The sequence below is a fragment of the Rhipicephalus microplus genome, chromosome 9 (genome assembly GCF_043290135.1).
Source record: "Rhipicephalus microplus isolate Deutch F79 chromosome 9, USDA_Rmic, whole genome shotgun sequence".
Lineage (NCBI taxonomy): Eukaryota > Metazoa > Arthropoda > Arachnida > Ixodida > Ixodidae > Rhipicephalus > Rhipicephalus microplus.
Window position 1 is genome coordinate 94,328,142 of NC_134708.1, and position 285,478 is coordinate 94,613,619.

General features: G+C 45.3%; 3 protein-coding genes and 3 long non-coding RNA genes across 11 annotated transcripts; 1 reads left to right on the forward strand and 5 right to left on the reverse strand.

Annotated features, from left to right (window-relative positions):
- Positions 1-16,338: 16,338 nt before the first annotated feature.
- LOC142772017 (uncharacterized) lies at positions 16,339-106,999 on the reverse strand. Of its 4 annotated transcripts, XR_012886238.1 has the most exons (6): positions 106,816-106,999; positions 84,098-84,234; positions 80,248-80,461; positions 26,754-26,890; positions 26,628-26,695; positions 16,339-16,992 (listed from the first exon to the last, which is right to left on the reverse strand). XR_012886238.1 is itself a non-coding variant. In XM_075874085.1 (4 exons), the coding sequence occupies exons 1-4, from the start codon at positions 40,823-40,825 to the stop codon at positions 16,949-16,951; spliced, it is 354 nt and encodes a 117-aa protein (XP_075730200.1). In that variant the 5' UTR covers positions 40,826-40,863; the 3' UTR covers positions 16,339-16,948. The 4 variants fall into 4 exon arrangements, 2 of the variants coding, with proteins under 2 accessions (XP_075730200.1, XP_075730201.1); XM_075874085.1 differs by lacking the exons at positions 80,248-80,461; positions 84,098-84,234; positions 106,816-106,999 and adding an exon at positions 40,721-40,863; XM_075874086.1 differs by lacking the exons at positions 16,339-16,992; positions 80,248-80,461; positions 84,098-84,234; positions 106,816-106,999 and adding exons at positions 26,514-26,573; positions 40,721-40,863.
- Positions 107,000-122,930: 15,931 nt separating this feature from the next.
- Positions 122,931-126,509, forward strand: LOC142772019 (uncharacterized). Its single transcript, XR_012886241.1, has 3 exons — positions 122,931-123,044; positions 123,105-123,172; positions 126,425-126,509. It is a non-coding gene; the product is annotated as an uncharacterized LOC142772019 (long non-coding RNA).
- LOC142772018 (uncharacterized) lies at positions 125,617-169,491 on the reverse strand. Of its 3 annotated transcripts, none has more exons than XM_075874088.1 (5): positions 169,316-169,491; positions 164,010-164,146; positions 163,886-163,953; positions 156,750-156,832; positions 125,617-125,847 (listed from the first exon to the last, which is right to left on the reverse strand). In XM_075874088.1, the coding sequence occupies exons 1-5, from the start codon at positions 169,436-169,438 to the stop codon at positions 125,800-125,802; spliced, it is 459 nt and encodes a 152-aa protein (XP_075730203.1). In that variant the 5' UTR covers positions 169,439-169,491; the 3' UTR covers positions 125,617-125,799. The 3 variants fall into 3 exon arrangements, 2 of the variants coding, with proteins under 2 accessions (XP_075730203.1, XP_075730202.1); XM_075874087.1 differs by having other exon boundaries at positions 156,743-156,832; XR_012886240.1 differs by lacking the exon at positions 164,010-164,146 and having other exon boundaries at positions 156,743-156,832.
- Positions 169,492-169,591: 100 nt separating this feature from the next.
- LOC142772311 (uncharacterized) lies at positions 169,592-225,837 on the reverse strand. Its single transcript, XM_075874511.1, has 6 exons — positions 225,682-225,837; positions 212,012-212,148; positions 211,894-211,961; positions 172,459-172,484; positions 169,857-169,902; positions 169,592-169,713 (listed from the first exon to the last, which is right to left on the reverse strand). The coding sequence occupies exons 1-6, from the start codon at positions 225,787-225,789 to the stop codon at positions 169,592-169,594; spliced, it is 507 nt and encodes a 168-aa protein (XP_075730626.1). The 5' UTR covers positions 225,790-225,837.
- A 9,915-nt stretch (positions 225,838-235,752) lies between these two features.
- Positions 235,753-239,165, reverse strand: LOC119186199 (uncharacterized). The gene is made up of 3 exons (XR_012885905.1): positions 239,013-239,165; positions 236,853-236,989; positions 235,753-235,843 (listed from the first exon to the last, which is right to left on the reverse strand). It is a non-coding gene; the product is annotated as an uncharacterized LOC119186199 (long non-coding RNA).
- Positions 239,166-248,009: 8,844 nt separating this feature from the next.
- LOC119186198 (uncharacterized) lies at positions 248,010-250,310 on the reverse strand. The gene is made up of 3 exons (XR_005111669.2): positions 250,078-250,310; positions 248,177-248,313; positions 248,010-248,106 (listed from the first exon to the last, which is right to left on the reverse strand). It is a non-coding gene; the product is annotated as an uncharacterized LOC119186198 (long non-coding RNA).
- Between the last annotated feature and the right edge of the window lie 35,168 nt (positions 250,311-285,478).

The window sequence follows — 285,478 nt, forward strand, 5'->3', positions numbered from 1 at the left end:
ATCAGTCATTGAAGATATTGTATCTAATACCGTACTAGTTGAGACGTGGGGAAGCGCGTGTGGAACAGTCGCATTCGGAGAGTAAAGCAGTTGATGAAGAGAGCGGGAAGAGTACGCACCAGCGTGATGTTTTCACCAGGGCAATACAGAAATATGCCTACTGTGAACAAGCTCACTGGTAACAGTATTGTAGTATCGGCATTTCTGTATTAGTAATTCTCGATACATTCGGTTTTTTTTTTCAAAGAATCTCTGAACTAAGTACTTATGTCAAACGCAACTGTATCGCAGAGTACGTATCTTAGTCATGCAGCACGTTTATTGCAATCGCTGCGGGGAGGAATATACTTGTTTCTGACTAAATCTCCCTTGCCATGAGTATGTCCCACCAAACTGCCGTAGTAAATAGTAAATTTTGTTTTGCGATGTAGGAGTGAAGGTAAAATACGTACAATTTGATAGTGACTCGATCTTCAAAACAGCACAGGAATAGTCTGCAGCTAAGAACAGCAAACTTTCAACGCTTCTGAAAATACCTGTAGAACGATACAAACGCGATAGTTACTGAAAAGTGTTATGTTTAAAAAAAACCTAGCCCTAGAATTTTTATTTCTTACCATCCTACATAACCTTATCGTTGTCATTTATAGCTTATACGCTTGCGAATGTGTATAGTGCAGGTGTATAATAACAACGTATATATTCACCATCACATTTTAGTGACAAGAATAAAAAGTCAAAATGCATCAACTAAGTAGCGAAGAGGTAGTAAACATGCAGATAACAAGTTAATTAACCAGCGAATTACAGGCAGTTTTTTCTAAGTTGTAAAATATCGCAGTCATATTGTCGAATCATACTGATGCCGTTTCACATTAAAGTTGTAGCGGGCTGTACGTTGAACGTTTCTTCAATTTATTGATTGACATCATTCGTTGCTACAGTATTATCGAGGTTGTTTTAACTGTCTCATTGAGACCACGAGGGTGAGATTCATATTTTACACAAAAACACTGTAGCAACCAATCAGTGTTACAAATTCACTCATGAACCATTAGCGTCTTAGCAGTGAGGCGTGCGAAGGTGACAGCTATGAAATACGAGTCGAATGCATAGATGTCGATCGGAATAATGTGCCTTATATCAAAACATGAAGAGAACAAATATAAAGATGCGTATTTCTATAAACAGAAGGGTGCATTCGTGCACAGCAAATGATCGGCTAGCACAGGATTGCTTTAGTAGGTTCCAAGTAGCTGTTCACTAGCGCTTCTAGCAGTGGCTTATTGTCTAATGCGACAACGGTAAAGAGCTTGTTTCGCAATAATTTTGGTGTCTATATTAGCGGTTGTGAGTGAAACATCATCTTATGCGTGACCGGAGAGTTTAAGAAGCTGAAAATAAGATAATAAAACGTCTGTGTCTGATTGAGACTCGATTCACGGTCGTTTGCGTGGCTTAAAAGTGTTCTACCACAAAGCCAGCGTCTTCTTTTTTTCTTTTCTGCATCGAAATAATGCATTAAATTGATGTCAGATATTGGTATACAACTCATCGTTTAAAACTTGTGCTCGCATGCACACATGCGCAGGACACAATTTCATGCAATCCAATGAACCTTAAAAAGTCCAGTAAACAAACACACGTGTCCAGACGTCCCAGCCACGCGGGAACAGGGTTGAAAGTCACTACAACACTACGCACATTGGCTGCTGCTTCTCGGAAATCAAGCTTTGTCGAGCAAGGTGGTTCAACATGTCTGTCAATCATGCGGCTCCAACATATGAATAAAGGCTCAATAGAGTATTAAATAGTATGGAGCATTTTTGTTACTTGCCTTTTTGAACGACAGGTACGTAACGGAATGAGCTAGAATTGAAAATTTTTTGATGGTTTTCTTAAGAACGTGCCGAAGCTGACACGCATCACAGCAATGAATAAAATAATGCTCGATTGTTTCAGGCTCGTTGCACAGTCTGCGATATAGAGACCAGGGCACATATAAACTTTTTCATGAAGCCATGTTTTCGCGAGTACTGTCGAGGTGGGTAGCTTCCAGAAAAACGATTTGGTCGCTGCCGCTATGCACATTTTATGCACATGATATACCACATCTCGACCAAGTCGACATAATTCTTATGTTCGGTAAACAGGTTCAGCGAAAAGGGTGCCGATAAGTGTAGCAGTGAATGTCGCTCTGTCTACACTCTATAGATATAATAAAGTTAATCTGGCTTTCAAAAACATAGACTCAACAATTTTTTTCAAGAAATCCCACAATCGCATGTTTTAGCAACTCTTGGCATGACAAAAAGAAAAAAAGGCGGTATAAGCAAGACGGTTCCCGACTACACCCAGAAGAAATGGGTGGCACACATTCTTAGGATAAAAAAGGCGCATCACCAGTTAACGTACAAACAAATGCACAAGACTACCCCCTTCTCTAAAAGAGAACTCCGAACGAAGCAGGCAAATATGCAGTGAATTGCCTGGATATGTGCGCAACAGCAACGGATTACTTTTAGATTGCAAACAAGTTTTCATGCAAAAAAGATGATGCATGCTGTACCTCTTGAAAAAAAATTGGCAGCATATCCACGGAGTGAATGCTGGAGAGTGGGGCCAAGCATTCGTCCGTCCATTCGTTCTTGCTTCCGTCCGTCTAAGCGTCTGTCTGTTTGACCATCCATGCGTCCATCCACCCGTCCATGCGTGCGTCTGTTTGTGCGTCCGTTTCTGCGTTCGTCCATGCATCCGCCCCTGTGTCCGTTCATGAGTTCGTCCATGCATGTGTCTTGAGTGTCCGTTCGTCCATCTATTCAACACTCCAAAGACCCCCATCTCGCATCTTTTCATCATATATTCCCCATATAGAGCACCACCATCCAGCGGACACTCCAAGGACTAAACGAGATGTGGCACACGCACGCTTTCTTACGGCTTGAGCTTCGGGTCTACATCCCATCTTTAACCACCTCTAGTTCATAGTTTATACTAGTTCACTGTATTCACGGCCCTGCGGCCCAATGCTCGCTAAACCTTTCCTAAACCAAGGAGGTTACGCCCAGGAGTATAACGTAGCAACCTTTTCCTGTCAGATAGTGCTCAATGTACATGAGAATGGCTGCTAATGGGAGATGAGAGACAGGATAATTTGGCTTTTACTTTCTTACGGCTTGCGCTTCGTATCTACTTCCCATCTGTAACCTCCTCGAGTTCATTCATGGTATATACTAGTTCATTGTATTCATGACCCTGTGGCTTAACGCTCACTAAACCTTTCTAAAACTAAAGACGTTACACCCAGCGAATATAATGCAGCACATATTCTTGTCAGATAGTGCTGAATGTACTTGCCAATGGCTGCTAATGGGGATCGCAGCATTCACGTTAATAAAAGCGGAATGCTCCTGTCTCTCATTCCCCTTTAGCAGCCATTGGCACGTTCATTGAGCATTATGTTTTAGTGTTCAACAACGCACAGAAGATACCTCTCACCGGCACCACCTTGGAGGTCAAAATGTTATACTTGTTACATCCTACAACGGCTAAGAGGGACGAAGAAGTGCCGCTATAAGAAGCTTCACCCCTAAAACAGAAAGAGCCCAACCTTGAAAGTCAATACCTTTCTACAGATAGTGGCTATGGCGGCCGTCCAGTGATGATCGCTCTTACGATGGTTATCAAGAGGCACACCAAGATAACGTACTGGAGCTTCATTCCAATGAATATTTCCAAACACTGAGGTAGTTAGTGCTCACGCGTCTAGCCAGAATTCTCTAGTTTTCATATATGCTCCAAAAATTTCACAAAAACACATGGTAGTTTTTTTGCCTCTTGAAGACTTGGTTTAGCCACGCAGAAGCCAATGTCACCTGCTCAAGCTACAAATTTGATTTACTCGGCTTCATATCTATATCCTCTAATACCTAAGTAAGTAGCACACCTAAACAAAGTGGTTCCAAGTATACAGCGAAAAATGAAGGCGAAAGCGGACGCCTCTTACTCTTTGATGAATTGACTTCTATTATACTTGAAGCGTTTGATTCAAAATCATTTTTGTTGTGCACTTTTTCTAACATGGCGATAAGTCATTCTATAGCACATCTTCTAACTACGATGTCTGAGCAGTTCAAACTAAAAAAAATTGCCAAATCCCACGTACAGTGGGAATCAATAATTTGCGAAGCACGAATGAGAAAGGCGTATATGTCACTCTAAAGTCAGCACTATGTTACGAAGTGAAAGTAAATAAGGCACTACATGACTAACGTGTCATGATTATCATGTTTAGATGTGTAGTTTACTTTTGTCACCTATTCACATCACGTAATAGTAAATTTAGTGTATTTGGAGATAGCGAGATGGCTGCAAGCGCGCTATGAGCGTGTTATTTTGTCATTTTCTTAAACGACACGCTGGTCAGCATTATCATGTTTGCGCCAGTCTTATAATTTGTTCATCCGTTAACGTCACGTAACACTAAGTTGGTTATGTGTGGACTAGTCAAAATCGCCGCGAGCGCATCATGAAGGGCCCAGTATACTTTAATGTAGCGTTGACGCGCACGCACGCTGGGCACAGTAACGCTACGTTAGCAAAACTACTAAGTGGTTCTTAAGAGAGAAAGGAAGAGAAAACTGAGCCCCGTAACTGTCTGCTTCAGCGAGCGACACCTCAACAGTAGCTCACAAGGGATGGGGGTGAGGAGAGATTAAAAGGGTAGGAATAAAGGTGTAGAAAAAAGAAAGAAGCATGAGGTGGTAAGCCAGAGAGAGCGACGACAAATCGAGGGGATAGGAGAGATAGGAAAGGTGGAATGTCCGAGGACGGGGCACCGCTTGCCAGAGCTGCTGTCGGCGTCAGTAGATGACGTAGAGCAAGTCCAGTTGGTCAGAGCTACACTGTCGTTGAAGGTCGTCGGCGTCAGGAAACGACGTAGGGCGAGCCCAGTCAGCCAGAGTTACGCTGACGTTGGAGATCGCGAGGACACAACCGATCGGCACGGAATCTAGCCAGCGAATTTTACTAAAACGCGAGCACCTTTTATAGTATGACTCCAGGAGCGACCGGCACGACCAGCGTCCGTCGGCGAACCCGACGGCAACCATCGCGAAATGCGACGTGCCCAATTTTGCGCCGACGCCTTTCCCAGACAGCACTGCGTCTCCCTCTTTTTGTGATGGAGGGAAGCCGGACACACTGAAACGCGCATGCGTCAAAACAACGCAGCGCGGCGCGCGCCTGCGAGTATATGCAAGAGTGGCGCCTGGCGTGGCAACGCATGCGTGAAGCGACGAAATTAACGCCGGTGAGCACGTGCACCGCGTCACGTCGAAATGCATCGGTGCCTTGACTGTGGTATGTAGTCATGCTCTCACATGACACGCATCTCATGATTATCATGTTTGTACCAATCACATACATTCGTCATCCAGTGACGTCACGTAATACAAGATTTGGCATATGTGAAGCTAGTGAAACAGCCGTGAGCGCATAATGATTGTGGCATGTAGTCATGTTGTTACATGACACGCATGTCATGATTATCATGTTTGGATGTGTCATTTACCTATGTCATTCGTTCGCGTCACATAATACCGAATTCGGTATCAGGGAAGCTTGCAAAACGGCCGCCAGCGCATCATGAGGGTAGCATGTAGTCATGTTGTTACATGACGCGCACCTCCTGATTATCATGTTTGCACCACTTACATACCTTCATCATCCATTCACTTACCGTAATACGAAATTTGGTATATGTGACGCCAGAGAAATGGCTGCGAGCGCATAATGAGCGTGGCATGTAGTCATCTTGTTACATGACATGCATGTCATAATTTTCACGTTAGGGTCGGTCGCTTGTGTTTGGCATTGAATCATGTCATACCATACAGGTTTTGCAACATGCCATGTGAACGAAACCACAGCAACAGCTAGGGACCATGAAATGAAAATCATGACATCCATGACATACATGTCATGATTTTCATGTTATGACTAGTGAAATATGCTTTTCGTACTGTCATGGTATGCCATACCTAGTTTCGTATCGATACCATTATCGAAACGGCCAGGAAAGCTGAAAGTCTTAGGCGGATAGATAGATAGATAGATAGATAGATAGATAGATAGATAGATAGATAGATAGATATGCCCAAAGTCACTGAAGTTCGCCTAGAAATGCTTCGTATTTTAAAAAACGCCACGCTTGCGCGTTAGGTACAGCACAGTCACAGTGAGAGCTAGAAAAGTGGCTCTTCAGAGCTTTTTTTAACACTCATTGGGCAGCTGCTGCAAGCAAACTTGCTTGATAACACCTACAGCATTATTGTTTAAAAAATTTTAGTAGTAGACCGGCATTTGCTATGCTATTTTTCGTCATTGTTACGAGAAGCGTGGTATCCGCTCAACAGTTGCAGGGAGGGAATTCCGTGCCAATATTGCATGCATTGGCTGACGACGATGAGGAATTATTCCTAAAGTGGATATATGCCACCGTTAATAGGTGAACAAGAACAATATTTTGTAATGGGTTGGAGCAACGGAAGATCCACTCGTTATGCTGCTCGTATTGTGCGCCGACTGGTGGTTCTTTGGATGTTTCAAAACGCTATACAAGGCACATTAACCCGATTGCTTTCCCGACATCAAGCCTTCCTAAGGCAAGATAGCCAATATTTCCCAAACACCGCCGTAACTCAGTTGTAGAATACTGGCATGGCTCCCAGCGGGAACGAGTTCGAGCCCCCTGTGTAACTGGTACTGTTTTTTTTTTCTAATTTCGGGCGATGTGTTTAAGGACACCTTCGGCAGCGGCGGCGACCAACTACGGCGTCGCGCGTGACCCGAGTTATAATATCATAACAGCTTTCTTTGCAAATCATGTCTTACTTTATCGAAAGCCTTAGCGAGGTCAATCTCAAGAAGAGCAACCTGATTCGTGCTATTGTTAATGCACTGAATGACTGATAGCACTACATTGTTATTCGTTTGTATAAAACGGCCATCTTGTCTACATGTTTGAAGGCCGCCTACACATTTAGTAATCACTCTGTGCAGCCTGTTCATCAAAGTTTTCGCAAATATGTTATAACCATCGTTATATGAAAAATACGCATATATCCAGTTACACTTTTTAGTGCATCATTGTCGATACTTTTCGAGATCAAAGTGGTACGACCCTCATAGGAGGAAAAGGAAGTTGCCAAAGTTCACAGGCCTATTTAAAAAGTGCTTCGCGGAAAGGAGTGAGAAGTTCATTAGAGGTCATGTGAAATTCCGTGCTAAGGCCATGTCGGCGGGGAGTTTCGTTTCTCTGCAAAGTTCCGGTCGCAAATTCAATTTCCTTCTTAGTTATCGGTCCATCGATCATGAGCCCATCATCTTCCTGTAAACATGACCTTAAAGCAACGAATCGTTCAGCTTTTAGGGGCGAAGCTCCCCGGAGTGGCACCCGTTCGTCCCTCGTCATAGTCGTAGTGCATAACCACTCTCACATTCTGACCTGCAAGGTAGTGATGGTGGGAAATTTCTCCTGTCCGTTATTGAACAATAAAAAATTGGCAGCGTGCGCGTTAACTAAAAGCTGAATTCTACTGTCTCTCATTGCCAATTAAGAGCCAGTTGCATGTACATTCAGCACTATCTAAAAAGAAAGGGCTGCTAGGTTATACTCGCTGGTGCAACCTCCTTGGTTTTAGAAAGGTTTAACGAGCGTTGGGCCGCAGTGCCATAAATACAGTGAACTAGTACGTACCATGAACTCGAGATGGTTAAAGGTTGGAAGTAGGCAAGAAGCTCAAGCCATAGGAAAGTGCGCGTGTGCCACATCTCGTTTAGTCCTTGGAATGTCCGCAGGATGGCAGTGCTTCTATATGCGGAATATATGATGAAAAGATGCGAGATGGTGGTACTTGGAGTGTTGACTAGATGGACGAACGGACACAATGACAGATGCATGTATGGACACACGGATGGCTGCTCGGACGGATTAACGCATGGACGGACGCAAAGGCGGATGCATGGGCGAACGCAGGGACGAACGCATGGATGTACGTGCGGACGCACGAACTCACGCACGCACGGCCAGGTGGATGGACGCACGGATGGTCACACAGAAGGACGCATGAATGGACCGAAGCAAGGGCGAATGGATGGACAAATGCTTTGCCCTTGTCTTCATCACTCAGCCCGTGGATATGCTGCCATTTTTTTTTCATAGTCAATTGTAAGCTCAGCCGTTGTGGACAGGATTTTGTAATGATCCTCAAATGCAGCCGCTATTTGCTGGGTATCTGTGCATATGAAGCCTTTTAACTCAATTTTCAATATCTAGTTGAAGAGTGCATGTCACTTTTCATTCTCAAGAGCTCTTTTGGGGGCTCATCTTCATTGTAACGAATAGAACGAGGATGAATCATTGCTCCTCAGTTTGCTTCAGTATCATATTTCTGTATTGTGCTCAAACTATATTTATTTTAAACCCGTACAGCATTGGCTCTTTGCTTCAAAAGCATGCAGGTTATTAAGTAGGTAATAAAAATAGCGTTGTTCAGCTTTCTTTCCTTGTGCTAGATTACATGAGACTAATCACTTCATTTTTTTTCTTTGAACATTTCCTATTGAGCGAAAATCGACAGCTACCGAAATTGGGTTACCAAATGGAGCATTTCTTTTGCTGTATTGACAAAACACTTCTCATGCAAGATCTGTACGTTTAGCTTCCATAATGCCCAATTTGTCAGACTCTTGAAAAATTCTCTAAAACTCCATAAAACGGTCTTTAAACAATTGTCTGTGAAAAATGTTCGCTTTAGCGGTGGACGTATGACGGTGTAGCGGTGAACGTATGACCACAGGCTTATAGAGACTTAAACACGATCGAGCCGAGCATGACAGACACCCTAATAGTGCGTAAATGTCAATCAGGCAGGCGCATGCTGTCCGACATCTATCAGATTAGGGTCATTGAATTGATTGTGGCAATAAATCGGCACACGCATCGTAACGATTTGTAAAATACGAGCAATCCCTATAGTCACAAACACAATTAAAATACCCTAACTCAATCAAACATCTATCAGTGTTAGCAGCCAAGCAAAAAGATGGAGGACCCGTAAGCTTCGCTTTAAGAGTTGAATGCGATAGGGAAATCCAGCCCCTAGTGCACCCTTACCACTAAGGGCATACCTATTCATCATCATCGTCAGCCTGACTACGTCCACTGCAGGACAAAGGCCTCTCCCATGTTCCGCCAGTTAACCCGACCCTGTGCTTGCTGCTGCCAATTAGCTGCTGGGGACTGATGGCCGTAAGTTATTTGACGTATGCATGTGGGGGGTAGTGGCCAGATACTGCACCAGGGTGGCCAATCCTTCTCTGGTGAGAGAGTGCGTTCCCGGCGGTGGTTGCTGGTGAGGCCGCCCCCCCAGGCCTCTTAATGCGGTTCCATCAACACGCGGATTTTATTTTTTAATCTGGTTGGGAACTGCGCGGCACCGGGATTTGAACCACGGACCTCTTGCATGCGAGGCGGATGCTCTAACCACTACGCCATCGCCGCACCCTATTCATATGTTTTGTTAAATACACACGCACGCACACAAACACGCACACAGTATATTTGACCAGCGCGCGCAATTATCACCGAATAGGCTCATTTTCGTCGTGACACCTGTCGAACGAATTGCGTTAAAGGGTCCCTGGAACACTTTTTCAAGTAACCATGGAATTAATTCAATAGAAAAGCTTATTGCCTCACAAATTTAACGCCGCAAAAATTTTAAGAATCCATCCAGCGCGAGTGGAGTTACAAAGGTTTGTCGCAATCTGCAATTGCATTCTCTCTTCTCTCGTCCGACGAAAGCGCTCGAAGCTAAGCAGGAAGGGGTGGCACGGTAAAAAAAGACTACCGCGCCTCATGACTTTGAGCACTTTTTTTTCTTTAAATGCACAGCTTTTCCAGTGTCATCGTGCGCGCACACGTGCACAAGTAGCGGCCTCCCGCGGCTATCTCGGTAACTTCATCTTTCGGTCACAGACCAACAGATGATTTTTTGCTCACAAACAAAGGGGCTGACGCCGGCGGTGGGTTTCCTGCTACACAAGCTTGCTAACGCTATCACGTTATAAACAGCCATAAGGAATTCCTGTCATTCACTTTTGTGAAAGCATATTTATACACAAACAAACCTCTACTTGCGGAATTAAGAAAGATGTAACAGCAAAGAAGATGGTTTTCCCTATCAATATGTAGTGACTTCAAAGAATGACTCAGCTGCTTTATAACTAATAAAAAGCATTCAGAGGAAGCGCCACGTGCGTGGTAACTGTACAGATTGTAATTTGGAAAAGTTTCCTGTGTTAAAGTGACATCTAGAGCTGACGATTCTTGCACTACAACAACATTAACGTGATGTTACCGAAGCACGTGGTTTAACTGCTGCTGATGCTGCTGATGCCTTGCATTTGTTATGCCACGCTCTTTGAGTGTGTCTAAACAAGGGGGGGAAGGTAAGCGAAGTAGCCATTTTAACTTCTTTAAAGTTTTTGTTGATGATCTTTTGCCACGTGAAACTTGTGGCTTTACCTCCCTTGCACTTTTTTTAGCCACGCCACCTTTTTGAGTACTCTGGCACAGGCGGCGCGTTCCTCCACCACTTCTAAGGGCGCAACGCGCTGTCAACATGAAGACCCGTATTCTGCTTCATTATACGCAGCCGCTCTTATTCCGACACTCTCTGGCGAACGGCGTTTCCTTGCCTGGCAGCTATTCATTGCCTCTTCTACAACTCCATCATCATCAGCAGACTTTTCCTGTTTTTTTTCCAAGCCACGTTCGCCAACAGCATCTTTTTCTCGGGTGTCATCACTTGTGCTTGTAGCATCGCCATTGTGACTGCTTGGCATGAGCTCCATGGCCTTCATGTTCATGTTCTTTGATGTGACCCACTGCTATTTCTGGCACATCGACGTGCATCGCCATTGTGACTGCTTTGCATGAGCTCCATGGCCTTCAGTTCATGTTCTTTGATGTGACCCACTGCTATTTCTGGCACATCGACGTGCTCGATGGCATCCATTAGATGGTCGAGGTGAAGGTCCTCTGAACTAAGGTGGCCAGAACGCACCTTGCTTACGTAGGTCGACATGCAAACATCCCACAGATGCCTGAAGCGATGTCACTGCAAGCGCAGCGGTGTTTTGCATTGTCGACGAACATGTACCACTCGCTTGCAACGGTGGCAGAGCGGAGGCCTACTTGGATATGCACTAGGCACTGGCGACCAAAGGTGGTCATGCGTGGTATTAAGGTGGCACTGATGCCAGTAATGAGCTCTAAAGCCACATCCCGGTTCGTTGTCATCCATTGCTCCATAGCAGCACATCTCCACGTCTCTCTCTATCGACTTCACTAGGATATAAGCTTAAAACGCCCCTTTTACACGTCTAGTTTCCAAGTGAGGTGTAAGCCGAAGCAGCTTCTGCTTCATATTTATGGTCTCCGGATCTATCACCATGCATTTACGCCCTCTCACACGCAGCTCGCCATGGGTGACAAGTTTATGCTTTGCAATTCTACTTGCACAGGTTACCCTTCATTCTGGCTCATTTGATACTGCCCTACACCCACAACATTCACAGTAGTCAGCAGTTCAAACAGAGTGTCACAAAAATCTGGAGCTAGGTATAGTCTACCAGCCAAGTCCGCATAGAGAGAGACAGAATTCAAAACGTCATTACCGGTTGGTAGACGCGGTAGCGCGAATTTTTACCTTTCGTCTTCATCAGGAAACGATGTTGATGATCCTCGGCTTGGGGCCGATACGCTGTTTCCAGAAGAGAGCATTTGCAAACACAGCCGTTTCACACGGCTTCTTTTTCTTCCACGTCTCCCCGCCGTTGAAACGGCCATGCATGAATCACTAGCGTCTCAGCAATCATGCCTGCGAGGGTGAGAGCTATGAAATACGAGTCGAATGCGTGGATGTCGAGGGGAATAAGATCACCTGCATCACGACACGAATAAAACAAAAATCAAGATGCATATTTCTATAAACAGGACGGTACAAATGTTCGGCTAGCACAGGACTGCTTTCGCATGTTTCAAGTAGCTGTTCACTAGGGCTCGCACAAGCAGCGGCTTAGGTTTTGAAGCGACAGTCTTAGAGCCAGTTTCGCAGAAATGCCGGTGTCGGCGTCGGTGGTTGTGAGCAAAAAATCACCTTGTGCGCGACCAAAATATCAAAAAAGCTGGAAATAAAATATTATGCGCCGGAGTGAGGTTCTAACCCCGGCCACTTCAGTGATAACTACTTGATTGGTTCGCTGTTTCTCAGAGTCCTGGTGCAACCCACCACGACTCTGAGGAACAGCCAACCAACCAACTCGTTGTTCTACCACAGAGCCAGCGTCTTCTTTGAAACACCGTGAAAATAAAGTTCCTCTGCTTGCCAATACAGCGAAAGTAATTTGCACGCTATACAAACATACGCGTCTTGTATACATTATTCTCAATGCAACATGTGATCTCGCTGTATTATTGCGTCTTACAAGCTTGCATTGCATTAGGTCGCGTCCGAACATGTGATTATCACTAACTCATGATTCTAAGTAGGACACCCACTACAAAAGACGCACTCGCTACCGCGACTTTGCCTGTAAGGCCCTATAGCAGGTGCATAGCAAGCTCGACAAGACTTCTAGCGCGCAAATGACTGCATTGATATGAGAAAGCTTCACTGACATGACCCATTTTAAACTCGGTATTCTAGGTAACTCAGCACGCTCGGTGAACTAGGTTCAAATATATAACATTTCAGTTCTGACATACTTTCATCTTGGGTGTTTTTGAACGAAGTGTAGAATGCCCTCGTAAATTTCGTCGAGGACTGGGGCACGTTAGGTTAAACGGTTACGTTAAACTGGGCAGGGCCCAGTTTAACGTAAAGCTTCAAGTAATAGCGACAGAATTAAACTATTCATGACATGATTAGCTGAGCAAACATACTATTCGAACAAAAGCAAGCCAATCCTACATTCTTTTACTAATGAAGGAAAGATGCTTGCAGGTTCTGAGAGGGGAGCTCAACCTTTTTTAATTTCTCATGAAATATAATGAGTTTTCAGGTGAAGTTTTCAGGTGCTTGCCGTTCTTCGCGTGACATTACAATTTGTTGCAGCTGCGATCATTCCATCGCCCTCGTGGTGAAACAGTTTACAATAAACTACCAATAAAGTGGCTCTCTGAAGGCACGTTTCAGACTTCATGTCATACTGCTTTCTACAGAGACAAACAGCATGTTTTTTATATACTTTCTTCAACCCGTTACGCTAATTGACGTCCTCAATATTGCTTCTTTAGCAGTGACATTTCATTCTGGCATCAAAGTGGTAACATCATAAAAATATTTGTGTTTTTGATGGCGCTGTATTTGTTCTCAGTGTTTAATATCACAATGACAGCTGGGTAATTTTTATGGCGCCGAGAAGAGAATTACAATGCCACCATCTGGTCACTCCAATCGACCATCATGAAAAAAAGCACTGAGCACGTAAAATTGCAATTTTGAACAAAATGCCCTTACAAAAGCAGAAACCTTTTTAGAAGAATTTACTGGATACAATGAAGCCGAAGGGTATGGTGCTAGCCTCACGACATAACAGCGTACTAAGGTGGTCCACCCAACTCGCCGCCAGCACGGTTACATTTGGGTACCCATTCCTTAGGATCATCATGTGCAGTATTTTGATGTACTACTTTGGCTTTGTTCTCAGATACCGGACGGCCACGCAGATTTCCTGGGTTGCCATGTGGCTCAAACAATGGCTTCTGTTCTTTGCGTCTGCTGACGCTTTTTGCGACATGTAATTGTTCACGCTGTCCTGTTGGCGTTCCCCAACTCTCTTGCCGTTTCTGGCTTGATACAGAATGTGAATAATTTGTTTTGTATACCCAGATTCCATGGGGCGTGGTAAGTGAGTTTGTACCATGCATGACTCGAGAAAAGGGTTCAAGACATTCATTTCATAATCTGTTAAGCGTGCTTCTCCTCCACTAATGTCTTCTTGTGTTGATTTTGGAATATACTAGGTTCAAGAGATATGGAAGCACTGGAAAATGGGCTGATGGTTAGATAGGAACGCCGAAAGCACTTTTAGTAGGCAAACCAATGATTGGCATTTACGTAAATTAACAGATACTACGTATTCGGAGTGAAACCTATAGAACAGCAAGCAAGAACATACCTACGCCACACTTTGAACCAGGTTTTAGGAGATAGATAATCATTTATGTAATTTGTGTAGCTATACGCAGACGTTCGGCTTACCAGGCAGGTTTACTACACTGAGACCCGTATTCACAAACACTCCTTCACTCAAGGGCTCCCCTCGACTTAACGAAGTCAAGGCGGAGCTTGCTCCACCACTCAAGGAGCCGCAGCGTTTCACGAACGCTCCTCTACACTTCCTCAAGGTAAGCTTGGAAATGCTCCCTTCACTTAAGTGAGCTGCATGCGCCGAGATAAGTGCCTGATAACGAGAGTGTTCTTAATTGTGGTTTTTAGATGCCTACCTCTGTACAGTAAAACAACGGTTTTCTAAGTTATCTTTCTTAACAAATTCACATTAAAGCAAAATACATGCATTTAGAAGGGTAGCATGGTTTCCCTAAGCCTTGTGCTGGTAGAGTTAGCGAAACCTCTGCCTCAAGTCTGGCAACAATCGCACCCAAGCTACAGTGTCTAAAAATATATATTTCTAGACACTGTACCCAGGCAGCTGAACAAACAGCTCATGGCGTTTCGTCTGCTGGCGTTTCTATGGGCTTAGTTTGTTTTGTCTCGTATGGGTCTATTGATTGCAGTTTATATTCACGGAAGTGTCTACGTGTGTGTCATTTGAGACCGTATACTTTCAACGGGTTGACTAACAAACTACGTGAGTGATCACAGGAAGCACAACAGATGGTTCGTTGCTTTGTTTACTTTCACTTTGCTGAGAGCCTTCTGATGCCTAATGTAGCCATAGAATGGATAACGTGTTTGATTGAGTAATTTTACTATGTATAACATTACATTGGCGTGCTTTTGGAATTCACCACTGGATTGCATACAAAGATTACTCGTACGTAAATTCGTTTTCACTACGAGAGTACGTGCACAGTTCCCAATTTCAGGGGCCTGTACAAGGTTTATTTTTCTCTATTGCTGCGAGTATGAAGGTGGCGCTTTCGTAGTTGTTCCTCTGCGTATAATAGGAAATTTGGAAGACAATGCTCGCAACTGCTACTCAAGGTTATACCAGAATAGCGTTAAAAATTAGGCATGTTATACTCGCGGCTGGCTGAGCCTTCAAATTACACTGCTACGCAAGTTGAAAAAAGCGATTGTGTGCTTTTCTTTAAGTATTGGCGAAAAATGCGTTTTAAAGTTGTTGCTTTTAACAATTAGCAGAATACATAGTCAGTTAACAGGAACTGGTGTGTGTCTGTGTGTGTGTCAATTTTAACAATTTACACTTCCAAGGATATCTGAATAATCACTTATTGTTTTTTTCTTTGTTCTATTTACCCTGCATTTGTCATTGTGCCTAATTTGATAGACTTGAATAGACGTACCCTTTCAATCTGTGTAGCTTTGGTCTCCAAGTTCACAAAGGGGCAACGTCTTAAAACTTTTTTACCGTTTTCTTCATCTGCAAGCTCAGAAACACACTCGTTAGTGCACGAATGACCTTCGCACTTATGTTTTCGCTTTTATTTGCAGAATATGATTGCTGGGAATACCTATTGAGAAGGATTATGGGGACTGTGCTGCATTCCAAAGCCTTGGCAGTACATACTTTAGAGGCGATGTTTTATTCTTCGGAAATTATAAAACTAAAGCCGTGTCTAATTTTAGGCACTGTTCTGTTTTGAAAATAATCCTGTAGGTTCTCTCAACCTTCGAAAAAATGTCATCAAGAAGCAGCGTATTTTACACTGCTGATTCATTGAAGACGAGTGTCAACAAAGTGTTGAAGAAGGCTCAAGAGTATTGCAGTCATCACGGATACACCTCTTCAGAACCCTGCAAATAAAATATTCGCTATTGCTGCATCATTAGCACATCTACCGATTAGAACCACGCCATCTCAGTTCTGTGGAAGAGGAGTCGTGCTGCTTTATATAAAACAAGTTTGAGTTTTCTAGAACTACTTTCCTGTAGAATTGGAGAAGTGGTTTTTGAAGTCGGGTCTTATCATGAAAAGACTAACACGACAATAAATATGTATTGATAAATGAACAAAACAAAAATTGTGAATGGCAAATGAATCTTTATTTCATGTAGCTGGTGAAGAGCAACGTGGCAAACAAAAGAATGCAACTTCAAAGTGTTCATCAATCAAACATACGCAACCTACACACTGTAAAGGTGAAGTACGAGGTCGGAGGACATCATAAATAAGATTGAGGGAGTAGACAACATAGCGTGCCTAATGCAGAGCAGCTTCACGGATTCACTGCAGCTTTTGTCCTTTTTGTACAGTCGGGAACTTATGTGATTCTTAGAAGAAAAAAGAAGTAAAAAGTGAGCCCCGTAACTGTGTGCGTCATAGTACGACACTTAAACAGTAGCTTACGAGGGATGAATAAAAGAGGGATTAAAAGGATAGGACTAAAAGGTATAGATATAGAGAAAAGGGAAAGGAGAGAACGTGGTGCAGGGACAGTAACATACGGAAGTAAGTAGAAGATAGGGAAGATGGACACGCTCGCAAGAGTCTTAGGACGGAGCACCACTCAGCGAGAGCTCTTGTCGGCGTCAGAAGATGGCGTAGGAAGAGCCAGTCGGCCAGAGCTGCGCTGTCGTCGGAGATCACGGGGGCACAACAAGTCGGCACGAAATCCAGAGAGCGAGTCATAGTCGTGAAACTCTGCAATGCATTGCTAATACGACACATTTTAGGAGACCTTTGCTCTGTGTTCCTCTTTCAGCAGCTTGTCCCCTGCGCAAAAGAGGCAAGAAATAATATTAGAAAAACGTAATAGCTTGTACCCCGAAGCTGCATTTTTATTTACTAATAGAGGTGCACACATTCATTATTAATTTTAGCGTTCAAGAACAGACACGGTCGAATTATTGAGCTTTGACTATTTCGAAACATGTTTGGCTCAGGCACTTGGGCAGCTGACCAGGCATAAGGTTCTACAATTTTATTATCTCATTCCACGAATCATTCCCACAGCCAGCAATTCTTAATTGGGGGGATTCAATCCTAAAATAAAAATAATCTAATTGTGTATCTGCTGTATTTTTATTTCATATGTTTGCGTGTTTATACGACACTCCATGCATTCTCGCGTACATGCAACTTTCACAGAGCATGACCCCCTCCTTGATCCCCTGAAGGTGGGCTTGGTTGTTAATTGGTATTGTTACCGGGAAGATTAAATCACCGACAGCGGGTCTTCCAAACGGCCCAAAGAGCGCACCGTCATGCAGGCCAACAGGGGAAGCTCGAGAGTCCAACCCACAACAACCACGTTGTCGTCTTCCTCCTTTTGGGTGCCATTTCAGGTGTGCCGGAGCGACAGTTCCATACACGTATCATCACCCCGGCCGATAATAAACCGTCTTGGTGCCTGTTAAATGAGCGAGTTCGCGGTGTAGGGCTTGAGACGAGAAACGTGGACCACTTCCGTTCTGGGTGCAGCAGCCGATGAGTTTGTGGTAGCGGCTATCTCGTAGGTCACAAGCGTGACCTGACGAAGGACTCGGTAGGGCACAGCGTATCGCGATAGTAGTTTCTCACAGGGGCCAACAACTCGAGATGGGAGCCACAGGAGAACAAGAGATCCTGCAGAAAAAACGGCGTTCCTATGTCAACGGTCATAAAAAGACTTTTGTACTCTCTGCGACGACAATAATCGAGCACGAGCTACCGCGCGTGCCGTGAGGGCATGGCTGATCGCATCCTGAGCGTAGGAAATGGAGGATGGGTGTTCTGATGAAAGCAGTGTGTTGAAGGGCGGTAGGGGATGACGTCCGAAGAGTAGATAAAATGGGGAGTACCCTGCTGTTTCATGACGCGACGAGTTATAGGCGAAGGCGACGAAAGGGAGAGCCATGTCCCAGTCAGTGTAATCGGCAGATAAGTACATAGAAAGCATGTCTGTCAATGTGCAGTTTAGGCGCGCCGTAAGGCCGTTAGTCTGAGGGTGGTAAGAAGTGGTGAAGTTGTGACGGGTAGCACAGGATCGGAGTAGATCATCAACCACGCGAGATAGAAAGTAGCGACCATGGTCTGTGAACAGGTGAGATGGAGCGCCATGCTGCAAAGTAATGTCATAGAGCAGGAAGTCGGCAACGTCGGTTGCGCAGCTGGTTGGTAGCACTCGAGTGATTGCATACCGTGTAGCATAATCTGTTGCCACTGCAATTCATTTATTTCCAGTTGTAGAAGTAGGAAAGGGACCTAGCAAGTCCAACCGCACTCAATAAAACGGCTCGGCTATAATTTCATTAGGTTGAAGAAGACCAGCAGAGGGAGTCTCAGGCTTCTTTCGGCGCTGGCAGAGGTCGCAAGATGCGACGTAACGGCGAACGGAGCGGTAGAGACCCTTCCAGAATACTCGTCGTCGAACGCAGTCGTAAGTTCTGGAGACTCTTAGATGTCCAGAAGTTGGAGCATCCTGGAATTGTCGCAGAACATCGTTTCACAGGTGATGTGGTACGACGAGTAAAAGTTCAACGCCATCGGGGTGTAAGTTGCGGTGGTACAAAACGCTGTCTTGAAGCAAGAATCTGCTAAGAGAAGGGTCAGTATGACGCGATTGCAGGCGGTCAATGATGGTGAGCAGCGATGGATCTCGGCTCTGTTCGTCGGCCACGTTCAGGAAGTCAGTGATGGCTAAAACGCAGGCATCGGATTCCAAATCATTGGAGTTAGGTGGATCAAGGGGGTGCCGGGATAAGCCGTCAGCGTCGCTGTGCAGCTTTGCATATTTGTACACAACTGAGAACGTGTACTCCTGTAATCGAAGTGTCCATGAGCCGAGTCTTCCTGTGGGGTCTTTAAGCTTCGACAGCCACCAAAGCGCATGATGGTCCATGATGACTGTGAACGGACGTCCGTATTAGTACAGCCGTAGTTTCGCAATGGCCCAATACGAGGGCTCAGCATTCCCGCTCAGTGAAGGAATAATTTTTTTCCGCTTCCGACAGAAGGCGACTAGCGTAGGCTATCACACGGTTTGTGCCATTCTGTATCTGAGCGAGTATAGCACCATTGTCATGGCCGCTTGCATCGGTGCGAAGCTCTGTTCGAGCCGCTGGATCAAAATGAGTCAACACAGGTGGTGATGTGAGGGCGGTAATCAACGATGCGAACGAATGTTCTTGGTCCTTGCCCCAAGAAGAGGCCACATTCTTTTTGAGGAGATCCGTGAGGGGCCTAGCAATATCCGTGAAGTTGAAGACAAGTGGCGGAAATATGAGCAGAGACGAAAAAAACTGCGAACTTCTTGTGTGGTACGCGGAACCGGGAATTCTCGGGCTGCACTGACTTTGTCAGGGTCCGGTTGAACACCAGTGGCTTTAACAAGGTGAACGAGCAGTTTATCTTCCAGCGTCCAAATGAGCATTTCGACGAATTCAGCTGGAGACCAGCGCAACGAAAAACGTTCAGGATTGCCGAGAGACAAGACAGGTGGCTTTCGAAGAAGGGCGAGAAGACGATTACATCGTCCAGGTAGCAAAGGCAGGTCGACCGTTTTAAGCCGCGGAGAAGATAGTCCATCATACCTTCAAAAGTAGCCGGGGCATTGCACAACCCAAAAGGCATGACCTTGAATTGGTAAAAGCCATCGGGTGTGATGAATAATGTCTTCTCGCGGTGGCGGTCGTTCACCAAAATTTGCCAGTATCCAGATCGAAGTTCAAGGGACGAGAAGTGGTTGGCACCGTGGAGGCAGTTGAGCGCATCATCGATTCGGCTACAGGATAAACTTTCTTCTTGGTGATCCAATTCAGGTGGTGATAGTCGACGCAAAAGCGTCAGGTGCTGTCCTTCTTTTTAACTAAGACCACAGGGGATGCCCAAAGACTCGATGAAAGCTCAATGGCGTCTTTGCTCAGCATTTTCTCAACCTCCATCTGTATAACTTGGCGCTCAACATGTGACACGGAATAAGGGTGTTTGTGGAGTGGGCTGGCGTCGCCGATGATGATGCGGTTGGTTACGGCACTTGTGCGGCCCAGGGGACGGTCGTCGACGTCAAAGATATCCAGGTAGGAAAATAGAACACTCCGGAGCGCTGCAACTTGGAAAGGTAAGAGGTCGACGGATATCATTTTGTCGAGGAACGCCTCATATTGCGGTGTGTTGACAAGTTTTGCCACGGTCCTAGTGTCAGGGGTAAAACAACAAAATCGAACAATCGTCGAGGGTGGAAAGATCGGCTGAAGTGATGCCTTGAAGAAGAATATGGGTTGACGTAGAGAAGTTCAGAACTGGAAGTAGCGCCATATTGTTAGCAACAACCACTAAGGTATGTGGTAGTGCGATGTGGTGCGTAAGGGTCAAATCAATGAGGGGAGCGACCAGGTAGTCTTTATTAGGAATGGAATGAAAGGGCGACACAGGAATATACATAGGAGCCTGGGGCGGTAGCCGTAGAGACTCCACGGACCGTAGCCGAGTGCGACTTGGAAAAGCGAAAGCAGTGCGCAAAGACAATTCGAGCCGTAAGATACTGGTAGAACAATCTATGAGGGCGGAGTGAGTGGTTAAGAAATCAATTCCAAGCACGACATCGTGTGGGCAAGTATCGAGGACTGTGAAGAGAACGGACGTGTGGTGGCCGGCAACTGTAACGCGGGCAGTGCACATGCCAAGCACCGATGTTCGACTTCCGTTGACCACTCGAACAGTAGAGAACATAGCAGGTGTGAGAACCTTTCTCAGGCGAGATCGAAGTGGTGAACTCATTACAGATACTTGGGCACCAGAATCAATTAGAGCAGTAACGGTGTGGCCATCAACGAACACTTGAAGTAAATTACGTCTTGAATTTGTAACCTCTTGAGGGTTTTCGTTCCGAGTCGTCGACGCAGCGCCACCTCCAGGAGTTGCACTCGTCAGTTTCCTGGGGGATGACCAGAATAAGCCAGTGACGGAGAGCGGCGGCGTTGAGGGGAGCGTGATGGCCGACCCTGAGATGACGGCGAGCGGCTAGACCAGTTTCTTTGGGCGACGACGTCAGCGTAGGACGGTTCGAAGCGTGGAGATAAGAGGCGAGGGCAAGGGTTCTGAAGATGGTTATCCGTAAAAGCGGGTTGTGAATATTATCCACGGTCATCACGGCGGTCGACATTAGGATAGCTTGGCGGCAATGGTGGGAGATGTGCCCAACTCGAGAGCAAGAAAAGCAGATGGGTCGATCATCGTGCGTGCGCCACTCAGATGGATTTCGGTAGCGTGGTGGAAACCGAGGAGTCGAAGCTGCCACAGATACAAGTGGAGCAGAGTGGTGGTCAGCGTTGTGGACAGGATTGCTCATAGGCTGCGGCACGGGCCTGGCGGGCTGGGGAACCTGGACGCCCAAGTTAGCAAACTCTTGACGTACGACGGCTTGAATAAGCGAGACTGTTGCCCACTTGTGTTGTGCAGGGGGCTGATAGGAAGCGGGTGCCATGGCCTCCAGCTCGTGGCGAACAATCTTTGCGATATTGGCAGGAGGCGAAAGTGAACGGGGCACTGCGGAATCTTTCAAGACGAAGTCGCACCAGTGTTTGGTAGTCTCATGAATTGTTTGAGTTATTCGCCTGCTTTGAGCTTGTTCAAATCGTCAGCATTCAGATATGATGCAGTCGACAGTGGTACAGTTCTTACGCAATAGTATGTTGAAAGCATCATCAGCAATGCCTTTCAACACGTTGCTGATCTCTTCCGCCTCGGATATGTTTTTGTCAGCCTTCCGGCACAGTGGCAGTACGTCTTGAATGTACGTCACGTAGGACTGCGTTGATGATTGAACATGTGACGCGATTTCCTGTCTGGCTGCCATCTGATGGGCGACTGACCAACCAAACAAGTCGCGAAGGTTTTGCTTGCATGTGTCCCAGCTGGTTAATTCTTCTTCGTGCGTCTCGTACCAGGCGTGTGCCATACCCCGTAGGTAAAACAGAATATATGCCAACATAAGCGTCTCGTCCCACCTGCAGTGCTTGCTGACGCGCTCGAATAATGCTAGCCATTATTCGACGTCCGTGCTGTCCGTCCGGGAAAACGTGCCAGGGTCAAGAAGATGGGGGAGGGGGGAATTACAAATGATGGAGCCGGCGCGAATGGCGAGGCCTGAGTGCCGGTTTCAGGCGTCACGGCTGGACAAGGCTGGCGTTCACTGCTGAGTTCCAGAGCCGGGTTGTGTGAAGATCACGCACCTCCACCAAAAGATGTTACGGGGAAGATTGATTCACCGACAGCCGGTCTTCCTAACGGCTTAAAGAGCGAACCGTCATACAGGCCAACAAAAGAAGCTCGAGAGTCCAACCCACAACAACCACGTTGTCGTCTTCCTCCTTTTGGGTGCCATTTTAGGTGTGCCAGAGCGACAGTTCCATACACGTATCAGTACTTTGAGCTGCATAGAAACTGTATATGGAAGCTATGTTTCACGTGTAGTAGCAACAGCAGCACACTCATTGCGCCCAATTGCATTTTGTTTTGCTTTTCGTAAACTGTCTCTAATAGTGATCTGACCAAACCAGCAAAAAATGAAAATATAAAACACAGGAGAACTTACCTTCTCGTTGATACAGACGGTCGTCTAATGGAGGTATGCTTCGCCGTAAGTTTTGGTTAAGGTAGCAAAGATTGACCGGAGAAAAAGCCACTCTAAAGTACGGCGAATGCAGCGCATCGAAAGTTTGTCATTACGTGTTCTTTCTGCTAGCTTGTCAAGCTTTCGTGCCACGCTTGAACTGATGCGGTGTGCGAGTTTCATCGAAACACTTCAAAGCACTGGTGTCCGCAATAATTTTTAAAGCACTCGCACGGCGAGTATACGCACACCCGAGGGCAGGTAATTCGCTGGCTCGTGCACGAAACACAACACATTACGGCACTGTCGAGCGGTCATCTTGGCACCACACCTGCCAGTCCCGGCGCCAAAGTAACAGCTGCCGAACCATTCGAAGACAGCTCCGTAGTAACTGCGTACCACCTCTACCGAAAGAACGTGGAGGTGGCAGCCTAATTAATCGAAAAACGCCATCAAAGCAAGATGGGCTCCGCCATGGACGTCATTTTCACGCGGAAACTTCAGTCGAGGGACGATTTAAGGTAGCTCGTTCACTTCCTTAACAAACTCGAGCAAACGCTTCAGATTTTCATAGGTGAAGGAAACATTTCAAGTGAAGGGCCGTTTGTGAACGGGAAAACGCCACTCGAGGAGCGTATCAAGTGAAGGGTCGAGTCGAGGAGCATTTATGAATACGGGGGTGAGTTCTCAAAGACAGCTCATTGTCTGACGTGAGGCTACCGCTAATCGCAATGTTCCAAGACTGTTGCGCCGCCTAACGGAATTCAGAAGCGTTCTCTCGAGGATGATGAGTAGGCAGATGCTCCCAACGCTTCCTTGTTGGGCGGTGCCAGCCTGAGTGTTAACAGGTTAGCAAGAAACGAACACAAACTACTTTGTATGTTTTGTGCATCAGTGAATATAACGGACCATCTGTGGCACCATCAACGTAATTTGTTCTTACGAGATGCGAAGTTTTCGTGAAAATACGCGGCAACTTGTGCTTTCGATTATATCCTGCAGAGTACACATATCAGCTTTGCGAGGTGTTCTGCGGACACTTTAGTTGGTTTAATGTTAACGTCTCGCCATTTCAGTTAAAACTCGCCTTATTTTCCGTGCGTAAACATTCGTCAGTGCTTTTGCAGTGCATGAATTTTATAGCATTCATTGTAATCGGAAAGTAGCGCAGGCTCTTGACTTTCGCTTCCAAACCATGGACTACGCTGCGTCGCCTGTTTTTGCGTTCGTTGATAGATGGCAGCACACTGTAAGCGATTCCTTTCTTGGTGGGTATTGCAGCGAAATGATCACCGCACCCCAAGATAAACGTGGTGAGTGACGCCGTGTTGGTGTTGTGCGTAGTGGATGATGCGTTGTAGGCGCTTCGCCGGAGAAAATTTCTCAGATTACTTTCAGCAGCGATGTTCAAAGAGACTGTCTTGATGTCGAGGATTTTTCACTGGACCTAGATGGTGGTCAACGCGCTGAGAGTGACAGAGATGATGAACGATCTGCTGCTAGCTCACAAGCATCGAGTGGCCCTCCAGGGGCTGTCATGCGTTAATGTTATTTCACAATCGTAAGTCGCTTTAATACTATTCATTGTATAATACCCTTCATCGAGCTTAATATAAACGCATTCTTTTTGTGTGTGCATTGCATGTAGCCCAATTACAGTGGATACTACAAAGCACCGCATGCCACCAACACGCTCGAGCTTGACCAGCGAAGCGAAATGATTAGAGCAATGAAATGTGCATTTACGATCACAGTCCACGCTAACTTCTCCTGCACTTCACCTGTGCCATGCGAATGACGTTGTTTGACAAATTTTGACAATTCTGACGTTGCGAAAATCGTGCGCGTGTATTCGTTTTGATATCTCTGTTTCGATCGCCCTGATGAACTATGCAACATCCGAGTGCAGCGAATGCAGTGACTGTTGGAGTCTGATCATGACTATGACAAGAGCACTACTTAAAGGAAGTTAAAGGTACACTAAAGCTAACTATTAGGTCGATGTTGATTAATGAAATGGCGATTTAGAATACTCGTAGTGTTACTTTTGTGCCAAGGAAGGGCATTTCTTGAAATAAAATCACATTTTAGTGCTCCGCATCGGGTTAGCACACTTTAAATACCCCCCTCAAAGGCGGACCGACCGGACTCTCTAACGTCACTGTTGCCATGCACAACGTTGCCCGGCTTTACTGCGCTAGTAGCAGCAGACCGAAAGCAGCGGGAGCCACAGCAGCAACAACGGTCATTGATCAATTTTTCGTCATTGCCTCCGAGGTTGCAGACGCTTTTCCTTCAACTGCACTCTGCTAGATGGCACCACCTGTCCAGTATAACAACGCGAAATTTGAATTTCGAACTACTCATGCTATTCCCCATAGTCCGGCAGTTCTTTTTTTTCATGAATCAAACAGAAACGAACAAGTAGAATTTTGTTGCGTCTGTTGATGTACGGAAGGTTCTTTATTTAGTGCTTTTAAATCGATTACTAGTGATTAACTGTAGACTGTTCTTCTGTTGTGGTTGGTACCATATTGAAAATGTCCTACTGCGGCAATTGTGTTCCTGTGCATTTACCTTAATTTCTCGGCTAGTATGGCACTGTTGTTGATAATATTGTCGTTTCAGATGTTGTCACACACTAAGCTTTCACTCTGATATAAATTGTTATTTGACTTTAGTGTCCCTTTAAGTGCTTTTGTTTCGCTAAAGACGCAGCTGCATGATGCTTACAGCGCAAGTGGTGACGATGGCGTAATAGGTTTGCAAACCATCACTACGTTAAACAATCGGTCCTGTGCAGCCACGATGCTGCACTTCTTGCTAGTAGCCCACTACTGCTGCAAATGCGCCAGGCAGGCTCGGCACGAATTATCTCGAAGTGCCATTCAGTTCATACCTGAATTCTAGTTCGCGCAGTTTCGTATAGCACGCAAAGGATTATGCAAAGCATCGTTGATGCACGGTCAATCAGCTGACACCACCTTTTGCACTACGGCAAAGGTGAGTTCACGAACAGTTCCAATTCTTTGAGAAAGTACTTTGGTTCAATATACATTCACATGATGATAAAGAGTTCATCTGGTGAAAGCAGCACGGGGAGTGCGTATGTGCGTCCTATCTTCTCCCATCCCAGTTCATCGGTTGATCATCCTCCCGCAGCCATCTTGGATTGCATGGTGCGTCACTTATACACTTGGGCTTTGGAAATGACAGTGTGTTTTAAGGGCAAAGCTACTTATAGTTTAGGGCTATCCCACGCTCCTTTGGCAGTGCAGCCATTCAACCATATGCACAGACAGACAGACAGACAGACAGACAGGCAGGCAGGCAAGCAGACGGCCGTCTTGCCGCACTCATCATGTTGACACAATGGATTAGCTGTGATCTTGCGTACACTTCGCAACGCTTCTTAAATTGTAGTATTTTTTTAGCGGTCATTACCAGATATCGAGATGAATGGACATGTGGTGCACACTCGCGTACAATGCGTCGTCGTATGCAATTTCGTGTACACTATGGGAAAGAGATTTATCACATACGTGAAAAGCATGCCATGTTAGTCATGTCTGTGTTTCTTGTCAGATACATACGCTATGTGCTCCTCTTACCTTTCTCTGGTAATTTCTGGCATGTATTGATTCAAACTGGTCACAACGAGCAACCTGACGTAGACAGCTAGATTTAAATAAGCGAATAAATACCTCTTGTTTGTCCGTAAATTATTTGCCCTTGTGAAGAATGTATTGCCTGTGACGTTGTGCTGAAACAAATGCAATCAGTGACTACTGTAATCGAGTAAATCATTCATCCGAACCTTTTTGAAAGAGAGTCATTCGCCTTTTGTGAAATGTATCAAAGATTCCTTGTATCTGCATGTCACACCTGTGAAAAAGAAGTATCCATGTTATGTAGAACCAATGAAAACAATCCCCAAGCTCACCGTCTTCCGCCGATAAGGAAAGACCTTTTTAACATGATGGACAAATGGCTTATCGATTCTCGTTGGTCGACTTCACATCGAATGTCTGTTCTATTTGTTGTTTCGTACGTCCATATTCTCTGAGGTGTGTTGACGAACTGAAATGACGACAAAAAATAATGAAAACATAAACGTCGGTTAATTAGGTCATTTAATAAATCAATCAAGTTATGGTCATTCAATCAATTATTTTATTTCACATTTCAAAAAGCATGCAATATTGTCAATGTTAACGTCCGAGAGCTGAAGTGTGAGTGTTCTATCTGCAATATCAAGTTACTTAAAAAGCAATCAGATAGGATCGCTTCATGCAATTGTACCCTAAATGTGTGCCACTATTGAGGTTGCGCATCATGAAAATGTATGAGAACAATATAAATATGGCACATGGTCACTGTTATTTAGCTCTGTTGTCACTGCTGCTACTCTACAGAAGAATAGCCAAGCATATAAAAGTTATTCTCACCGCACAAAAGTGGACATAAAAAATTCCACCATCTCTCACTCAAGGAAACCGCGAGTAGCATGAGAAGCAGCGCATAGATTCACCTGAAGTTTCATTCATCAATGCTACCTTGTCCGATGTTAACGCTTCCTCACAAATGCAGCACACCATGAATTCATTGTAGTTTCTGTTGCTGTTACTCGCCCCGAAACCTTGTTAGAGCATGGTACTTGGGGTACTCTCTAAAAACTAAGAGAGTGCTGGGCACTCTCTTTGGGAGAGTTCTTTCTTGCGCCACATTTCACTTTCTTTTCCAGAGTAAGCCACATCTTATTGACGCAGAATCAAGTGATTGCCCCATAACGGGTCAAAGCCCTCCGCCTCAACAGAGTAACATAACTCTGCCCGAAGGAGAGTACCGAAACCCCTCCGAAGAGAGTAGCAGTATATCTCCCGAAAAATATAGCAGAACTCGTTAACAAATTGACATTGTTAATTGTCTTGACAGATTTCCTCATGCGCAGGTTGTAATAATTGCTAAATACAAGCACTACGACAAAAAAACTGAAAAAAACATGAGTGAGCAGCGCTCGAACTGACGACCTTTATATGCACTGCAGATTACTGATTTCGAGCCCAACACCCTAACCACTACAGCACATGAACAATCCTTCTGTTCTTTTATGCATGAAATCATCATCAGTGAATCAGTGACGTATGTATTACGTGCTTCATCAGAAGTCAGGCAAACACACACAAGCGTCAAGAAGGGGAAGCCAATCCAGAATGGGGTCAAAAGTCTAAACAACGCTGCGCGCTTGAGCAGCTGCTTCTCGGAAGATCGATCTCGTCGACCATGGGGACTCGGCGTGTCTATCAATTATGCGACTTTTCCATAATGAATAAAGTACCAACAATATAAACAAGTCGTAAGGAGTATTATCAGTCAGACTCTTTTTGAACGGAAGGAACCTAATACCTTGAGCTGTGATTGGAAGTTCTTTTCTTATTGTTGTTTTAGGATGTCCCAAAAATAAAAAAGCGTCACGACAATGAATAAAACAATGCTCTATAGTCTCAGGTTAGCTGCAGAGTCTACAATTCACTGTGCAGGGTACGTATATTGATTTTTCATTCAGCCACGTTTTCACTGGCAGCGTGGAAGTGTGCAGTTTAAAGAAAAATGTTTTCGCTGAAGGAGATAGACACATTCTACGTACACAAAATATTACATTGTGACCAGGCAAAAGCGAATATGGCTTTCGATGAACAGGTTCGGGGAAAAGGTTATTCAAAAGTGCAGCAGTTAGATTTGTTCTGTCAATAGTATACAAATACTCTAAGGTAAACCTGGCTTTCAAAAAACTGACAGTATCAACAATTTCTTTTAGGAATCTCCGTAACGGCAATTCCTTAGCAACGCTAGTTGTGACATGAGTAAAAGGAAGGTGGTAACATAGACGGTTACGATGAACCGCTAATAGAAATGGGTGGCACACATCCTTGAGGTAAAAAAATCGCAACACCAACTGTCGCACGAAAAAGTGCATAAGGCCGAGGCCACCCTTTTCAAGTGGACGAAAAAGATTGTTTCATCTCATGGGTTCCCTGCAATAGCTCCAAAGAAAGCAGGCAAATATCCTATGAAAGGCTTGAATGTGTACCCGAGAGCAATGCAACACCTGCAGAATATAAATAAGCTTTCATACAAAGAATATATTGCACGCTTTCGCTCTGGCGAAAACGAAAAGCTCCCGTCCGTGCCATGTTCCCACCTTTCGGCTGATCGTAGTTTTCGCAGAGGTCCAGTGTGGGCCGCTGTTACGATAGTTATCGAGAGGCACACCAAGGTAATTCATAGGAGTTGCATTCCAATGAATATTTGTGAAGACCGAAGAAGTTTGGGCCCACATGCCTAGCCAGAATCCACTACTTTTATCAAAATTTATGCTGGCGCCAGCGACTTCACACAAACGTAAAGTAGTGTTGACTTCTTCTTGAACGCTGGGTTTATCAGCGTAAAAGAAGGCAATGTCATCTGCATTAGCTAGAACTTTACCGTCCTCCGCGTCATATCGGCAGCATCTTATGCCAGACTTTAGAAGCACACCTAAACATAATGGTTCCAGATAAATTGAAAAAAGCAAAGGTGACAGCGGACATCCCTGGAGTATAGATGAATTTAACTCTATTATATTGTAAAGTGTGCGATTTACAATTAGCCTAGTTGTGCACTTTTTATAACAGAGTGAGATAACATTGTATAGTACATCACCCAACTGCAGGTGTCTTAGGAGCCGGAACAAAAAAGCATGCTGTACCTTATGAAATGCTTTTCCAAGGTCTATTTAAAGGAGGGCTACTTGGTTCATGCTACCATCAATACACTCAAGAACTGAACGTGCAATATGAATGTTTGTCTGTTTAGAGCGACCGCGAATCACACATGTTTTGTGTTAATCTAGACATTTATTAATCACTGTCTGTTCCCGATTTGTCAACAATTTAGCAAATATTTTGTAGTCAACGTTAGATAACGTTATAGGCTTATATTCGGTATCTCTCTTTAATGCGTCAGGATCAGCACTTTCTGGGAATGGTGTTGTATGGTGCTGTTAAAAGGAGGAAGTTCACCACCTTCATATGCCTCTTTAAAAAGTTTCTCAACGAAAGGTATCAGAAGTTCCTGATAATCTATGTAAAATTCGCCACTAAGGCCATCAGGGCCAGGAGATTTGTTCTTCTGCAACGTTGTTACTTCAAATCTCATTTCCTATCCGGTTATGGGCCCATATACAGTGAGTCTATCATCACCTTGTAACGGAGGCACTAGAACAATCAAATGGTCAGCTTCTTCCTCAAGATTCTCCTGAAGTTCAGCCGTGGTGAACTAATTTTTGTAATAAATTTCAAATGTGGCTCTTATTTCACATGTCTCTGTGCAAAGAGAACCCCGCGACCCAATTAGCAGTATCTGTGTAGAAAGTGCATATCTCTTTTGATCTCCGAGGTATTTTTAGTGGATTCCTCTTCAGTAAAATGGGTAACACGGTAACGAATATTTGCTCCTCCGTAGAAATCTGTATCATGTTTTTGTATCTGTGCTCGAATCACAGTGATCTCGGCTGTGTACAATCCCGGCTAGTGACTTTCAAAAGCATGCAGCTTATGAGGTAAATCATAAAGATAGCGTTTTTAGCTTTTTTGCGCTATTTCACATGAAATACTACTTGCCTGATACTTAACTCTTTCTTTGAACCTTTCCGATTGAGGGGAAATTGGCAGCTGTCGACACTGTGTTACCTCCTGCTCCGATTGTCCTACTATTTTAACAAAACGCTCTTCGCGCAACAACTGTACGTGAAGTTTCCATGTGTCTTCCCAAAAAACGGTCACCTAGCAATGGTCTGTAAAAAATATGGCTTTACAGCATTATTAGGAATGTAAGACCAAAGACTTAGAGATGCATACACATGGTCAAGCCGAGCATGAAAGATGCCTTGAAAGTGCGTGAACTTCACTGAAAACGTGCATGCGCTCCTACATTCATTAAATTGTGGTCATTCAAAAATTTCTGCAGTAAAGTAGCACCTGAATAATAACAATTTGTTATATATGATTGATCTCTCGCGTCACAAACACAACTGAAGTCTTCGAAAACTATCAAAGCTCTGTCATTGTTTAGCAGCGAAGTTATAGAGAGGAAAAAAGCATTCCTGTCATTCAATTTGGAAGGAACATAGACACAGATAAACCTCCATTTATGGGTATGAAAAAAAAGTCACAACAAAGAAGGCGTCCTTCCTCGTGAACAAGTAGCGACGCCAAAGTATGATTAAAGTGTTTTCTGATAAAAAAAAACATCCAGCGGATGCACCACGTGCTAGGCTGATGTATAAATTGCAATCTCGGAAACCTTCCAGTGCGAGATGGGTGTCACTAGCAGCCGAAATCTTACTCTCTTGCACTGCAACTACATCAATGTTGTAGTGCTCAAGCACGTGGTGCGACTGCCACTGATGCCTTAAGTTCCTCGAGTCGTCACGTACGTTGAGTGTCGCTACACAATTGGCAAACGTTAGCACGGTAGCCGTTTTGATATCTTGAAGCTTTTGTAGGTCACCTTTAGTCACAGGACAACCTGTGGCTTTACCTCCTTTGCACTTTTTAGGAGCATCTTCTTGAGGACGCTGGCATAGGTGGCGCGTCTCTCGGTCCCCAAAGGAGGTGACACGGGCACCACCTGAGCACACTTGCTTTTTCGTGTCTGGTGCACTTGTTGCTTCATCGGTACCGGTGCCTGACGCTTTCTTGTCTGACCGCTATCCATTGCTTCTTGTTCCTCTTTGTGAGGAGGCTTGTTTTTAAGGTCTTCCAGGTGGTGTTCTCCTGCAACATTGCATTCCTTTATGCTTTCACTGGCGTCGTTAGCGCTGTTATTTTGCGTGCCGAGGGTATCCATGTACAAGTGTTCAGCTTCCTTTAGGGCACCTTTCGCTCCTCCCACCGCTTTTCCGGTCGCATCAACTACCTCAGTAGCATCCATAAGATCAGCCAGATGTTGCTTTTCTGTGCCTTGGACAGACCGGAGTTTGTTGGCATAAGTCGACACGCAGGCATCCGACGAGTGACCAAATCGATGACACTGCAAGCACCTCTGTGTTTTGCACTGTCGACGGACATGCCCCCATTAATTGCAACGAAGACACAGTGGAGGCCTATCGGAAATAAGTACGAGGCGTTGGTGACCATATATTGACATAAGGTGGGGTGTTGAGCTAACAGTTATGGTGTCCTTGAGGTCTAAGGCAACGTCCCTATTTGTTGGCATCCATTGTTCTATTCCTGCACATTTCTATTTCTCTTTCTCAACGGACTTCACAACACCGTAAGCTTGGAACGCCTCTTAAACACGTCGCGATTCAAAATGAGGTGAAAGCCTAGATAGATAGATAGATAGATAGATAGATAGATAGATAGATAGATAGATAGATAGATAGATAAAATAAACGAAGAAAATGTACTGGATTTTAAAAATGGTTCATTGGTTCATTTTTAATAAGCTTTAACAAGGTAGAGAAGTCTAAATAGGCACACCAGGTCATGATTTTATAGTATAGAAACTAAGAAGAAGATCGCGCCCACATAGAGTGGAAGGAAAGACAATTTCTAGCATTTTTTCTATTAAATTCGTGGGGCAGTCTCCCGTTCCAAGAAGAACTTTCAGCCTATTATTCTTGGTCTCCGGATCTAGCACCATGCACTTCAGCCCTTTTACATGGAGCTCACCACAAGTGACGAGTTTCTGTTTCGCCATGCTGCTTGCACATGTAACCATCCATACATGACTCATTTGATACTGGCCAACTTCTATTATGTCCGCTGCACTCACCACTTCAAGCAGCGCGTCACGGAAGTCTGGGGCACGGTACGGCCTACCAATCAAGTCACCATGAAGGAAAACGAAACGTCTATTCGACACGTTTTTTTTTTCACAATAAAAAAGGAACGATTACCGCAACCAGATCGCCTTTCTGCGGGTGGATTCCGTCGTTGGCCCGGCGGAACTCTTCCCACCACGGGGAAACATCGCCGCGCCTGCGCCGGACAGCCCCGTCCACGAAGAACCATCATGGAAAGCAGCGCCTCAAGTGCCCCTCCCCTACCACGTGGTCAACCGAGTGACGTCAGCGGACACGCTTGAGCTCCAGCATAAAACCCGGAGCCATCTTCAGCAGTCTTTCAGTGGGCTTGGCAGCACCGTGTTCGGGTGGTTACTCATGAATTTCTACTTTTTCGTCCAGATCGCCTTGCTGCGGGTGGATTCCGTCGTTGGTCCGGCGGAACTCTTCCCACCACGGGGAAACATCGCCGCGCCTGCGCCGGACAGCCCCGTCCACGAAGAACCATCATGGAAAGCAGCGCGTCAAGTGCCCCTCCCCTACCATGTGGTCAACCGAGTGACGTCAGCGGACACGCTTGAGCTCCAGCATAAAACCCGGAGCCATCTTCAGCAGTCTTTCAGTGGGCTTGGCAGCACCGTGTTCGGGTGGTTGCTCATGAATTTCTACTTTTTCGTCCAGATCGCCTTGCTGCGGGTGGATTCCGTCGTTGGTCCGGCGGAACTCTTCCCACCACGGGGAAACATCGCCGCGCCTGCGCCGGACAGCCCCGTCCACGAAGAACCATCATGGAAAGCAGCGCGTCAAGTGCCCCTCCCCTACCATGTGGTCAACCGAGTGACGTCAGCGGACACGCTTGAGCTTCAGCATAAAACCCGGAGCCATCTTCAGCAGTCTTTCAGTGGGCTTGGCAGCACCGTGTTCGGGCGGTTGCTCATGAATTTCTACTTTTTCGTCCAGACCGCCTTGCTGCGGGTAGATTCCGTCGTTGGCCCGGCGGAACTCTTCCCACCACGGGGAAACATCGCCGCGCCTGCGCCGGACAGCCCCGTCCACGAAGAACCATCATGGAAAGCAGCGCCTCAAGTGCCCCTCCCCTACCATGTGGTCAACCGAGTGACGTCAGCGGACACGCTTGAGCTTCAGCATAAAACCCGGAGCCATCTTCAGCAGTCTTTCAGTGGGCTTGGCAGCACCGTGTTCGGGCGGTTGCTCATGAATTTCTACTTTTTCGTCCAGGTGGGTGACAAACATTCTGTCTGCTCTATTAGAGACGATTCGCTCACTTTAGTAGTGCTGCCGGGCCCACAGAGTCTGCTTTCTTCATTTTGTGATTGTTTTCTTGTTATTAGGCTACTGCTGTTAACATCAGTTGATGTGGAGTTAAACCCTGGACCCCGCTCAGACTCAGAGTCTGGTTCAGAAGCCACTTTCAATAGCCAGCTCCTCAAGAAAATTCTAAAGGAACAAACTAAGACGAATAAAGTGCTCACTGCTCTTTCTGAAAACTTAAAACACGTAGAAACTACAGTAAGCAACGTACAGGAAAGATTGACCGCCATGGAAAAAGAGTTAGCTCGCCTACAGCAATTTGAGGATAAACTCGCCGAGCATGAGGTGATGACCGTAGAAACAAACAAACTGGTGCGAGAGCTATCAGTTAAGGTAGAAGACTTGGAAAACAGGAGCCGCCGGAATAACATAATAATCTATGGCGTGGAAGAGGGTGATAACGAACAAAATGCAGATTTACAACAGCGTATTGTTAAGGGCATTTTTAAAGACATCCTCAAGGTGAATGTTACATCTGTAGAACGCATGCACCGAATCGACAGGAAAACACAAAATCGAGAGCGGCCAGTAATTCTTAAGCTGTACACTTTCTCTGAAAAAATGTTAGTCCTTCGTAATTGCAACAAACTGAAGGGAACAGCGATATCGATATCCGAAGACTTTTCCGCACGAGTTCGGGACCTGCGCAAAAAGCTATAACAATCAGCAAAGAAAGATCGGGACAATGGTGCTAAGGTCACTCTTGTATTCGATAAACTAAAGATAGATGACGACTTGTACGTAAGGGATGAAGCAAAAAATGCAAGAGTTTCCATAAGAAGGGCACGTCACGATGGTCGCGCGAAAAGCAACGCGTGACACCCGCAAGCCGCCACACCGTTTTCATTGGTATGTTTGAATGCCCGTAGCATTGTTAACAAAACTGACAAGCTAGAAGAATTGTTATTTTCGTACACTCCTGATATTGTCGTGATAACTGAAACGTGGCTACACCCAGACATTCTTGATTTTGAAATTGTTCCTTCTTCATACTGCCTACTTCGGTCAGATCGTGACGGTCGCGGGGGCGGTGTCGCCATTGCAATAAAACGTGGTTTGCAATATCGTAGAGAAAAGGGGTATCGCGAATCACGAAAGCGTTTGGTGCACAATATTTGCTCACGATGCTCCAGTACTGATCGGTGGCATCTACAGAAAGCCAAATGCGTCTGATGATTACTTTTTACAAATACATGGCTATCTGGTTGATAAGGTTACCCCCCGTACCAAATTGATACTTACTGGAGATTTCAATCTCGCTATTGACTGGGAAAACTTAACAAGTACTAGAAATACCGCCAACAGCGAGCTATTATACGATTTAATGTTCAATTTTTCATTGTCCCAGTTGGTCCAGGAACCAACCCGAATTCAAGAAAACACTCGCTCCATACTAGACCTAGCTTTTCTTTCCGATAAGCTATCCGGTAAAGCCACTGTAGAAGATGGAATATCTGACCACAAAATGTTAATCATAACTTTTAACCTTGAATGCTTAAATACCGAACCCGATGGCACAAATTCACGGATAGCCGTGAAAGACTACACTAGAGCTAATGATGTTTGTGTTATTGATTACCTCGACACAGCACTAGAGACTTTTTCTCTAGAGGAATGTGAGGGTGTTAATGGTATGTGGATTCAACTGAAAAAAATAATTACGTACTGTGAACAAAATTTTATCCCAACGAACTAAAACGCACACAAAGAAAAACACCATGAATCAATCGCCCTATTATTCACCTTAAAAGAAGGGTACAGAGAATGCGTAAGAAAAAGAGGAATCCAATCATCCTAAAGGAACTTGCATCTCAGCTTAAGGCGGAAATTAGAAATGCAAGATAAACTTTTTTTTCACATACGTTATCTCGCTTCATGACGGATCAGCCGCAAAAATTTTGGCGTTTCTTGGCACGGCCTGAAAACCCAACAACTGAAGTAGAAATTGAGCGTACTATCGTAAAGGACGCACAGACCGTTTCCAATGCTTTCAATATGTATTTTCAGTCGGTATTTACACGAGCATGCGCACCAAGCAGCCCTGTTGCTCCGATGCATCCTTTTTTAATGCCCGATGTCGTTGTCACTACGGAAGGTATTCTGAACCTGCTGTTGCAGATCGATGTTAAGAAATCAGTGGGTCCTGACAATATTTCAAATGTATTCCTTCGACGCTACGCAGAGCAACTATGTCCCTTCCTTGAAGCAATTTTTAAAGCATCCCTGCTAACAGCTTCTTTACCTGCCGACTGGTTGTGTGCAAAGGTTATTCCAATTCATAAAGGCGGGAGCAAGCTGTCCATAGAAACATTCAGGCCTATCTCGCTAACTAGCTGCTGCTGTAAATTATTGGAACATGTAATCAACAAGGCAATAATTACTTATTTAGAAGACAACAACTTATTGCACCCAAACCAACACGGATTCCGTAAAAACCTGTCTACCATTACTCAACTCTTGGAAATAACGCATGACTTCGTAACTACTATTAACTCACAATTGCAAACCGACTCCATATTTACAGACTTCGCCAAAGCTTTTGATAAGGTGCCTCACAGTAAATTCATTGACAAACTTGTGTCTATTGGTATTAACAGTAACATAATAGCATGGATAAAAATGTATCTATCAAATCGAAGCCAGTATGTAACCGTAAACAACACAGCCTCTGACTCATTGGAAGTTTTTTCCGGAGTACCACAAAGTTCTGTTTTAGGACCCACCTTGTTCCTAATATATGTTAATGATATCTATATGTGCCTTGAGCCTAACGTTAAAATGAGATTATTCGCTGACGACTGCGTGATCTACACCACTATCCGCACAACTGATGACCAGCTTAGACTTAATACCACACTAGCTAATATTGCATGTTGGTGTCTTGAGTGGGGAATGGAAATTAACGTGTCAAAAACAGCTTACCTTAGCATAACTCGCAGAAAAACAATCCAGCATTTTAGTTACAATTTGGTCGGCACAAACATTGCAAGAAACGACGCTGTTAAATACTTGGGCGTTACCTTTACAAGTAAACTGAAGTGGGATGCACATATAAGCAGCACATACACAAAAGCCTATCGCCAGCTGGGGTTCCTGCGTCGAAAACTTGCATTGGCGCCTCCTAATGTAAAGATGATAGCATATAAATCTCTCATAAGGCCGATCCTCGAGTACGCCAGCATTGTTTGGAACCCCCACCAAAAATATCTTTCCGACAAATTAGAAATGATCCAACGCAAGGCCCTTCGCTTTATCTATTCTAAGTATTCGAGGCATGACAGTGTCACTGAGCTGCGCAGGCGGGCATGCTTGCCGACCCTTGCAGCCCGTCGCCGTGTCTCTTCCTTAAAGTTTATTTTTCTTTTGTATCACAACGGTTTAAACATAGATAAAGACAACTATATAAAGCCGCCTAACCATCACTCCCGTCGTACCAACCACAATAAGTGCATTAGACCATTTTTGTCACGCTGTGACACTTTTAAATATTCATTCTTCCCGTCAGCAGTGGAAGAGTGGAACAAATTGCCACGTGAATGCGTTAATCATTCCTCTGTAGATTCATTTGTTCGGAATGTAGAAAGCCTGTTTTATGAAGACTAAAGGCAACTTTTTTTTATGTTTGTGAGCGCTTCCTCTGTAGATTCATTTGTTCGGAATGTAGAAAGCCTGTTTTATGAAGACTAAAAGCAACTTTTGTTTTTTTTTATGTTTGTGAGCGCTTCTGAACACACTGATCACAGTACCCCCTGCTGATACCTTGATGTTTTGTGACCTGTCCAAGATTTTGTACAATTGCTTTCATCGTACAAGTTTTATTTTCACCATCATCTTGTGATTCTGTTTCTTCCGCTATGTGCGATATTGCCTGGTTTGTACGCGACTGTGTATATTTGCTCGCCCACCCTGTATGAGCCTGAGAAAGGCTTACAGTAATAAATAAATAAAAAAAAACCAATTTTATCAACGATATTAGCACTGAATTGCTAAGTGGTTAGTCATTTCTGCCTACAAAATCGCACATGTGAAGTGTACGCTAAACAATTTCGTTTTTATTTTTACTCCCTTGAACATATTTTTGCTCATTCTTGTTCACGTTCTACGACTAAACCCACCTTACTTCTCTGCAGCCATACCGTACGTTAGGCTTACAGCACCATCACCCATGTGCAATGGTCGTAGCGAAAAACATGAATATTAATATAGGGAGATTGTCACAGCCAATTGAATTGAGTTTCAATCGTGACCGATTGAACGAGGTAGTATTGGCTTATTTCGCTACTCAGATCCAAGGCTAAAAAGTGTATATTAAGGGCTCCAATTGCCTTCTAGAGCGCTGAATTCACTGGTGCACGATGAAAACGCTGTTCCTTTTGTTAAACATCTCTAACATTTGAACAAACAGACGCAGTACGTTTTACCGCATATATGTGTGGTTAAGATAGTGCTAGTCACTCGCGGTGTGCCGACGCATCTAAAAGTAATCAAGAGCAAGAGTATAACCCCGTTTTACTCTCTCATGCCTGGAATGTATATGGGCATTTCACTCTCTCAAAAGAGAAAGGGTAGGAAGCTGTTTCACTCTCTTGTTTCATACAGAGCAAAAACGAATTTCTCTTTGTCTGATGCTTTTCGGGAGTACACGAACGCCCTGAAGAGTGACTTGGCCTTTTTACTCCTGCGATATCCTCCGCAATTTTTAGAGTGTAGTCACCAGGCCACACGTGAGGACGTGTGTTCATCGCGCATCTGCAGAACCTCGTTCACCGATGCCATTAATTACATAATTGCTGAGAGAGTGTAAGACGGACCGGCCACCTCGTCTCATCCAGCTCCTTACACAGGGCTGAACGCGGAAGCGCAGGAACGCGTTCTGGCAGTTGCGCATGCGGGGTAAGTGGGCAAACAACTCGGATTGAGCTCGACCATAAGGTGCTTCTTATATAAAAATGTTTATAAGGATCATGCGTGTTGTGTACGCATAACTCATTTAGTGGCAGCCGATTTGCTGGCTAGAAGCGTTATGAGGACCAATAGAAGAGAGTCGTTGTGCGGGACGCGTCATCCGTACGGTCCGTTCTCTTCTTGATGCGACACTGCGGTCGCTCATGGCCACAGACCTTATTCAAGTGAATACACAACCCAACATATCATGAAATTGAATTTCATTTATTGCAGTCGGCCGCACGCATTTTCTCTCACAGTTTCCGCGTTGAGCAATTTATTACGACGTGGGATGACTTTTTTGTATAAACTGAGAGTAGTTGCGGACATATTTATGACCTACTAGACAAGCCGATTACACTGGCATGTACAGTCATTAGCAACCTCAGCTCGAATGCTGCTCAGCATGCCCTTAAACAGGTTGTTTGAAGCTAGGGCCCCGAAGCTTTGGGATCTGTGGCCGAGATATTATCCTTGCATGCGGTCATACTACCCAATCATCCCGAAGGTTTGCGCCGGCAAGATCGCGCAGTTGTTGGCGGCTGGCATCAGTAAATGTAGTCCAGATCGCGCGTCGAAGCGCTCGTGTAAAGCATGTAGACGACTGTACAGAGTAGCTCATGATTCGATGTAATGTAACCACTCATATTAGAACAGCTGTGCCAGTTTTATTGTCCTCTATTGCACACGGCGTGGTGGTAATTTGCGCATCAGACACAGTGGTCATAGAGGTCATTAATATTAGTACTCACGTTACGCTTCACTTTAACCTGGGGAGTCATGCACATGTAACGTTTGTAACGTTTGCCACATTTTGAAATTAAATAACGACACTGCCACGGCCATTGACATTCTTGTGGCATGATTGTTGCAAGCATTTATTTTTTAACAAATTGAGGCACTTGCGTTACTTTGAAGTAGAGTCTATGAAGCCATCTAGATTGCCTTGATTCGATTCCGGCTCAAATATGATTTTCAGCAATGATACTGTTTTCCTTCCAGGTCCCGTACGAGTTTACGAAAACTGTCACCACCTCTGGCATATACGTCACCCAGCGCCTGACACCGATCCGCCTAGTGCGAACATAAAGAAACTTTGTCTACTACTGTTCTCTTCGTCTCCTTCTTCTCGTTTGCTGCTTGATCACGTGCGCACTGCATGCGTTCTCCCGTTACGCCACTTTGCGTACGTTCAATGCAATTACTCGAATGGGTGATGCAACCATTTCAGAGGAAGGGAAAGAGAAAGAGGCAAACAATATAAAAAATACAAACGGACAGACAGACGGAAGGACAGATAGACAGACAGACACATATATAGATAGATAGATAGATAGATAGATAGATAAAATAAACGAAGAAAATGTACTTGATTTTAAAAATGGTTCATTGGTTCATTTTTAATAAGCTTTAACAAGGTAAAGAAGTCTAAATAGGCACACCAGGTCATGATTTTATAATATAGGAACAAAGAAGAAAATCGTGCCCACATAGAGTGGAAGGAAAGACAATTTCTAGCATTTTTTCTATTTAATTCGTGGGGCAGTCTCCCGTTCCAACAAGCATTTGAAGAATTGAACGAAGACTATTATTAAAAACACTGAATACATGGTTCAATTGTGGTATACGTAGCTAAAAAAAACGTACAGTACAACGCGAGCCATCAAGTCAGCCAATCAAGAGCAACTAAGACTTGTCAAACAAAAACAAACAATAATACTTGCAGGACGTGTCCATCGCATGGAAAATGCCGTCTTGGCGTTTAATGCTATGTACGTTATAAGTACGGGACAACAGTAACTGACCTGCTTCATATCCAAAGACACGATAGTCCTCGTTCTATTAGGCACCACGATTGTAACATTGGTGAAGAAAATGGCGAATATGGCCACGACAGCCTCTTTTTTCATGCCAGTTCACTGTATATTGCCACACTTTGAATACGAAGCTTAACGTAGCCGGTAGTGCATACAGTAGAAAACGCAGCCCAGCTACCTCTCTCTCCACTTTGAAACAATAGGAAATTGGAGTATGGAGATGTTGTGGTCACATATTTTTGGAAGAGGGTGACAATGTTGCATTTTAAGCGGCATAATGTACACGTATAGCCTGCCTAGAGCCTGCCAGTGTCATGCGAAGGTATAACCTTCGCATGACACTGGCTTATCCACAACAATATTTAGTATTGAGGCTGCACCCATAACTTGTGAAATAGACAATGCACAAGTACTGGTCTGAAATACAAAGGCAACACGAAATCAAGGGAAATGTCTGAACAATGGGAAATAGAGGTAGAGTGACCACGCATGAATTCACTACTACAGACTTCGGTTGGCTGACTAGGACAAATATTTGGCTGCTAATAAATCTTTCTAGAATTTATGCTAGCTTTGCGAGACACAATCCTAAAAGAAACATGTACATATGAGTCGTGCATGACGTATTTGTAGAACTGTCAGCGCCAATCACGAGAGAATATGCAAGGAAAAGTTTCGCGTGTGGCGTTTGATGAACACGTCATAGGAAGAGCAAAAGGGCGGTCCTCTTGAAATTGAAAAAAAAAACTATAGTGCGCTTTTAAATTCATATTGCGAACGAAACATAGGTTACTTCGCTTACGATTTAAGATGGCGCCTTCAGCAGGGTAAACCTGTGTGGTAGCATTGAAACCGATAGGACGTGCGTACGTGCAGCCTTTTCCGCTTTCACCGGATGAAGTGATAGCTGCACTGAAATAATGGAGACCAAATTACTTTCCGAAATTACACTTATGTGCAAAGGTTATATTTCTTCTCCCTACCTTGAACATATGACGCCTTGCGAAAACCTGTGTGTGCAAGAGAAAACTGTCCGAACTAGAATAGACGTATGAAGTCGGTGGCAATCGATGTATAATGTAGCAAGCCTGCCTGGAGGATCTGCCGCCGCAGTAGACCACCAGCGAGAAGCGTTATGACTGCTGCATGGGGCTGAATGTTTAACATGGTGATACGTTTTCAAATATGTCACATCTTAATTACTTGCGAACTCACGAATAGGGAGTGGATTATTCAACGGAACTGAATTATTACCCATAATATGCAGTAGCGCATGTGTGCCAGCTGCCTACCATTTTCTGCTGTCAAATGTTGCCGGTTCTATCAGCATGATCGAAATCAAAGTATTGACAAGAATGCGCACGGATGCTTTTCACAATATTGAATTGTTCTACGTCAAAAAGATGCAGTGATACCAACTATTATTCGGAAGGTACCACTGAATAACGTTCAAAGCTAGCAAAGGGGCATCGACCCAGGGAGTCCCTTCACGTGTCACCGCTCTAAACAATTAACATCGGTGCTCAAACTCGAGCGCGCTCTCGACAAGCCCTGGTTCATAATGGCCACAATATTTCTACTGTAATTAATGCAGAAGAAAAACTATCTATTTCGTTTTTATATCGCTGAAGTATGTCATAACCTAAACACAATCAAAATCATTAACGGATGTGAATAATATTAACGCCCCGGAGGACATGAAATGGACTTTAATCCTTGTCAGCTTTCTTTAACAGCTAGTTCGTCATCGTCGCTGGCACTCGCAATGCGGTTACAGCCTTACACATTCAGTGAAAAATTCTTGCCGTCAAGATGTTTTATTTGAACATCACTCTTGAAAGCATTGATAAAAGTTGCCTAGGAGGAACGATTTCGACCGCTACGAGTCACATTGTTAAATGGTCGTGGAAAACCATTCGCTCTCAGACCGGTCCACAAACAAATCACTTGCAGTGTGCTGGAACCTATCAACAAGAGCGCATTTTGCTTCAAACCGGTCAACGAGCAAATCGCTTACAGTGGGCGAGAACCAATCGACAAGCCCACATTTTCCTCTCAAGCTGGTCAACAAGCAAATCACTTGCAGTGTCCTGCAACCTATCAACAAGCGTCCATTTCGCTCTCAAACCAATCAAAAAGCGAATCGCTTGCAGTGTGCTGCAACCTATCAACAAGTGCATATTTCGTTCCCAAACCAGCCAACAAGCGAATCGCTTGCGGTGTGCTGCAACCTATCAACAAGCGTACATTTTGCTCTCAAACCGCTCGACAAGCGAATAGCTCGCAGGGTGTCGCAACCTATCAACGGGCGCACAAAAACAAGCGGCAGAACTCAGGCCATTTTAAATGGCTTGCGAGCCCGTGCGATATCGCGCCTACATCGCCTACTTCAGTGCAATGCAATAGCACTGAAGAATGATCTATTCAATTCAAACCAGGTGAGTTAAAGTTGAAATGTCAGACGATGACATTTACCTAGCCATTGCGCCTACAATAAACGTGGTGCAGCTGATATGCGACCGCTGTCGGCTTATATAGAAACGGTGAACTGCCTCATATTTTTGTGAAAACTTCTCGTATCGCGAGAATAATACGTCTTTTCTGTGATATGAAGGGCAGGGTTTGTTCACTGATGCAAAAAATATGCGCAGTCGCAGTTTTCATTCTGTGCTAACGCGTTCACTCTGAGGCTAACACAGCTGCAGAAGGGAGCATCGCCGTAGTGCCGTCATCGTGCTGACTTGTCACCCACTTCGAGAGAACGCTCTTATATTTGTCTTAGTGGAGCTACAATGTATGGGCACTGCAAATGCACGTTTAAGGGTCTTTAAAAATTCGCTGAAGAGGACGTCCTGGAATTACTGCAGTCGTGTCTCCCAGACCTCAGGGTTATGCTTGTTTTACGCAGAAGGTCTGCAAGGCGTGCTTACTGTATCTTTTTTATTTATTATATCGTTTGCCAGTAACCTCATCATTTAGGTAGTTTGTCCACCTTGGTACTACAATAAAACCGCCAAGAAGAAAGAGCACTGAAAACCATTGAAAAGAATTCGAGGTGATGTCAAATGTGCTCGTTCAGATAATGGGTATTCGGCTTTTGTGTCTTTTTGAAATCGGCCTCTCTAATGCCCTTTATAGTTTTTTAAGCGTAAGAATCCAGGTGTCTTGAATCATGACGCGGCTGCAAGGTATCTAGATGTTCTTGATAATTAGGTCAAAAATCAAGGGAAACGCAAATTCGGACAGGTCAAGTGAGTCGACCTCAACTAAGCTATTAATAATGCTGTCGCTAAAGTTCTTGTCCTCAAGGCGCATTCATATTGTGGAATACTTTTCCACGGATCATATTGCATAAACTAAGTTCCTTTTTGCATATGCACTGGCCAAACATAGTAATAGGGCTAAAACTATTCTCAATGCGCTAGCTTTTGTATTCTGCTCAATAGGTAAGGCAGGCTTTGGGGGCACTGGGCCTTTGATTCTCAACACAGAAAACCTTAAGTTCTTTAGTTACATTTCTTCAATAATAATCAGTTTTACATTTAGGGATAGAGAGGCGAAAGTTCGAAATCATTCATTCATCTGGGTCTTTACGCAGTTCAAAACTCATTTGCGAAACGACCTATCAACATCCTCATGAGTGTGTTTACTTGTTTTAGTTTTCCTAACGTTAAATTGAATAACACTGCATGTCTACCTTTCTATACTTCAAAATGATACTGAACATTTCTAAATAACAGAAATAAGTTATCATAGATCATAAATTGGACTATGCCGAATCTTTGAATCAGCAATGTGATCTTCAGTGGCTGAAACGGTGTAGTACTAGTTCATGTTTGTGAACACCTTGATTCTTGGCCTGATAAAGTTAGATGTAGTTTAGGTAAGAATCGGAATCACGATGGTTCGCATTCAATGCTTACAACTCGGATGCGCAAATACAGATACAGCAACAGAGGACTGACTCGTGACTCTTTCGAGTTCTTGCAGCTCAACCTCGTGAAGGCACCAGGATAATAAGCGAACTTTTAACAAAATCTGAAGAAAGTTGTGTCAGTAAACTTTTCGTCTTAGTCTTCTTAAAGAACTCTTTTATTCTATTCACTGGCACACGATGTTCCGCTGTCGTTTGTCGTTATTTTTTTCGGCTTGAATTCCACTTGGTTTTTTGTTGCTTAGCTTAGACGCGAAGTTTTTGTCTTGTATAGACTGTGTACTTTTGTGTTGCAGAAAACCAGACTTGGAAGTCTGCCCTTCTTTCTACCTTGGCTGGATCACTGTGCCTTTTTAAACGCCGAGCAGTTTCAAGAAAGGTATTTAGGCGTTTTTGGATATTTTGTCTGTTCTATTATTCCGCAACATAATGAAGTAGCGAGCCCTGCCGTGGTGGTCTAGTAGCTAAGGTACTCGGCTGCTGATACGCAGGTCGCGGGATCGAATCCCGGCTCTGGCGGCTGCTTTTCCGATGAAGGTGAAAATGTTGTAGGCCCATGTGCTCAGATTTAGGTGCACGGTAAAGAACCCCAGGTGGTTGAAATTTCCGGAGCCCTCCACTACGGCGTCTCTCATAATCATATCATGATTTTAGGATGTTAAACTTCACATATCAATCATCATCAAAAAAGCAGCAGCGAAATAAAAGAATTGTGCAGCAACAATTATTGAAATACCCTAAATTAGGTTTGCCAGCAGAGTGAATTTTCTGACTCTATAGTTGTCCTCCCTCATACAAATATATGCTACTGAGGAGTATTTATTCAGAGTGACGATGTTTTTCTTGTGATTTTGGTGCCAGAATGCAAATGGTGAGGGTAACTGCATAGATCACGCGATTTCTGAACAACTGATGCATAGCCAATCACCGCCCGGACTGAATGTTATCGACTCAAGAAGTTCAAGAAGCACAATACATTTGGTTTCGACAAGCACAAATAGACACATACGGGAGAGAAATAGTCCAGCTCAAAGCGGGACACAATTCAGAGAACAGTTCATCGATACAAAAAATCCACCCATTCATCAACGACAAGCGTGTTATGAGGATACGAACACGCCTTGACAACGCGAATCTCATGTGTTGCTTGAAGACACCGGTGCTACTCTACTCCCAAGCCATCGTCCTGTGACTCACCTCATCGTTATGCGGGCTCACCAAACAGTGCTCTTCAATGGTGTTGGTGCAACGCTAGTCGAGATTCGAGCTAGGTTTTTGGTGGGGAAAGCCAGACAAGCCGAGAAGCGCGTGGTTGGAAAGTGTTTGACGTGTGTGCGGTGTCGCGTGAAGGTGACAAATATACCAGTGGCACCTCTTCCGAGTGATCAAGTGCGTAACTCTAGGCCTTTCGAAATAACAGGAGTAGATTTTGCAGGACCCATGTTCGTGAAGGACAATGATGGTGGTGCTAAGAAAGTGTATAGCATGCTTTTTTATTGTGAAGTAGTGTGAGCAATTCATATGGAGCACTAACTACGGCAAGCATACTACCATATTTGCAGCTATCCAATTTTGGAATTCAGTACCACTAAGCACTAAACAATTGTCATTAGCTGCTTTTAAAAAAGAACTTAAACATCTCATCTCGCAATCATAACTCATCTTCACTTATATATCGGCGTTTTCTTACATTTACAGCTATTGCTGTGTGCGTTATTTTCAAATTTATTACCCATGCACATTGGAGTTCTTCTAATAGCTGTATATCATTAATTAACGTCATTTCGTTCCTGATTCTACTGCCATTTTTATTGTATGTTTCGTTGTTTTCATAGTTATGCACAATTACTGAACATTTTTTGTTACCATTTTCACTGGCATGTTTTATTGCATATTTGCGTTGTTTTTGTTACTATCAATAAATACTTAATCACTTTTTTGTTGCCATTTTGTTGTAATTATCAACATGTCATTTTCTAACAGGAGGTCCCCTTTCAGACTTATGCTATGGGACCTCCTTCTGTATATTCTACCTCAATGCGTGTATATTTTTTGCGACAAATAAAAAAAATATCTTCTTCTTCTTAAGCCTTAGTATTAAAGTGTTACAAAGTGTTACAAAGCATGTACTGGATCTTACTGCCAACACTTTTTTTATAGCGTTTAAGATGTTCTGCGCACAACGAGGGGCCCCACGAATTGTTTACTCCGACAATGGCACAACTTTTATGAAGGCTGCTAGAGAATTAGATTTGATGCACCTTATAATAAAAAACGACAAGGTTATAGGCTATTGTATTAACAATGAAGTGACGTGAAAGTTCTCAGCAGTAAAGGCTCCATGGTGAGTGGTTTTTGAGAGAGACTCATTCGAATCGTAAAACACTTTCTTCGCCGATCAATTGGTAGATGCACGTTAAACTAACATGAACAAATAACGTTGCTAGCAGTAACGGAAGAAGTGGTAAACACTCGAGGCCTCCAACTTTCACTTTTTAAGCCCAAACGAGCCAATGTTCTCACTCTATCTCATTTTTCTTAGAATGCAGAATTCTGTCTACACCTTTCGATCTTTGAGAGCTCAGAGAAGATACAACATTTCTGAATATGTTGATTCACCAACAGCGTGTACTGCAAAACGGTTGGAAGCGGTGGCTACGCGAATATTTTCTTCTACTTCGCAGTGCACATTTGAGAAAAGTACACAGGAATCACGGCGCTAAAGAATGTCATATAGTGATTGTTGATGAAGACAAAGTACGCAGAATGTTTCGGAAAACGGTTCTAATCACTGAATGTATGAAGGGTAAAAATGGACTGGTGCCTGCAAGTAAAATAGAATTACCACGGGGATCTGAGGTTGCACCACCACTGGAGAGATTGTATCCCCTCGAACTGTTCTCAGGCCCCAGTGTGCGTTAAATATTGTTGATTGATTGATATGTGGGGTTTAACGTCCCAAAACGACCATATGATTATGAGAGATGCCGTAGTGAAGGGCTCCAGAAATTTTGACCACCTGGGGTTGTTTAACGTGCACCCAAACCTGAGCACACGGGCCTACAACATTTCCGCCTCCATCGGAAATGCAGCCGCCGCAGCCGGGATTCAAACCCGCCAACTGCGGATCAGCAGCTGAGTACCTTATCCTCTAGACCACCCCGGCGCGGCGCGGTAAATATTGTCGAATATTTATTAGAAGAATGAAGACCACGAAGTGTGTGCACGAGCGAGAGCTCGTGGCTGGTATGCGCCGAAAGAACGTTTGCCAGACACTGGACGCGTTTTTATTATCTCTGAGCCATTAAATGTTTGTGTGATGATGATGATGATGATGATGATGATGATGATGATGATGATGGTTCTTGTTACTTTGGCGCACACCCAAAAAGGGGGCTCGGTCAAGAACCGGGCAGCAGGATCTTAAGGGAAAGGTTTATGGTTTTTCAAACACAAAGTAATTTTGGACTGAAAAAAATATAGAAAGAAAAGTCAAAAATTGAAAAAGGAGTATATCTGAGCAGGGATTGATGCAGGCAATCAGATGCGATTTGAGACAGAGGTAATGGTGTGTCTAGAACAAATAATATATATATATATATATATATATATATATATATATACATACACACATATATATATACATATATATATATATATATATATATGTATATGTATATATATATATATATATATATATATATATATTTCAACAAGACAATCACTTTGTTTCAATTAGGTAGTCAAATACCGCAGAGCAGACGTACCTTTGGTTATAGCCAAATTTAATGCTGCCAAACAATAAAATTACTGCCACATTTCATTCTAATCCTAATTTCTTCAAGTGGAGCTTCCAGGTATCTTTTCCGCTGATAAGAATATCGTCGACAGAACTAAAAGAAATGATCTGTTGTTTTCATTTTCTCGCAAAACTGACATAAAGGTGACGTCTTTAGACCAACTTTATGCAAATAATAATTTAGTTGCGGAATTCTGCAACACAATCTTGTATAAGTAACTTCCGATTGCCGTGTTGCGCACCACTGTCTATTCCCGCAGCATCTTAGATGTGCAAAATCTTGAAGTTTATCCAATGGAGAGCAGTCTGATTCATGCAAACTGAGGGTTCTAAACCTTATTGCTGTCGCGTAAGCCATATCAGGCAAAATAAGGTTAAGGGGACCGCTAAGAGATACTGCGGGTAATACATCCGCCATCTCATGAGATATATGCCACGATGGCCTGGTACCCGTAAAAGCTGCAGTTTCTGCAAGTTTGTCGGTATGAGTTGTCCAAACACGTGCATAAGTGTTACGTTGGCTCCTGAAGACAAACCAGCACATACTGAAAAAGAATTTGTAATTACGACTGCTTCCGATTCGCCCAAAGGAAGTTTCCGTAGTGCCAGTACAACAGAAAATAATTTTGATATGAATATTGGTGTGTATTCTGGGAGCCTAACCGAAAAAGACCAGTCAAGGGAACGTGAGAAGATACCCGCCCCAGCCTTTTCATTTGATGCGGATGTATCAGTCGTAATTTAGTTGTTCATGTTCACATAATTATGTTGTTCATGTTCACATAAGTAATTGTAAAGCCGATCATTTAAATAGTGGAATGGCATTTGCTTTGTGTTAGACGAATAAATAGTCTCAAATTCTATCTGAAGATCTAAATTAACCTTACTTGTTGAGAAAATAGGTTTGATTTTGCCGTTCAGTGGTTCTAGCAGCGATTGAACGGACATGATCTGTGGGCAGTGGAATCGCAACCACCAAATTTCAAAAAATAGGCTTTGCTCTTTAATAAAAGCATAAAACAATTCTCTCTGAGGCAAAATAGTTTTAAAAATGTTTGGATTGTAAGGATTTCGAATCTATTCAACAATGACGGTACACGCACTGCCATGTAGAGCACAATGTTAGCAACAAACTTGGGCAGTCCAAGGCACAGTCGTAAAGCTTCCCTTTCTAATAGTATTAGCGGTCTCCTTTTATAAGTTGCACTGCCCAATAATAGGACACAGCCGAAATCCATGATGGGACGCATGTACATTTTATTGACCATTACCAATGTATTTCTTCGCAACCCCGTTTTTCTGTTGCAGAGCTTGCATAACCACCCCATGGCTCGTGTTGCTTTGGACCCAATGTGATTAATGTGACTTTTTTCAATTTAACGAGCTCTTATATATGATTCCTAAGTATTTGAGTAAATACAACTGGGGAATCTGCTCTGTGCCATACCTCAGGGAGATGTTGACAGGATCTCTGAACGAGAACGCTAGAAGCGCGCTTTTGTTTACGTTTAGAGACATTCGAATTTTTTCAAGCCATTCTTCTATCATGCTTAGGTAATTCTGTAATGTCTGATACAGTGATTGCAGATCACTGTTTGTCGCAGAGAAAGCGGTGTCATCTGCTTACACATATAAATGAATATCGGTATGTGTTCGAATCAAACTGAGGAAGATGTTAAACAACACTGGTGAGAGCACTGCCCCCTGTGGTATGCCACAGTATTGTCGATATTTGTTAGAAAAAGAACCCATTTGAAAGCAATAAAACTTTCTCTCCCTTATAAACTCTGCTACCCATGCTGTCATGTAGTTTTGTGAGTGATACATTTTCATCTGCTCTATTAGTATTTTATGCTCCACTTTGTCATACACCTTGGCCAAATCCAGAGTAACTAATGCACAATTCTCTCTTCTACGCCTAGCCAACTGTATACGGCTCTCCAAATCCACGTGTGCACACCATGTGAAACATCCCGATTTAAAGCCAATTTGACTAGGTTTCACCTGATTGATTTCTCCTCGATGTATTTTATTACACGTGCATTCAAAACTCTTTCAGTTAGTTTAACCAAATTAGATGTAAGAGAAATTGGCCTCACATTTTCAACTGTATACCGAAGTCCCTGTTTTCTAGGTATCAGAAATATTTCGGAAAGTTTCCAATACGCCGGTATCCAAGACTTTTTCAAAGAGTAAATAACCATATTACAAAGCTTATGTGGGGGAATGTCGTATAGTACTTTTATCATTGCTGAGGTTACTCCATCTGACCCAGGTGCTGTAGGAGGTAAGTGCCTCACTACATCCGCTAGTTCCACTAATGTCACCTCATTGAACTCCTCCCCTGCAATAGGCTTTACTACGTGTTTTGGCATTATTGATCTGAATCTTTCTTCTAACCAATTAGCAACGTTTTCTAAAATTTTAGTGAGTTCGCGAGGCAATAGAATTGAAGAATCAATATTGTCTGATAGCGGTATCATCTTTCTGGAACGCAAAAATCTAAAAAGTGCTTTTCTGTTGTTTGACTTTGAAATATAGCTGAATTTGTTAAGTGTCATAGTCATCTTTTGTTTTGCGTATTGTACGTTTAAAAGCTGCTGCCACGTATTTATAGTCACACCAGTTTTTTGGGGCATTGGTTGTGGATAAGTTGTTTCCACGCCGCTTTTCGTTTTCTATACCCCCTCATACAATCAGCGTTCCACCATGGGCTAAAGGATCCACCTGTGCCAGAGGTTATTGTAAAAGTTGAATTTTTTATTGCTCTTTTCAATGCCGCACAAAGACTCTTAGACTGAATGTCTTCCTGCATTACCTTGCGAAATATGAAAGTAGATTTTAATTCGTTTTTTAAATGCTCATAATTTACAAACGAGCCAATTTTTTCAGTTAAAAGTATCCTGGGAAAGTTTAAATCGAAGCCAATAGGAAGCTGGTCATTGTTTGTTGCGCTATCTAATGTTTTCCACGACAAAATGCTTGGTGAGGAGCTGGAGAAGGTCAGATCTATCGCCGACTTTGATTGTCTCCTAATGAACGTAACAGTGAGGAAATTTACACAAGATAAGTGATTATCAACAGTCCATTTCCACAAGCGCCTACCATTTACTTCAGTCTCGAAACCCCAAGACGCGTGGTGTGAATTGAAGTCACCAGTAAATATTACATCCTTCCTGCAGAAAGCTAAAATTGCATCTAAGCATCTTGTGTCCTGCACTCCTACCGGGAAGCATGCGTTAACAAACGAAAAAGGGGAACAGCCTGGCAGAGTTCTGTCTAATAATATAATTTAATAGTTAGTATCCATGCACAGGTAGCTAATCTTCACTCTATGACTATGTAAAAAATGGCAATTTCACCACCTCTGCAAGGTCTGTCTAAACGAAATAAGCGATATTTTTAGGTAAACTTTTTGTCCAGTTCTGAGCCAAGTTTCTTGTAAAGTAATAATATCTGGGAAAATTTGTAAAAAATATATACAATAAATTTTTTGTAGCCGACATTATTGATAAAAAATTCCACTGTAATACTTTTAGGGAGCCTATTTTGACACTAAAAACCCGCCGCAGAGACCGCTTGATCCAAAAGATCTTTCTTCAAAAAGCCTTTTTTGGAGAGGTTCTCCAAGAAGTCTTTCTTTGACAGGTACTTTATAGATTTTGATTTCTGTGAAGATTTTTTCGATAGGGTAGATCTGGCACACTTCAAGAAATTTTGAGATTCCGCATCCATATCGGTTATTTCATCGAGTCATTTGATATAGGTTCTGGATATGCCCGCAGTATCTTATTGGAGGGTCCTGCTTGAGGAGATGCGCATCGTGTAGGAGCTATCGGACTTTCTGTGCCTGCACACCTTGAAACCTCCAAATACTGTGAAGTCTGATTTTTCATAACACTGAAGCACTGATTTAGGTCAACTGAGATATTAACAATTCATTCACGACTCCAATAATACTGCTGGCAAGACGCTCTATCGCCTTTCCCATTGCCTTCTCTATGGTCTCTGCTATAAAGTTTGCTAACGATGCATCCTTAGCAATGGTATGTCGTGCTGTTACGCTTGCGTAACCTTTCGAGCATTCTTTTAATTCAGTTACAGCTTCTTTCTGGGAACATTTCCACAATTTCCGGCAGCTCAACTTCTCGTTCTTTCGCCTCACAATCGAAAGAGTCTGCAGGATGCGCTTCTTAACATAAAAAGCACTTCTCTTCCATCGAGTTGCGCTTACGGCTGTCATAATTTTCTCCGCATAATCGAGATCTGGCAGTTGATCTGCACCCTTTTGTGCTGTGGCCATATCTCCGACAATTCAAGCACTGCAGTGGCTTAGAGGATAGAGGCTCTACCTTATATATAAGAGGCCAAGCCTTAATTTCAGATGGCCTTTTTGTTCCCGCAAACATTATTATCACCAATGCAGTAGGTGATTTTTATTGTCAACCAGACGCGTGCACCTGTATACTGCAAACGTTTATGTTTCGCTCACTCCACCGTCAAGGCCACCTTTTCTTCTAGAATTATCTATCAGACTATTCGGAAGCCTGCTTTGAAAATCACTCATTAGATAATCTATGTGCGTACACATTACCTTTCATAACTATTATTTGTAGTTGCCCGTTCACGCGAGCGTAAAAAACTCAATAAAATTCATTCATGAGGAATACACCACACTAATATGCATCAGAAAACCCAGAATGGTGACTGTTCCAAAAAATAAAAGCTTTGCGCGCAAACCCTTTTGGGGGCTAAAATACGTAACCATGGCAACCAATGAAACAACTATGGTGTAATGCACGCACAGCGTGCATTCTTGTGAATGCCGAAGGCAATGTTATGAGCCTATGCATTCAATCGCATCATTTAAATATTCATAATTGTTGCACGTATTTCCCTGTCATTTGTTTGAGCTTGGGTGTAATGGTTACGAAGTGGTACATCAGCGATTGGCACAGTTTGGCGATGAACGATATGCGCTTTTCCAGGACTGTCGCTGGACATACCACAATTTAAAAACAGTGAACTATTTCAACGCTATTTACTTGTATGTGTCTGAAGGGCAAATGCTACCTAAGAAGCTGTTCAGAAAAAATCATTCATGGAAACTCATTTAGGTACCACAGTGTAGAATGAATGATAATGGTAATTGGCCAGCATTAACTACCACACCACTGGAAGGCCCATAAATTGGCCACTTTTGCTTGGTGACAGTACAAAAGCCGTGTTTTACACTTTCCTCTAAAATAGGGAGAAAAGCTGGTTTTTTATTACTTCTGAAGTTAAACGAAAGAATCTAATACCTGCCCACATAACTCGAAAGGAACGCGTTTCTGTTAAAGGGAAGGCATGAATGGTTTGGCATTTCAAACTTGGATATGATTATCCTCACTTCTAAACACTATGTTGGATTATCTTGAGAGGCAGCATGGCGAAATATTCTGGACGCACTTGAGCCACATAAAACTTGATATTGACACAAGGCGTTACAGTATAACTACAGTAACGTGTGAATCGGTGGCCGCAAGTCCTATGGAGTTAAAAAAATTCCAAGTTAACGCCCCTCTACAACTTTTTTACACAGTTTATGCCATAATACAAAAATGTCTCAGACTTTGCTGCTGGCCTATGACAAGCGCGATGCACGGTGAACTATTTATGTTGGTTTCCAAATGCGCTATCACAATACTTTGCTTCGTATGTTGAAATCAAGCTATACCCGATGACTGGGTATTGTGTTGATCAGAGCTGCATCACTGTCCGCACCATCTGGCGCCAGCAGAAAAGCAAGCATGGGCGTAGCCCAGGCCGATCATCCAAATCAGATTGCTTCAGCCGCAGGGGCAACGCTCCATCTTTCAAGCAACTAATGGATAGGAGCGCTGCGTCTTCTAATATATGGCGGTTTGACGATATGCACATAGTTGTGCGGCCTTGGTATTTCTAGAAGCCGGCTCCTAGAATTACTAAGGCCGCACAACTATGTGCCCTACTTCCCGCCATTTCACACTGGAAAACAATTTCTAAAAGCCGCCTTCTAAACATACATCTCCAGTATGAAATCCGATACCGTAAGCATTATGATGTGGAATGCCATGAACATAATTTTTTGATTATCACTTGTAAGTTACTGATGTAAATCTACGTATTGTACTGCCAGACGTAAATTCTCCTGTGAGCCATTTGTGTCATCCCCAGCTCCGCCTTGCTGCTGTTACGTTCTGCAAAATTCAATTGATGTGTTCTAACTGCTGTTGCTCATGCTATATCTTGCTCCTCAGTCTCCCAATATCGCAAATAGTGTTTGTAATACGTCTTTTTAAGAAAGGGCAGCATTCCGGTGACATATTAAGTTTGGGTGGTGTTGAGAAAAATTGGTCGACAATTATAAAAAGGGAAGGCGATGAGATACGCACTGATTTCGCGAAATGTATTTTGTAATATTCTTAGTACTATTTTGGGTTAACTACTACAAAATCTATGCATATCTACAAAGTGAATGATCATGATGGGCAAGGCAGTTTGCATCAGAATACAAATCGTGGCCTTCTATTTCATTCTGGTTAACAGCCTTCATTTCTTGTTAAAATTTTGTTTTGTCATATGCGATGGCTATTTGGTCATTAAAAGTCAGTGATTTTCTTGTTTTGAGGTTTTTTGTTTTGTTTGTTTTGATTATTAGACTTCTGATAACTTTTTGTGCGTCACATATGTTTCCGGTTACAACATCTGCTCTAGACACCTGGTAGCGGTTTATGGACAGCGGGGGACGTAGTGCAATCTCAGGTGATTTTCTACTGAAATATTACCATTTTTTATTTTTTTATTTTATAGCTACAGAAGAACATTCAGCAGGGTCCTTGACCATTTAGCTAAATGCAACCCGAAGTGAAAAAATTCAGGTGTCACTCTTTTGAAATCATCATGAGCATCGTTGGATGTGAGAAAACGTGCATGGTGCAAAGAATTGCACTCACCAAGTAAACAAAGTTTTTAATTTGCGATGCTTTGTAGGCGAAGAGTGTCATGTTATTTATCGCACTTTTTTGGAAAAAAACGCCATTGAGCAAAGTACGTAATAACCTCTGCTTTATTAGTATTTACTCAAAAAATTATCAACATTACCGGCGGCAGTTCAGTCTAAAACCAGATAGAACTTGTCGTAGTGGGATACAAGGGGTGCACACCTATCTGCCTTGTTTAAGTGCGTTCTGACATCCAGGAACGTACATCTTGTAGGATGGTTCATATTTTATGACCTTATAAAAATAACTACTACAACTTTTGTGAACCGTCAGATGTACGGAAGAGCTCCTGACTCGCAGATCGTGCCGAACAACGTCCCCTAAAGGGAAAAAAGTAGATGCAAATTCAGTAAACCGTTCTGCAAACATGTACCTTTCACGGAATCTTTGTATCCACGAAATATGCAGAGAAGGTTATGTTAGAGCATTTTGCTGATGCATTGCTGTTAGGTGAAATTTTTATTAGCGGCAGGTCATACGCTAGAGGTGTTACAATTCTGAGTTGCCACAATTTGTACACTTTACACGCCACCAGAGCAGAAAAAAATGGTGCATCTTCAGCTGTTTTGAATTTACGTTTTAAAGTTTCGCTCTTACTGAGCCCAGCTTTTAAATGTCAGTTCTTGCACATGTTTACCCCGTCATCATTGCCGGTCAGTGAACAACCAATCGGCGCGGTGATCGTCGTAAAAGAGCCTAGGTCACTGCTATGGCTCACAGAACGCCGTCTCTACAGCGAAGGAGTCCTGGGAGTGGCGTAAAAAGGTTGCCACGTTGGAGAATTTTTATAATGTCGTACTACATGGTGTAACGAAACAAAAGGCAGGAAGAGGGGCAAAAAGGTACAGACTCTCAACGATACTTACGAAACATGAAACCAGCCTCCTGAACTGTCTCACTATAAACTTAGTGCCACCCAAAAGGTTTAAAAAACAACACTCGAATGCCATAAAAAAATTCGGCAGATCCCACGTCCTTGGGTATATACGTTACGCGAAGCATGCGGACGGAAGGGGACCGTGTTGCAATTTTTTTATTGAGCGAGACGTCATGAAATGACGCTCAATATATGTACAAGTGTTGCACGCACAGACATATGCTGAAGTATTCCAGACGTTTATTTTAGTTGTTTGCATTTACGCAACGATTTCCAATGTAACATGTGTATTAGTAACACCAGAAGCTAATAAGAAGCGCTGAGGCTCACGAAGTTGCTGGCCTTGTACACTGCTACACAACTCAACTTCAGCGCATGGCAAATATCCGCAATTGACGTTAACCGGACGTGACGGCTCTATCAAAGGAGTACATATGATATCATTATGAAATTGGGTAGGCAGCACTGCAACCACTATTGACGTTTCACGAAGATTAGGATCTATGTGATAAGTTGCTACGACGCATGGCGTAGTTCTGTGGTGACATATTTAATTGCCACGCATAATGCTTGGGTTCGATTCCAGCTGGGACTATGACATATATTTATTTGCATTCATTGGGTCAACGCTACTGATGTCGGGTATTTCTTACCACTCGCGTGTTAAAACTGCCCATGTGTGTCCTCGTCTATTCAGTGTAGATGCTGTTAATCACCTACGACACATACCCGAATACGAGCGGCACATACCCGCCCATGCGTATGTGCCACTGTCTGGCAAGAAGTCTTTGACGACGTACGCGATGGGTTTGTTTCATTATCCATGTCTTGACAAACGCGTCATTTTCGTCAAACCATCTTACCCTCTCATGCTAATTTTGGTTCCCGCCAAGATAAGGGGGTGACAATGAGAGCACCCAAACGTAAGCGGCTAGATAGATAGAGAGAGAGAGAGAGACAACTTTATTTAGGTGCGAAAAATTCACAGAGGAATGGCAGTCATGCTGTGCCTGATCGCCACCTTCTCAGCTCGCTGTATGGTCCGGAGCTGTACATCTAGGCTCATATAGCGCAGTACTCTTTCCCACGCCTCGGTTGAGGCAGTGGTCAGAAGATCAGGCGAGGGTGGATCCTCACTGCAGTACCATAGTATATGAGAGAGGGTGGCGACGGAGCCACATTTTGAGCAATGCGTACGGAACAGATCGGGGTAAATGTGTGCGTATACCCGCGGGCACAGGAGCGAGTTCGTTTGGAGGCGGCGCCATATGATTTCTTGTGGTTTCGTGTCTTTGTGATGCGACGGTGGTTTTTTTCGATGTGCGAGGTGATATTGCTGAGCGATTTCGTGATAGGATATCAACGCTCGCCGATGTTCTCTGGGCTCGTGGTGGGGCCCACCACTTGGTAAACAAAATCTCGAGCTTGTCGGTGAGTGGATTCCTTCCCTGGGTTTCCCGTGTGTGCCGGAATCCAGACGAGAGATATGAGTGGTGGATCATCATCTTTGAGGTAGGCGAGGGACTGCATAGATGGTATGATGAAGACCCGGGATCCCATCGAGTGAAGATGGCAGCGAGCGCATAGCAAGGTTAAATAGAAATGGAGACGAAACCACTCCTTGATGGGTGCCTCTGTCTCTGAGTGTAAGGTGTTTAGGGGCGGAGCCACCGGCTAACGACATATCAACGGTGCGGTTCGAAAGGAAGTCGCATACGTAGTTATGCGTATGTTCACCCGGGTCAATGGTGGCAAGTTTTGAAACGATGGCTTCGTGTCGCACTGAGTCGAATGCCTTATGAAGATCTAGACCGAGCACGGCGTGTTTTCCGGCCTTCGGTGGTGTACGAAGGAGGTCGTGTTGTATTTGCACTAGCGCGTCTTGCGTCGATAGGTGGGCGCAGAAGCCGAGCATTGTGGGAGGGAGAAGGTTATTTTCTTCAGCATAGGTCTTTAATCGGGCAAGAACGACGTGTTCTATTAGCTCGCCAATGTAACATGTTAATGATATGGAGCGTAGGTTGGCGAGGTCCATCTTCTTGACTGGTTTGGGGATAAATACGAGCCTCGCGTGTCTCCACTCTTATGGTATGTGGCCCGAGCGCCAGCACTCGTTAGCATACCGCCTGAGCACAGCCACCGATTTCACGTCAATGTTTCTGAGGGACTTGTGGCTTACGCCGTTGGGATTCGGCGTGGACGTTGGTTGAAGTTTGAGCATTGCGGCATATAGGTCCGCCTCCGTAATACCTTCCTCCAGTAGGGGGTTCGGTTTGCCACTGTACGGGGGAAAACACTCCGGTGGTGCGTTCGGCCTGGTGTGGTTCACGTAACGATGAGGCAACTAACTCTTGGAGCAGCTCTGCGTCCCTGCCAGGGTAACGATGTAGGAGCTGGTTAAGCTGTTTTTACGCAGACGACTACTACGCAGGTGGAACGAGCAAGTTTCGTAGTAGGTGCCATGTTCTCTTGGAGCTCATTTGCTCTTTGAGACTGTCACACAGCTGACCCCACCACTGTCTCGCAAGGATGAGGCGGTGGTTCTCGAATTCGCGAGCAAGCGCTTCACTGCGGCGGCGCAATTTCTTGTTGTGATGCTGCCCGCACCACCTGCGCAAGAGGCAAGCATGTGCGTTCCACATGTGGAGACGGCGAGAATCCGTTGTGGGAAACTCGGTGTTAGTCTCCACTTCACGGGTTGTGACTTGCACGTGCTCTTGCAAGGAAGCGATTCATTTATTGATGTCCGTAATGGTGTCGGAGACTTCTTCACGCAACTGGCGGAATTTCTACCAATCGGAAATGCGATCTGTGGGTTTCGGCTTCTTGCTCAGGCGCGTCACCGACGAGAACAATTGCCTCAATGAAGAGGTGAAAGTCTATCCCTTTCTCATGGGGTGAACTGTACACATTCAGGACGAAGAGCGACTTGCCTGTGCGTTCACGTGGGGAATCTCAACAATCGTATGCTGAATGCCCATAGCTTCTAACTCGTGCTGTACAGCTGTGAGGCTGCTGTGAACGAGCGTGGATGTGTAGGGGGAGGCATGCGTATCAAGCTGATGGTACGCCACGGAACTGGGGAGGGTGGAGAGAGTAGACGTCTCTTGCAAGGCGATAACATCCAGGGCTGTTTCTGTTGCCTGCGGATCAGCTTGCAGTTTCTGTACGAGCTGCTGCAGGTGGCTCAATTTATTACGGTACCACCCGCAGTTCCACTGCCTTATGGTCAGTGTGCGGCATGCCATGATTGAGCCACCGCAGGCTTGGGGCCCACTTCAGCGTGGCTCATTGGCCGAACGTGGGCGGATGGATGCTCGTGGTGCTATAACCTTGCATAGATTTTGGCAGTGGTGGACTCCGTGTAATTTTTCAGAGCAGTTAGTGAATTATTGGTGGCCTCCGTATAACTCTTCAGGGCATTCAGTGAGGTGTTCGTGTCCGCATTTTCCTGTTGAAGAATGTTGAAACAGACTTCAAATTTTGCGTCTAAGGTCGTGAGAGCCGCAGATACTGCTTTAGAGACTGCCGTAGTGATATCGCTTTCGGCTTGAATCAACGCGATGGATGTGTTTCCGTTGCGCTTACCCGCAGACTTCGATTGGGGCTGGGATGGGGAACGGACGGCTTCCATCGGTTGCGACGCGGTCACGGCTGGTTGCTCGAGGCTTCTGTCTAGCTTTGCTTCTAATAACTGGATGTATTGTGTAAGGTTTCCTATCTGCGACATTAGTTGCTGAGACTGCTGCTAGAAACAGACTGCTGAAGACTGCTGCAAATTGCTGAGACTCCTGCAAGTTGCTGAGACTACTGCAGGCTGAGACTGCTGCAAGAAAAATTGTGCCTTAAGTGAAGAGTTCTCTCTGACCAAACTCCCTCACGTGTGGATCTGTTGACGACTCAAGTTATGCTTTGAGCGACGCTGGAGGTCCTTGGGCCCAGGCAAGTTTCTTGGCCCCAGGCATGGACGATGGCTGTGGCAATTCCTGGTACAAATCAGGGGAGGAGGAAAGAAGTAACGAGAACGAGTTGAGGTAGATAGAAGAACGAGACCGTGATCGGGACTTCGGACGTGACTTGAGCCGTGACGTGGACCGTGACTTACTCCTGGACTTAGACCGGGGCCTGTACAAGCACCTCGACCGGGACTGGCCACGGTTTCGGGGTCCGGATTGGCCGGTCTGTTGCTGTGGCTGGCCGAGAGGCGGGTATGGCTGCTTTTTGGACGGTGAGTGATCGGTGCGAAGGATTGATGGCTGCTGCGATTGTGGCTTTTCGTCGGGGGCTTGCCCCGGTGCGTAGAAGAACAAGGTAGGCTCCTTACCAAAAAGGATATTTGCAGTTCGAACTGATTTTTGCGTGACCTTCCTTACAAACGATGCAGCGGGCACGGCATGTCAGTTGGGTGTCCTGTGGGATCTGCGGGTGGTCCTCGCCACCACGCGCAGAGCGGTTGCGTTTTAGGGGTGAAGCTTCTTATAGTGGCACCCGTTCGTCCCTCGTAGTCGTTGTAGTCTGTAAAAAGTATAAAATTTCGACCTCCAAGGTGGTGCCGATGAGAGATTTCTTGTGGGCGTTGTTGAACAATGAAAGATAGGGCTCAATGTACAAGCCAATGATTGCTAAGGGGGAGTGAGAGAAAGCAGCATTCGGCTTTTAGTTAACGCGCACACTGCAATCCCCATTAGCAGCCATTAGCATGTACATTGAGCACTATCTGACAAGAAATGGTTTCTACGTTATACTCGCTGGGCGTATCGTCCTTAATTTTAAAAATGTTTAGCGAGCGTTGAGCCGCAGAGCCATTAATACAATGAACTAGTATATACCATGAATGAACTCGAGGTGGTTAAAGGCGGGAAGTAGATACGAAGCGCAAGCCGTAAGAAAGTATAAGCCGGATTCTCCTGTCTCTCATTCCCGATCAGCAGCCATTGGCATGTACAATGAGCCCTATCTGACAGGAGAAGGTTACTACGTTATACTCGCTGGGCGTAAGTTCCTCTGTTTCAGAAAGGTTTAGCGAGTGTTGGGCCGCATTGCCGTGAATCCAGTAAGCTAGTATGTACCATGAACTCCAGGTGGTTAAAGGCGGGAAGTACATTCAAAGCGCAAGCCGTAAGCAAGTGTGCATGTGCCACCTCTCGTTTAGTCCTTGGAATGTCCGCTGAATGGCGGTGCTTCTATAAGGGGAATATATGAAGAAAAGAGGCGAGATGGTGGTACTTGGAGTGTTGAATAGAAGGATGAACGGACACACAGACAGATGCAGGGATGGACACATGAACAGACGCAGGGGCGGATGCATTGACGAATGCAGGGATGAACGCACGAACAGACGCACGCACGGACGAGTGGATGGACGCATGGATGGTCACACAGACGATCGCATGGACGGACGAAAGCAAGAACGAATGGACGAACGAATTCTTCGCCCCACTCTCCATCAATCACTCCGTGGGTATGCTGCCAAATGTTTCGACTTCCGGTCGCTCGCATGCAGCCTCTGCCGGTATCAACATCAGTCGCTTTTTGGTCGCCAGTCACGAATGGTCGTGTGAGTGCTGCTAGTCACTGGCGTGCACCAGCCCTTAGAAAGAGCAAACTGAAAAGTAAAAAAACAGAGGGCTGCCCAGCTAAGCACATCCTTCAAGCAAGACGCATTTATTGTCCAGCTGCCTTAATATTGCCCTGACCCGTTTCGTTGAATACGCAGCATTTCCGTGCGAACTTCAGCTTTTGCTGAAGCAGAAGTGTGTACAACGTTATGTTGATGACTAATGAATTCAAAGCATTTCCTAGTGAACTCCGGTGACTTTGAGCGTATCTATCTATCTATCTATCTATCCATCTATCTATCTATCTATCTATCTATCTATCTATCTATCTATCTATCTATCTATCTATCTATCTATCTATCTATCTATCTATCTATCTATCTATCTATCTATCTATCTATCTATCTATCTATCTATTTATCTATCTATCTATTTATCTATCTATCTGTCTATCTATCTAGCCGTTTACGTTTGGGTGCTCCCATGGTCACCCCCTTAATTTAGCGTGAACCCAAATTACCATGGGAGGGTAAGACCGTGTGACGAATATGACACGCTGGTCAAGACATGAATAACGTCACAATCCCGTCGCATATGTCGTCAAACACTCCCCACCAGACAGTGGCACATACCCAAGGGCAGTTATGTGCCACTTGCATGCGGGTATGTGTCACGGGCTATTTTTTTTACTTAGTATCTACCCAGGAACGACGAGAACACATATCGACAATTTGAACGAGCGACCGATAACAAATACTCGACATCGGTAGCATAGACCCGACGAATGCAAGGAATACGTGTAAGGGGGCCAGCTGAAATGGATCTCAAGCATTCTGCGTGGCAATGAAGAATTTTACCTCAAAGCAACGCCAGGTCTCGGAACCACTTTTCAAATAGACTATAATCTTCGTGAAACGTCAACAGGGATTGCAGTACTGCCTACACAATTTTATAAACATTACTTATGTACTCCTTTGATAGAGCCGTCACGTCGAGTTAACGTCAATTGTGGGTAGTTGCCATGCGCAAAAGCTGATGCATGGAGCAGTGTGTAAGGCCAGCATGCTCACGAGCATCAGCGTTTCAATCAGCTTCAGTCATTGCTAATATGCATGTCCCAGTTGGCATCGCTGCGGAAGTGCAGGCAACTGCTTATATAAACATCTGCAATTCTTCCACATATATCTGCGCATGCAACATTTGTACATAGATATTTAGCGTCATTTCATGTCGTGTCGCTCAATGAAAAAAATGTAACACGATCACTTTCCCTCCACATGCTTAGCATAACTGTCGAATTCCAGGAACGTGGAATCTTCTGAATTTTTTCAGTTTCTGAGCTACCAATTAGCTGAACATGAACATCTTCACTGCTAAGCGAAAAAAAAAAACGCCAAGCCTTCGTGGTAGGCGCAGCACAGTCATATCGAACGCTAGAAGAGCGGCCTTTCAGTGCCTTCTTTTTAAAACACTCATTGGGTAACCGCTGCAAGCACACTTGCTTTGTACTTACTCGGTCAATAATAATGAGCTTTTAGGTAGTAAGCCGGCATCTACAAGGCTATTTTTCGTAATTCTTCTGAAAAGCATGGCATCCGCTAAACACTTGCTAGGAATTTTGTACGGACTGTCCATGCAGTAGCTGACGACGATGAAGAATTAATGTTGAAGTGGGTATGCGCCACAGATAATAGAGAAACAAGAACAAGATTTAGTAAATGGTTGGAGAATCGGACGGCCCACTCGTTACGCTATTCGGATTGAGCTAATACTGGTTGTTCTTTCGCGGTTGTAAAACGCTTTTTAAGTTGTATTATGCGATTGCTTTCCCGAAATCAAGCCTGCCTATGGCCAGTTCAACAACAACTCACAAGCACCGGTGTAGATTTGTGGTAGAATATTGCTGGGATCGCACCGAGCGGACCCCGCTTCGAGCACCACTGTGCCAGTGGTGCTATGTCATGCCTGCCTAAGGCACGTTTCACAAGTACAAGCACCTGTGTACCTCAGTGGTAGAAGGTTGGGCTGGTACCCAGCGGACCTGGGTTGATGCACCACTGTGTCATTGGTGCAAGGTAGTTGTTTCTTTTTTCAAATTTCGCGCGATGTGGTTACGGACACCAGCAGCGGCGGCTGACAAGATGCAACTGCGCGTCACCCGAAAAGTGGTCTCACAACATATTTTGCTGTAAAAAATGAACTGAATGCGCATGAAAGACTATATGTGCGTCACTGTCGAGGTGTCGCACTATGATGCAGACACTTACGGGCGCACTTTTATCTTCTTTTCTCCTTTTCAAGAATCATTTGCGCAAATATGCGCGTTAGAAGACCGTGCAATTCACTTGTTTGTGTGGATTGTGGAGTGAAAATACGCACACTCCATGTCACGGCATTTGCGACCGTCAAAACGCTCATTTTATTGTTAATTATCTCCAGCCTTCAGTCGGCGCATGCTTGGTCACTTATTTCTTCGTGTCCAGTCTCGCGATGCACTTGCACACGCGCGAATCCTCAGAAATATTAGGTCTCTTTCGGCCGGTGCTTCTAAATCACCTTCTCTAGCAGGCATTCACTGTCATCGACTCAACGCAGCATCTATGGGCTTCGTTGTCAGTGGCAACTCCGCACAATTTTTAAAGAACTACCAATTTTCGCCCCGAATAGAAGCTCAAAATAGATGCTGGGACCAATGTATGATGCTCTTTTAGAAATATATTAGAGTGCACTTCAATGCATCAGCTCATTTTGCCACGAAATTCATTTTTTCTGATGACAAAATAGTGAATTCCTATAAACAAAGACGCAGAGTGATTACTTGTGTGTTAAAAGATCATTTTGTAAAGCCTATCTCATGAGCAAGGTAAATTTGAAGCAATTTGAGGCAATAAGTAATGTGTCCGCTATTAGAAAGGCAACGGACACATTACTTATATGCACGTACTTTGTTCCTGTTTTTTTTTATCTAGAACACTTTGGTAACTCTCCTGTACTTGAACACAGCAGCGGCTTGGGTGACAGGGAACGCCATGCACTGAACTCAAAAACATCGTGCAGTTTACAGTGTAAAGGGAGCATGCATTGATCATTTTCAGGTCGAGTGAACAGAAATAGATGACTGAAAAGTTCATTAGTGCACCTACACATTGGATTGATAACACAAAAACCGCTTGGCTGCAGTATTTCGTCAAGTACACTTTAAATACACACAACTAGACGAGTTGTAAACTGGATTATACCGGCGCCTTTTGCAGTATCGAATGCTTTTCAAATATCGGAAAACGCTCTACAGTACTGAAACAGCGTTCGTGGTGGTGAGCCTCGTATGATGGAACTTTTTCTGTTTTTTTTTACTCAGCCAACACAATGTTATTTCACAAGCAATTTCACAAGCGCGGCATTGTGAAATCATTTTTTTATTGCGTCATTAACTGTGTCTGCTTCACAACTGATAAAATAACCTTCGTAAACCCAGCGGATCAACTCATAACAGTTAGTATAGAGCCGAACGCACCCGCTGTTATCATGGAAGAATATGGCATGAAGACGCAAGAAAAGAGAAAACAGTAAAGCCAGTCAATACTTTATTTTAAAGCTCTTAAAATTGGCTGTCAACTCAGAGATATCTCATTGTGGCATTCCCTCAAATATGTATTTTTAAGCGGGAAAGTGGTGGTTGTATTTCCAGCACCATGGGAGTTCTCCCACAAGTCCAGACAAAGTGTTCTGGCAGACTTCTTCTGAAAAGTAAGGACTGATTTATTGGAACATGCGTCTGATAGTTATTGTTTACACTGTGGTGTTCTTGTTTTGCAGCTGCACCAAAAAGCATAGCCAGAACTATTTATTTTAGGGGCGACGCTATGTATACCACTTTTCGTTCCCTCCTCCGCATGTAGTGTGTAGCTACCTCAAGTTTACGATTTGCTCAATAGATGGCGCTGTGTGTATGTGCATTTGAGAATATTGATACATAACAGCCGCTAAACACGGCTGCATGAAAGAGGAAGAAGAAGTGAGTTTTCGTTTGATGCTGGATTGACATCATCTTGCTCATCGAGTTCTGAGCATTGTAAATAAATTATAAAGAAGTTACTAGTAACATCATTGGTGGAGGTGGACGACCTCCGCACCTCGATGGAGACGCGCAGCGGTCGCACCATCAGTGACCTTTCGACTGCTTCGACTGCTGGTACTCCCTCTACGTTGCCCTCATCAGTTCAAGCCACTACCTACGTCACACTCTCGCACCTCCGGGATCTCCGAACTTTCTCCGGTAATGGTACGATCGATCTTGACACTTTGCTGAACCGGTACGACCGCGTCGGTGCTACTCACCGCTGGGATCCCACGCTCATGCTCGCCAACGTGCTTTTCTACCTGGACGGCACTCCCCAAACACGGTTTAAAAGCCACGAAGCCGACATAACGAGCTGGGATCTCTTCAAAGAAAAGATACGCGAACTGTTTGGCGATTTACCTGGTCGGCAGCTCGCTGCGAAGAAGACTCTTCCCACACGGGCTCAGTCTTCTACCGAATCCTACGTCTCCTGCATTTTTGATGTCTTGGCCCTTTGTTCCAAGGCCGACCAGTACATGCCACAAGACGATAAAGTTAACCATGTCTTGAGAGGCATTGGCGGCGATGCTTGGAACCTACTGGTTTTTAACAACGTCTCGAGCATCGATACCATCTTTAAAGAATGCCGACATCTCCAACAAGCTAAAGCCCGCCGCGTAGCCCAAAGCATCGTGCGCCTTCCGAACAGAGCGGCCACTTCTTCGTGTGACGACGCCTTCCATCAGGCCCACCAATGTGACAACCTCACACACATCATTCGTCGAGAGGTCGAAGCAGCAAAATTGCTATTCACGCCATTACCGACGCCTGCGCCTTCCCCGACCACGATCTCTGTGATACAAGCCGTCATTCGTCAAGAGCTATCGAATGTCAGCCTACATCCTGTCCCTGCCATATGCTCTGCTGAGCCTTCGTATCGCCCCCTTCTGCTCCTCGCATACAACGCAATCCGTACGAATGGCGTACCCTTGATGACAGGCCCATATGTTTTTACTGTCGGCGCGTTGGTCATATCGCTCGTTCCTGCCGCAGCTGCTGGGCTCCACCGTCCCATTATGCACCTCAGTATCACGCCACTTCTGTTCGCCAGTCGTCCCCATCACTTTCTCCTTCAACGCCTACAACATTTCTCACTCCTGCAGCACCTCTGAGCAGACCTCGCTGTGACCGGTCACCGTCCCCTGCTCGTCGTCAGTCCCAGTCACCCCCACAACGCTGTGCTGCCTTCCCGACCTATTCGGAGCACCTCTCACCGCAAAACTAGGCGGAGCAGCTTCTGAAGGTGGAGCTACGTTAACGACCTTCGTAAGAAATCCTCGCTTAACGTTAACGACAAACCGGAACCTTTTGGACGTTACTGTCGGCAATGTTCGTGTCAGTGCATTGATATATACTGGTGTGCATGTGTCCATTATGAGTGCTAACCATCGCTGCCAGCTTCAAAAAGTTGTAACGCCTGCCCTCAACCGAGCTGTATGAGTCGCCAATGAAGGAACTGCCGCAAATCTTGGCATGTGCTCTGTGCGAGTGTATATCGGGGAGAGAAGCGCTGTCGTTCTTTTCGCTGTTATCGAACATTGCCATCATGAACTTATTCTCGGTATGGAGTTTCTAGCCATGCACTCTGCCCTCATAGACTGTTCAGCTGGCTCTCTTCATCTCGATTTACCCCTTTTTTCCGACCCGACACGCCTACTGCAAACCAGCCTCTGCTGCATTGATTTTGCGCGCCTCCCGCCTAACACAGTCACACATATCGACTTATCCTCCACGCCGCCAGTACCTGATGGTGATTACTTGGTGGCCCCGATTCCTGCCGTTATGCTTAAGCATGGGGTCAATGTGCCGCATATAATTCTGACAATTACGAGAAACCGCGCCTTCCTTCAACTGGTCAATTTCTACCTCACCACCCAAGTTCTACCACAGGGTATCTCCCTGGCCTAAATTACCGCTCTCCAAGATGACCATGTCGAGTCCTTCAGAGTTGACGATTGCTGCAGCTCAGTCAGTGGTTCGACTTCATCTTGTTCTTGGGGCACCGACATCGAGCGATTGGTGTCATCGGACCTTACATCTAAGCGTGTGCAGCGCTTTGCCACGTTCTTGAGGGTGTTATGACTGTCATCATTATTGAAGTTTCTCGGCCTTTTTGAAAGGGGCGAAATTATTTCGACGCATTCCAAGCAAGGGTGTGCCGTCAAGACGGGTTGATTTCCTCTCGGCAAAACCTGAACGAAGGATTCGGGACTAGTTCGCGCAAAGAAAAGGCACGAGGCAAGTGAGGCCATTGTGAGCTCGACTCAAGAAAGGCCATTGTGTTTGCTGCGAGCAAGGCTTTTGTGGCAGACAAGGAGGCAGCTGGGCTGTTTTCGAGGTCACCGAGGATCTGGAAATCGCGCAACCAGCATGGTATTTGCAGTTCAGGTTGACAGCTAAAGCCAAAATGGTTGTGGCTGCATCTTCTGAGGAGAGGCGGAGCCCCGGATATGCGCAGCTGAGCCACAGATTCTAGCAAACAACCAGGAATGGAATGTGGGGTTGAAGGAAAGGAAAGGGCACAAGCTGCTGTAGCCTTTGCGGGAGCTCACCTCGACGACGAGGGATTAGTTGACCACTCCTCCTTCCGCCTTTCTCCATAGGATCGGCTGAATAGGGTGGCATATTTTGACGATATGCTGGCACAACACTACATTTTCCTACCCAAACGCAGTCATGTAAGTTTGACACGTGTACTGGCAGCCGGTTTTTCAAACCTCACCCAACTGCCAGAGGAGTCTTGGAAACCAAGGTAAGCTAAGATCATCGGACGTGCGCGAAACTTGGTGACGTGTGCGAAACGTCGGTGCGGTGCGTTTGTGGCCATCTTTGGACATCGTGTAGACTGGGCCCTCTCCACATGCATAGTGTGGCGTCTTTCCCCTTCTTCAAGGGTGGAGCTCCTCGACCATAGAGCGCCCTATTCGCTGAAGCCACGCACAATGCATCCAGGGTTGGCAACGCGGCGCTATATAAGCGGAAGAATTTTTGTGTATTTTAAGTTCTACAGTTCAAAAGCTCTCAAGTACAGTTTTGACTTCTCGTTCTCCTTTCGAATTCTCAATTACTAACCATGTAAATAAATTGTCGTTTTTACGAGGGCCTCATCTGACTAGTTCGACGATGGGTCCTAGGACGGGGGCCCACTACCAAACAGAGACCCGTAGAACCCGGAGTCGCAAGAACTGGTTGGCATCGGTGGGATAGCGTCAAACCCGGTCGTAGCCACTGGATGGCAGCGGTGGGATAGCGTCAACCTAGGTCGCAACCACTGGATTCAGCGGAGAGATGGCGTCAACCCAGGTAGCAACGACTCGACGACAGTAGTCAGATGCTACGACCCCGTCGACTTCGAGAGGTGACTGGACGACAACGGTCGGATGCTCCGAGCTCATCGACTCGAGAGGCAGCCGAACGGCACTTTTAGGATGACACGAGGTCATCGACTGCGAGAGGCAACCGGATGGCGCTGCTAAGATGCACGACGCTGGAGGCAAGACTGCGAGCCAGGTGAGTGCCAACTTTTTCTGTTAAACTTTACCAGGCATTTAATAATGTGTGAGTAAATGCTGGTAGGGAGAATGGCCTTTTTTAGTCATTGAGTTAACAAATAACTTGTGTCAGGCAGACAATTGTAAGGTAGGCTGAAATACGTGGCGCAAGGCTGACCAAGAGAAAAAACGACGAGACAGACGGTCAGCCTTGCGCCACGTATTTCAGCCTAATATGTACCAACTAGCCCCACATAACGTACTATTAAAATTGTACGATAGCTCGTTTAGGCTATAGTCTGTGGCTGACAGCAAGGTTAACGGTGACAGAGTTGTTTTAGTCATTGGGTTAACAGATAACTTGCGTCAGGCAGATAACTGTGAGATAGCTTGCTTAGCTACAGTCTGTGTATGACGGCATGGTTAGCAGTGGCAGAACAGGATTCCGTGTAATAACTTTAGGAAGCTTTTGCAGTCTAAGTTAACAGGTAACTTGAGGCAAGGCAGAAAGCTAGAGCTGTCGTTGTTGTCAGGATTAATTAGCTGCAAAGCAGGAATCATTTGTGGAACAGAGAATGGTACCGGAAGCAGTCATGAATCTGAAAGCTCTGCGAAAACCTATGTTGCTAGCGATCGCAAGGGAGATGAACCTGGATGTGTCGGACTCCCCAACAAGAACAGGACTGACCGAGCAGATCGTCGGGACAGAATTGGACGATGAGAAACTCTCACGCTATGTCATGGACATTGAGGAAGAAAAGGCAGAAGCCGAAAGGATGCGTATACACAAAGCTTCAATGCAGGCCTTTTCTGAGAAGTAAGAAAGGTCGAATAATCGCATTCGGGAACTGCGTCAGAATCGTCGTCCGTCGTGTATATGTGAAGTGTGTGTAGAGCCCGAAAGGTGCGGTGAAGTGGCGAGTACGGTAAAGTGCGAAGTCACCGAGAAAGCCGCTGTTTGCGAGGTACCACACCAGAAAGGTACGCGTCTCTATTAGTGCGACATGCAAAGTGATCCTTCGGCGGAGAGAAAAGAGCAACAGGTCGTTGTTAGTTAAATTGCGCCTGGGGAAAGTACGCGACTCTCCGAGGGTGCGAAGGTAGTGCATGTAGAGAGCGAGATAGGGGAAGATATGCGAACTGTAGCAAGTCCAAAGGGTGTTTCATGTCAGTCCGAGGCTAGTTCCAGTTGCCCTGTTGGGGTCATTGAAGAGATTGGTGAGCTGGAGACCATGCTCGAGCCTCAGCAGGGGAATTACATTTCGAACGTTGAAAGAGAGAACGACAAAGGTAGTCCTAAATGTAGCGAAGACAAAACGCTACTGAAACCCGACAGTACTGCCAGCGAGGGCAAGCTACTGTTGAAAGCATTTCCTACAGATAGAGTGGAAATAGAAGGTACATTACGAGGCTGTCATAGGTGTACAAACAGGCACGAGTTTGGTGAAGGATCATTTTGAAGAAAAGTCTAATCCTAGCAGCATGAACAGAGATTGTGTGTTGTTAGAGACATTCCTCATGCAGCGGCACGTACACGATCGGCCGTACGGTAAAAACTACCTGGAAATCGAGCAGGACGCTAATTTACACGAGTTCATATCTGTGGAGGGCCCAGAGTTTGGTTTTGTGTGGGATAGCACAGGTAAATTAGGCCGTGGGAGCAATGGAGCGGGGAAACCGAAGGGCAAAGGCTGCAGAAAGGGTGTTGCACAGGCACACCGAACTGTAGAGTTGCCGATGACGCAACCAGGGAAGTTTGTAACACCCAAAGAAAGGTTGTGCGTAAGCATCACCACAAAAGAAGAAAGTGGGGACGTGCGGCACCACAAAAGGTGGAGGCAGAGGGCACGCCGCAGCGGAAACGGAAGGGTTAGCCATCGGGCAATTCTACAAACCGTACCTTGAGGCGTACAGTCAGGCGAAATTGGCGAGAGAGAAGTAGAGGAAAGGGACGCGCGTCCCTAAGAAGGAAGGCGCGGTTGAAAAGAACAGATCTGCGTCGACAACAATGTCGACAAGTTCCTAAAAGAACGGGTGCTAGTGCTAAATTCAGGGTGGAACCAAACACCATAAGACAATGGCGGTTATTTCCCCCGCACTTCTGGAATCTTCGGTGTTACGAAGAAAGCTGGCCGAAATCACGAGTGAGGCGAGATAGTAAAGTTGGACTAAAAGCTCGGGCTCATTATGATCTCTGGCGATCGCGAAAGCGGCATAGAACACGACCCCCACGTGCCAGACTCAAAGCATGAAGGTCAGCTGCAAGCTTTCCACAGAATGTGACCCAGCGTTTCTAGAAACGAGCTCTTTTGAATATACCTCCAGTTTTGAACCTTTGAAGTAATGCTTTCTTTTGCAAGTAAGGTTTGAGCACAAAACAAAAGCTGGTTTCAAAGGGTTCATGCTAAACGCGGAATTCTGTACACTTACAATCAAACGTGCGTTTAGAAGATATCTTAAGGCACGGAGGCGTATGTTTAGTCGCGAAATATTACAACACTCTATAATTCTGAGTAGAGTACAGCTAACACGCCCAAAGAACCTAGTGCGTTCTGTTTAGGGTGCGGGCATGATAAGTTAACAATAACCAAACAAGACTATTACACAAGGTTTACTTCCGTCACTTTGGTTTTTATAGAATGCTTAAGTATCGTGTGATACTTTAGGCGGAGCGTTCCGCGTTTTCGAAAGTCGAGGTAGGAGTGACAATTTTGACAGTTGTAAGGTGCTGCCAAATTTAGGGTGAAATATTTGAGTCTGTCAGAGTGTGTTCTACTAGAGACGTGAAGAACGGTAATGTTTGAGCTTGGGTTACAGCGTGCGCAAAAGCTGGCACGAAGGCTTAATTTTTCATCTTGTGTAAACGGAGCTCATGCGAGAATTCTTCGTTTTGAGCTTTTCGTTGTTTTGCAAGTGTCCTGTTTAGGTTGTGGAAAAGCCTAGTGAAGGCAGCTCGAAAACTACTGGATTACCAAGTAAGGTATGTAGAGGTGGAGCATTGTCCTCTCTCTGGGCTACTGCCTTTGTTCTCTAAGAATGGCCGCCTGCTGCGTTGAAGCCTCGTTTTGCAACAGTATACGTTTGACATACGTTTCAAAGAAAGGGATACCCCATGGCAACGCTGAGTATTTAAGTAGCTGTGCCCGACGCGAACGGCATTCTCGAGAGTTCTGAAATATTTTTTTCGTGACCTAGATGAGGACCATTGGTTAGGTTTTGTTGTTGTTTTGTTGCGTTTTAGAGTTCGTTCAACTCGTGGTGAGTACATTGAAGACACCACTATTCAGGGTTTCAGGTTGCGTGTGCTTCCGGTACTGTTATTCTGTTTCACTCAAACGTAGGAGAGGAATTCAGAATAACTAGTGTACTTCTTTTAATTAGTTGTAAAAGGGTAAATATGCCTGGTGGGGTTTGACGGAATTGTCTGGCGCTCACTAGGTGAGTGGTTGTGTTTCATAGGCGTATGTGATGTCTGTTGAGTCAAAATGAAGCAGGTGGTCACTACTTAATCCAGAACAGTCTTCACCAGACTAGACGTCAGTGCTGATCTCTCAGAACTGTGGCTTTAAACCTCAGCCCATCGAGATCGTCACCCCACCGCGCGAGAGACTGTTATGACCGTCATTATTATTGAAGTTTTTTGGCCTTTGTGAACGGGATGAAAATATTTCGATGCATTCCAAGCAAGGGTGTGCCATCAAGACCGGTTAATTTCCTCTCGGCAAAACCTGAACGAGAGGTTTGGGACTGGTTCGCGCAAAGAAAACGCACGGGCCCAGAGAGGCCATTGTGAGATCGACTCAAGAAAAGCCACGTGTTTGCTGCTAGCAAGGTTTTCAATGCAGACAAGGAGGCAGCTGGGCCGTTTTCGATGTCACCGAGGGTCTGGAAATCTCGAAACCAGCATGGTATTTGCAGTTCAGGCTGAAAGCTAAAACCAAACTGGTTGTGGCTGCATCTTCTGAGGAGAGGCGGAGCCCCGGATATGTGCAGCTGAGCCACAGATTCTAGCAAACAACCAGGAATGGAATGTGGGGTTGAAGGAAAGGGAAGGGCACAAGCTGCTGTAGCCTTTGCGGGAGCCCGCCTCGACGACGAGGGATTAGTCGACCACTCCTCCTTCCGCCTTTCTCCATAGGATCAGCTAAATGGGGTGGCATATTTTGACGATATGCTGGTACACCACTACATTGTCCTACCCAAACACAGTCAGGCAAGTTTGACACGTGTACTGGCAGCCGGGTTTTCGAACCTCACCCAACTACCAGGGGAGTCTTGGAAACCAAGGTCAGCTAAGATCATCGGACGTGCGCGAAACTTGGTGACGTGTGCGAAACGTCGGTGCAGTGCGTTTGTGACCATGTTTGGACATCATGTAGACTGTGCCCTCTCCACATGCATAGTGTGGTGTCCTTCCCCTCCTTCGTGGGTGGAGCACCTAGACAATGGAGCGCCCTATTGGCTGAAGTGGCGCACAATGCACCGAGGGTTGGCAACACGGCGCTATATAAGCGGAAGACTTTTTGTGTATTTTAAGTTCTACAGTTCAAAGGCTCTCATGTACAGTTTGGACTTCTCGTTCTCATTTCGAATTCTCAATTACTAACCACGTAAATAAATTGTCGTTTTTACGAGCGCCTCATCTGGCTTGTTCGACGATGAATCCTAGGATGGGGGCCCGCTACCAAACTAAGATCCGTGGGACCCAGAGTCGCAACAAGGGCTATCGTAGCATTTTCGACTTTGCCAGCAACTCTTTATGCCAAACAACTAATGTCACCCATCGCATAAATACTGGCCATGCAACTCTCATTCACCGACGCCCCTACTCTGTCTCTGCGGCAGAGCGTGCAATATTACAACATGAAGTTGGCAAAATGCTTGCGAAAAACATTATCAAGCCTTCATGCAGCCTCTGGGCTTCTCCAGTCGTGCTTGTTAAAAAGAAGGATGGAACATGGCGCTTTTGTGTCGGTTACCTTCACCTCAACAAAATTACAGAAAAGACGTTTATCCTTTACCTCGCATCGGTGATGCCCTCGACTGCCTGTGTGGTGCTCCTTATTTTTCAACTATTGACCTTCGGTAAGCTACTGGCAGATAGCCGTCGACCAGATAAACCGCGAGAAGACCGCATTCATCACTACTGATGGCCTTTATCAGTTTAAGGTGATGCCCTTTGGTCCCTGCAATGCGACAGCCACATTTGGAGGAATGATGAACTCATTGCTCCAAGGGTTGAATTGGTCCACCTTGACGATGTTATTGTCTTTCCACCCACATCTCATTCGCATCTCCATCGTTGTCAGCTATTCTGGACGTTTTTCGTCGAGCCAGACTCTAGCCTAACGCCTCCAAGTGTCACTTTTCTCGTCGTAGAATTTCCGTGCTTGGTAACCTTGTCGATGCCCAAGGCGTGCTTTCAGACCCAGAGAAACTTCGCGCAGTCACGAACTTTCTCGTTCCGAGGACCACAAAAGATGTCCGCAGTTTTGTAGGGTTGTGCTCATATATCAGACGCTTTGTTAAGGACTTTGCGACTATTTCACGCCCCCTAACAGACCTCTTGAAGAAAGACGCCTCGTTTATCTGGGGTCAGGACCAAGCGTCATCGTTTAGCCAACTTACGACACTGCTTACAACGCCACCAATCTTGGCTCACTTTGATCCATTAGCCCCATCCGAGGTTCACATGGACGCCAGTGGACACGGCATAGAAGCGGTGCTACTACAGCAACAACGGGGACACGACCGTGTTATAGCATACGCAAGTCGGCTGCTATCTCCAGCCGCGCGCAACTATGCTATCAAGGAGCGCAAGCGCCTCGGCCTTGTATGGGTAGTCGCCAAGTTTCGTTCATACCTGTACGGGTACTTATTCCGTGTTGCACGATCATCAAGTGCTCTGTTGGATAGCCTCCCTGAAGTACCTCACAGGACGTCTCACTTGTTGAGCCCTACGCCTTCGAGGATACACGTTCTCTAACAACAGGGCGATTACAACAGGATGCGGATTGTTTAACCCGCTACCCTGTGTATGAAGCAACCGATACTTACGCTATCAAGGACGTTTTTTTCCGTGTCGCAGCTGTTGAACATTGGCGAAGAGAAACGTCAGGATGCTCCTTTACGAGCCATCATTGACAAACTGGAGTCAACGCCTCGCGACCCAGCCATACGAATGTTTTTAGTGAAAGACGGGATCCTATATCGCCGTAACCTGGATTCTTTCGGATCAGACTTCATTCCTGTCATCCCTGCGCTTCTGCGTGCCACTGTCCTGCATCAACTTTATGACGCTCCTATGACGGGCCATTTGGGCGTTTCTCGCACGTACGATTGGGTACGACGTCGTTTTTTTTTGGCCTGGACTTGCCCGCTTTGTTCGACGCTATGTCGCCGCTTGTGAGCCCTGTCAGCGTCGCAAAACGCCGTCTGCCCTCCCGGCCGGCTACCTTAAGCCGATCGACGTTCCCACTGAACCTTTCTTTCGAGTTTTTCTCGATCTGTTGGGCCCTTTTCCACTCTCCACAGCCGGAAATAAATGGATTGCTGTTGCCACAGACTAAGCGACGCGGTACGCAATCACGCGAGCACTCCCGACCAGTTGCGCTACCGACGTTGTGGACTTTCTGCTGTACGACATAATATTAGGGCACTGTGCTCCCCGCCAACATCTCACTGACCGTGGCCACACGTTCTTATCAGCTGTAGTTCATGAAGTCGTGAGGTCTTGCCATACCAAGCAGATATTTATTACTTCGTACCATCAGTCAAATGGCCTCATGAAGCGCCTCAACAGGACACTAACCGTATGTGACGAAGTGAGTTTTCGTTTAATTCTGGACTGGCACCATCTGGCTCGTCGAGTTCTGTGCGTTGTAAATAGATTATAAAGAAGTTACTCATAACAATATTATAACTTCATGGCGTTAGTGGCTTTAACAGCTCATCGGCGGAGTGAATGATGATGAGTGGAGCGGAGCGGAGCGTTCGTCCGTACATCCGTGCGTCCTACCATCCACATGTCTGTCAATTTGCTAACGCATACATCCGTCCATGCGTTTCTTCGTCTGTCCATGCGTCCCTCCATGTCTCTTTCAAAGCATGCTTCTATTCGTCCGTGCGTCAATTCCTCCGCGCTTTCATGCTTCCGTCCGTGCATGCGTGTGTTCGTGCTTCCCTACATCCTTCTGTCAGTCCGTGCCTCTGTCCGCCCGTACTTCTATCCATCCATTTATGTGTCTATCCGTCTGTCTGTCCGTTCGTCCGTGCTATTATTAATCCATGCCACAGTCCGTGTATGAGTCCGTCCATCTGTTCGTTCGTTTGTCCTGTCGTCGGTCAGTTTGTTCTTGCTTCCATTCATGCGTCCTTACCTCTGCCCGTCTGTTCATTCTGACGCACAGACGCATGGACAAATAGACAAAGCCACGGACAAATGCGCGGACCCTCTACAGACGGATTGACTTACAGAAGCACGAGTGGACTGACGGACGCATAGACGGACTGAAGCGTGGTCGGATGTGACAGATGAACGGACATACGGCAGCACAAATGGACGCTTCGCCCCAGTCATCATCATTCAGTTCGTGGATATGCTGTGATTTTTTTTCTTTTAGGAGCGAAGCTCCTTAAGGCGTGGGCTGTGCGTCCCCTGCATGTAGCCACCTCTCGTTCAGTTTCAAGTATTACGCCAGCCACCGCCCGATCTAAAGCGTACAGCCATATCTATTCATCCATCCGTCCATCCGTCCGTCCATCCATCCATCCATCCATCCATCCATCCGTCCGTCCGTCCATCCATCCATCCGTCCATCCGTCCGTCCGTCCATCCATCCGTCCATCCGTCCGTCCGTCCGTCCGTCCGTCCGTCCGTCCGTCCGTCCATCCATCCATCCATCCATCCGTCTATCCGTACATCCGTCCATCCGTCCGTCCGTCCGTTCGTCCGTCCAAAAGATGCAAGATGTTATAAACTAGACGGCGGTATGTGTAGTTGATCATGAAAGATGCGAGGTGTTATAAAATAGGAATGATGCCGCATATGGCGCGTGTCATCATTCGATATAGTGCGGCGACGTACGCTAGGGGGAGCGTTGCAATAAAATCGAGCGGGCAAAATGTACGGAGGATTCATGGTTTACTAGGTTTACCTCCGGAGCTTCGCCCACTCATCATCATTCACTTCGTGGATATGGCGGCATTTTTTTTATTATGGGTGGGGGGAAGTAAAAATTACATTTTTTGTATGTAGGTCACTGTGTTTACAGCTGCACATGACTAGATCAGGCGAACTGAAAAAGGGCTTAAAGTTTAGACTCTTCCCCACACCCTCACCAACCTTTCAAAGGCGCATACCCCCTGTAACAGTTGACAAACTTAACGACAGCACCAGGGCAGTGACAACCATGTGTCGTAAGCATTTTTAATTAAAACCACTCATACACTTGAATCTTTACTGCCATAGGGCTTGCGTCGAGGTCAGTCACCAAAACATTTTAACTGAAATTATGAAAATATTTTTTGCTATGGTACGATATATTCTACAGGAAAGTTTATAAGTGTCATGAATTTTTCCTCAATGTGCTCTTCAGCCGTGGTACTTTATAACTGAATATATCAAGACAAACTCTAGCCTCCTCTTGTTTCCCCAATGCCATCTGACTTTAAGTTCTGAATGCAACAACACATATATTTACGTAGAGAATTAAATAGTTTTCACTGTTCTTATAAGTACACGGTGGCCTACCGAAATAATTATGATGCTAACAAAATTGCAGATTCCACTAGCTGCGCACAGCTAAAAAATCACTTTAGCTGAAGGTCAATGCACTTATTACGGTAGCCACACACTGAATTGCTTACGGAGTTATACCGGCATTTCACGACTTCGGCATGAGAGACGACGCAAGAACCCAAAGGCTTGCGCATGAAGATCATCACTGCATAGCTAATCAAACTTTATACTTTCTATAGCTTCGATGCTAGCAGCACGGTGAGAACACAAGTAAAAAAATTAGCTTTATGTACATCAATACTCAACCAGTGCTACCATGATTGCCTGTTTTCATTCGAGAAATCCAAAGCCACTCGCTGCGCCTGCAACTTATGGTGTCAAATTTAGGCACGCATTGAAGTAGGTGCGACAGACCTACAGCAGTAGGTTGTACATGGCATACTGCTGTAGGTTGAGAGTGACAGACTCGCTTGCTTGACTCCGTGATGAACGGTTGTGCCTCCGCGAACTGGAGCGCCATTGTAGCTCTCACCAATGGGCCCTCTGTTCAAAATCTCCTGACGCCATGAAGCTCTCGCTGAGTGGTGCCTCATCCTGGGACTTTTTCGATGGCCTTGCAATCCTCTTCTTTATTGTTTTGCTTTCAGTTTGAGCTTTAGTTTCTTTTCAACATGATAATAGAGCGTACAGTAGTGTTGTGGGCAGTTGGAAAAAAAACCCTAAAATGGGCTTGAAAGCGTTCACTGACAATTTAAAGACAGTAGTACGTAGGACAAAAGAAAATATAATAATCAAAATTTGCAGAATACAGTGTTTTTACACAGGTGAAAATATAATCATCATAATGGAAGTGTTGAATGAAGGCAACCGCCCAAATATGTAATATAAGCTAAGTTTAACGAGCGAAAGTCTGCCGTAAAAATAGTCTCTGAAAAAAAAACAAGAGACGAGCAACAAAGAAGATTTGAAGCTCGAAAAGTGAAAGTCAATTGGCCCCACACGCTAGAATTATTATTTCTTTAGGATACGTGGTAACTGTATGCACAATCTTTCTTTCCCATAAGTAGTTCTGCAATGCGAACTTTCCCGCATTTTCCGAATTCTAGTGGCACGTAATGTGTACGCTAAGTGACAAGTAGGCCATTCTTTTAAGGGCTGGTAATTTTTCCACTTCTGATTCATAGCGTTTAATGAGGATACGCTCATATATGTTTGGCTGGGAGACCAAACGCAACTCGCGGGAAAGTGGTTCTGAATGACTTCCGTGTGAAGCATTCGCAATTGTTCAAAAGGGTTTTTTTGTATGATCATTTTTTCCTATGTTAGAAGTAGTTACAGTAGAAGTAGTCGTAGCACTTGCTAGCAGTAACATAAAACTGAGAAAAATAAACAGTTTTAAATGAAAAGCTTCACAGTCATGGGTAAGAAATAACGCACCTTACACAGTACACAATCGGCTCGAGCTAAACTGATTGCCGTTGCTTTTACGTGACGAACCCATCACATGCACTGTTAATAAAAAACACCGAAACGCCAAACTTGAAGTACTGAACAATATGTTATTCCTGAAGCGTCGGGACAACTTCTGTAAGAAATATTTCTTTCTTGGGACGACAAAGAAACTTTGGTTTGGACGACGACTTTGGTTGTAGTACCAATTTTTACAAGGGAATCGGTAGCATACGAGGCCGATAATTTTTTAGTAGATTGCTTCTTTTTAGAAGTGCATCACTTGCTCTCTTGGTGTAATGATACGGTGCTGTCATCAGCTTGAATGACACAGTCAACAAAATTTTCTATGTTTATGAGGTCATTTTTATATAAGCAAAACAAGAATGACTGCAGGATGCTACGTTGTGGCACTCCTCAGTTTAGTGGTTTCCAGTATGAACAATGGTTGTTTACTGTCACTTTCCACTGACGGCAAACAGATAAGAGCGCAGTAAATCTAGGAATACACTGACACTGTACCTTTTAATCCCTTTTTATCCAATTCCGCCGTGAGATACTTCGGAGGTGTCGCATTTGGCGGCAGACAGTTTCGGGGCTCCCTTGTTATCTTTTCTCCCATTTTAAAAGGACCTCCTCCTTCATTACAGCACCTCGATTAGTGACTCGATCCTAAAGACAGCACATGATTGGTCTGGATGCATGTAAACCATATTTTCAACGTTTATGAACGCATCTGAAAAACAAGTAAACATACAAAGCAGATCCTTAACGATTGTAACAGTAAAGTGCTACATATTCATTTACTGCAGAAATGAGATGATACTTTACCCTCTCCTTAGATCGGTTTCTAGGCTATTACTACGGCAAAGATAGGTGGATTTGAGATTCTTTCGAGTGCGAGCATTAACTACGCTAGTACAAAATCGCAACTAGGATATTCGGCTCTTATGAACTACAAGGCTGCAGGGTTGAGTGGGAAGGCTCAGCATAGATGCTGAGGTGTTAACACTTTTATTATATTTGATTTCACATCGTAAAAAATAGTGCTTTGGGTACGCCTTCCATTCACAAATGATGTCAATGCACCGTACAGGCATTTGCTCATGTGTTCCTGACTTTGGAGGGGGGAAAATGCGATTGTTCTGAGAGGCGGGCACCCACAAAATCATTTTCAAAGCATTCATATTACCGGCATAATGGCTATAAATAAAACAAAACGTAACAAGAACACCACACTAACTTAACGAGGTCTTTTTATTACCATACCAGTATGTGCATGCTCGCATGCGAAGGCGATGTCTTGCGCTGAGAAATTTCGCCTCATCATCAGCCAGTATTGACTAGCTCCTATTTACATTATCTGCTTACAATAAAAATCTGCAGTAACAGAGGTTGATAGAGTTCGTGAGGATTGTTTTTCAGTACTTTATTGATAGCGCATCTGAGCAAAGCTGGTGCAAAACTGCGAAATTAATGCCAACTATATTAGTTGAAAGACTCAATACTTTCAGTTGTAATATGCCATTTCACAGGTGTGACAAGCAATTCTTTGTTGACAAATGGCGCACTTTGGCTCAGGGGGTGTACGTACTGCCTTTTCTATAATGAGGACAAAAACCTTCATGCCGGGGTCCACTAAGACGTCGTTGAGGTACTTCTACCAGAGAACTAATGTCGAGGCAGTGCACATGGTCGAAAAAAAATACAGTTCTGTCTGCGGGAGTTGAATCTAAGACCATTCGGTCTACGACAACAAATACCCGGCACGCTATCACTGCAACACAATATTTATCTTTTATCATTTGTAGTTCCGTTTTTTAACAGTATTAGGCGAGCATCTACCGAATTCAAAGAGTAATTCTATCTGCAAAGAAGAACACTTCCTCCACCACACAAAGTGCTCACAGGACCATCGGCGTTGACACTTAGGATTCAACAAATTAGTTCTCATCCAAATCTCGCTTTCTTAGAATGTCAATTCTCCGATGACTTCAGTCTGCAGTGCTCTCACTGCGGGATAACGTGTCCAAGATTTGGCGACCCCCTCGTTACGTGGAGATAAGGACATCACAGAGCTCAGAGCGCGCAGATCAGCTTTAAGTGATCTCGGTCACACGAAAATGATGAGGTATGCCGTGGCACATTTAGATCACTCGCCAATAGTCCCGGTCAGTGGCTGGCCACTGTGGCGCTTGATGGGTCAGAGAGATAGTGCGTAGTGCACCACAGAAGGACCATTGTCTCCTATATAGTGCACCCGAAGGCGGGAGTACATAAATTGCCACGAGCGAAAAGTCCACGGAACGAACACAAGAATGAACCCGGCAAGCATCCTGCCAAATGCAGCACGCCATGGCTAATGGTCCCAGACGATTGTCGATGGTCAGCTTGAGGTGCTACACATTCGTTTGTCAAGAGTTTTCCGTACCATCAAGGTGAAGGCCCCAGAATACGCGGAGGGTTTTAGCACGACGGGGAACTCCATGGCGCTCGGTTTTAAAGAAGATAGTCTTTTTGGGGGACATTCGATGAAAAAATTTTGGCCTGTCTGTCTGTACATTTATCTGTTTGTCCATCCTAACGATACCTCAAACGGCACCAAACAGCCTACCCCATTCGCAGCGCCAACCAATATTGCTCAAGGTTCAGCGTTTATAATTGTGCAACTGTCATTTAAAAAACCTAATATTGCGCCATTTCTGAGGTGCCATACCAACACTTCGAATTTTCGTATGCCTACCTTTATACTAGAAGAGGCACACACAAGTAACTCTAAGGAATGAAGCGTTTATCGCACTGCGTTGACAGTGCAACGAGATGCCCAAAAAGGTGTTTTCAACGCTTTGCTACGACGTCACGGTGGTGGCACCTGCCCGTCGCTTTGCGTTCTGCACCTTATCACCTCCGAGACGGCCGCGCATCTTTCTTCGCAAGCTGCATGCCTTCGTTTTCGAAGATAACTGCCAGATGACGCTTGTGTGTAACGTGCCTCGATGCGCTAGTTCGCCTCCACTACACGCGCGAGGCACTCTAACGCAGCGCCTCCAGAATATTTGTTGTGGAAGTTGTGACGCCGATGTCACTAACTGGTTTCATCGTACTCTGCGAGACCTTGTATATCCGCCCGTAGACCTCCGCGCAAAGCACCTCCGCGTAAAGCCGAGCACGTGAAGGGCTATGTCATCCGAGTATAACTGACGCACTGGGACGATTGTCGTTTCAGGGAGGCATTTCACAAGTGTTGCAAGCATCAAGTAAAAAAAATGGCTGAAACCACTGCCCTATCGGTCGCCACTGTGGGCAAGACGTGGTGGACTGGTCGCCCCTCCAATGAGCACGGCAAGCGTCCAGTCTGCAAGGATGGCCAGAATATAATTGAGAAGCCTGTCCTCAACGCCAAGAAAGAGCACTGCACTGGTGATGGAGGCGCGGGACAGTTAGCCAAAGCAGACTAAACAGCAAGAAGCTAACCATCTCATTTTCGTGAAGAGCCTGTTCAATTGGGCTGACGATGGCTGTAAGACAATCGTTCGTTACACTACAGGGTCGAAAACCACACTGCCTGTGTAAAACGACATTACGTGCACCCGCAAACCAGTGCAATTGATTAACGTCCATTCACTTCATTATTTTCTCCGCAAATGAGATGAGGAAACTGAGTTGACATGATTTCATCACACGCGGTGACCTGCCTCACTTGAGGAATTGGATGACATGGGCCATGAGTCAGGAAAGAATTCATTAGCGAAAGCCCGGTTATAGGCCTCCAGAAGTTGGGGCGCTTAAATATGTTGAAATTTCGCAAGATAAGGTGGGTTATTCTGTTTGGTTCAGGAGAGCTGCCTTTTCACTTTCGCAGAAGAACATGCTCGAAGTCGAAGAAAGCTGAATTCTCCTAGCAGACCAAGCGGACACGTGTCTCGGAGGGAGGGCGGTGCAGTGTAGCTGGTGGCACGTGCAATAACGGCACCCGGCGCGGTGGGAGCAGCAAGCATGAAGGAGGAGGCAATTAGGGCAGAGAGGTCGATATCCGAATACCGTGCCCCTCTGGCGTGGCCACCAAAGTGAAGCGTGGAGTGTTGCTGTGATGAATCGCATGCATTTTGCGCAGGCCACGGTGATATCGGTTCGCATGGGTATGAGCAGATGCTCTTCTTAGCAAATAAAGCCGCAGAGTTTGCGATCTGAAGGTGACAAAAATACGTTCACGCTCAGTGAGTGCATACTTAATGATACCTTTTTCCATCACACTCATGCGTCGCTTGCGACGGTTATCAAATATTCCCCGCAATCGAACATCAAGCCATCCAATGAAAAAAAAAGAATCACTTAGATAAAACTACGCTGGATTCCGAAAACAAGGACTTACCTTCTGTTGCTAATGTACAAGGATCTTTTGAAAGTAATTGACAAATTATATATTTCTTCAAGCTCAACGACTTCACATCTGACAAATCCTCTGTTGGTTGTTTTGTACGTCCATATTCGCTCAGACGTGTTGACAAACTGAAATGACCACAATGTGAGTCTTTGAACATGAGCAATGAAAACGTTCAGTCGTATTAGCTAGAATTCACGACATTAGGCAAGGCTCCTTTGCCTTAAAGCTGCAGGTGCAAAATGTTTTTACTTTTTCTGTTTTTAAATAGAGCCATTCATGAATTTTGACTCAAGTATTTAATATGTAGTAGAGCATGTTGGCATTGATGGCTTGACACCGTACGAAGGGGCGCCGTGAATTAAGGTTCAGTGCTGTCTGCTGTTAGGATGAGCACGCCTCAGCATGGCTGCATGCTCCGCAGTGCCAGCGCATGCGCCATGGTGGCACAATAAAGTGTTGGGACGAGCCCATATTGAATTATTGATAACGTGAAGACCACATTGCCTTTCTGGCGTAATTTCAAAATTACGTCGCACAATGGCGAGCAATTGGTGTCAGAACAGAATGGTATTAAAGAAGTCATCATCTTTGATCACGTCATTCAATAAATCACGTGGTACATCGCTTAGGTATCACTGTATGTCGCTAGGGCTCACCTCTCTCAGTGCGTCTGCGGGTCTCACTAAACTTCACACTCTTTTTAGTCATAAAGCAGTAATAATGAGTATATAAGCCTCATGCAAAAAAGCTTTACATCTGCTGCAAAACGCAGCATATAGAAAAAAACACCTGAAAAGTTGCCCGAACATGCGGACCATACCGGCCCTTTATCTTTCTAACTATCGCTTTGTTCTATGTTGCCTCTTTAGCCATGTTTACATAATGGTTGTAAAGCACAAAAATCATAATTCTGTGTACTGTAATGATATAAGATCTTCTAATCTAGGACGCTGTTTCCTTGTCCCTTTTCACACTTTATCACTTTATAACAAAAGTGAAGCAATACCTCAGTGTCGTATAGACACAGGCTACTTTTCGTCTTAACGTACTTCGCGGCTGTTTCACGAACGTGCGGGGCTGCACAGAAGCGCTTTCCTTGGCTTTTCACTTGCACCTTGAGAAACATGAAAGAACACTGCGCAAGCATGCCATAAAATTGGTTAACCAGCTAAATTTGAAACGCGCTGCCCAGGTGTTGAACTGAGGGTCCAACCAGACGTGACAATGAAGCCTTGAAAAATTATTGGCTAGACTTATTTTGTAGTGCACTAAGGGACGAGGACTTAGAAGAAAGAACGTGCAGAACACGGATGCTGACTCGCAACTTTCTCAAGTTTTGATTTTCATATAGGCTGCATTACCATGCTTCTCAATGACCTCAGACATATTACAAGTGCGAATGCACTTTATAAGTGACCCTGAATCCACCGTCCACGGTGCGCCTCCTCATCTCCCCCATATAGCAACGGCGCGAGGAGCGGAGAGGGGCGTCTGTAGCAACGGCGCAGCGACGTCACACACCACGTGATCGCGCGCGCGGCCACACAGCCATGACTTGCTCGAGATCGGCAAGTCATCATAGTTATGGATTCATCGCAGGCATCAACCTCGACTGCGATACCCCCAACAGCGAGTGCAACGCAATCGAATGCGAGCATTGCACGCGACGCTGAAGATGTCGCGCCGGTTGAATACAAGGCAGCGCGGCAAAGGGCCCGTGATGCCGAGCGCAAGCGGGCGAAGCGGGCCGCAGACATAAACATCATTATAGTGCGAATTTACTCTCACATATACGCGTAAACTCACCAAGATTTTCCGAGAGGGTCTAATGGTTCCTGGGAATCGCAATGTGATCACACGGGGGAGTTTACGTTAACTCACTGGCGAATGCCAGCGGATTTTAACTTTACTCCCCCTCATAGCAACACTCCGTGCATTCGCACTTAACCATGTTCACCCTCGAGGAAACGCTTGGGAGTTTTTTAAGGCTAGGTGATCATTGGTACACAGTTGCTGCCGAAACACGGTCTCTCGGGCCTGTTTTTTCTTCCTGACGTCATCATCGCTTCTGCGAATGCGAACTCTTTCACGTTTCAAAAGTTGGCGCTGTTCTAGAGTTTTCCGCGGCATACCCATGTGGAAAGTTTGAAGAAAAATTCAAGTACACGTCGCAACAACGACATAACTGATACGGTGAGAACAAGGTAACTGATAGCACAGTGAATCGGGATAGCTTGTCACACCAATGGCGAACGGGTTTACGCCATCAGCGTCACAAGTTGGGTCCACATTGAGCGCCCGAGGACCCTTTCAGGCAGAATAAGGTGTAATCAGCCGCAAGTCCTAACCACTCAGGAGTGATGCCCAGACCCTGCGATTGCCGCAAGGTTGTGAGCGACGTGTCTAAATCTTCCGAACCATCGCAGGTTATGTATAGCCACAATGCGTATTGCTTAGGACGCTTCCACAACTAGAATGGAGGACATTGTTGATCGATATGCGGGGTTTAACACCCAAAAACCACCATAGGTATATGAGCGATGCCGTAGTGGTAGTTTCCGGAAATTTCGACCACCTGGGGCTTTTTAACGTGCACCCAATTCTAAGCAAATGGGCCTACAACATTCTTACCTGCATTGAAAATGCATCCACTACAGCCGGGATTTAATGCCGCCTTCTGCGGCTCAGCAGCCGAGTACCTTCGCGACTGGACCACCACGGCCGGGCATGGAAACAATGTTGTAGAGACCCATATTTATTTTACAAGCATAACTGTACGTACTGCAAGCACTTTTAGCGTCTATCTGCGTATCTATATATTCGTTTATCCGCTGAGCCGCCTACGTCGCTGTTCAACTCAAGATCACCCCTTAAGATGGGGTACGGAAAAAGAAGTACTCCAATGTAAAATGGTTTCACGAATGCGATGCGCCGATTATGACAGCAATAATTTCACAATCTTGTCGCATAAGTCATTAAATTCTTTCCAAAGAACAGTAGCACATGAAAGGGGGGCGGGTATGTGCCACTGGTACGCGGCTATGTGCCTTAAGTGACGGAAATTTCACATCTACTCAGGAATGGCGAGAATACACTTGGGCTATTTTACGGTTCAGCGTTAAGAAAAAGCTGTTATTGGCAACGTTGACAGAACGAATGCAATGAATCAATATCAGTGTCCCAGCTGAAATTGAACCTAAGCCTCCTGCGTGGCAATCAAGTTTTGTTCAACAGAGCTACGCCAGGTCTCGGAAATACTTAGCAAAGAGACCATAACCTTCCTGAATCATCAATTCTGTTGCAGTACGCGCTATCAAACCTTATAAACGATACATATGCACTCCTAATATACAGCCGTCATGCCAGGTTAGTGTCAAATGCAGTTAGGTGCCATCCGCTGAGGTTGATTTATGTACCAATGTTGAGGGATACCATTCTCGTCAGGTCCAGCGCCAACACCAGCGCTTGATATCAGCTTACCGCTTCTGGTGTTGTAATATCCACCTTGCCGTAGGCATCGGCACGCAACTGCAAACAGCTGCCAATTTAAAACATATGTGGCTGTTTCACGTACATGTGTGCATAGATTTGTGCATATATTTAGTGCCACTTCATATAGTCTCATTCACATTTGCGAAGCATCCGCACGCTTCGTTAAACGTTGATTCGCAAGGTATGTGCAATCTGCCGAACTTTAATTACGAGCGTTTGTGTTCGAAAAAAATACACTATCTATCTATCTATCTATCTATCTATCTATCTATCTATCTATCTATCTATCTATCTATCTATCTATCTATCTATCTATCTATCTATCTATCTATCTATCTATCTATCTATCTATCTATCTATCTATCTGCTCATTCCACTGTGGTGCATTGCTGGTCTCGTCATTTGGTTCATATTGGTGTCGACATTGCCAAAAATATTTCACATTATTGATTAAAAGGCATGCATGTCATCTTCAATTCAAACAGGCTACTCAACAATTGACCACATTCATACTATCAATTAGGTAATAGAGAAATGCTCAGAGTATAACCAACCACTATACATAGCCTTCATAGATTACGAGAAGGCGTTTGACTCAGTAGAAATATCAGCCGTCATGCAGACACTGCGGAATCAGGGCGTAGATGAAGTATATATAAACATTCTGGAAGAAATCTACAGGGGATCAACTGCTACCATAGTGCTTCATAAAGAAAGCAACAGAATACCAATCAAGAAGGGTGTAAGGCAGGGGGACACAATCTCCCCAACGCTATTTACCGCATGCTTACAGGAGGTTTTCAGAAGCCTAGAATGGGAACAGTTAGGGATAAGAGTTAATGGAGAATACCTTAGTAACCTGCGCTTCGCCGATGACATTGCATTGCTGAGTAACTCAGGGGACAAATTGCAACTCTTGATTACGGAGTTAGACAAGGAGAGCAGAAAGGTGGGTCTTAAAATTAATCTGCAGGAAACGAAAGTAATGTACAACAACCTCGGAATGGAGCAGCTCTTCGAGATAGGTAATAGTGCACTTGAAGTTGTAAAAGACTATGTCTACTTAGGGCAGGTAATAACCGCTGAGCCTAACCACGAGATTGAAGTAACTAGAAGAATAAGAATGGGGTGGAGCACCATCGGCAAGCACTCTCAAATTATGACAGGTAGATTGCCACTGTCCCTCAAGAGGAAGGTATATAACAGCTGTATCTTGCCGGTAGTTAGCTACGGAGCAGAAACCTGGAAACTTACAAAGAGGGTTCAGCTTAAATTGAGGACGACACAGCGAGCAATGGAAAGAAAAATGGTAGGTGTGACCTAAAGAGACAAGAAGAGAGCAGAGTGGATTAGGGGACAAACGGGGGTTAAGGATATCATAGTTGAAATAAAGAAGAAGAAATGGACATGGGCCGGGCATGTAGCACGTAGACAGGATAACCGCTGGTCATTAAGGGTAACTAACTGGATTCCCAGAGAAGGGAAGCGGGTTAGGGGGAGACAGAATGTTAGGTGGGCAGATGAGATAAAGAAGTTTGCGAGTATAAATTGGCAGCAGCAAGCACAGGACCGGGTTAACTGGCGGAACATTGGAGAGGCCTTTGTCCTGCAGTGGACGTAGTCAGGCTGATGATGATGATGATGTCATCTTCATAATGATATAATTAAGGAAATGTCCTAGCACAACAAGGAATGTTCCTTTACCTGCGACGTAACATAAATTGTGACATAACGCACGTGGTTGGCTAACATAAATGACTGGTTCCAGTAATGTTCGTGACATGGTAATCAATCCTATCATGGCATGAATGCCAAAAAGATTACACCATTTCCCGCTAAAGCAAACCATGTATCGACGCAAAGCAGCGGATGCTAGCGCTTACACTGGCGGGGGCGTTGACGGTGCCGCTAGTTTGCGGCTTTGTGCATGAGTTAAACCTGAAGAACCGAAAAGCACGCAGTGGTGGGCCAGTGTTTTGTACTGGAACATGCCGATGCTGCTACTGGGCAATGAGAGACATAAGACTTCAATTGGGCACGGAGACCCACAGTGCTCGTTTAGTTAACGCCACAACTGCGAATTCTTATTCTGCAACAACGCACAAGAGAAAGTGCCCACTGGCACTGCTTCGGAGGTCAACATCCAGTGCCTTTTTATACGGGGCTAGTGAATAGTTGGGCAGCACGAGAAATCGGTTTTTTTCAATGAAAAAAAAACCCCGCTAGCAGACGCTGCTTGCGTCTGCGTTGCGAGGTGAGACGGGGGAGAGTGGGAGACCATAGTGATTGGAAGGGGAAAGGCACGCGCATTAAAGATGGTAACGCCGCAAACCGGATTGAGCTATAGACCAAAGGAGGTTATGCTAAAGCTTACCTATATGGCTCGAACATAACATGCTTCGCATCTAAAAGCCATTCGGCAGATCCCATGGAAATGGATGTCATGAGACGAAGGCCGAAGGAAGGTGACTGTAGTGTGTAGATGTACAACTGTAGTGTATAGATCTCTAACTGTTCGAAGAGGCATATTGCTACGACTATGGTTGACGGATGTTTATTAATATCGCGAGGTTTTTAGTTACGTAACGACGACGTCAGTAGACTGCGCCAGCCCAAGTCTACTTCTTTTTGCTCGGCTCTTACCGACATCATTCCGCGCTTCTAGACGTAGCCAGCTGGGCAAGTCCGACTCACTGTGAATGCGTCAGGTGAAACTGCTTGAGGGCGGCAAAATTTAGCCAGTGCATCTAGTATGCACGACCGGTTAGATTAGGTTAGGCTAGAATAGGTTACGGTGCTCTTCAAATGAAGCTGACATCAAGCGTGTGACCACGTACGTTAAATCGCTCTAGTGATCGAAAATATCGAACAGACCCCTGTACTGAAGTAACAACTTTTCGAATAACTTACGCTAGCGTTGTGGAGTCCACAGCTACACAACGTCTGATTTGCTGTACTAGACAGACTGATGCCGGTAGTCATAAGGTTCCTTTGATTAATGCTAAGGTGTCACAGTACGAAGACGAGCAATTCACCAGGCTTCTTCGGCACCGGGATTCACCGGGATTCTCGTTATGAAAGTTAAACGTTATCATCTTGCCCTTGCAGCTTAGCGGTGGACAAGCATAAGCGATATGAAATAGACTGTTACCTTTGGAGTATTGTATGCATAAGTGGTTAGGGGCAGAGTGGCATCCTAGGTTTTATGGTCGGAAGATACAAGTGTTACCAGCACATTAGAGTGCGGTTCGTGCATTCTAAGAACCCATTTGTCTCAAGGTGAGGAGGTGTTGGATTACTGTGGAATGCGAATTGCATAGACCAACCTTCTACAGCGTCCAAAAGAGCCAGGTGACCATAGTCACTAATCACATCCGGCACACACTCTTGCAAAAAATTATTCAATTGAAACAAAAACCTCACAGCACACGCAGTTCATGAAGATTGTACGGCCATCACGTCAACACGCACTGCCACCCTTCGATCGTCGTTAGATGCTCGTGGAAGGGGGTCCAAAAGATCGGTTACTATTTGTCCAAACTGTAGACATGGTGGTGTGTATGTCGTAGCATATACCTTATGATATGCCTAGCATAAGGTATATGCATAGCATAAGGTATATAAGGTATATGTATAGGTATATGATTAGAGGTGCTACTCAAGAAGTGACCTATCATATTCGACATACTTCAGAATATTGTCAACATCAAGTGGAATTGGAACGGCTCAGAGCGATCCGTCGTCGCGCAGAAAGAAGGTATAGGCGCACTAAGTCCATTCACGACTTGAGGGAGGCAAGGCGTCTACAGAAAAAAATTCAGCGGCGAATCATTTCACTTCGATCCTTTCGCTGTAAACATCTGTGCGAATCTTTGGATCCACACAAGCCTTTGACACAGACATAGAGGATCGTCCGTGGCCTACGAACATCGCCACATCAACATCGCGCCTTCAAGTGTCTTTCTCTTCACCAAGGCCGCACCGAAATTGAAGTAGCACAAGATTTCTGCATGAAAGTTGCCGGTCATGCGTCCGCGTGCACCACGCGCCACCTAGAAAACGCTCCAGTTTCCAGAGATTCAAGAATGGACACCTTTTTCTCTCTAGAGGAACTACAAGCGGCCTTGACGGCATGCAAACGATCTTCATCGCCTGGTCCGGACGGGATCACGTACATGGCTCTTAGCAACCTCGGAGAATCAGCTCGACGGGCCCTTCTATCAGTGTACAACGACTCGTGGAGCAGTGGATTTATCCCTCATTCATGGAAATCCAGCCGCCTCGTCCCTGTGCTTAAACCAGGTAAATCTCCTCTGCACTTGACCTCTTATCGCCCCATCGCGCTTACCAGCTGTTTCGGGAAAGTGATGGAGAGGATAATTTTGACTCGCCTAGAGCGGTACTTGGAGCACCACGAGGTATACCCTCATGCTATCACGGGATTTCGGCGTGGACGGTCCACAATTGATAACGTTATAGACCTGGTCTCATCTGTTGAGCATCGCATCAAAAAAGACTGAAACGTTTATCTGCGGCGTTGTTCTTGGACGTGAAAGGTGCATACGATAACGTATCACATGAAGCCATTCTGGATGTCATGGAAAATGTTGGATTAGGGAGTCGGGTTTACCAATGAATCCACAGCTATCTGAAAGGCAGAACTTTCTTTGTACAGACGGAGAATGGCACAACAACGCACCATTGCAACAGTCGTGGTGTGCTGCAAAGCGGTGTTCTTAGCCCCACACATTTCAATCTAGCGCTACTCCGCCTGGTCGACGCACTTGCAGAATCTGTCCATGTATCAATATATGCAGATGACATCTGCATCTGGGCTTCAGGCGTAACACGCCTTCGTTTGCGTGTCCGGCTTCAGAGAGCAGCTACAATAGCGACAAAGTACCTGGAAGAACGGGGATTAGAGCTGTCGTCAGAGAAATGCTCGCTTGTAGCATTCACGCATAAGGCTATGAGCCCATATGTTATTAAAATCAACGGACACACGATCAACTACGTGAAGACGCACCGATTCCTCGGCGTCATAGTTGATCGCGACCTCTCCTGGAGCCCTCACATCGCCCACATGAAAACTAAACTCACCATGATCACCCACGTACTGAGCTTTCTTGCTGGAAAAACGTGGGGTGCATCGGTACAAGCAATGCTCCAACTCTACACTGTTCTGTTCCTCGGTTATATGCGATACAGCTTACGCGTGCTTTGCGGGATCCGAAGAACAAACTTGCGCGTCCTCCAGTCGATCCAAGCCCAAGCCCTGAGAATATGTCTTGGTCTCCCGAGATGCACGTCTACAGCAGCGACAGTCATCATTGCACGTGATTATCCAGTCAACGCATACATCCGCGTAGACGCTTTGAGAATGCACATAAGACATTTCGGTCGGCTTCCATCTCATCACCTTGCCTCACTTCGAACTTCCAGGCCCCACTCAGCGTTCATCGCAACTGTAGCTCAGCATTGCGCAGTGCTTCCATTGCACTTCACGCATGAAGCACAGCCGCCGATACCATTATGGTGCCTACACCCACTCAAAGCCCTTCTTACAATTCCTGGCATCCAAAATAAAAAAAAGTCGTCGCATCTAGCCCTGAAACAGGCCACATTACTTTTCCTGCAAGAGAAGCACAATGGACGCCTTCACATTTACACGGATGGCTCAGTGTCTTCAGTAAGCTCTACAGGGGCGGTGGTTATTCCCGCGAGGCACAACACAATTACATTCATGACATCGCATTTTACGTCGTCGACAGCTGCAGAACTTGCGGCCATACGTGCAGCTCTGGAGTTTATAGTGAAAGAACCTTCGGGAACTTGGTCTATCTTCTCGGACTCGAAGGCATCTCTTCAACGTTTTATGTCACCCTTTCGCCATGGACCTGATGAACAGTTAGTAGCTGAAATAAGACTTCTTCATCACCAAGCAATCGAAAAACAGCACAGCATAGCGTACCAGTGGATACCAGGTCATTGCGGTATATATGGCAATGACCGCGCAAATGAGGCCGCTAGATCTGCACACGATGGTACCCAATACACAGCCATCCCGTTCTCAAGAACCAACGCAGCTACAAGACTTCGTTCACTTGCACGTGACCTCACACTGGTACAGTGGAACACAACAGACTTCACAAACGCGCGCCTGCATAACTTGGATCCCAATCTGCAGCTTCGTCTTCCCCCAAGGATATCTCGAGCTGAGGAGACTATTCTATGCCGCCTGTGGCTTGGAGTGGCCTTCACGAACGCATACTCTTATCTCATTGGGATGGCCAGCTCTCCTACATACATTTACTACAGTTGCGAAGAAACCATCGCGCACCTTCTGTGTGAGTGCACCCATTTCAACGCGTGCAAAGACAAGAACTGACTGCAGCTCTGGATAGACTAGACAATTGGCCTTTGTCGGAACAAAGGATTCTGGCTCATTGGCCAAGCCCATCCTCAGCCTAGAAGGCTTTGAAAGCTTTGCTGCGCTTTTTGTGGACAACTGGCCTCAGAGACAGACTTTAGTGTCATATACTCTTTGATGGTGTCTTTCCTCTGTCGCAATTTTTTTTTTGTAATTTCTCCCTCTCTTCGCAACATTTCTTTTTAACATCTATCATTCCCCTCACCCCTTTCCCCAGCACAGGGTAGCCAGCCGGTCTAAGAACTGGCTAACCTCCCTGTCTTTCCGCTTAAACTTTCTTCCTCCTTCTCCTCCTTCCTCAACGCACAAAGACAAGAACTCACTGCAGCTCTGGATAGACTAGACGATCGGCCTTTGTCGGAACAAAGGATTCTGGGTCATTGGCCGAGCCCATCCTCAGCCCAGAAGGCTTTGAGAGCTTTGCTGCGCACTTTGCGGACAACTGGCCTCAGAGACAGACTTTAGTGTCTTATACTCTTTGATGTTGCCTTTCCTCTGTCGCATTTTTTTTTGTAATTTCTCTTTCTCTTCGCAACATTTCTTTTTAACTTCTTTCATTCCCCTCACCCCTTTCCCCAGCACAGGGTAGCCAGCCGGTCTAAGAACTGGCTAACCTCCCTGTCTTTCCGCTTAAACTTTCCTCTTCCTCCTCCATGAAATGGACAGTTTGGTTGACTCTTATGATGCAATGGTTCAGCTTAACGACATTTTGGAACACTATTGTATTCGGTGCCACCATGCATCAAACTGAAAAGGCGCCATTGTCGTTGGGGCTATAAGAGAGTGATGTGCTCCAGCGCCGTAGCAGAGGACCGGGCCTATATCCTGCAACACTCAGCGCCCGTGCAACGGTACGCTTCAATGTGAGGCCACGCCTTGCGTACTGGCGCTACGCCGATCACAACGATGCCAAGCTGTGCGCACCCTAAAAAGTGACTTGCGCTGTACACCATTTTCTGCCTGACGACCAGGGCTAGTTGGCCAAGTGTCAAGTATGTCAAGCAGTATTTTATAAGCACATGGTAAACTTGCGGTACTGAATTGTTTGTTAGAAAATAGATGGCATCAGAAGTAGTGAATCAAATGAATTGAGTATCACTCATAACATGACAAGAAGGACACCAAAAGTAATATATGATTGCAGAAATATATGTTGTATACGATGCCTTGGACATGTTGACCTTAACAGCAATAAAACACCATGTCATTAAAAAAACACTACGTGCTCCAGATACCCTTACACCAGCTTGCCGAATTGTCGATCTGCTGGCTAATGTCATTTGAAGATACCTATACAGGGTGTTTCAGCTAAAAAGCACCAAGCAATAAAAAATTTAAAATGAGTGCTACACCTATCCAGCTAGCGCAGTATTGTTCTTATCTGTATGTAGCACGTCAGAATATTTTTTATCCGCCAAGCACGGTAATAACAATGATGGCTTATGAACTTGCTAAATACTGACACTAGAGAGAAAAATTCAATGCAATACTTGTAGCTTTTATCCAGAAATAACACAACTTTCAAATTACGGTAATATAATAACGCAGGTTAATCTTTTTACCAGGGTTGGTTTAGAGTACGCAAAATTAAAAAAAATACCCCATGATTGCCGTGTAACGCGCGGCGCTTTGTGTGCCCTCAAATGTTAGTCGAACAAATTAAAGAAAGCTCCACTCGGACGAAGGTCGTTTGAACAGGCTATTGGTGACTGTGATGGACAGTAAGTCATGGGTGGATGCATGGTGCAAGAATATTTTAAGTGAGCAAACGCCGCGAAGCGAGTGCTTATCAAGGAGGGACCGATCATGTTCTCGTTTTCGGCGTGCCGACAGATGGCTCGCCGGACTGAGAACCGTGGCGGGCTGCTGGCAAGTTCCGCAAAGCACATCCGGCACGTGGGTGACGGTTTCCAAATCTGAGAAAACCGGGTAATTGCAATAGAGTGTACTAGAAGTCCTTCCTTCTATAGTACACTGTATTCGCGTGATATCAACCACGCGACACGCATGGAGCGGAGGCACAAAATAGGGGGTGTTAAAAAATGAGGTTGAGGGTGCAGTGAGGGTGTTGTGGCGACGAAAAATGAACAGCTGTACTTTCCTACATCACCGGGCTTTTCTATACCAAGAAGGGAGATGGGAAGCCGGGGCAAGTTTGTACCGCCATCTCACAAGCTCCTATCGAAGCAGAACATTATTGGGCCGCGGATAGTTCCAGCATTCACTCACTTTAAGTATTCTTGCACCGTGGTTGGATGGTACGTATAAAAAAGATGGCGAGGGGGGAAGCGAAAAAAAGAAACGGAGACAATAAACTTCGAAGAAAAAGTGGCTGCCACGTCCGTTGCGATACGACACCGGGGGCAGCATTCGGCACACCGCACACTTTTTTTTTTCTTTTCGAGCCAACGACCCCGATCTGTTTTCGGGCCCTCTCCCCCAGCTTCATATTTATCGTTTGCGTGGAAAAAAAAAACGTCTGCGCTGCGCCTAATGCAGCATCTGCTCTCGTATCACAATGCACGTGGCAGCCGCTTTTTTTTCGAAGTTTATTGTCTTCGTTTTTTTCTTCCGCACCCTCCCTTTTTTTTTATGACCCCATCCAACCATCGCCTCATTTCTAGCGTAGTCACCAATAGCCTGTCGAAGCGACCTTTGTGCGCGAGAACCGTCGCTATTTCGTTCAACTCACATTTGAGGGCACTCAAAGCGGCGCGCGTTTCGCTCACTTTAAACAATGTTGTTATCTTGCCGTAACTAGGAAATCTTGTTATTTCTAGATAAAAGCTAAAAGTCTTGCATTGAGTTTTTTCTCTTGAGTCAGCTTTTAAAAGTTCATTAAGGAATCTTTATTAATTACCGTGCCTTAAGGATTAAAAAACTATTCTCACGTGCTATACATACTAAGAGCAATACTACGCTAGCTGGAGATGCGTAGCACTCATTTTAATATTTCATTGCGTGGTACTTTTTTAGCTGAAACACCCTGTATAGCGTTCGCTTACAATTGAGACAGGAAGAGAATTGTAGGTGGACAGCCGGCTCTTGTAGGCTACTAATGATGGGTTATGCACAGTTGTATTCATTGGTGGCTCACTAGCCACCAAGAGTACCTAGTATTGGGTAATGCTCACTATTTACTAGATAAGTATAATCAGGTGATTGAAGCCAGCGCTTGACAGAGTAATATATCATGCCAAGTTTCTTGCCGATTGCCTCAAATGGCATCGCTTACAAAGACATTTGTTGTCAGCAGAAATCTTGAGACGTTGCTTCATTAAATGCTGATCACAAGTGATTTCATTATTTGTAACTGATGCCTAGAAATGCTTGCTTCCAGACTGCCTAGTATCATAACTTTCTTTTACGTGTATACTGTGCCTCTAGGGCTTTATATGGTGCAGTTCCGGTGAAGTTCGACAACATTCATTTTATCGTTTTTTATATCAGTCCACTTAGCAATGTAGCCATTTGTAGCAATCAAAGTATACTTCAGGCTCACTTATCTTTCCGCTGCTCATTTTATCACTTATATAGACTTTATGAGCAATCCAATAAACAGTCATTGGAGCCCTCATATCACTCACATAAAGAAAAAACTGACCATGATCACCCACGTCCCAAGGTTTCTTGCGGGAAAATCATGGGGGGCATCGGTACGAGCCATGCTTCAACTGTACGCTGCACTTTTTCTTGGATTCATGCGCTACCACCTACCTGTGCTTGGCAAGGCTCGCATAACAAACGTACGCGTCCTCCAGTCATTACAAGCTCAAGCACTGAGAATATGCCTCGGTTTTCCGAGATTCGCATCCTCAGCAGCGACTTTCGCAATCACTCATTAACACCCTATCACAACCTACATTCGTGTCGATGCTTTAAGAACGCACATAAGACATGCCGCCCGGATTCAATTGCATCACCTCGTCTCCCTTCCAACTTCCAGGCCACGCTCTGCGTTCTGCTCTATTATCGCCCCACATCGCACGGTGATTCCCATGAACTTCACGCAGGCAGCAAGACCGTCGTTACCATTGTGGTGTCTACATCCACTAGAAGCCCTGATAACTATCCGCAGAAGGCAAAAGAAGAAAAATTTGTCAAAATTGTTCCTAAATCAAACAATATTACTGTTTCTGTATGAGAAACACAGTGGACGCATTCACATTTACACGGATGGGTCGGTCACTTCAACAAGTTCAGCAGGCGCATTTTTAATTCCCAGGCCCGTAGCTAGGGGGCGGGGGGTTGAGGGGGTTCTGACCCCCCCCCCCCCCCGAAATTTTTTGATGCTTTACCTTTTCGGGTGATATAAAATATTTACATGCCTTCACAGCGACCACAGGCTGCCAAAGTTACACAGCAACTTTCCTGGCATTGCTTCCCTCTTCTTCCTTTCTTAGAACCTACCCTTTTAAAAGAACACCTCAGCGCTCTTTCCCCCGCACGCGCACCGGCCCTATTTGTACAGCTTTGCACTTCGCTCTCGCGTTCCTTCGAGTCTTTTTTTTTTCGTCTTTCACACAGTAGCAGCTCTTTTATTGATTCCAGATGCTTTCCTTGTGCACTGCTGCTGCAGAAGTTATCCGTCTGTGCGGACCGCACGTGTCGGCTTTGGATTCTTACGAAAAGTGCGTCTACTTCTGTGAACGTAAACAGTTCGACAGCAATGGCAACACCAACACGACGTGCACAAATTTGCCAGGGAACGAAACCCTTAAGCGGAAAAACTCAGCGGCGCATTCCGAGGACGCAGGGTGCAGGGCAAACTTTTCTCAAACTGTAGTCCTCGCCACCGTAACGCATCATCGAAGATGACATCTACTGAAAGACTGGCATATCCGAGCAACTTCGAACAACCTTAACCACACGCAAGAAAATCTACCTCTTCTGTACACAGAAGGTATATGCGCCTCCCTACAAAGCGCACAAAGCGAGGATACAGCCGGCACACAATCCGGCTCCAGCGGTCAACTTTCACCGGAGAAAAAAAAAACGCCGCCAAGCTGGGCTGCGCGCGGGAGTACAGAAGCTGACGTCACAGCCTACAAAGTGCATTTTTGGGGGGTCACGGCTATTTATTTAGCGCAGCCCAGAGAGAATTATGCAGGCGCCCAGGGAGCCGTGTGTGAAAAGGTAACTTTTCCCAGGAACAGAGCAACACCTCCTTTCTGGACTGTACGACGGGAGTGCAAAAGTCTCGGCAGTGCATTCTTGGGGGTTCACGTATGTTAAGGGGAGTATGCAGTGCCCCTTGAGTCTTCTGTGAAAAGGTCTTTAAGTAGCGTTAATCCAGTTTGCTGCAGCTGGAGTTCTATAATAGGCCTGCATGCACACCTGCTGTAGCGGCGTTCAGAAAACACATGCGCCACGCGGGAGCCGGCGCGTTCATCAAATTTCTACATTCTAGCCACTGTAAAGTGGATAAGAGAGAAAGAAAACATCGCCCGCCGTTCACGCCAGGCAGTCGAAGCAGTCGCAAACGTCTTTTTGGAGCCACTGGCCACTTCTGTGTGCGTGCACAGGATTGCGGCAGCAAAACGAAAATACACTCTGCAACAACGCAGCAAAGGAGTCTTGCGTGTTACTTCAAGAAAGTTCGAACCGATGAAGCGGACGGCGAAGAACCGCCTCCTTCGAAGGAATAAACTTGGCCCTCCTCAGCACTGATGGAAAGCCAAGCGCGTCCGAACTTCTGTAGCGACTCAGGAGAATGCAACGGTTTATATTAATCCCCTGAGAACGAACACAAGCAGTACACCCATGCGCCACCGGGAAATGATGGTGGCCGCAGTGCAACTCCAAGTGATCTTTGTTCTACAGTCAACGCTGGGGAAAGTGACGCCTTTACCACTGGGCAATGCCCAAGGAAGGTGAGTGGCATGGCACCTACACATTCTGGTTCGCCTCCCCTCTGTGTGACGAGTGCGAATATTTTCGACTTGGGACTGTTTGTATCGGAAAGCAATAGCGTAAATGATCCAGAGACGACGGAGAAGCTGCTGCTCAATCCGTGGACCCCTCCAGCTAACTATGATTATCCGGCCAGAGTGACAAGGAATCTGAAGTTCCAACCTCACTGGGTAGATCGTTACCCATGGCTTGTTGATTCAGAGAAGCTTCAAGGAGCATTATGCAAACATTGCGTAGTCTTCGCAAGCGAGTGTGCAGAAAAAGGGGAGCACCAGCGCTTGGGCTGTTTTGTAACTAAGGAGTTCACCAATTACAAGAAAGCCATGGACGCCTTTAAGAGCCACGCATCCAGCAGTTATCACGCCATGTCAACAACGTTATCCGAGAACTTTTAACAGTCCGGTCCCGCTCACAGCATGACATCTTAACACAACTTGACCACGGCCTTAAAAAGCAGGCGGAAGAAAACCGCAAGAACTTGCTGCCAATAATAGAAACAATCCTTTTCTGCGGCAGGCAAGAAGTACCGCTTCACGGCACAGACGACTCTGGTCCGATAAATATGTCTGAAGTGCTGCCATTCAAAAATGATGGAAATTTCCGCGCACTGCTTAGGATGAAAGCAAAATGTGAAGATGCCGCCTTGAGAGCTCACATGGAAGCATCTCAGGCGAATGCGCTGTACACGAGCCCAAAAATTCAAAATGAGTTGATCACCCTCTGTGGTAAAATCATACAAAGGAGGATAGTGGAAAACGTCAACTCAGGTTTGTGTTTTTCAGTTCTAGCTGACGAGGCCACGGATATATCTCACACCGCCCACATTTCCCTATGTGTAAGGTACGTTGGACACGACACGTCGGGAGTGCCCATTCTTAAGGAAGATTTTGTAGATTTCGTTCCTGTGTATTATTTCACTGGCAAGGCGCTGGCGATCACAATCCTGAACAGCCTTAGAGGTCATGACTTTGACCTGAGCCTACTTTGCGGGCAAGGATACAACGGCGCGGCATCAATGAGCGGCCACCTTAACGGTATTCAAGCCTTCATTCGTCAACTAGCGCCCAAAGTGTTGTACGGGCATTGTAGCGCCCACTCGTTGAACCTTGCTCTGCTTCACGCATGCAAACTCCCCGGCATCCGCAACTGTTTGGGAACCGTATCTTCAACCAGTACGTTTGTGAGAGCTTCGCCACAGAGGACGAACCAACTGCGAGACAAAGTAGAAGATTTAACACAAGAAAAAAGAAAATCAGTTCTCTCCTTTTGCCAAACAAGGTGGGTAGAGAGTCAAGATGCACTACAGCGTTTCCTTGAACTGTACGTGCCTATTGTACAATTCCTCGAATATTTGTAAGAAGAAGCCGCGTCATCTGATACTTCATCAAAAGCTTCTCAACTGCTCAATGCCACTACGAAGCCCCAGTTTGTCGTTTCGCTTCAGATCTGTAGCGACCTCTTCTCTTTGACACTGCCACTTTGCAAGTTTCTTCAAAAAATTGACTGACTTGGCTCAAGCATGCGATCACGTAAAGAATGTTATAGACGTTCTTTCCACAAAAAGGGCTAGTGCGGAAACGGAATTTAATAAGATTTGTCTGAAGTCGCTCTCTTTGCTGAAGATCATAAATGTTGAGATGGCCCTACCACGCATCACTGGAAGGCAGATGCAAAGAAGCAACGTACATTCTGCTACTCTCGAAGAGTACTACCGGAGGAATGTGTATTTGCCTTTGGTGGCTGACTTCAAAAATCAATTAAAAGATCGGTTCGATGCCCATAAGATGGTCGTGGTTGGCCTTAACATGCTGCTGCCGAAATTCTGCGCATCGGCTAGCCTCTCTGATATTGATGATGCAGTGCAGTTTTACCTTCGCGACATTCCTTCGGCTAATGTCATCGAAGCAGAGTTCACACTGTGGGTGAACAAATGCTGCCAGATTGAAGAAAATATTCGCCCAGCTTGTGCTTTACAGGCCTTAGAGATGTGCAACCGCGACTTTTTTCCGAACATCCACAGCCTACTTTTTATCCTGGCGACTTTACCCGTGTCGACGTCGACCCCGGAACGGACTTTTTTCACACTGAGAAGGCTGAAGAGCTACCTTCGAAATCATATGAACAACGACAGATTGACCGGACTAGCACTGCTCAGCATCCATCGAGAACTTCAAGTGACCCCAGAACAAGTCCTCACAAAATTTCGCAAGTTGCCGAGAAGGAAAAACTTCCTCGTTTAAACTTCCCTCTATGTTTCAAGAGTCGATTAAAAGCTAAACCCAGCTAGCCCAAGCTTCAACCCTTCTATCCTTTCGCAATTACAAGGAAACTATCCAGCAAGCAGAATGTGCGAACGGTAACAAGAAGATCAGAATGTCGGGCGACTTGTTTGTTTGCTTGCATACATGCTGTCATGGACTGCCATTTTTGCGACCCGGCGTAACGGCAAATTAACGGGCGCCGCACACCCCCGCTGACCGGTGGAACCGTTCGCTCATAAAAAGACTGGCCGTTAGTGCAGAGAAGTACGGAATAGGGTGTTCTTCAAACGTTAGTCGCCGATGTTTGATCCTTTGTATCTACGGCGGCGTCGGCAGAGTCGTCAAAGGCCGCAATGCACCCCGAACTAGCTGTAGACTACAAGACGCACCGGCTGAAACCAAGAAACCTGACCATTCCCACGAGCAAAACTGCTTGTGGACAAGCCGTATGAGAGAACCCCAACAGGTTGTCACTCTCGCTCAGTTGAGGACCCTCTCCCAAATAAAAAGGGACGTGGTCAATATATTTTTAGGGTGGAGTTTCCAACAATAAAACGTGCATGATTGGACCCATGTAGAGGTCTCTTTTACCCCAGGACGAGAACCAGGGGACACGGAGGTCGATTTAAGAGCAGGATTTCGCCTTGCTAAGCAGTCTAGTTGCTGACCAACATGGTGTAGAAGGAGATCAAGAAGTATCCCTTAAGTGGTTGCGGCTCCGTGTCGGCTGGTCACCTAAACTTAGCCATTCGTCTAGTTGTGAGGCGAAATTAACGTCTGTAACGTAGGCATCGGTACTTGTATCTCGAGTAAGCTCAACCTGCCCGAGATCGGCTTCAAGCACTAGCCTCCCGGAAACACCAGCGCTGCAACACCGCCGACATCGCAGTTGTGCCAGAACTCTCTCTGACTTCTCGCATCCGATTGTCGTGGACTCAATGCTGCCGGTCATCACAGGTATCCCTTCACCTGTTTATACCTTCGCACTTTCTCATCTGTAGTTTTATTGTTGGTTAGATTTGTGTAGTTTGTAATAGTTCTCTCTTGTAAGCTGATTTATTGATTTTATATGTATTTTGTTAATTGGTATTAAGTGTTGTACTAGATTCCTCTGCAATATTCCTAGATTCTTCTGCAGTGCTGCAATATCACTAGAGTTTTGTTTTTCCCCACATACGTCTCTGATCTCTTCACTGTCTCTGCTTACGTACGGAACGACGTAACCTGCTGCCATTCCCGTCGCCGACTTCGCGCTGGCGACGCTAGAGTGGCAGCTTGTAACACACACATACCATTTTTGTACCGCGGTTACATTGTGTTACTTCATCAGGAGCCGTTGGTCGCGGTGTCCCCGGCTTTGGTGGTGCTATTTTCCTAACTTATTTCTTGCTTTAACCAGAATTCGAGGTTGACATACCAATTTATTTATTTGGGTACAAATAATTGAAAAGTGCCATCGAATTATTACAAGTAAGCGATGTACTTGCTTTGTTCAGGAAAATAAGCCAGTTTAAATCTTAAAAAATGGCAGCCGTTCTACACGCAACCCCCCCCCCCCCACGAAAGAAATTCCTGGGTACGACCCTGGTAATTCCGGAGAAATATCACGATAAAGTTTAGGACCTCGCATCTGACATCATCCATGGCGGCAGATCTCGCCACCATTCGTGCCGCTCTGGAGTTCCTAGTTGAACCGCAGCAGACATGGTCAATCTTCTCCGACTCCAAAGCAGCCCTCCAGGGCATTGCCTCGCCATATCGTCACGGACCAAACGAACAACTAATTGCTAAAATACGACTGTTTCATCACCGGGCTATAGATAAACAACATGACATAGCGTATCAATGGATACCAGGCCACTGCAGCATTGATAGAAACGACCGTACAGATGAAGCAACCCGATCTGCTCATCATGATGCCCCTTGGGCAGCTATACCATTATCAAGAACTGACGCCGCTGCGAGGCTTCGATCACTTGCACGAGAACGGACACTCGCTCAGTGTAATTCACCGGCATTCACCAACGTCCGCCTTCATAATTTGGACCCACACCTACAGCTACGTCTTCCATCAGGAATAACCAGAGCTGAGGAGAAACTTTTGTGCTGTCTAAGGATTGGGGTGGCCTTTACGAATGCTTATTCGTTTCGAATCGGAACGGCCAGCAGCCCAAAATGTGACAACTGTGGCTGCACAGAGACTTTCTCCCATCTTCTCTGCGAGTGTCCTCGCTTCAGTGGGCCAAGAAAAGAACTATCGAAAGTTTTAGATAGAATGGACAATTGCCAATTGTCCGAAGAAAGGGTATTAGGACACTGGCCGAGACCGTCCTCTGCACGCAAGGCATTGAGAGCGTCGTTGCGCTTTCTGCGGGCAAGTGGTCTTAGAGACAGACTGTAAGCAGCGTCGTGGATCGTCTGCTGACCTTCTCCTTTTTTTTACAAGGTCTCTTTTCTCTGATCTTTTATACCCCTTACCCCCTTCCCCAGTACAGGGTAGCCAGCCGGCCTGAGAACAGCCTTACCTCCCTCTCGTTCCTCCTTCAATCCTCCTCCTACCCCTCCTCCTCCAAAAACCAGTCGTAGTGACACTTGCAGCAGGCACTTTACGGTAACTACAATCTTCCGTTACCTGCCTAAAATAAATCGATCATATATGATCGATGCCTTTTTTCATGTGTTTTAATACACTAAACTTGTTTTAGGTGCACTTCGCGCATCGGGTAGTTAGTCTGAGCATTGGACTTGTGGGATAAGTGTTAATTTGCCCGTTTTGGCAACAGGGTGACTTTTCACAGATGTCTGCTCAATTCAGTTGTGCGTGTTTTGTTCGAAAAATACGCTTAACCGACAATCTTCAAAAAAAACCGTGCAGCCGCTCAAGGTTGTGCTTGCGTAACCTCAAAATTGTGTAATTTAAATCACTCTTGGAACTTAATTATCAAATTGTGGTGTCAGCTTTTAATATGACAATGTTTTGGGCTTATAATTGCTACATATTCATGCTAGCTATTCAACACAGCGCTTCTCAGAGTCAGGGAAGAGTTATTCTACCAAACATATTTTCAAATCTCCGCCGCATAACGTGTATAGTCGAGTTTTTCAGCCAGATTCCCAGAGCTTTGGTTTCTCTTCTCTTGTTATATTATACTCAGGTCCACATACATTGCAGCTCCAATGGCGTCATCGTCACGTGCGCATGGCTGCGCACCTGCCCCACGTGATGCGGGCGCCGTGCGAAACTATCTTGCAACCACACGTAAGTTGAGTCAGCAAAAGCCGACCCCGATGACATCACCTAAGTGTCAAGCTCTGACAACAAGGATCTTTCCTGTCAGCTTCAGGCATCCAGGACCCTTTAGGTGTTTGCGTCCAGTAACCGCATGTGCGAACTTACTGGCCTTTGTTCACAATCATGGATCAATTCTAGTTACGTGTGTGGTACACCAACGCTAGGGTACAACGGGCTGGCGCCGGCAGCGAAGCTTCTCTTGGCAACAAGAAGGCTGCTCGAAGCTAACCTCGACCCAACATTACGAAGTGGTGCCAGACGTTGCAGGATGCTGCGAAATTTCGTTCATTCTTTTCACTACCATCTGCAAAAACCCAGATAAATACTATTGTATGCAAATTTAGGAGCCCCAGCCAATGCGGAGGGAGGTGGTTCGCGAAAATACGTGACGCCAGACGAATTCGTAAATTGCATTTACCATCTGATTTTTGTGGCGAGGTTCACGGTGCTGCAATCCAACTGCATTGAAACACCAGCAGGCTCAGCTTGTTAAAAGCATAAATTTGTGTGAAATGTGCGCGAGACCACCTGAATGTTACAAAAAAAAATGACAAAGCTTTTTACCACATGGCACGAGCAACTAAATGGTAGCTCGGTTTTGAGTTTTTTCTATAATAAAAAAAAACATCGATATGAAGTGCATTTATTGTTTTTGCACTATTCGTGGGTCAGTCATCTGCCAATTGTATATCATTATTTTCTTCGTTAGCAAAGTTTCGCTTACTTAGTGTTTTAAATTTTCTGTTTATGTGGTGGCGACAAAATAGTGTACACTTTCCAACTTTCGTACCACATATAAATTGCTCTACGACCTACAATTGGATAGAACAATTCATTGGGTATAACTTTGTTTCCGGTAGCGCGTTGAGTACTTTTGCACGGGAAAAGCTTTCTTCGGGGGAATATGAAAAAAGGATCATTTTCTCGCAGCAATGAAAGAGTTTAGATGGCTAGTTTTACGCACGCAGACACTCCCTTCATTGTCGAATGGTTAATGTTTTAACAGAGAAGCGAAGCACGCAAATTGAAGAGAAGGTGATGAGTATGAAGCGTAATTACGCTACACCCCTCCATTCTACCCTAAGCGTCCTGGAGGCTTTCGTATTGCTTTGAACGAAACGATTTCCAATTCTGGAGTTTGCGGTCTTCTGGCATATCCAAGAACTGATTATTTGCATTACTCAGCAATCACACAGATCAATTACAACTGAGACTAACCAATGAAAAAAGCATAATGTCAATTTTTGATTACGTACGAGTGTGTTCAAGGGTTCAACAATTTTTAGGCGACAACAACAACACAAAAATTTTAGCTCACCTGTTTCACACTCACAGGAGCCCGAGGAGCTATGGAGTTCGTGATTGTTGCAAGCCTAAATTCAGATGCAGAAAGGATCAATATGGCTACTACAACCTCTCTTCGCATCCCGCTTCTGTCTACTGCGCGTACCACCGAAGTGCGCCCCACGTGAAGCTTATTCCAACCGACCGTGCGTTCAAGGCACAACAGCCACGTTACTCTTCTGTCCATTAGCCAACAAAGGGAAGTGAATCTAAGTCATTGTTTCCGTCGTATTGTTCTTTTGAATGGCCGATAAGCATTCCAACAAGAATATTTGTTAAAAAATGGCTAGATTACAAAAACATCTGCACATAACTGATGTTTCGACAATAGAGGGAAGTGCCATTTGAAAGGAGCTTAGGTTCTTCCGCTGAAGCAGAGAGTTTCCTAATATACACTACAAGGAACTCTGGCGCTAGTGTCTAAGGGAACTGCAGCGTACGTCACTTCAGTGAGCATGGGAATGATGGGTCGTACGCTCATTTGTCTAATATTCGTACTTCTGGCCTGTTTTTGGCTCCATGTGTGTTCGTGGGACTTGGAGCTGTTTTCTTACGAAACAATTATTAGCAAATGTTCAGCGGCTGCGCTTCATCATTTTATTCTTTTAGACTTACCTTTCCGAATTGGGTAACGAAGCTGAAAAGCGTACAGTGTTTTTTGAAAACAAAACCGAAACACAGCAATAAACGAAGCCGCAAGTACGATTTGCTGCCCTCAAATACGAAGACTAGGCAAATGTGTGAACTACCCATGATTCCCATGATCGCTGAACTATCGTAGCGCGAGACTCCCCTTTAGTTAATTTTAGGAAACTGTATGCGCCGAAGTACTTGGTGTAGCAGAATCCCTGCGCTGTACGCAAGCTCTGATCACTTTACATATCTGTGAACGCTTGCGTCTTTTTTTTATTGAGAACGTCAATCCCATGCAATATATCTGCAAGTGATTAACTTTGGCCCAGCATCGGTAAATGTGTTCTGCAACATTCGGTCAACGTATTCACGCAACTCACGTTATTAAAACTTTCTTAGCCATCGGCCCAATTTTGCGTTTTGAACATCGACCCCACAGTGCCAGCTCACCGTCATTAGGCCGAATTATGCTGTCGACGGGGTGGTGCTAACTAGCCTGCATTGCACCAAAGTCAATGCTTCGGCCACCACTGCGTCAATCTAAAGCAGTCAGCAGCGCTTCACTTGCGTTCGTCTACCATGGGTTAAAAAAGTATACCACTACTGGGGCTATTCTAGACTTTCTCAAAAACACTGGACTGGATAATAAGCTACAGGTGAATCACTGTGCTAAGTGGCTACAGCACAAAGGCACCATCTCTTGCGGTCTTTATTATTATCCTTCCGTTTTTAAAGACGAGAGCCTTTCTTGGGGACCTTCGACGGGAAAATTTTGGTCTGTCTGTCTGTCTGTCTGTCTGTCTGTCTGTCTGTCTGTCTGTCCGTCTGTCTAGCTGGCTGGCTGGCTGGCTGGCTGACTATCTGACTGTCTGCACATTTGTCTGTTTGTTCGTCTTAACGATACCTCAAACGGCATGAAACGGCCGACCCCATCCACAGCGCCACCAATATTGCTCAATGTTTAGCGATTATACATGTGAGATTGTCAATTAAAAAAAACAGTTATCGCGCATATCTGAGGCGCCTTAACAATGCTTCAAAGTTTTGTATGTCTGCCTTTATACTTGAAGAGGCACCACACAAGTAACTCCAAGGAATGTAGCGTTTATCGAGCTGCGCTGACAGTGCAACGCGATGCTCAGAAAGGTGTTTTCAACGCTTTGCTACGACGTCATGGTGGTGGCACCTGCCCGTCACTTTGCGTTCTACACCTTATCTCCTGCGAGACTGGCGCGCATGTTTCTCCGTGGGCTACACGCCTTCGTTTTTGAAGATATCTGATAGATGGCGCTTTTGTCTAACGTGCCTTAGAGTTACTGTATATGCTACCTTTAGGTAGCAAAATCGCGCCAAGGTACGCCACCTTGGATTCAAATGTCTTGCCGGAAAGCCACTCGCTTCCACGTAAGAGCAACGCTGGCGCTTCAGAGGGCTACATTGTCCCTCATAGTGAGAAGCAACGGTATTAGCGTGGCTTTCTTTTTCCGCTTTCTTTCTATTTTTTAAAGGTACGAGTAAACTCGGTTGCTCCAGTCACACCTAGAAGCCATGATTTGATGCTTACGTTCTTGGTATGTAATATTAAAACAAAGTGCGTCGGCTTGTTGAACCAGTAAGGTGGTTGTTTTGTACTAGCTATTTATTTATGGTTGGTTACACTAGCTTCGTCTTCCTTCCCGCTGTTTTTCCAATTTATAAATATTAAAATATTTTTGCACTTTTGATCGCAATTCAATCCGTTAAGGATCATTTTTTTATTGTGTTGGACTCGTTCATCAACTGTGTGAGGGAGCCAGGTGTAGATTTTTTGGCCTTCAACTGAATCAAGCTGGATTGCGATCGAGAGTATCCGTGCGACGTCCATATTACGCGCAGCTCTCTCTCACGCTCGTATTACAATCGCGGCTAACGACAGCTGATGTGAATCATTGTTCAACAGTCCTGTCGCGCCCAACATTCCTTCCGCGTAAGGTTCGAAAGATGCATTGAATTCACGTAATTTACGCACTATCTGCCACACCTTGCCGATTTTAGTAAGCCTAGTTTAACATATTGTTCCTCTATTTGTAGTGTTATACCAGTCAGACCAATTGAGACGTACGCAGGCGACGCACGCTTACCAACTCTGCATGTATACCGTAATCGCTGCATCTGTGGGTAATACAAATTTAGCCAGTTTGAAGTGCCATGGATAAATAAAAAGATGTCAAACATTTATATCTTCCTGAATGAACACTTATCTTTCTCTAGCAACTCCCACGTCTAAGCACATGGGCTGTGAGTAGGACAATTTACCACCAAATGTACTTGATACGACATTTCTCTCGACCAACATGACTACAGTACTGAAGAAGTGCGGCGAAAATAACAACAGCCGATGTCAAACAAGCTTCATCTGCCCGGAATCATTGTAGCATTGGCTTTTCCGCAGTGCAGTGAACAACTTATGACCACGTGATGGCGCTCGGTGAATAGGGGCACTGAACTCCCACAGGCGGAGGGAGCGGCGCCCGGAAAACAGTGGCGCAAACCTACTACCTAAAGGTAGCATATACAGTAACTCTAACGAGCATCGATGCGCTCGTTCGCCTCCGCTACACGCTCGAGGCACTCTAACGCAGCGCCTCCAGAATACCATTCACCGATTTTCTTGCGCACAACCCGAAATAAACGTTTTGTTCACTCCCTCCAGACGCAACACTAACGTCTTTTGATGACATTTGCGGTGTAACATAGAGATTTGGAACCAATTTTTTCACCCCATTTACATAATGCCCTGCTTGGAGTAGCAGGCACAAGCAAGTTAACTCAGACTGTCCTCTCTGTCTCCTAATAAATTCTCTTTTTCTTTTCCGTACTGTCATAGATGAATGCGGCAGCTTGATTATAATTATGCTCAAGATTTCTTCAGTGTGGACTTTTCAGTTTTTACTCAAAAAGTGCAGTAGAAATAAGGATATGCCCGATCAAGCAAAATGAAAGTGATTTGTTTCAGTTGGCTCGCTCCACTATTTCTTAATTTTCGGTGCACGTTCAGTCCAAAAATCTATTACAATGCTTGATACTTATCTATTTCCCTTATCACCTATCCATAGTAATCTCGGTAGTACAGTCGTTACGATGCATGACATCCAAAGTTGAACGGTTCGATGACGACCTAATGAGTTAATGAATAAACTTTATTTGAAGTCCGGCAGTTTCCTCCGAGCGAGGTGGGGGAAGAGAGGATTAACTCCTGTCTTTTCCCACCCTCTGTTTATTACGATGGCGGTGCCTCAGGTGATTGCTCGAAGTTCTTGGACCTTGGTGGCATCCTCGGGTTGTCGGATTATCGGATGGCTTAAAGCTCGTCGGCCAGCTCGTCACTCGTGGGTACCGCCTCCCAGTGACAGCGCAGCTGACGCTGCTGATCTGCAACAGTGTCCGCAGCTGTGGCGGAGGTCGGCCCCTGCCCTGGGGTGGTCGTAGCTTCAGGATTTCGTCCATGCCTAACATGCGTCGCAAAGAGAGCGGAGGCAGCGACATTACCTTTTCGGTCACATTTCTAAATCAAGCGCCGCAGTGTGGCTCTTTCCACGCACGCTTTACACGTGTCCGTCGCGTATATGTTCGGATAACACAGGCGTGGGATCGCTGAGCTGGGGAACGTATTTGTCTGTAATAACCTCAGAGTTATGGCCTGTCTTTTGTTCAAGGAGGACGACAACGAAGTGTATTTCTGCCGAACGCTGCCTATTTCGTTTGGTGTTTTTTGTGTGAATTTACGATTTATCTGAGGATCATCGCTCTCCTGCGGGCAGCGATGGATCTAGACCCCAGCGTACGCAATCCAGACTTGGCGTCACCTTCGATGTCAACCTCAAGGAAGCGCAACAGCCGGGAAGACGACAGCACCAGTGACAGCACTGACCTGTACACGGCGAGTAGTGAAGACAGCGGTGACGATTTCATCCCTGCAGTGAAGCGTAAAGATAAAAGGTGAATCGTCGGCGCGTCTTCGCCAGCTAGCGTCTCTACCGTGAAGGCGGCGTGCCGTTCTGAACGCCATACCATACTTTTTGTTCCTGTCGACTCTTCCATCAACCTGAAGAACATGAACAGGCAAGTGATATCAGCGCGTCTCGAAGCTATCGTGCCTAATGAGATAAAGAATATTTGACTCATCCCACGGAAGAATATCTTGGCCAGAGACGTTGAGCACCCGGCTGCGCTACATACCCTGCAAACTGTCACGGAGCTTGGAGGCATCTATCTCAGTACTTACATTCCACAGGATAGTGACACGATGACGGGCGTCATTTATGACGTTGATGTTTCCATACCAAACGCAGATCTTCCTGTTCTGATAAAGCCAGCTACTGGAGCAACGGACATGTTGCAAGTATGCCGGCTTGGCAAATCCCGTTGCATCATGGTGACCTTTAGAGGTGATTGCATCCCATCACATGTAAAGGTTGGTCATTTTCGTCACGTTGTCCGACCATACATACCAAGACCACTACAGTGCCACAACTGTCTAAAACTGGGTCATGTTAGTGCTGTGTGCAACAACAAGCAAGCATGCCCACGTTGTGCCGGACCCCACAAAGCGGAGGCTTGCCAAGCAACTCCCCTAAAATGCAGCAACTGCAACGGCAACCATGAGACCTCGTCCAAAGACTGCCCAGTACTGAAAAAAGAGAGGAGCATTCTGACACAAATGGTTAAAGACGGAACCTCACGAAAGGAAGCGCTAACGGTTGTTCAACAACGACGTTCCCGTCGACGGCGGTACTCAAAGAAAAGAAAAAGCAGTCCTGCGCCGAAGGTTCCTTCACTTACGCCACCACCTCCACCACCACCGCCACCACACAACCACAGAGACCTACTCCCCCCTCCGCCACCAGGTGGGGTACGTACAGAGGTGCCGGAAGACATTGTGGCGCAACAGAGAACATCCGGCTCTGACTGGCCCGCTTTGCCGCGGGTACACGTGTCTACGAAACCACAATATCGACAGTCAACAACGAATATGCCCCCAGCAGGCAGTCTGTCCGCCCACGAGGTACAAGTTTTTTTGTATTGAGGTCGTTCATGAGTGTTATTCGCACACCTATTGGATAGTCTACAGATCCCTGCCGCTAAATTCGCGCTGCAAATCTTGGACACACTAGAACCAGTTCTTGCCGGACTTCAGTAACAAGATGGCGCACCATAGACCACGTCAGCCTTTCCGAGAAAAAGTCAAGCGTGCTTTCATAATTCAGTGGAACGCAAGAGGTCTACAGTCAAGAATGGCTGAGTTCAGACAATTCATTTTCGAAAATAAGTCTCCCATCATCATCATTTGTGAACCGCATTTTTCAAAATACCTCGACTGTCGGGCTATGAATCGTTGATTTCTTTATCGTGCATTGAGCGAAGTCAAGTTGCTGTGTCCATTCGTAAAGGACTCACTTACGTTCTCCAAAGAAGAGAGTCTCACAATGGAAATCACTACGTGTGTCTATATGTTAAAAAGAAGAATTTGTCGTTTACGCTGATAGGCGCATATATGGCGCCGTCACGTCGACTAGATCAACAGATAATAAATGGTGTATTTGCAACGACTCCAGCACCTTGGATATTGATGGGTGACTTCAACGCCCATCATCCATTGTGCGAAAGCATCATACAAATCGAAAAGGCACGAACCTAGTTGATCTCGCATCAGAGCACGGGCTTCAGGTGCTGAACGACGGCAGCCCTCGGTCCGCTAGGGGGCCAGGCAAGGCTGATGTGCCTCGCATGGGCTCCGTATTCTACGAAGTTTTTGTCGAACCAAGACTGCTTTTTTGGTGCCAACAGTGGTCTCTCGTGAACTTCAGCAAGTTTCCGACGCTGCTGGTGAGTGCCTCAAACCTCTTTGTTCTTGAGGAGCTTTGCAAACATCAACTCTTGTTGAGGGGGGGGAACGCCGCCTCGTTAGCCCTAACGCCACCGGCACCGGCGTCGAGCTCGCGCTTCGACGCGCGTGCACAAGTTTTTCGGCAACGCAATGGCATACATGGTGAGTGGCACGGATTTACATGCCACAGAATTCAACCCAGAAGAATAGAGTGTAGTCCTGAATGCCCGATAACGCTCACCTCGACAACAGTCAAAAGAAACTGAAGGAACGCAGTCAAGTAAAGAGGCGCCAGCTGCCGAAACGCCAGCACGCAAAACGGAATCACCGCCCAGCGTTTCCTCAAAGCTCGACAGCACAGCTGTGGCGCGTCCTCGCTTAAAACGACTGCCACGGTTGCCAGTCAATGACTTCAAGATTGTCTTTCGTCTGAGTGCGGGCGTAGATCTGGCCCAATACAACGACGTAGAGTTACCAGCGGCGGTAGTCGCCAAAAGCGGACTACACTCGGTGGTTGCCGACGAAGATCTTGTGTGCACCAATCTGGCCAAAAATATTTTCACCGTGTCCACATCTTGCGCCGACCGAGTTGCCAACTATGCAAAAATACGAGAACTCACGCTACGTGGTAAAAAACTGGGATTTCACGCGTACATAGCTCACCCGGACGGGGCATGGGCAGGGATCATCTACCGCACTTGGAATGATGAATCACCTGAGGACTTGCTTCAAGAATTACGTCGGGCGAATCCCCTTCTACCAATAGTCCAAGCAAGAGACATGGGGCGTACCTCACGCTCAGTGCTCATTCACTTCATGGCTGAGGAGCTTCCTCCGTCAGTCAAAATGTTTGGCATCCTCTACGCCATTTTCAACTTTCGACCGAAGGTGGAAGCGTGCCTAAACTGCAGACAAGTCGGCCACCGACGAGATGTATGTCCTTTGCCAAATCGCCTCACTTGCTCAAGCTGCGGACAGAGACACCCGGAGGACTATCCCTGCACACCGCAGTGCGTCATCTGTGAGGCGCTCACAAGACGGGTGACAGGGCATGCAAGCAACGCTTTCAGCGTAGCTTCAGCCGTCTTTCTCGGCCACGACAAAGGTCGCAACAAGAGCACCAGCAGGAGCAGCCCGAGTTCCAGCTCGAGAAGGAGTCTTTTCCAAGCATCGACGATAAAAATCGCAGCAGCAGAAGCAAGAGTCCTGGACGAAACCGTAGCAGCAGAAGCAGGAGTCCTGGACGAAACCGTGGCAGCAAAGGCAAAAGCCCTGGACGAAGTGCATCACAAAGCCGCGACTTCAGCACCAAACCCGAAAAGGTGAGCTGGGCAAAGCAAGCCTCCTGCTCCTGTTGTATGCTCTCTAACGCTAAAGAAAATTCTAAAACTCAGGAGACTATCGAACGTCTAATGCGAGAGAATCAAGAGTTAAAGCAACAGTTGGCTCTGGTGCTGGAACGTTTAAGTACACTTACAGCTGCCCCTTCCGCGTCTTCTCCACCCCTATCTATCTCCCCCTCTGTCATAGAGCCTGATATGGCAGCAAAATCAGGGACCGATATTATAGATTCCTCTCCACAGCCAGCAAAAAAGAAAAGGACAGAGCAACCCGAGTCATCGGAGGACGATTTTAAAAGCACCAGTCAAAAAATTCGGAAAGAACACCGCGAACTCAAACAAAAGGTTGATTTAGGCTTTACGCAAATTGCTGAACGCTTCAATAAAATAGAGAGTATTCTAGACGTGTTAGTTGCTTGGCTCGAATCTCTCCCACAATCTCAACCCTCTCCAGCGCCTTCGCAGCCATAACCCCCTCCTGCACCCTTGCCTCATCTTCACCCTCTTCACTCTGTATATGGCAATGGAATTGCTGTGGATTAAGAAACAAAAGAGACCACCTCTCACTTTATATACAGCGGTCTACACGGGCCCCTGATGTCATCTCCGTACAGGAGCCTTTAGAAGCTTGCAAACTCCTCGGCTATCAGGCTGTACATTCGTGTCCTAGCTCCCCATGGGCTACCACATATATACAGAGGAATATCTCGTTTATAGCGCCTGATCATTCCGATCTTTACAGTGACTGCCTTCTTCTTGAACTTCTCCCACGTCGTACAGGACAAGGCACATATTTTATTTTGAATATTTATTCTCATCCTAGAGATGGCCTCACTGCTGTTTTTGAAGCAATTGATAGGGCCGTTCAAATAGCAAACTCTGCTCCCATAGTTGTAACGGGTGACTTTAATGCCCCGCACGTAGATTGGGGTTACAGGAGAAACACTCGGAAGGGCACCAGCCTTCTTCAATACATTCAGCGAAACAGGTGCACTCTAGTCACTGACTGCATGCTACTAACACGAATTGGCAACAGTGTGAGCACAGATACCACCCCTGACCTTACTTTCACTAAAAATGTGCGACAAGCTAACTGGACACACAGTGGGGTCAACCTCGGCAGTGATCATTGCATTCTAACAATTACACTGCCCCATGCCAATTTTCGTCCACAGTTTCATTTAAAACATATTGTTGACTGGGATAAATTTCGCAAAATCCGAGACCGAAACCCGAAAAAAGAAATTCAAGACTACAAAGACTGGGCGTCTCAGCTTAAACAGGATGTAGCTCTTAGCGAAAAAGTAGCCCCCGCAGCACATATCCGTGATCCAGTAGACAGCAGGCTACTCCACCTATGGGAGGCCTATCAGAGCTTGGAGAAACGATGGCTCAAGCAAAAATATAATCGTAAACTAAAACACAAAATGTCACAAACACTCCAGCTTGTAACTGAACACGCAGCCGAACTTTCATCGCAGCAATGGAACCAGATATGTAACCGGCTCCACGGTACTCTACATATGAAGAACTCTTGGTCCCTGCTTCGCCATATGTTAGATCCATGCTCCTCGCGATGTGAAAGTAATAAGCTAATTACAAAACTCTTGTTTGAAGTAGAAAAACAAGGGCAAGACGTTGAAACTGCTCTTAAAACAACGTATTTTCCTGGCCCAAGGCGAGAATCGTTACCTACCTACAATGGAGCTCCCAATGCAGACTTGGATGCACCAATTGCAGAAGCGGAAGTTTGGGCTGCCCTAAGCAAACTTCGCACCACATCTGCTCCAGGACTAGATGGAATTACTAACAAAACACTCCGAAATTTAGACTCCAAGTCAGTGGCAGCTCTTACCGATTACAAGAATCAACAATGGGAGCATGGCACGCTGCCCCAGGAATGGAAGTCAGCTAAGTTGACTTTCATACCCAAACATAATAAGCCGTTAGACCTTAATAATTTGAGACCGATCTCTCTTACCTCATGTACTGGAAAACTGATGGAGCATGTAATTCTCAATCGTCTTAATCGCTACATGGAACAAGAAAAACTGTTTCCCTCCACCATGTACGGCTTCCGAGCGGGACTCTCCACTCAGGATGTCATGCTGCAGCTTAAGGAGGACGTGCTAAATCCTACTTTTCCACACATCACCAGAGCCATCCTTGCATTGGACCTGACTAAGGCTTTTGATAATGTTTCTCACTCCTCGATTTTACAATCTCTTAGTGAACTAAACGTAGGCTCTCGCACGCACAGGTATGTCTCTGCCTTTCTCAGCAATAGGTCCGTCTGCCTACAGTTGGGCACTTTCAAAACCGATCCCTTCATGCTAGGTAGCAAGGGAACGCCCCAGGAATTGGTTTTGTCCCCGTTCCTTTTTAACGTTACTCTCATACCGCTAGCGCGGGAACTTGCCAAACTTTCTTCTATCAATCACTCCTTGTACGCGGATGACATCACCATCTGGGTCAATACTGGCAACCATGGCGAAATCGAATCGAAGCTTCAGTTGGCCGCTGACATTGTTGTTAAACACGCCAACAATATTGGGCTCACCTGCTCGGCGACTAAATCGGAACTCACAGTAATTGACTTTAAAAAGCAAAATACTTGTCACATTCAAGTCATGCTTGATGACACCCCTATTCGCAGGGTCAATAAAATGAATATTTTAGGCCTTAACATTTCCGTAAATGGCTAGAACGCTGACACAATAAAGTTGATCCGCACCTCAGTTCAAAATACAGCTTCCCTCATTAAGCGCATATCTAATCGTCATCGCGGCATGAGGGAAGCAGACACACGCCGCCTCATACAGGCCTTTTGCATATGCAGAATTACCTATTCTATCCCCCACCTCTATCTCTCACTTACGGAGACCGAGCAACTTAACAGACTCATTCGTAATGCCTATAAAACTGCGCTCCATCTCCCTAAATCAACAGCCACGGATAAACTACTTCAACTTGGGGTGCACAACACTCTGGGAGAGCTTGTAGAGGCGCATCTTTTCAGCCAATATCAAAGACTATCACTCTCAGAAACAGGACAGGTACTCCTGCACCGACTTGGAATCAACGTTCCTGGTCACACTACGGCCACGCACACAGTTCCCGTCACTGTTAGCAGCAACCTATTAATTTCGCCACTCCCCAAAAATACTCACCCAGAACATAATCGGGCGCGACGGGAAGCCAGAGCCAAGTCCCTTCAGAAGCGCTTCCCTCTTAATTCTCCCGCAGTCTATGTAGACGCGGCCGAATATGTAGATCATCGAGCTTTCGTGGTAGCCGTCGTAGATGGATTTCAAAAACTGGTCGCAAGTGCGTCCCTTCAAAATTCGACAGAATCCCTGGAAGCAGAGGAGGCGGCAATTGTTTTAGCCATTGTTCACTCCTCCGCTTAGTATATTTTTTCTGATTCAAAAACTGCAATTCGTAATTTCGCCACTTTCCGAATTCATTCTCCGGCTGCTAAAATTCTTGAATCATCTCTTCCGCCTGATCGCCTCATCACCCTCCTCTGGGTCCCTGCGCACTATGGACACCCAGGCAACACGGCCGCTCACACCCAAGCCCGAGCACTCGCCAACCGGGCTCACAGCGACCTGCCTACGGTTCGAAGTGCCAGGGATCGACTCCTCAGCTATCACGATATCACGCTATTTTACCGAAATTCCCGCCTAACGTATCCCCCGCCACATAAATCTCTCTCCAGAAGTGACCAGGCTTTGTGGCGCAGACTTCAAACGGCCACAGTAACGACTCATTTTCTTCTCTCTCTTTTTACACGTGGTGAAACCTCGCCTCATTGCAACTTATGTCCTAGCACCAGAGCCGACTTCCAGCACATATTTCTGAATTGTTCAAACAAACCCAAGCCTCCGTGGCAAGGGTCAGAACACCAGGAGCGATGGGAGGCTGCTCTGCGCAGCTCGCAACCGGGTTTACAGCTCCGGACAGTGAGCTGGGCCAGAAGGGTTGCCGAAGCACAGCAGTGTCCGGCCACCTAGAGCAGCCCGAGGACTCGTCGTCATCCTGATTCCACTTCCCCAACCACACCCCCCCTCAAATGATTCCTTCGTGAATCAATAAAGTTGATTACCTATCTACCTATGGCAGCCCTACTTATCTCCGAGGAGTAACTTACAGCAGTTGCTTGGACTTGACATTAGTGTCGCATAGCATGGTCACGAAAGTCCAATGGTTTACAAATATTGAAACACATGGCAGCGACCATATCCCCACGTACGTGACAGGCAGAGGTCTGGATGATTCTGCTTCCCCTGGACATTCAAGACTTATTGATTGGGAAGAGTTTCAGATATCAATGGAGAGCAAGTGCATGCACGAATCACCGGAATTCATTGAAGAAGTGATTAGTTGTGCAATGGAGACTTCCACGAAGATATGTTCGAAAGAATCGAGACGCACGGCAATCGACCAAGAGTTGGAACAACTTCGAGCGTTCCGCCGACATTCCGAAATGCGATACAGACAAGCGAAATCTATCTCTGACCTCGGAGAATCCAGACGCATTCAGAAAAAAATCCAGCGTCGAATGCACAAACTTCATGAACAACAGTGGAAGAAATTTTGTGACTCGCTAAACCCTCGAAAGCCCTTGTCTCCCGTATGGAGGACTCGTCGAGGTATTCACTCGCATCCGCAACAGCGTCATCCCTTCACCGCTCTGGCGCTACATCAACGTCGCTCACAGCTTGATGTTTCTGGTGAATTTTGTGCAAAGATCGCCGGCAACATCTCTATACCGATAGATCTGTTGCGACAGGATGTTCCAGTCGCACGAGATCAGCAAATGGAGGTTGCATTCACCATGAAAGAACTTCATGCGGCATTGAACACATGCAGACGCTCATCGTCCCCAGGTCCGGATGGAGTGACTTATACTGCCCTACGTCACCTAGGCCCGAAGGCACAGCGCTGTCTGCTGGACATATTCAATAAGTCTCGGCATGATGGAATGGTGCCTGATAAGTGGAAGTGTAGTCGCCTGGTGCCTTTTCTGAAGGCCGGAAAGTCTCCATTCCATTTGGCATCATACCGGCCTATAGCACTAGCAAGTTGCGTTGGCAAGGTCATGGAGAGGATGCTGCTTACACGCATGGAATGGTACCTGGAACATTGTAGCATCTATCCTGATGCTATGGCTGGTTTCCGCCGAGGTCGGTCTTCAATTGATAGCGTTATTGACTTAGCGACCTCTGTTCAGCATCAGAAAGCTCAGAAACGGCTGTCGGTAGCTCTGTTCTTAGACGTGAAGGGTGCCTATGACAACGTGACCCATGAGGCTGTTCTCAATGCTCTTGAAGCAGCTGAACTTGGAGGTCCTATCTTTCGATAGGTAAAAAGCTACCTCACAAGGAGATCTATGTTCGTTCTAACTGAAGATGGGTCTACGAATAAGTATTTCACAAGTCGTGGGGTGCCACAAGGCGGTATATTGAGTCCGACTCTTTTCAACCTGGTTCTTTTGGGGCTCACCGAAATGCTGCCACAGACGGCTTATATATCTCTCTACATGACGATATCTGCATTTGGGCGTCTGGCGTGACACGGCCTCAAGTGCGCGCAAGACTACAAAAAGTTGCAACAATGACATCGACATACCTTTGCCAGCAAGGTTTGACTATCGACACAGAAAAATGCGCAGCGGTGGCGTTTACACGCTAACCGATATCTTTCTACCCATTGTGCATCGTTGGCAGATCAATCCCATAAAAGAGCACTCAGATTCTTAGGTGTCATCGTAGATTGTGACCTAACCTGGAGCCTGCATTTCACATACCTGAAGAAAAAGCTCATTGGCATTGAGAATGTATTCAAGTTCGTCGCCGAAAAATCATGGGGCCGATCCGTGCACTCCATGTTGCAGCTTAACACATCCCTCTTTCTCGGAACTCTCCGGTACAGCCTTCGAGTCCTGTCCAACACGTGCAAGACTAGCATACGTGCACTGCAAACCGTACAAGCCCAAGCACTTCGGACATGCCTTGGCTTTTCAAGATGCTGATCGACAGTGTCAACTATTTTTATTGCACAAGAACAACCGGCCGCAACGCATATTATTGTCGAGACGCTGAGAGCGCACATTCGGCATTTATCACGGCTACCGTCACATCATTTAGCGTATTTGACAGCTCGGAGGCCCCATTTTTCGTACTGCGGTATTGTGACAAAACATCAGGACATACTACCGCCTGGCTTCAAACTTGCGATGCATCCAGCAGCTGCGCTATGGAGTCTTCGTCAACCTGACGTGCGCTTATCAGTTCCTGGAATCGTTAAGAAGGCACGCATGTCAACGCTATCCCTGAAGCAATTGACGTTGCGTCTGTTGGCGAAAGGTACTTCGACCGCATACATGTTTACACCGATGGCTCCACTAATTCCAACAGCTCTACAGGAGCAGTGGTTGTTCCATCTGAAAATGTGTTGCTTCAGTACAAGTTTTCTCACACCACGACGTCGACAGCAGCAGAGCTCGCAGCACTTCAAGGTGCAGTAAAGTACAGTCTTCGGCAGCAACTTAATTAATTTGCGACTCCAGGTCAGCCTTACAGTCCCTACGGTTTATTATGCAGCACGCGTTACAGGAACAATCAGTATATCAGATTAGGCGCGACTACCACGAAGCGCTCAAGGAAGTCACGATATTGTATTTCAGTGGCTGCCGAGTCATTGCAGAATCGTGGGCAATGACCGCGCGGATGATGCTGCTCAATCGGCTCATGACCAAGACCAGCGCACGCCCATACCACTCTTGAGAACGGACGCTGCAAGGCTACTACAATCACTTGCTTGCTGTATATCTCTCCTACAATAGAATACGCAGGGTTTCTCCAACACACACCTGTATTTGATCGACCCAAACTTGCAACCTCGTTTGCCATCCGGGCTCCCACGATGCGCTGAAACTTTACTGTGTCGCATGAGGTTGGGCGTGGCATTTACGAATTTGTACTCTCTTCTACTTGGAATGGCGAGCACTTCGGCAAGCAACACCTGCGCCTGCGAGAAAACACAAGAGCACATTCTATGTCATTGCCCAGCATACCAGACCGAACGACGTATTATGGAAGCCAAGCTATTTCAGCTGGATTCACGGCCGATTACAGAAGAGAAGAACCTGGGACCTTGGCCGACGGCTTCCCATACGCGCAAAGCCACGAAAGCACTCTTGTACTTTTTAAGGACCACCAAACTTCATGACCGCTTATGAAAGAACTGTGCGAGGCCATGCTGTGTAGTCTCAAGCTGACTATTTATGCTTCTTATTCTTACTCCTCTTCTTTTCTGTCTCTTTCCGTTCCATTATTCTCCTTTTCCCCCACCCCAAGTGTAGGGTAGCCAACCGAGCCAAGCTTGGTTAACCTCCCTGCCTTTCCTCTCTCTCTCTCTCTCTCTCTCTCTCTCTATATATATATATATATATAAATATACATATATATATATATATATATATATATATATATATATATATATATATATCTGATACTTATTACCTTTCTAGGAACGACGTGAACATAGATGAGTAATTTTAACGCATTTGTAATAAGAAAAATCTGACATCAGCAGCGTTGACTCAACAAACGCATACAATAAATATCATAGTTTTAGCACAAATGCAACTCCATAATTCTGCGTGGTAATCATGTAGTCTACCACATAGCCATGCCAGGTCTTAGAACTAGCTTTCAAATAAACCTTAATGCTTGTGTGATGTCAATTGTGGTTGCGGTTCTGGCTATGCGATTTTGTAAATACCATATATGTACTCTTATCATAGAGCCCTCACATCGGGATAACGTCCACAGTATTCTAATTTACTGGCATTCACTGAAGTTGATTTATGTAGTAGTGTCTAGGGGCGCCACCTACGCGAGCACCACTGCTTGATATCAGCTTATTGCTTCAGGTATTGCTAATACTCGTGTTCCTGTTTGTATCGTTGCGCAAGTGCGAACAGTTGATTATGCGGACATCTGCCATTGTTGAAATTTTGTCTATTCGTGCAACGTCTGTCCATATATTTAACGTAATATGAGGACGTCTTGTTCATTAACAAATTAATACAGTCATCTTTCCTCTACATGCTTCCCATAACGTCGGTTCCAAGGTAGGTGGGAACTGCTTGATATTTTGAATAGAATCATAACATGTGTCAGATATACATTGAAATATTGATTTAATACTACTTCAGTTCTACAACCAAATGGAGCCGGTATGGACTGTCAAAACAACTAACAGAGGTTCCTTCAAGTGCGAATTAGATATGATTGAGGAAATTAAACCATTGTCAATTTCATACAAAAGATGTACATTCTTCAGAGGAAGAAGGTAAGTTTTTCTGTTTCCGCTACTTACCTTCTGCTGGACTCACACGTGTATTGTTCGCAGGTGTGACTTTCAAACACTTGGAATACTTGATGCAGTACACACGGATCGGATGACTATATTTCACAAAGGTGTGGATAAATTATGTACAAATTCAATGTTTTTAGGATTTCAATTATACCAACACGCTGTTACTTACACTATAATCGCATTCAAGAAGGGATCTTCAAATACGTGCCAAAATTCCCCTATGTTACGATATAAAGCTTCATTCCTTGTCCTGCATAGGACGATGCAGAAATTTTTGAACAACCTTTCATTCGCGGATGGCCCCACACTGCTATTTCTAGTCTTCCAAGTCATTTTTCGTGAACCTTTTTTTTCTGGAATTAATATTAATTTCAAAACGACCAACAAGCACGCATTCCTAACCCAAAAGTTGATTTCTGGGGTTTAACGTCCCAAAACCACCATATTCCTAACCCAAAAGTTACAATCCTATGCAGTCAATGTAAACATCAGACTATGGGGACATTTTTTTTTACTGGGCACAAGGGCTTCAATGAGATCACTTTTTTCAATGCACGTATCAGAAACTTATGAGTCAGTGAACAAGGTCTCACAGAAACACATGTGGAAAACTTTAAGAAACCTAATATTTCATCGCATCATCTAACATATTGCTTCTTATTCAAGACGCCTAATGCTTCTAGTGTTGCTAAAATAATCTACCGTGAGGCCTAATAGCCCTCTGAGTCCCCGCAATTTCACACTGTCTTGCTCGCTAGTTCTCACACCTCAAGCGGGTAAAAACTGAACATACCTTTGCCGGGAGACCCTTTTGGCTTAAAATGAATTGTGCACCTATTTATTGTCGTCTGTTAAGCATTGTAGGTATCGAGAAGTGTTTAAATAAACTAATATGTGAAAGAGGAGAGGCGAATAGAAATGCAAAAAAAGGCACACCCCGGATAGTCTTGAATATGTTCACCATGCATAACCAAATACGGGCTTGATCACGTAAGGCGCTTGCTGCGAGTTTCGTAATTTTATAGGTAGTTTAATAAAAATGTTGTGCAAAGGTCGCAACAAATTATCCACACTTCACGCACTTCATGAGTACATGTTAAGCAGTATGTGGCAGAAACTGAGCTTTACGTGCCCAATAAAACGGTTCAGAGTCATGCGTAAAGAGACGGAGGAACGTGTTCGAGCACGCTGTGCAGTGGATGTCTGCTGAGAACCTACAAGACACGTCTACGACGCTGTTGTTCTCAAAGAATTTTTTACCGACGACAGACAGAATCGCATATTCGAACGCACAGCATTCTTTCGTCCATATCCTGAGGTGTTCATTGGCAAAGTTCAGCGACGTCAACCAGAGCCACACAGTACGAATGGAAGAGTGTCAGAAATTTATGAGCACTATTAACAACAAATACTTAACTATCGCTTCTAATGGTCGAGAGGAACCAGCAGCCAAATAAAATTACGCACAATCTTTAGGAAAACATCAACAGCAAGCGTTAGCTTCTGTGGCGGACTTCAAGCAAAAACGTAGGAGCGTTAGCCTCTATTAGCCAACAGAATGCACTACTTGCGAAAGTACGAGGCAGTATTTAGCAGTTAGAACGCATCGATTGTTATGTGCTACTTGGCAGCGTAATTAAGCAGCAGTCATTATTCGGCTACACAATATGACAGGCAACACACTTTTGCCTCAACTACCAACCGTTATCCAGTACTGTCTGAAGGTCGGCACGTGGTCTCCAGTGCAAGCCAATAATGTGTTGAGTGTGACACGCCTCCTCGTGTAAGTCATGTAGGCGGCTACCGGAATTACCTAACATCGCATGCACCTTCGCTTTATTTTATGAACGTTGTCGTATATCTGAGGAAATGCTCTTGGACACGCGTTGCCGGGATTCGTTTTCAGTGCTTTTAGCATAGGCCCGTATCTCTGCTCTGATATAACTCATACCGAGTAAACGTCTACCAAAAGAGCGGTTCTTGAAGTTTTTCTCTAAGCAATGCGTGAGGACATAATCTGTTTGTATAACCTAAATGCACCTCATTATTGCAGCTCTAAAAAAATCTATGAACGAAGGGTCCATGGTTTCAGTACACAACTTGTCTGCCGAGCACATGGCCGCGCCCTCAAACGTCGTACTGGAAAATGATCTAAAACATTACTACCTTTTAGCTCGCTTTTCTGAACACGTAATGTGTCTGCTCGGAAGAAACTAAGAGCAAGCCGCCTTGGTCCTAATAAGCATTAAAGCACATTGTTGCAGTTGCATTGAAGAAATGTTTTCATACAATGACAATGGTCGACACAAAACAACAAAACTTAGAATAAAAAGTAAAAATAAGACTCATGACAAGAAAGGAAAGTGGCTAAGCAGCAGTTTTTCATCACTATACAGTATGGGCGTACGATCCCGAACAGTTTTGCCGCAGACACGTGGTCGTATAAAAAATACAAGCAAGCAACATACTAGCAACCAAAACATAAAAATATTTTGCAGCAAATTGTAACCGTCGAGACCATGCCAAAATCAGCAAAAAACAAAAGTGAGAGAGTGACAGCTTTTATTCATCGAAAAGGTGAGGAATCAATTGAGGCTAAGCCAACTAGGCTGCCAGGCCTTGCTTCACGATCACGGCTTGCGCTCGTTCCAGGATCTGTGTTTGGATGTCCCAGTGGGTGCTGCAAAGAGCCTCGCAATGTTTCAAGGTAGGGTGTGGCTGGAAGAGGTCAGGGAACGGCAAATCGATCGTCCGGGCAGCCCCAGATTATGTGGTTCTAAACAGATAAAAACAGGGTATACTTATGAGAGTAAAAAGCGAGAAAGAATGAAAATTAGCAAACTTATACGTAAGAAAAAACAAAAAGAATACTTGGTAGAAGTTTTATACGTAACTAAAACAAAAATACATAAAACATGTCCATATGCATGTACATTTAAAAAGGCTAAAATATACGTCTAATCAAATACAACATGAATTGTCAAGTTGATACTGATACATTTTAAATACTACACACAGAAAATGAATTCAAGATTTTATGATCTCTTTAAAATAAGCTGTCTAAGATTTCAACCTAAATATTCTTTTTACTGCTTGTTTGTAAACATACGAAACGCAATGCCTTTGATGTGAGGCAACTCAAAATGTTTTGTAAGATATTCAATATCATAGTTAATTTGCGAAAATGCTGTATGCCATGTGTCTCTTCTTCTTATGTTGTAAGGTCTTGTAGACATTTACAAGTTTGACAAATGGTGGTAGATCAATACAATTTCTTATGTGATTTGTTCTTTGTACATTTCTGCAAGAAAGGTGGTATAAACTTTAATCATCTCCCTTGCTTCGTTTTTTAGGCACATTCCAACGAGTTGAAAGATTACTCTTCATGACAGTTGACCATGCTTGCGGTGTTTTTAAAGTCGAGTCTCTCACGGACTGTACGTACTCTCAATTATTTCTCACGTCGTGAAAATAGATATCACAATGTACAGCAGTCGATGACAACTTAAAAACAACGAGAAGTTCAACCTACAGTCTTTATTGTCTGACGTAAAGTATATTTGCATAAGCGTTCTATTCAATATTTTTTATTGCCTTCTTTTGGTAACGTCGATCAATATTCGCATATTTAGGACTAATCATGTTCCCAAACAAACGTCTCTCATTCATGACGCCCATTTGCAAAAAGATGAATGCCTTGATGTATGCCATAAAAAATGACATCACTTCAAAAATGAAAATCACGTTTACCATAAAAATGATGGATCCTTAGTTTTGGATACGTGTGATTCTGACATTAGCTCAGCACAGCTACATACAATTCAACAGAAAGTAGCTTGCATGAATCTCTAGCCTACACCCGCTGCGATGGTCTAGGGGCTAAGACACTAGGCTGCTGAACCGCAGGTGGCGGGCTGAAATCCCGGCAGCCGATTCCCCATTTTTGATGGAGGCAAAAATGCTTCAGGCTCAGTGTGCTTAGATTTGGGTACATGTTAGAGAACCCCAGCTACTCAAAATTTCAGCAGCCCTCCACTACGGCGTCTTTCATATTTATATGGTGGTTTTAGGACGTTAAACTCTGACAACCGTTATTTTCAATCTCTAGTCAAGGTGATTGTAAAGCTTTTTCGCTGTTTTATGAGTTGAGCTCACATCCATTATCAGTTTGTAACAAAATCTCACAACTTAGGCTCTCGGAAACACCTGTGTTTTGTTCGAGCCACGTAAGCTCCTCAGTTTATCATCACATGATGTGAACAGACAGCGAAGATAAAGAACACGTCCAAACATGATAATCATATTTTGCATGCCATGTGAAACATGACTACATGCTACGCTCAAAGCGTACTCGCAGCCATTTCGCTAGTTTCCGATATACTAAATTCGGTATTACGTGACGTGAATAGACGAGGAAAGTAAATGAGACATCCAAACATGACAGTCATGACACGGAAGTCCTGTACGATTTGATTTACGTCTGCCTCGTAATGTTGTGCTGATTTCAAAGTGACATTAACTTTCCTCATTCGTGGTTCGCATATCATCGATTCTCACTGTACGTAGCATCCGCCAATTTTTTTGTAGCTAGTTGCTTCAGTTTCTTGTTTTTTCCTGGGTTACTTTGATTTATAGGTTAAAACACGGCCAGCTTCGAAGGCTGATTCACCTTGTGACATCTGAAGTTGTAACACTAGAAAATAGTAACTTTACTGAGACGTGAAATTACCATTTCGATCCCAGTGAGCAAGACTTTGCAGCAATCTCATTGAAGGGCGCAAAGTAATAAGGCTGGGTGGTATATGGGGCATTTCCTTTTGTGATCTAGCCTGGTTCCCAGTGGGCACGCTGGCTTTGGAAAAACTCGGGGCAACGTTGGCAAACATTTGTTTATCTATTGAGATTGCGTTGGACTTTGACGTTTTGCTTCACCTAAATATGCATTAGATCATTATCGGATGCCGACGTTCACCAACGTTTGCAAAGATAAATGCAGCCAATATTATTCGTCCATCATATCGGCAAAAATGGCAAAAATGGATAAAGCCACACCGTAATTCAGCTTAAACACATATAGGTATATACTTCTTTCTCCAACTCCTACCCATACTCCACGAAATGGATGTTACAAGCTCGAAATGGCGGTATTTCCAAATTTCCCCCTTAGGGCATAAACAACTTCTGGGGAGTATTAAAAAAAGGATACGCAAATGACAGAGAGGGTGTCAGAATTTGGTAGCAAGATTGCACCCAAGTGACAGAAATGGGGGAGGGGACGTAATAAACCCGAAATACAAAAACAGTGTGGGGTTGTCTTTATAGAATTTACCCTAATAGCGATGCGATAAGTTCTATAATTTGAGAGCTACCTCCTTCCAGTAGGCCCCAATGAAAGCACCTGGACGCAAATCATTTCGCTACACCCTTCAGGGGCAGAGTTCTTATCTTAGTTGCTCCTGTTACTTTGCAAAAATACTGACTCGGGCAGTGCTTTTAGGATGCATATTAGGCATAGTATTTATTGCTCTCTCATATAAAATGTAATTGTATCTTAATACAAAGCATCAACAAAGTTGGTGGTGACATAGACCTTGACGTAGTCAGTTATCCCACGAATGAAATGAAATGATTATTTTGATAAAAACAGAGCTTGCACAGGCTTTAGAAAGAAAACAAATTGTCTATTTAAAGACATTTTTTGAGTGTGCTGAGTGAAATCCTATTTGCTGCCCTAGACATGAAATCAGGACTCAAATGCATGACATTCGTTATGAAGTACAACAAAAAAGCCTTTATTTGCAATTAAAGATCAAGAACTGGTTTTATGAAGTTTAAGTTCAACACACAAACAAATGCCGTGCAGTGAAGCATATCAAAAGCAAGAACTGTAGTGCAAAGCCGCATGCCTTACAATTGCACTATTAATAATATGGACAATCTCGGCTTGATACAGCCTTGGGCGCTGAAGTCCACGTCTTTCACCGTATAGTATACATATCTATAGATATATGAAAAGGCCCTTTGAAATGAAATTTCCTTCTTCACATTGCCTATGCTTTGTGTCGCTACTACTTAAACGATTCAAATACGAAGTTGGCAAGTCAAAACAAACAGGAAACACCCCACGCTCTGAGCAAATGTGGCTTCAAGCTGTCGGCAAATGAACACGCGTAATGAATAAGCAAAGACGCGCATTAAATAGAAGACAATCAAAGGAGGAAGCACACACACACACGCACACGCACACACACACACACACACACACACACACACACACATATATATATATATATATATATATATATATATATATATATATATATATATATATATCTGTTAGATCTCATTATTATTGTGTCAAAACACGGAACAACGAGCCCCTACATATACAATTCTTTCATATATATATATATATATATATATATATATATATATATATATATATATATATGTGTATATATAGAAAAGAAGTCGACGCGAAAGAAGTGGATAGTTAAGGGCTCGTCTTTACGTGTTTTGACACAATAATAAGGAAATCTAAGAGACAATATAGCCAAGGAATGTATAGGGGAAGTTATTAGACCCAATTGTATTGTGAATGTGAAGAAAGAAAAGTGGGTGAAAAGATAACTTGCCGTGAGCAGATGGGCAAAGAATGCATATATTGTGTCTTTGTTCCGCAATTATTGTTAGTAGGATTTAGCCCTGTGTAAGTTAGTGTTCTTTAACATCTCAGTGCGCACTTAGCAGTTTCAGTATGTCGCTTTACCAACGAGCACGTACCCAGCTTCTCGTTCAGCACACTTGCATACCTGTTAAGCTGGAGACCTCAAAAACATTGTTATCGTGCAAGAACAGCCGGTCGCAACGTATATCATTGTCGAGACACTGAGAGTGTACATTTGGCATTTACCACGGCTTCCGTCCCATTATTTAGCGCGTTTCACAGCGTGGAGGTGCCATGCTTCGTTTTGTGGTTTTGTGACGAAACACTGGGACAGGTTACCACCTGGCTTCAATCTTGACATACGGCGGGCGACTGAGTTATGGAGTCTCCGGCAGCCTGACGTACGCTTATCGGTTCCTGAAATTATTAGGGAAGGCACATACGTCACCGCTAGCCCTGAAGCATTAGACTTTGCGTCTATTGAACGAAACGCACTCTGACGACATACATGTTTGACCGCATACCTAATGCCCAGGGTAATGCCCTGATCGGGCATTAAGTATCAAGTTAATACTGCGTAGACGGCATTTTCTTTGTTATGCATGTCGAAAGTGTGGATAGTGCGTGCGTGGGTGATGGGCGTGGTGAAGTCGCGTGAGTCACAGTGTGTGACTAGTGACTCATTCATTGTTTATTCTCCACAATCCTATTACAAAAACAGCGTGATGCCAGTAGGTTTTTTGGCGCTGGTGCACGCTGGAGACACTGGTACACGCTTGCAATCACTGGCACTTCGCTGGGCGCACTGGGAAAAAGCTGTGTCGCAATGGTAGGGGCGCTAGCTCAACCGCTGTGATGCTGGTGCACACTGCGAAACGCTGGAAGCGCTCGAATTTTAACTGGCAAGTGCTGGTGAATACTGGAGCACGCACTGTTTCTACCAGCGCAGCCGCAGCATGCACGTTATTGTAGCGTGTTCCGTGGTTTGTTCCAGTGTCGTTGATTATAAAATGATTGATTCGATGGCAGGGAGAAATGCTACTCTTACAGATACCGAGCATACGTAATTTTTGCGGCGCAAGTACGTATCGCGACAACTATAATGCATCTTTTTCGCATATGCCCCGCGTACACCGGCCATATACGCATCATCCGTGTATTGCTGTAACAATGCCAAGTTGCAGTGTTTGTAAGCCTGGAGCTGCACGCCACCACTAACAGAAACAGGAAATTGTTTTCATCGCAAATTTCACGAAACGTAAATGAGCTCTCTCGATCGCTTCGCAAGGTTTCCCAGCGGAGGCAAGAAAAAAAGTTTTCGTTCGATTCCGCCAGAACGCATAAATGTTTGTCTGGCCATGCTTGTCCTTCTACTTTCTTAAGGTAGGAGTTAGAAATGTTCCGAAGCTCAAATGCAGAATCTTCAACCATACCAACTCAACGCGTCCAGAGCGATCTTACCCTGTGCCCGGCCCAGCGAGCAATAAACCTGTCGTGCCAGCCGCGTTGGTATATATGTGACTGCTGGCCACACTTAGCCGGTAATTCTCCGACTGATATGTAACAACACGCAATTTTCAATTGGTAATTTAGTAGTCTCCGTGAAATGACTCTCTGGCATACGTTTTTAGCGGATTGCATTGGTATTTCTATGGGTGTATTTTTTAATTGGGGGTTTTGATTGAACTGCATATATCTGTACACTGGCACGCCCGCTGTATACTGCAGGTCGAGGCCAGAAAAACGGCTGTCGCTCGCCATCGCCACTCCGTAAATGCATTTATGACATTGTTTGACCTTCCACATACTTCAGGTGCAGTTTAGATAAAAGTTAAAAATATTGCTAAGCTCAAATGCAGAAACTTCAAGCATCGCAACTCACCTACCCAGTGCCCCGTCCCAGTGAGGCCTATATCGCTAAGCCCGCGTCGGGGTACCTGCTGCCGGTGCGTTTTACTTTAAAAGGGCACAATTCTAAAGTGTACGAATGACTATAAACTACAGTTTAGACATCCCTGAGCCTAAATCAACCATTTATCCGCAAGTGCGGTGCCCGCGCAAGGAGAGGCGATGATCGATGTGGCATGCTTTCAGCAACGTAGGCTCAGCGCAGGAGCCGGTACTTCTCTGACTCGTACGTAAGAATACGCAATGGTGAGTTGGTATTTTGTACGCGTTACTGAACTAACATACTGGCATACTTCTTCAGCGGATTGCATTAGTCATTTTTTTTGGCGGTTTCTTAGTTGCAGGCATCGATATAACTGCAAATATGTTATATGGCACGCCGGATGTGTACTGCTACATCGTCGCTTGTGCGATAATAAAACGAACTCAATATTCACTCGTGTGCGTGAATATCTACCAAACAAGACAGGTAAATCATCTGTACTTGTCGACCAGTAGCAAATGCTCGAACCGACTATCAAAGGAAAAAAAAAAACTCTTGGCAGCAACAGCTGGCAATCTGTGGCTAATACTCCAGTCAATTTGAGATTTTTGAAAGTTAAGATGTAGATGCTTCAAAAAACTTTGCGCTCTTGCTGAATACCTTCACGTCATTCGGTGCCGGGAAGCCGTTAGTCACAGTCGAATTGAGACGCAATTGTTATTTTTAAAAGAATATCGTGTCAGTCTTTACTGTGCGACTTGTGAAGATGAAGTTGAATGGCGCGTTCTTCGGATAAATAGTTGTTTTACAACCCCATAGGCACGTTCTGGCGTGGCGTAGTTAGTAGCGTATTCGGGTAGAGATCAAGAAGTAATGAGTTCAGACTCTGCGTTTTACCCCTGTGAAGCCATTTTGTGAAGAGTACTGAGACGCTGCCGCTTCAACGTCCCAGTACCTGCGCTGGGAGGCGCTGGTACCAGCGCCATACTGGGCCCATAATCAGGCATGGCGCTGGACGTTGGTACCCAGTGGCGCTTGTTTCTGCAATAAGTATCCTCATAGTATTTCCCTTAAATTAATTCCAAAGCTATTCACTCCACACGTTCCTGAAAATTCTGGGTCTGTTTGGAGTCGCGATTCAGTCATGATTACCTTGGCTGGCGACTGGATTGAATCTACTCGTGGCTGAACTCATTTCAGTGGCACTTGTATTAAAATGGCTGGTACTTGGATTAATTATAGTGGTGGCTAGATTAAATTTACTTGCGCCTAGATTATTTGGCTGGCACTTGAAGTAAAATGAGCGGAAAAACCTGTGCAACGGTAAGAATAAATTATAATTGTAATGAGCGCTTTTTCTTACTTTTATAGCAAAGTTGAGAGCATGTATGTGGTGAATAAAGTCATATTTGTGCTTCTTTTAATTCAGGATTTCATCAACTTTAATAAAAAAGCTTCTTATTCTGATCCACACGTACGCAACCACAGAAAAATATGTATATAATTAATGGTCGAACCCCCTTCTTTCTTTTTTCTATCCCTCCTTCCTGCATGATGCCTAGCCATGCCCCTGCTGCGCGATCAGCTTCTTTTAAACAATAATCTACCGCTCAGCAATCGCTGATAAGATCCTGGGCAACATGTTTTTTTTACCGATGGAGTGTCAATGAAGGTTGCTTTTTTTTATGCAGTAAATGTTCTGGGAGCATATGAATGTGCCAGATCTTTCTGTGTTGTAACGGAACGTTAGTGGTGGTCAATTAAAATGCCATTATTAGCGAACTGCACTTTCTTCTTTTTGCGGTACGGGTACAGTGCACTAGCGTTGTTCGTGTTCATTCACACGTACAATGTACGACTCGCGAGCGTTCCTAAAAAATAGGCGACGGCAGAGTGATGAGTTCCCTTGGACATGTTCACTTGTGCTTTGCAGCTGTGCCCCAAAATTGTGCTGCAGCGTGTCAAGAATGTTCAACAATTGCAGTAGAGTGAGCTCATCCGATTCAGTGTAAACGTGCTTTGTTCCATGTTTGTACGTTCTCTGCATTCTGTCACTTTCAGCTTATCCGTAATGATAGATCTGAATAGAAATCATTGCTTAAACTAGCGACTTCATTATTGATGCGAAGTATTTCAGTGTCTGAGAATATGTGCATCTCTATGTAAATGAAACAGCTGCTGCGATAAAAAAAGCTCAGTGGTATTTCAAATAAGAAAGCGTGCATGATGGCCTGTTAGAAATAGAGTGTAATCATCTTTTATTTTGTTAAAGGACAACATAATTAATTGGACCATTGTTTCATTGACAGTTAGCGATGAATAAGACGGGCTGCCAGGAACAATTTTTAGTCGGAATCACAAAAAGTCAGCCAATCAGTTAGGTCTTTCAACCTGTCAGAAATCCTGTGACTAATCAAAGCAGCAGGGTATTTCAAATGTCGTATAGAGCGAGGTAAATGTCGGCCAATGAAACGGAAATGCAAACGAACGCTGGAACATCAACATTTATTGAGAAATTTTCCATGCAGCTTAAGTGCAGCTATTGATATACGATATTTACTGATGCTCTAATATGCTTATATATATATATATATATATATATATATATATATATATATATATATATATATATATATATATATATATATATATATATATATATATATATATATATATATATATATATATATATATATACTTGCAGCAAGGAAGTAACGCTGGCCACGGTAGAATAAGGAAAGATAGAGTACGACGCACGTTCGTTTTGCACGGTATATTCTGACTGACGTTTCAGCTGGCCTTTGTCAACAGCTGGTCCACCAGTCGAAACGTCAATCAGAATATAGCGTGCAAAACCAACGTGCGTCGGACTCCATCTTTCCCTATATATATATATATATTTATATATATATATATATATATATATATATATATATATATATATATATATATATATAGCCCAGTAGATCCTCCGTGAGCGGTCACAACGTGGTTTATTTGGACGTTTCGGCCTAGAGTCTGGCCTTCCTCAAGCCAGACTCTAGGCCGAAACGTCGAAATAAACCACGTTGTGACCGCTCACGGAGGATCTACTGGACCATATGCAACGCTACGGCCACTCAACCACCATGCCTGCCTATATATATATATATATATATATATATATATATATATATATATATATATATATATATATATATATATATATATATATATATATATATATATATATATAACATTGTGCACATACATCTCTAGCACGGTCAAAAATATTAAGGGGTGTACAACAAGTGGGTTTACATAATTCACAACACCCTTTCGGATGATTGTGACTGAGAAATATAGGCGCGCGATCGGTGGTTTATCATAATACACCGGTAAAGGTGAGACAAAGAGAGAAAGAAACAACTCCATTTAAGTCAAAATGAAACTCACAGAGGAATGGCGATCAGGGCGCGCTTGCAATGACGTCAGCTCACTGAATAGCACGGAGCTGTACTTCTAGGCTCGTATCTCGGAGCACTCGTTCCCATGCCTCGGATGAGGGAGTGGTCAGTAGATCAGGCGGGGGTGGATTCTCGCTGCAGTCCCATAGTATATGAGAGAAGGAGGCGACGGAGCCACATTTTGAGCAATGCGGACTGAACAGACCGGGATAAATGTGTGCGTATACTCGTGGGCACGGGAACGAGTTCGTTTGGAGTCGGCGCCATGTGATTTATTGTGGTTTCGTGAGTTTTGTATGCAGCGGCGATTTTGTTCGATGTTCGAAGCGATAGTTCTGAGCGATTTCGTGATAGGATATGAGGGCTCGACGTAGTTCTCTGGGTTCATGGTGGGGCCTACCACTCGGTTGACGAATTCTCGAGCTTGTCGTTGGGCGGCCTCGTTCCCCGGGTTTCCTGCGTGCGCCGGGACCCAGATAAAAGACATGGAAGGCGAGGGACTCAAGCAGCCACAAGGTATCGGAAGCAACGGTGCCGCGAGCGAACTGGAGATAGCGGTTTTCGAGTCACCGAGGGTCGTAGTGAACCCGGAGGACACCGCGAGAGCAATGGCCGCTTCCTCAGCTTTGGCGAGGCGGAAGGCACGGAGAGCGCCTGCTACTCGCAAGATTGCTTCGGTGTTGAGGCGGGTGCGAGTAGTTATTAGGCTAAATGCGTACGTTCTTGTTGGAGAGGGGTAGCGGGCCACGCCCATGTAGGCCACATAGCGCCACGAGGCACAGTCGTCGTGCAAAGTTTGGGCTCGTGCTCGCCGTCTACCGTCGTGGTGTCCTGCAAACATGTTTTTCGGCAGTGGTTTGATGAGAAAACGTCGACGTAAAGTTGGTGGTATATAGACCGGGTCTGCGCCCGATGGCGAGTCGGTGATTCCTATGCGAGCGAGTATCCAGCGGCTGGTTCTGCTATCGCGCATTCTCTGAATCTGTGCTGGGCTATGCGCCTCGATGAGTTCTTCGACAGTGCTTTGGATGCCGAGGAAGAAGAGATGTGACGTAGAGGTCGGGCGAATGAGTCCAAGAGCCGTCTTTACAATTTTCGGATAACTTTGTCCAGTTTGTGGGAATGGAGGCTAGCCAGCTGCCTTTGCGCTGGCTTTGCCGTTTTTTCTGCCGTTCTCATGTCCCGACATAAAGTTCTCAAGTCGCCACAATAAATTGTTGCGACTTGAGCAGTATCGTGTTCTCCCGACGGCGACGGTTAACGCGTGCCCTGCGGCTTGCTAAGACCGGACCCACGCTGGTGGCCGTACTCCTTCGGGATACATGTACACCACAAGTTTGCCCCTCTCGCATCCTATTAGGCGCAGGTATGGTAGCGTGTATGTGAGACGAGATATTACAAAGGCGTGGATAAGCTGGAGTAGCTCTTTTTTTCATGCCTTGCTTTCCAGCGGACACGTGAGCAACGAAGCGGGTTGTTTGAGGGACGGCAACGGTGAGGCATTCCGATTGTGTTCCGTTGTTTTGATTGAATGAATAGACCTAAAATGCGCATGTGCTCAACCTGTAGTACGGCTACAGCGTTAACATAGACGTGGATGGCCAGTTAGGGAGGGTACATGTTCCGATGGCAGTCGGGACCACGAAGCAGCAAAAGCGCCGACTGGTTCATTAAACACTTGAGGCGCCCCCACGTCGCGTGTCTAGCTATGGCGTCAGCCGCACGTTCGGTGGTCCCGCCTATGTCGCCGTCTGAACCCGTAGTCGTCCACAGCGTGACGTGTGAGGTGTTTAAAGGCGGAGCCACCGGCTAACGATATTTCAACAATACGGTTCGGAAGGAACTCCCATACGTAGGTTTACGTACGTTCACCCGGGTCAATGGTGGCAAGGTTTGAGGTGATGGCTTCGTGTCGTACCGAGTCGAATGCTTTACGAAGATCTAGGCCGAGCACGGTGCGAGTGCCGGCCTTCAGCGGGGTAGGAAGGAGGTCGTGGTGTATTTGCACTAGCGCGTCTTGCGTCGGTAGGTGGAAGCGAAAACCGGGAATCGTGGGAGGGAGAAGGTCTTTTTCTTCAGCGTAGGTCTGTAATCGGGCAAGGACAACGTGTTCTATTAGCTTGCCAATTCAAGATGTGAGCGTTACAGGACATAGGTAGGCGAAGTCCATCTTATTGCCTGGTTGGGGGGTAAATACGAGCCTCGCGTGTCTCCAATCTTGTGGTATGTGTCCCGAGCGCCAGCACTTGTTAGCGTACCACGTGAACACAGCCAACGATCTAACGTCGAGATTTCGGAGGGACTTGTTGCTTACGTCATCAGGACCAGGCGCCGACGTCGTGTGATGTTTTAGCATTGCGGCGTACACTTCCGTCCCCGTAATATCTTCGTCCAGTTGTCACAAATGAGCGCTCCGAAAAAGCACGCGCTGCCGAATTCTAGTGACAGTAACGATACTAAAGGCGGAGAGATGCCTCAAGGTCAACGATAAAGAAGAAAACAAGCATCCAAGGACTCCCCGGGTGCGCCATCTCTTCCCCTCGGAAGCGTGGTTTCACCGACCAACCTCCTCACAGCGGCGTCCTAGCAAGCACTGGAAGGTTCTCAAAGGGGAGGGGCGGGGTGATGCATAGTGGCGTCACGAGTCGCGGACGGCCCTCGAAACGTCTCGCTCTTTCTCCAGCTTTGGCTGTGCATCGTGCCGACGAAACGATGAGAAGCTTTTGGAATATAGCGCGGAAGGTATTTAACCGAACAGCAGAAATGTGAGATCAGGAGAAGAAGAAAGTTAGCGCAAGTGTGCTTAGGTTGTTTCCGCCGCGTCTGTCGGCGAAGCCTTTTGTCCTCAGTGACAAAGAAGAAGAAGAAAAAATTATGCGCCAGAGTGCGTAGGGTGGTTCCGCCATGTCGTCGGCGAATGCTCGGTCCTCAGTGACAAACCAGGTAACGAAGATGATTTCCACCTTAGGGGTGCAGACTCGTGCTACAAGCAGAAGAGTGTGTCTACCACCAGCGAGTGAAGACGCGTTGCAACACCTACGTGTGGGAAGCCGACGTGTTACCTGCGAAAAAGTTTGGTGCTTGGAGAGCGGCCAATTGAAGACGCAAGATTTCCTGGAAGAGAAACTTCGGGGGCAGTGGAAAGACAACAGCGCTGGACTTTAAGTGAGTGATTCTCGGAAGAGTATCATTCAGAATTTTGTTCCAAGGACCTGGGACTGAATAAGTTTTTGAACTCTTTAGTCTTTAAGTGTCTTTGTTGTTCGATGCATGAGATTGTATTTTAGTGCGTATTGTTGTTTGTGTCCGTTGCTTTGTGTGTGGATGATTGTACTACGTAGTACGTTGTTTGATTGGTGAACTATCGTATTCAACTATTGTCGAGTGTGCATATTTGTGTATCGTTTCGATCTGCCATCAAATGGAAATATCATTTTGTTTTGTTTATCAACTCTCGGCTCTGATTTGTTCTTTGGGCCACTGCCAGAGCCCGCTGGCGCGCTAAATAGGACCACTTTTAAAATGTCCGCGCTCTAATGGTGCAGTGCGGGGCGCCGATACTTCAGCCCTTGGAATTACCCAGGCGATCGCTTCCCTAATTATTCGGACCTGTGACACCAGCCGGGGGTTTGGTTTGCCGCTGTGGGGGAAAAGCACTTTGGTGGCGCATTCGGCTGGGCGAGGTTCACGTAACGACGAGTCAACTCTTCGAGCAGCTCGACGTCCGTGCCAGGGTAACGATGTAGCAGCCAGGGAAGCTGTTTTTGTGCAGACGACTAAGACGCACAGGGGTTGAGCAAGTGTCGTTATAGGTGCCACGTTCTCTTGGAGCTCATCTGCCCGTTGAGACTGTCACACAGCTGACCCCACTGCTGTCTCGCGAGGGCGAGGCTGTGGTTATCAATTTCGTACGCTAGCACTTCGATGCGGCGGCGTAATTTGTTGTTGTGACGCTGCCGGCGCCAACTGCGCATGAGGCCAGCGTGTGCATCCCACATGAAGAGAAGGTGAGAGTCAGTTTTGGGCAAGTCGGTGGTAGTGTCCACTTCACGGGTTGTGACTTGCATGTCCTCTTGCAAAGAAACTGTCCATTAATTGATGTACGTAAGGTAAAGGTGAGAATTAGTTTGGAGTGCACCAATGCCCATCATACGTATCCCCAAATGTTTATAGGTATTAGCAGCTTCACTATTTATTGGCAGCCTTCTTCGTTGGCCATGCTATTGTTCTTTCTGTTACAACATATAGAGCTACTTCTTGCTGGCCTTTCATTTGGCAACGCCAACAGTATTCTAAAGTTTTTCGTTTAATGTGTCGTTTACTTTAAGGTAGATATCCACGTGAACGAGTCCATGTAGCCTGTGCTTTATAATGCGTACTGATAACCCTGAGTACCATTTTTTAACACACCTGGAGGGTAAGTGTCAAAACAACAGTTATTCAGGTGTGTGTCAATGTCACTCCCACATTTACTCATCTCCTAAGAGTAACAAATTGGTATTTACGTTGCTGTGACGGAAATCACGGCTGGAAGCACAGAGAACATGACGATAGAACAATGCATTTGCCGCCTCCTTTTACTCTGAGAAATATGACCTCTGCGGCTTCACTTCGACATATGGGCGGGTGCACGGGACAGCCCCTCAAGACGTTTAACATACGCTGCTTCATAGAGACCACACAGTGCGCGGTGCGTTTCTCTGAAATCGCACATCATAACTCGGTACCACTGACATTGCGTGATTAAATTAGCTCAAGTTTGGCGTACAATCACTGACGCACTCTCCTGGCTGTCACACAATCCCCCTTTTGCTTCCATCTCACCTTTTATAACAACCACAGGTATTCATGACCACTAGGCTAACTTTAATCAATAATCATTAGTTTTCACTAGGCATTAGTTGTCGAAATAAAAACGTGTCACAAAGCGTCAACGTAGATGCACTCAGGTTACATGGTTTTTCAGCTGTCAAGCAACAACAGACATTCTATACACTCTGCTGCATGAATGTGCAGTAAACATTAAAACTACTTCTCTAAGAAGACGTTTCCCATTCGTGTTGACTGCTTCTTATGATGAAGAAACCAACTGTCTTGTTTTTTTTTTCTAGAGAGCAACTTTTACTATGATCTCCGCCTTATAAACTCTTCTGCGTATAGTATACCCAGTGAAAGATGCCGAAGATACTTTAGACGCGTCGCAGGGAACCAACCTTCTTTCTACATTTACAGTCCCAGATGTCAGGGGCTATACAGACAACATGAATAACAGTATGAAATATTTTACCAGAGTATTTAATTTTCTTCACACTTTATATAAACAATGTTTATACTGGTATCAATAATAAATGTCAGTCAATCTATAGGAGTTTCGTGTTTTGTTCAATGGCTTTGCATTTTAATAAAGCAAAATACCCCTGTGGCGACCATATTATACCGGCAGGTAGGTCAGGCACGTAGCTAACTTGGCACCATCGCAACTGTAACCCATGCTTATTAGTGAACAAGCTCACAACGTTACCATCGCAGTGCAGATGATAAAGTAGGCACATCAGATGGTTTTAACCACAGCGTTTCCTGCCAGCCTTCTTCAGCTTTTTTCATTCATTGCAGTGGCATTAAGCAGATTTCGCTACGTAAGGCTACATATAGTTGCACAAAAATTCAGTCTATGTACGCTCTTTTTAGCCTGTATTTGCAAAAAGCTTTTGATATTTCCTATTTCGGGCTATCCCGCCTATCATTCATGGTTTTCGCTTCAATGGTTTACGGTTCTTTCAATAAAGATTGCTGAGCCAGAAATGCAGTCATTTTTTTTTCTAGACGAGTTCAGCTGCAGTCAGAAGGTAGCTGTCGTATACTGCGTGAACAGTGTTGGTTTTTGATGCAAGAAAAACTCATTCACACTGTTTCGATGCCGTAAACAATATCACATCTTGCTGTCCATTCTACCTCCCTCGCGTATGTGCCCAGTAGCGTAGACTACATGAGTCACGTCCTGTTTGAAAGTAGTTTCTTTTAGGAATCTTAATGTGCCAATGCATTTTGCAGTTAGTACCAAGTAACGAGAAGAGCGAACCCACACTTATCTTCAATGAACATTTCTCGTGCTACCTTTCACAGGTGTGCTCTTTATCGCATACTCTTTGTAGCAACTGAGCCAAATAAATCACGTTGATTTGGTGTTGTATCGCTAAAAAAGCTAAAGTGTGAGACGTGTGCTTGTGCGATTATACCTGTGTGCTTCATTCCTGGTCTAATCATTTCAACAAGTTCTTTTGGACAACAAGAGGAAAGCAACAAGATAATTACTGCTAAAAGCAATTCTCAGTTCAATGCAATGTGGAAATAAAAATTGTGCCATCTGCCTCTAAAATAAAACTTCTGCCGATGCGAAGCAGCAAGTGCTAACGCTTATAATGGCGGCAACGTTCAAGCTGGCACTCATCGCAGCTTTGCAAAGGAGAGAAACATGAACAAGCACGCAGTGATGGACCGCTGTTTCCTACTAGAACACACCTATCGCTGCTTATGAGTGATGACAGACAGAATACTAACATGGAGGGTGCGAATTCGTATTGTTTAACAACGCGCAGCAGAAACCTCCCAATGGCATTACTTCAGCTGTCAAGATCCAGTGCCTGCATATATGGATTGGACTACATTATAAACCGAAAATAGCCGAAATGGGGGCAGCGGATGCTTTTCGTCTTTGACAGCAACTGTTACTCCCCCGAAAAAGCAAATGGAACAAGATGGCCAACATGTCTAAATACGGTGGAGCAATAGTTTTAGGCTTATGCTTGTAAGGGAGGAAGGGAAGGAGGAACAGAAGTAGCTGGTCTCATCATGCAAAGGTTACTCCCCTGAAGGACACCCCCGACAAAGATATGTGCGCCCATATTCATACTCAGGGGCCAGAGTTTTTGTTGTGCGCTGAACTGCACCAAATAAAACACTTTATTCATTTTAGAATACGCAGATAATAAAAGCAGCACCAGCTTACAACAGAAGGCCTACGAATACAGCTGCTTCAACGCGTGTAACACGCGCAGGAGCAGCGTGAAGTCATCAAAATATCGTAATAGCTGATCTCAAACACCGAAACACGTGCCAAACGTGGACTTCAAAAAGAAGGCCTACACACACTGTTCTTCTGTAAAAGAAATCAAAGCCAATCAACTCCACTCTCTTCCCGCCGCCGAAACACGTGCAAAAGGCTTTTCAAAAAACGAGAAAAAAAAAGCAAGCCCAGACGTGGCTTTCTTTAGCTGCACAACTAATTAGAACACTTCAACAAGAACTGTGAGTGCACAATTAAAAACCTGCTTGCGCACGACAAGTGGTGCGCTAGCATAGCAAGCGGTGTATACACTACAAAGTAATCAGTATTTATTTTTTTTTGCATACTAGTACTATTTATTATTTTTATCTACGATTTGACCTTTAATAAATTTTATATGTAGTATATGTATTTGATTTTGTGACTGCAGTAAAAGAACACACTAAAAGCATTGCGCCGACGCCCGTGCCGCCGAACCCCCGACGTTTTTTTCAGCGCAACTAGGTTCGCATTCGCACTGTTCATATTCATACGGTTTGTGTTCGGCGAGCACAAGGACGGGCAAGGCGGTGTGCTGTGTTTTGCTTGTGCGTGTGTCTTTCGGATTTGCCTTTCTACCAATTCGTCAGGGTGTTTAATCCATGACGATCTTTCGAGATTGTGGCGTTGTGAATTTTGCTGCTGGATATAACAGGTACGACTTAAACACGTCTTCAGCTGTCTGCAAGCCACTTGGTTAGTCGGACAAAAGACTGTGTATGCGTCAGCTTGCAGGTGAGTGGTGACAAACAGCTTCACACTTCCAACTACATTCAATGCTCTTACATTTTGTAGGTAATTGCAGTCTAAGATTGCTGGTCACGTTTTCCTAGTTCGTGCTTGCTGGCCCCGCCGCGGTGGTCTAGTGGCTAAGGTACTCGGCTGCTGACCAGCAGGTCGTGGGATTGAATCCCGGCTGCGGCGGCTGCATTTCCGATGGAGGTGGAAATGTTGTGGGCCCTTGTGCTCAGATTTCGGTGCACGTTAAAGAACCCCAGGTGGTCGAAATTTCCGGAGCCCTCCACTACGGCGTCTCTCATAATCATATAGTGGTTTTGGGACGTTAAACACCACAAATCAATCAATCTAGTTCGTGCTTGTTCACGGCATTTGCAATGTGCTGAGTTCTCGAGCCGCTTGCTGATTGTTTGTTTTTTCTCCAAAGACATTGTTAACTGCTGTTATGCTATCAAAAGGAAAGTGTCCTTCTCGTTCTTTTTTTCATCGTATTATTTGCAACTGTGTCGCACTAAATTACCGCTATTTTTACCACCTGCATCCCTTCTTGCTTGTCCCGCCGTGGTGGTCCAGTGGCTAAGGTACTCGGCTGCTGACACGCAGGTCGCGCGATCGAATCCCAGCTGCGGCGGCTACATTTCTGATGGAGACGGATACGTTGTAGACCAGTGTGCTCAGATCAAGGTTCACGGTAAAAAAACCCCGAGCGATCGAAATTTCCGGAGCCCTTCACTACGGCGTCTCTCATAATCATATGGTGGTTTTGTGAAGTTAAACTCCACACGTCATTTCATCCCCGCTTGCTGCTTCTATCTGCCCTGCAAGGCCAGGGTATACTTTTGTTGTTAAACGATGCGTTCCCCAATATTACCCATTTCGTAAAAATAACATTGGTCTGGTTGATTCCTGCCTTGATACTGGTACATCTCCCTCATTGGGTTTATGTGTCATTGTTGGCTGGCTGTGAATAAATCACGTGAATAGCGTCCATTACATCATTATTGATACGGCTTGCGAAGTAACGTTGCACAAAACCCATCATTTTGTTTTGCATTTCATTTTACAGTAGACTTCGCAGACTGCAAATGCTCCTTTGATGTGTGTGTGATTCATTATTATGTATTGATTTTGACTATTGAAACCTCATACTTTTATTTCTTTTTGCAGCAATGAGATGCCGCACCTATGCCTACACGAAGCACACAGTTCCCCAAGCGCCTATGATTTAACACTTAGTTTCAACGTTACAATGGACTCAAGCTCGGTCCGTCAATTCACGCAGCGCGTACATTCACCTACGTAAAAAAATTCTGAACTCTGCTTCCCTTCTAAAACATGCATACTTGTCCTGTTTTATCGTTTAAGTTTCACCTGTAGAAATATAGGAACTCTTCTTCCCTAATTGCTATCGTAAATTCAGACTTGCGAGTTGATGTTATCATTTAACCTGACACCCGCTAAGGCGTTCACGTTTTCAAATACCGGAGGTATGAACCAGCTCCATGAAACAGCTATGGAAATTTTTTCCTAGGTGGGCCTGTGATGAATCTTATGAGTTTAGGACAAGCGTGTATTCGTTCTTAGGTTGTAATCGACTGCGCCAAATAGTGAAGTGAGTTTTACAGCATAACACACATTTTCTAAAAGCTGAAGGGGCCATGTTAAAGGGGAATCAAAAGGAAGTTAGGCAAAGTTTGTCGCATTTTGCCCCACCCTACCCTACCTTTGTGTCCTGGTACTCAAACCAAGAGAATAATGCCTATATGTCTTGAAATAAGAAAATAAAGTACTCCTAAGAATTTTGAAAAAATTCATGTAGTTAAAAAGAAACAGACGAACATACTGTCTGTGAAAAAGACGGCGTCTGATTTAGGTAGGGGTAATTTTTGTGAGGCTACGAAAGATCATGACAAAGCCGTCTCCTGTTCTTCCCAGACAGCTCCACTTCCTGACGGGACGGTCGTCGACGTCAAAGATATCCAGGTAAGAAAACAGAACACCCCGGAGCGCCGCGATTTGGGAAGGTAAGAGGTCGCTGGATATCATTTTGTCGAGGAACGCCTTATTTTGCGACGTGATGACAGGTTTCGCCATGGTCTTAGTGTCAGGTGTAAAAGAACAAATCGAACATTCGTCAAGGGTGGAAAGATCGGCTAAAGTGATGCCTTGGGGAAGAACTTGGGTCGACGTAGAGAAGTTCAGAACTGGAAGTAGCACCGTGTTGTTAGCAACAATCACTATAGTATGTGGTAGTGCGATGTGGTGCGTAAGGGTCAAATCAATGAGGGGAGCTACCAGATAGTCTCCATCAGGAACGGATGGGAAGGGCGACAGAGGAACGTACATGGCAGCCTGAGGCGGTAGCCGTAGAGACTCCACGAATCGTAGCCGAGTGCGACTTGGAGGAGTGAAATGGGAGCACAAAGGCCATTCGAGCCGTAAGATACCGGTAGAACAATCGATGAGGGCGGAGTGGGCAGTTAAGAAGTCAATTCCAAGGATGACGTCGTGTGGGCAAGCATCGAGGACTGCGAAGAGAACGGAAGTGTGATGGCCAGCAACAGTAACGCGGGCAGTGCACATACCAAGAACCGATGTTCGACTTCCGTTAGCAACTCGAACAGTAGAGAACATAGCTGGTGTGAGAACTTTTTTCATGCGAGATCGAAGTGTAGAACTCATAACAGATACTTGGGCACCAGTGTCAATTAGAGCAGTAACGGCGTGGCCATCAACGAACACCCGAAGTAAATTGCGTCTTGAAATTGTAGCCGGTTGAGGGTTTTCGTTCCGAGTCGTCAACGCAGCGCCACCTCCAGGAGGTGCACTCGTCAGTTTCCCGGGGAATGGCCAGAATAAGCCGGTTACGGAGAGCGGCGGCGTTGAGGGGAGCGTGACGGCCGACCCTGAGGTGACAGCGAGCGGCTTGACCAGTTTCTTTGGGCGACGACGTCAGCGTAGGACGGTTCGGAGCGTGGAGATGAACGGCGAGCTGAAGGGTCCTGAATATGGTCATCCGAAAAACCGGGTTGCGAATAGTGTCCACGGTTCTGACGGCGGTCGATATTACGAAAGCTTGGCCGGAAATACGCCCTGTTGCGACAATGGCGGGAGATGTGCCCAACTCTAGAGCAAGATAAACAGATGGGTTGATCATCGTGCGTACGCCACTCAGATGGATTTTGGTAGCGCGGTGGAAACCGAGGAGTCGAAGCTGCCGCAGCGACAAGTGGGGCAGAGTGGTGGTCAGCGTTGTGGACAGGAGTGCTCATGGGCTGCGGCTGGGGAACCTGGACGCCCAGGTTAGCAAACTCCTGGCGTACGACGGCTTAAATGAGCGAGACTGTTGCCCAGTGGTCTTGCGCATGGGGCTGATAGGAAGCGGGTGCCATGGCTTCCAGCTCCTGGCGAACAATCCTTGCGATATTGGCAGAAGGCGCAAGTGAACGGGGCGCTGCAGAATCCTCGCAAGACGAAGTCGCAGCAGTGTTTGGTAGTCTCGCGATGTGGTGGGTGATTCGCCTGCTTTTTGCTTGTTCAAATCGTCGGCATTCGGATATGATGGAGTCGACAGTGGTGCAGTTCTTGCACATTAGTATGTTGAAAGCATCATCAGCAATGCCTTTCAACACGTTGCTGATCTTGTCCGCCTCGGACATGTTTTTGTCCGTCTTCCGGCACAGTGCCAGTACGTCTTGGATGTACGTGACGTACGACTCCGTCGATGATTGAACACGCGACGCGAGGTCCTGCCTGGCTGCCATCTGACGAGCAACTGACCGACCGAACAAATCGCGAAGCTTTTGCTTGCATGTGTCCCAGCTGGTTAATTCTTCTTCATGCGTCTCATACCAGGCGCGTGCCGTACCCCTTAGGTAGAACAGAATATTTGCCAGCATACGCGTTTTGTCCCACCTGTAGTGCTTGCTGACGTGCTCGAATAATGCGAGCCATTCTTCGACGTCCGTGCTGTCCGTCCCGGAAAACGTGCCAGGGTCGAGAAGATGGGGGGGAATCACAGGTGATGGAGCCGGCGCGGATGGCGAGGCCTGAGTGCCAGTTTCAGGCATCGCGGCTGGAGAAAGCTGGCGTCCACTGCGGAGTTCCAGAGCCGGGTTGTGTGAAGAACCCGCACCTCCACCAAAAGATGTTACGGGGAAGATTTATTCACCGAGAGCTGGTCTTGCTAACGGCTTAAAGAGCGCACAGTCATGCAGGCGAACGGGAGAAGCTCGAGAGTCCAACCCACTACAACCACGTTGTCATCTTCTTCATTTGGGTGCCAATTCAGCTGTGTCGGGGTGACAGTTTCATACACGTATCAATATGTTAACAATCACTCACTGCTTAGCCAGTTGGACTTAGGTCAGTAATACAGTAATCTAACAGCTCTAAACAATGCACTTTCTCCCGTAGAAAGACAAGCATGTTGTTACAAATGTGCCACTTCAAATGAGTATGCCCCGCCATGGTAGTCTAGTGGCTGAGGTACTCGGCTGCTGACCCGCAGGTCGAGGGATCGAATCGCGGCTGCAGCGGCTGCATTTCTGATGGAGGCGGAAATGCTATAGGCTCGTGTGCTCAGATTTGGGTGCACTTTAGAGAACTCAGGTGGTCGAAATTTCCGGAGCCCTCCACAACGGCGTCTCTCATATTCATATGGCGGTTTTGGGACGTTACATCCGAATTATCAATCATTAATCAATCAAATGCGTACCTCCATAATAAAGAATAGCTGTCATTGATTTGCTGCTGGAGCCGACAACATCCTGGTATGCTTCTACATCGAAGTGAGACTGTCATAATCACAGGCTCACGCCATGCGCTATTATTGGTAGTGCTGAAGTCTACCTGTAAGGTTTCCCATCCCAGTTAAAATAACCTCGCTTCATCTAGTGGATGTTTCTGTTTTTTCTGCAGACTTTTTGACAGCAAGGGTTCCGTGTATTCGGAGGGTTCGTCGCGATCTGGCGTAGTTTCCGAGGATGTCCGAGCTGATAGTAGTTCTTAAAGCTAGAGCACTATAAAATAGTAATGGCTGTAGCGATTGCGTTCTTACTCCGATAACGCACGTTGATAGTTTACGCCGGTTTCACTAGGTGCCGGGAGTCGTCCGCACTAGAGCACAATCTCGCTTGACGTATGAGACTGCCTAAAACAATTTGAAGGCAAAACCTATACTGTTTCAATTTCAATGAAATAATGCATCCCACTCCACGCCCACAAAATCATTTTGCATCTATCATGGTTTTGCGTTTCGTCAATACTTGGAAACATTGTAAGTTTTCCGCCCCTCAGCTGGTTTCGCACTGCCTACATTATCGGCTCAACTTCAACACAAAGGATGACGTTATCTGAAGACGTCATGATGCAACGTCTTCTTACATCATTTAAGAGTTACTTTCTGATAAATTTCCAGATTTCAGCTTTTAGGAAAGTGACAATAAAGGGACAACTTGAGACGATAACACGATGGTAAGTTTCTCATCACTCTTGGTGGCCTTGCAAAGGCTGCGCGACTAAAATTGATTGATTGATAGATTGATATGTGGGGTTTAACGTCCTAAAACCAACTAATGATTATGAGAGACGCCGTAGTAGAGGGCTCCGAAAGTTTCGACCACCTGGAACTCTTTAACGTGTACCCATATCTGAGCTCACGGGCTTACAACATTTTCACCATCTTTGGAAATTCGATCCCGCGACCTGCGTATCAGCAGCTGAGTACCTGAGCCACTAGACCACCGCAGCGGGGCATGAAATTGAAGGTACAGCTTTTGCATTTTTGCGAGTTATCCATTGATTACGTCTATACTCTTGGAACCCTCACTGCTATATATCAATATATACCTGTCAACAATTTCGAATCTAGTTATTATATGTGAATTCTGTTTCTCTTTCCTCGGCCTTACGTGGTTATCTTTGTCTTCAAGCCTTCTCTGACCAGGCCCATAGCAAATGGGATGTGCCCCTTTTGTTCGGCCCACTCCCCTCTCCCCGAACATCGGATGAAGGGTAGTGTTCTACCAAGTACAAATCGTAAAAACTATGAATCATCTCTCGGAAGAAAACCCCCGGAGGGTGCGAAGCAGCAGCAGAGCGCATGGCGTTGCCCACGTCGAAGCAGGCCTCAACGCTGGTGCTGAAAGAGAGGTTGGAAGTATAGTGAACTAGAATGTTTCAAGCAATACTGGGTGTAGCATTTACTCGAATAAACGTTTGGGCGCAACGCAAAGACACGGAAGGCGGGTTGAATTTCACATAAGTTTAATCGCAGATGAACGAGCCAAAAGAGTAGGCAGACTTAGCCACACGTCCGCAGCAGCCGAGCCGACGCAGCCTGCTGCTATTGCAATGACAGGCCGCTTCCTAATGGCGGCTGCGGACGCGCGAATCATAATGTGGGTGTTTTCCTTCGGCGTGTGGTCGAGAGTTGTGGGCGCTGGAGACAGTGGAGCGAAAGAGAAGCGTGTTGCCAGCTGGCGGAGGAGGCAACAGCTGCTGTTGTGAGAAAGAAAGTGACGTGAACGTGCAAGTATGACTTAACCTACATGGCATAGTTACAGCAACTCCGGCTGGCGGAGCGCGGTGCAGCCCATTCGCACTGGGACACGAACAGACAGCGTTACACAGGCTAGTGACAGAGCTGCGTTGCGTCTAAAAGAGATATTTTTGAAGGCGTTCTACGAGACCTCATTCCCGGAAATGTATTCTTGGCTAAGAGCCTGATTGACATTTTGTCAATTATCTTGTGCTATTGGCATTTGACAATGCCGCGAGCCTGGAGCCCTCCTCTGCCGTAAGCTGCTGCGTAGTCTTAAAGCCTTTCTCATATGCGACGCCGTTCTTTCGCGCACACGTGTAACACCGTAAGTATCTACGTCCGTACGAACGCACCGCGGAGCGTTTCCTGCGCCGCAGGTGTTGGATTGCTGCAAAGTAGGTCAAGCCGCAGCTGCACGTTGAAGTTGCATTCCCACCACACTCTATCCTCGCAGGTGCGCACTGATGTCGCTCTCTGCATCCCCCGCAACAGGCTTGCCGCAGCATCAGCAGCTGCCGCCTTCTACACCAACTCTAACATACTTCTTTCTTGCTTCACCCTTTACACCGCCCGAAATGCTCGGCCGCATGAAGCTTAGATTTAACCCAACCCACCTCTAGTCTCCTTGGATTTCTAATAAGTGCTCACTCGAGTGATCGCTACACTAAGTTTCACTTCAAAGCGTTCTTCCGGCGCCTGCGTTGACGAGCGTTGCCACCTGGTCAAAGCCGTGCGTGTCGCCACTGTTGCGCGTCCAATCAGGATCCTCTTAGGGGAGATGGTCCATAATCTTTCTCGCTTTTTCACTATCACTTTATTTCAAGAAACCAATGAGAGCATATCTACGCAGTGAATGATGACATAATGACAAGTGGGGTTAAGTGTCCCTCAGCCCGCCCTTGCTTCCGTATGACTGTTCGTTCTTGCTTCTGTCCGTCCATGTGACCATCTATGCGTCAATCAATGCGTTCGTCCATATTTCCGTACGTCCATCCATGAGTCCGTTCACACGTCTGTTGGTCCACTTGAACGTTCATCCGTCCGTACGTCCGCGCGTACATTTATCCGTCCGTCCGACCATGCGTCCGTTCATCCGTACATCTACGTGTACATTCTTCTGATTGTCTGTCCGTTCGACCATGCGTCCGTCATTGCATCCGTCCGTACGTCCATTTAGTGAACACTCCAAGTACCGCCATCAGCAGTCTCGCAACCCCGGTGGCACATACACTTTCTAGAGCGGGTATGCGCGACCACCGTCTACATACATACATACATACATACATACATACATACATACATACATACATACATACATACATACATACATACATACATACATACATACATACATACATACATGCATACATACATACACACATACATACATACATACATACATACATACATACATACATACATACATACATACATACATACATACATACAAAGGACGGTTCCGCTGCGGTGGTCTTGTGGCTAAGGTACTCGGCTGCTGACCCGCAAGTTGCCGGATCGAATGCCCGCTGTGGCGGCTGCGTTTCCGATGGAGGCGGAAATGTTATCGGCCCGTGTGCTCTAATTTGGGTGCACGTTCAAAAACCCCAGGTGGTCAAAATTTCCGGAGTCCTTCACTATGACGCCTGTCTTAATCATATGTTGGCTTTGGGATGGTAAACCTCACGTATCATTCAAACAACATACAAAGAATGGACAAACCCACGCTATAAGTAGCTTCGCCCCGCAAGAAATCCCTAATCTGCCTAACACTATTTTCATGAAGTAGAGTAATATAATGTGAAGATGGAAATAGTTTCGCTGATGGTGAAAAAAAAAACCAACAACAATTTTATACTATGCAGACACCCTGCTATGGTATATGACGCCAAAAATATGTAACCCTATTTATTATGTTCACACAATAGGTAACAATCAGATTGCCACCAGAACGAAGAGAACATCAACATTCACCTCCTGTAAATAGGTTCCTGCTTACGGCAAGTTGTCTTTTCGCTCACTTTTCTTACTTCACAATTGCACTTCAATTCGATCTGATAACTTATCCTATAATTTCCTTGGTACTATCCTCTGTTAGAACTTATTATTATTGTGTCAAAACATGAAAAAACCAGCCTTTAAGCAAACACTTCGTTCATGTATTCATTACGAGGGTCTCGGGCTGACAGACGGGGTGCCTTTATATTGTATACGAGAGACTAATGGTCAGCTGGCAGCTGGTAATTGGTTCACGTGCTGCGTGACGCCACACAGGCTCGTAAAGAGTGTACCCACTTGCTGTCATAGCCACTGGTGAAACTTACTGACACTCTCACGTTTAAATTCACATATATACCCGATAAAGTGGCTGGGAGGATAGCCGCCATGGTAGCTCAGTGGTAGCGCATCTAACGCGTTACTCGAAGTTCACAGGTTCAGTTCCTGGTTACTGCAAATTACCTTTTTATGCGCTTTTGTTTTCAAAATTACATTATAATTCGATCTGATACCTTCCTCTATACTTCTTTCCTCGGTACTATTGTCTGTTAGATCTCAAATATATATATATATATATATATATATATATATATATGTGTGTGTGTGTGTGTGTGTGTGTGTGTGTGTGTGTGTGTGTGTGTGTGTGTGTGTGACGCTATGATGAATGGGAGACGTGGCCTGGCTCATACGCCTTGTTTTTTTCCGAAAGCACTTTTTTCTTCTCTGCCTCTACCAACCATCGCTACCTTCATACGTCACATGATTCCCCCTCCCCCCAAAAAAAGGCGCGATCTACAAACTATGAAGCATGAACAAGTGGTGTCTCATCATAGGAAAAAATATCACAAATTAGAGTAGTTTCATGTAACACGGCAGTTCCATTCACTTGCACAAAAACATTCACAGGGAAGGCAGTCCAGTGACATCTAGGAGACCTCAGGTGGGCGAGGTTGGCTGTTGCGTTCTGGAGAGCATAACCATGCATTCGACGTGGAAAATGATGATGACACAGCCTGGATAGTAGCGAAAAACGAACAACGTTGGGAGTCCTTGTAGCGTTGGAAGGTTGGATGTCTAATGCGTTGGATTCTGAGTCGTGGCTGCGACAGATGCATTGTATCTAGAATGCGTGCTTTTTGAGAGATGGTGACGGCTAAATGCCTGTGTGCTGGCGGCGTGCAAGAAGTTGCTCCGCGTATTAATGGGCATTTTCCGTGGTGTTGTCGTCTGTGTAACCGCTGGCACAGAGAGCGTCTGTGGTGGTGTTCCTCCATCCGGAAACGTCTTTTTTCTTGAAATGGCCCTTGGATCAAAGTTCTTAAATTTTAAGTTGTTCAATTCGGGAGTGTGCTTCCGTTGAAGTTTTCGTTCGTCGATGCCCTCGTTGCAGTCTCTCTTGTTGTAGCATGAGTTTATGAACTTGGCTTTGCGTGCTTTCCTGAGGCTGCTCAAGAGATGGCTGTAGTGGCACCCTTCTGGAATGGGGCATTCATTTCCTTCGGTGTTTGACGTGTCCTGTCGACAGCTGATGCTTGGTGAATTGGTGTCTTGCTTGTCGGGCATAGTTGGTAATGCGTCATCATTGCTAGCAGGCTCTTCAGAGGCTTCGGTGACGTGGTTCATTGCGCACGCTTCCGAAAGACAACTGTGTACGAGGTTTGATGTATGATGTACTTCTGAATTTGTTTGATTCATCAATTGGTGAGCTCTGCATGTGGGCACCACAGGTGACATGGCATTACTAGGTTTGAACTGCAGATTTTGGCAAGTCTGCGGTGCCGTAAAAATGGCAGGAAGCTCTTCAGGGGTTTCTTTTTCGCTGTTCACTGCTAGTGGTTCTTGCGCCTGGTCATCTGCCATGAATACGGCGTCCTTATAAGGCAAGTGGTGAGCGTTAGGAGCGCTTGAAGAACCGCGTGATGAAAACCCAGGTGGTGGACCACGTATGCGAGACGAAGAGGAAAGGGCATCAGGTGGTTGAGGAACGTCTCGTGTCATATGCTGAAGCGATGACTTCGAAAATGCCGACTTTCGTGTACAAGGGAGACGCGCTTGACGGTTGGGTTTTTCCCAATGTATGCATGGCCTTCTGTAAGTAAACGCATGTGCCACTTCTATGTCACGCATGTGCATCCCCAAGTACACCGGATCAGCGGACGACGGACCCGTACAGGACTGATTCAACCTATTCGAGCTCCACGCCGCCGCTGCATTCTGGTCGGAACGGGAAATGATCATCAACTTCACTGACTACATCTCCGGTGAGGCATTTAAGTTTTACCTCACCCACATCTTTGAAAATGACGAATCATGGCGAAAAATCAAAGAGGAGATGATTACCCGTTTTAATGACTATGACCAAGACTTACTCATCCCCAACCCTCTAGAGACAACTGCACACTATCGTCAATTTTCTAAGCAGTCCTCAAGCATTCGAAAGTCCGGCGCGAATCAACAAGTGCCTCAAGACGAAGTGGCACATGCGTTCACTTACAGAAGGACATGCGTATATTGGGAAAAACCTAACCGTCAAGCGCGCATTCCTTCTGCGCGAAAGTCAGCATTTCCGAAGTCATCGCTTCCACATACGACACGAGACGTCGCTCACCCTACTAATGCCTTTCATGCTTCGTCTCGCATACATGGTCCACCACCTGGTTTTCTACGACGCAGCTCTTCAAAGGCTCCTAACGGTCACTATTCGTGTCATAAGGACGCCTTGTTCATGGTAGACCAGCTGACACATGAGGAAAATGCCGAACAACGCCATGACGACTCAAAGAGTGAAAATCAGTCTCCACACATTGGATCAGCTTATTTTCCATCTAGCACAATTGGGCTACCTCCTGGTTTTTCGTCACTTGGCTCTTTCGTCGCTCACAACGCCCACCTCACACCTAGCACGCTCACAATGGTCGGGATAGAGCTGCGGAGCTCGGAGAATACTCAGCCAAGCCCTGGACCTACCATCTAGGTTCAGGCGCCAGAACCACTCGCCGCGAACAGCGAAGAAGAAGCCCCTGATGATGTATCTATCAACTCTGAAGCATTACCTTCATTACCCGAAATGCAGCACAACAGCCTAGAGACTACTACCTGCCCACTCGACACCACATTCGATTGCCTAGAAAGTCAGTATCATGGTGAAAAGGGGCTGCCACCTCAGGTCTTTTCGCAGCAACATCATCAATGCCAGCAAGTCCAAGAACAACAGAGATTCCAAGGGCTATACGAACAAGGACGACGACCAATGGAATCATCTTCGGAAGAACACACGTGGTTTATGGAAAGCCGTTTACAAACGTGTCAACCAAACCAACGACATATTCAAGATTTCTCGCTCAAAACAAAGAAAGCATTGAATCCAGGATATTTTCCCAAGAGATGTCGAGTAAGCTTTCTCCAGTCAAGATCAAGACTCAGGCAACACGACATACAACGTCGAGAAAGGTGCCAAACCATACGCTGTATTCCGCAAGGACGCAGAAATCACCGCACCAGCCTCGGTCAACAAGAACGCAAACGGGTGGCGACGCATCGGTTCCAATCAAGACAAATATTAGCTCGACACCTGCGCAAATCACCCAGCCAATGCTTCAAGGCCATGACACCACGTTCATTCATCGCAAGAATACCGGCTGTGTTTCCATCTGATTTCACGCTCAAAGAATGCTTATGTTGTCCAGAGCGCAACAGCCAGCCTCGCCCTCCAGAGCTGTACTTGATACCCCGAATTGCTGTCCTCTCCTGTGAAGCTATAGTGTGTTAACGGAAATTTCCTCGGACTTGGAATGATCTTCTCTTTTTGACAGTGTTCAGTTCTAAGCCGTGCATGTTTTGTTTTCATTTATGTTCGTCTGACGCGATTTCTTTCGGGGGAGGGGGAATCCTGTAACGTAAGAAAGTAGCAATGGTTAGGAGTTAGTAGTAGAGGCAGAGAAGCAAGAAGATCAGAATGCAATAAACATGTGGTATGCGCCAGGCCACGTCGCCCATTCTTCATAGCGTCACATATATATATATATATATATATATATATATATATATATATATATATATATATATATATATATATATATATATATATATATATATATAAAGAGAGAGAGTGAGAGAGAGATTAGATAGATAGGTAGTCAAAGTAACTGCAGTATGTAAATGCTTCGCATGTATTACCAGTTGGTGCATTGTAAGAGCTGATCAACGAGAAACTCGAAGGCGTCTGGAACTAATGAGCAACAGATAGCGTCATCAGGTTCAATATACCTACAGGAAAATTGGTATAAGTAGCAAGTTTATGCAACATTATTTAGCAGGGCATTATTCTTGAACATATTTGCATATTATTGCACTTCCAGCGTCGTGGTTTCGTCATCCAAATATACTTAGTAATATCAAAGACAAAAAATGCACAAGAATTTCACGTACATCAGTTGATGAGGCTGTATCAACCATAGAAGATATATCCGAGAGAATGATAGCCGCAAGAGATGGCATAACATTTAGACTATCGAGCTTTATGGAAATTTATATTGAAGAAAATTTTGCTAATCTAAGATCATTGTATCAACCTGCTATGTAACATGAGCAGAAAGATTCGCGGTACTTTACATAAAAGAAAAAGAATACTGATTAGTTTTCAAGCAACTTTTACACACCATGTGGTTTCAAAGAAACAGGCAGAATTTAGGGTAAGAAAAAACAGTAAAGAGAGAAAAAATTCTCGAACACGACTGTTTACACCTTTTTTTCAGTATTCCCTGTGACCCTTCGTTTGTGTATTATGCTTTCAAATGCACCAAAGTCTGCAGTTCCTTTCCTTCCTTCTCAGCGTGCATCGCCTAAATTTAGAGTACTTCTTCGGGATAGCACATGCGCTTAGGATAATAATCCTTTCTGCTCAATTAAAAGGAAGGCCCATTTATGCAACCCTACAAGTGACAATAGCTTGTATATACAAGCTTTACCGTAAGTATCCTCGAACTTCATGGTAAGCCACTCTCTGGATCAAAAAATCTTGCTAAGATCCAATACATCATAAAGTGGTAGTGTGCATTTACAAAGAACGAAATTTTAAGCACGCCATTAATGACGATCATAGTGTGTCTTAGACAACATACAACTCGTTTTTCGTTTCGCTGCAAACTATACAATTCCTACTCATGGTCTCGAAATTGCTTTAGCCTTGTTTTCGAAATAGTAGCTGCAAGCTACGTAAAAAACTAGGAGGGGGCATAATTGAATGTATGAGAAATTTCGCGCATTGTATAATAATAAGAAAATCATACTTCGTACTGGCTCAAGCTTTACAACTCCACATGAGGTATTATTTGCCATAAAGATCAATGTTTCTCTGCAGAGAAATCTGGGTTCCAAATCTGAAATATGAATAATGCAGTGAGGATGTCAGAGAGACATTTCGCGAACATTGTATAAAGTCGTTGTATAAGAGACAGGGCGTGCAAAAACGGACGCAAGAATGAGGTCAAGACACCCTAAACGCCTACTAAAGAAATTGGCCCGAATCTACATGTTACACTGTAAATGTCGTCGAAAGACTTCTTGCGTCTGGAGAGAGTGAACAAAACGTCTATTTGATGTTCTGAGCAAAACATTCGGTGAATGGTATTCTACAGGCGCTGCGTTAGAGTGCCTCGAGCGTGTGGCGGAGGCCAATGAGCGCATCTAGGCACGCTAGACACAAGTGTCATCTGGCAGTTATCTTTCGAAACGAAAACGTGCAGCCCGCGGAGAAAGATGCGCGCCAGCCTCGGAGGCGATAAGGTGTAGAACGCAAAGCGACCGGAAGGTGTCACCACCGTGACGCCGTAGCAAAGCGTTGGAAACACCTTTTTGAGCATCGCGTTGCACTATCAGCACAGCGCGATCAAACGCTACATTCCTTAGAGTTATTTGTGTGTGCCTCTTCTAGTACAAAGGCTGACATAGAAAACATAGAAGTGTTGTTGTGGCGCCTCTTATATGCGCAATAATTGCTTTTAAATTGGCAATCGCAAAACTATGAACGCTAAACCGAGAGCAATATTGGTTGGCGCTGCGAATGGGGTTGGCCGTTTGATGCCGTTTGATGCCGTTTAAGGTATCGTTAGGGTGGACAAACAGAGAAAAATTTTTCCGCCGTCAAAGGTCCCCAACAGAGACCATCGTCTTTAAAAGTGAAGAAGCGCACAATGGCGGAAAAGAAATAAGGCACGCAAACCAGCCTGGGAAGCTATCCTAACGGTGTCGAATTCGCGGTCCTGTATAATTGGGCCTACTCTTATTGCCTTGACAGCGACGCTTATTTCTGTTCTTTTTTCCGACACGTCATTTTGACGACATGCAGCATTGACAACTCTTGACCCAAATGAAAAAGAGGGAAGACGTTTCGCCTCGACAAACTCTGCCCCCGGAGATCCGCTTTCAGACGCACATTTATGATGCCATGAGTAGACTCCAATCAAGTTTGCCGTTAAATTAGGTTAATCGAGGCCGCCCGCCTGACGCTCCTGAAAGATATGTACGCGTTCCCCGCATGGCTCTTCAAACATGTGAACAAGTTCGAACGCACGCGTAAGCTTGTCAACTTTGTTTAAAAGCATTGTTTTTTATTTCATCCCCTGAGGTAGTTTCTTTTTACGCTCGGAATGGCCTGGCAGATTCGGTGCACCGACGTGGTCATGCGTGCCATGACGTCACAACTTACCATTTTTTTGTTTTTTTTTGCGTAACTGAAAGCGTTCGGGCGAATTAGACATGTCCACGAAATAGACGTCGTGAAAATAGCCCCCCTAGATATTCCCCTGTAATAGGGAACCTATCAGTCCGCATGGTGGTGTGTGGGAAATATATATGTTATTAATCTTTATGGAAGGTAATTGACCATTGGCCCAGTATGCGAAATCTGACCATCGATCCGTCAAATCATGAACCTGAATTAGTGAGCCAATGAGTTCACTCATCTCTGTTTAATTCTAGGTTTGAGATAAGGTATCTTTATTATTATTAAAACGCCTGTCACTCTATGCAATAGACTGAGGAGACTCGAAGATTAGCACGTTTGATTTGTGTTTACTTTAACGTTCTTTTGTTTCTATAACCAACGTCGTTCATCGGAACTGTCACTTATTAAATATTTATTTCTTTTGTATGGACTATAAGACTCATTCGCTTGTCTACTTGATATAGTACTCACCTAATGCGTTTCATTAATCGCAACATAATGAAAGTTTACTGACTATCCAGTAATCAATCGATTTTGTTTGTTTAACACACTATACACAATATAAGTGCAGGAATTGGCAGGTCTTTATCCTAAATAGAGAACCCACGTGACGATAAAGAATATAAAACAACGTGTAGAGCCGTGAAACGGCACTCCTGTGCGCGAATGCCATCAGCGCGAGCACGAGGAACCAAGTGAATTTTCTTCGTGCCGTTCAAGGGAAATGAAAGTTCAGTGGTTGTTTGGAACACGTACGGCTTATCTCGCTTGCGCGACCTGCTCACCCAGCTCGGTCAAGCAGTGCAATTCAACAGTGGTGTCCCGGAATTTTTGTGCAGCCCTTGGAGTTGAGCACCAATGTCGCAATATCTACGATGTCAAGGACTGATTCCACGACTATGGTTTCGCCTTCCCCAATGGACGCTACACCAACATTCTCCTCAGTCGACGGAAAACTGCCACTCTTTTGGACTGCGGACCCCGCACTCTGGTTCATCAAAGTGGAAGCCTGATTCGCAGCGCGACGCACCACAGAAGACTTGACCAAATACCATTGCGTCGTAAGCAACCTCCCGCCACCCATATTCACTGATATACTGGTTTTTTTACACGCACTCACCAGCATATGCAACGCCAGCAGAAACTCTCATACGCCGTGTCACGCCCCCCGAATTGCAGCGACTGCGGCAATTGCTTCACGACATGAACCTCGGCGACCGTACTCTTAGTCAACTTTTGCGACACATGCAACTATTTTGCGGCAAAACAGCAAACACAACAAATCTTCTACATGAGAAGGCGTATAAGATATAGTACAAAGCCACTGTGTCCAAGAACCGGCACTTGAGCGACGTATTTAAAACATCGAGCTGATGTACCCCGAATCACTCTCTGCAGGCAGCGATGGAGAGACGGGGCTTGACCCTTATTCCGTCGCTCATGGGGGTGCATCAGATGAACTCCAGCTTTCAAATGCCAAGCAGACATACCTGGCTGCAGTACCAGTTTGTAACGGTGAAGTGACAGCGCCATCGCCGTACCCAAGTGATGTACGGCCCCCTTTTGATTCCGTTGGCTTGTATGTAGTTGCCTGCGGTGTCGAATGACAATTTAACTTCCGTCTGTTACGAGAGCAACGCCGGTGACTTCTCATAACCTTTTCACTGAACAAATGATGTTTTCTGAAAAACTTTTGCGTGAGCACAGTACTGTAGTGACCACAGTTCACTTTCGAGGATGAGGAAAGGAAAAGCACGTGCCTATGCTCAGGATGAGTTACAGGCCCTGATCAAAAAAGTTGCTCTGGCTCACCTCTACCATGAATGCAGTATGATGCCTTTTTCAGGCATGGAAACGTCTTGCAAAGGTATGTTTTTGCAGAAAAATGCTTGCTCACCTCTGTTGCAAAAAATTTATGCTTCCATTGCGATTATTTATGGAGGCTTTCTCAGAACATCACCTACTGAAGAAAAAATTGGGCAGTTTTATGCCTTGAGGAAATTAAATGCAATAAGCTTCCTCGTGCTTTCAGAAGGACAAATAGGTGCCTGGACATTGTTTAGCAGCTCAAATGATGGCGAAACTTAAATGATGCAGTAAAATAACGCACTGAGCGAAGAAGCCTTAGACGCTAGAGTAGAGTCGCTAGGCATGAGAATTTCTTTTCTGGCTGCAAGATGAAGATTTATTGGAGTATCTACGATGATGAATGGGTTGTTGACTACTTGTCAATGTAAGTTTGAAACTCAAAGCTATACGGGCATATTTGGAAGCAAATCATTATTGTTCTGCCTGAATGAAGTTGCTTGTATAAATATCTGAGATGATTCAGGGAGTGTCTTTGGCCTGAATGCCAACCTTATTGAAACTTTGGGCGAAACGAAAAAAAATAGTGGACACCTTCAGCCATAAGCAGAGAAAAATAAACTCTCAGAACTTCTCAACGTGAGGGCACCACATAAGTTGCGCACTATTTCCACCGTTACTTACTCTAACTTTACATTGCTTTATATGATTAGCGTTGAACAAAAAAGTTGTCTTTGATTTGCTACATTTCCCCAGCTTATCTGGCACGCGAGGTGCAATGAACTTTGTTTAACCATTCAGGTTATATCGACGGCGATATCAGGTGATACCTTGAGGACTACACAACGAGTAGCAAATAGGGTATGTTTGCAGACCTTTGCACGGCTGGGCTGTTTGAACTCTACTGTGGCAAAATGTTTTTAAAAAAGGGGTACAGCCACAAACGTGACACCAACAGCATTGAGATCTCACACCAGGATTGGTCTCTCTAATTTTCTTACAGACACAAATAATCAGCGCTTTTTTCTCGACAGGCAAATTTAAAACAGCCACACTTGAAAAAATCATTGAATGCACTTTCCGGGCTGAAGAAGTAGGAGTGTATGCCGACTTCCTGACTTTTGACGGTGGCAGCTGAAACAAATGCATTTCGCGAATCTTTGGCATACATGGCAAGCAAATTATTAATGTAATTACCTTATTGGCATTGCCTGCCCTTATGTAAACATAGTGGACGAATTAAAAGCAATGGTTCAGTTACGCGAATTTTGCGTGCAGTAATTACACAGTCTTTGATTCTGTAGATTACACAATTACCTTGATGCACCTAAATTACACGGTCTTTGAACAAACATCCCTCATTATTTACCATGTCTCACCTCTTAAGGCTCCCTCCAATTACCGTTGTCGTGGGACAGAATTTGTGCATTTTTCTCTGAATTTCTGGAGCCCTGCACTACGGCGTCCCCCATAATCATATGGTGGCGTTGAGACATTTAATCTTGGATTACTATTCATATTTCTGTTATTCAGTGTCATTACGTAGTGAGCCGCGACGGGTACATTATTGATGGAGGCCAAAGTGTTTGATGCCTGTGTGCTTAGATTAGGTGCACGTTAAGTAACTCTTGATGGTTAAAATTTCTGGAACCCTCCACTGCGACGTCTCTCATAATCTTATGACGCCGTCTGGAGAATCGCTACAATTCGTTTTCGTTCTCGGCTATTCAACACATGTGAGCACCTACTATATGATACTTTTGTTTGTAGGTTATCACGGCTTACTACAGCCGGGTTTCCATATACGGTTTTAGTCACTAAGTCCGAAACGTTGGAGACCCTGAAAGTGGAACGCCGAGGTCCAGAGTTGTAGCTTAGAAAGAAAAAACCACAACTTCTGCAGTAGACGCCCACAATCACATGCAACTTAAAAAAAGTGGCAAATTAGCACCAAGTACCAGTAATCTTCTCTGGTGAAGTTCTGTAGCCACACTTCTTCAAGAGGTGTCAAGGCGACTTGCAATAAGAAGCAGGCAAAGCCCTCTCTGCGTTGCGCCACAAGCACTGTTTCCGAAACGGCCCTGAACTGCGCTAAGGTCTATGCAAGCTAGATATGGCTCGTTGCTAAGGACTGTTTAAGGGAACACTCACCAATAATTACGAATGAAAGATGGTGTCAGTTACACTAGTACTGTGTATTTCTGTGGTCTTAGTACGTTATTCAATCTCAAATGAATGTGAAGTTGTTCAAAATCAAGTTATTCGAAGCTTTTCAACCAAGGACGAAATGTCATTCTACCGTGACCATGAATACAAACAGTTGGAGAATCGTCAATGCGAACAGTTGGATGCAGAGGTATTCAAAATCATTTCTCGTGAATTGTATGTAAACTTTTATTTATTATCAAAATTTATCTATTTATTTATTTATTTCCACATAGTCACAGTTTTTAGAGTATTCACAGGTGTTGTTGTTTTTTTCTCTCTACAATCCTTCACTTTGCGGTGTATTTTTTCTTTATTTCATCAAAGATCCTTGGCTGAGATCTTCTGATATCGTGTTCGTTCATTCCTGCATGTGCAGTATGTGAACTAGAAAGATTAGTGATCGCGGTATCAAGAATGCTTCAGAATAAAAATTTTCAGTAGGCATTCTTTCAGTCTCGTCTTGGTTTTTCTCCGTTCCTACTTTAGCGCCACATCTTTAAACTAATTATGCATTATGTGACCAAACACAGCGTGCCATGGCATCTTTCATATTCATATGGTGGTTTTGGGACGTTAAACGGCACACATAAATCAACCAAACAGTGTGCTAAGGCACACCTGTGCCCGCTACCGAAACCTGAAGCAATGACGCCCCTGCTTTGACAGTACTGCATATCGCCTCTAGATCGAGGGACGACTGCATCAACGTGAAACGAACGCACCTTCTTAAAGCTCTGGCTATATTCTACCAGTCTAATCACAACGCAGTCTCTCTGCACCCACTGGACGTCGGTTTATTCAACTACCGGCCAAATCGAACCTCCGATTTCAATGAGCATGCGATGAGAAATGGGACAGTGGTGGCTATTTGTGACGAGAGGAGCGACAGAATGCAACAAGGGTTTTGATAGCGGTGGCTACGACTTTCCCCCTAACAGCCATTCTCATTCACATGAAATACCTGCAACGACACCAACACCGTCGTATAAGGATCAAGACCTACGACAACCACCTCAGCACAGCCAGTGCCGCCCACCGGAGTATATGGCAGTTCAACAGGGCAGATCCCGGTGTGCATGTGACCGACCCTCCCCCCTCACATTCTCCGTGCCCCCTTCAAGAGACCAATTCAGCAGCTACGCGCGCTCGCAGTGATGGCCGATTGTTATCTTATTGAGCGGCAACGGTGCTTTGGCTCGCGCACTCTGCCAGCGCGAGAAAGAGAACACGAAGGTAGAATAAGAAAACCCGGCCTGCAGCAATGGTTGTGTCTCATGTCTTTAGATTTGCAACTTTATCACTTTTACGAATGCTGTGTTTAAAGTAGTTCGTTGGCTGTGAAGAATAAATGAAATGCCATTATGATATATAGTGTTTATTGAAGCAAGGGCCATTCGATGGTGAAGTAGTACCAGGTCATCAATAATAAAATATCTGCACACATGAACAAACACCCCATTCCTTCTATTATTCAAAAATACTTTCCAATCATTCGGAGTGTTCTATGGAAAGTCTAATCATTGTTTCAATTGATTTGTGTTGGATACTTGAATTTCAAAGTTCTAAAAGAATGCCAAGGGATAAAAAGTTGCCTCTGAGTCAGTAATTGTTGCAACTAAATCCTCTATTTATAGGTACGATTCTAGCGTTAGCTGTTGAATACTTGCGAAAATATTACAAAAATTTACCCTACCTGTAGTGCTCACGTCCATCCAGTTCCTGTGTCGTGCGGAAAATTGTCCCTGTAGGACAATGCTCTGCCTGTGAATAAAAACAATGAAAAACGCGCACGTGTGAATGTAAAAAAGTAACCTTACCTTCCTCCATTGTACACGAAAGTCCTGTTGTAAACAATGTGCTCGGGTGTTATAAAACGCATTAGATTGTTCTGGCAGCGAATTCGTCCAGATCTACTGATTTTGTACGTCCACAAGCGTTCTTTAGTATTCACAAACTGAAATACGGTAAAAAATAAATAAGAGTTAACAATGCGTAAGCGCTGCGAACGAGCATGTAAAATTATCATATTACGTCCCAGTAACGAATCATATTAAAGCTAGCCTGCCCTGTAAACACGCACTACCCCATCAGGACTCTGTTGACGTCTGAGAGTATCAAGCTGATAAGCTTAATGTTTATTAGGCCTTTTTTCAATGAATCCTGTCTCAAGTTCAAGAGTTGATTGTCAAACTTCAGCTTTTCGGCCACTGCGGCATGCTTCTAGGAGAATGCGATACCTAATGACAGGAAGTGCCATCATGTGTAAGTAGTAGCGAAACAGTTTTATTACAGAAATTAATTCAACCTTTCTCTGTGTACACCTCGAGAATCAGTTTTAAAGACTGTCGGTAACTTGCCTTCTCTTCATCTTCAGGTCCAACCCCAAACGACGAATTTTGTGATTGACTTATTACAGCGACAGCCCTTATGAGAATAAAACATGGGTTACGTGCGCACCATAGTTGTGTGACGCCGCTGCCGCCGCCGAAGGTGCTCGTAACCACTGCCACACGTAATAGGAGAAAAAATTGCTTATTAAAACAGAGCCAGGCATGCGCGGAAGCAGCAGCACAGTCATAGCACGAAAGCAAGAAGAGTGGCCTTTTAGATTGTTTTTTGAATACTTATCGGGTAACTGCTGAGAACACACTAGCTTCATACCCACAACGGCATTACTAATAAAAATGTTTGGGTAGTATGCCAGCATTCGCTAAGCTTTCCTTCGGGATTCTTTTGAGAAGCATTGTATTCGCTAAACACTAGCAAAGAGCTTTGTGGCAGTGCAGTGGCTGACTACGATGCGGAATTATGCCTGAAGTGGGTATCCGCCTCAAGTAATACGTGAGGAAGAACGAGCTTTTGTTTTGCGCTGGAGCATTGAGTGACCAACCTGTTATGCTATTCCCATTGTGTGATGAGTGGTTGTTATTTCACGGTTTTGAAACGGTTTATAAGTCGTATTAACGCGATTGTTTTCCCGACATGAAGCCTGCCTAAGGCAAGTTTGTGAACAAGTCTCAAGCCCTGGCGTAGCTCAGTGGTAGAAAACTGGGAAGGGAAGGCACCTTCAGACCTGGGTTGGAGCCCCACCAGGTCATCGGAGCTAAGTTTTCGTGTGATGTGGTTACGACGGCAGCGGTGGCCGCGGCAGAAAACTATGATGGCGCGTGACCCGAGTTTTGATAACAGCTTTTGCTGCAAAACACCAAGGACGCAATGGGATGAAAACTCGGGTTTCCTGCACTATTCTACAAAGAAGCCACGCCGGTGCTTGAAACTATCTTGCCAATTGGCCCTAGGCAGCCTTGATAGAGTAAAAGAAATCATGGTATAATGAGTAATAAAGCGTTATAAAACAACAAAGAAGCAACCAGGTGTCAGATAATGCGAATTGCGCACCGAGTGCATCGTCCAATATTTCGACCCTTTACAAAAGCTTGATTTTGTTCATCCTTAACTGTGGCGGTAGTTGATGCATGAATCTATATCTTTCTTTTATGCGGCAAGCCTCTACTATCTTTACAGTTGTTTAGAGAAACCAGCGCAATGTCACGGCCCAAACTTGAGAGAGTATTGAGGCTTGGTAGATACAAAAACAAATAATGTCATGCACCAGCTTTCCGTCATACCTATTTAAAATAAAAAAATATTTTACTTGAAATAATAGATATATAATTTTTTGTTTGTTTTTTAATCACTATGGTTATGGTACGTTTATGTAAGGTTTTGTTACCTGTGTGAAGCCCCGATTAAGCGTCTATGTTCTGCGTATGTGAATGCAAGTTCAGTTGAAATTCAGGACTTGTGTTTCGTGTTTCTCCCTTTTTTTGTGGGCATACGTGCTAATGTGTGGTACCATTTCAGTACTACGAATTGATACGCTGTTAAACAGTTGCCGGACCTAGTAAGGCTTGTGTTAACCCTGACTAACTATACGGATTCAATGTGATGCACTTGAGCCTACGTAAGGCGCACGCTACATTTCAAGGGTTCATGGGCCCCATTATTCGCGGCCTAAGATGGAACATCTGTATGAGTTTTCTTGACGACATTGGGATCTTCGGACGTACATTCAGTGAGCATACCGAATGGGTAGGCATTGCTCTGCAATACATTAGAAATTCTGGCCTGGTTCTCAATGCGAAAGAGTGTCATTTTTGCGAGCAAGAAATATGGCTGCTTGGGCACCTCGTCAAAATAGTTTGCATCCGGCTGACCCCAAGAAGACAGCTGCTGCTCGAGCTGTTAAACCAAATCACTGAACTAAGTTTCAGAACTTCTTAGGCTTGTGTTCTTATTTTCAGTGATTTATTCCGCCTTTGCTGAAGTCACTTTCCCCTGGCCTGTCTTCTCCACTAAAGTTCTAGTTATGAATGAACTTCTGAATGAGAGTTCCTTCAACCAATTGAAGCTCCTATTGACGTCACAGCTTAGTTTCTGAGACTTTGAACCTTCTGCGTCGGCTGAAGGTCGAACCGACGCAAGCGGCTCGGCACAAGGGCACTCTTTGTACAGCGATGTAATGAAAAGGAGCACGTCATCGCATACGCCAGTGGCGCATAAATTGAGCCAGGACGCAATTACACTTTGACCGAACAGAAATATCCCATTCGTCTTCGCTGTGCAGCGATTCTGCTCATACCTATACGGTCGTCCTCTCCAAGTAGTTACACGTTGTCATTCCTTGTGCTGCCTTGTAAATTTTGGGGATCTGGCAGGCCGTCTTGCACGCTCGGCACTCCGATTGCAACAGTACAACGTCACAGTATTGTACTAGAGTAGCAAAAAACACGCTGATACATATCGCCTTTCGAGGATGCCGTTTGACAGTACAGTTTGCTGAGCTGAAGATTTTCATCATTTAATTGCATCCGTGGCACCAACGCTACCCTATAAATTCATCTTCAAAATTATGCAGCCAAAGAACGCGAGCTTGAATCCGCTACTATCAATCGCAAACCTATCCACTCCGGAGGCCCAATTTTGCAATTGTGATGGGGTTTTGTACAAGAACACCATTTCGGACACAGGTGCCTACTGTCTGTCTGCTGGTGGTTCCAAAGGCACTACAATAATTTTATTTGCGCGCCATGCATTATGACGTCGTTTCAGTTCCGCTAAAACGGCGCGCCCACTTTTCTTCGTACACAGGAACAGTTTTACTAGCTGCGCATGTGCCAGCCGGTTGAGTTGTACGTGGCCAGTTGTACCTAATGCCTGGTGAATAAAGCTCGCAGCTTCTCCGGCCGAATATCTAGAACCTAAGACGCCATCATGTTTTTCACTTCAACAAATCAGCATTGACCATCAGGTCAATGCCGATTCCTGAGCCCTTTTCCGCGCTCATTGAAAAACAACAGATGCATTGTGTTGTGCTGACCAACTTACTCGGTAATGACAGACAGCCGCTCGGCCTTTCGATAGTGTGGGACAAGTGTCGTCTCAGATTCTACATTCTTAACATGCTGCGTCATGAACCGTCCCACTTCTTCATAAGTGACGGTGGACATCCGTTTACAGCAGACGTTATAGAATAACTCCTCCGTATGTGTCACTCGGAACTCAGACACTCGGTGCTCTATCGACCACTGATGATGGTCTCATCGAGCGAACAATTCTGAGTCAGGGGAACATGTTTTCGATGTACGTGGCTTAGAATCATCAGAACTGGGACGCACACGTCTTTAAAACTTCCCAGCAAGACACTACAGGCTACAACCCATTCGTATGTTCGATCCCCCCTTTCAAGAATAGATACGATATTCTCATTTTCTGATAGTTACAGTACTCCTCTAGGAAGCGCTCTTTGTTTTGGCGAAGAAGCTAGCTACCTTGCCCTTTGACGCAGAATAGTCCCACAAGACATATCTTGACTCAATTACAACAGAAAGCATCCACACGTCACTCATTACCCGGGAGACCTCTTGTTGATGCGGGAGCCTTTGCGCAAACGTGGCTAGGGCCAAGAACTGCTTGCCCATAACAATTGACCGTTCATTTTTCTTGACCATCTGAGCGCAGTCGACTACCGCATTTCACGCCTCACTGATAGTGGCAGACGCTGCAACTAGACAGAGTTCACGAATGTGGCTCGTTCAAAACCTACAATAGCCGAAACGCTGCATGAAGAACGTGGTGCGCTTTGCCTGTGAGGGGGAAAATGTTAGGCGGCAAATGTGCTTAACTATGAGGAGCAATAATAATCGAGAAGGGTGAAGGACGAAAGTCTTTTTGCATTGGTAGTGTTTGCGATTTTGTTATAATAATACTTCTTCCATTGATTGATATGTGGGGTTTAACGTCCCAAAACCACTGTATGATTATGAGAGACGCCGTAGTCGAGGGCTCCGGAAATTTAGACCACCTGGGGTTCTTTAACGTGCAGCCAAATCTGAGCACACGGGCCTACGACATTTCCGCCTCCATCGGAAATGCAGCCGCCGCAGCCGGGATTCGAACCCGCGCTCTGCGGGTCAGCAGCCGAGTACCTTAGCCACTAGTCCACCACGGCGGGGCAATACTTCTTCCATTTTGAACTTCATGCATAGAAGACATTTTTTCTGATCTTTTGGATTTTTTTTCAACACTACCCATTTCTTGGTCAATCCCTCAGCCTGGATGTGTATTACTGTCCAAGGTTCAACTCTACCCTTTGCAGCTTGGTCTTGTACGCATTCGCCATTCTAGCCTTCTACCGGTAGACTCCGAATTCCTACTGTGGCCGTAACAACACTTTGACGCCTTCAGTGGCACAATATACATATTAAAAGCTGTAAAACACCACATATAAAATAAAAACATGAATATAATATCCATCCTCCCCCCCTTCCCCCGCAGTTGTCTAGTGCCTAAGGTACTCGGCTACTAACCCGCAGGTGGCGGGATCAAATCCTGGCTGTGGCAGCTGTATTCTGGATGAAGGTGAAAATGCTGTAGGCCTGTCTGCTCAGAGTTGGGTGCACGTTAAAGAACCCCAGGTGGTCAAAATTTCTGGAGTCCGCCACTACGGCGTCTCTCATATTCATATGGCGGTTTTGGGACGTTAAACCACACATATTAACTAATCAATTGTAATACGCATCGCCCGCACACATGTTGCGATATGACCAACGATAATACTTACGTCTTTCATACAGTATATAGTCGGACGGCGTTTTGGGATACAGTTCATGCAACTTAATGACTCGGTATAAAAAAGGATCAGTATTAGTACTAGTGGTCGCATGTAGGTCGTACAACAACGCATAACTCATTAGATAGTTGTTCTCTCCATGTCAATGGCAGCCTTCGCTGTTGTAGAACGTCGCTTACAGATGTTGGCCCACATTTTTTTCTACTCAGTCTCACACAATGGGTCACCACAGTGCACAATGGCGCTGTCAGGTTGATTTCGCCATTTTCATAAGTCATCAAGTTTTTTTGACAGTACATATTTTGAGAAGCGCTGAACAATGTAATACGCTGCCTTGAACCACGGGTTTTCAAACTGAACTCTGCAGAACCCAGGGGTTTCGTAGCAATCTGAAAAAGTACAACCTGCTTCTCTTTTACCCCAACTAGAAATTATTGATGTATATAAGTACATTTTATAGCATTTTTAATATAACGAAGCCATAGCACACCACATTCGCACATTCGTTGTTTGCAGATACCGAGATACTCACGTGGGAGTAGCTCTTCTGACTTATTATCTTTTGCACGCCATTCATTCTGCAGAAAAAAAAGGCTCATAATATAAGAAACTCTTGACGCTGGTACTTCGTGTTCTTGAGTGCACAAACAAGTTTTCACTGCATTTACGAAAAACTTGGTTGTTTATTAGTGGTTTAAGGGATGTGGGTGATCATGTGGCATAGGTTTCAAACACGATCTATGCCAGCTTGGTAATGAAAACGACACACGATGATTGCTTTGATACGCGTAGCGGTAGTTGCTTCGGGCCGGCTATGGTCTACGTGAACGTTGATGTTTATCTTTACTACCAGTGCTGTGCAACTGGAATGCTTTGTTCTTGATTTCCGAAAAATGGAGTAGTTCTCTGTACTTCAGGTGCTTCACTTGCGTGAGAAAATTGTGTGAGCTGTGCGGTGCCTCAAGCATATAGAGTGCGTGGTCATGGTGTACGCTTTGCGCGAATCGCACCATTCGTTGGCTGTCTGAAGTACCCATATTGTTAGTAGCTCTACATTGGCTGCTAGGGCGTTCTATAATACAGACTACAGGCTAGCGCAGGCAGTGTTCATTACTGCGGTTGCGCGAGACGAGAGCTAACAACCACTACAACGCACTCCATGTCTCTTTTCGCTTTTCCTTACAATTGAGAAACTGTAACCGGTTATGCAACACCCTGGAAAAACTATCACGGTCCCCTAATGTCAGAAAGCTTATTTTTCTATTATTTAATGCTACGATGTCACTCAGCAATGTTTAGAAATTTCAAACTGATTGACGTAAGTGGCACGGGATATAATTGCCGTGCGAATGTATTTTCGGGGTCACTGGAGGCAATCTACTGATTAATTGCAAAATGTGGCATTGCCTTTAATCAGCAATCTGTCGGGGACTGGGAGAAGGCTGAAACACACAAACTAATCTATAAAATCTGTATTGTAAAAAATGAGATACCGCCTTCAGTTCCATAGAGGATTGGGCGGGTCCTTATTCCGGCACTCCGTTAGATTGCACTGCAATTCGCCCTCACTTCACGTGGCTCCTCAAGTCCTCTACTGTTCTAGGGGACGGGAAATTACCGAAACGCTTCAGATCTACAAACTTAATTAAAATGTTTGGGTGGGCAACCTGCACTTTTTAATTGAAGAAAGCTGCAATATCTCGACAATGATTGTAGCATGTAGGCTTATAGGCATATACATATTTGAGTGTGATTGCTAATATTTTTGTGGCTGCTCCTAAAGGTTCATATATGCTTTCACCGAAGCAAACGTAGCTGATAGTTTAGTATCAATTAGGTTCCTGTTTGTTTTCTGGTCGATATTTCTTCTGCTTTCTTTCCGTGCTGTTCGAAGTGGCTAACACACAAATAAGTTATTCTTATTCCCTATAAAACAAAACTACCTTGTGATGGCCAGAGCCGTCATTAAGGCTGAGTTGTACAGCCGCTTCCCAGAAAATTTGGTGCGATCAATGGCATGTGACGCCTGCTCTACGAAATTTCCTAAAATTACCTCCTTCTGATCTGAACGCAAAAAGAAGTGGGAAAATAACTGTAGCTAATGCAAACAACCTAGATAATAATGCAGTGTGCGTGCCAGAATTTAACCTGCCAGCTATATAAAGTCCTCATGCCGCTTTTGGGGTACTCACTTTTAGAAAAATGAATGCTTCATGCACCTATATTAGTACACGCAGGTGCCGTGTCTTAATTCTTTAACACAAATGTTCTCGGGTCCCGTACTGCACATTGTTTGACGAAAATATCATGTGAGTGACGGAACGAATACTCACGGAGTTATTTAGGCATTATCTCGAGACGCTTCCGAAAAGAAATCCGCCATTTTTTTGTCTTCTGAGTCAAATCATTCTGACGTACTTCCTTCCAGCACCTTCTCTATCTAACGCAGTTTTGCATTGCCTTCATGTTCGAATGCATTGCAAGCTTTACGCTCCCTAATCACGTTCCTTATAAGGGCAACACACTCAGTTTGACCCGGATCGCACGTGAGAACAGGGAGAGCCCATTGGCTCTCCTACCAGTGACAGCAAGCCGTGACAGCCACTTGAATTTTGAACCGAGATCCCAACTTCAAGCTTCTACGAAATTACTAGAATGAAAAAGTATTTCCACCACATAATCTTCGTTTTGAACATGCTTCATGATTGACTCACAAATGACAGCATGATGAAGTCATAGTGACACCTAAATGTTAGTGGCCGGTTGCGTCAGTATGATGGCGTGTGGTGAAGTCATTCCCGTTTGATGCTTTTTGCATCAATCATGTTGACGCCGTTGGCTAATTTTGGCATTGGAGGTGGCATCGAAAGCATTCGCCCCAATAACAGTCTGTTGTGTTATTTTTTTTAACAGACTCCATGTATGTAGAAGAGAACGCACAGTGCCAGACTCGCAGAAAAATGGGCGGCTTGTAACTATTGGGTCACCCAAGACACTGCTTGGTGCATTTATTTGAGCGTTATTTATACATTCTGACAATCTCGATCATAAACAACGGTTCCTCTATGAGCCAAACATTTGAAGCGCTTCTCGCAGATTCGTTGCGGCATCTTTGAAATAGAATCGTTTCTTACCCGGATCTCATAATAAGTACGGCCATCTGGAAAAAAATGAACAAAAGGTCACAGTTATTTCAACTAGGGTAAGGCAGTATCAGGATGCAATAGCACTGTCATATTGTCTTAGAGGTCCTTTTAAGCACCTGTATTTCTGTAGCAAGATGACCATTCAAAATCTATTTGTATCTGAGTGGTGAAATACTGTCACAGTGCATCAATTTTGTCCCGATGCTATTCGCGACATGGGTATATTGTTACTTCGACAAATACAGTACTATGTGATTGCGAAGGGGAAGGAGGGCATTCTTGTGTTCGTAAAAGCAGAGGTGTGGCACCGGTGGACGTCATAGTAAATGTCGTGGAAGAGCCTCTATACGCACAGAATGGTTCATGAGATAAAACGCCGGACACTGGTGATGGCAGAATCGAGGAATCAGAATTGTAATCTTTTGCCGGAATGTTTCAAATCATTACTTTTTAGAGGTGAAAAGCCATTGCACGAGTTCACGAGTCTCTTCTTTTGGTCGAATTGAAACTGCCTTATTCACAGAAAAGCTACTGTTTTAGAAACAATTATGCATCAACCATGTGCGCAAAACAACGATGTATCTACAATATCGAATATATATATATATATATATATATATATATATATATATATATATATATATATATATATTGAGTTCGATATTGTGTGTGCGTGTGACGCTATCATGAGTGGCAGACGTGGCCTGACTCACATGCCATGTTTATTTGAAAAAATGGCAGCATAACCACCGGTTGAATGATGGATAGTGGGGCGAAGCATCCGCCGTCCATTCGTTCTTGCTTCCGTCTATCCATGCCTGCGTCTGTGTGGCCGCCCGTGTGTCCATCCGCCCATCCGTGCGTGCGCGTGTTCGTGCGTCCGCAAGTTCATCTGTGCGTCCGTTCCTACTTCTGTCCATGCACCCGCTCCTGCGTCCGTCCATGCGTCCATCCGTCCGTGCAGCCATTCGAGAGTCCGTCCATGCATCTGTCTGTGTGTCCGTTCGTCCACCTATTCAACACTCCAAGTACCACCGTCTCGCATCTTTTCATCATATATTCCTCATATAGAAGCACTGTCATCCAGCGAACATTCCAAGGACTGATTGAGAGGAGGCAAACGCACATTTTCTTACGGCCTGCGCTTTGTGTCCACTTCCCACCTTTAACCACCTCGAGTTCATGGTATATACTAGTTCACTGTATTCATGGCACTGTGGCCCAACGCTCGCTAAACCTTTCTAAAACCTAGGAGGTTACGCCCAGCGAGTATAACGTAGCAACCCTTTCTTGTCTTCTGTGCGTTGTTGAACAATAAAAAATGCGCAGCTTGCGCGTTAGCTAAAAGCCGACTTCTCCTGTCTCTCATTCCCCCTTAGCAGCCATTGGCATGTACATTGAGCACTATCTTTCATTGTTGAACAACGCACAGAAGAAATCTCTCACCGGCACCACCTTTGAGCTCAAAGTGTTATACTTGTTACACACTACACGGCTACGAGACCCGAACGGGTGCTGCTATAAGGAGCTTTGCGCCATAAGTCCTTTCTCTAAACAAGTCCAGTCAGCAACATGTCCGAACTGCTCCCTTCGGGAAAAAACTCAGCATTTTCTGAGGCATTGTGTCATTGCTTGCGTTTTTTGCAGAGCCGTACATGCCAGGTTTTACTGCCTCAGAATAAATCGCTTCGTTTCTTCCGGGCGTTGTTCGCGAGGCCGCTTCGCATGTCTTCTCATTGTTGCCGGCTGTTTCTGCCTCTGGCGCAACCGCTGCGAGGCGGTTGCAGCGGGACGCCGCCACCACGCGCTCTACCCGATCCTAGAACGATTGTACTCGGTGCTGCTGTCTGTTTTGTCGGTGGAGCTCTTGTTCCTCGGTGAAGAGGAATTTCTTCGGCACTGGTCTTGCTCTTTTGTGTCGGTCTATGACGGACGAGTGAAACTTGTCTTTCGGCCGGCCTGGTATTGGTAGGCTGATCTGTCAATGCGCCGGCAGAAATGGCTTGCCAACATGTAAATATGCGAAATATACATATTTATTATTTATTTGTGTCTCTTGTTTACCTCGAAGTATCTTTTGTGTTTGTGTTTGTGTGAACCTTCGAACGTACATGTTCTTTCAACGTCATCTCACATCCATGTTCATGTAAATGACGTCCGTTTTTCATCATCGTTAGAGTAAGTCTAAGAAGGAAATGTTCTGTTGAGTGTTATTGACGTTTGTGGCAATAAATTTTTTCTAAACAAAACACTTCCTCCTCGGCTTCTACCAACAATAGTTACCTTATTACGCCACATGATTCCTCCTGAGGCCGAAAGAATGCACGAGCTACAGTCTGTAGTGCATAAACAAGTGCAGTCTCATAATTTAAAAATGATGCCAGAAAAGGCAGTACTTTCGTGTCACACGGCGGCTCCATGCACTTGCACAAAAGCGTTCACAGGAAAGGCAGTCTGGTGATATCTAGGAGACCTCATGTGGGCGAGGTTGGCTGTTGTGTTCTGGAGAGCATAACTATGTTTTCAGCGTGGAAAATGATGATTGCCCAGCCCGTTTAGTAGTAAGGAACGAACAAGGTTGCGAGTCCTTGTAGCGTTGGAAGGTTGGATATCTCATGCGTTGGATTCAGAGTCGTGGCTGCGACAGACACATTGTAGCTAGAATGCGTGCTTCTTAAGGGTTGATGACGGCGTGATGCTTGTGGACTAGTGGTGTGGAAGAAGTGCTTCCGCGTCTTTCTTGGCATTTTCCGTAGTTTTGTCGTCTGTGTAACCGCAGGTGTAGAAAACGTCTCTGGCGACTTTCCTCTGTGCGAGGAATTTTGACGTCTTGGAATGGTTATTGAGTTGAAGATCTTATTTTACGCTTTTCTTCAATTGGTGAGTTTTCTTCCGTTGAATTTTGCGTTCGTCGAAGTTTTGGTTGCAGTCTTTCTCGTTGTCGCATGAGTTTGTGGGCTTCGCTATGCTTGCTTTGCTGATATTGCTGAGGAGATGACTGAAGTGGAGCCTCTTGCAGAATCGTACATTACTTTCTTTCACAAATTGACGTGTCCTGTAGACAGCTGGTGCATTGCGCACTAGTGTCTTCCTTATCGGGCATAGTTTGTGGTGCGCCATCATTGCTAGCATGCTCTTCCGAGGCCTCGGTGACGTGGTTCACTACAGACGCTTCTTGAAGACAACTGTATACGAGGTTTGATGCAGGATGTACTTGAATTTGTTCGATTCTTGAATTGGTGAGCTCTGCATGAGGGTACCACAGGTTACGTGGCATTATTAGGGTTAAAGTGCAGATTTCGGCAAGTCTGTGGTGCCGTAGAAATGACACAAAGCTCTTCAGGGGCTTCTTCGCTGTTCACTGCGAGTGGTTCTCGTGCCTGGTAGCGCGCGACGTCCCATGCCTTAGCCTTCTTGTTTTACAGTTTCAGGTGGCTGCGCACTGAACGGCAGCACCGTAACAAGCGTTGCTCGGTCAGAGTTTAGTTGTGAATGGCCCTCTTTCTGTGAAACTAACAATGCGAGCTGTTCTGGCGCATGAATTCTGATGGTAAGTCCAGGGCTTTGCGCAGCATCGTCTGAGCTCCACATCTCTATGCCGGCCGTTTTGAGCGAGCAAGATTTGAGATGTGCGTTGTGAGCCACAAAAGAGCCAATCGATGGAAAACCAGGAGTTGGGCTAAGTGTGTGAGATTGGGATTAGGCTGCTCTACTGCGTGAAGACTGATTTTCACTCTTCGAGTCGTCTTAGCGTCGTTCAGTATTTTTCTCATGCGTCAGCGCTTCTACCGTGAACAAGGCGTCCTTATGACACTAATTGTGAATGTTAAGATCCTTTGAAGAGCTGCGTGATAGAAAACCAGGTGGTGGACCATGTATGCAGGGCAAATCATGCAGGGCATTAGTAGGGTGAGTAACGTCTTATGTCGTATTTTGCAGCGACGACGTTGAAAATGCCGATTTTCTTGCAGAAGAGCAACCTGATGGAAAGCTACGTCTCTTAGGGACCTTAGGAGCGTGAATGGTGGCGGTTGAGGGGGGTTTTATCCAGATGTTTGGTAATAAGGAAGCCCTTGTCATAGTAGGTAAAACGAGTAATCATGTCTTCTTTGATATTTTGCCATGACTGGTCGTTTTCAAAGATGCGGGTGAAATAAAATTTAAATGCCTCACCAGAGATGTAGTCAGTGAAGTTGGTAACCATCTCTCGTTCCAACCAGGATGCAGGGGCGGCGTGAAGCTCGAATAGGTTAAACGAGTCCTGCACGGGTCCATCGTCGGCCGCTCCGGTGTACTTGGGGATGGGAAGGTCAGTCGATAGTTCCAGCGTGATGGTTGCAACGGTGTCCAGCGGCGATGAACTTCTGTGGCCCGCGTTCGGTCACTGCGTCTCGCTGAGATCTTCGATGATGAAGGCTAGTTGATGAAGTGGTGACGAGGTCTTCTGTGACACTGTGATGAGTGGCAGGCGTAGCCTGGCTCATACGCCATGTTTATTCCAAAAAGCACTTCCGCTTTCTCGGCTTCTACCAACCATCTTTGCCTTATTATGTCACACACACACACACATACACACATATATATATATATATATATATATATATATATATATATATATATATATATATATATTTATATATATACATATATATATATATGTATATATATATATATATATATATATATATATATATATATATATATATATATATATATATATAATGAGACCACAATCGGTACGGCTGTAACCAGGTTACTTTTTAATCCAGATGCATGAGCCAAAGAGGCCGAGCTCGCGTAACATACGATGATGATCACTAGAATGGTTCAACTATACAGATAAAGATGAAGTACAAAGTCAGCGCTCACACTACTTCACCCCCTTCGCGAAAGAGGGCAGCAAGTTAGAAAGGGTTGGGACGCCGAATCTATGGTTTCAGTCGAGAGACGTGGGCGATCTTGGTGTGGCGGTGACGACGATCAGGAGCCGCGTTGACAGCAGCCACGGGATAGTTGACTTAGGATGTTCGTTCCAGGACGGTGTATGGACAGAGATATTGGTGAAGAAATTTTTCGAAGAGCCCAGGTGCACGAACAGGTGTTCTCAAAAGGACTTCGTCCCCCGGGCCAAACAAAACAACTTGACGCTTTGCATTCATGTCAGATTTTTCTCTTGTCCAGAATGGTAGCAGTGTTGGCGCGGCCGATTTGACGGCAGCGGGCTACGCGAGCGGCGACGTCTTCCGGGAGAGATGAAGATGGAACTGAAGATGTGGACAAAAAGATAGTGTCCAGAACAAAAGTCGGTGCACGGCAATACACAAAAAAGGGCAGTTATTATATATATATATATATATATATATATATATATATATATATATATATATATATATTCATAACTGTAACCAGCTCCGTAAAGCATTAACCGAACAACAATATCCTTCACAAATAATTGACGATGCTCTCCAGCAGGACAATTGTCTAGATCGTGAAGATCTCATCAGTAAGGGCAAGCGATTAGCGCATACTTCCCGAACCAACCTCGTTCGAACCCATTCTGCATATATTCCTAACGTGTCGCATGTACTCAGAAAACATTACAACTTAGTGACACAGAGCGATCGGCTTATGGACATTTTCACTGAATCACCACGAGTTGTACATTGGAGATCAAGGAAATTGCGCGACATAATAACTTCTTACAAGACTAGATTCATTGCTTCTGTTGTTTGTCACCGCTGTAACAAACCGCGATGTAAAGTTTGTGCGCACATGACCACTGCGTCTGTTGCTAAAAGTGCGGCATTCAACTTTTCACTTGAGATTGAAGGGAATGGGAACTGCAATAGCAGCAACATGATTTTCTTACTTGAATGCTCAATCTGCCACTAGCAATACATCGATCAAACCGAGACATCCTTTTGTATTCGTTTCAACAGTCACAAATCACACGTAAACCGTTTGCGACATCTCCCATTGTTCAAGCATTTTCATCTACCAGGTCAATCGTTTGAGAAGATTACAGTGACGCTAGTAGAATCAGGCTTTAAATCACACCAAGATCACGCAAATCGAGAATCGTTCTTGATTCACAAATTCAATAGTTGGTTATCTGGCATTAAAAAACGCGTTGGCAAAGCGTGTCATGCCTTTCTACGATGACCTGACGTCCGCATTTTTGCAAAATATTCAAAGAAGCACCCCTAACGTATTCTCTACTTCCTAAAGGTTATCACATAATTTTTCGTTTTTCATGCCGGATCACCGTCATCATTGGTGAATGTTACAAATGCCTTTTTACATGCCCAGTATCTTATCTATGGTATTCAATTTCTTATGGTTTGTTTAGCGGAGTCAGGGCTGTTTTAAAATTTTGTGACACTCATATGCTAATCGCACGTGTTCATGCCTGCTCATAAAAGCAGCCACATACTCGCATTTCTGTTAATCCTGACGAAAGCCGTGCCATGGTAGAGTAAAACAGTATCCAATTTTCGTAAGCGTGCTCCTATATATATATATTGTATAAATTTATATATATACATATATAAATATATATATATATATATATATATATAAATAAATAAATATATATATATATATATATATATATATATATATATATATATATATATATATATATATATAGTGTAGCGAAGCCTGCAATTTTTGGAATGGGTCAAACTGTTGATTACCTTCTAGTGGGGCTATTCAACAAGGACGCCGCTCGTGCTGGGAGTCCGTTTTTGACCGTCACTGTCGCCATAGTGTATGATCGCTGGTTGCCGGCTAATAAACGCCTTAACGAATTGATGGAGGCGCTGGGTATTGATCCCAGTGCCTCTCGGCGAAGGCACAATGGATCACGGCGTCGTGGCGGGAGAGAAAGTGCCACCCCAAGATGACGTCATGAGAGCATTGCGGAATGATGATAAACTGGGCGACATACAGAACATCGTGAATGACAACGCGAGCTGTGCACTCTGCTGTAGGATGATTTCAAATACGATGCAAGCTAGCAGTACGGAGGGACAACCCAGAAAGTGTCGTCGTCACTTTTAGAAGTAAGTGGCAAAGTTTTTCGTCCATAACTGTTACGGCAGCGCCAGAGTCAATAATAGCCGAAAGACGAACACCGTCCACAAGCACGTCAATAACATTCGATGGGCTGCTCTGAGGCCCCGCCGCGGTGGTCTAGTGGCTAAGGTACTCGGCTGCTGACCAACAGGTCACGGGTTTGAATCCCGGCTGCAGCGGCTGCATTTCCGATGGAGGCGGAAATGTTGTAGGCCCATGTGCTCAGATTTTGGTGCACGTTAAAGAACCCCAGGTGGTCAAAATTTCCGGAGCCCTCCACTACGGCGTCTCTCATAATCATATGGTGGTATTGGGACCTTAAACCCCACATATCAATCAATGGGCTGCTCTGAGGGCTTTCACATTGCAATAGCGTCGCAGTCCTTGCCTCTGGAACTGCGACGACTAGTTTTTCCGCTCATGAGCAGCCGAACTAGGCCGCATGGTGGACAAGGAACGACGTCGTGAAGACGGCGACCTTCGAGGAGACGGACCTGGGCGAGACGACTGTGGCATAGATGTCAGTTTGTCGTTATACGGACGGCTAAGCTGGCCAGCAACAGGCAAAGAAATGGGAGAAGGCTGTACTGGAGAGCAATAATGGGTTACGTGGCCGGCGTAACCGCAAGCAAAGCAGATGGGCCGGTTGTCGGGTGTGCGCGATCAGTTCGCTGGGGTAAGTCTCGCCCGTAAAGGTGGCTTAAAAGGCTGCATGGTGGGCTGAAAATGAGGCTGAGGGGTTGCGTCAACATACGTAGCGGGCATACCCGCTTCCAAGGACGGAGGCCAAGAGACAGCTTCGGGGTAAGTCAGAGGGACCGGTGCTGGAACGACTTGAGGTGGCCTGGCGACAACTTGGGCGTAGCTGAGGGGCGCAGGAGCCGCCGGTTGTTGAGGGTGGTATGCAGGCATGACCTCCGCAATTTTCTGCTCAATCGCCCGTTGGATGAGAGGTAGAAGGGTAGTGGCCTATCGTTGAACAGTCGGTGGGTGGGAAAAGGGCAAAAAGCAAACTGGCACGCAATTTCCTTACGAATGAAGGACTTGACGTCTGTCATCAACGCCACTTGGTCACAACTGGCCTCCAAGCCAGCAAGCATTGCAGCTCGTGGTGGGGAGCGACGTGTCATCGAACACTGCCGGCGGAGCTCCTCGTAGCTCTGAGAAAATGTGGTGACCTCAGCCACTGTGCCAGGTTTTTTGGCAAGCAGCGTCGTGAAGGCATCATCGTCAATGCCGTTCATGATGTTTCGGATCTTGTCAGACTCGGGCATGGTTTGATTGGATTTGTTGCACAAGTGCAGTACATCTTCAATATGGCTGGTGAATGACTCACCAGCCTGCTTAGCGCGTACACGCTAGCGCTGATCGGCTTGCAGCTTACGAACGGCAGGGCGGCCCAAAACGTTGATTACAGCGGTCTTACAATTGGACCAGGTTGCAAAATTAGACGCGTGGTTTTTGTACCACAATCTGGCTACGCCCGCGAGGTAGAACACTAAGTACGTCAACTTGCCGTCCTCGTCCTATTTGTTTGCGGGGACGCTCACGCGCTCGTAAATGGCGAGCCAATCCCTCACGTCTATATATATATATATATATATATATATATATATATATATATATATATATATATATATATATATATATATATATATATATATATATTGTGGCAAAGCCTTCGAACAGTGGGTGGTCCTCTCGAGTGCCTTCTAGTGGGTCGCCTTTTTCATAAGGAGAAGAGCAGCTCGTGCAGAGAGTCGGTCCCCGCATTGACTGTCGCTGTCGTGAATCATCAACGAGTGTCCGCCAATAAACGTCTTAACAATTTGGTGGAGAGTGCTGTCCCCTTCAAACATCTTTGGTTCGCATTCGATGCCCTTCGAGCTTCGATCCCGTACCGTGCCTTCTACCATGCACCAGGACGCCGCTCAGCATACGCTCCCTCCTACACCGACGCCATGTCCTGGTGTCCCCCGCATCCGCGATCCTCCTGTCTTCACCGGCGCGGATGGCACCGACGTCGAGGACTGGCTTGCCATGTACGAACGTGTGAGCGTCCCCAATCATTGGGATGAGGCAGCTAAACTCGGTAACCTGTTCTTCTACCTTGCGGGTGTGGCCGGAATGTGGTACAATAACCACGCATCTGATTTCCCGACCTGGTCCGCTTTTAAGACCGCTGTCATTGACGTGTTCGGCCACCCAGCCGTTCGCAAACTGCAAGCCGAACAGCGTTTACGTGAACGAGCACAGCAGACTGGCGAGTCCTTCACAAGTTACATCGAGGACATCCTTGACTTGTGCAAGAAAGTCGACCTGAACATGTCAGAGGCTGACAAAATCTCGAATGTTCTAAAAGGTATCGCCGACGATGCCTTCACCATGCTTCTGGCCAAGAACCCTCATACTGTGGCAGAAATCATTACATTATGCCAAAGTTACGACGAGCTGCGGCGGCAGCGCTTGATGACCCGTCGATCGCCACCACGTGATGCTGGTCTCTCGGCTTTGTCAGCGGCTCCTGACCACACAACCTTACTCGCCGAAATCAAGTCATTCGTGCGTGAGGAAGTTGCCCGCCAAGTCTCTTTACTGGCTTTTGCTCCACCGCAACATGCTCAGCAGCCATCAAGTACACTTGTACCTCCGCTCCGCCGAGCCATTCAGCAGGAAATCGCGCAGGTCGTTCCAGAATACCACCGGCCGCCTCCTGTATCTGCGCCACTCAGCTACGCCCAAGTTGTAGCCAGGCCGCCCCCACCGATTGCTGTGGATTGCCCTGTAAGTTACACCGAAACCACCTCGAGGCCCCACGCCTTCGGAGAAACTGTGTCGCCTCAATACGCCGACGTCACCCACGTGCCCCGAGTGCCGCCCACCATGCTCTCATATCAGCAGCCGGCTCGCCCAACGCGTTCTGCGACATGGATGGGACCCGCGAACAGATGGCGCACTGCTGACAATCGCCCCATCTGCTTTGCTTGCGGTCGCGTCGGTCATGTAGCACGCTATTGCAATCGTGTGAAGCAACCGCAGGTCGCCTCGAACTTTCCCAGCCAATCAAGCCGCTCTTATGACCAACCGCCACCTATGTCACCGTCGTCCCGCCCCGCTCCGTCTACCCGCCGTTCACCATCTCCGCGACGTCGCTCACTGTCACCGATGCGGCCACGTCCACTCGAGGGCGACCAGGAAAACTAGTCGTCGCAGTCCACAAGGCAAGGGCTGCGACGCTGTCGAACTGCTGCGGAAGCCCTCAGGAAAGCCCATCGAACGTGATAGACGTACTTGTGTACGGCGTTCGCGCATCTGCCCTTGTAGATACTGGAGCCGCCGTATCCGTCACGGACGCACAACCTAGCCGATTACTGCGCAAAGTGACCTCGCCACTCTCCGGGCTCTCCCTCCGTACAGCCTCACCCGATTCTCTTCTTTGACGCCGGCCGACAGTCCATCTGCCGCAAGCAAGTTACTCGTCAGAGATGACACCCAAGTGCCTGCAAACTCGTCCGCGACGGTGTCGGTCTACTGCGCAAGCCTTTCTGACATCGCTGCACTCCTCTCGCCATCTCATCTTGTTTTCATCAGAAAAGGATTGCTGGTTCCTTTCGCGACCGTGCAACTCACTCACGGCAGCACCACTATTTTTGCAGTGAGCTCATCCCCGTACAGCGTTACGTTGGTGCGAGGGGAATGTCTCGGCAGCGTGGAACCCATCGAAGACGAACAAGTTATGGAACAAGTTATGGATCAACCCGATGACATGCACTGCTCAAGTTCCAGTACGCTTAGTGCTGTTTCGACATCTGCTTCATCATCCGATGATGTATTCGGTCCCTCCGTTCCCGACAACCTTACGCTTGGCCAGCGTTCCCAGCTTCTGGGCCTGTTGGAAGAATTCCGGTCTTCTTTTGATGTCGCCCAACCTTCTCTCGGGCGCACATCCACCATTACACATCGCATCGACACAGGCACACAGCCACCACTGAGACAGCGTCCATATCGCGTATCTCCCACAGAACGCCGTATAATCAACGAGCAAGTCGACGACATGCTTCGCCGCGATGTTATTCGCCCCTCTAGCAGCCCCTGGGCATCTCCTGTCGTTCTCGTCACGAAAAAGGACGGTTCTGTGCGGTTCTGTGTGGACTATCGATGCCTCAACAAGATCACTCGTAAGGACGTGTACCCACTACCGCGTGTAGATGACGCTATTGACAGCCTGCAAGGAGCAGAATTCTTTTCATCCCTCGATTTGCGCTCAGGGTACTGGCAAGTACCTATGCCTGAGGACGCTCGACCGAAGACCGCTTTTGTCACCCCCGACGGCCTGTACGAATTCAACGTCATGCCGTTTGGGCTGTGCAACGCGCCCGCCACCTTTGAGCGCATGATGGATACTGTTCTGCGTGACCTTAAATGGCACACGTGCCTGTGCTACCTCGATGATGTCGTCGTTTTCACTCCGGACTTCTCGACGCATCTTCAGTGCCTACGGCATGTTTTCACGCGTCTGAGTGACGCCAGTCTGGAACTGAACTTAAAGAAGTGCAGATTTGCAGCTCGGCAGCTGACAATACTCAGCTACGTTGTGTCCAAGGACGGAATTCTCCCTGATCCAGCTAAGCTTCAGGCCGTGTCCGAGTTCCCCAAGCCGACATCCGTCAAGGAACTGCGCAGTTTCGTAGGGCTGTGTTCCTACTTTCGGCGCTTCATTCGAAACTTCGCGACTATCATATCGCCGCTGACGAAGCTCCTTGGAAGTAACGGGCCTCTCCAATCGTGGCCATCACAGTGTGACGACGCTTTCACAACGCTCCGTCGATTGTTGACGTCGCCTCCCATACTCCGCCACTACGACCCTACGGCCCCTACAGAGGTACACACGGATGCCAGTGGTGTCGGCCTTGGCTCAGTCCTTGCGCAGCGCAAACCAGGGTTCCCGGAATATGTCGTGGCGTATGCAAGCCGTACGCTTACTAAGGCCGAGACTAATTACACCGTCACCGAGAAGGAATGTTTGGCAATCGTCTGGGCCCTTACGAAGTTCCGACCTTATTTGTATGGTCGCCAATTTGATGTCGTCACCGACCATCACGCACTATGCTGGTTGTCGTCATTGAAAGATCCCTCATGCCGTCTCGCCCGGTGGGCACTTCGCCTGCAAGACTATGATATTCGCGTGCTGTACCGCAATGGAAGGCAACATGCTGACGCCGACGCCCTGTCACGCTCTCCCTTGCCTGACGACAACGCCCACAATTCCGCGTCTCACCTTGCCATTTCTTCCATTAGCATTCATACCATTGCTACTCAACAGCGCAAGGATCAATGGATCGCCTCACTGATCGACTTGCTGGCTGATCCATCCACTTCATCCACTCGCGCGTTGCGTCGTCAAGCCCACCATTTCGCCATTCGCGACGACCTCCTCCACAGGCGCAATTACAATGGTGACGGCCACCAGTGGCTACTCGTCATACCTCGCAGTATGCGCTCTGACATATGCGAGTTTTTTCATTCCGATCCGCAATGTGCGCACTCCGGGGTATCGAAGACTTACCACCGCATTCGCCAACGGTACCTTTGGCGCGGCATGTACCGCTACGTGCAGAAATTCGTTCGCTCCTGCATAGATTGTCAGCGCCGAAAAGCTTCAACGCACCTATCACCGGCAGGTCTGCAACCTCTACCTTGCCCTGCCAGGCCCTTTGGGCGCGTTGGCATCGATTTGTATGGGCCACTTCTACTGACGTCAGCTGGTAACCGCTGGGCCATTGTCGCTGTGGACCACCTCACGCAATACGCCGAAACGGCTGCTCTCCCCGCGGCTACAGCGAGCGATGTGGCCTCCTTTCTGCTCCAACGATTCATTTTGCGACACGGTTCACCCCAGGAACGGCTCAGTGACCGAGGCCGCGTCTTCCTGTCTGAAGTCGTTGAAGCCATTCTTAAAGAGTGCAACATTGTTCACCGCAAAACTGCTGCTTACCACCCGCAGACAAATGGCCTCACCGAACGCTTCAACCGTACGCTCGGCGACATGCTCTCCAAGTACGTCGCCGCCAATCACACAAATTGGGATTCCATTCTACCCTTCGTCACCTACGCATACAATACCGCCCCTCAGAGCACTACTGGCTTTTCACATTTCTTTTTATTATATGGAAGGCACCCGTCGCAAACCATCGACAAGATACTTTCGTACAGGCCAGATCCGTCTGAGTGGGCGCCTATTTCTGCTACAGCCAAGCTTGCTGAAGAGTGTCGAGAGCTTGCAAAGACCTTTACTGCGCACGATCAAGAGCGACAAAAAAGCATTCGCGCTGACGCCAGCACTACTGCGCCCACGTTCCTCCCTGGAGCGCTTGTTTGGCTCTCGATCCCTACCACTGCAACTGGCCTATCTTCAAAACTATTGCCGAAATACGAAGGCCCCTACCGTGTCGTCAAACGCACTTCTCCTGTCAACTACTTGATTGAACCAATTGAACCATCTTCGGACATGCGCCGTCGAGGACGCGACATTGTTAACGTGGAGCGCCTCAAGGCCTGCCATGACCCGCTCATTGTAACCACCTGTTAGGTCGCCAGGCGGCTCCCTTTTCGTACCCGGGGTAGTTGTGGCAAAGCCTTCAAACAGTGGGTCGTCCTCTCGAGTGCCTTCTTGTGGGTCGCCTTTTTCATAAGAAGAAGAGCAGCTCGTGCAGAAAGTCGGTCCCCGCATTGACTGTCGTGAATCATCAACGAGTGTCCGCCAATAAACGTCTTAACAATATATATATATATATATATATATATATATATATATATATATATATATATATATATTTATATATATATTGTAGGCATTCATTAAGCACATCATCTATCTTTACAAATATTCATCATCATGAGTGGTCGTCATCTTCTTCTGCTGTGGGGACTTGGCTTGTCTGAGTTCTGTGCCTTGGGCGTGGGCGCTTCATCGTGTCTTCCGGGCCTAATAAAGGTTGCCTTTACTGTTACATCACAAGTGGTGGAGTGTGCTCTACGATCTTCCGTCCTATCCCAGCCCGATCTGCCTCCTGGAGCTGCGCTCAGGTCGTCGTTTGTACCAGGTGTCCGGTAACATGCCTCAGGACGAGCCAACCGGCGCTTCTGCGTCTACCTCCACGGCCCCGGCTACCACGGCCTATCCATCGTGGATTATCACCGCGCACCAGCGTGAGCCGCCCACGTTCGCCGGACTTCGAGGTGAAGATGTGGAAGATTGGTTGGACCAGTTCAATCGAGCGAGTTCCACTAACAACTGGGATGATCCTACCAAGCTTCGCCGTGTTTCTTTCTACCTCACGGGCGTAGCGAAAACATGGTTTTTCAATCATGAAACGGACATTACGGACTGGACGTGTTTCAAGCAACAGCTTCGCCAAATTTTCGGCACCCCGGCGGTTCGTTCAGCTCTCTCGAAGAAGACACTGGATTCTCGCAAGCAACAATGCGGTGAGTCCTACACATCGTACATAGAGGATGTGCTTGCTCTCTGTCACCGTTTCAGCACGTCCATGTCTGAATCAGAGAGAGTTCGTCATCTACTAAAAGGGATAGGCACGGTCGTGTTCAATGCCTTGGTCATTCAGAACCCGACTACGGTCGCTGACGTTGTTGCCACGTGCCAACGCCTGGAAGAACTTGAATCCCAACGGTTACTGCCGGACAGCTCTGAAACCACTACCACGACTGATTCCTCATTGCGTGCCATGATCCGGGCGCTTATACGGGAAGAGCTACAATCTTTCGGCCTCTCAATGACACCGAGTCCACCTCCCCCCTCCAACAATGTTTTGCGGGATGTTATCAAAGAGGAGTTGGCGTCCATGACCAGGCCAGCGTTTGTAGACACTCCAGTACCTCGACTCCAACCGACGTACGCACAAGTCCTCGCTGGCTCACCACCCGTGGTACAACCGATGCCCGCACACTCGACGCCTGTCCCGCTGGCTTCGTTAACTCCGAGTGTGACTAGCCAGCCCTTTCACCCACCGTGTCGGCCGCATCGTCCGATCTGTTATTACTGCGGCTATCGGGGCCACATTGCACGCGTCTGTCGGAAGCGTCAGCAGGACGAGCGTCGTGGACTCGACACCTACGGACGGGATGATGGGACAAGCTGGTACGCTTTCCAACGTCGTCCTTATGATCCGCCGCTACGCCGCTCACCGTCTCCAACTGCGACATCTGAGCCAACAAGTTCCTACCGCACTACTAGACGCCGCTCACCCTCACCCCTCCGCCGTTCCACGTCTCCATTGCGACCTGTTTCGCAATTCACCAACCAACGCCCGGAAAAGTAACCTCTGCAGCTTTTGGAGGAAAAGCTGCATCGAACGAAAAGACAGAAATTCCTCCAGTGCGTCCATATAATACGATAGCTGTTTTAATAGAAGGTGTGTACGTGGACGCTTTAATAGACACTGGTGCCTCTTTGTCTGTGATTGATCGTTCTTTGTGCTCACGTCTACGAAAAGTCACCACCCCTTATGATGGACCTACACTGCACGCTGCGTAAGGGGACGCCATTAGACCTGCCACTATGTGCACCGCTCGTGTTTTAATCGCTGGTATTCTTCATTTTGTACAATTTGCTGTGCTGAATTCGTGTGCCCACCAGATTATATTAGACTGGGATTTTCTGTCTACGGCGAACGCTTCCATTTGCTGTAAAGAAAATGTTGTTCATATGATGGAAACTGACTATGCCCTGTATGCGGATGACAAGCCCGTTCGCTTGCTCGCTGCTGAAGAGACCGAGCTACCACCTGGTCATCAGCGGATAGTTGCCATCACTTCTAATGTGATCGACTCTGGTGACGTGTTTGTCCAACCATCTGCACGCTGTCTCGCAAGAGGTATAGCCTTTGCTTCAGGTCTAGCGCGATTCCACAATGGCTCCGGACTTCTCTACGCTACAAACCAGACTTCTGAGAAAATTCTCATTCCTAAAGGCACCACAATGGCTTGCGTTTCTGAATCTCAATCTGTCTCTGTTGTCTCTCTTATGCCAGCGTGTTCTGACCTTCCTTCTATTGGACGTTCATCAAGCGCTTCTGTTCTTGCTGCGACTATTAGTCCAGAACTGACCTCTTCACAGACAGATGAGTTGCTTGCCTTGCTACAAAAGCATAGGAGATTGTTTGATGCCCATTCCTCATCTCTGGGACAGACGTCCATTATTAGGCATCGTATCCAGACCGATGGCACTTCCATCGTACGCCGTCGACCATATCGCGTCTCTTTATCCGAGCGTGAAATCATTGAACAAAATGTAGCCGATATGCAACGGAACATTATACGTCCCTCCGCGAGTCCTTGGTCATCCCCTGTTGTTTTAGTAAGGAAAAAAGATGGCTCCGTGCGGTTTTGCGTGGACTACAGAGCACTTAATAAGATTACCCACAAGGATGTTTACCCCATGCCGCGCATAGACGATGCTTTGGATTCACTACAAGGTGCTGAGTACTTTTCAAGCCTAGACCTGCGTTCAGGTTACTGGCAAATACCCATGCACGAGGATGACAAAGAAAAGACAGCGTTTTCAACACCAGATGGGCTGTATGAATTCAACGTCATGCCGTTCGGCCTTTGCAATGCTCCAGCAACATTCGAGCGGATGATCGACACAGTTTTACGAGGCTTGAAGTGGAAGACTTGCTTGTGCTATTTAGACGATATCGTTATTTTCTCGTCAACCTTCTCTCAGCACTTGCAACGACTGGACGAAGTTCTTACGTGCCTTGCAAACGCAGGCCTTCAGCTGAACACCAAGAAGTGCCGTTTTGCGAGCAAGACGATTAAAGTGTTAGGCCACATCGTAAGCAAGGACGGTATTCGTCCCGATCCTGACAAGATTTCCGCTGTCCAACACTTCCCGCGTCCTGAAAAAGCCAAAGATTTGCGCAGTTTCCTCGGCCTCGCTTCTTATTTTCACCGATTCATTCGAGACTTCACCTCAATAGCTTCACCATTGCACAAGTTGCTCGGATCAGGCGTCGCCTTTGTGTGGTCTCCTGAATGTGAAGCGGCGTTTGCCCAACTGAAGTGTGCACTCACATCCGAACCAGTCCTCTGCCATTTCGACGAAACCGCGCCTACGCTCCTGCATACAGACGCTAGTGGTCGATGCATTGGTGGAATTCTTCTACAGCGAGACAAATCTTCACGTGAGAAAGTCGTCGCATACGCGAGCCGTGCACTGACCCCTGCTGAAAAGAATTATACCATCAACGAACAGGAGTGCCTAGCGGTCGTATGGTCGATACAAAAGTTTCGACCTTATCTTCACGGCCGCCACTTTACTGTGGTTACGGACCATCACGCCTTGTGCTGGCTCTCGACAATCAAGAACTTGTCCGGCCGCCTTGGTCGCTGGATTCTTCGCTTACAAGAATACGACTTCACTATCACATACAAGTCGGGAAACAAGCATCAAGACGCCGACGCCCTTTCGCGTTGCCCGCTCTCTTCGGAGCCGCTTAACAAACCCGCCACTGCTGCACACGAGAAGCTTTCGGCCGTCTCTTTCCTACATGTTTCGTCATTAACTACTTTGGACCCAACTTCTTCAAGCGAGTGTGGTTTGTTCTTATCTCACCAACGTGCTGACCCTTACTGTCGCCGCATCATGGACCGTCTTGACGGGACTTTCCGGCCCCCTAACGCCCGTCTTCGCCGACAGCTGACGCAATTCAAGCTCAACATCCACGTCCTGTACCGTCATATCTACCACCCTGATGGTCAACGCTGGGTGCCCGTTCTACCTCGCTCTCTTCGGGCTCAAGTCCTCAAGACATATCACGACGACATGTCTGCTGGACACATGGGCTTCCAGAAAACGTATGACCGCATAAGATGTCACTACTACTGGCCGGGCTTGTCCACCTGTGTCGCGAAGTACGTTGCCTCATGCGCCCTTTGTTAGCGTCGCAAGCTACCTACATCAACTCGAAGTGGACAATTACAAACGCTCCCGTGTCCTCTGCAACCATTCGAGGTAGTTGGCATTGACCTGTATGGTCCGCTTCCTATGACTGTCACGGGCAATCGTTGAATAGTTACAGCTGTCGACCACCTGACCCGCTATGCCGAAACAGCTCCCGTGCCTTCTGCATCAGCTTCGGAAGTGGCCGACTTCATCCTTCGAGCAATAATCCTTCGACACGCAGCTCCTCGTGTAATCCTGAGCGACCGTGGAAGAGTATTTCTTTCAGCACTCGTCGAAGAAGTGCTCAAGGCAGCCGGCACTACACACAAAACAAGCTCCAGTTACCATCCTCAGACGAACGGCCTGACTGAGCGCTTCCATCGTACACTGTCAGACATGATTGCGATGTATATCGAACCCGACCACAGAAACTGGGACACCATTTTGCCATTTGTCACTTTTGCGTATAATACCTTTGTACAGCGCACAACCGGTTACTCGCCGTTCTACCTCGTCCACGGTCGCTTCCCCTCTTCTTTCCTCAATGTTTCGTTCTTCTCTGCGCCTGTCAAACCATGTTCATCTTCAAGTGAAGAATACGTGTCTCGTCTACTTCATTGCCGCCAGCTGGCTCGCGTCAACACTGAAGCCAAGCAACAGGATCGCAAGCTTGAATATGATGCCTCCCATCGTGCCGTGTCTTTCAGCCCTGGTGACGAAGTCCTCCTTCTTACACCCATTCACACTCCCGGACTGTGCGAGAAGTTTCAATTACGTTTTATTGGCCCCTACACTGTCTTGGAGCAAACGTCTCCTGTGAATTATCGCGTGGCACCCGTTCTTCTTCCGATGGACCGCCGCTACAGGGCAGCAGAAATAGTCCACGTATCCCGCATGAAGCCTTTCATACAGCGTTCATCTTCGCTTTAAAATGCGGTCAAGAACTGCGGTCAGGATGACCGCGTTCACGTGGGGGGGGGGGGGGGAAGTTAGTGTAGGCATTCATTAAGCACATCATCTATCTTTACAAATATTCATCATCATGAGTGGTCGTCATCTTCTTCTGCTGTGGGGACTTGGCTTGTCTGAGTTCTGTGCCTTGGGCGTGGGCGCTTCATCGTGTCTTCCGGGCCTAATAAAGGTTGCCTTTACTGCTACATCACAATATATATATATATATATATATATATATATATATATATATATATATATATATATATATATTGCGCTGGCCTTGATTGCAAATCGCAGTGATAATCTTTACATTCAAACTTGAATCGAATGTAAGAATAATAAATAAAATGGGCTGCACCTATTAATGATTTAGCGTAGCATCATTACTGTTGAAAAAAAATGGATTTCAAAATTTTGTATTATTGTATTTCAGCCCTGTAATCGTATTCCGAAATGCTTTTTTGTCTATTTTCAAAAGTATGTCTGCGACAACCTCATGAGATCAGTAAGTGTATATTTGTATCTGTATTTCAGTGTCGAGCGCATATATTTCAATAGCTGTACTCTGGGATACTTTTCTGAATATCTCGGTACGGCCCTGATATACACACAAAAAAAGGTTTCACCACAGCTCAATAAAAAAGAAGTAAGGAACTTCAAGACAATAGCTGTGATACTAAGCAATGCAGCAGAAATCGTGTGTTATTAGCCATGTCATTTCAAATCGTTCCCAAAAAAGAAGTAATATACAACTTTTCACAAATGACGTCGCTTGCTTATCAACATGCTTGTTTTTTCCACTTTTTATAGCTGGCTCATTGAATAATTGAACTTCACTGCGGCTCTCCGGAACGCACTTTAGCTCGTTGCGGCACACACTGACCTCGGTACTAAAAGACCAAGCTTGTCCACTGCTTCATGGTTCTCCCTGACTTTTTTATTGTGAAACAGTTCCCTAATCTGTGTCATAAAAATATATGTGAACTATTTCTTAACGATGATGATTGATTGATATGTGGGGTTTAACGTCCCAAAACCACCATATGATTATGAGAAACGCCGTAGTGGAGGGCTCCGGAAATTTCGGCCACCTGGGATTCTTGAACGTGCACACTAATCTGAGTACATGGACCCACAAAATTTCCGCCTCCATCGAAAATTCAGCCGCTGCAGCCGGGATTCAAACCCGCAACCTGCGGGTCAGCAGCCAAGTACCTTAGCCATTTTCTATCTATCTATCTATCTATCTATCTATCTATCTATCTATCTACCTATCTATCTATAACCCTTATTGTGCGCCACACCAAGGTTATTTCATGAAGGTAATAAAGTTTGATGAATGTCCCCTTGGGAATTGCTATGACAACGCGAAACAGACCCTTAAATTTAAATTCGCGTTTAATACTTGAACACGATAGCGAAACACGGCCTAAGTGCGCTTTTCAACCACTAAGTTTTGCACAATGTCTCGCACATGGTACACTGAAACACACACACACACACTCAAGGCCGCGCCCAATTGGTACTGACTGGTTCCTGATCTAAAGCAAAAGGCGCATGACCTCCAAGGCACACGCTGTGCACTCGCCATTTCAGAGGTGAGAAGGAGTCTCACAATGCCTCACAGATAGCAGCACATTATCTAGCGTTTGCTGTTTGCTTGATCAATGTCTCTGGAAAGGCATGATATGTTTTCACCAGATGGACATGGTTGTGCAATTTCAGAGCTGATTGAAAGTTTCTGTGTGTTTTTACCGGCGACGACTGCACTATCCCAGCCTTCTTTGACGCACTTTGATGGCCTTCCAAATGCGCCTAAAAATTGCTAGATGGGCTCGTTTTTGTTGTGACACCTGTCCAACAATATGCGTTAAGGAGGCTCCTTCAACTACATAGGAGTTATGTAGTGTTGTTCAAAAAGCGGCCGCAAGTAACACTGTGGCGTCGTGGTAGGACACCTCATTGTCACGCAAACGGCGCGGTTTCAACGCTCAATGAGACCCTACATTTACTTTTTTTGTTTTATTTGCTTCTTTCTCAATTTTTCGCTCACAGAAAGTTTTCGCACACAGCCAACGGTGCCGACGCCAGTAGCGGAATTTATGCGACACGAGCTCTCTAACGCTATCGCGCTAAAATCCCGCCACGTATGTTGTGAAACATTTTCTTCCAGACACGTAACTAATGACCGTATAGCACGTTTCGTGTACATACGCCACGGGTGACTAACATATGACATTAAGCCGGGGTGTTGCCATCATGGTATCTGAAATGGTAGTGCAACAGACGCTTTATTCGAAGGTCGCAGGTTCGACCCTGCCAGTGGTTATTTTTTGTCCACATTTATTTCTTCACCGTTGTATTACAACTCCATCTAACACCAACCCCTATACCTTTCTTGGCGTATTTTTATACCCCTTTTCATCATTACTGCGTGTATCAAGAAAAGCGAGTCATTATAAGGTTACAATTTCTTCCTCAAATCATAGCAAGGTTCTCGTTTTGACTGACCTAATGCTTTCAGGTGGTGTGCGAGGGACTATTGGTCAGCTGCCAACTCGTTTTAAGGTAACTTAAAGGTGCCGCCAACAGGCAATTAATGAATTCCCCCCACTTACCTCAATGGCAACAGGCAGTGCTGACTGACGTTCCCACGTTTTAAACACACAAATACAAACCCTACAAAGTGGATGGCTGCCGAGGAAGCTCAGTTGGCAGGGCATCGCCCGCGTTATTCGAAGGTTCAACGTTCGGTTCCCGCCCACGGCATCTTATGTTTTGTGCACTTTTCTTTCTTCACTATTACAGAAAAATCACCTATAATAATAGTCTCTATACGTTGCTTGGCATAATTGTTGATATGTGGCGTTTGGCGTCCCAAAACCATCATATGAATATGAGGGACGCCGTAGTGGAGGGCTCCGGAAAATTAGACCACATGATGTTCTATAACGTGCACCCAAATGTGAGCACACGGGCCTACAACATTTCCGCCTCCATCGGAAATGCAGCCGCCGCAGCCAACACTGGAACCCGCGACCTGCGGCTCAGAAGCCGAGTACCTTAGCCACTAGACCACCACGGCTGGGCTAATTGTCTCTCATGATAAGTGTTTCTCAGCTATCATTATTATTGTGTCAAATAGTCGCTCGAAAATTAAATGACACAACCTTAAGAAAAACTGACGTCACCAGCGTTGACCCTATGAATGCTGTTACGCCTGAGAGTCCACATCGAACGTCATTGCCTCTGCAAAGGGAATACTCTTACGAAGTTTGACGCCAACACGGTCCCGAAGGCACCACTGCTCCGAAAGTCGCTGCTGCCAAGCTCACTGGCTCTTTGGTCGCACGTGTTTCTCAGCTCGCAACAGTTTCTGCGCAGAGCTTATACACGAGTGGACAAGACGACCGTGAGTTGAGGCAAGGTTTATGTACAGCATAGAAATAGAGACGTTACATATTGGGCACTCAGACCGACAGCTTAAGGACTCGAAGAGCCGAGATGTCTTCTCTCTGACGCATAGGTCGGCTGCTTGGCGAAGTTTGGGTTTTTTATATGCCCCAGGGGATTCTTTTACGTCATCAACGTGAATCAGAACTGCAGTTGCCGGGTCACGTTAAAATCCTCTGGTGGGAATCCGGCATTGGGTTGCGTGATGATCCTCAAATCCGGAGCCGCTGCGCTAGGTTGCACCCAAGGACGAGTGATGTTGCCACGCATTGCGTAAAGCTCGCCTGACTGGATGGCACCGCTTGCATCATGCGGCTGCTATCGGGCCCACGGGCTGAGGGAGCTTGCAGTGCCTTGCGCAAGACAGACCGGCGGTGCCGGGCCAAATGACGTCGTTGAGATGATGGAATCAGACGGGCTCGCTCGCTGGCATTTACACAGATTGTCTTTGCAGATGCAATGACGTTCAGTATGTTCTCCAAGGCATAACAGCACCCTCGCCGCCAGACCAAGCGTCGAAAAGATGAGCTTCTTCCACATGGCTCGAATGTCGGGCACGCTCGTTTGCCAGTTCCCTCCATGTTCGCCTATCGGGCAATGTGAAGGATGGGGCTCAAGGCTCAGTTCCGTGAGCACATCCCATTTTTGAGGATTGATCCCAGCTCCACAGGCTTGTCGGCAAAACATGTCGATGGTTCTGCTACTTGTGAAGAACGGTTCGACAACAGACAATACACGACACAAGCAAGTACCCTCGCTCACCCGACAGAACACCAGACAAAATATAATACAACATATACCTAGTTACTGTCAATCGGAATTTCGTTCCCTCTACACCAAGAGGCACACGTGTTACACAAGACTTTTAAAACGAGAACTCAAATTTTTTCCCGTATAACAACGCGATGAAACAGACTGAAACATAAAGTTAGCCCCTTGAGATCACTCTGGACGAGAGCGCCTAGCTAAGGCCGTAATGAGGACAAAATTTTGCCCCGACTTGCCAGCGAAAGACCGAAGTGTGGAGAAGGTACCAGCTAAAACGCAGGGCTCCTCACTCACATGTTAGCTCGATATCATGTTTAATTACCGTCGCGTTTCTTGACGGTCCAAAAACACCTCTTTGAACTCGTAAACAATCCTCCTCAAGTCCTTCTTCTGGACTTCATTTAACCCAGGCTCCATGTTCAATTGCTCTAACATTACATCGGATCCCGTTTCGATTACATCACTAGAAGTCAAAATTTCTACTCCCTCTTCTGAAGCATTGAAAAGGAGATTTGTGACCACTTGACGCTGAACGAACGCTTTCATCAACTAACTGTGGTAAATTTTGTTCAGCCGTCTTCCTAATTTCGCTTCATAATTGTTATCAGAAAGCTTCAATGTTACTCTGGCAGGCCCTTCCTAATGAACGTCAAGCTTGTTCCTTTTGGACGGCCGCAGAAGCATTACCTGAGTACCTGCTTCAAAGCTGCGTTTCTTTGCGATTTGTCGTAGTGCTCTTTCAACAGCACTTGCACAGCCTTCATCTGGCTTTCCACAATGTCTTTCGTTTTTTCAAGCCTCTGAAAGATGTCGAGGACATATGCAACCACATAGAGTCCTCATTGAATTCCTCTCATGACTCGCGTAGCATTCGCAATGTTGTTCTCAAACGCCTGCCATGCACAAGCTCTAAAGAGCTGAAACTTGTGCTCTCATGAGGAGCTGATTTTAAAGCGAATATTGCGAAAGAATACACGCTTCCCAGTCGCATTTGCGCTTGTAGCAAAGAGCTCTCAGTATTCGTTTCAGAACGGAATGCATATGCTCTACCGGATTAGGTCGCGGGTGATGGATATAGCTGTGCACTACGTTTATTCCGCTTATACCCAAAATGGTAGAGGTAAGGCAGCTGGGGAAGACAGTACTGTTGTCACATTGAATTTCAGAAGGAAGTACGACACGTGCGAATATAGAGAGCAGAGCATCCACGACATGAGGATAATTGAGCTCCTAAAGTGGTATCGCATCTTGAAATTTTGGGGCGACACAGAGCGCTGTCAGGATGTACCGACAACATTGCCTTGACTCTGGCAATGGCCCGGCAATATCAATTACTAGGCGCCGAAAAGGTTCCGTGATAATCGGCACAGGCTTCATGGTTGCCTTCCCATTGTTCGTGGATTTTCTCGTTCCCTGACAAGTGTCACAATAGCGTACAAAGTATTCGATATCATTCCAGCAGTTCGGCCAATAAAACTCAAGGGAAACTCCAACCTTGGTCTTCTTTATGCCCAGATGCCCTGCTCAAGCGTTTTCATGCGCCAGTTCCAGTAGCTGGCGACGATACTTTTGGTGCACCAAGAGCTGCTCAAATGTGTGACCTTGCATATTCGTATGGCTTTGATAGAGTAGCCCTGCCTTCTCAAAAAAGGGAACATTCTTTTTCTTTTTTTTTTCAAGTTTAGGCTTCTCAGTAGCGCTTTAATCGAGAGGCCCTCAAGCTACACTCGAATGAGCGTTTTTTGATCAACCCTCGACAGCTCTCTCCAACTTTCCGCTACAGGCAAGAGCGTTGCACCCCTCTCACTCGGACTCAATGGCACCATGCCGTCTCCTCAGCCGACTGAAACCCCACCAGTCGCTTCGGTGATGAGCGGCTTGAGTGACTGCACGAGTGATTCACACAGATAATTTTCTGTCCGATGTTTTGTCGACTTGCCCCCAAGGTCAAACAGATCAGCAGCTTTCGCAGGTGGTGTTTCACCACATTGAACAAGATGAAGTTCCTGCGAAACTTCCGCGTTTGCAATCGCGCGAGGGCCTTGTACGCTAAGTTAGAGAAGAACAACTTACCCTACTCTTTGAGAAACTGCTCAGAGTTTTTGGAAAAAAAGATAGGGAAAATGATCGGGAAGCGCGGCAGACACAGCCGCTTTGGTGCGAAGCTTACCACTCTGGCTTTCAATTACTACCGTTGCGATTGGTAAGCAAGCACTCTGATGCTCGGCGACTTGCCTAATCCACGCGCATTCTCTTGTACAGTCTTCCCGAGACAGCAACGAAGAATGAACAACGTCCATGGTTGCCGCTGTGTCTCGAAGTGCTCGAGACGTTTTCCCATTCACACTGATTTCCTGTTGCTACGGCTCTAACAGCCGCATGTCCTTTGCCGATTCTCCGATTGTTGCGAAAGCAAACTTTTGCTTACAGTTTATCGCGATGTGCTTATCCTTTTCGCAGTTGTAGCAGATTAGCGGCGTCCATGATTAAAACGCCCGTGCTGGTATCAGTGCGTTGTTTCGAAACCTCACTCAATTTCTCCACTTCCGTTGCCCTTCCCCTACAGTGTCCTTCATAGAAGGCGGGTTCTTCTTGAAATTCCGATGCAGAGTGGGCTTCCGTTGATGAGGTTACTTTGAAAATCCCCCTTTTCTTTCATCCTTTTCAAAGTGCGCTGCCATATTATGCAACTTTCAGCAAGTATACTACTCCTCAGCTAACTCTGCTACCTTGTTTAGCTGTACTTCGCCAAGATTGTCCTGCAGCCAAAGCTTGAAGTCATCCTCGATGCAGTGGTACAGTTGTTCTAATGCAATAATTTCTACCATCTTATCGCGATTGTCCTAAACATGTTCGCCCTGTAGCCATCGAAACAAATCGGCTTTACGACGAAACACGAATTCAACGTGTGACACTTTGCCCTTTTTTGCATACCGTAGCCTTTGCCGGAAAGCTCCGGGTGTGAACTTGTAACGCCTTAAAAACACTTCAATGAACACGTCATAGCTCTCAAACACTTCCCTCGACAAGCACGTTATCACGTCAGACACCACGCCGGGAAGTAGGGCTAACAGGTTCTGCGTCCAAAGAGACCGCTCCAAAGCATTTCGCTCACAGGTGTGTTAAAACTTGACAAGATACTTCGCTATGCCCTCGCCTACTACGACCGGTTGCAGTTGGTCCCAAGTTCTATGACTGCTGATCTAAACCTTCGCAAAAGCTACGCTAGGCGCCTGCGAACCACTGTAACAATGTCAATTTTATTCTTCTCAACTCGAGGCGCTCCTGTCTCTCGGCCTCCTTACGATCTTGACGTTCGTGCCTTTCCGCTTCTTCACGTTCACGAACTTCTACTTCTTGCCTATCAGCCTCCTCGCGGCTTGCTTTGGTATCTGCGCAGGCCTCATCGACTTTCTCAGCTGACACTCCTTCATCCTTCATCATCTCTACGATCGCTTGCTTTCGTTTCACGCGGATCAAAGTAAGGCTAAGTTTCTTACCAATTTCGGTGAGTTCCTTCACTTTCAGGTTCTCTATCGTTCACACTAGCCTCTTGCTCTTTGCCCCTGTTAAGATGGTACTTGCCGTACCTACCATAACTGTACTAGCAAGATGAGCAAGCAATTTATAACACTCCCGTGTTTACAAGTTTGGTTTCAAAGCGCCCCGACTTGGCTTGAAACGATCAAAGCTATCTTTATTGCTTCACACAGCCCTTCTCTAAACTACCTTTACCTGTGATAGATTAGTCTGGTGATCTGAAGGGAAAACATCAGGCACTTAACACATCGATTTCGTTGACGCCGGCCGATCCCGCAGCTGCCATCCACTGTTACGAAGCGCGCCTCCGACGAGGTTATGAAGGGCGCCACGAATCTTACCGCTGCCAAGGACACCCGCCGCGCCGACAGCGTGAGGACTCGAAGAGCCGAGATGTATTCTGTCTGACGCATAAGTCGGCTGCTTGGCGAAGCGCGGCATGGTTTGTTATAGGCTCCAAGTGATCCTTTTACGTCATCAACGTCCAATCAGAACTGCTGCCGCCGGGTCACGCCAGAATCCTCCAATCGGGACCCGCCACTGGTTGCGTCGTGATCCTCAAATCCGGAGCTGCGGCGCTGGGTTGCACCCAAGGACGAGTGATGTTGCCACGCATTGCGTAAGAGCCGCCAGACTGAATGGCACCGCTGCAACATCGGGCTGCTATAGGGCCCGCGGGCTGAGGGAGCTCACCGTGCGTTGCGTAAGACAGAACGGCGGCACCGAGCTACTTGACGTCGTTGAGATGATGGTGTCAGGCGAGCTCGCTCGCTGGCATTGACACAGATTGCCTTTGTGGAGGCAATGAGGTTCGGTGTAGACTCCGCAGGCATAAGAATACATCACTAAAAAGCAGGAACCAAACCCAAGCACTCTGGGAAACAATCAAGAGCCGATCCAGGCCTCTAAACTGCTTTGGAGAAAGACCCTATACAGGCGAAAATTTGGCGGAATACCAGTTGGTGTTGCAGTGCCGGCTATTTATTTCTATGACCATTACATATATTCTAGCATGATACGGGCATCACGTCGGGTTAACGTCCATTGTATACTTGGGCGTTGTTGAATAAGAAAGAAGACCGCGAAGTGTGGGCACGAGGGGAGAGTTCGTGCCTTGGGTGTGGCGAAAAAATCTGCACAATAATTTTTTGCCACTAAATTCTTGGCCAATCTTCCACAGTGGGAATGTGCCACGGACAATAGTTGAAGAAGAACAAGAACGTTTTGTCGGACTCTGACGTGTTAATTACCTCTCTTAGCCAATAAACCTCTGTTTTCGCTCACTCCCCCAGCGAATTCACTTTTCTCCTACATTTTTATGGTGCCGAGAAACCCGGGACTCTGTGATTCAAGCAACCCCACAAAAGGGCTTCGCCCGCAACGAACATGGAGCGCATGAAAAGCAAACGAACGACTCAGCAAGTTCTGCACATGCGCTTACGAAACGAAGCAGGGTAACTGATCGACTCGAAACAAGTTCACCTCATCGAACCTTCGTGTGGTGCACGACCAGCTGAAGGCGTGAAATGAAGGCCTGCGGGTGCTCAAATTAGAAATTGAAGCACACCTTACTGACGACCAAGTCGAGGAATATTATGCCCCTGTAGCAGAATAGGAAGCTAATGCTACTGCTATGCTGGCGTTGCTGAGACACAACATGGAAGAGCTGAGAGCGTTGACGCCCAGGGTCCCCAAATGTGCGGCAACCAACATTGCGAATGAAGTTATCATCACTGCAGGTAGTCGTGTCTTTGGTGATAAGATGTCGGCTGTCGTCCACCTGAACTTAAGCTACCTCCTTTCAACGGAAGGCCAACGCAGTGGCAACCTTTCTGCAATCACTACAGGCACGCAGTTTATGAAAACTCCAGCCTATCTAACATACAACGGTTCCACTATTAGAAGAGCCTAGTGACTGGAGAGGCATCGAAGGCCATCGACTGCATTCAAGCCTTGAAGAAGTCGTACGAAGACGCCATCACCCTTTAAATGACCATTTCGGAAACAAGAACATCTAGCAACAATACTTGGCAAGACTGCAAACGCTAAAGCAAGTAAAGTTCTTAAACGACGTGGCTTCGTTGTGAAACCTATTGGGCACCGTCCAATCCAATATCGTAGAACTTAAGGCGCTCGGTTGCTCGAAGCTCTCCTGTGCCCCCATGCTCATCGAGGTCCTCATAAAGTTATCCCCGGAGATATCGTGGTACAGTACTTGAAGCAGCAGAGACGCCTAGACGAACGTCGAGGCGTTTCCAATATCGTAGACAGAACTTCGGGAGCTACTCAAATACGTGCGCATGGAAGCGGAGGCTTGTGAGAGAATAGCCTTCGTGGACGCTTGTGGTCTTGGGGCCCGAAGTCACCGACAAGAAACGCTTCATCAGGCTCAACCCACGACGTCTGCGTTGATCAGTCACGCAAGTATTGAAAAATGTACCTGTTTGTTTTGCCATTCTGCAGCATACATTAAGGAGTCGTTCACATCCGACATTAGCTTGTATGAATGAAAGAACTGCCTAGCGAAGACTGGTGGGTGCTTCAAGTGCACTATCAAAGTACATCGGTCTAAAGATTGCCATCATCGTTTAATTTCGTTTAATTTCTTTTAAGTGGTATGGAAGGCACGCAACAGTTGTTTGCAATTTCAAATACGCGCAAAAGAAGCACTTCATTGAAGCAAGGGCCCCTGTTTCAAAGGTGAAAACGAATGATTCATAACATAACAAAAATGTGATCCTACTACAAGCATTTCGTGCATGACTGACAACCGAAGGTGACTCAAACTTTATCAGAGGCGTATTAGTCAATGGAAACCAAAGAACGTTTATTACAGGAGACATATGTAAACAGCTAAGATTACCAATAGTTCGCACCATCGAAATGAATGTAAAGGCATTTGGAGGAACAAGCGGAGCACCGAAAATACGGCTAAACATTGTCAGAGTGACGCTTATGAAACAATTCGACCGCACCACGCATGACGTCGAAGCTATAGAAGTACCGTTTATTGGTGAGCAGCTGACAGAACTTCCACCCACGAACATATTTGCGCAACAGCTGCTACAGGAAGAGAAGTTTATTGCAGACACGCCTGCAATTCCTGCATTGAAAACTGAGGACAGCATATGCTTTCTCGTTGGAGCGTTCGAAGTGTAGAAGTTTTTGTTAAATGAAGTTTACCTGGGCGAGCGACAACAAGGCCTGGTGTCCGTCGACACAAGGCTTGGTTGGACCTTTGAACGACCTATACAGTGATGTATCATACCTTATCAAAGTACATGTGCTATCTACCTGTATGATTGCCTCGTTCATGCACTCACCCGGCCCTCCATTTTGCTAACTCTTTCCACTGTAACTGACTATAACTGCCAACACAGACTAAATAATGCCGTTTATTTGCTTCTTGACAACCCAGCTTTCAGTCTGTTCAATCTACACGCGAATGAAACATGCTGTCAGAAGGCGGATCTGGCATAAGAGAACGTAAGAAGAAACGACATGAAACACCTGAGGCCACCCTAGCCATTACGTTTTACAGCTTACTTAGGAAGCAACTGGAAGCGATTCCGTGTACAATTAGATTTTTTTCTGCAAGCGACGGCATGCAAAGCCAATGTAAGGTCTGGAGCGGCAAAAACGGCCCTGCTCCTCAGCGTGGCAGGGGAGGAGGCCTTGGACGTCTTCAACAGTTTTGTATTCAGTGGCGCATAAAACAAGGAAGTTTTCAGCTTTGTTATTGCCAAAATTGAAGAGTACTGCTTGGGGCAACAAAACTAACTACACGAGCGATGCATTTTTCGTTTCCGCAGTCACGGTGACGTGGTGCCTTTTGAGCAGTTTCTACGCGAGGTGAAAAAACAAGCGCACCCCTACAACTTCAGGACCATAGCAGACGACATCTTGCAAGAACCAATTGGTTTTGAAACGAACTCGCTAAGGCTTCGAAAAAAATGCTCAAAGACAAAAACTGAACCTTGGAAAAGTTATCGTCCTTTGCAAGACGGTGGAAACATCTGCGCGTCAAAATAAATTTTTGCAGAAAGCAAAGGAAGAACTCGGTATGAACGCTGCACAGCCAGTAGGAGCTACTCTAGAGTGTCCCTGAACGACCTAAATGCATTCGTTGCAACAAAAGGCATGCCTTCAGACGCTGCCCGGCGTACGGAAAAGTATGTTACTCATGTAATCGCTGAAACCACTTCACGTTTTGTTGCAGCAAAAAAAAATCACGTGTATGAAGTTCAGCATTACAGCTACAACTTCGAAGTTCTGAATGTCACCTGCAGCAGCGCAAGCAGACAACTAGACTGGCGTGTGAACGCCTGCATTGGCAGCAAGTGCGTTACTTTTAAGGTAGACACAGAATCGCAGGCAAACGTTTAGCCTTTTTCAACGTTTCGAAAGCTCAAGACGACAATTCTGATTCCCTGTAGCGCTGTTCTGAGATCCTACGGTGCCAACATGATCAAGCACATTGGCGAGTTTTCAGCACTCATCGAGATTAGTGACCGCAAGGCGTACGCACAATATTTTGAAGAAGGACCACAGCACTATCTTAGACTTGGACACCAGCGAGAAGCTTGGAATCGTACAGCGGGCTGTTGAGAGCATGATGACGAACGACACCGAAGAAATTGTCAAGACGTTCTCAGGTCTTTTTCATGGAACACGATGCGCCCCACGTGAATACAAGATTGAGCTGCACAGAGACGCCATACCCGTCGTCATGCCAGCTCGGAGGGTTCCCCTGTCCCTGCTGGAGCCACTCCGCACAGAACTGGAAAGAATGGAAAATGAAGGCATCGTCTAGAAGGACAGCAACTCCATAGATTGAGTAAGCCACCTTGTGATTGTACTGAAAAGGACGGTGAATTGCGGGCATACATTCTGATACCCAGAACGTATCAATGAAAACATCAAGAGTAAACACTACCAAATGTCACGCAGAGAGGATATCGAGGTGAACTTGGCAGGCACGAAGTTTTTTCCGTGCCTCGACGCAAATTCGGGAATTCATAAATTTGCATTAGACGAACAATCGTCGAAGATACTCACATGCTCGACACCTTTCGGCCATTATCGCTTTCTTCGTCTACCGTGCGGTATAGCATCGGCTAGCGAAGTACTTCAAAAGGCCATTAACGAGGTTGTTGATGGTGTTGCCGGTGTATAAGTGTATGTTGAAGATGTGTTTATTTGGGGAAAGACCAAGGCCAAACATGATGAAAGGCTGTGTAGAACATTAGAAACAGCTGAAAAAGCTGGCCTTACCTTCAATGCATCCAAATGTCCCTTTGGACTATAGGAAGTTTTCTTTTTGGATGACATCGTTAGCGACAAGGGTACTAGGCCAAATCCTGATTTTGTTAACGGTCTTTTGAAAATGCCAAGACCTCAGAACAAACTGGCTGTTCGAAGACTTCTGGGAGTGCTCAACTACTTCAGCAAGTTCCTGCTACATCTCTCACAGCATACGTTTACTTTACGTTCATTCATCAAACATGGTGCCATATTTGATTAGACACAAACCACGAAGCGAATGGCAGGCTATATGTCGGGATTTGAGTAACGCACCATTGCTTGCTATATTTGATCCAAATCTGGGGACAAAGGTAACTACAGATGCCTCTCAAAGTGGTGTCTTTGCGGCACTATTGCAGCAATATGGTGACTGCTGGCAGCCGGTGGCCTATGCATGAAGAGCTTTAACAGAATAAGAGCAAAGATATTAGCGGATTGAAAAAGAGGCTTTGGTTTTAGTTTTTGGTTATGAGATGTTCAATAATTTTGTTTTTGGCTGCCCCATCATCCTCGAGAGTGACCACAGTCTGCTGATAGACATATCAAAAAGGGCATAAGTGATATGCCACCCAGAGTGCAACGATGTTTCTTGAGATTGGTGAAACATAATTACGCACTGACGTACATTCCTTGCAAACAAATGGCCCTGGCTGATATGCTGTCTCGATCAGCTGCTCCTAAATTCAAGGCAGCTGCCTGCACGAGTGACGTCGAGATCCACGCCGTCACGGTCGTATCAGCACTCGTAAGTGGAACGACAGCTAGAAAACTGGCACAAGAAACCGCTCTCGATTCACATCTCGGCACAGTGCTAAGAAAGCTTGCTAAAGGAGAGCCTGTCGACGGCCCCCTGAAACCAGTGGCCGCCGAGCTGTCTGTAGAAAACAGCATACTATTGAAAGGCTCTAAAGTGGTGATACCGACAAGCATGCGTAGCGACATGTTGACATGGATCCACGCAGCAATGTCGGCCAGGTAAAGTGCAAGGCTAGAGCAAAGCAGATGGTTTATTGGCCGAATACAAACTAAGACATTCTGTCCTTCATCGAAGGACGTCCTACTTGCAAGACGTGCGCTTATAAGCAGCCATCGGAGCCTTTAATAATGCAACAAACGCCGACTCAGCCGTGGTACTCTCTTGGAGTCAACCCTTTTTCAGTACTCGGGAAGACAATATTTGTGCGCCTATGACTTGGTGTACAATTTTCTCTAGGTGGAGATACGGCCCGATACGACAGCCAGTACTGTCATCATTAGACGGAGTGCAATATTTTCAAGGTATGCCATTCCAGCCAAAGTTGACACTGACAATGACCCCCAGTTTCGCAGCCAAGAGTTCCAAATTTTCGCAAAGTGTTTCGACTTTAAGCATGTGAAATCAAGCCCGTAGAATCCTCAATCGAATGGGCTTGCAGAAAAGGGTGTACAGTTGTAAAACGTATCCTAAAGAAAACAAAAGCTGCAAGATAGTGTTTTTGGCTCGTCTTGTTGAATTACAGGGCGAGTCCTGATGAAGATGGCCGGTCTCCGTGTGAACTCTTGTAAGAAAGGCACCTGCGCACACTATTACCGGACTTCAATTCAATGTCGGCAACTCTCATCAAGAAACACTGGCAGAGAGGTCATCATAGGTGCACCCTACCTGGCCTCTGCGACCATGACCTGGTACAATTGAACATCATGGGCAACGAATGCAAAGGTGGTCAGATCGGCCGGCTCACAATCCTTCTACGTACGCACAGAGAAGAACACCTTGCTGAAGTGTAACCTTCGGCATCTGGTGACGAAGGAGCCATAGAGTGCTCGTTCATCAGACGACGAAGACACTGCCCACAACCACACTTCATTCAAGGCTGTGAAGTCATCGACCATCACAGCCTCGCCTGCGGAAACTCAGCAGCGGGTCGCCTCAATCACTGAGACGCAGTCAACGACAGACACGGCCACCAGAGCGTCTCGGTCATGACCAGCAGTTCCAGCAGACAAGTCAGCGGTATTAATTTCGTCAACTGTTGAGAAGGAAATGTATCATATCTGATCAAAGCCAATGTGCTATCTACATGCGCGATTTCTTTGTGAATACACTCACCTGGTCCTTACCTTTGCTCTTTCCACCTTCGAATATAACTACCAACGCAGAATAAACAATGGCGTTTCTTTCTTTCTTGACAACCCAGCTGTCCATTTTGTTCAGTCTAAACGTGAATCAAACAAGTGCGGAGAACATTATTTTAAGTGCGCTGTTACTACTACCCCCTGTGTACTTGGCGCTTGCTTCGTCGACACAGATATCTTTCACACTCTGCAAAAACTCTCGTATGTCGGTATCGAGAGTGAAACAGTGGCCATTTAAGGAGTAAGCGCCTCACAACAATCAGCGGCTTGAAGTTAGACTTCACTCTAGGGCACAGAGTTCAACTCAAGCAAAAACCTGAGCAGCAGCCAATCAAAAGCTTCTCAGATCAACACGGCACATTGTCGCGAGGCGAGAGGTCAAGCAACGACACGACAAGATGATCAGGCAGCTCCACTCCGACGGACGTCCTAGAAACCATTCCATAGAAGACGAGGACACATTTGTCGACGACGAGCGTACCGTCAAGATACAAACACGCCTTAATGAAGCTCACATCACGTGCGGCAAGAAAATAGCCCTGCTATAGCTGAACTGGTAACTCAGCTCATCGTTTCCTGCTTACCGAAAAGTACGCCAAGGTGGTGTTTGTGCAACATCAACCAAAATTCGTGCCTGTTTTGGGTGGGGAGATTCATGCATGCGGTTAAAAGAGAAACAGCAAAGAGTTTGACACATTCTCGGTTTCGAGCAAGCGTAACAACTGCGATCGCGTGGAGCAGGTCATCAGAAATGACGAAAGTGGATTTTGTCGGGCAGGTGAGTGTGGCGCTACTAATGTGTGAATAATGTTATAAGCAAGTGTACCTTAGTTATTCTTAAATGTACGCTTCTCAGTCGCTCTGCTGAAGTATTTCATTCCTTTCACAATGTTATTCCATTGAACTATTAACTTTAGGCTGTGGAGTCTGTTGAGTATTTTGTTCAAGAAAAAGGGCTGCGAAGTGTGGGCACGAGGGTAGAGCTCGTGCCTGGGGGGCTCCGAAAAGAACATTTTGCCGGACACTCGTTGCGTTTGTTACCTCTCTGAGCCATTAAACCTTTGTTTTCGCTCCCTTCACTGGCATAGACACTTTTCTTCTACAGGCGTCATGCAGTAAATTTGGTCTACCACCTCCCCAATACAAGCGCTACATATCATATTTCTGCTTCTGGTATCGCTTATGCCCATGTAGCTACTGCCATCGCTACACAGCTGTAAACAGCTGGTCATATCAAACATATATAACGGTTCTACATTTATCGCTGCTTTCACAACTCGTATATATGTTTTTTTTGTCTTTTGTAGTCTTTAGTTTATTAAAATATACGCAGCAGTCGCACACGGTCTGCAGGCTTAGCGTAGCATCGATTCCCATTGTAAACCGGATCTGTGAAGCTCGTTTCTTTATTAAAGGAGCGTGTCATCATATTGGTGGCATGCACATTCTTTGTTACAAGCGTTTCTCATGCTCCATGAAGCATGATGCACACACCGCGATTATTCATTCATTCATTCATTTATTTATACTGTTAGCCCAGAAGTGGGCCGTTACAGGGTGGAAGTACAAACAATTATTTGCGAAAAAGAAGCACCGTACAGGTCTCGAGATAATTTCTCGGTATTATTGTGAGCAGCAACTCGAAGTTATACATAACAAGAAATGGAACACACATGCAATGCAATACATACGCGCAGAACAGCACATGATGCATTTGAGGCGGCACTTTTGCACCGCGCTGAAGATTTGAAAGACAACTACCACAGTCTCATGCAACCAACAAAAAGTACACACGCACATCACTGTTATTCAGAAAATAAACGTTTTAGATTCTGTTCAAATGTTGTAAGCGAGGAACAACCAAATATAGACTCTGGTAGCATATTCCAATCTTCAATAGCACGTGGAAAGCGACTAAACTTAAAGCAATCGTTACGTGGGACTAGGGGTGGTATGTACATATCATGGCGATGTCTGGAGTGTACTTGTGTGTTGACCTGGAAGCAATCTGAATATTTTAGTGTATTTTCGCTAAATAGTTTGTGTTCACGCAGCAATTTTCGCTTTTGGGTTTATGGCACCGATTTTGAAATTCATGTAGCAGTGAAGTTGACTTGGTCACGTCAGTGACGTGCCCACACAAAGCTGTGGCACACGTCATGTTAACTGCATTTTCAATAGAGGCGGAAATACTTTTGGTGCACAGTCAAAGTTTGGTGCATAATAAAAAATCTAGGTGGCCCAAAATTTCCGGAGCCCTTCACTACGGCCTCTCTCAAATTCATATAGTGGCTTTATGACGTTAAACCCCACATATCAACCAATCAATCACACGTCACGCTAAGTATCGTCTGCTCTCGTGCAACCATGTCACAAAAAGCACCTGCCAAAAAGAGCGCCACTAGCGGCAGCACCCACGATGCTTTGCTGGTACGTACGGGGTGAAAGACTTCGTCACGCACCTCTCTACGAATTTGTGACCTCGCTACACATTTCGTAAAGTGTTGGGCGTGCTATACTTGGACCTCGACCAGGAGTATACGCATTAACGTATACTTCGGAAGGGAAACAAAATATTTCAGAAACAATTTCTGTTTTTCACCATTCGTGTGGAGCGTCTTTTTATAGCTAGAGAACCCGCAAGAGGCTTGTCACAGCCTGACAATTTATTGGCACCACCCCTTTCAAATGTTATTTTTTTATAATGAAAGGCCGGTTAACCACGCTACTATTATGTCAGTGAAGGCCTCTTGAAAAAAGCTTACAAACCTGTCAACCCAATGAAGAAAGCAGATAAGTGGCAGACACAACGACTGAACCAACAGTTGTGAGCTCAACTTGGACAGTAGTGAGAAATCCTTACAACATAATCAAACTGATCGAAGCCATGCTGTGAGGTTTCACATCCCTGTTATTCAAACTAAGCCCGTCCTATAGGACTTCGTTGTCTTTAGCCCATCGTAGTGTTTTGCCATCCTACACTAGGTAATTGTATGTAGTGTATGCAGATTATGTCTTTTCAATGTAATTGTGTTCGTATACAATAATACTACAGTTTCCCCTCTAGTGTTCAGCTTACATTGGTTATGTGTTGACTACTTTTTTCATTCTTCCGTGAGTCACGGTGAAAATTTTTTTTGCTTTTTCCAGATATTATGTTGCCCAAAAGCATTGTTTATGAAGGGCCCTATACACATAAACACTGCTCGTTGAAACAAATTTACTGATCAAGTTTTAGCTAGGCCTGCTACACCTTTTATTTTTCTCGAACCTCGCGCTTAAGGAGTTCTTTCGCAAACGCATATCACCTTCTTCAAACTGGCCTTTGCTAGCTATGTAGCGGTCAATTTTCCACGTGCACCACCGACAATACAATATTTCTGAAGTGACATCAGTCATGTAAATTACAATTATTTTGTCGGGACACCACTATTGGGAAAACAGCACCCACGTCATGCCTGCTAGGTAAATGGAAGCAAAGCATAATCAGGCTGGTCTAGTTACAAGTAAATCTGCAAGCCAGATCATCAAATTTGCACAAGTAGAATGAACAGCCTTCTAGGGGACTTGCCTTTGCAAAAAAAATCAAGAACACATACAGCACTGCCCTTTTCCGCACATGGGTGAAAATCATGTAAAACATTCAACGATTTTCATTTTCTGAAATCGCAATTTCGCAGCAACATTTTAGAACTACTTGGGTTCTCATTGGGAATGGCCATGTTCCCTTCGCTTAATAATGCTTTAGAATAGTACTTACATGCTATGTAAGAAATCAGAAAAGCGTTTTGCAGAGTACTCAAATTTGCTGAGGCACAAAAAGCGACAGCACAAAACATGCCTACCTATTGACTCGGTTTTCACAACGCCACAGGATGTGTTAGTACCCTCATAGAGCAATGTTTCCCTACCAATAAGTATGCGTCGTAAATCTGAAATATAACACCTTTGTGACGAAATATATATGACACAATAAACATGCACTTCAGGTATAAACGACACGAAGGCGGCTCTAACTCTGGCTTTGATGCGGCTATGTTTCTTTAGCGTTATGCTGAGCTTCCTCTCGCTAGACGTTATAATAGTGAGCTGCTTGTCTTGCACTATACTATTTGTATTTCTTGCTCTACTAGAGTACAAGAGTAGTTACTCTAATTTTGTTGGCTAGAAAAACTCTGGAACATTCACTAAGCAAGGTAAGCTTACACACACAAATAGGACTCATTGATACGTCAACCCGAGCAAACTCAGAGTAGCGTTCTTGCTTCGTTTTACGGTTTACTCAAAAACACTGCGCCCTTGCAATAACGTAGCAAAGTTGAGTTCTCTAAAATGTCAACATTGTCGGAATAACAAGGAAATAAAGCTAATGTTTATAGACTCAGTGCCTAAGAATAACCGCGAAGCATAGTACTCGTATGGGCATCAAGGTAAACAAAAATAGTTCCTTTATAAAATTATGAGCACCAAAGGGAATATTTGTAGCGAAAATTCATAACACCTGGGCATACTGCAACAATATCACGCGAGAAATGCCGGGTGAAGGGCACAACTCCAGTTAAGAAAAGCCTAAGCAATGATTATTCTGATCTAGGTCAAAAGAAACTCCTTCTTGGAGCTTGCCTATGAAATAATATTTATGGCATCTGGAATGTGCACAAACAGAATGAAACATAAAACAGCTGTGTGACAACTTAGCAATTTGGAAGAATCAAATATGCACTGTTACTGGTCGTGCTGGCAAGGCAAAAATATTTTGTCTCTAAATGCCTTGGAAAAGAGTCAGGTGCTAACAGATGGTAACCCGCTGTTCCTGTCGGAAAGCAAGTACTGGAAGATTCTTTTAGTGATACATGTAAGACATTTTAGCTTGATTCAGAGGACTAAACGAAGGCAATTTCATGGTCTCGATAGGAAGGAATCACGCCACAAGTTGGCGCCAGCGGTTTACTCGCGAAATGTTCATTAGACCTAAAGAGACAAAACATATTACGGGTTGCTGGCTTGAAATAATAACAAGCATATATTGAAAGTACACTTCTCGGAGCCTTTGCCAGTCTTTTTGGAAAAGTCCTCTGGCTGGCTGCAGTTTTTAGAGGAACTTATTGCAGAAACTTTCTTCATAAATAACAAATAAATGTGGTCCTTGAAGAAACTTTGCAACGATTACTATACCATACGATAAAAGTTTGGTGTTTGCAGAGTTATAACTACTTATTACAAACAATTACTAAATTCTACTGTACCATCAGTTCTCACGTACATCCGGTCGATGTGTCGTGCGTCAAACTCTCCTAGGAGGGCTATGCTGCGCCTGCAGAATAAAACGTTAGAAAAGCCTAATGTTATTGTTCTACATTTTACCTTTGTCTGTCGTATGAGCAGGTCCTGTTGTAAACGATCTCCTGTGGATTAATGCTACGCATTACGTTGTACTGGCAGCGGAGGCGTCCTCCTTGACTTATTTTGTACGTCCATATACGTTGCCGCGTGTTCACAAACTGAAAATTGAATACGCAAGAAATATGAGAACTAATTAGACAAAGGCTGCACCACCACTCTCTACGAGTGAGTCAAAATTTAGAAATATAGCTTTTCTTCTGCCTGTCAGTATAGTCATCGGTACTTGGACGTCAACTACATTTTGCACCAGACATATGCAACCGTTATATGCAGAGTGATTGCATGGGTCCTAAGCGGTTTCCATGAACATACTCAGTCCCACTGCACCATCATTGTGAATCTAGGCTACCACTTACAGAAACAGTATCCCTTGTCGGTCTGCCCAGGTAGCGCATTATTCTATAGTAAGGCATCCCTTGCTGAGGGCCTCATCAACTGTGGGGCCTACGAGACGGCTTTATGCTATCTCATAGTGGAGTACCTGGTGCTCTAAGATGTTAAACACATTTTTAAACAGCACATATGTCATCACTCACACATTGGCCTAAACTGTGCTGTTTCACCATGCATTATAACATCAATATAAATTACTTTTCTAGGGGCAAAGCTCAATACGATGTGTCGCAGTCCCTCCTCCGTATTGCGTTGTAGGTACCGCTCCTTCTCACAATGCTGTCTAGTTGGCGCTGTGCTGTTGAAGTACGTGATCACTAAATGGCATGGAGGTGCGCGTTGCGTTTCAATTTAGTTTCATAGGAAATCGATAAGATAGCAGAGAGACAGACAGATGGACGAACAGACGTACGGTCAGACAGACAGATGGACCGACAGAGACTGACAGCAAACTCAGACGGATGAATGGACAGATGTATGGACGGATAGAGGCACAAAAAGACAGAAAGACAGACAGACAGACAGACAGACAGACAGATGAATGGACGCTTCACCCACTCATCATTATTCACTCTTGGATATGTTGTGAATTTTTCTATGCGAAGCAAATCTTTGACTAGCCTGTGTAACGCTGTCCGTCCATGTCTTTGTGCCGACATGCCGCACTGCGCTCCCCTCTCCGTAAATATTTGGGTGGTGCCATGTAGGGCACGCCTTCTCTCGCAGTGCGTGACGAAGTCACCCTCTACCTTGCCTGCCGTGCGCTCGCCGTGTGTCACCTCTATCTCGCTTCACTCTCTGCACAACTTGCAGCGTTCGAGCACACATCAAGTGTACACTCTTTTTGGCTCGTTTATCAGCGATGGAGAGGACAACAGAAAGCGAAGCTGCTTCGTCCACCGTAGCATGCACCGAAACGAATTGGCCTAACCCGGCCGTCGACGGCGTTGCTTGGGCTCGCAGAGCTGATCGCGTTCGCAAAAAATTGGCAGATCCCAAGTACTGTGGGAATCAATGATATACGATGCAAGATTGAGGGAGGTTGATATGTTGATTTAAAATCAGCACAGCGTTATGGGGAGAAGGTAAATTATGCCGTAGATGATTTTCATGTCATGATTTTCATGTCATGATTTTCATGTTTGGACGCGTCTTTTACCTTCGTCGTTCATTCACGTCCCGTAATGCAAATTCGGTACATGTGAAGCTAGCGAAAAGGTGGCGAGCGATTTCTGAATGGCCCACTATACTCCTACGTAACTTTGACGCGCACCCACGCTGGCCGCAGTGACGCTAGGATAGCACACCTCGCAGCACTCTACTTAGCCTGACGCCAGGCGCCACCGGCGCGACCAGCTTCCGTCGGCGTGACCTGGCGGCAACGGGCGCGACACGCGACATGCTGCCTTTTGCGCCGATGACGTTACCGAAGGGACGCCGGGTGCGCTCAAACGCGCATGCGTCAAAGCAATGCAAGGCGGCACGCACCTGCATATCGGCGCCTGGCGTGGCATCGCTGGCGTGACTCTACGAAATGAACGCCGGCGCGCACATGCGTCAGGTCACGTCAAAGTGTTGAGACGATGGCGTTCCAGACACTGTGATCAGACTCAACTCCGTCTTTAAGGTATAAGGCAAAACACTTGTTTATTTAACTGCGTTCGGAAGCGCTCTGCTGTCACTTGAGCGTCCCTGCGTCCCCCGCTCGCGCTCTTCTTCTTCTTCGTTTCCTTGTCGCAGCCCAGAACGTGAAAAATAATCAACATTCCCGGCCGCGCAAAGTTAAACACATAGTTCAAGTGGGGACAGTCTCTGTATCGGCCTGATCGCAAGGTGACCGCCTTGCAACTTGATCTTGCAAGAACGAATGACACCGTCTGCACTGCGGTACACTTCCGTGACCCTTGCAAGCTTCCATAGCTGGCGTGGAGTGTTGTCCGCATGCACGAAAACGATGTCCCCTTGCTTCAATGCTGTATTTGATTTCGTGTCGGCAAAGTGTGCAGATCGTAATTGCAACAGGTATTATTTTGCCAACGCTTCCAAAAACTTTCAACCAGCAGCTTCCTGTAGTTGTGTCTGTGTATGGCGTCTGATTGTTTGGAACTACTGTTGACTTCGTCAGCGGTCGCATACGGTATGGAAGTCAATCTTCGTCCAAGGAGAAGTTCGGCTGGCGTCGAAGTGCAAGGTTCTCCTGCATCTGTCTCGATGAAAGTCGGAGGCCTAGAGTTTACTACTGCTTCTACCTCCGCCAGCACTGTCGATATTTCTTCGTAGTTCAGACGAGCTTTGCCGATAATTTTTCGCAGCGGAAGCTTCACTGATCGTACAAGGCGCTCTCACCATCCACCCCACCAAGCAGCATTTGGTGCTACAAACTTCCACGAAATGCCATTGGTGCTGACATGACCAGCGACGTCCTCTTCAGAGAACATTCCGTTTAGCCGCTTAATGTCTGCCGATGTCTTGTGAAAGCTTTGTGCGTTGTCAGAATAGATCACCCTAGGTAATCCTCTCCGAGCTGCAAATCGTCGTAGGCACAACAGGAAAGCCTCGGATGTCAATTCCGAGACAAGCTCGAGATGCACGGCTCTAGATACGGCGCACGTAAAAAGTGCAACGTAGCACTTCGTGTCCCCTTTGTCCGTGCGTGCATACAGAGGGCCCGCGAAGTCGACTCCTACAACTTCGAACGGGTTCGTTGGTGTCACTCGATGACTTGTTAACGGAGCAGTCTCAGCAGTTCCTGGGCCCGCACTGAAACGCTTGCATATATTGCAGCCATGCAGCACTCTTTTTACCAAAGAGCGAGCTCGACAAATCCAGTAGCGTTCCCGAAGCTGCGTAAGTGTATCTCTAACTCCTCCATGTAAGACTTGAAGATGGGCTCTGTTTGCCGAAAGTGTCGAAAAGTGGTGACTTGACGGCATTATGATTGGGTGCTTGACATATTGTGTGGAATGCATGAGGGATAAACGGCCTCGAACCCGAAGAATTCCGTCTTTGTCTATGTAAGGGCGTAGTTCAGCGATTCGAGATGTAGACTCGACTGGTTGGCCGTTGGTCAAAGTGGTGAGTTCTTCAAGAAAGCCTTGCTCTTGTGTACATTTTATCCAATACTGTTCAGCGTTCAGGATTTCTGTTGCCACGAGGTGTCCTGTATGATTACTTCTTTTTCTGCATCGGTCAGTAAATCTGAAAATCCACGCAGTGACTATGAGTAGCTGTTGAAGCCTGCTGTACCGTTGAATATCAATTATCGGAACTGAGAAGCGTGTCATTAGTGCGACGTGGACTGTTGTAACTTCACCTTGGGTGGCTTCCGCTATGTCTAGTTCACGGAACTGTAGGGGCCATTCAGACATCGGTTTAGTTGGCCACTCGGGACCATGCCACCATTTCGAGCTGCACATCAGTCTTTCAAGCGTCGCGCGACGTGTGAGTAGGTCAGCTGGGTTGTCCGTTCCAGGACAGTATCTCCACTTTGATGGATCTGTAGTGCATCTAATTTCATTGACTCTGTTGGCTATGAACTGTTTCCACTTTTTGACGTCACCTTTTTTTCCATGACAACACAATGGCAGAATCTGTCCACATCGTGTAGTCAACTTGAACATTCCTCAAAACCCTTTTCACGTATGCCAACATTCTTGAGCCGATTAAGGCAGCCAGCTGCTCCAATCGCGGCAGCGTTGTCTCCTTAATGGGTGCTACACGGGACTTCGCAATCAACAGTATCGGCTTCTCAGGACATGATACGACGTATATCGCTGTTCCGTATGCCGCTGGACTGGCATCGCAGAAAACATGTACTTGAAGCACATTGGTCTTCCTTGCTCCGCCGCCCAGATAGCGAGGAACGACGACGTCTTGCAGTTGCGGCAGCTGGATGACCCAATCATTCCATTCTTTTTGCAGGTCATTGTGTAGGACTTCATCCCAGCCAATTCCTCGTATCCACAGTCTCTGAAACAATATTCGTATGGCAATGGTATATGGTCCTACAAATCCCAACGGGTCAAATATTCTTGATGCTGACTGCAAGACAAATCGTTTTGTACCCGTCTGTGCTGTCAAAAACCCGAGTAGATTTTCAACCGAAAAGTTGAATTCATCCTTTGCAGGATTCCAAACCAAACCCAGGACCTTGACCGACGTCTCGTGAAGAACGACCATCTCATTACTAGTAGATTCCACTTGATTTTCAAGCGTGTGCATCAAATTTGCTGAATTTGTTGTCCATTTTCGCAATGTCATGCTGGCCGATTTCATTATTGTGCGCGCTTCTCGACATAGTTTAGCGGATTCCTCTTCTGTGTCGGCACCAGTGACTAAGTCATCCACGTAAAACGACTCGGCAAGAGTTTGCGTAGTTTGTGCCATGACAGCCGGTGCTCTTTTCACGTGGTAGAGAATAGTAGCTGTGAGCGAAAATGGGCTACATGTGGCTCCAAAGGGCACTCGTGTCATCCTCCACTCTTGCAGCTTGCCCTTGAATAAATCTCCTTCTGCAAACCAGAGAAAGCAGAAAGCGTCTCTGTCGTCCTCCCGAATCGCAATTTGAAGGAATGCCTTTTCTATGTCCGCGATAGCTGCCACCGGGTGCGTTCTGAAGCGTAGCATAATTTGCACGAGGTCTTGGTATAAGTTGTCTCCCTTTTGAAGGCAGTCATTAATGGACTTGCATCCTTTGGCATGTGACGAAGCGTCAAACACCACTCTCATTTTCGTCGTCAGTGCTTGTTCATGCATGACTTCCTCTTGCGGCATGTAATATAATTTCGTTACCTCTGCAGGTACGTCACTAACTACTTCGGCGTGTCCTGCCCTCAAGTACTCCCTTATGGTACGGTCATACGTTTCGAGCAGTCCTTTTCTGGAGTTGAGACGGTTGACAAGCTTGTCCAGACGAGTAACGGCTACTTGCCTGTTGCTTGCTAGCTCGAAATTATCCTTCGAAGGGAGGGTCACTTCATATCTTCCGTTTTTGAAGCTAATCGTTTGCTCAAAATGCCTCATGATGTCGCTCATTTCAGGTGGCTTGTTTATCGCGTCCGTAATTCCTCTGTTTTTAAGTTCCCAAAAGGAGCGCAATATCTCGTCGGAATCGGTAGCTTGGGCTTTTAGCACGCACACCATCATTTGTGAAGTAGTTGGGTGGGACACCAAGTGCGATGTGCTTCCCTGGAAAGTCCATCCAAGCTTGGAGTTCAGTGCGATCAATGATTCGTTGCCTTCGCACCGTGAAACTTCGCCGGTCAACACTTTCCACATCTGATCGGACCCAATAAGTACGCTGATGCCACTCTTAGTTATGATAGATGGACGTTGGAGCTCATCGGCAACATCGTTTCCCAGCTTCTTGAAAGACGCAACGAAGGCTACGTCCATTGCAGTCTCTGCGATGTCTTGGCAGATGCTTGGGATCTCTATTGCAGTTAAGACTATTTCCGCGTCGGAAAAATGGCTTCGCAGTCGTAGTTCTACTATGCGACGCCTCTTAGCCTCTTGGTCCAATGTATTTGCGAAAGTATTGAAGGCTATTCGAGTTGCTCCCACGCTTTTCAGCTTGAGGTGCTTGGACAGATCTTCAGTTACAAAAGTCCTCTGACTGCCACCATCGAAAACGCCTCGTATGTAGCGGCAGGTGTCATCATTCATGGCCCATGCTCTGAAAGTCTGAAGAAAAACGGAAGTGGTAGAGTCTTCTTTGACGGGTCTTCTTCCAAGTGATGCACAGACTGTCGTAGTTTTTTCGTAGTTCTTGTTAGCATAGTCTGACTTTCGCGAACACCTATCGGGATCGCACATGCTTGTAGCGTGTCGAGCTTGGCAATTGCAGCAGGAAATCCTTTTTTTGCAGTCACGTGCCCGATGTCCTTTGGTGGTGCAGCGGATACCTTTTGTCGTTGGAAAGCAGTTTCTTCTTCTGCGTCAGTGACAAGTCAGCTGTGCAGGCTTCCGATCCATGATGGCTAGACGAGCAGAATACGCAGTTGTCCTTTTTTTTTCGCACCGAGTTGCTGTGAAGCACAGATGACGTCGGTTTCCCACGCCGAGAGTACGTCGACTGACTTGCCACGGGGATTGTTTCAGGTTCTCGTCCTTTGGCATCCTTAAAATCACTCTTCTCCAGGCTTTCCAACTCGATACACAGGAAGTTGAGCACACGGTCCAGTCCCACGGGTGTAGCTTCAGCTCTCGAGTCATATGCCAACTGGACGGCACATGATCGATGATACTGCACGACTATATCCCGTGGAAGAGCACGCAGTAGGATGTCGCAGAGCATTGACGAAAATGACGACTTGTGCACACCCAAAGTCTCTAAGCCTCGGATATTCACGAGAACTTGGTCCTACAAACTGCGTAGCGCTTTCGTGTCAATCGATGAACGGACAGGGCTTAACATCCGTAGCTTGGCAAAATATTCATGCTCCAGGCGCGTCTTGTCCCCAAATCGCTTCTGTAGCATTTTGATGGCGTCACTGTAGCAACTTTCTGTCGTCGGAAGGCCCGCAATTACTGATGCAGCGTCTCCTTTAAGCTACAGTCGCAGGTAATGAAACTTCTCTGTGGCAGTGATGCGATTGTTACTATTAACAATTTCGTGAAATTGTTCCCGAAATTCGGTCCACTTGCATAGGTCTCCAAAAAAAGGAGCTGTTGTCAGTTTAGGCAATTTAACTCCAGTTCCGTCTGATGGTGCTACGACTGTCTGGGCAACTGTTTCTTGAGTTCCGGTCGATGTCCTTAGCATGCAATCTTTCTTGCTGAGAATCTCAGCGAGAATGCGCGTAGCAACCTCCTCGTATTGTAAGACAGCGTTATACTCGACCTCGAACTCCTCGTCAGGTATATGCGGCTCAATCTCGTTGTTTAGGTTTTTAAGCTCTTCGTTATTAGCCTTCAGTCTCTCATATATGGAGTTGAGCTGGTCTTAGGAGGCAGAGTCGTTAGCGAGGAGCTCACTTGCCTCGTTTATAATCCTCATGTTCTGTGCTCGCCGCGACGTCCGCTTCGACTTCAGTCGCTCAATGCCGCTGCAGTTGACTGGTAGCCGTTCGTAGGGTCCTGGTTTTCAATCCCGGGTTTCGGCACCAATGCTTAGACGATGGCGTTCCAGACACTGCGATCAGACTCAACTCCGTTTTTAAGGTATAAGGCAAAAACACTTGTTTATTTAACTGCGTTCGGAAGCGCTCTGCTGTCACTTGAGCGTCCCCGCGTCCCTCGCTCGCGCTCTTCTTCTTCGTTTCCTTGTCCCAGCCCAGAACGTGAAAAATAATCAACAAAAGTGTGTCGGCGGCATGAGTTTGGCACTTAGTCATGCTCTTACATGACATGCATCTCATGGTTATCATGTTTGTACCAGTCACATAGCTTCGTCTTCATTCGCGTGATGTAATGCCAAATTTATCATATGGGATGCTAGCGAAACGGCCGCGAGCTCATTATGAGTGTGGCATGCAGTCATGTTGCTACATGACGCGCATGTCATGATTATCACGCTTGGACGCGTGATTGACGTATATCATTAATTCGAATCACGTATTACCAAAGTAGGTAAACGTGAAACTAGCGAAATAGCCACGAGTGCATCATGAGCGTAGCATGCAGTTAAGTTTGTACATGATACACACCTGATTATTATCATGATTCCACCTTTCACGTACCTTCTCCATCCATCTACGTCCCGTAATACCAAATTTGGTGAAGATGAAGCTCTCGAAATGGACAGGAGCGCATCATAAGCGTGGCATGTGGTTATGTTACATGACAATCATGTCATTATTTTCATGTTAGCCTATGTAGCTTGCGTTCGCCAAACAGTTCTGTCATACCTTACCAGTTTCGCAACATGTCATATGAACAAAACAACCGCGAGAGCTGCACTATTGTGAAATGTAAATCAAGACTTTCGTGACACACAAGTCATGATTTTCTTGTTATGACTACTCAGATATGTTGCTCATATAGTTCTGTTATGCCATACCAAGTTCGGTATCGATACCATTATTGAGACGGCCAGGAGAGCTAAAAGTCGTAAGCGGCTAGATAGATAGATAGATAGATAGATAGATAGATAGATAGATAGATAGATAGATAGATAGATAGATAGATAGATAGATAGATAGATAGATAGATAGATAGATAGATAGATAGATAGATAGATAGATAGATAGTAGATAGATAGATAGATAGATAGATACGCTCAAAGTCGCCGAAGTTCGCTAAGAAATGCTTCGCATTTAGTAGTGTCGACCCACCTGCAACTTTGACGAGGCGCGAGCCAGGGAAACCAAACACAAGCGTCGGCAGCTGAAAACCAACAACACGGACGAGATTTCGAGTAAAGCACGTCGATCACGTTTCAGAATGCAGACGGCGGGTGGTTAACACCGACGAGATGCAAGACCTGAAAGCCGAGTTCAAGCGTCTTGAACGCGTCGGTAATACCGACGAAACGCGAGCCGAGAAAGCCGAACGGAAGAGCAGACAGCGAAAGAACGTCGTCGACAACGTATCGAAAATGCCGCGCGCCCTCCACTGAAGCGCCTGCCCGCAACCGCCAGGCTCAACCGGCCGATCCGGAGGCGTCTCGCCGTTAAAACGCCCATCGCGTCCGCGCGTGAGGCACGGTGAGAGCCGTCCACGATGCCACCAGCAGCGTCGGGACCAACGCCCGCTTCCAACGGGAGCTCCTCCAACGTAGATTCGGGCACAGTTGTCGCGTGTGCGACCGTCTTTGGTTCGACAACTGCTTGTGTAACGTCAGTTTTGTCCACAACAGGAAGCAGCTGGAGGCGGTGACCGAATGAATTGGACGCGAGATCAGCGTGAACCCGTTTGACTTCGTGGTCTGCGCCACTTTCAAGGAGTCGCTGACATCGGACATTGTTCTGACGATGAGCGTCACGCACGGTTACCGTGACCCGCCTCGCACGCCGGCACTTGCAGCACCCGTGGCGATGCCCACTTCAACCAGCTCGCCATGCGCACCACTGTCGCTTTGCATACTATCAGGGTTCCTTTCGGAGAGATGGTTCATAATTTTTTTACAGTGAAAGCTCTTATCACAACAGCCCATTTAGGTGGCGTACTTACCCGCCACCACCATAACTACACCTGGTATTTGTGACATCGCACGCGGTGAAACAAACATATACGGTCAAGCGGCATTGCAAGCTTAGCCATCTGGGTTACAGTCGGTTATTTATCATGAATGAAAATTCACTGCGTCAAAATTCTGCATTAAATGACTCTTCACAGGCGTGATGTGCGACAACGAATCACAATATATAACAGATGTAGCCTGGCGTGGTGAAATAGTCAAATAAGCGTCCGGAAAGCCGAAGTACGGAATGAGAGGCTGGATTTTTTACCTTTTACAAAGGACTCAATCATAACTTTTTAATGTCAAAAAACTAACCAAGGCCCACTTCATGCCTTGAAAAGGCGAACCAGTTAGGTCCTTTTTGTGCAGAATTGTGCATAATGATTTCGTATTAAAAATATCTCTTTTTTATGACTGGTGGATTCCGCCAGCCACCATTATGATGGATTATGGTGCTGGATTATTGGTGAAACATGGTGTTGGCTGGCGTATGGTTGATGCCGGAAATCCTGGAATGCTGGTGATGCGGCAAACGAAACGGCTCTGCAGCGTCAGAACCCTCGTGCTACGCAAAACACAAAAATAAATATGTAGTAGGGGATGCAAAAACCACACAAAAAAACCTGCGATACCCAGAATATCAATTTTTGCTATTCAGACTTCGAGGCGAATACAGTAACCAGTGCGCTACGCTGCTTTATGATTTCCTTATTGTATATTGACTACCTAGCATACTACTTCAGCGTTTAAGATGAGCTTTATATGTCGCATACTGCGCAGAGATACAATCGGAGCGAGCTACAAAGATTTTTATATTTTTAAAAACACAAACAACTTCAACCAGGAACGACTGGCACTGCAATAAGAACCACAGCGCAAAGTTTCCTTTTCACAATTCGCAACCCACCCCGCCCCCCCCCCCCCAAAAAAAATGAAGTGAACTGAAGAGCAGGTGCAGCTTACATTCGTTCCTTACTCGTTGCAAAAAAGGACGATATCTGCAGACTTTGTGACACATCTACCTTCATTCGAATAATATGCGCGTACAATTGAATGAGTATTGTGATATTTTTCGCGCAACGTGCATCACAGATGTGCCCGCGCACTAATATCTCACTCTATCTTTAGAAATAACTATATAAATGCTTGATTATACTTTGTTTGGGTTAACTAAGCGCAACGAAAAATGCTTCATTTGGGTTGATTGATGTTACACTCGTTCTGTTTTGTCATTTGTTCTTCTCCGAATGGCGTAACTTGAAACCTAAAAACCAGAGCTAATGGCGTGTGTCAAAATTGCCAGAGCTCTGTTTCTAGCGTGGTGATATCAAGTGGCAGCTGTATTCCGGCCTATCCGTCGGAAGGGGCCATTGCGAAAGAAAAATCATAATTTCCAGGCAACTGCACGGTAATATAACACACTTCATGTAGCTGTTCACACCGACACCTCTAGTCTTCTAAGTATCATAACGAAGCAACACATCGCGGATGTTAAACTGATGTAGTTGAGTGCATAAAATGTAAATCTTTAAGCCAGAATTTGCGCCCCCCAAATATTGGTGCGGTGTAGACGCCATCCGAGTGAAATAAAAATATGCTAGAGCATGTAATGATTGGCGTTGACTTTTTTCGAGTTCCAACACATTTCTTAGTGCATTCTAGAGGGATACGTCAGAAACAAGTGATTTCACATACGGTCATGTGCCTTTCTCTCATGTCACTGTCATCCACCAATGTTCCCACACAACCCCGTCATCCAGCTTGTTCATTAAGCCACCTGCCGAACATGTTTTGCATCACTCTAACCAGCCAGTATCACCAATGTCACCACTATTGGCTTTCAACCACCACCACCACCGTCTGCCAACATTTTCGTTACTCTCGCCATCACCAGCCGTTACGATCATTGCAGTTTCCAGCGTATCCACTTTGATTACCACCACCTCTACTATTCCGCCCACCGTATCAACCAATGACTCTAGCATCCACCAACCTATGATTTTCGATAGGCAAAGCAGTGCCCATAATGTCATTATTCAATATTCATTGTCCCCTTGTCCAATGGTTCACCAAACTAGCTTGATTTTTATCGCAGAAACACGTTATCCTTCGAAGCGATAGTTAACTCTTAACAATGTTTGTGGGAGTGCGCACACTTTTGCACATCGCGGGAAAAGCCAAGCAATTTCGCAACGGCGGAAGCACCTCGTGTCAATGTTCGTGTGAATACAGCGGAATCTCGGTGACTGTGGTGCGCCCGGAAACAGTGTAACCGAGAAAAGGCACCACTTTCACAAATACATCGCCCGTCGTCGTCCGCTTGTGCTTGAAAGAGGTGCTTTTTTATATCCCATTGATTGACATGTGGGCTTTAAAGTCCCGAAACCATCATAAGAATATGAGAGACGCTGTAGTGGAGGCCTCCGGAATTTTCGACCACCCGTGGTTCTTTAATGTGCACTCAAATCTGAGCACACGGGCCCACAACATTTCTGCCTTTATCGGAAACGCAGCCGCCACAGCCGGTATTCGATCCCGCAACCTGCGGATCAGCAGCCTGGTACCTTATCGACTAGACCACCGCGGCCGGTTGCTTGTTGATATCTGAATGCACCTAAAAAAAGCACCAGTCCAGCATGCGTATTTCGTCCCCGAATGCAGTATAACAGCATGTTATTATGACGTTGATGAAGAAGGCATTTGGCTGGTTTAAAATGAAACATTTTTTTTTTGACAAACTTGTGCCTCATATAAAAAAGTCAGTTTACTGCGCCCTGAGAGCGGCGAACAGAGCGTCGGCCGCCAATAAACGTCGGCGTTTACACATGCTCCATTGACCATACCAACGTTGTCAATGGGGGCTCTGTTTGTTCGAGAATAAAGTCGAACTTTTGTGCATGCATGCTCTAGCCTTTAAGCTATCCTAAAATAATATAGGATGTCTAAGGACAGTTTATTGCTCGGTGCAAATCAGTACTGACCCATGCAATGGGCAGTATCATAATACGTGAAAAGGGGCTTTGGAAAAAAATTTTTGTTTCAAATATAAATAATCATGTTCTTTACTGTCCTTTCACAGGCATTTCAAGTTAAGTAGGATGGCAGCTGGGGGAGTTGGTAAGAATGCATGGTTTTAGAATGGCATGACAAAGAAGACTATGACAAATAATATCAACGAAGCACATGTGTGTATATCCGTCTATTTGCCTTATTTCTTCGCTCCATTGTAAAACTACGCATTGACGTTTAAGCCTATATTTATCCTTAGGTACGTCAGGCTATTGCAAATAGAAAAAAAATATGAATATCAACTGAGAGAGCTTGTACTGCACTGTCAGCAATGAAAATGATGGTTTCATGAGAGCAGCCAGCGGAAACTTGTAATAGTTAAGGGTAGACCTTACAGATTTCCTTCGCGATAGTGAGCTATGAAGCTGCAAACACACTATAACGTAGCGCGACAGTACCAAATTATTTCTAAATATTCAGAATTACAAAACAAAGGTGAGCGAGGGGTTTGAAAAGCGATACATTATGAATGCTTAAATTGCACCTTCGACAGCAAAAGTAGTAGTGGGATATATCGTATAGTGGTTTTGGGACATTAAACCATTAAATCATTATCATCAGCGTGTCGCAGAGCGGCGCAGAACTGCATTTATGCGCTGCCTACAGTGACGTGCAACATGGTGTGGAGTTTATCGGTCACGGCTTCCAAGATTAAATCCAGCAGTGGCGCGTTGTCTAAACCCACCATTGTCAATCCCCGAGGCCGCGTACGGTAGCCTCGACACCACGCCGTGTCACACTAGATGGCGCAGCAATGCAACTTTTCTCCGCTGCACCACGCGCTGCACATTCCACAAACTTTCGCTAACGACTGCCCGTATAGAAAACAATGGCAGGAAGCAGAAATGGGAAGCTCGCACTTCTCGCAACGAAAAATTCGAAAACAGGGGGTTGATGCTGGAGCCGACAAAGGCACCTTGAAAATGAGAAGCATGCCTGTCGAAACGTCGACACCAGCACCACCCCTCTGTTTTCAATTTTATATGTCGCTAGTGAACTTCTATAAAAATTTTAATACAAATGAAATAGCAACTAGAATATTACTTACATTCATGATGGAATAGATAACGGGACGACGCTTCGGAAAGCATTGCATTGAACTCGTGAAGTCGGTGCAAAAGATTATCAGCATTGTTAGTGATACTACCATGTGCATTGTAGGATGTTTTATTAAACGTTATTTAGTATCTGATAGGTGTCGACATTCACCAGCAATGAATACTTACTACACGAAGTTGGCGCCCACTTTTTTTGTGCTCGGACATGAAGAATATGATCAGCGGTAGACAATGGTGAGCTTACACTGTCATTTTGCTTTTTAGGCATCCGCATCAATCTGCTCACACATGTCTCTTCACAATACTAGGGGAAAGCTGAAAGAAGGAATTTTCATTTCAATGCGAATATTACTTAAAGAACCTTGAATAATGCAAACACAGTGCCTCGTTTACGGGCTGTTTGCGCTGAACTACAGAAGCAAGTAGCCAGCAACCAAGGTTTAACAGTTGCGAAGGATTTCTGATCAACGGAACAGGCTTTGACCTTTCCGAGCTATTTCTCTATTTATCAAACCTCGTACAACTAGGTGCTCTGGCGGCCGTCTCCTTCTTGGTATATACCAAATAGGGCACAGGAGCACATGAGTGTATGATAAGCACGATTGTAAGGTCATGATGTGCATAACTAGGTTTTTTTCGCGCCTTCGTCATTCAACTCTTTTCCACCAGTCATCTGTGGCACACACCCGCATAACACTGACATTAGCACGCGGGTATGCACCCAGCTTAATCCATGGTGTTCTGATTGACACGACACATAGAGAATACACGTATAAGCGCTAAAAACACCAAATTTCAAGCGCTCTTAGTTTGTTGCTCTTGTATATGTCAGCTGTTTATATCAGTGCTCCATACAGGAGGCCTGCGCTTCTTAGTCTACCCGCCTAACCTCGGCACAGTTATCAGTGCGCGCCCAGTTCGGTAGCTAAAACTTCGAGTGAATAAGCATATGGGTGCAACAGCTGTGCCGATTGTGCGAATTAAGTATCCCCCTTTTTTTTGACGAGCAGCGCCAAGACTACAGAATTTGCTCAAATTACGCTACGCTGTGCCGAATCGTTCATCCTGCCTCATGTTTTTTTAGTTGCACTAAATTGAGCGAGAAATGAAGGACACTTTGGCTACCCACAGTTCGCCTCATCGGTGAGTCTAAGCGTGCAGACCTGAATCTTAAAACCCAGTGAAAGATATAAATATTAATCAGGTCAGGACCCCTGTTAGACGTGATCGCCCTAATAAAGCTAGAACGCCACGTGCCTGTCGGTCCACTGACCGTAGCGGAGACCAATCGACAGGATCTTTGAACTTCAAGCCCGTTGCCGTAGCCAACAACTTTCCACGGGGCCCCGCCGCGGTGGTCTAGTGGCTAAGGTACTCGGCTGCTGACCCGCAGGACGCAGGTTCGATTCCCGGCTGCGGCGGCTGCATTTCCGATGGAGGCAGAAATGTGGTAGGCCCGTGTACTCAGATTTGGGTGCACGTTAAAGAACCCCAGGTGGTCAAAATTTCCGGAGTCCTCCACTACGGCGTCTCTCATAATCAAATAGTGGTTTTGGTACGTTAATCAATCAATTATCAATCAATCAACTTTCCACGGGAAATAATTCTCAGCATATGGGGCTACGGCTCTTTAGGAGCTGAAGATGGAGAAGTATGCCGCATTTTCCGCATGCGAACAAAACGCCCGCGAGGCTGGCGAGCACGCTGGTTACTATAGAAAAAGTATCACAGCATATCCACGGAATGAATGATGATGAGTCGAGCGAAACATCCGTCAATCTGTTCATACTTCCATCGGTTCGTCCGTCTGTACGTGCGCCCTTTCATGCGTTCGTTTGTGCGTCCGTCCGTGCATGCTCCGTGCGTCAGTGCGTTCGTACGTGCACCCGTTCTTGCGTCCGTGTGTCTGTCTGTCCATCTGCTTGTCTGTCTGTCCGTCCGTGCGTACGTCCGTCCATCGAATGAACGCTTCAAGTACCGCCATCTCACTTTTTTATCATATATTCATCATGTACAAGTACCGCCATCCAGCGGACAATCGAAAGAATAAACGATGGTGTGTACCACATTTCTGCTGTCAGCGCTTTGTTAACACCGAGAGCGTGATAACGACGCCGTGCTACGTTTTTCGTAACAGCTGGATATGCGGATATGTGCCCGAGGGCGGGTATGTGCCACTGGTATGCGGGTATGTGCCACAGGTTATGGACTACTTCAACGGGGGACGCACAAGCCACGCCATAAGGATCTTCGCCCCTAAAAAAAGCACATAAAGCATTTTTTACGGCTCGTTTCTGTGACTACGGCCAAAATGCTGATTAGGCCATCGTTACCACAGTACACCGGTACCCTACAAAAAAAAAAACCTGGTAAGATTCAGAAGGGGCTGCTAGCACTAGTCATGCGACACAGCACACTTTTTCGTCGGTAACGCATGCAGGTATACGCCACATACTTGGCCGACCGTGGGTCTCTGTGTGAAAACGGAGTCTCCCGTTTCTCGTCACCCAATAGCAGCAATTGGCGTGTTCCATTAGCAAACACCAGCCTACGACTGCGTTTTTTGCGCCTGTCCAGGTTGCCTATAGTACACCGAGTTGAGTGCCAGCGTCAATGCCGCCATCAGTGTAAGCGTTAGCGGCCACTGCTTGGCATCTAGACATGGTTCGTATTAGAAAGAGATAGTGTATTTTTTTCAGATGATTTGAATCCCACGCGTTGCCTTTTCCTTTGGAGACGCAAACGTTTAGAGGTGTAGTTATACAATTTCGCTTGAAAATAAACTCGAAAGGTTTTTCGTGAACTCCCCCGAAATGACTTGAAGCTTAAATTTATCTGATTCGTTTTTTTGGGCTGATGTACTGAAATCGCCGCCACCACCTTTCGAGAGCTATCTTCACTCAACTTGGCAACGCACTGCTTTTGTGTTCTGCTCGCATTAATGATGTCTTGTGCTGACGTCGAATATTTGGCTATTTGCGACGTCCCGGTAGGTTCTTGCAGTGCCATTCTCACGTGATGCCAATGTTTTCATCACTCGTGTTGACCCCGATGACGCGGGATTGTAATGACCAGTTTTCTCGATTCATGAAGTATCTAAGCGTTTGGATTCAAAAGAGATCATACTAGCCTTGATATAAAGTGGCCTAGATGGAGGATGGAGCGTGAGTGCTACAGCCTGCGCCGTGGTGAGCTCTAATTGGGTCATGTCGGTGAGAAATGGAGGTGAATGCTCGCACGCGAGGCCAGAGAAGAGCATGGCTAACGCTTTCACTTTCAGAAAAGAAGCGTGAGTTCAAACCGCACTTTTTAAAGAAGTGCGGTTTGAACCCACGCTTACTTTCTGTAAGAAAAACCATACTGTAAAAAAAGAAACCTTTATTTTGATGGCATATCTAAAATTGTAACAAACGTTAGATGTCAAGTGTGGGCATGTGTTCATGACCAACCGCCAAAGTACAATTGTTAGAAAAATCTGACGCTTCTCAAAAAAGTTTGCACAACAGATGTTTTCATGCATTCAATAGTGTGGCTTCACTAGATCCTTGCATTCTGGACTGTAAATAAGTCTTCCAGTGCGAGCAAAACGATAGAATTGACTCCTGCAGTTATGGTCAGGTAAAGTTTCAACATAGTCGTTTAGCACACGGAGCTCATAAAATGTCGCTCTACCTGAAAAACAAAGAAACGGAAATGGAAGTCAGCAATGATCATGCACACGTTGGTTTGAGTGTCCGTGAAGGAACACAACACACTTTACCAATGTGAGTGTTAAGAAGCCGGGAATAGCAAATTATGGTTTTTGTCGTTTATTTCATTGCCGTTGAAACCTTTATTGTTGCTCTGCCCTTTGACATGACAGGCCATTCCGCGAGACGCTTATATATAGCTATTCATTCATTTTAAAGAGCGTGCTTGCTGTTATATCCTTTGAGATATCTGTTAATGTGAAAGCGATAAATTTCTGTCGCATAAGTTAAGGTTTAGTTAACATCGGCGTTCTCTTAATCGGCTTTCCAAGATGCTAAATATCATCTGCGTATTTGTCTCTAACAAAAGTTAAGAAACATCACAAATAAATTCTACAGTCATCATAACGAACTCGTTGTCAACGCTGCCGCTAAGTATTTTGTACTATGGAAAACGTAAGTTAATGTGTTATTCTTCTTTTTGCGATTTCTTTTGAACATCTTTCTCAAAGTAGTGGAGTCTCTTTAGTACCACATCTAGTCTGAAATGGGAAAACCAGCAAGCGATTATAGAACCGGAAAAGGCAAGGAAAACATAATTTATAACTTTCGTGGTCCCAGTTAGGTGGCAGGATTCATAAACACGAGCTAAGGTTACATTAAATTATCAGATATTCATAACAACGTATATCGTAATCACCAGGCACTCTCAGTGCCCTTAACTCCGCTGCAGCTGAGGAAGCAGTCATGCCCCTTGCGGTATGACTGCTTTATCACCTATGGTTGAGGCACTTAAAAGTTTGCCGTACAAAACCTAACTGCAGGGATTCCGATGAACCACAGTGAAAAAAGATTACCCAAGAATAATTATCACGTTGAAGAAATATCAACAGGAAACCAAGCAGGAAAGACCGGCTCCAAGCACTCGTTGCTTTACTACGTGGTCGCCCTTCTCCCCTTCCACGTAATGGCGTGTCACCAGCCTGCCCGTAGCCTAGCTTCAACTCATCTATGTCACACAAAAACGAGTGCCTCAGGCTTCCATGCAACACCAAAAAAGCAGGCGATTTGCCTGATTTTTGTGTGTTTCAAATGCCAAGCGTGACATTTTAAAACATGTGGGCGTAACTAATGTAAACTTTCGCCACCACCACACTCAGGTCTGCCGAAGACCCATTTACAGCCACTGAAATATGACGTGCCCCGCCGCGGTGGTCTAGTGGCTAAGGTACTCGGCTGCTGACCCGCAGGTCGCGGGTTCGATTCCCGGCTGCGGCGGCTGCATTTCCGATGGAGGTGTAGGCCCGTGTGCTCAGATTTGGGCGCACGTTAAAGAACCCCAGGTAGTCAATATTTCCGGAGCCCTCCACTACGGCGTCTCTCATAATCAAATGGTGGTTTTGGGACGTTAAACCCCACAAATCAATCAATCAATCTGAAATATGACGTGTAGTAATAACTCAGTGAGCGTCATAAAGTTTCTATTCCTTCCTTGCTAGTTACTAGGCGGGCTCCACATTTCTTCCTGTATGCTAGTGCATCTGTTTTTATTTGTCCGAGTATGTACACCGTGGAAAAACGAATACTGAGGAGACATGGCTACATCACATTTTCTCGAGCCGAAAGTAGAGAACAGTGCAGGATTCTTTCTGGTAAACTTGTCCCTCTCCGGCGTCTCGCGCATGCGCAAATGGTGCAAGTGTGATGGGAGCCGGCCGCATGAGGCGATGTTGCCAGCGTCGGAAGTATATAGGCCGCCGTCATCTCATCGACGAGCAGGAAAGGCAAAACTGTCATGCTGATTACGAGTAAACGTGCCACGATACTCGCTCGTACAGTGTTTGTGTGCCATTCGCAGCGTCATCATGTTCCATGTTGCGCGTCTGCAATAAACTTGCAGCTTTGCACTCCGTGTTTAGGCCGCTGTCTGCAAGACAGCTTCGAGGCGAACTGGCCAGAAAAGCACCGTGGACAGGCTATTTTCTTCTGCAGGTAGTGTACGTTCGGGCTACGGAACACAATGTAACAGTCAAATGTTGTTTTTTTTTTGCTATTTAGCAAGATATAGCACCTCTGAATCATTCTTTGGCCGTGCGTGTCACGGTACTTGCGCTCGAGCACCTTTTGCAGCAGCGCAAGTTGGCTGACTGCGACCATCTTGAAAAAAGAAAAGTGGGCTATAGATGAGGTTACCGCTCGCAAAACTTGAAGAGTATTCTACAAATAAAGCAGTAAATTGCCTTAGTTTGTAAGCTACGTCAGTGATTCTGCTAGCTAGGGTGAGCACAACGTGTCATGCACTCCTTTCTAATATTTGTGACCATACACAAAATGGTCAGTGCCACCTCTCGCATAAACCATAGGCACTGACGTTCTTGTCTTCGAATGAGAGCCTTCCATCGCTGAGGCACGCAACGACACAGTGTCGAAAGAAAACAGCAACGTGGTGGCTGCCAGCATTTTCGGAGAAGTGGTCGCTAGGTTCGAAACGAACCGCTTCCGACCACAAGCGACATAAACTAAACTCCAAACTACGAAGACCAACGCTCACCATAGGCTTCCAACACATTGCACTACATTCTAAACGCAACATCTGCCTAAAAATGCACATTCAGAACTCTAGCCGGCTCTGAAGAAACCTGTCACATGAGTGGTGATGCAGACGACACGAAAACCGCGGGACCAAGGAACACACTTCCTTCAAGGGCACGTCACTTCCGCCGCTTTTTGCTCTGCAACTGGAATAACTACGGCCTCTCCTCAGTGTTCCTTTCCCTATGATGTTTATGTATGTCAAATTTAACATATTGCTTGATCATGAACCTTCTTAACACACCCGCACCAAGGCTACGCTAGTGACCGGCGTTGTAGCTTCTTCTGTTTTTGAGCTGCCTCTGTGGACTCTGCTGTTCCAGCCCGATAATTTTTGCAATTGGCAAGAAAATCACTGTTTCCCCACTTCTGCACGAGGTATGGCATTTGAATGCACTGAATTTTTTTGGAAGCCAAGTTGATTTAGCGTGAAAACGGAGTAACTTTCCGCATACACTTCCAGCCTTTCTTCAAGCTGCTGCGTTATTATCAAGAGAAATTGAACCAAGCTCATTGTGTCATGCTCTTTGCTTTCTTCAGTGCTATGTTTACTGTGTGCGCAACGCTTCTAGATGAATCATTCATTTGAGGGTGAAAAGACGCCGCATTGAGATGTTCATTTTCTTACCTTTATAAAATCCGGAAAAACTCAAGCTGTATATTAAGGTCTTGTAGGAAAAAACAACAGCGACCAAATAACAGGTTTAAGGAAAGGTGTTTTGACTTTCACAGCAGAGGCGCCTGACTCAGGCATAAGCGACGATTGCACACGAACGAAGTTCCACCGCCCTATTTAACGCTGTTGCGAAAGTTACACAGATAGCTTCCGCCAGAATGTTTTCATAAGTGATAATACTTCTTGAGCATTAGTGCAAATGTGATTTCAACGGCAAACGCACTTTGTGTTCCAAGATATACCGACCTGCAGTGCAGGCATCTTTCAGCGCACTCGCCTTTTCCGCAAATACTGAATGACAGCGTAGAATTGTTCTTAACATGAACGTTGAAAAATGCATCCTGTGGTAGGTTTCCAACTTCATGGTTAGATGAAAATTGTGCTAGAATGTTGGTGTGCGTAATGGAGACATCAAAAGCAGAGTGCTTTGTGACACAGAAACAGCCACTGACATGGCGTAGAAAAACTCAGTCGCAGCTGTCATCGAGACGGAAGGACACAAACAGTAAACAGTCAACTTTCACTTATTTATTGTTATCGAAACAGGAATATGTGTTGGCTAGGCAAAATCTAAAGTGCTTTATAAACATGGGATATAAAAAGGTGACTTCTGCGCTTTTGTGTGGATCCGCGTCAAGAGCAGCATGACAGAACTGAGTGGTGAGATCCGTGGTAATGAAAGTAAACAAGGACAACTTCTAAATTGGAACCACCCCCTTGTACTTTTCAATCACGACCGCCACTTTCATAACGACATCGCTGTCTGATACGTTAGTATTGCATTTTCAAGAAAAATAGTGATGTCATTCTCTTTAGGTAGCCAGATGTTTTGCAGTGTAAAGGCGTGATCAACGATAGTCAAAAGTATATCGGTTTGTGAATCCCGCCTGCATCTCGAGTTTTTCGAGATGCAATTTACAGTTCGAAATTATGGAAACCTTCCCTCATCTTTCATGTGATACATTTATCACGTACCTAAGTCCCACACATTTCTGGTCTATTGACCACTTTATAAAAAAATGCCTTTGAATAGAAGCCGGTTGAATTTGTATTATTTTATTTGGACACCACACTTTCTTGCGTCATGTTTTGTACCGACCATACGGTTACCTGTTGTAGTGTTTATGCCAGTTTGTGAGTAATTATAATGATTGTAACGTACAGCGTGAGCTACACAAAACCTAGTAAAAGGCTTTTTGCAGGTAGTACACATTACGTAATAACAATAAACTAAGACGAAGAAGAGGCTAGTAAAAGGAGGCCACAGACTCCGCTTTGGTCAGCATTAGTGCTGCCTCACTGTGGTTATCTTCGGCACGAGCCTTGATAACCAACACGCCACTTCACTCAAACATGCAGAACGTGTGCACAATCATAGTGCCATTGTGCTGGATTTTGTGCGTTTGTTACCAATTCATACACAAGTCGCTCCTGTTCGTGTCACTAAGGAACGCACTGGGCTCTTTATTATTGGCATGCCGGAGTAGTGCGGGCAGGTTCCGATGCTGTAGTACATAATATATTCCCGATTTTGACAGTCTCGTAATATCCAAATCGACCATTGCACCTCTGCGAGAATCAGGCGTTTCTAAATTTCAATACCTAACATGAATTTCGAAGATGGCAAAAAGGCCTTTCGCGGGGTTGTTTCAAATGACGAAAATTTTTTCAAGTATAATGAGAGATGCCACGAGGATTCCATCCCGAAAGAAATATTTTAAGGAGCGCAGCGTGCGTGCACAATCAGTGCTACAGTATTGGTGCCCTCTAATACACCACTCAGACCACTCTTAAGAGGATCAGGCTTTCATTGCTCCATAAATAATAAAAGTGCTCTTCTCACTTGCCTTTAATAGCCAAACACGCTCTACAAAAATTAGAATTTTAACCAAAAGTGGTGCTAGCGAAAGTTAAATACGTATACTTATAAATTTGCGTAAGATACTGATACAATTCAATAGACAATTTAGGTTGATAACCTGCGCCCCCCCCCCAATTTTTTATAGCTACAACTTTTCTACTGTACTCATGGTACTTCACTGCCTGGGGGGTAGCCCCACCTCGGTGAAGTGAAGTGGTATTAGGAAGTCACTACGTGACGTCATAATACCACTATCTGTGATCACCTCACTGTTGCGTCCTTCGCGTTGACGTCCCCGCCACTGTCGGCACAAGTGGTAATGTTTCGCATTTGGTTTTCGAAAGCTTACACCTTCGTTACATGTAATTTTTCTAAAAAACCCTCTTTAATTGGCGTACTACGTAACCTAGAGAGTTTACTTTAGTGAACTTCAAACCGCGAGCCGAGACGGGAGAGAAAGCTGAAGAAAGCACACGAACACAGTACTGACTATGAACTCAGTTTATTATCTTTCGACATGAATAAATGAGAAAACGAACATAAATGACATAAAAACCTTCGCAGTAAACCATCCCTACAATCAGGTCTTTCACCTATGCACCTGCACTCAACATTTTAGGAAACGAATTTCTTTTTGTTAATGATTGATGATTTATTGATATGTGGGGCTTAACGTCCCAAAACCATCATATCATTATGAGAGACGCTTTAGCAGAAGACTGCGGAAATTTCGGCCCACTGGGGTTTTTTTAACGTGCACCCAAATCTGAGCACACGGGCCTACAGCATTTTCGCCTCCATCGAAAATGCAGCCGCCGCAGCCGCGAATCAATCCCGCGACCAGCGGGTCAGCAGCCGAGTACGATATTCACCGGACAACCTCGGCGAGGCGATTTCTGTTTGTGAAAGGACAATAAAAGCAGAGCTGACACATTGAAAATCTTTTATGGGAACCTCGAAGGGTTTCCGAAGCTCTCAATCCAGCCTATTCGGCTTTCTGCTCCGTCAAGGCACGCTGTTACATGCTCAGTATATAGAATTTCGTCCGCGATCAATCAGTGTTATGCAGCACTTCGTGCGAATCTTAGAAGCCTTGTTGCGAATCCCTACTTTGATCTTCAAAAACAGAACACATTATGTACTGAGTAGGCGCAACGTCCGCAATCATGTAAGTATTTTGCAATGTATTAGAATACTGTCTTTTCTCGGCGTTGCTTCTTTTCAGAACAGAAAAAACACCATACTACCTGCTGTCTCGATCTTTAATACACCACATGACATCTTGGCGGCTAGATACAGCAGTGTTTCTGTGCTAATAAATCTGCGTTGCAAATCTGAAACATGAGATCAAAATGGTTGAACTCAGAAGCGAGGCAATTTTCAGAAACACTGTGTACAAAGTGTAGAGAAGTGTCTTTTTTATATAGTATTCATAAATACTTTCGCTACAACAAAAGAAATAAAACGATAAAACCTGCTGAGCTTGGACTATGAATAGCAGAATACTGTAACTAAATCTCGATCAGAGCTTCTTCTGTGAAAACTTGTCGAGTAGCAAGAGAGCAAAACATCCCTAATTTGAGTACTAATATAACGAATGTATTAAAGTCAAACCGCTTCGAAAAAGTATATGCAAAAACTTGAGAGGCTGTGCTAATTAGTTCGTGCAAATTATGTATTATATGAGTTTTTTTCAGAATTACCGATAACGAAAAATTTTGGTTGAATTCTTGTGACTACAACCATCAGTAACAATATTGCGAATGAGTTTCGCGAAACGCACAAGGGGACGGAAGCGTTAAGAAAGATAACGAAGACAGCCACTTGTTTGTAGCACGAAGCCACAAGGAAATGCGTACGGATTTCTCAGAAAGAAAAGCTTCTTAGAGGCCAAAAACTTCGTCCTGGTCCAGGATTTGAACCCGGGAATAACGCCTTTCTGGCGCGGTCACTCTACCTTGCTAGCTTCTTGGTGAGCTCATTTGGTGGAGCAACCGCCCTGGCAAAGCGCTATTCTTGGATGTGAACACCGGGCCAGGACAACTTTTTCGTTGGCTAAGGAGCTTCTTTTACGGAAAAAGCCGTACGACTTTCCTTGTGTATTTCTGCTACAGACGAGTGGATGTCTTCTTTCCTTTTTTTAATCAACAACACTAACATTGTAGGTGAAATTTTGCTAGTTTATTGCGAAAAAGTACAGCATATCGTACTGTACCGTCACTTCTAACATCCATCCGGTTCCCTCGTTGAGCATCAAACTCTCCCCTCAGTGAAGTGCTGCGCCTGTAAATTGAAACAATCGAGAAGGCACACGTAGACAAATGATACACAGATTAATCTTACCTTCCTCTGCGACACAAGAAGGTCTTGTTGTAAACAATTTCAAGAGGAGTTGCAGTGCGAATCTGATTGAACTGGCAGCGAATCCGTCCCGCTTTACTAACTCTGTACGTCCATATGCGTTGCGGCGTGATCACGAACTGAAAAGTGGGTATGCAAAAAAGGATAATCATAGGCTTGCAGGGCAAAGCCGTAAAATTCAGAGCGTAGGCTGGTCAAGCGGCCTTCGTAGAGCTTCTTCGAAAATTTTTACAACTTGCATAAAATTGGGACGTTTTCACTATGTGAGAATATTTATAGTTACCGTTACCCTGGCAAATTCAATTATAGGCAACCTATTAAATCTATAGTATGGGATAACATTTCTCAGTGCTTCTACAATGCCGCTATTGTGTATAATTATGATGTAAAACTGTTGACCACAAGGACGAGAGATAAAAGCCCGTCCAGGGCTGCCACGTTCTCATGGAGTCAAAATTGTTGAGACCTATCGATTTAGATATAGGGTACGCTAAACATCAGCTGAAGTTGCGAAATTTCAGAACCCTCCACTCAGACATTCGCGTGAACTTATCTTCGTTTTGAGTTGCAAAACCCCAATACTTTGCTTCTGTTAGCAGTACACAAAAGTTGATTATGAAAGATAACATCAGAGCTCGTGGCGGCTGTCCTACGCCGCCAGCGGCCGTTTCGAGGTGCCACAGTAAGTAAGCGCTGTCCGTTGTGATCATTTGTCGAGTGAACAATTCACTTTATTATGCTAGTATACGTAGATAATCTACGTTTCGAAAAGGGGTAGTGGACACTGCATCCTAAGACGAAAGATTACCACCCACAACGTTCAGTGCACTTGCCTGAAGTTCGTTGCAGACGCTGGCTGGGAATTATGCCGAGTAGAAAAACATGCATTGCGGTGTTCCCTTTAACAATTCATAACTCCGAACATGCGTCAGATTGACACGTGCTTCCATACACGTGGATGTTTTTTTGACAACCATTCTACAATGTTTTCATTGCGTAACTGGACAATACAGTTTTTCCAGTTATATTTTTAAACTTTTCAAGACAGTTTTCAGATTTCCGTTTATGAAGAAAACAGTTATTACGGTGACTTGATTTGTAATTCTTTTTTGCATAAAACTATAATTTTTACCTGCATAATACATTAGAATTGTCTTATCTCCAGAGGACACAAAAAAAGATTTCGATTGAAACTGTTAAAGGACGTAAGTGCATGCTTGTGCATACAACAATTAGATTGTTTTCGGCAGATCCTACTGGCATTCAAATTAACTCTAAAAACATCTGCATAACAAAAAACCACGCCAGATTTCCCCAAAAAAGTTTACACATTTACGAATCGTTGGATATATTGAAAGTAGGTGGTCAACGAGGTTACACTCCTGTTGTTATAGCTGGGTTGTGTGTTTATTTAAAGGCCACAACTCCAGAAAAAAGATTATGCTCTCAGTGTGACAATCACACAAAAATCTAAACTTTCATGCAAAATATAGTGTGTCAGAAAAAAGTCATCACTTCTCATTGTTTAATTGAGCAGTGATTAGAATGATTAGAATGCGGTGTCGACAGAACCTGCATTGTAAGCACTCTTCAATGTAATTGCACACATGTTTATAATACCGTCACATCTCGTGCCATTCAAACTGATTGATTGATATGTGGGGTTTAACGTCCCAAAACCACTAAATGATTATGAGAGACGCCGCCATTCAAACTGAATATAAATAATGTACTTTTATTTATTGTTCTAAGTAAAAACGCCTGCTTCAACTAACTCCAATTAGAATCACCCTATAGGTGAAATACAACAGGAAAAATAGTTGAAACGAATTCCATAAAAAGCAAGCCTTTGGTGCAGCATCACGTGTAAAATCCTTGCCTAAGGACAGCCCCCAGAAAGTTCTTGTTCTGAAAGTCATGCTGGGCAGAACGGTTTGCTTTTGTTCGGCAACAATCACGATGGCAGCTACCAGCCCACTATCATGCAGCAATCATAGGACTAGTACTTTTACTATGTGAAACAACACTACAAATCTACGTGAGAAAACTGATAGGCCGAAAATCATGAATTCATGGAGGATATTGAATGGCTAAATTATCATGCGCTACATCTGACGTTGCAACCTAAAAAATATCACTTACTCGCCTAATAGAGTAGATTGTCGGTCGTTTTCTCGAAGGATTTTCTTGCGAACTCACGGCATCGGTGAAAAAAATAATAAGAAACACCAGTGAAGCTCGCATACATTGCATAGTCGATATTACTAATATATCACTGTGTGCTTGATGCGAATATGAATGCCGTACTGTTAGGATATGCAGACGTTATTTCCATCCAGTGTCAAACAATAGGGCCCAGCACTGAACAATTCTAGAGCTTCTTATCATTTTGTCATTTTCGACAACCTTCACTTGAGCGACGCTGCAAGAATACTCTAGGTGAGCGAACGCCGGAACAATCCACTGCCGCTAATGTTCTGCTTCACTAGCAGCCTGGAAGATGGCGCTACAAACTTTGCCCCGGTAAGAAGGGGTGTTATTACCCGACTTCTCCTCCACCCATCTCGGTGTAGGAAAGCCCCGTGATGCAGGAAAGTATGTTATATTGGAAAGTTGCATAATTAATAGGAAGTTGGATTTGTAAAGTTGCATGTTATAATAACCCAAGTAATTTGATAACTAACCGACTTCGTCCTTGTTCGGCCCAGCTTGACTAGTATTGGACTATGCTCCGGGCATCTTGCTCCGGATATGACTAGGCTGCGGACATAAATAGGTACAAAATATTTCAGCTCTGTCGAAATAGAGTTTATTGTGGTGTTATTTCATCTATGCGTAGCTAGTTAGGTTTTAAAACGCTAAACATAGATTCAGAAGGCCTGCCTATGGTTACATTGGTGTAACTAGGCACTGTTGTTTATATAGCTTCAGCGATAAAATGCCCACCTTTTGTCCTGTCACGACGTAGAAAGAAAACCATGCTCATTCTTGCACGGCAGCGGTGAATGAAAATTTAGAACAGCTGTGCTTAGTCAAAAAAAGCACGAGATACACTGTAAGAGTGGAACTTTCTACTGCATTAGTTTCTTTGGGTGTTTCAAATCAAAATAAGCATATGTGTCTCTAGCATTTTGCCTCTACTAAACTTGGACCACCCTGACCGTGATAGTACAACCTTCCTTCGGGTCAGCAGTTCCAAACAGCTGTATCTTGTGTGCGAACCTTGTCGCTTGCACACAAGTTATTGTTCCCAGTTTATGTCGATGAAAGGGTTTTGTGCTTTAATGGCACTTACAAATGTTATGATAGAAAGCCCGACAACTTCGTTTCATTTATTGATTTGCTGAAAGAAACGGGCGCACTTTTGAGTAAAGCAGGCTCACGTGATATGCACCGTTGCTCGTAAACTACGATATTCGTTCATTGGGAGGGTGCGCTTTTAACGCAGCTTGTTATTTAGTCACTGGCGTGAACGAACTTCATGTTGGCATGCCGGTGTGTATATTTGTGTTTCTTCACGTGCGACACTGTGAAAGTGCATCCAACACTTGGCGTCAATGGGGCCCTTGATTGAAGAGTTTTTCACTCGAAGATCATAATAGCACGCTGTATCTATAAATAGGAACACAGCATAAAACCACAATTATTATAAGCACATAGCAAGTAGTCTTTCTGTATCAACACAGAATGACTGGTATCTTGCTGAACAGCATGATTTAAAAAAAAATGAATTACCCTCACATCAGTAATTCTCATTTATCTAAGCAAAAACAGCACTGTATATATTGGCCACTTCCTTGTGGGTTTATCATCCAATGCAATTGAATATATTTTGTACATAAAACTTGCCCTGAATTCCGCTAATTTAATGAGCCGTGCAAGCATGGGATGATTATGTGAAAAGTTAGGCCCTATTTGCCCAAAATTCTACATAACTTCATCCCTGCAACGTTCACAGTTTGGAAATGTTGCGCATTGACTTGAGTCACAGTCCCGCGGTGGTGGTCTAGTGACTAAGGTACTGGGCTGCTGATCCGCTGGCCTCAGGTGGCGGTAGCTGCATTTCCTATGGAGGCGAAAATCCTGTAGGCCCGTGTGCGCAGTCTTTAGTGCACGTTAAAGAACCCCAGGTAGTCAAAATTTCTGGAGCTCTCCACTACGGCGTCTCTCATGATCTATGGTGGTTTTCGGACGTTGAATCCCACATATCAATCATCTTAAATGATATGCAGACTCGGAGCTGTGAATTATTAGTGCTCTGAAAAGAACAACACAAATGCGCAAGGGCCATTATTCGCAGTGCCCATAAAATGTCGCACCGCAAAGCAGAATTCATGAACGTCCTCCCGAGCAGGGTGAGTATCGCAGCAGTACTGTTGTAGCGCTGTCGACCGCTTGTCCTAGCTTCAGTGTTTAGGTGTTAGCAACAAACGAACACTACCAATTTGCATGTTTCCTGCATCAGTAAGCCAACCACGCCCTTCCTAACACCATAAATCAGCTGGTCCGTTTTTGTGGTCCCCGAAGTCTCCGTGAAAATACGTGACAGCTTGCGATTTCAATGACTTTTTCGCAGTGGACTGATATGAGTTTCGCAACGTTCTCTGTCGACACGTAAGGTTATTATAATGTTTTCGTCTGACCTCTACAGTCAAAACTTTCCTGCTTTTATTGACCCTCAACAATGTACGCGAAAAGGTCACGCGGACCCGTGAAAATACAATCGGTCTGCGTTGCACCGCTTGGCTTCGTATGTTTATTGGTAGGTGGCAGCATACTCGAAGCGATATGCTTGTTGCAAAGTTTGAGACCAAAACGTTCTTCACAACAAAACAAAGGTGACATATGATGAGGTCGAAGTCGCTCGGCGTTTGAAATTCTTCACATTGCGTCAAGGAGTGATGTTGAAAGAGGCCACCTTGACAAAGACGATTTTTCACTGGACGTAGAAGGCTGTGAACGCAACGAGGAGGATATCGACGATGAACAATCAGCTGCAACTCGCTAAGAGTGAGTCCCAGCACAGCTCCCTTCATGTGTTACTTTCTTCCCGCTCGTGAACACCTTTGATTCATTTGATGTATAATATACTTGAGAGAGATCAAAATGAAAGCATATTTTGGTGTGCATTGCATCTACCGCAATTAATATGGATATTATAGAACGCCCCACGTCGCCAACACGATGGAACTCCACCAGTGAGCTGGATTGCTTCGAGAACGAAACGTGCATTGGCGGCCACAATTCACACTTACAGGCTAACTTCTCGGGTAGTTCACCAGTACCTTCCGAACAGCATAGCTGTAAGACAAATTTAGCAACGTAGACGAATTCAATGTTGTCAAAGTTATACGTGTGTTATATCTTCAATATTCATGTTTCAATCGTGCTAATTGAACCAAGAACATCCGAATGCAGTGAATTTCGAATGGCTGGAGTGTTAGCATGTTAACACGAGTGCTACTGAATGAGATGGCAAGTATTTGTGGCCCGTCAAAGAAGCAACACTGCGTCCCTGACGGGGCAAGTATTACGACGACGTATGTTTGCCAACCATCACCGCGTTAAACATTGGGTCCCGCGCGTCAGTGAAGACGCTACCAGCTAGCGGCCTACTGCTGCGGCAAATCAGTCAGGCTTGCTCGGAACATACTACCTCACAGAGGCATTGAGTTTATACGTCTAGTTCATGAACTCTTCTGCAGCAGGCACAAGATTTCACAAAGCATTGCTTGTGCCCTATCACGGAGCTGAATTTCACATCATGGCGAATTATTAGGTGGCGAGCTTCAATACTGTGGGAAAGTTTTTTTTTCATATTTATTTCAGAGAACCTCATGACATCATCCGCTGAGAGTAGAGTGGGCTGTTCTTCCACGCGTTATATCTGTTCCTATGCTAATAAACTGGTTGACCCTCCTATGGGCACACTCATGAGTCATGCCGCACGCGTTCGTGGGTATTGCAATCACTGCCAGGCACTTAGTTAAAATCACCATGCAGTAATGCGGTGACCCTGTTCAAGTTACTCTTGCGTGCCAAGAAAATGTTTGCTGACCCGCAGCTTTTGGTTTGCTTGATGGCGAGCTCAATTTCTTTCGGCTTCCAGGGCTGCCTCGGTAACGAGCATGAGCTCCTGCTGCGTTGAGAGCCCACTGCGCAGCTGCCGAGGCTTATGAGGCTTTCATGTGACCGAGCGATAACAGATATTTCTAACTTCATAAACTCTTGGAAAAAAGAAAAGACGTGCACGTGCCCAGACAATGTCTGAAACCACTGCAGAAGTGCACACGCCGCCAGCGGACAAGTCGTGGGCATAAGAAGCTTGCTGAGGAAGCTTCTAAAAACAGTTTCTATATGAATATCTTGTTTAGTTTTGTGGCAATACAATGAAACGACTGCACGACACGATGTAAAGCAAAATCTAAATAACCGTATATTTAAGGCAAATTGCTGCTTTCGAAAACTTTTGTGCCATGGATGCGTTGCACCGTGCCCGTTAAGTGGCTACGTGAAATTTCTGTTGAGCATTAAAAAGGCGGTGCCAGTGGCGTCCAAAAACAATGTTCCTGGTCAGGTTTCAACCCAGAGAAAACTTTCACTTACGTACGTTTTAAACTACTGGCAAAGAAGATTTTTCGCCTGTCATTTGGCTGATCGCCTTGTACTTCATCGCCTTTTACTGCAACTGATACCCACTGTGGGGGAATGATAATCTTCACCAAGTAGCATTGCTTAGAGTTTTTTCTTTGTGTTAGGAGCACTCCAATACTGCATACCTTCACTTCCTATCACTGTAAACACTCAGAACTCTGGTGTGAATGTCTTCGTTAGAGAAACTTCAATGTGTTTTGTCTTCAGAAACTGTGATGCTTTTAACAACAGTGGCATCATTCTAGATGTATGGCAGCAGGTCAATGTGTATTCAAGTACTAACTGACCAACAGTAAAGATAAGAAAACACCTTTTTTAAGAGAAGCACGTTTCATATCGTTAGGTTCGTCCAAAACTTTTCAGCTGCACTGGCGAAAAACTTTTGTGGTAAAGTTGGGCTTGGCAGTCACGGTGTGGGAATTCAACTGATCATTTCTGTAGCACATGCGCTGTTACTGCTCATGCAGAAACTACCAAAATACGTAACAGTGTGGTAAAATATACTAAGAAGAGAAAATCCGCCGCTAAATGTGAATAATCTGCTCTAAAGGTACAAACTATTCAAGCAGGTACGTGCAGTACACGCTAAAAGTTTTCTGTAAAAGCATGATGTACAGGATCATAAAAATGCGTCTGTATAGAAGTTAAATGTACATCAGCAGACACCTAAAGCAAGATATCAAACACTGCGAAGTTGTTTAGATGAGAATTTCTCTTGGTCACAAAAAGTGGTCGCTGGCCTTGCCGTGGTGACCTAGTGGCTAAAGTACTCGTTTGCTGACCCGCATGTCGCGGGATCGGATCCCGGCTGCAGCGGCTGCATTTCCATTGGAGGCGGAAATGCTATGAGTCCATTTGCTTAAATTTCGGTGCACGTTAAAGAACTCCGCACGGTTGAAATTCACGGAGCCCTCCAATACGGCGTCTCTCAAAATCATATAGTGGTTTTGGGACGTTAAACCACACACATCAAAAGTTACGGTCAAATATGTGTATTAGCGTTACACAAGGTGTTTATCGACAGAGAAATGAAAAAGGTGAGTGGACTTTAGTTATAACACTTACATCAATGTTAATGGGACACTCTAAAAGAGTGCATTGCAATGCCTTTTGTAGCAATAGAATGAAATACATTAGGAAGCATATGGCGCGTAGTATGCGAAGGCAGGCATATACAGTGCGGGTTATGAAATCAGTTACACGTGTGAGGTAAAAGAGGTGAGTCTGGATCACTCGAGGATGGTCGACAACATACCCTGCCTCCTGAACGACCTGGGGTCAGGCCGGCTCGTCGAACATGGTTTACATCATACCCTTTTTCTTGGAGGACATGGGTGCAGGCCGGCTCGTTAAGTCGGTACAACAAAATTAAGCTGCATATACGTCGATTCCCCTGCCACAACACCATGTTGGTTGTTTCAGAAGGTACATTAGCCCAAAATACTAATGCTTCAGAGCCTCATTACATTTACTCGTGAAATGTTTTAGAATGAAAGCTGTACTACATCACGTCTTTCAAGTTCATTCTTAATGTCGCAATGACCTTTAGAAGCCGCAGCGCAAGTTTGGGGACGTAACGTCTCGCCACGCTTTTTACCGTCCATTGACCTTGCATCTGTGCTCAGTTGAAGTATCGGCTCGTTGGCACTACGCCAATAGGCGTAAAAACCCGACAGACACTTGCTGTATTCTCTTCATTCGCTTCCGCTAGCTCTAGGTGTTTTCGTGACGTCCCCTAGCTGTTCGAGATGAAGTGTCATAGAGCAACAATTATTGTCGAGAAGGCATAGAAGACCCTATTCACTAGCAGGCACATTACTTGTCTGGTACGGAGAGTAGCAGCAGTGTTAGACGTAGAGAAAGGCGTGGACGAATGACCATGCGGAAGTGATTTGCGAAACGAGTAAGGTGGCGGTTCGATCATCAGACGTGTGGAACTACCTCGCTTTCGCTGTAGACTCTTGCACACTGCAACGCGACAAGTAAGTTTTGAACACTGAGTAGTTTAATAATCAGATTCTGTTAAAGCGTAGCTAAACGGTACCGTGTGTGCGCAGAGTCCTTGCCGAATGGAGGCAAACGTATATGCCTGGCCCAAGAGCTAGATTTAGGAATGTTAAACATCAGCCAAGCTTCGAGAACAGGAGGTGTTCATCATCTTTGTGTCTCAGGACTATTTAAAGTTGCATGTTTACAAATTTACCCTTTGGTTCTTCGTCTGTGTTTTCCAGTACTTGGAGCTATCCCGCTCCCATAATTTTGCTAGAGCTGTATTGTATAATAAAAAATTCATTACGTGTGACTTGAAAACAGCAGGAGGTGTGAATGTGAATAGGCATGAGAATGAAATTGTCGTGTTTTGTACTGCTATGCTCATATAGCTCACATAACGGCAACAACGCCATTGCGACTGGTAAATCACTCATGACAAAGCAATAAGAGACACCACAACAAGTCGTTGGGGCTACGACGGGAGCTCTGCACTAGCCGTATCATGAGTGAGCATGTACAGCGGCTCAAACGAGAGTAAGCGCCAAAAGTGGCCCTGACCTATCAGCTAAAGCAGCAACTCTATTCGTGAGGTAGAAAAGGAAGCTGAATTAACTTGTTTACTGTTGTCATTCATCGTGATGAAATGTGAAAATGTATTTGTTCATTTTAAATCTGTATTTATATTTCGTCATTTTGTTTATTTAGTAAAAATCCGTGGCTAGCTTATTGTAAGCTACAGCCTCTTCTACATTTACAAAAAAGGCCCTTCGTAACATGTGAATGAGACATTTTGTAGGATGCGCGAATCAGTATTGTAATAATGCATGTGACGGAAGCACCGTGCAGATCGCATCAGAGCTGCAGTGATGGCAACTCAAATGCTGAGCGATGCGGCAAAAGGATTGGTGTCCAGCCCTGCCAAAATACGGCTGTTCAGACTTCGTTGTCGATTAATGTCGCATTGAATTAACGAAACATGTGGTCTGGTTAATAAATATGAGTTTAAAGAAGAGCAGCTGTAGTCGCACTGTAAAAGAAGAAAAAAGACCGCATACCTCGTCCTACTGGGCCAATCTTAAGAACACCACAAGAGAAATTCGGAGCCAGGAATATCAACGTTTCACGGAAGAGATCTTGCATAGCTGAAATATGCAAGCACATTGACTGAGCTGCGGTGAAGAATGCGCAGCATCTGAAAAGTTAACACCATGCTATATACACTGAAGATAAGAACTTTTTCCATTATTAACTCCAGGAATGTATGCTGGGCCAGCAGCTTAACTCAATCCTGCAACAGCCTCATTTACGACGTGAGGCGAACTACACGGTAATACAAAAAAGTACTCCAAAGTGCGAGTAAAGTGCCTATACTAAAGCGGCCCCCTTATTCAGAGTGAGTTTCACTGCAAGCCTCCGGAACAATGTTTTTACTCAGGCAGGCCGGAGTAATCGCGTGGACCAGCCGGAGTACTTTTAACAGATATTTCATTCCGGTGGACCAGAGCAATTGTGTGGCACCACCAGAGTGTTATGATTGGAATTCCACTCGGGCCAGCCAGAAGGACTGCGCGGCACACCCGGAGCATTTTTCACGGGTTTTTAACTTCGGCTATCTAGAGTCATTGCGCGGGACCTCAAGAGTATTTAATGACTATGCTTACTTCGTCCAGATGGAGTTTCAGTGAGAGTGGTAAGTATTTTTAAAAGTGTTAGCTCCACTGTTTATTACATACTGGTCATATCATGCATTGTTCAGATAAAGAATTTGTCAATTCTCACCTAGGCACTGCAGATAACATACTTTAGCTGCGAAACATCACAAAGACAGAGCAAAAGAATACAAAACAACAAGCACAAGTGGCACCAGTACTCTGTAAAAAGATGAATGATGCGTCTGGAACTTCTGAACTCCTTTACCGCTACCCATGTAACATCATTCTTTGGGTGCATTTTGCATAGCCAGTCATGAAGTAAGCACAATTATCTCCAAATTCTTAACGCACAGTTTTGCACAGGTGAGCACTGTAATCCCCGGGTAGGGAGGGGAGCGTGACCACAGAGGGAACTCACTTAAGGTGGTAAGCTCTTTATTCACGCAGAAACCGTTCTATACCAGACAAACCTGTTGACGCTAGATGGCAAGCAAAGGTGGTTTCTATGTTCCTTTTGTGCTGAACTTGGAACACGCACACACAAACAATATATATATATATATATATATATATATATATATATATATATATATATATATATATATATATATATATATATATATATATATATATATATATATTCTGCTATGCAAATAAGCCCCGTTACAATATATATATATATATATATATATATATATATAAATATATATATATATATATCTTCACTTCTTTGAGATGATTGCGATTAGAGCCACACAAGAAATATTTCAGGAGGTGTTTGGGGCTGCAAAATATTCGACTCTCGCGGAAGTAGACCACTGGTTCTGGTGATGTAAGGACATTAGTGATGAATGGATTTATTAGTGGTACCTAAAGTACGGACGTCCATAGTGTCTGGATGTCGTCGAACAAAATCTCCTCGCAGTTGAGTGCTAAGCCTGCCAATTGAAATGGTAAAAGATTAAGATAACGTGCCCATAGACTGATAAAAAGAGAGAAGCAACATACCTTTGCCCATTCATCAAATATGTTCTGTTGAAGAAAACGGTGAGTGGGTCTACAATACGCCTTAGGTCATATTGGCAGCGGATCCAGGTTCGTCTGGATGTTCTGCACGTCCAAATGGGCTCAGAGCAGTTCACAAACTGAATAAAACGTACGTACGAAAACTTCAATTTTAAAAATCATGGTTGACCAACTTCATATGCTAACTGTCATTTAGGTTGCGCACAAAAGAGCTGCAAGTTCAGCATGTTATGTAAAATTCTTCATCCCAAAAGCAATACTAATAAATGTCACTAACAAAAGTTAACTGCTGTACGTAGTCTACTCATAGCGGTTTCGTTCTTCGTACCATCGATACGTTCGTACTCGGTAATAACGGTAAGGGCATACTCGACGTGTAACGCCAAAATAGACAATCATTGTTTATTAATTCTAACAATCGATGTTTATTCGAAAACAAACGGGGATATTTAAAAAGTCTGCATTCAATAGTACTCACTGTAGCTGAGGTTTTGTACCCACAGGATGCGTCAATCTATGCTTTGTCATTGGGAATAATTTCTTATGCGCCTTGCTTCCTGTTTATATTTGCACGTTTACATTTGTCGAGCATATGCGCGTTTCAAATCATGTCGGTGGTGCTGTGACAGCACTAGTCGCATCTTAAATGTTTATGCAAATATCTTTTTGTTGTGAGAGCATTCATATGAACGTTCTCGATCTTGATACGCTGTTGCTGTGAATGCAATGTTTTGTGTTAAGTCCACATCTAGAACATGCCCCCACCACATATACATCTGACCGGTCTAGAAAGCGACCGGTAACTATCATGGTCACTCTGTAGACTTACGAATGTGGGTGGTAAAATTATTCTACCTATTCTCATTGAATTTTTACACTCATGCAAATTGATGGCTTCCGTGTAGCACAACCCTTTCAATGGCATCTAAACACGTAATGGCTAAGTGGAATACTTTGATTCGAAAAAAGTTAGTAAGACCCCTGAAGCCTCAATAGAAGTCACAGCTTTCAGGTGAACAGCCCTCATCAGCCATAGTTGTATTAGCCAGGTGTGCCAATTTTTTAACATTAGATGTTGCGACAGGTGCTTGGACGGTGAGAAAAGCTTTGACTTCGCTCAAGCCGTGCAGCCTAACTTGCTTCGATACGCCTAATATTAATTACGAAGTTTAGTGTGTACAATCTAATCTCAAATGTAGGGGTTTTCATTACTGGTGATCACAGCCACTATTAGGTACAGCCCCAATGCAAGAGCTCCTGTAAAATTTAAGTGGTCACAGCTAACGTAGAGGCCGAAACCTTGACACTCTGCACAAATCTTCATTGCAATGTACAAACAGTTTAATTTTGTGCTCTCTTTGGCCCCGCCGCGGTGGTATAGTGGCTAAGGTACTTGGCTGCTGACCCACAGGTCGCGGGATTGAATCCCAGCTGCAGCGGCTGCATTTCCGATGGAAGCGGAAATGTTGTAGGCCCGTGTGCTCAGATTTGGGTGCTCGTCAAAGAGCCCCAGGTGGTCAAACCTTTCCGGAGTCTTCCTCTACGGCGTCTCTCATATTCATATGGTGGTTTTGGGACGTTAAACTCCTCAATCAATCAATCAATCAATCAATCAATTTTGTCTTCTCAGGCATGTTTTGAACCTACCTGATCCTTCCTGTCACAATTTTTATGCTATCACAACGTCACCTCATTTTTATGAATAATATACAGTATTGCAGAAACTCATTCGTAAAACTGCTTGATTTAGACCAGCACCTAATGCTTCGAAGAAAAACAACAAAACACACCACTAATAACATTGCCACAATACCTTCAAAATGTTACTGGTTCCATGAGCCCAAACTTACAAGTTTCTGATGAAACAGAAAATAGTTACGCACCTGTTTGATTCGGTAGACATGCCGACGACGCATTGGAAGGCAGCTGCGCATTGTATTTGTCTTACCGGCAACCAAAAAGACAAAAAGGACAACAAAGTCATGTTTTCGCATTGTTCTTTAGCTCCTGGTACTGCTTTTTTGGCACAATGTATATTCAAAGTTTTCAGTGAACAGTCGCACACGTAATGAAAGTCACGAATCTTTCGCGGTTCTTTAGCGGTAGCCGGGCCAGAACAAACTCGAACCCTTATTATGCAGCCTTCCACGGAATCTGTCAAGCTGTTCTTTGTTTACGCTAGAGCACTGAAAAGCATTGAACAATGAGGCGTGTCTGCTTGTCAGTTCAGCATTTTGTAGATCTTCAAGAAGTATTTATTTTTACCTTGTTTGAGTTTTGTCGAAAACGTAAGAAGTGGCTGCATAAAGAGTTTGTGGTACATACTAAAGCAATTCTCACCCATAACAGTCTGAAAAAGGATGCTACACCCTTAAGCATACCCTTCGAGTGCTCTATTCGTGCTTCAGCACTCTGCAAGCGGAACCAAAAGGGCGCGAACATCAAAAAAGTGTAAACTAGGTTGGAAAAAGGGTGCTAAAACTTAGGGGTGCTGAAGAGCACCCATAAGGGCGTGCCGTAGCTAGCAAGACTTTGTGAGCAACGTGGTCTATGAGCATAGCCAACAGCTTTCAGAGGTTCCTGTTTAGACATCATGGCCTCATCAGAAGCCCCAACGATGTAGCGATATCTGAATAGTGGTAGTTCCTGGCTGAACCTATGTTCTACATTATTTCTGGGTCTTGTGCCACCTCGGCCTCATCGCCTCATTGCCGGCACTGACGAAGCTATGCACTACAAGCTCTCTAGCTCATTGCGGAGTATGTCACTGGTAGAGCAACAACAGAATTTGGCTTACACATACAGAGCTCTCGGCCTCGTTTGCGCCCAACGTTGCAAACATAACATTGTCCAAGACTGTATATATAAATCATACATTTGATAATGCATGCAATTAAGGATAAACCAACAAGCCCTTGTTACAGAAAGTGGCTTTTGAATAGTACAAATATTTATTAACCTTAAATTGTATCAGATTCAGATGTGTTACCAATTTTAATGACAGGCTATGGACTTTGACGTTCTATTAACATAGCATTAAATTAACGTTTTCTTCCTTTTGTTTGAAAAAATTTTCTTTAAAGCAAGTTAAAATATTCTTCGACTAAAACTTTCAGTAAATGAAACTTTCGCTAAATATAGCTAAAATAATGTTTGCTAAGCAAATACTAGTATGCTTATTTTGTTATGATCAATTTTTCTTGCTGCCTGTAATTTGTATTTAAAAACAAAGTTGTAAACAGTGTTTTGAGCAGCCAGCTTAACCACTAAACCAAAGTACAGATGTCAACAAGACATCGGTATATGAAATACACAAACAAGCAAACATTTCAAATTTCGCGCACTTTGAGACATTTCAAATTTCGCGTGAATACGCTATGGTTTTTTTCATTTCTAGAAATATTTTATTCAGTACATACTCGCGTATCTTATATTTTTAAGACTGATGTTTTGCCTTAGCATTTTCACTTTTTCCCCCTACGTTCATTAGACAGAATGTGCCGTTTAAATAGAAGTGAGAAGTATTGCATTTTTAGCCATGCAGAAAAATTTAAATAAGTGATCATAATGAGCTGCACACAATATTTATTTAGTGAACCCAATTTTAGGCAATATATAGTTTTACGAATGTTAGCAGCTTGAAGGAAGCTTCATTTGTTGAACTCATAACAAGAAATGGTAGAAAAGTAAATGCAGGGAGGTTAGCCAGACCAGCAAAGCCGGTTTGTCACCATATGCAAGAAAACAGGGATATTGAAGTCCCGTCGCGGTGCTCTAGTCATTAAGGTACTCGGTTTCTAACCCGAAGGTCGTGGGATCAAATGCCGGCTGCAGTGGCTGCTTTTTTCAATGGAGTCGAAAATTCTGTAGGCCTGTGTGCTCAGATTGGGTACACGTTAATGAACCCCAGGTCGTCGAAATTTTTGGGGCACTGGAACATGTTTTATCTGCAGTGCATGGATATGCGCATATTGTCATATATATGCAGTGGTATCGCAATATTACATAACAAAATATTTATATGAAGCTTATTGCAAGGCATTCACTTAAGAAACACATCACATGGTTATCATATAAAACTACAGAAATGAAAATGTGCCTTTATGGATGCACTAATGCATATATTTGCCCAGTTGCAAGAATAGAATTTATCGATCGCAAGCAACAACATTACTTGCGCATGCATAAATCTTAATTACACGTAGTGCATACTTACAGCTAAAATCACGTGTCTTTGTCTAAGATTTCTAACTTCAAGTTCGTGCGTCCGCGAGCTATTAGAATGAATGAAATTTCACATCTGTGACAATAATGATATGAAAAGCTCTGCGACATCTTGTTTTTGTTGTATTTTTTCTGCAGCATGTCATTGTTGTATATCTCAGTTGCATGCCACTAAATATATGTGTGTCATGCATTGCAAGCCATTCACTGCAATTTGGCAAGCAGTGCATGCAGTCTTCACAACCCTTACCATAGGAATATTTCGCCCCGGTGTAGGAATTCTTCGGTACCGTCTGCCGTTTTGTTTGATTGAGGCTGCTCAAAGAAAGTTCCTGACAAGGTAAAGGGGCCGCAGCACCAACAACATCTAAACCATTATTTCAAGCATCAGCTGTGTTCACCCTGCTCATGCACTGCGACTCGCCAGTCTACTGGACGGTGCCTACATATACGAAGTGCTCTCCATATTACCCTCAGTTTTGTAGCAGTGTGTGCGGTCTTTGCAGTGCTTGCGAAAATCATTTTTGCACAGGTGAGACACTTAATTCTTGCTTTAACTGTGCTAGTATTTCAGCATTCACTACTGCCAAGCAATAGTACCAATGTTTCCTGCGAATTGTTTGTCATGGAAGGCAGAGCATTTCAAGCACAAAATTCATGCTTACTGTGGTCTTTCAAGCAGTGTGAAACGAAGGTGGTGACAGTGTCAGCGTGCTCTTTTTAGAAATAAAGGTTTTGCATGAAGAGCCTGTCGCACCGTGAAAGCCACAAAAACGTCCAGGTGAAAGAAAGCAACTTCACATGAAAATGAAAGAATTTACTTCATATTCAAAGTCGAACTGTAATACAAAGGCGTCCCAGATAAGGGTTTGCCTTTTGACACTGTCGAAAATGTTTGTCTGATTATGGATGAAACCATTAACTCCTTATGATATTAACATTACAGACAGAGTAGAAACGAACAAGTTCATTTTGAAAAACATAGTAGTGCATTGTGCCCGATGTCACGAATGAAATGTTGTTCTGGCCAAGGCAAAATGTTACGTCTGTCTACAATGGCCCTTCATTTTAGATTAAGTGGTCCTATTTGTGTCAATGAACACTTGACAAGACAAGGTAAGCAGTTAGTGAGAGCAAAGATGCAAAAAACAAAAAGTGGGATGGAGGTTCGTTTGAAGCATGGCACAAAATTTATAGAAAAAATTGGAAACATCAAGAATTTGAAGAGCTGCCTGCTTAGAAAGTCTGGACAAAACGCCGTATTGATTCGTTCACAGCCACAATTTTCTTTAGCTGCAATGTCGGTAAACTTTGACTGACATGGCAGAATTTTAATACCTACCTTGTGACACATTCAATGCTCGAGCTGCAATGCCACCAGCTATCTTGAATGCATTTAACTTAAATGCTCTTAGCATTAAAAATAAGACTAGTAGCCTCTGTCTCTATTTTGATGACATGTCGGTAAAATTTGGTGCCATTCTTTTGACATAATCCTGGTTTTATTCGTGCGATATAGCCCACAAAATTACCACGGTACAATTATCATGGCATTGCGTGGTCCGTCACATCAGGAGGTGGAATAGCACTGTACATCAAAAGTTGATTTCCGAATAATGTCAACGAACTTCCGTGTGTTTAGCCCTTTGTTGAGTGTCTAGTAGTACGTCTTAAGGGTTTAACTTTGCAGCAATTTGCACGCATCTATTAGGTCATAAGTAGGAATTCTTTAAGTTTGTGGAAACTATTGCCTTGTAATAATTAGTGCACAAAGCCTTTTTATTATTGGGGATTTGAACATCGATAGGCTATTGGTGATGCATCCAGTTAACATTTTGAATCGTTTTTTGTACTATTTTCAGCACAAGTGTAATCAATTTACCAATTTTTCTAACAAAAATAACTGCTCCTTTTTCTTTCTTGATATCTGTGCCACTAGGATACCTTCTAACCAGCTTTGACTTCTGCTTTCTTTCTTGATATCAGTAACCTCCTTCTGATTTTCGCATTTCTACCACAAGCCCAACAAAAGAAGACAAATATTCAGAATTTGTGTTCTCACAAAGTCAACTCCGTTTCGCAAATATTTTCAATTGCGATGCTGAAATTGCATTATGGGATGGCGTAACGCCTAAAGTGATCCCGAATATGTGTATCGTCTTGGCCTTAGCTACAAAAACACTTTTCCTTGGTGTGCAATACTATATGAACTGGAAGGATACGTAAGCCTTGTATAACAGATAGTTTGCACAAGAGACCAAAAACAAGTCCCCGTCAGCTTATTTCATCACTCGATGCCATTTTGCTTGCATAATTCCAACCATAATGCAATGACTTAGAAAAACCGAAAACTTCCCGCTATCAATCTCTCTACGTTAGCTAGAAAGTGCTCCAATCTAAAAAAATTATGGAAGGAAACAATTCATCTAACAAGGCCATAAACATCAGCACGCCTATCTCGCACCCAGGTGCCTTTGGCGGTATACCCTCCTTCCCAAAGACGCCATAATTTGTTTGCAACTGCCAATGTGCGCCTCTCTAGCATGACATGCAGTGGCTTTGGGAGTTTAAAATGCGGAAAAGCGTCTGTTCACGCTGCGCCCACTTATAAATTGTCGTCTGGGTACCACTTCGCTGTTATATGATGCTAAAGCAACCAGTGCAAGACAAAAAAAATTACTGAGCACTGCTTGGGGTGTTCACAGCGTATCGCGGGAATTATGCCAGTGTGGTGTTTTCTGATTGCACATATTTCCGTCCACAACAAAAAATGCTGAGCTCCACTGCCTTAGATACAATCCCAATGAGAAGGAAAAACTACGAGCCCAGAGAAGTGTACGAGTAAGTGCACTTATTGCGTTTATTTAGGCATGACTCCTGCTCTTCTAATCTACAGCAGCGATTCGCGTGCAGTATGCCTCTAGTATGTGGCACAAAACTATTACTGTGCTCTTTAGCAGGCCGCTAAATCAATAATAGAATATAAGTATTACGACTCAAGCGTGAATGCACGCACCGCGTATGTTTAATACAACTGTAACGGCCTACTATCGCGATGCAAAATGATGTGAACGGCACGGAAAGTATGACTTTTGACTCGCTTGAACTGCAGACATACCTTGGCTGTCACTAGGCGAATCTACAACTGCTTTCGGATGGCGTCACATTATCATTTTAAAATCTTGTTCTGGCTAGCACTTTTGCACAGCCTGTGTGTTCCGAGTGCCCGGCAAGACTGGCAATCGACCCACATGTGGTGCGTAAGTTGGAGACAGATTCTAGCGGGAGGTGGACGCCCACTGCGGCGTGCCTTGTCACACCCAAGGCACGCCGCAGTTCACGCTTTTCGTAGTTCTGGTTTCTTTCAGTCGGATAACACGTACCTCATGACGTTGCTTCTGCAGTCAGCAATGCACGTGCTGCAGACATTCCGGACTGTCGAGGAAGATCTCATCGGTGTTTTACACGAAGTCAGCACAAAATCTTAGTAGGAAAATAGCGCGAAACATACTTAAAGCCAGCCTCGGGTTGTGACGTTTCGCTTTTGTTTTGCAGAGCATCTGCTCACGTGGCAGTTGAGTGTGTTGCTTTGCCCCACTTGCCACAGATGACGCCACATGCTTTTCATTGTGGCAGCAAGCACTGAGCTTGCTGTGTTCTGGTGTATAGTAAAGTGTCCAATTAACATTGCAGCTTTCGCTCCTCGCAAGACATATATAGACATGCTAAGAGAACTGAACGAGTTTTTGTCCACTGTTGGTGGCGACTGCGGGCCTGTGATATGTTGCAGCAGTCATACTAGTGCGCTGCTTTTAACTCGTTCAGAACTAACGAACTTCACTACCATCTCTGAGGTTGATGAACAGTAAGGGAAGATTTTTGTTTGTAGAATAGAAATAAGGCCGCTGATGGCTTGGAAGAGCTGAGTGCCGTCCCTATTACCATGGCCACATGTTGCTCATATGATAGCCCACTTGCTACCATTTGTAGGTATTGAAATTTTAGAAACAAATACGTTTTCTTTTGATCTTGAAGTTGCATGTGCGATACTCATGTATAAAGGGGAAGCTGTTAGCGAAACGACGAACTACCGGCTGATATTTGTTTTGCGCATCTTGTCCAAAGTATGCGAGATTGGTAATAATGAACGGCTCTTTGACCTTTTGACTAAATTGTAAGAGATTCGTGTTGTGGGGCTTTTAAAAAATCTACCAAAATGACATCATTGCAGTTTAAAAAGGAAATTCTGAGCAACATAGAAAACGAACCTTTGATTTTGAGAGAGAACGAACCTTTGATTTTGACACTTATTTTTCGATTTCAAAGAACAATTTGACTGTGCGAATCGCATTAATTTTGTGTCATAACTGCATGACTATTGTGCACGTGGTGTTGCCTTTGAACTCATGAAAAGCTGTGCGTCTGGAAGCAGTTTGAGATTATCAGTGACTTCATGTCTCGAGCTACTATTTTAAAACACGGGGTGCCCAAGGGGTCACTTATAGGGCGTTTGTTTTGTATACTCTACATTAGTGATTTACATGTTGTTGCTGATTCACCAAAACTGGTCATTTGTGCTGATGAAATTAAAATTTTTTTGAAGTGGGGAGCACTTATTCGCACACTGAAAGCACTTTTGGCGTCTACCAACATATCTGTCTATCCAGCCGCCGACGTCTGGGTGCTATCATCATCACCCCTTTAACTTAGGGTACACATTACTTAGTACAAGAGTATAAGATTGGCTGACATATACGAAGCGCTCGTCATGAACTGAATAATGTCACAGTCCCGTCACAAGCGTCATCAAACACTTTTCAGAAAAACAATTGCACGTACCCGGAGGTTGGTATGTGCCACTTGTATGTGGATATGTGCCACAGGTGATAGGTGTTTTACATCTACAAGTAATGACGAGAAAAAGGTGACACAGGCAGCATAGACCAGAATAATGCAAAAAGTGAAGTTAAGTGTCCCAGCAGGAATGGAACCCTAGTATTCTGTTAGGCAATTAGGTGTTCTACCACAGAACCATGCCCAGCCTCGGTTATACTTTTCAAATAGACCATAATGCTCGTGTAACATCAACTGTCACTGCAGTACTGGCTATCGAATTTTATACCTATTACATATACACTCCTACACTACAGCCGTCATGTCGAATTAACGTCAACTGTATTCAGGCGCCAGTCTGGGAAGTATTTGTGTAGAAGTTTTGAGGGCTACCATCCTTACGAGTCCCCGCACGAACACCAGTGCTTCATACCAGCGTACTACTTCTAGTGTGGCTACTATCTATGTTTATGTCGGCATCGTTACGCAACTGCAAACAACTGCTAATACTGTCTCAGGTGTAGCAGCTCCCCATAAAAGTATAAAACATATGCGGCTGTTTAACATACGTGTGTGCACGGATTTCCACATATATTGAGTGCTACTTCATAACATCTCACTCAATAAATAAATAAAATACATTCACCATGCATCGACATGCTTTGCATAAGATGGATTTCCAAGGTACGTGGAATCTGCCGTATTTTCGCATCTACTTTGTCACTTTAACGCGACAATAAACAATTATTATACTGAACATGAAAAATTGCTGGACTCCTAACATTAGGTTTAAGGTATTAAGAAAAATATATTTATGTCTACAGCATACCTCACAGACAAACGCTAGTACCACATACATAACACTACAGTGTAGCTAGACTGGAATATTGCATATTGACACTTTACAACTCTTTAAAATCCCTAATAAACTTCAGTGTCCTATTCAGTTTGTTCAAATCGGATGTGCGCGGATACTCAATGAATAGCTTTTTTTGCTAAACCTTAACTGTTTATTGTGTGCATCATGCTCAATCATTGCTTGATTGCTCCTTTTATATAGCAACCTTTATATTTCTTTTCTGCTATGCTGTTTGTTTTTGTGTGCAAAATCTGTTGTATGTGCTACCGTCTGTAGGCCCCCAAGTGCTGTCAAGTTCTTTACACAGCTTTTGTGCCTGGGAGACCCCCAACAAGCGTGTTTTTCGGTTGGACAGAAAGTGGATTCTGATGCTGACTTCTACTCACACAGAACTAAGAACACTCTAGCATGACGAAGCATGTGGTATCTTGGACACTCTGTCGTGTGAAACTCTTGGTGATTACTTTTATCTTTATTTTAGGCTTCCGGGTACGGATGTGCTGTGAAGAAAAAGCTCCCTGACCCCACTTCTGTCGGAAGAACCGAAGTCACCTGGGCAGCTGAAGACGACTTCGTGCAGCCAAAAGTGAACAGCTGTCATTTTGTACTATGCAAGTGATGGAATAATTATATTATATGAATCTGGAAACCACTAGCATGGTCTTGTCAAATTTTGTGATATTCTAATGCAAAAGATAAAAAACACACACATATATAAAGGGAGAGCTGTGAAAAAGCCTTGGGAAAGTTTCTAGTAAACCTTTTTAGCATAATGACAGAAGTATGTTATAAAGAACACATGTTTTACCACACACCTACTTGCTCTTTATTTTCTTTTTCAATTGTGTGTGCACTGGCAACAAACTCAATATGCACCTTGTGACTTCTGGTGCCTCAAATCTAAATTTCTATTGTTTTAAATAATATATTTATAATATATTATGCAAGAGGAGAAGACAGAGTGTTAGATCTAAAAAGAAGTCTTGTCACAAAAAAGATGTCTAATCATAAGAAAAAATGACAAAAACAGAAGATAGATCTTCACACTGATCTCATTATTGCAACAGGCTCTGTTAGTGGTAGTTCATTTTTACTATTGTCAATCTTTTCCGGTTGTATGCTATGTACAATAAAATAGTTGATGCGACTATTTGCATTATGTTAATTTTTTTCATAAATTTTCTTTGAGCCTAATATCTTGCATTCTCACTTGCATAAATGCTCACGTTTTCTCATTGCCGCCTGATTTCAAAATTAGCAGAACTTCATTTAGATTCGCTAACCTTATTGTGGATCCGTAATTTTTTGTCTTTTCGAAAGCAGTTCACTCTGGTTATCAACTCTTCCTATCCAATTTCCGATGTCATCTCCGGAGTGCCTCAGGGTAGCGTCTTGGGGCCACTACTTTTTCTTATCTACCTTATTGATCTTCCAACTAATGTTTCTTCGTCAATACGGTTTTTTGCTGACGATTGCATTCTATACCGTTCTATAACTAGTACCGATGACCACCTTGCTCTCCAAAAAACCTTAATCTCATTAACAGCTACTGTGGCGCGTGGCAAATGACAATAAATTTATCAAAATGTAAACTTATCACTCAGTTGAAAAAAATTGAACTGTTGAATTTTATTACTCCATAAATAATTCTAAGTGTCACGTTCGTCTTTGTATAAGTACCTCGGCGTTCATTTCACTTCAAATCTTACCTTGGCGGCACATGTAACCTACATATCTGCAAACGCATCAAGAACACTCGCATACTTACGTCGAAACATATGAAACACGCCAAATAACATCTGCAAACAAGCCTACTTAACCTTTGTTCACCCACAGATGAAATTTGCATCATCCATATGGTCCCCCTTCCAAGCTTATCTCAATAACCAGCCAGAAGCTGTGCAAAACCGGCCGTCACGGTTCATTTCACCTATTTACAGTCGCCCCTCGAGCGTCACACAAATAAAACATGAACTTTCATTACAGCATCTAGACATACGGCGCACAGTTGCCCTCCTGTCTTTGCTTCATGAATATATTCACGCGTCCAGGCCACCACCCCTCCCGCTAACGGCACCATTGCGCATGTCTAAACGACTTCTTAATCAGCGAAGCATCACACGCATCTTTTGGAAAAACAAAATCATTCAATTCATCGGCTTTGCCTCATGCCATAGCACTCTGCAATAACCCATCCGACGTCATTGTCAATTTCACTAATCATAAAAATTTTCTCGAGCAATTAATGATACGTCTAACTCAATAGCTTTGTATAGCCTCCTTGAATTCTGTTTTTGTTTTTTGTTATTTTTCGCGGATAGAAAATTCTTGTCGGCATTTGAATCCCCTCCTTGTGATTTTTGCATTCCCTGTTATTAGTTCCAATGTTATTACTTGCCTTGTATTCTTATTCGTTATTAGTTATTAAATGCCCTGTAGTTGCTTTGCATTGTGGCAGAATTATCACCCACTAGCATTCATCTTATCTACCCCCCTTACTCTATGCTTCGTAATAGAGCCTGTAAGGTATTTTAAATAAATATAAATATAAACACTTAGTGAACCAAAATGTGGCCAGGTGCCACATTTATTTCATATTATAAGCAAGTCTTTTAAAGCGAATATATAACTGTTGAAATCATCACCAGTATTCAAACCTTACACATTTTCAATTTGCAGTCATGTATGTCTGTATGGTGATCAAGAATTTATACATTGGGTATGCATGTGTGCAGGGAGGGGCCTTTATTAGTTGCCGTGCATTCACAAATGGGTAGCATAAATCATATATGCACTCTGGGATCAGTTCCATGAGTATTTAAACGCACATACAGATTATTCAATATATCTTGCCTTACCGTATATATTTACATATTGTCGTCTTTCACCGCGAACATTGCAACATACAGCCGGCACTCGGCTGAGCGCTTCTCGAGGGCGCTTGGGTAATTAGCGCGCTAACGTACAGGCAGCTGTAAACGGGGCCGCCACTTTGTTGACTGCGAGAGAACAGAAGCTTCACAAAATCACATTTCCTTTGCGGTGAAGCTCTTTCTCTCGCAACAGTGCATGCTTATAGAAAATTCAGCACTGTTCTCAAGAAGTGCGGTGAGTGCGGGTTGTTGTATCTATAGCAGCGAACAAAAATGCTGAGGAACAACCCTTTGACAGAAGAAGGCACCATTGCGGCATTTATCAGTAACAGTGCCGGATTCCCAATTTGCATTTACATTAAGAGAGTTAAACAGTGCAGCCAACTTACCTGTAGCTTCCCTGAAGAACCATGGTGCTTTCAAAGACAATGCTGCAGAAGCCCCACCTAGAGCTGTCATTCTGCTTCAGTGCTAGTTTCATAAGCGGCAATGAGAGGCACTCTGTGAAGTGCCGGCCGCACGGTGCACGTGTTCAAGGTGGAATGGACGACATTGCACATCTGTTCAAGTAATAGACCGTATGGGCCTGCCACACAGCATGGTCTACAGAGTATAGAGCATTCTGAATTTCTATAGCCATCTCCAGCATCTATCCTACATTTGGCCCTCTGGTTCATCGATGTGGAGCAGCACCCATTTCAAAGAATGTTACGGCATGATAGCACCTTTTTTACAAAGGGCGCTCATCACATTTTTGAAATATTTAGCTGTGTACTATAGTTAAGGGTGGTGAGCTCTAACCCCTTTCTTAGCACCTTGTCTTGAACACCCATTAGGGAGCAAACGGTGCTCGTCTGGTGACAAGCTCATTTACACCCTTATCGGTGAGAATCGGTTTAGTGTGTATATGATAGTGGCAAAGAAAAAAATGCAGTTTATCCTGTCATTTCAGTCGGGCAGAATAAACTTGGAGAGTGCCAAGTTTTGGTGGCGCTGGACAGCCCACGACAGAGCAATTTAAGGGTCGGCTCAATTATGCCAAATTGCTTATAGGCAGAATGGTTATCCGCCAGTGTCCGAAACATGCATTTCGTGATGATAATAAGTATCGTGAACATACTCTAAATGCGAGTACTTTGTGAGGCATCTTCTTTAGGTTGCTGGACAACATGCTAGGTGTAAGGTTGCACTGCAGATCAAACTCAGCCGATGGTCACGAGCTGTCGACACCTACGACTTGGAGAAGGTGACGGAGCACACGGCGCACTTGATGGCAATGAAACGGAAGTACACAAGATATATAACCCAAAAGGATAAAGAATTGCAACCCGGCATAATACTAGGAAAGTTTTTTTTACTGTTAACCTATCATTACATCATATATGCTGTATGTTTCATCAATACGTATTTTGGAGTGAGTTGATTATGAGCTGGTGCGTAATGGACAAAGGAAGCTGCATCAAAAACAAACACCCCGAAACATAAATGACATGCACAGCCGAAAACTCGGCAACGTTCAAGGTTCTTGATACAAGCCTGTGCACTAAGAAAGCCGATTCTGCGACAGTGCGTCAAGACTCTGTCTTTTTGCAGCCTTCACTGCTGGTAAAACTCAGCTAATTCAATCCTTCAATTCGCATGACACTTCCGCCCCGCCGCGGTGGTCTAGTCGCTAAGATACTCGGCTGCTGACCCGCAGATCACGGGCTCGAATCCCGGCTGCGGCGGCAGCACTTCCGATGGAGGCGGAAATGTTGTAGGCCCGTGGGCTCAGATTTGAGTGCACGTTAAAGAACCCCATGGGTGGTCAAAACTTCGGGAGCCCTCCAATACGGCTTGTCTCATATTCATGTGGTGGTTTTGGGACGTTAAACACTACCTATAAATCAATCAATCACACGACACTTCCTAGAGTGCTCGCACCAGCGCTGTGGAGGACGCTTGTTCAAAAACCTTCGGAACCAAGCTTTGTACTATTGGCGCCTCAACCCTTATCTTTACTTTTTCTAGAAGATTTCGCAGCCCTGGCCACTCTTACCAGGCTTCTGTAGGGAAGTGCCTCGCCACTTCTCTTGGATTGCTGTACATAAATAATTTATGGTTGACATCGACGTATGGTGACAGCATATCAGTGAGAGTTTTGTTGAGGCGTTCCGATAGGCCATATGCTTGAGGGTAGTACGCCATATTTTTGTATGATTGATGCGTTTGCATCGGACGTTACATTATGTCTGCAGTCAAGACTGTTCTACGACCTGTAGTAACAATATTGTTACGGTCAAAACAACTTCAAAAAACACAAAATAAACTTGGTGGTGAACACGATGGTGCCCAGTTGGCTCGCAGAATCTTTCGAAGTCGTCTTCTACGTGTCCTCTTCGCCGTTTTCGTCCACCCCTTATATAATTTTCCTGGCGGCTTGAGCCCCGACCCGGTGCTACTCAATAGGCACTGGAGGGATATGACTTGAGTCGCGTAACATGTACTATGTCAGTGTGAGGATGAATGATGGCGGGGTTCGTAGGGGTGATTTCGCAAGTGACGTCAGTTACTTGGCGTAAGATGCGGTAGGGGCCTGAATAGCCTGGGAGTAACTTCTCCGGAAGTTCAACATGGCGCGAGTGAGACCAAAGCAGAACGAGATTGCCAGGTGTGAAGTGAACGTAACGATGGCGGGCGTCGTATACAATCTTCTTATTGTCCTTGGAGCCCCGTAGTCGTCGTCGAGCAACTTGGCATGACGCTTGGGCCTTCATTATCGCATCACGAGCGTACTGACACGTGTCATTTAGTGTGGTCAGCAAGAGCATCTTAAAGGTAGCGCAGGGTCTTGGCCGAACAGTAAAAAAAAGGAGAGAACCCAGCGGAGCCGTGTCTAGAGAAATTGTACGCGAATGTTACAAGCGGTTACGTAATGTCCTAGGCAGGGTGATACATGCAGAGCATGTTGGTGAGAGCGCGATTGAGGCACTCTGTTACAACACTTGTTTTTAAATGATAAGCAATCGAAAGATTGTGTTTAGTGGTGCAAGAGCGGAGGAGGTCACCAACCACTTTGGAAAGCTAGTAGCTGCCTCGGTAGGTAAGGAGTTGTCGAGAGGCGCCGGGGTGTATGATAACATCCTTCAATGGGAAATCAGCCACATCAGATCCACATCTGGTTAGAAGGACCCGTGTGAACGCGTATCGGGTAGAATAATTGATTTCTACTGCAATCCACTGATTGCCCGCAGCTGACGTAGGAAAAGAGCCAAGCAGATCCACGCGAATGCGGTAGAATGGGTCTCCTGGGATGTTCATGGCTGAAGACGTCCAGAAGGAGAAACATTTTTTTCCGTCGTTAACAAGGGTCACAGGATGCAACTTAATGGCAGACGTCAGAGTACATGCCAGGCAAGAAAAAGCACCGGTGAACTCTGTCGTAGGTCAGTGACACGTCGAGGTGACTGGGTATCGGTGCATCATGAAGCTGGGTGGTAACAGTGTGACGCAACTGAACAGGAACCACTAGTAGTCTTTCGCGGCCGTCAGGACGCATATTGCAATGGTACAATACACCGTCATGTAGCTCAAGCATTCGACTAGAAGGGTCGGGAGTCACTGACGTTAGCCATCAGATAATACCGTCTAAGCTATCCCGTCACTGCTTGATTCCACTGTCATAAAATGCGGATAGAGAGAAAACGTTGGCAGGAAGGGTGGTTGTAGAGGAGTCACAGTCTGGTGGGTCGACAGGATATCGGGACAAGCTGTCAGCATTTTGATGCAAGCAGCCGGTTTTGTTCAGAACTGAGCAGTCGAATTCTTGAAGGCACCTGAAGGGTCTTTCAGGGACGAAAGCCAGCACAAGGCGTGTTGATCAGTGATGACTGTGAACAGCCGGCCGTACAAATAGAAACGAAATTTCCCAACTGCCCAAACAAGTGCCAAGCATTCTCGTACAGTTAATCAATATTTTCTCTTAGCAGGCGAAAAAAGATGTCTGGCATAAGCAACAACACGGTCTCGTCCTTGTTGTTTCTGGGCCAGGACTGCACCGATGGCATAGCCACTTGCGTCGGTGCGTACTTCTGTTGGAGCTGAGAAGACATTGTGAGCGACGATAGAAGGAGAAGTAAGCAGGCACAAAAGATTTCGGAGCGCAGCTGCTTGCTCAGGGCCCCAGATGAAGCCAGCGTCTTTTTTCAGCAGTTCAGTGATAGGGCGTGCTACGTTGGCGAAGTTTTTACAAAGAGAAGGTAGCAAGAGCAGAGTTGAAAAAAACTGCTAACGTCTTTGTACAGGTAGGTACAGGAAAATCTTTACCGGTCCATATTTTATAATAATCAGGGCCATACAGAATTCACTAGATGTCCGGGGACTGAAATTGCACAACGGCTGAAGTGGCACTTTGTCGAATTGAGTGACAGTCCCGCCGTACGAAACACAGATAAGATTTTCCATGGCCTTTCAAGGTGCGTCAGTAAAGAAGGTGAAAAAACGATGACGTCTTTCAAGTAGCACAGGCAGATGGACCACCTGCAGCCGTGCAACCGGGTGTCCATCAAACGTTAGATATGGCGGGCGCATTGCACAAGCCTAATGCCATCACATTCAACTAGTAAAAACCATCGGGGGTGATAAACGCCATCTTCCCACGGTTCATGTAATCAACGGCAATTTGCCAGTACGCGGAGCGAAGGTCGATGGAGGAAAGTATTTTGTGCTGGGATGGCGATCCAGGCCATTGTCAATGCGTGGCAAAGAATAGACATCCTTCTTGTTTAAATGCCGATAATCGACACGCAATCTCCAGCTGTTGTCCTTCTTCTTGACAAGTACAACAGGGGACGCCCACGGACTGCAGGAAGGCTGGTTGATATTCTGAGAAAGCATTTCGTTGACCTCCTGTTAGATGATGTGCCGCTCAGCATGAGAGACGCTGTAGGGTCTCTGATGAATGGTACTCGTATCACCTCTATTAATCCAGTGCTTAACAACAGACGTCTGGCCAAGGGCGTGGTCGCCAAGGTCGTAGATGTCGCGAAAAGATGCAAGGAGGGAACGCAGGTAGTCAGCTTGTTGTTTTAGTAAGTCGGGTGCAATGATCCTGGTTAACACAATTTGGTCTGATGGAGAACCAGGCAAAGTTTTCTCGGCACTCGGCGTGCTGTCAAAACTTAGAGCGCCAATATGCCACTCTGGCGCCGGTATAATTTCAGCGAGAGATATACTACGAGGGAGGACTTGTGTACACAGGCTTACATTCACCAGTGGTTATAGTGACGACGGTACGAGGAAACGCAACGTTGTGCGAAAGCACAAGGTCTACATTAGGGGCACATTATAAACACTGTCTGGGACAGGTGCCACAGGGGAGACGCCTATGTAAGGAATTGTTCTTTGAGGGAGACGCAGGTGTCCTGTGCAACAGAGCCGACATATAGGGCAGCTTGGATGATCAACAACAGCATTTAGAGCGAGTTGCACTATACCGGCAGAACAGACCATCAAAGCTGAATGTTAACACAAAAAGTCATGGACCGAAAACGTGTCGTGAGGGCAATGTTCTAAAATATAAAACAGAGCTGATGTGTGATGTCCGGCGACCATGACGCGAGCTTAGCACACACCAATCACGGCGACTGTTCCCCATCGGCAGTACGGACCACAGGGCTTGGGCCAGAAGTAAGGGCTTTTTCAGTCGTGTTGTAAGGTCAGAATTGATGGTAGACACGTGTGCGCCAGTGCCAATGAGGGCCGTAGTTGGTACACAGTCAACGTGAACATCGACAATGTTCTTATATATAGTGAAAGTCAGTGGAGAACTGTGACATCAGGTCGGTATTGAATCATCACCTCTAAGAGCTGGCCCCATCAGTTTTATGGAGGTGAGCACCGGAAAAAGCTTGGGAACGGAGATCGGTGAGATGAGGGCGAGCAGGAGAAACGGCGTTGCGCGAAGGGGAGTGGCTGGATTGAGGGGGCGAGGAATTGCCTGGTGTTAGCGGCTCTGTTTGCGGAGACGAGCGTGAATTTCAGGCAGGTGGACGATGGGGTAGAGGGTGAGACCACGGAGCAGAGTTCGACCAAGCTCAGCAGTAGCGCGAAATGGGGCCTATACGACCGCAATTGAATCATATCGGCCGATCATCTCAGGTGCGCCATTCCACCTGGTTTTGATAACGTGGGCTCGCAGAAAAAAATGGCAGCATATCCACGGAGTGAATGATGGATAGTGGGTCTGTGTGGCCACCCGTGCGTCCATCCGCCCGCCCGTGCGTGCGTCTGTTCATGCGTCCGCACATTAATCTCTGCTTCCGTCCCTGCCTTCATCCATGCATCAGCTCCTGCGTCCGTTCATGCGTCCATCCGTGCGTGCAGCCATCTCCGTGCATCTGTCTGTGTGTCCGTTCATCCACCTATCCAACACTCCAAGTACGATCATCTCTCATCTTTTCACCATATATTCCTCATATAGAAGCACCGCCATCCAGCGGACATTCCAAGGACTGAACGAAAGGAAGCACACGCACACTTTCTTACGGCTTTCGCTTCGTGTCTACTTCCTACCTTTAACCACCTCGAGTTCATGGTATATACTAGTTCACTGTATTTATGGTACTGCGGCCCAACGCTCGCTAAACCTTTCTAAAACGTAGGAGGTTACGCCCAGCAAGCATAACGTAGCAACCCTTTCTTGTCTTCTGTGTGTTGTTGAACAATAAAAAATTCGCAGCGTGCGCGTTAACTAAAAGCAGAATTCTCCTGTCTCTCATTCTCCCTTAGCATCCACTAGCATGTACATTGAGCACTATCTTTTATTGTTCAACAACGCACAGAAGAAATTTTTCACCGGCACCGCCTTATGAGTCGAAATGTAACACGGGTTACACACTACTACTACGGCCACGAGGGTTGAACGGGTGCCGCTATAAAGAGCTTCGCCCCTTAAACATCGGTTGGGGGGAACAGTCACGGATTAATTCGGTGGGTAGTAGTCTGGACGATGATTGAAGCAGACGTTCAAGCCGGCACTGGCCAATTCTTGCCTCATGGCGATCTGAATGAGGCACCCGGTGACGTGATAGCTGTTGGAGTTGGGGATGGGGGGTTGATGTGAGTGGAGCCGTAACTGCGATTTCCCGACAGACAATACAAACAACATCGCCGGCACTTTCCGTAGAAGGCAGTGAGGGTCTGAAGCCTTGTTTTGAAGCCGGGAAAACTGGTAGAGAACACGGGGGCTCTTGGCTTCTTTAAAACGCTAGCATTCAGAAATAATGTCCTGGACCGTAGATATTCTTGAACACAAGAAGTTGAAGGACGTCATCTGCTATGCCCATTATAACATGGCCAACCTTATCGGCTTCAGACGTCTACATGTCGGCCTTGCAGCACAAAGCGAGCACGTCCTGAATGTATGAGAAGTACGATTCGGAACTCGACGTGCGAGCTCGTTTTGGGCGGCACGTTGACTTCCCGCAGCCCTGCCAAATAGCTCCCGGAGCTTTTGCTTGCGTAACCCCCTGCTGGTTCACTCTTCGTGCGTTTTGTATAAGACTTTTGCATTGCCTCTGAGATAGAAATTGACGTTGGCCAGCGTGAGCGTTGAGTCCCATCGCGTACGTACATCCACTCGCTCGTGTGACTTTCACCAGGCTTCGACGTCAACGCCATCGGTACCGAAAATGGTACCTTGATTTCTCTGAGGCTCCAAGATGAGGGTTGGCTGGCCAGTTGGAGAAAGCACGAAAATGGTTGGAGCAGCCACGGTAAGGTAGTCGGGGAAGAATCGGCATTGTTGACTGCAGTCACCATAGGGAAGACCATTAGGCGCCCGCTATGAAGCTCCGTCTTGCGTGAAGTGAGTACTCGGCACTTTCCACCAATGATGTTACGGGGAGAATCACGTTACTTTAAAAAACAAATATTCAACTAGGTGGTGGACAAGATGGCGCCCTGTTTGCTAGCAGAGTTCATTCGCATCGTGTTCCTCCGTGTCCTCTTTGTCGTTCTCGTCCACCCGTTACAATATTGGGCGCACCTAGCCGGAGCACTTTGTTTTTTTACGAAGAACTTCGCAACTTTGAGAGCCGTTGCAACGTTACAAAGATTCAATCTCAGTGTTATGGGTCAAATAATTTGTGATGAAAACTATACATTTCTTTTCTGTAGAGGAGGACGGAAAAGGTTTTAGCAGGTCCATTCCGACTCCTTGGGAAGGGGTTTCCGGTGGGTCTACTGACTGAACCAGGCTTGGTTGCTTTACGTGTGCAGGTTTTCTCCTTTCGCATTCCCGGCCAGTTTTTAAGTAGCCCTGCACTGATGCTTGCAACATAGGCCACTAGTATCTCATCCAAATTTTGGCGAACGTATGGGTCACCCCAATATGCCCAGATGTTGGTTCGTCATGAGACACGTGTAAAATTTCTTCGCGCGTAGCTGAGGGTATACCAAATACAACTTTTCAGCGTTGGGCTCGAAGTTCTTCTCGTAAAGCATATTTTTCGTAGGCATAACGAGGAAAGCGCTCGAGATAGCAATCGAGGGACTTGAACAGCGACTCCTTGCCACCGTTCTATCAACAGCATCCTACCCGGGTCATCTCGCTGTTGCTGGGTCATTTCTGATGCATTGAAAAATGCCTAAGAAAGGGAAGACTTGTTCTTCTGACACAATTGAGTCGAATGCATCACGTGACAGACAGTCTTCGCTGTGTTGTATACCGGGTTTGTATACCACTGTAACTTCATACTCTTGTGGCCTAAGGCTTCATCTTGCTAGTCGGCCTGATGAATATTTTAGATTGGCCATCCAGCACAGTGATGATCGCTGACTGTTTATGGTCTGCCGTAAAGGTAGGATCGAAGGTTACTAATTACCCAGATGACGGCGAGACACTCTATTTTTGTTGCAGAGTTATTTGCCTCAGCTTTCGAGAGTTGGCGCTGGCATAGGCTAAAACTTTCTCTTGGCTCTTTTGCCACTGAACTAGGATAGTGCCGAGGCCGACATCATTTGCAATAGTATGTACATCTGTGTCGGCTGCCTCCTCAAAACGAGCAAAGCTTCAACAAGCTAGCGGGCGTTTTCTTAGCTCATCACAGGCTTCCTGTTCGCTTCCCCACATGAAGGGCATGTCGTCTTTTATTGTATTGGTAAGAGGTTCAGTCATCAAAATTTTTCTACAAATATCCTATAGTACACACGTGAGCCCCAAAAGCGGAGTACTGACGCTTTGTCTGTTGGCGTTGGCCACGTGGTGATAGCCGCAGTCGATGCGAGATAAGGGCGAACGCCTCCGGAACTATTGACATGCCCAAAGACATGCAGCTCTTCAAAGGTGAAGTGACATATTTCTTTTATTGCGGTAGCAATTATATGGACACTCTCGGCGCGTTTTCGCACCGCTGGCATCGGCGTCATGCACAGTATATGTATACGTGTACATATATATGAAAACTCAAGAAAGAAGGCCGCCTACGCTCGGCCCCCAGCTTTTTGCTATGCGCCAATGTGCGCTTATCTCCCACGCGTACTTTACTAGCGAATCAGGGAGGGGGGGGGGTTAGATGTTTGTGCGCGCGCTTATTGTTTGGTGGGAAAACCGCGTGCCTTCGGCTTGAGCGGAACGTTTGCGTTTAGTTAACAAATGCGCAATGATCACTTCTCTCGCCAGGCAGGTGTCGTTTGCGAAAAGAGTGCACTTCTCAAACACAGCGAAGAAACAACTGGGACTAATGGTATTTATTACTCATCTGTACCTGTCAATACGTGTGGTACGTCGTTTTTGTTTAAACAGTGCTTCAAGTGTCGAGTGGTAAGTGTTATTAGTTCGCTCTTGCCACGTGTTTGTTGTTTCAAGCGTATTTTGTGCGTGCGCAGCGCGCTGCACGTTTGGATGTACTTGGCGTTCTCGGTGTTACAGTCTAAGTTGTCACTATCGCATTCGTTGCCGAGCCCTTGTGTCAAAACTGTGACTTTTTTGGTTTTTTTGTCAATTCTTCTGAGCGGATGGCTTCCTGTATTATGCGCAGTTGCTCTATATATGGCCGAACGTTTCGGAAAATACGACGACATCATGCAAATACACTTAGCATGACTTCCGCTTCAATCCTGCGAGAACAGTCAATCATTCTCTGAATTGTCGCTGCCGCGGTACACAGGTCGATTGCAAGCGCTTTAAGTTCGTAGAGACCTTCTGGCGTTACGAATGCTGTTTTTTCATGGTCCGGCCCCTCCACCTCTATTTTCAAATATCTGGTCTTGAGACATAGGGAGGAGAAAAACTTAGCGCATCACAGCCGATCGAGTGTATGATCGATACACGGCAGAGGGTACACATCCCATTTAGTTACGCTGTTGAGTTTACGATAGTAAACGCCAAATTGAATTGTATTGTCTTTCCTCTTAAAAACAATACGGGAGATGCCCATTGGCTGTTGGAAAGCTGGATGACGTTATCGGAGAGCATCTCTTCCAATTTGATTTTTTATGATTTCTTTGTCCGTTCGTGACACTCGATATTGGTGCTGGCGTATTGATCTGTTATCCTCTTCTGTTATGGCCCTATGCTTCGCAACCGATGTGCGATGCACCTTCGATGAGGTGGAGAAGCAGTGAAAGAATTCTTTTATATGGGCATGTATAAGTTTCGTTTCACTGTTTGTGAACGATAACTGGTTCCTTGATCATGCAGGTGACACGTGGAGCGGTTGATGTAGTCTTTAGGCTGCCCAGTGCGGTCATCAACAGAACTCCTGGAAATAGTCAATAGCCGTACCTTTGGCGACGTGTTGACATTCATCTCCTGAATTCGTAAGTGGGACGTCTGCGTGAACAATTATTAATTGAACGAGGGTCATAGAGACGATAATTTCCATGCTCAAAAACAGATTTACGTTGCCATCCACAAACATACGCGGTCGTGAAAATCCTCATTCTCCACAAAACCATTACACTGCAGCGTGGCGGCACCATTACGTCATCATCAACACACAGAGCAGTAAAGTGTCGCTCCTCGGCCTCTTTGTTCGGCATGGCGACGAACGCCAGACGCATCGCTCGCGGTTCGCGTCAGTGTTTTGCTTACACAGGGTCCCATGCCCAGCATGTTCACACACGCGAGAATCGAAACACACATATGGCGTTTCGTTCTGGTCGACCCCGTCTCAATGGACACGGGTTTTCACCGAACAGAGATTGTGATGCACAAAGTGTTCTTGAAAATTTTGTTGCGGGAGGTAATATCTCTTTTAATATTCTTATGATCGCAATATATATGCTGCCGCCAAGCACTACACAAACTTGCGTATGACAGGTGTACTTCTAGTATATATTATTTTTAACCGGAGTGTGTATTTTCTGGTGATGAAACAGACGATTTCAATGTACTGTGAGTGTCGAAGATGCGTCAGACCATGAGCTGGTGAGGCCACTTCAAGTGCACCACTTCATTAACTACACAAAATGCCACTTCGTCTCTTAAGCATGGCTCTTAAAAAAATCCCATAAGGCTACTCACTACCGCTTGACGTGCCCCAGATTCTTACAAAGTCCGGAATGTTGCGAATTTTTATTTGTAATATGCTTTTAGATGCATCTTCCCTGTAGGTCTTTTAGCTTAACTTGAAGTAGGTTTACGAAACAATAGGCGCACACACGTTTGCACAAAAACAGAAAACAGTTTATCTTACTCAGGCTGTAGAATTGAGGTGTTTTTTTGGACTCAACTGCGAATTTCCGGCAACCGTCGCCATGCTGACATCATCCAGGAGACACCAACGTAAATTTTGAAGCAAATTTCATTGTTGTGCATTATTCATGTGATATGAAACGTTGATCCTTGGTTGTTTCTAATGAACCAGTTGATTGCGCTCGTGTTTGTGACACTGACCTCTTAGACATCCAACGTCTAATTTTTGTCAGTATTAAGGCATTATGCTCACTCCTGCCATAGCCCCAAATTGGGGGCTGCAGAATGTATAAATAAATAAATAAATAAATGTGAACGTCGTTTAATTGGCTGCGCTTGCTTGAAACACACCCCGGAAAACGGCACTGGGCAAAGTAGGTCGCAAAGGAAGTTCACCGAACAGAAGAGTGGGTGCACAGTTACGGTGAGTAAGTACACATTGTGGAATTCACTGCCTCTTTGGGATTCATGCGAGAGACAATTCTGATTCGCGACAACACCGTGATGTGCTCAGCTACTAGGCGTTTACTCTAGGGAAGACGTATGACATCGCTGATGACGGATTCGTCAAGGCCAATGAATAATATGTATTGATTGATTGATATGCGGAGTTTAACGTCCCAAAGCCACCATATTATTATGAGAGACACCGTAGTGGAGATCTCCGGAAATTTTGACGACCTGGGGTTCTTTAACGTGAACCCAAATCTGAGCACACGGGCCTACAAGATTTCCGCCTCAATCTGAAATGCAGCCGCCGCAGCCGGGATTTGATCCCGCGACCTGTGGGTCAGCCGCCGAGTACCTTAGACACTACACCACCGTGGTGGGGGCAATAATGTATATGAATTCTGGCTTCCAGAATTCACACTGTATTTTGTCGACGCAATCTACGACTCCTCATTTCTTATTGTACGTCACCTGGCCTTTAGAATAGCGACTGTAGTTACTGGTATGCGGTTATACACGTTTTAATAAAGAGGAGACAACAGGTTATAAATCAAATGTTGTAGGGAATGGGGGGAGATAAAAAATTGACCCCGTATCTGCATAATATACTGCAAATGTCGTCGAAAAACGACAGTATTTAGCCTGGAGTGGACAAAACGTTTGTGTGATGTTCTGCGCAAGAAAATTTGTGATTGGTATTCTGGAGGCGCTGCGTTGTGCTCGAGCATGCAGCGGAGGTAAACGAGCGCATCAAGTCATGTGACATGTGAGACTTGAGTGCTATCTGACCGTCATCTTCGAAAACGTAGCGTGCGGTGTGCGCGCCCGTCTCGGTGGCGATAAGTTGAAGAACACAAGGCGACGGGTAGGTGCCACCAGGGCTTCATCCTAGCAAAGCATTGGGACCGCTTGCCTTTTCGTGCAAGCGTTGCATCATCAGCGCAGCGTGATCAGAGTAACGATCCTTAGAATTACTTATGTATGCCTTTTCTAGTAAAAAGACCCACATGGACAATATTGACGTGTTTTTATGTGCAGCATGGCTGAGTCACTCCGACGTCGCCGGCCATTTCGTTAAAATCACGTGAGCTGTTACGTCACCATTCTTGCCTATATCTACTTCGTTTCAACCACAATAAAAGTTGTTCATAACCCGACTGCCCCGCCGCGGTAGTCTAGTGGCTAAGGTACTCGGCTGCTGACCCGCAGGGCGCGGGTTCGAATCCCGGCTGCGGCGGCTGCATTTCCGATGGAGGCGGAAATGTTGTAGGCCCGTGTGCTCAGATTTGGGTGCACGTTAAAGAACCCCAGGTGGTCTAAATTTCCGGAGCCCTACACTACGGCGTCTCTCATAATCACATAGTGGTTTTGGGACGTTAAACCCCACAGATCAATCAAATCAATCAATCATCACCCGACTGCAGGCCTGCTTACATGGTGGCCGCGGTGCCTAGCTGAAATGACCACGCCGCCAGCGATTTTGCCGTCAACAATGTTGCCGCCACCGAAGCCGCTGGACACATCGGGCAACACCTGGCTTGCATGGAAAACTTGGAAGAGTGAGTTAACGCCATTTTCCACTCCTACCCAGTTGACAAAACAAGCTAAAGAAGTGCAAGCAGCCACGTTGCTAGTGATTATTGGCGAAGAGGCAAAGAAGGTATACAGCACCTTCACGTTTGAGGCTGAAGAAGACAAAAATAACCTAGACGTCCTAATTGCCAAGTTTGAAGACTTCTACGAGCCAAAAATGAACTTGACCTATCATGAATTTCTATTTGGGTCCAGAAACCAAAGAAAAGGCAAACTTTTCAATGAGTGGCTGACGGAGCTCCGAATGTTGGCCACAAACTGTGAATTTGGGGTAATAGAAGACCAGATGCTGCGCAGTCGTATTGTTCTGGGTATTCGTGACAAGAACCTGCACCAGAAACTGATTGCGGAAAACCCTTCGTACAAGAAGACTATCGATATCTGTCGCACGCAAGAGCAAGGAAACCAGCAGTTTTGTGAAATCGGTGAAGCCGTGTAGACAGCGCAGGACATGGCAGTGAACGCAGTCGCAAGAAAGGGGATGCCTGCGGCAGCTGCGGCTATCGCGCACACCGCGGCGAAAAATACCCCGCCACCGGTAGAACATGCAATAAGTGCAAAGGATTTAACCACTTTGCGCGAGCACGCAAATCGGCAACGCCTTCGCGAACCATTCCTCACAAGAAGAAAGAAATACAAGAACTATACGCAGAAGGCGATTTTTTTCTGCAAAAATTAACGGTGAGCACGGTCAACACAGACCACTGGAGTGCGACGGTAAACATTGAAGGCCAACCAATGACTTGCAAATTAGACACGGGGGCTAATTGTTGCGTCATTTCAAAGAGGGACGTTGAAAGCTACCGGATATACCAGAGCAGGCTTGCCGGGTCGCGCTAACAGCATTTTTCGGCCACAAAGCAACCACCTAAGCAAAAGTGAACCTGCGGCTTTCAGCCAATGAGAGGGTGTTCCACGAAACATTCTACATCATAGTGCAAAGTGTATTAATGACTCTAAGTGGTTCAGCAGCCTAACGCCTTGAATGTATCCGCCGGGTACAGCACATTGATGTCGATCAACTTTGCCAGCCAGCCCACCCTTTCGCAGATGTCTTCACAGGACTGGGTGAGCTCAAGGACTACGAGTACGGAATAAAACTCAAGTCGGCGCCGTGGGTGCCTTGTACGAGCTCGAAGAGTCTCCGTGGCCCTGGAGGACAAGAGTAGAGCCGAACTTCAGCGTATGGAGGATCAGGGCGTCATAACAAAGGTAACTGAGCCTACAGAATGGTCCAGCCATATGGTTACCGTTGGTAAAGAAGACAAAGTTCGAATTTGCCTGTATCCAACACCGCTGAATAAAGCCGTACTCCGTGAAAACTATCCCATGCCAACGTTAGAGGATAATGCTCCTAGGCTTGCCGGAGCAAGATTCTTTTCTACGCTTGATGCAGCTTCAGGGTTTTGGCAAATTCGCTTAGCGAGTCGAGCTCCGAACTTTGCACCATGAGCACTCCATATGGTCGTTATCGGTTCCTTTGTACGCCGTTCGGAATAGCTTCGGCCCCAGAAATATTCCAAGCAGCAATGCACCGCGTATTGGAAGGCTTGTCCTGTGTGGCGGTTGTGATGGATGACGTATTAGTATGGGGCAGAACAAAAGAAGAGCACGACTGCAGCCTAAAACTTGTGTTATCCTGGTGTCAACAGCACAACCTCAGACCTAACTCCAAGAAGAGTGCGTTTCTGCAGCCGGAGGTCCAGTATCTGGGACACATACTCACTACAGAAGGCTTACGTCTTGATCCGGAGAGGGTACAGGACATACTTAGAACACCGGAACTGAAGAACAAGAAAGAACTGCAAGTATTTCTTGGTACGATGAATTTCGCGCAGCGATTCATTCCCAACATGTCAGAGGTAACTGCTCCGCTTCGAACACTGTTGCGTAAAGACATTGCATGGGTTTGGACGGAGGCGCAGCCAAAACGTTTTGACACCTTGCGTCAATACTTGACGAAAGCACCCGTTTTGGCTTTCTTCAACCCTAAAAAGCCTTTTATTCTCTCGGTTGACGCAAGCCAATTAGGAGTCGGCGCAGTTCTCATGCAAGACGGCCGCCCCATCGCTTTTTCGCCCGGTCGCTCACAGAGGCGCAACAAAACTATGCACAAACTGAGAAGGAAATGTTGGCGATAGTGCATGGTTGCACGAAGTTCTATCACTATGTTTCGGTCAGGCAGAAGTGATTGTTGAGACCGACCACATGCCTTTAGTACCAATACCTAACAAGCCGCTGCACCAGTGTCCCCTTCGCTTGCAACGCATGAGGCTGACCTTGCAGCGCTATCCGATCAAACTGGTTTATAATCCAGGCAAAGATCTTTTTCTTGCTGATGCTTTGTCGCGTTTTCTGAGCACAGTGAGCACGTGCGATGAAACTGCGAAGTTTCATGTAAATGTGCTGGAATTTGTGTCAGCCTCGAACACCCGTCTAAAAAGTAATCTCGCAGCAACCAACAACAATACCGTTCTCTTCAAGCTGCGGGAGTATGCGCTGACCAGTTGGCCTGACAAAAAGCACAAAATTCCAGAAGCGATTCACCCATACTGGTCTTATCAGGACGAGATACATCCACAAGACTGGCTCCTATTTCGCAGCAACAAGGTGATCATACCAAGTTCGATGAAAGCAGAAATATTGGCTCTTTTGCCCGTCGCACACCCCGGAGCCAATAAGATGAAGGCGTGGGCACGAGGTGTCACGTTCTGGCCCTGCCTGGCAAGCGACGTAGAGCAATTTTGCCGAAACTGCAAAATGTGCCAAAAGCATCAGTCTCGAAACGCAAAGATGCTGCTTTTGAGCCATGAGGTTCCAAACTTGCCCTGGGAAGCTGTAGGAATGGACATATTCTTTTACGGAGGCCGCCAGTTTGCCATTACTGTCTATTTATATTCCTTCTTTTTTGAAATAAGGAAATTTCGTCATACCACTACTAATCATCTGAAGTCTTGGTGCACAGAACTTTTTTCGGTTCATGGATTACCGCTTAAACTGTGCATTGATAATGGGCAGCCATTTAACAGCACAGAATTCAAAGACTTTTTTATATGGGCTGGACATTACCTATGTAACGTCAAGCCCATATCATTCCCGCTCAAATGGTATGACAGAGAGGGCCGTGCAAGAAGCAAAAAAGCTATTAAAGAAGTGCTTTCTTAGAACGCCTGATTTCCACATGGCTCTGCTTGAATGGCGTAATACACCGCGAGATTCTGTTTTGAAATCCCCTGTGCAGAGATTGATGGGAAGACAGACGAGGACCCTGCTGCCCGTACCTCAAGCCACCTGGTGCCGGAAACTGTGCCCAGCCGAGCCGTCCTAAAACGTCTCCAGGAAATCCGCCAAGGTCAGAGAATCTACTACAATCGCCACTCCAGGCACCTGTCACCTCTATTACCTGGCCAGAGGCTGACTACATACGATACCCATGAAAAGACCTGGACACCTGTGGTCGTTCTAAGGCTAGCTGAGACGCAGCGCTCCGTGGTTGTGAAGACGGAAGAGGGCCAAGAAATTAGACGCACACGCGAGCGTCTGCGAGGCGCACCTACACATCCCGAAGAGAGACCTCGTGACGGGTCCGAATTACTAGTCGACGCCCAGCCCGCTCAAGAGCTACGGAGAAGCACAAGGCCACGCCAGGAGCCTTGCCGGTACCCACAACGAGGAAGACCAGTCTAATTGTTTGCTTCCCTAAGAAAACGGAGATGTAGCATGGCTGAGTCACTCCGACGTCACCGGCCATTTTGTTAAATTCACGTGACCTGTTACGTCACCATTCTTGCTTATATCTACTTCGTTTCAACCACAATAAAGGTTGTTCATCACCCGACTGTAGGCCCGCTTACATTATGGTGCTTCAGATATCCGCAATAATTGCTTTTTAATTGACAATCGCCGAAGTATGAATGCTAAAGCTTGAGCAATATTGGTGGGTGCTGCGGATGTGGTGAGCCGTTTGGGGTATCGTATGACGCCGTTTAGTCTTTCGGGTGTCCTTAAGGGCGGACAAACAGACCAGAAGTTTTGCGTCGAAGTTGCCCAAGAAAAACTGTCAACTCTAAAGAGTGCCTCTTATTCAACGCTAGAGGCGCCGGAAAGATGAAGCTTTTAAATATGTGGGAGACCAGTTTTGTTGTAGTTGGCTTTCTGGTGAAGAAATGGGCTCAGATTATTTGAAATGAAATGTCGCCTTCGTGATTGTTGTTCTAAACTGTAAATTGAACGTAAGTCCTAACTTGCGACTGTTATGAACAAAGTAAAAAGACATACCGCGACTGAGCAAATACATAATCGCTGCACCAATGTTGGTATTACCCGCCATTATCACGAAAGCTTGCGCGGAGATATCAAGATTGAATTTATTAAACATACATTGTGCTAACGCGTTTCTTACGCTCCACTGTCAACCGCTAGCCTGGTAACCAGGCTCCTGGATTCACTTGCCTTCGGATTCGGCAGCAACAAGCAGTATTTCGCCTTCTTTCGGTAATCTCTTGAGCAATGTGGAAACGGAGTAGTGACGAGCTTTGGTACTGAACTGTTCTGTACTTATATTGTTAGAATGTTTATAGTGAAATGAATAGTACCTCAACCACCTGATGGAAGTGCAATGTACTTATCCCCAATATGGGTACAGACGATTCTGAGAAAACAACGCACTACCTTGGCCCAAAGATTTGGTGTGAGTTTGCGAAATATGCTGCCACTTGAATATACAAAACTAACTCAAGCGGGCTCTCAGATAGCATGGTGGGGAAAGCCATCTGGTGTGCCTGTTTCATTATCACTGTCCTAGCTATGATCATCTTCGGAGCTGGTGCATTTTAATGAACATGGGTGGACATAGACATTGTGGATATGAAGCTTAAGTTGCATGTTGGTGTAATATTCTAATCAGAGTTGTAATATTTTGCTTTTTTAAAGGGAACGCCATCGAGTGTAGAATGTCTGTACGCATCATTGTTTGCCATTGATTGGTGAAGGGAGCATCTCCACCATTAACTGCAAAGTTATGGAGCAACAAAATGCTGAGGTGAAAAATTCGTACTCTCATTTCTCTTGTCTTATTCGCTTCTGACAATGCGCATTGTAAATGCGGGAAGAAGGTCCACCTTTTGTGACGCCTTTAAAAACAGTTCTACAGACTTCGAGAGGCCTTTCATGAACAGATGAATTCCTCACGCGGAGGTCATAGTACGAAACGTGCCCTAGAAAGAAAAAAAGCAGAATAAGAAAGCGTGTGATTCTGCAATTATCCACACACACACACACACACGAACATGTGTATATATATATATATATATATATATATATATATATATATATATATATATATATATATATATATATACAGCGGTAACGAAAATTGATTGGCCTGGTACAATACACAATGGAAGAGATGGACACGTACGCAGTGTGGTTTTATAAACGTTTGAGCTAAAACGTTAAAACAACATCCGGGACCGTTGCTTTAATATCGCACTCTTTGCACCCTCTGGCCTGTAGCACTGACTGAGCTCGGCAAAGCGCCGCAGACATCTTCGTACGGCAAATGGTAAATCCTCGCCGTTAGAATTCCAAACAATGAGTAGCACGTGAGAAAGAATTTGAACGAGACAGGCAGCGTAGCGAGGTGTTGCTGGTTTCAAGCACGTGTGCGCACTTAGAAATGTTTTTCTTCTGGTATATATTATTTGTCGCTTCTGTGTCTGTATGTCTGTCCGCAAAGCTCATTCACAATGGTAAACGACTCCACAGAACCAATATGCAGTGAATTTGGGTGGTTATTTTCACTACACACCACACACCTGCACTTAGAATTAACTTGAGAGCACATTGCCGGTAAATACCGATTAGGGCAGACACATTTGAGCTTTTCTTATTAAAGATCTCTATTCAAGATACTTGGGCAGCATTGACCACATAGTGATTCTTGTTTATGACGACTTTATACCAACGAAAATGGGCAAACCTTGACTATTACATCCATGGTGTATTAAAAAGAAATTTCGTTACATGGTGAAGTACGTGGTAATTGTTTTTATTTCTTTCAGTCATCGAATATATACATCTTTCTTCTCGGCAGGAGGAGGCGCAGTAAGTTCTTAGGTAGTTAATCAAGGCCAATCAGAGCCACATCAAAAGAACTAGAATAATTTATACCTTTTTCGTCCAGGCTACCTGGGCGCCACTACAGTGCTGTCTGGGCTGTTCTTAACATGCGCGAACCCCCCAAAAGACAGGGCCGAATTTGTGACGTCGGCTTCTATACTTCCGCGCAACAGCCCAGAAAAGAGAGGATGATTTTCTCTGTAAGAAATGTCTATAGAGCAAGAGTAACAGACGTGAAAGGAGAAAGAGCGAGGAGGGAAGTATTGTACAATATCGATGACAAACACCAACACAGAAAAAAAGTACACCTTATCACTTGTGACGGGAACCTCAACAGAAGTGAAAGACTGACCAAAAATATTTAACTATGTTTATAGCTTTCATTTCTTTTTCAGTTTCTTTTTGTTTTGTGTTTGTTTGTGCTTCTTTTCGTTCCTGTCTCTTTGTATCTCTCGCTTGCCTTGGCCACATGTTTCATTTTTTTCTGCACCGAGCTTACACTCTATATATCTGTTTATTTTATATTTCCTTTTTCTATTCTTTTTATGAAACTTTTTTCCCGTTCCCTCTGCATTATCTCCTTCTACAGCTCCCTTTCCTTTACCACGCCTTCGGTATACTATAAAAGATGACGCTGTCCTATGTTCTATTAGCTTTCCTGGGCGGACGAGTGCTAAAAAATTTGCTTCAGCGTTAAATGCGGATTTGAACTCTGCTAGGTTCATTGGTATGTACTGGTAACAAGAGCATCAGTGCCGCTTAAATTTACATTATGTTTGATATAAATTTTCAGGTAAAAAATTCACTCCTATTTTTCTCGTTCAAGTAGTCAGTCACTAACACCGAGTATTTTAAAGGCGGAAAGAGGGTGCACGTCCCTTGACGCCTTTAAACGATTCTAGACAGACTTCAAGGAATCTTGTATATATCGATAAACTCCTCTAGTTATATATATTCACTGTTTGCAGGTTCTGCTACGTGAAACAATCGTAGCTGCTTCTTCCACCTACGAATCTGTATAACACGAAAGTGAAACAGATTTCCAACGATGCAGTTGAGCGCTTATTGTGCATTGTTTCGACACATGAGCAAAGGGCTGAATGCAACGGCAAGAAATTGTAATGTCACGCGCAGAATGTTACCAGTCCGGAAATAGCACAAAATGTGCATACACAAGACGAGCGCGGACTGCCACAGCTTGACAATTGAAGCGCACCGCTGAAACATGACGAAACACACAGTAAATAATTACACCCTGAAGAGTGTAAACTGGCTTGTCGCCAGAGGGACACCCTAAGGGTGCTTTCAGATACACCCTATTGAAAGGGTGTTAGCTGAACACCCTGCACGAAGGGTGTTCAGCAAAATGATGGGTTGTTTTTATACTTCAACACCCTTCTAAGAGGGTGTTGAAAGGGTGTGCCACCTTCGAGTAACGCGTTATTCGAAGGTCGCAGGTTTGGTTTCTGTCAATGGCAAGTAATCTTTTCACCCATATTTCTTCATATTTACATTACAATTCGGTCGAATAACGTCCCCTATACTTTCCTTGGCAATATTGTCTGCTGGATCTCATTATATACATATATAAATATATATGCACGTATAAGCAAGCTTACTGAAATGTAACGATATTACTCAAAGCCTTCTTTGTAAAGCCGGCTATAAAAATTTACACTGCCTTTTATGGTTATACAATTACATACAAATATTTAGTGTTAAATTGCATTTGGTGGCTATATCAATGGGTGGCTCACTGAGTCGATAAAGCAAGGATGCTTGGTATGCATGCATTTGTTAGACACACAAACACATTATATTGAAAATATTATTGCCCGTAACAGTGCATACGTCTTATGCAGGATGCAGACATATACATATTTCAGCAACCTAATTTGCAGTTGCACTTGGTATCGCGAAACCATGCGAGTTCAGGCTCACCTAGTTCATTTCAAACTTTCTAATTATACAAAAATAGCACAGCTGCTTTGGTAGACATCGTTTCCACTTATTGATAAATATCTTTTCCCACCTCCTAAATGTAGACATATATTGGCGTAACATAAAGATCAAGAACATGTACCACAACACATGTTTTCTCTCAATTGAAAGCCAACCCATTTATCATGATATTTCATGTATACTATTTTAGTTTATACTCCAGTAAGAGCATTGTATTGCTAATATTCGAACAGGTAAGGTCAGTGGCTGAAGAAAAATGACTGACAGATCAGCCCTCACCTCATGAAGCTTCACCACATAAAAAAATTCAAGTTTTATATTTCAACATCTTTCTGGGTAATAGAGACTGCATCCATTTCTCAAATACACACTCTTCACAACAAAATCAAAATGAGAGCCGACAGGTGGAAATGCCTCAGATAGTCTGACCAGCGTTTCAATAGGAGAACCTATCTTCGTCAAAGGTGCCTAGCCTTCTCATCCTTGACATATTAGTTTCAAGGGGGTTAGTAAAGACGTCATCTCCTGGTGGTGGCATGTGTCCCTGTTGGCAATCGTAGCCTGAAAAGAAAAACTATAAAGCAGAGGAGTGCAGTTCTTGCTTCATTTCAAGTTGGGTGGTAGTGATTGAGAATGTTCTCGGAGGGTGGACAAAAAAAAGAAAAAAAGAAACACCCAAAGTAGGAGCAGTGGGCTGTCATTGGGTAGCCGCTACAGACACGAAAAAAGCAAAGAGCTTGAAAGTTTGAAGCCAGCAGACGGTGTCGCCTTTGGCCATCACAAAGGGTTGCCGACGATAAAGGCCTATGCTGTTCTCGAACATCTATGAATGGGACTCATAAGAAAGCGGTGACAAAGAGGCGCGAGAGAGAAGCAGGCGGCTTCTGTTAAATGCCAAGATGTCAAAGATATGCGATACCAGTTGTGTTCGGAAGACCACGTGTTTATTGCGGAAGGTCATAGGTTAAAATATGCTTTCACTATCCCCGTAGGTGTCCTGTGCAACGGGATTGCCTCAAGAATTTGTCGGCATGTTTCAGAGAAATAGGCAAGTTCAGAATGCAAAGGAAATAAGCAACGACGAGAGAAACACAAAAGAAAAGAAAAAAATGAAAAAAGGCGGATTGGTGGTAGGTGGCAGGCTAGCGTTAACAGACGACCGAAAAAAGGAGACGAAGAAAAAATTGTGGGTTGGCAATGACTTTAACGATGCACGGTAAGAATGTTTATTGAAGCGACAAAAGAGGAAACGAGGTTGAAAGGTTCTACAAAATAAAAACTTCGTAGTATGTATATAGACACATGCATATCTATAATTAAAATTTTTAAGTTTAGAGTGAACATTATTCGTACAATATGTCAGTTAGAAGTTATTCCATGTAATACCAGTTATGTTTATTTGAAGGTTGAACGTTTCTAGTACCTAAATACGGCCGCAATAATGCAATGGCTTTCAGCGATTCCAAATCCCCACGTCCGACATTGATTCCTGACGGGTGTAGGGACATAAATTTGTGTATCAAGTATGATTTCATGTACTTCTTGTTTCGTGGTGACCGGAAATTATTTTGTAGAACGTGAAGCTTTGCTTTTTCGAAATTGCGGTCCTGTTGGTGGAAGGGACCGGCTACTACTTTCGGTAAGTTGTTCTTTGTGTCTGCACGGTGGCCATTCAGTCTTACGTGAATTGGCGGCCCAGTTTTGCCTATATATTGTTTTATTCAGCTCGCACACTCAGAAAAGTATATTAGGTTGTTTAAAAGTGCAGGTGAAGCTATATGTGACTTTGTGAATGTAGTCAGATGCTGTGCTCTTTATGTTGGTAGCCGGCTGTATATATTTGCAGGGTGAGCACCTGGGCCGGCCACTGGGATCAGACGTCCTAGTGTAAGTTTGAGTGAAAAAATATGTCTAGTTTAGCGTTGCAAATGCCACGTGCCACGCATTGCAAATTTCCGCAAAACTTGAAGCAAATACTAGGACGTCTGGTCCCAGTCGCCGGCCCAGATGCTCCACCTGTAAAAATATATAGCTGGCTAACAACTTAAAAAGCACAGAATCTGACTACATTCACAAGGTCCCATCGATATTCGTCTGCTCTTCAAACAACCTAATATACTGTCTAAAGTGGGCCACCTGCAGACAACAATATACAGGCAAAACTGGGCAGCCAATTCACGTAGGACTGAACGGCCACTGTGCAGACACAAAACACAATTCACCAAAAGCATTAGCCAGTCACTTCAACCAACAGGGTCACAATTTAGACCAAGCAAAGCTTGGTCTAAATTGTGACCCTGTTGGTTGAAATAAAGTGAGGAGAGCACTTCTTTATTTTCTAGTTTTTTTTTCCGACGGCAATTGCCAACAAGGACACGCACTACTACCAGGAGAGGATGTCTCTACTAACCCCTTAAAACTAACATGCCGAGGATGAGAAGGCAAGGCACTTTTGAAGAACATAAGTCCCCCTATTGAAACGTCAGCCAGCCTATCTAAGGAACTTCCACTGTTCACCCAGGCTATCCCACTCTACACAACAGTTTTTTCTGATATTAAGGCAGTTTTCAAGGCATTCGAAACCCTTTGGGCTGTTTATATAGGCTCTGCACACAAAAATTTGCCATCTGATGTACAATATGCAAAGTATATTAGAGCGACTTGTGGGGCTTTACACTCTTACAGAGTATAAA

Excerpts from the sequence above, each read along its gene's own strand:
- LOC142772311 (XM_075874511.1), bottom strand. The coding sequence starts at position 225,789 with ATGCACATGGTAGTATCACTAACAATGCTGATAATCTTTTGCACCGAC. Across the intron at positions 211,962-212,011 it reads TGCTCATACGACAGACAAAG|GCGCAGCATAGCCCTCCTAG; the intron begins GTAAAATGTAGA and ends TTTATTCTGCAG. Across the intron at positions 172,485-211,893 it reads GATGTACGTGAGAACTGATG|ATGGCCGTACTTATTATGAG; the intron begins GTACAGTAGAAT and ends ATTTTTTTCCAG.
- LOC142772018 (XM_075874087.1), bottom strand. The coding sequence starts at position 169,438 with ATGCGTTGTTGTACGACCTACATGCGACCACTAGTACTAATACTGATC. Across the intron at positions 156,833-163,885 it reads GATGGACGTGAGCACTACAG|ATTTGGAACCCAGATTTCTC; the intron begins GTAGGGTAAATT and ends TTCATATTTCAG. Across the intron at positions 125,848-156,742 it reads AAAGCTTGAGCCAGTACGAA|AACCACATAATCTGGGGCTG; the intron begins GTATGATTTTCT and ends TTATCTGTTTAG.
- LOC142772017 (XM_075874085.1), bottom strand. The coding sequence starts at position 40,825 with ATGAAAAAAGAGGCTGTCGTGGCCATATTCGCCATTTTCTTCACCAAT. Across the intron at positions 26,891-40,720 it reads TGTCTTTGGATATGAAGCAG|TTCGTCAACACACCTCAGAG; the intron begins GTCAGTTACTGT and ends TCGTCATTTCAG. Across the intron at positions 26,696-26,753 it reads TTCCTTATCGGCGGAAGACG|GTGTGACATGCAGATACAAG; the intron begins GTGAGCTTGGGG and ends TCTTTTTCACAG.